This window comes from Bos mutus, chromosome 23 (genome assembly GCF_027580195.1).
Source record: "Bos mutus isolate GX-2022 chromosome 23, NWIPB_WYAK_1.1, whole genome shotgun sequence".
Lineage (NCBI taxonomy): Eukaryota > Metazoa > Chordata > Mammalia > Artiodactyla > Bovidae > Bos > Bos mutus.
The window spans coordinates 33,497,969-33,725,693 of NC_091639.1; the positions used below are offsets into that span (position 1 = coordinate 33,497,969).

Genomic DNA, 227,725 nt, shown 5'->3' on the forward strand with positions numbered 1-227,725 from the left:
CAGTCCATGGGGTTGCAGAGTCGGATACGACTGAGCTGCTGAACTGAACTGAACTGTACTGAAGCTGGCGAAGTCCATGAGCAAGGCTGCTGTGAGAAGGTCACTAAGGAGTGGGGGACCAGATGACCTGGCAGACAAATTCAGGTGTTTAAAAAACACTGGACAAGACAAGCACAACGTTTTTTGCAGTCTCCATCTGGTCCCCGAGTTGGCCAGTGATGAGTGATGCCCAGATCATGTCAGTTCCGTTCCCAGAAGGTCTCACCTGTTCATCCTGTCCTCTCAGGTCTGTCTGCTCTTTCAGGAAGATAGACCCTATCTCTTTGCCTTATGGTTAAACTGGGACGGATTTTTTTTTTTTTACAAAGACAAAAACAAAACAAATCTATATTAAAGTCATACCCCTAAATTAAAATCATTGACTTAAAGTCACTTTAGTTAAGTTTTTATTAAATCTAATGACAATCATCATTGCAATGAGGGCATATTCACCAATTAGCGTAATGACCATATATTTTCACTAAGATCAACTCTGGAAAAGCAATAAAATTGCATAGCAGTCAAGCAATCAGAGCTTATTAAAGATCATTTATGATCAGTTATGTTAAATACAACAGTGCGGTATTAGATGCATGTGTGAGTGCTCAGGCCCTCAGTCGTGTCTGACTCTTTGCAACCCCATGGACTGTAGCCTGCCAGGCTCCTCTGTCCATGGAATCTTCCAGACAAGAATACTGGAGTGGTTGACAGAAAACAACAAAATTCTGTAACGCAATTATCCTTCAATAAAAAAAATTAATTTAAAAAAGAATACTGGAGTGGATTGCCATTTCCTTCTCCAGGGGATCTTCCCAACCCAAGAATCCAAACTGTGGCTCCTGCATTGACAGGCAGATTGTTTACCACTAAGCCACCTGGGAAGCTCCCATGATATTATGTGAGTATTGTATAATTATAAAAGTGTCACTCCAGGGTCCCAACCACAAAAGAACAGGAGAAAATGGTCAATTTAGTTAAAAGTTTTAATACTAAAGTTCTGACTGCCATGCAAGAGTCATTATTTAACAACAACAACAAAAAAATAGTTGTGTTAATCAGGCAGAAATGAACAAAAACAGTAAGATGTAAAGATTCAACTTCCTATGGCTAATGTTACTTCTTAGTAATACAATGTTTTAGAAACATCATGGAATTACTGTAGCTCCACAGAAACTGGACAGCTAAATTACATTTAATTCAAAAGTTTTATTACCCACTCACACTACTTGATCCAGTACTCTTGCGGGGTCGCTAGGAGTCGGACACGACTGAGTGACTTCACTTTCACTTTTCACTCTCATGCATTGGAGAAGGAAATGGCAACCCACTCCAGTGTTCTTGCCTGGAGAATCTCAGGGACGGGGGAGCCTGGTGGGCTACTGTCTATGGGGTCGCTCAGAGTCGGACACGAGTGAAGCATGGCAGCAGCAGCACACTATTTGACTATTTTCTTCGCTTATAGAGAAAGTAAATTGGCCATTACAATTAGATGAATGGTCCATTATTTGCCATCTTTAAGCTTCAAAGAAGGACAGGGATGGACTTCCCTGGTGGTACAGTGGATAGGAATCCACCTGCCAATGCAGGGCCACATGGGTTCGACCCTGGTCTGGGAAGATTCTACGTGCCAAAGAGCAACTAAGCCCGTCCCCCACAACTACTGAGCCCGTGTGCCTACAGCCCATGCTCCAGAACAGGAGAGGCCACCACAGTGAGAAGCTGGTGCCCTGCAACTAGAGAAAGCCCTCAGGCAGCAGCGAAGACCCAGTGCAGCCAAAAAGAAATAAATACATAGAAAAGGAAGGGCATGGACAATATGACACAAAAGCCATGTTTGATTCAGCTGAATAAATATTTGAGCATCCACTACACACCTTCTCCACGTTGGGCGCTAAGAGCACAAAGGTAAGCAAGGTAAGTGTGTGCTCTTCCTTGGAGGCTACAGCCTCGCTGAAGATCAGATAAATGAAAGAACAATCATGAGAGAGAAACCCTGAGGGCTCCAGTAGGGCCGTGCCCTACTAGTATAACTTCTCCTGGCTAGAAGCAACTTAAGCAAGTCTTCTGTATTAACCACCAACCCAGGGTCTGAGTTCCCTGGACAACAACACTGCCCACCACCTACTCAGATCTGCAGCAGTCACAGAAGGAGGCAGTTACTCTTCAAAGGCCTGCCTTCCAAATTTTCAGATGCTGTACACTCTGAACCTTGAGGATGGACAAGAACAAGCAAACAATTTGAAGCCATTTCCTCACCTGGTAACCAAACTCAGTATTCTGTGCAAGCATTTAAGTACTTTATTACAAAATATTTTTTAGTTTGTGTTTATTTCACCAAGAAAGCTATACATAATTTTTGGAACTGATAACAAGGTAGATGTTTGATTCTGAGATGATAGAGCAATGGATTTTCAAAACAGATCATTCATGTACAGGCATCAAAAATTAAAATTTCCTTCTTTCTTTTGATCCCAGTGATTCACTTTTCTTCAGGGAGCAACCACCTTTAACCTGTTTCCTTTGTGTTTTTTTGGTCTGTGCAGTTACAAATGTATGTACAATATACTTTTCTGTCCTCCCACCCCAGTAGAAGCACACTATGTGTACACTTGGGCACTTTGCCTTTGTCCTTCACATTATATTGGAGATCTTCCCACATAAGTATGTAGCCATCTCATTCCCTTTAACTGCTGTAGTGTTCTGTTATGTGGAATGTGCCATACTTATTTAACCAGTCTCCAACTGATGAACATTTAGGTTGTTTGCAATCTTTACCCAGTAGAAAAATGCTATAATGAGTTTCCTCATACATGAATTATTTAGCATGTGTGCAGTGTATTAAGGAATAGGCTGCTGCTGCTGCTAAGTCGCTTCAGTCGTGTCCGACTCTGTGCGACCCCATAGACGGCAGCCCAGCAGGCTCCGCCGTCCCTGGGATTCTCCACGCAAGAATACTGGAGTGGGTTGCCGTTTCCTTCTTCAAAATGGAATTGCTGGATCAATCGGTTATAAAACATTTATCATGTTGATTTGTTGTTGTTGAGTTCCTAAGTCGTGTCTGACTCTTTTCGACCCCATGGACTGCAGCATGCCAGGCTCCCCTGTCCTTTATCATCTCCTGGAGTTTGCTCAGATTCATGTCCATTGAGTCCGTGATGCTATTTAACCATTTCTTCCTCTGCCAACTTCTATGTTGACAGATATTATCAAATTGCCTTCTGAAGAGGTTTATCAACATACACGCTCACTATCAAAGATCGAGAGTGCTATTTCTTCGCATGTTTACTGACATGCTGTGTTATCAAGGTTTTGGATCCTTGCCAATCTGAAAGTTACAAAATGTTATCTTCCTGTAATAGTAATTCTGTCCTAATTTGTCTCCCCAGCTCTAGTTTCTAAACCATTCTGCATGCAGCTGCCAAATTCATTGTCTTAAAGCATGTCACTCCTGGTCTAAAACCTTCTGAGATTCCCAGAGCCTGCTAGACTGTCTGGCCTGGAAGGCAAGTACCTTCACCACCGGCTTTTAGCCTACTGTTCCTACATGATGTTTTACTGTTTCATCACACACACTTCATGCTCCAACTAGTCTGAACTAATACCCATTAATCAAACACACGGTATCAGTGAGGGGCCTGGCAGGAAACAGATGGCATACTTGAAACAGATAATTTGAGAAGAGCCTAACACAGGAGCTATTTACAAAGCCATGGGCAGAGTTTAGGAAAAGTAATAACAGATAGTGCAACACCTGTTATCACCCTTAGGGCTGAAGGGACTACACTTTTCCCTGAACCCAGAAAGAAAGCATGCTACTGGACAGAGCGGTGGCCTTCAGTGGATGGACGCAGCCAATCTGCTGTGACCTGTAGGTGGGAGAGCAACATGAATTTCCAAACTCTCTCCCATGATGCCTTCCACTGGCTGAGCCCAATTAAAATTTTAGGGCAAGGAGGTCGGTTGATGCAGTCCCTATGGGTCAACTCCCAGAACACAGAGCTCCAGGGTGGAGGAAAGTGAAGGTTAGATTTGGAGGAACAAGTGGAATATATTTGGTACAAACACATTCTGCCATTCTTCCTGGCCCTTTCTCAAGTAGTTCCCACACAGCTTGAGACCATGAGCACTTGCCAAAATTTTGCACAAACCAATTGCCACCTCTTCTGGGAAGTCTTCTAGGATTTCTCTCAGTCTCTTTGAGAACAAAGAATGCTATTTTGAGACAATAGGAGCAAGAAAAAAGTAAATAAATGAGTCAGTCTCTGAGGCCAAGTTGCATTCTCTAGTAGGGACAATTTTTGAGGGAAAGAAAAAGATGTGAAGAAATGGACAAGTGTAGGCCAATTTGGTCGACTTTCCTGTGATAACAGAACTTTAGAAGGCCTGGGAGCATGATCAGATACAGAGAATTAGGTCCAGCAATAATTTCAGCAATCAGTCTCTTTTAAGAAATTTAAGAAAAGATATCAAAGGAAAAACTTCTCAGAAAGACCAAAGAATGACCTCCACGGGAAAAGAATAAGTGAAGCTTCCAGCGCCAATACAAAAGTACCAAGACTCACACTGAAGTGAGCTGTAATCTTTGAAGAGAAGGAAATGGAGGAGGGAAGAAAAGGGGAGGGCCATTCACACACATCTCACTGGTTATGGAAATTTCCAAGAAGGAAGCCTGGAAAGTTGAAAGCTTTTTAAGGTCCTTGAGCAATTAGAAAGCTTATGGACATTCACTAAGAACATTACACTGAAGCTGTAGTTTAAGAAACATTAGCAAACCCAGCTTGTACATAAAACTTCCTCAAAAAGAATATCAACAACTTACATAATACATATTTGCTTTATGTTCCTTGTATATTTCTATTTTATTTTCATTTCTTTTCATCTTCAGTTTTGGCATTTTTATGGTAGGAAATGTGTTGCCTGCACTGGAAATATGAGTGAGACCTGAGTAGCCTGACTTGTGACTGACAATAAGGAAGCAATCAATCTGTTCAGTCCAGTAGCTCCTATGACTGGGATGTGTCCCCAGCGGGCTTAATCAAAAGTGCTGGGACTTCCTGATGGTCCAGTGGTTAAGAATCCACCTTGAAGTTCGGGGAACTCAGGTTCGATCCCTGGTTGGGAAACTAAGATCCCACACGCTGCAGAGCAGCTAAGCCCCTGCCTGCAACTCCTGAGTCTGCACGCCACAACTGGAGAGTTTGTGAGTTGCAATGAAAGGCCCCACATGGCACAAGGGAGATCCTGCGTGTTGCAACTAAGACTTCACACAGCTAAATAAGTCAATAAATATTTAAAAGTGCTGCTTGTAACTCACAGATACAGAGAACAAACTAGTGGTTACCAGTGGGGAAAGGCAAGGGGGTAGGGAATTAAGAGGTACACACGATCAAATATAAACTAAGGGCTTCCCTGGTAGCTCAGATGGTAAAGAATCCACCTGCAACGCGGGAGACTTGGGTTCAATCCCTGGGTTGGGAAGATCCCCTGGAGGAGGGCATGGCAACCCACCCCAGTATTCTTGCCTGGAGAATCTCCATGGACAGAGGGGCCTGGTGGGCTATATGGTCCATGGGGTCACAGAGTTGGGCACAACTGAGTGACTAAGCACAGCACAAGCAACAAGGATATACTGTACAAAATGGGGAATGTAGCAAAAGTTTAAAAATGACTATAAATGGAGTATAATCTTTAAAAAAACAAATAAGTAGAAAGTGCTGCTTGTGATTTCTCTTATCAGAAATTTTCTTCTAAGAGCACTTTCTATTATTTTAAGTAATATCAGAGTAACAGAAGGGGCCACCGACCGCTCATATTCCTTGGACTTTTCATTCCTTGGTGCCCCAGTAGACTTTCAACTGCCAGGATTTGGTCCCTAGGGTTCTGGTTCCCAGCGCTGTTGGAAGCCAAGTTGCTGTCCTGGTGTGGCAGGCCAGAAGAGCTAAAGCACTGCTCCCTGGGACCAATTAAATGGTAGTCAGGAGTCCATGAAGGGAATAATTCTGAGGTGTGTTTCCTGGGGGAGTTCCTCAAGGTGGAAGCCAGCTTCACAGCACACTCTTTATTAGCCTTCCTTCCTGTATCACTTCCTCGCCTCCCTATTGGCCTTACCTGAACTTTGCTGTGGTTTTTCACATACGGCTTTTATTATGGTGAGGTAGCTTCCTTCTGTTCCTGGTTTGCTCAGTGTTTTTATCAAGATCATACCTATCGTTTGATCAGAGTTTCAGAAATAAAGAGCTGTGCCGTCCACCACAGTGGCTGTGCCGTCCAGTACAGTAGCCGTGCCGTCCAGTACAGTAGCCACTAGTTGAGTGTGACCTCAGAGCACCTGAAACGGACTAGTCACAGCTGAGATGTGCCATGGGTATAAAGCGAACAGCAGCTTTGGAAGACTGAATATGAAAAAACATAAAGTAACTTATTATTTTATTAATAACATGTTGAAATGATAATATTTTGAAAATGTTATATTGCATACATTCAAATTAATTCTACCTTTTTTTTACTGGGTACAAGAGCATCTAAAATGTGGCTTGCTCTATATTTCTATTGAACAATGCTGCTCTACAGCAGGCATTACAGCTGGCGGGTGAAACCTGGCCTGTCATCTGTTTTTGTAAATAAAGTTTTATTGGAAAAGAACCATGCTCATTAGTTTACATATGGTCTATGGCTGCTTTTACACTACAAAGGCAGAAGTGAGTAGTTAGCTGGCTGTCACAGAGGGACATGCAGAGGGATATTTTCTTGCTATTTAACTCTTTCTAAAAATATTCTTTCGAATCACTGCAGATGGTGACTGCAGCCATGAAACTAAAAGACGCTTACTCCTTGGAAGGAAAGTTATGACCAACCTAGATAGCATATTCAAAAGCAGAGACATTACTTTGCCAGCAAAGGTCCGTCTAGTCAAGGCTATGGTTTTTCCTGTGGTCATGTATGGATGTGAGAGTTGGACTGTGAAGAAGGCTGAGCGCCAAAGAATTGATGCTTTTCAACTGTGGTGTTGGAGAAGACTCTTGAGAGTCCCTTGGACTACAAGGAGATCCAACCAGTCCATTCTGAAAGAGATCAGCCCTGGGATTTCTTTGGAAGGAATGATGCTAAAGCTGAAACTCCAGTACTTTGGCCACCTCATGCGAAGAGTTGACTCATTGGAAAAGACTGATGCTGGGAGGGATTGGGGGCAGGAGGAGACGGGGATGACAGAGGATGAGATGGCTGGATGGCATCACTGACTCGATGGACGTGAGTCTGAGTCAACTCCGGGAGTTGGTGATGGACAGGAAGGCCTGGTGTGCTGTGATTCATGGGGTCGCAAAGAGTCGGACACGACTGAGTGACTGAACTGAACTGAACAGTTCTTATGGTCTTTCTTTGTTCGTTCTTATCAAATCAGAGCTTGTGTTCATTATGGAGTTTTCAAGTTTAAACTGGTTCCAATGGTCCTGCTTGGTTTTTTTTTTTTTTTTTTTTGGCTGTGCTGGGTCTTTGTTGCTTTTGCACAGGCTTTCTCCAGTTGCAGCGAGCGGAGGGTACTCTTTGTTGGGGTGCACAGGCAGTGGCTTCTGTTGTTGTGGAGCACAGGCTCTAGGCACCTGGGCTTCACTAGTCGCGGCTTACGGGCCCAGTACTTTTGCCTTGTGGGCCCTAGAGGAGGGACTCAGTAGTAAATGGTGCACGGGCTAAGCTGATCTGCGGCATGTAGAATCTACCCGGACGAGGTATCAAACCCACGACCCCGACATTGGCTGGCAGACTTTTATCCACTCTGCCACCAGGAAAGTCCCCTGTTTTGTCTTCATTCTGAAGAGTAACCGGGACTATCTCTGAAAGAGGGAGGGCAAAGATTCATGAGAAAAGATTTTTGTTGCTTTGCAGTTCCATCCTTTATGTAGTAAATGATCATTATTCTTTATGCTCTTCATGTATGACATATTTAACAAGAAGAAAGAAAAGAAGAAGGAAGGGAGAAGGAAAAAGAGCTCAGAGTAGAGTCAGAATGATAAGGGAGATAGGTTAAGAAAACAAGGATCAGCTAATTCCTCAAAGAGTCAAGGTGTGCTTCATTCATTTCCTTGGGTAGAAAATGCAGGGAGAAGATCTCTTGGGTTCTTTTTTTTTTCCCCTTTATTTGTATAAATTCATTATTTTCATTCCATTAAAGGAAATAGTAAGGAAGAAAAACTAATCACTCCTAATTCAATTAACCTGTGCTATTCTCTTTATAATAGATTTACAGAGTCTAGACTTACATCCATTGGTTCAGTGGGAAAGATAGCCAGCTTTCCCCATCCTCTTCCAGAGATGCATCTTTCCTCTGAAGTTTGCTCTTCTTGGCTAGTTCAACATAATATCCTGCCTTGCTTCCTACTTGAAAAGTATGGCCAGGAACATGTCCGACGTGTCCTTTCTCTCTTGCCTTTCTATGTAATTTAACATCCTGAGTGATTCTAGCCTGAGAGCAGAAATCTCTCTTCCATCCACTTAAGTCATTCTCTTTTTGGCCACTAGGGGGAAACCACTGACTTGCGGCTACTCCACAGCGCCCCTCCTCAGGGTGTACACTTTGGGGTCATCTGAGGAGAAAGAGGTCCTTGACTAATTGGTTTATCCCTGCAGAGCTATTTTAAACATTTGTTTCTGTTTTCAGTGTCAAATCTTTCTTCTTCTTTCCTTTGATTTTCTCATATGCATATGTGCTCCTAATAGATTCTCTGATAGCCTCACAATCATCCACGTCCCTTTTCTCTGGGAACAATTGTCCTCAGATTTTGTGCATATGAGGTATGAGTATGGTCATATTTCTGGTTGTCCGAATGTCCTCTCTTAGGCGGAGGGAGAACTTTGCAGCACATTCTATTCAGTGTCTCTGATGATGAAGAGTTGAAATCCTTTGAGGGTCCAAAGCTATTTAGAAGCTGAATCTTAGCTGTGAGAAGTGGTCTGACAACAAAATAGCAGGGCTGATTTTCCCCATAAGGCTCAGAACCTGGTCTCAGAGATCAGTCCCAAACTGGAGTTCAAACTTGGGTCTAGCAATGGAATAAGTGTTTTGTTTGCTGAGGTGACTACATTAGAAGGGAAAAAACAAAAATCATGTCCCATTGCTTTGTTCTCACATCTCGTATGCGTAGAGAAATACTCCTTTGATTTTTCCTTAGTGACTTAAAGAGGAAATCTTAAAGAGTGTGTAGGTGGTGAGTCTAGTAGAATCAACACAGAAGGGAGCAAAGGAGATTCCAGGTTGAAGATTAGACCCTCTTACTGCCTTGAGTTCACGCGCCTCTTATTCTAATCATGGAAACTTCCTTAGTATTCAGTGGACAGGAATTTGAGGACAAGATGGGTTTGTTCTTAAAACTCCTTGTACTTATGCATAGACCGTTTGGAGAAGTCTAATTGCATTATCATTGGGTATGTGCACTTAAAATTTTAATACAGATAGATAAATTACTCTCTCAAATGGCTGCAGAAACTTACAGTCTAAATATTCCAATTAAAAAGTGGGCAAAAGTGCTAGACAGACATTCACCAAAGAAGATATACAGATAACACATAAGCATATGAAAAGATGCTTTGCATCGTATGCCATTGGGAAATGCAAATTAAAACTAGCGAGATGCCACAACACACCTATTAAAATGGCTAAAATCCAGAACACTAACAACACCAAATGCAGCTAGGGTGTGGAGCAATGGGAACTCTCATTCATTGCTGGTGGGGATGCAAAATAGTACAGCTACTTCAGAAGATATTTTGGCAGGTTTTTACAAAGCTAAACATAGTCTCACCGTAGGATTCAGCAATTGCACTCCTAGATATTTACCCAAATGAGTTGAAAACTTATGTCTGCGCAAAAACTTGCAGACCAGAGTTTTGGTAGCAGCTTTATTTATAATTGCCCCAAATTGGAAGCAGTCAAGTTGCCCTCTAATAGGTGAATTGATAAACACACCATGATACATTCATATTAATGGAATATTATTCAGTGATAAATAGAAATGAGCTATTACCCCTGATTATTCATTGGAAGGACTGATGATGAAGCTGATGCTTCAAAACTATAGCCACCTGATGTGAAGAGCCAACTCACTGGAAAAAAACTCTGATGCTGGGAAAGATTGAAGGCAAATGAGAAGGGGACGGCAGAGGATGAGATGGTTAGATAGCATCACCAACTCAATGGACGTGAATTGAGCAGACTCTGGGAGACAGTGAAGGACAGAAAAGCCTGGCATGCTGCAGTCCATGGGGTCACAAAGAGTCAGACACAACTTAGTGAATGAACAACAACATCAAGCCACAAAAAGATGGAGAAACATTAAGCGCATATTGTGAAGGGAAAGAAACCTGTCTGAAAAAGTTACATTCTGTATGATTCCAACAATATGACATGGAAAAGGTAAAACTGTAGAGACAGTAGCTGTCTGGGATTGGGCAGGGAGGGGAGGAAAAATGAAGAGGATATCTACAGCAGTGAGAACATTCTGTACAATACTGCTGCTGCTGCTGCTGCTAAGTCGCTTCAGTCGTGTCCTACTCTGTGCGACCCCATAGATGGCAGCCCACCAGGCTCCCCCGTCCCTGGGATTCTCCAGGCAAGAACACTGGAGTGGGTTGCCATTTCCTTCTCCAGTGCAGGAAAGTGAAAAGTGAAAGGGAAGTCGCTCAGTTGTGTCCGACTCTTAGCGGCCTCATGGACTGCAGCCCACCAGGCTCCTCCGTCCATGGGACTTCCCAGGCAATAGTACTGGAGTGGGGTGCCATTGCCTTCTCCACTGTACAATACTATATGACATAATAATGATATAATACTATACGATATTATATGATGGACTTCCCTGATGGTTCAGACAGTAAAGACTCTGCCCGCAATGCAGGAGACGGGGTTCAATCCCTGGGTTGGGAATATCCCCTGGAGAAGGGAATAGCAACCCACTCCACTATTCTTGCCTGAAGAATCCCATGGATGGAGGGGCCTGGCGGGCTATAGTCCATGGGATCGAAAAGAGTCTGACACGACTGAGCAACTAACACTAATATGATATGATGGTGGAAACATGCCATTATGCATTTAGCAAAACCCATAGAACCGTGCAACACAAAGAGTTAACCCTAATGTAAACTATGGACTTTAGTTAATAACATACCGAAGCTGACTCATCAGTTGTAATAAATGTATCACACAAGTGTAAGATGTTAAATATAGGGAAACTGGTTGGAGGAAAGGAGTATCTAGAAACTCTGTATTTTCTGTTCATTCTTTTGTAAACCTAAAACTGCTCTAGGAAATAGAATCTATTACTTAAAAATAACAATAAATTTACAGATTCATCAAGGATGTACATCTCATTTCTGTTATCTTTGTTTGCACTGGTGACAGAATTTTGACAGGTGTTCAATTTGATGGGTCAAGTATGGTCTTTTATTGTTGTTTTAATTGCGTTGCCCAATTGTTCTACTTAGATTGACATGTTTTCCAGATCCTTGGACTTTCCAGATTCACTTGTTATAAATCACCTGTTCATTTCCTTTGCCTGTTTTTTCACGTGATTGTTGATTTTTTAAGATGTGGAACTGTGGCTTTTTTTTTTTTTTTAACATGTTGCAAATGTTTTCTCACAATCTGTCATTTGCTTTTCAACTTGGATAATGATCTCTTTTGTCCCATTTGTTGTTGTTTAGTTACTAAGTCCTGTCCAACTCTTTGCCACCCATTAGAGTGTTTCAAATTTTGAAGGAGGTTAGCCTGGAAATGTGCTTCTGGGGAGACACATGATGTGATCCGAGCTAGACTTGCAGATGAAGCCCATTCCTCTGGCCAGTCTCGTCTTTTTTGCTCCTGATGCTCCAAGCTGAACCCAGAGCTCTCTGCTCCAGGCTGTCCATGGAGGCGCTTGTTGAGCATGTTCTGAAACTGGCACGGCTTTGTCTAATGGGATGAACCCGGCTAAAGAGATTAGCAGAATGTCTTGTGGATCCCACTTTTAATCTGCAGCCTTCAGGCTGTCCCTCTTTGGTTGGGAAGGGAGCTACAGCGACGACGGGGAGGACTGGCTCCTTCATGAGCTGTGACTCTGAGGTCCCTGCCCCCACTTGAGGGTTAACAGGGGTCCTGGGCTAGGGGGCACAACATGGGCAGCCCCCAGAGCAGCTCCCTTCAGCTTGGACCGTCTGCACCTTTCCCAAGGCCCTGAGTCTTCAGCCTCTGGGCTTATTGAGGTCAGGAGTGAGAGCTGTGCTGTGGGAGGCTACCTGCACTGCACCCTGCAAGTATGGCGCTGCTGAAAGTCAAATTTGACCAGAAGAAGCGGGTCAAGTTGGCCCAAGGGCTCTGGCTCATGAACTGGTTCTCCGTGTTGGCTGGTATCATCATCTTCGGCTTAGGGCTGTTCCTGAAGATTGAACTCCGGAAGAGAAGCGATGTGATGAACAATTCTGAGAGCCATTTTGTGCCCAATTCCTTGATCGGGGTGGGGGTGCTGTCCTGTGTCTTCAATTCTCTGGCTGGCAAGATCTGTTACGACGCCCTGGACCCTGCCAAGTACGCCAAGTGGAAGCCCTGGCTGAAGCCGTACCTGGCCGTGTGTGTCCTCTTCAACGTGGTCCTCTTCCTGGTGGCCCTCTGCTGCTTCCTCCTGCGGGGCTCGCTGGAGAGTACGCTGGCCCACGGACTCAAGAATGGCATGAAATTCTACCGGGACACGGACACCCCAGGCCGGTGTTTCATGAAGAAGACCATCGACATGCTACAGATCGAGTTCAAGTGCTGCGGCAACAACGGCTTTCGGGACTGGTTTGAGATTCAGTGGATCAGCAACCGCTATCTGGATTTTTCCTCCAAAGAAGTCAAAGAGTAAGTGGCCTCCAGTCCTGGGGTCAGAGTGATGGGGGCACAGAGACCCCAGCCTCTGACTCCCCACTGTTCAGCCTTTTCCTCCCCATTGGGCGCTCTGGGTATACAACTTATTACTGGTGTGTGTGTGAGGGTGTACTTGATTGGACATACGGAATTGTCAATATGCTATCATTTTTTACCTATAAAATTAGCAGCATTGTACAGTTCAACCTAATGTTTGGCTAAGACGGGAAGACAGTGTCAAGTTATAGAAGCAGCTTGAATGCTGGTGGCCAGGGGAGACCCAGCCAGGACTGTGTCTGCTTCATACAGGAGAGATGGGTCACATATACTGAGCTGGTATCTGGCTGCTTGTCTCATTCACTCAAAGTGAATGGATTCAGTCCTGCAGGCATAAATTTCTGGGCTGTTCCCTTGTTTTCCAACTTTCCAACCCTGAGCATCCATTCTCAAGGTGTTTGTCCCTGGATATGGTGGAAAGAGCAGAGGATGGGGGCTGTCAGGGGGTCTAAGCTGTAGCTTTGTCTCTACTGTTCATTAGACGGTGACCTTGGACGAGGCCTTTGACACCTTGGGCCCCCTGCTTGACCGTCTCTCTCTTTTTAAAATTACTTATTGCCATGCTGGGTCTTCGTTGCTGGGCATGGGCTTTCTCTAGTTGTGGCAAGAGGGGTCTACTGTCCACTCTCTAGTTGAGGTGTGCAGGCTTCTCACTGTGTGGCTCTGTGTGGAGCACAGGCTCTGGAGTGCACGGGCTTCTGTAGTTGTGGTGCATGGGCTTGGTGGCCCCGCGGCATATGGAATCTTCCCTGACTAGGGATTGAACCTGTGTCCCTTGCGTTGGCAGGAGGGTCCTTAACCACTGGACCACCAGGAAGTCCTATATATTTGCCCATCTTTTAAATGAAGGCACCAAAATACACAACCTTGGTGATTATCTCCTAGCTCTGTCTAGAGCCTGGCATACAATGGGTGCTCAATAAATGCCTGCTGGTGTTCACTACTTAAGTAATAATAGTGCAACTTGATAAAGTGTTTCTAAAATGTTCTTGGCTTGTGTAAAAGTAACATCCTGAGGGGGATGTAAGGGAATGTTCCAGAGGAGACTCTCACCCTTTGACCCTGGCATACCCCTCTTCCCAGAGACCCACCATTAGAGCCTTGAGTCATTTTCCAGGGAAAGGTTGGCCGGCCCTGAGCCGGTGGCTCTCCCCCACCTCTTCTTTCTGTCCAACTCCCTCATCCCCTGGTTGAGGCTAGGGGTTCAGTTGCTCCCCCAGGGAGTTTATCCTCTGAGTGAGGCTGGTGAGTCAGGGGGACAGGCGCTCAGGACACAGGCACACCCGCTGCAGGATGCGGGTGAAGCCCAGACAACACTGGTGAGCCCGAGGGAAGGGAAGTCAGAATGAAGGTCACTGCTTGGGACTGTATTTTCTGTCGGAGGGGATTACTTCTATAAATCCCTTTTCAAGGAGGCTTGTAAACCACTCTGCCCTTCCTAGGGGACAGGTCTGCAGAGACGGCACCAAGTGGCATGATTTATATATGTCGCCCCAGAAGGGTGTGAAGCACAGGGACAAGCAGAGTTCTGGGGGCTGGGGAGAGTGGGGAGAGTGGGAGTTGATGGTAGAACCAGCTTTTGTGGTGGGCAGCAAGGGGTTTCTCATCCTATCATTTTCCTTGAATGTCTTCTGCAGGGTCAGTCCTTGACAAGACTTACAGGATCTCTCTGTAATCCCCAAATCCCCTTCTGTCCCAGGGTAGAGCAACGTTCCAGGCCGCTTCACTCCTAGCGGTCGGTATATCCAACTTGCTAGGCCAGCATTAAACTTGATCAAAATCACCTCAGTGCCCCATACCAACTTATTGCTGTGAAACTATCCTAACTCCACTGACTTGGAAAAAATTTTCTCTGCTGCACACACACACACACACACACACACACACATATGGTCACAACATTAAGAGAAACTGAACATCCCTAACTGATCCTGGCACTTGTGGGCTCAGCCAAGCATGGACAGATGGTTGGTTTTGGGAGATTTCTCACAGGAATCTTTAAGGTCAACGGCTGGTTCCTGAAGGCTCCTGATCATGGAGATCAAGTGGAATAATGCAAGATGTTTTACAAGAGTTTACAAGCCTTTGACCCCCCCCAACCCCCTCACCCCAGCCTGTCCTGTTGCTATGTTGCTGGGGCTTTTGGGAGGAAAAGCATCCTTATTTGGTGGGCACAAAACCTTTCCTGGGGGGGGGGGGTTTGTATTATTTTTAGTTGTTGTTATCTCTATTTCGTAGAAATTTGAGCCTCAGAGAGGTTAAGGGATGTTTCAAAAATCTCACACCAGAAATTAGCAAGCTGGGACTGGGGGCAGGGTGGGACAGATTATTGGAAAACCAACCAACCAGCTTTATGGACAGTATACTCCACACACCACACAACTCACCCATCTAAAGTGAGCAATTCAATGGTTTTTAGTATATTCACAGAGCTGTGCAACCAGGACTGAGGTTGATTTTAGAACGTGTTCATCATCTTGCAGAGAAACCCTGCACTCTTCAGTGTTCACTCCGACCTCCCCTGCCCCCAAGTCCCAGCAGCCACTTTCTGTCTCTATCCACTTCCCTGTTCTGGCCACTTCATTATGAATGGACTAGTGTGGGATTTGTCCTCTGGGGTCTGGCTTCTTTGGTCAGTGCACTGTTTTCAGATTTCATCCATGTCGCAGCAGTATCAGCGCTTGTTCCTTCTTCTGCTGGGACACTGTCCCACTGAGGGGAGATCCAGCTCTTGATTCTGCTCTTTCCACTCCGCCGTTTCCACTCCACCCTGTAGGCGTTAGGTGAGTGCTTGTTCCCTGATGACTGAAACCTCTGGAGGGGGCCGGTTTGCCTCATGTTGTCCCTCCTCCTGTCTCTGTCTTGTTCTTTCCTTCCTTCTCCAGAGGCACAGTGGGAGGTGTGACACAGGCTCAACAAACACCTGTGGATCGTGGTGGGATTCCTATCCTTCTATGCCTGGATCTCAGATCGTCATGAGGCCCCCAGAAGCCAGGACCCCCCTCCCAAGACTCCCTGTGGGCTGTGGCACCGGGACAGGACTGTGCTCCATTCTCCTGGGATTACTTTCTCTCTCCCTTCCCAGCTGTACTGCACTTGCTGTATGCCAGGCTCTCTATGTATATTAACCCAATTAATCTCCACCACCCCGTCAGAGACTTTATTGTCATCTCTCAGGTGAGAAAACTGAGGCTCTCAGAGGTCAAGCGATTTGCCAAGGTTCCACAGGTGTCACTCAGCTGGCACACGGGCAGGGGAGGAGGCTGTTATAACTGGGGGAGGTCCTCAGGGGAGTCCGGGAATGCCGCCTCCCTCAGAGACTCTTGAGTTTTCAGAGCAAGGAATTGGGATATAGATTTGGAGTTCTTAACCAGAACTGCTTTTATTATTTTTGCATTTCAACTTTTATTATAGAAAATTTCAAGCATTCACAGAAGTAGAGAGATTATAAGAAATCCCCATGTACCTGTCACCTTACTTCGATAAATGTAAACATTCTCCCTTTCTCGTTCCATCACTACTGCCCTCGCTCCCCCAAAACACACATCCAAGTACTAACCAGGCCCGACCCTGCTTAGCTTCCGAGATCAGATGAGATCAGGTGCGTCCAGGGTGGTATGGCTGTAGACAAGAGATAAAGAGGATTTGTGTTTTTTTGCCTTTTTGTTTTTGTTTAACAGATGCACAATAGTAATCATGTCCACTAATATTCAGTATTCTCTGATTGTCTCAAGATGTCTTTTACAGTTGGTTTGTTCAAATCAGGATCTAAATCACACCTTGCATTTGGTTGTTAGGAGACCTAACAACCTTTCTTACTTTTAATGTTACCTTTTTCATGCCATGTGCATCTTGGAGGAAGTCAGCCACTTGTCCTGCAGAATTCCTCACATTCTGAGCTTGGGTCGTCGCAGCCAAGAGCTGTCGTCATCCAGCGTCTTCTGTCTCCTTTGTTCCTGTGTAAACTGGCAGTAGGGCTAAGGTGTGGCTGGATTCAGGTTGTTTTGGCAAGAACACCTAGCAGGGTGCTGCTATGGCACCAGGTGAGACATGACGTCTTCAACCAGTTTATAAGAATAATTTTTTTCGTTCACACCACTGGCATGTGGGGTCTTAATTCCCCGACCAGGGATGGAACTGTGCCTTCTGCAGTGGAAGCATGGAGTCTTAACCACTGAACCACCAGAGAAGTCCCTATACTCATTCCTTCAAGGTTTCTTCCTGTTTTCATGACGAGCTGCTTCAGGGTCTTGGGATGAGAAGCAGAGCATGAAGAAGCTCAGAGGCCTTGGCACTGCCAGCCTGAGGGAACTGTAAGCCAGGAAGGCCTGGCCTGGGGCCCTCAGTCTGAGGGAGAAGCTGGCACTGAGCTCTTGCACTTTACTGTCCTTTCCACGGAACCCACAGGACAGTAAACTCTTCCTAAACAATTAAGAGGTATCTCAAAAATTCTCGACCTTGGCTAGGAGATCCCTGAGGGCAGGGCCGTGTCTCCCCTCAGACTGGGGCTCCCTGAGGCAGAGTTGTCTCTCCCCTCAGACTGGGGCTCCTTGAGGCTGGGCCGTGACTCCCCTCAGACCGGGGCTCCCTGAGGCGGGGCTGTGTCTCCCCTCAGACTGGGGCTCCCCGAGTACCAGTCTGTTTCTCCCGCTGAGACTGGATTCTCTGGCGCAGGTCTAGATCTCTCATCGGGTCAGTTCTCCCTGAAAGCAGTGCAGTGTCTCCTCTCAGAATGGGGCTTCCTTGGAAAAGGCTGGGTCCCCTCCTCTCCCCCTGCCCTTCAAAGAAATACTAATACTGCACTTGCTGTATACCAGGTTCTCTATGTGTATTAACCCAATTAATCTCCACCACACCACTGTCAGAGACTTTACTGTCATTTCTCACGTGAGAAAACTGAGGGTCTCAGAGGTCAAGCGATTTGCCAAGATTCACAGGTGTCACTCAGCTGGCACACGGGCTGGGAATTGACTCTTATCAGTTTACACTCCTGGATCCCTCCTCTCCCCTCCCATGCTTGTTTTCATATGGTGTTCCTTATTGATGTTAATTCGCCTACTAAATTATATTGTTTTTTCCAGGAAAATTCCAATGTGATGATTTTCCCATATTGTATCTTGGCTGTGAGAGAGTGAGCTAGAACAAAGCCTTACCTTAATCAAGACCCCTACAACTCTTGGTGAGCCCTGAGCAGAGATTTGTAGCCTGGGAAATACTCTGATATAAATAGCCAGCTCACCAACTAAGGAGCTCTCCTCTGCCTGACTTTGTCTTAAGAGGGTGAGTGAGTGGAGCCTTAATCTGTGGTTGGAACCAGGGCGAGTGCTAAGTAAACAAGACAGTACTCCCGAGGGAGTGGGAGGGCTAGTTGCAGAGATATGGGACCCCAAGAGGTCCTAGGCTGGGGGAACCCCAATGTCAATCAAGCCAGGGCTGCCCTCCCATAGGCCCCAGTATGCCTCAGCGGGGATGAGACAGGTCTGTAGGCCTTACCCCAGTTGAGGAAGACATGGGGCGTGCACAGGAGAGATGATGGTAGACAAGGAAGGGCTCCTGGGACAGGGAGCAGTGGCGAGAACTCATACCTTTCTAGGGAGTTTAGCTAGAAAAGGGCTTCCCTGGTAGCTCAACTAGTGAAAAATCTGTCTGCAATGTGGGAGACCCCAGTTCGATTCCTGGGTCAGGAAGATCCCCTGGAGAAGGGATAGGCTACCCACTCCAGTATTCTTCGGCTTCCCTGGTGGCTCAGTTGGTAAAGAATCCACCCACAATGCGGGAGACCTGGGTTTGATCCCCGGGTCGGGAAGATCCCCTGGAGAAGGGAATGGCTACCCACTCCAGTATTCCGGCCTGGAGAATTCCATGGACTGTATAGTCCATGGGGTCACAAAGAGTTTGACATTAATGAGTGACTTACTCTTCTCTAGCTAGAAAGAGCCAACAGGCGGGAAGGCACTGGAGACTCTGAGGAAACTCTGAGAGGAGAGGTGGGAAACTGCTGTGGGCTGGTCTTCCACTTCCTGTGTAACTTGGGTGAGGGCTTGCCCTGCTCTGGGCCCCATTTCCTTCTTGGTAGAACAGTCCAGTGGGCTGCAGGGTCCCCCCAGATGGCCTAGAGTGGGGAGGATCCAGCATTCTCTCAGAGCCTGTGTCCTGGGCATCTGCTGACTGCCGCACCTCACCCTCCCCACAGTCTCTGATTGTCCCACCTCACACAGTCTACAGCTCACATGTGCAGATTTGGGACTCAGAGGCCAGCTCTCTGCGCTCTAACCCATTGCCCTCCATGGAGATGCTGGGGCTGACCTAGGTGGGAGTGGGTTCCAGGGGTTGCCTGCAGGTCAGAAAGAGGGGCGAATAGCATCTGTGTTTGGGGACCAGGGCTGTGGGGGCAGCTGGCTCCTCAGGATGGGGCTGGGAGCCCCAAGGTGAAGGTTGCTGCTCCAGTTCCCCCACTGGGACCACCCCGGCCAGTAGAGCCTGGTGCCACACAGGGCTGTTCAGACGGCTGCTCCCAGGCACTCACCTGCTCCAGGCAGGTGAGCTTCAGCAGTGACCCCTCCTGTCCCTGGACAGATGCCACCCAGCGCCAGCTGAGGGCCAGCGGGGAGCTCTGCCCTTGAGGGCTGGGTCACAGCAGGGGCTCCCCTCTTCTCCACAGCCGGCAGGGCCCATGCCACCCGCTCATGCGTGGCTGCTCCCCAGCAGACTAGAGTGGTCTATTCCACCCTCACAGCTGCTCCCTGAGGACACACAGGGCTCCTGCGAAAGCTCTTGTTCAGTCACACAGCCCAGCCCTGGCCCAGGAGTCCACATTTCCTGCACAGTTAATATGTACCAGGCACTCTTCTAAGCCTTTTTACAGGGATTCCTTCACACAATCCTCATGTCAAGTTCATTTTACAGATAAGTAAGCTGAGACCCACAAGGGTAAGGTGGTCCAGAGGGATGGATCTGGAGTAAACTAAGGCTGTCCTGCTCTTATCATGGTCCTAGTCCTAGACAACCTGTGCATCCAGGGCCAGCTGTACTGTGGGTCCTGTCCATGAAGTAGAGGCCAGGGACTGCAGGGCAGGTGGAAATATTGCCGCCATGACCCAGGCGCGGATTGTTCTGGAACCAAGGCCGCACCGTGCAGTATGGTATGGTCTTAACCATACCGATCAGCAGACAGTTCACTGAAAAGAAACCACAAATGGATCTTAAAACATATCAAAAGATTCCCAATTTCACTTATAACGAGAAAAAAAAAAGAAACTTAGAACAACTTTGGAGATATTATTTTTCATCTATCAGGTTTTGGCAAAGATCAAAAACAGGACTTGTGTGGGTGTGGCCAGTGGAGATGTCACTGTACAATCCCCCAGAGGAGACAGACAGCAGAGCTTGGGTGCAACCACAGATGGGCCCTGATGCAGAGACGCCTCTCCTAGCAACTGATGCTCTAGATATAGTCCCATTATGTGAACTGACCCCGTCCCTGCTTGTATTAACATGAAACTGGGAGAATCCCCAATGTCCATCAGTAGGGAACTTGATAGTACCCCAGGGGCTATCTGCACACTGGGGATACCATGCACCTCATTAAAACCTGGAGAACTCTCCCCCATGACAGATATAAAAGATCTCCAAGGTATTGTTAAGGGAAAAAATGATGGTTTAAGGCAGTGTCAATATAATGTGACCATTTGGGTAAAAACAAAACAAACAGGAAGAATTTTTGCAAATTCTGAATTTGCTTGTCCATGTGTGAGGCCTCTGTAGAAGGACAGACAGAGCTGGCCACAGTGAAGGCACTTGGAGGCCAAGAAACAAGAGAGTGGGAGGATTTTTTCAATCAAGGAGATATTACTTAGAAGCTAAACATTAACATGTTTTTTCCTGGCCGAGTGGCATGCAGAAACTTAGTTCCCTGACCAGGGATCAAACCCATGCCCCCTGCAGGGGAAGAGTGCAGTCTTAACCACTGGACCTCCAGGGAAGTCCCTGAACATCTTTTAATTTTTTAAAAAATATTTATCTGGCCGTGCCAGGTCTTAGCTGTGGCACTTGGGGTCTTCAATCTCTGTTGTGGCAGGTGGGATCTAGTTCCTTGATCAGGGATTGAATCCAGGCCCACTGCATTGGGAGTGCAGTCTTAACCACTGAACCACTAGGGAAGTCCCTGAACATCTTTTTAAGAGTATAATTAATTACCATTTCAACGAACATTGGAAATAACTTCTATTATGAGCAACTACATGCTCCCTATTCTTATGTTGTAGAAGTCTGCTGTTATTATGTAATAATGCCTTGCAATTAAAAAAAATAAACTTAAAAAATTTTTTTATTCAAGATAATGTGCACATAATTAAGTGTGCAAATCTTAAGTGCACAGAGACAGCTACATAAACTTTTTTTTTTTTTATTTTTTCGCTGCACAATGAGGCTTGCAGAACCACAGTTCCCTGACTAGGGATTGCACCTGTGCCCCCTGCAGTGAAAGTGCAGAGTTTTAATCACTGGACCACCAGGGAAGTCCCCGCCCCTTTTGAATCCACATAAATGCATGGTGTGCTCTAACCAAATATAAATTAATAGAGAAATGTTAAAGTTGTGCAAACTGTGTCCTTCAGGTGAATAAGGCTCTTCCACCCAGCGGGGAAGGGTGGGGCAGAGCTCATTGTGGATGGAGAGAAGCCATGGGCAAAGACTCATTCCTTGCCCCTACTGCAAAGGCCCAGGGCCAGAGCAGGCCTTCTGGAAACATCTGCTACACAGAACTGATCTGGCCAGAGGGGGCGTCGGTTGGTCCCCAGAGCTGTAAGGGGGAGATGAGGTTAGAGAAGGGGCTGGGGGCTAATGTTGATGGTCACAAGTGCCAGGCAGAGCCTTGTCTCACACTTACAACCTTTCCTGCGGCTCTCATCCTACCAGCCTGGCACGGCTCCAAGAAATCACTGCATGCCAGGCCCTGGCAGCACATAGAATTGTTGGGTGATTTTTTTTTGCATAAATCTTTATTTTGGACTTTATAAAAACCGATGTGGTGCTCCATAGACTGGGGTCAAATGTTGTCTACAGTGAAACATCCATGTTCTGACACACATAATAGCTTCCAGGAGTACAGTGCTCATGTTGATCTTGTGTTCAGTTGGGTTAAAACAACGGGCAATAAAAGAATGAACACATTCCTCATGTATGTGATTCACTCTTGTCTAAATGCCCCGTCCTATGACTTCCTTCCTATCTACACTGCTAGTTATCCCAGGATCTTGAAGAAACACTGAACCTCTAATAGGCTACCCTCTGGCAGATCAGTACAGTGAACAGCACTCTGGATCTCAGTTTTACCAAACATTGCTCAGAGGCTTCCAGGGCATTTCAGGATCAGCAGGTCCATAGAATCCTTGAAATGTCTTGTAAGATTTTGTCGAATCTCCATTGCTATACAAGGGCTAGAATACATATGTTCCTTATTTACTTGCTTCTTGGTTTATCATCTGTCTCAACCCTGTGAACATAAGCTCCAGGAAGCTGGGGCCTTGGCTTTCTGGGCCACTCCTCCATCTTCAGCAGCTGGAATAGTGGCTGGCATGTAGCTGATGAACAGCAAATTAGTTCTCGAGAAGAATGAGTGAATGAATATCCCAGATTTTTAGAGATGAGGGATGAGAGAAACTGGCATCTGCTGAGAAGTCCAGGAGGCCAGTCTCAAGCCATCTATCTGTTTCTTCTGCAGTCGCATCAAGAGCAATGTGGATGGGCGGTACCTGGTGGACGGTGTCCCCTTCAGCTGCTGCAACCCCAACTCACCGCGGCCCTGCATCCAGTACCAGCTCACCAACAACTCTGCGCACTACAGCTACGACCACCAGACGGAGGAGCTCAACCTGTGGCTGCGTGGCTGCAGGGCCGCCCTGCTGAGCTATTACAGCAACCTCATGAATACTACAGGCGCTGCGACGCTCCTCGTTTGGCTCTTTGAGGTAGGCCCTGGTCAATGAGGGGGCAAGACAAGAGGGGCTCACCTGCCCCACTGGGGTTCACAGGGTGGAGCTGGGCCCGGGACCCCCTCCTGGGAACCAGCCCTCTGCCGGCATGCAGGCAGCCCCAGGCTTGAACACTGGCACTTCCACTTTTTGTTTCTGTCCTACCACTTAAAGAAGAGTTGAAATTCATAGCACATAAAATCAATCATTTTAAAGTGAACAATTCGGAGGCATTTGGTACATTCACAGTGTTGTGCGACTACCACCTCTACCTTGTTCCAAAATACTTCCACCACCCCCTCAAAAAAACCTCATAATCATTATGCAGTCAGACCCCTCCAGCCCTCCCGCTAAGCCCCTGGCAACCACCCATTTCTGTTCTGTCCTTGTGACTTTATCTATTCTGGACATTTCATATAAATGGAATCATGTAATATATGACCTTTCATGTCTGACTTCTTTCACTTTGGATGTTTTTGAGGTTCATCCTGTGTCTCCACTTTTTGCACCTGAGGTCTCAGAAACTTATTTAACCTCTCTGTTACAGGGGGCTGACAACACTTAGCTCTGGGGCTACTGAGAGGCAACAGGAGTTACAGGCACATTGATTTGTGCTTCTCTTGAAATTCTGGTAGCACTTTACCTAGTATTCTGATTATCTGTAGGTTCATTTTCCATCACCTATTAGGTTTAATACCTCTCTGTAGCTGCAGGGCTTGGGATGTAGCAAGCCCTCATTCATTCATTTGTTGAAGAAATAATTCTCAAACACCTGAGTGTTGGGCGCTGTCCTCGGTGCTGAACAAGAGCCCATGTCAAGGAGGGGTAAGCTGAGGTAGTACAGAGGGTGACTCATGGGCTTTTGCTTTGAGCTGACAGCAGGAAACCCAGCCTCCAAAAGCTAAATTACAAAGCCAGGGATATTAGGGAGGAAACTGCCCATCAGAGAAGATTCACTGAAAGTTCCCTTTAACTAAGTCTATCTTTAGTGCTGGGCTTCCCTGGTGGCTCAGAGGTTAAAGCGTCTGCCTGCAATGCGGGAGACCTGGGTTCAATCCCTGGGTTGGGAAGATCCCCTGGAGAAGGCAATGGCAACTCACTCCAGTATTCTTGCCTGGAGAATCCCATGGATGGAGGAGCCTGGTGGGCTACAGTCCACGGGGTTGCAAAGCGTCGGACACGACTGAGCGACTTCACTTCACTTTAGTGCTATGGAAATTCACAGGTAGGTGTGCTCTCGTCTGAGACACACCACTTCTAACTCACCATGTCACACCACAGGGGTTGAACTGCCTGTTGAGGGGGGATGAGACGGGGAAAGAGGCCTTCTTCTCACACTGAGGCAAACGCAAGCATATTCATGGAGATTTACTAGTCCCTGGCTCCTTAAGGCAGTCTTAGGAATGAGTCTTAGGAACGAATGGGTACAATGAGGAGAAAAGGTTAGAAGGTAGAATGAGGATAGGTTGGAAGATCGCATCCCTTGAAAACCCATGAAAAGAAGACTGAAAGGGTAACTTAAGTCAGTGGGAAAATGGAGTTCCACTGGCTGCCTCTCCACTTATCCACTTTTCCAGAAATCTAGCGACTGCTTAAGAAGAGGAACAGTTCGCTGGGAACAGGGAGTTTGCATGCCCCTGACTTTTGCTTGAGGCTTTTAGTGGCAGACTCTGCGATGGGCACAAGGGTGGCTGAGTTGATAAGATTCTGCTCTCAGCCTTGCCCTCCTGGGTTTCACAATCCAGTGAGGATATGACACCTCAATACTAACACTAGTGCAAAATTCATAGTGTGGCAGGAGGCCTTCAGAATGGGCATGTGGGTACCAGGAGGACTTCCTGGAGGAAGGATTTTTTCACTGTAAAAATATCTTATTAAACTTTCAGTCAACAATAATTATAACAAAACCCTAAAACTGCTAGTTACTATTACCATGCACTATCATAATTATAGAATACTCCCAGAGCATTCATTCACAGATGTCTACTGAGGCCCTACCACCATGGGGTGCCCTTCTGGGGCTGCAACAGCAGGCGAACAAGCGGCTTCAAGGCCACTCCTGCCCTCAGGGGGTGGATGTTCTCTGTTAGCAGGCCTAGGCCTCTCACAGAGTTCGTTATACTATCAAAGGAAGAGTGCAAGCAAAGCAGGAATTTGTGTAGAAGCAAGTGGCCAACACAATACAGGGTGAGAAGAGTAGAAAGAATACTTACCACGCTGTCTAATAACCAACTACAGCTGCCACACTCCACACACACTGAAGTGTCACAGCACGCCCATGGAACAGGCGGTACTTCATCTGAAAATCTGCAAACGAGACAAGTAAACTGAGGCTTCCTGGTCACGTGGCTGGCTAGGTGCCAGGGCTGAGGCTTGAATCCAGGCATTCTGGCACCAGAGTCTGTAGCAGTGACTGCCAGTGAACAAATTCAAACCAATCACCCACTCATCCCCATACTAATCAGAATAACAGAAATAGAGGGAAACCATCTATTACCTTGTTTGCAGGTAAAAGATGACTTTTTATTTTGTCCAGCAAATAGTTGCTGAGCACCCAATATGTACCAAGCAGTGTGCTAGAAATGAGGTGGGGGTGGGCACAGAGAAGGAGCCCAGGATTAATGCCCCCCAGGACAGGGGAGACCCAGGGGAGGGGCACCCCTAATACTCTAGGTAGAGAAAACGGCACATGGTAAAACTGGAAAGGAGAAAGGCTGCGGTGGGCAGGATCCAAAGAACCCTGGAGGGACTGGCAAGGGAGAACAGGGTCACAGGTGAGGCAGGGGCAGCGGGAGGTGTTTTGAGCACTCAGGCATGGCTGGGGCAGGCAGGCCCTCGTCAACTCAGACCCAACAGAGCCTTGTCTGAAGGGCCCCCGTGGCTTCTGGGTGATGCCTGCCCCTGCTACTTCCCTGCTCCTGTAAGTCTCCTCTCCCCACACCAGGTGACCATCACTGTTGGGCTACGCTACCTGCACACGGCGCTGGAAGGCATGGCCAACCCCGAAGACCCTGAGTGCGAGAGTGAGGGCTGGCTTCTGGAGAAGAGCGTGCCGGAGACCTGGAAGGCCTTTCTGGAGAGTGTGAAGAAGCTGGGCAAGGGCAACCAGGTGGAAGCCGAGGGCGAGGACGCAGGCCAGGCCCCGGCGGCAGGCTGACGGCCCTGCGGCCCCCTCCCCTCTGCACACTGAAAAGTAGTGGACTCCAGGAACTTCGGATACCCCCCGGATCCCATCAGAATCTCCCAAAGAGGGCGGCCGTCTCACAGAGGCTCTTCTGGATGTGGGATTTAATATTCAGGGCCCCTAAAAACTTCTGTGGAATGAATGTCTCACTGTGAGTGCATGAGTCCTGCTCAGCCCCACCGCCCTGGATGCACCTTCACGGTGGGCTCATGGAGGGCCTCTCAGCAGGTGACTCTGTGGTCACAGGAATTCGGTTCCACCCGGGGGCTACTAGCCACAGCTGAGGGCTGCTCTCCTTTCACACGCCGGCCATTCTGGTGAGCTCCAAGTTGCGTCATTCTATATTCCAAGTGTCACTTGGTGCATAAGCCCAGGAATTTGAAAAACATACTGGACATGCTGTCAGTTTTTTCAAATGCAAAGACTGAGAGGTCAGCCATTTTACTAATTATAGATGGTGAGGGACAGTTATATTTTTTTAAGAGTAATGGTCTCTCCAAAGCACTGAGGGCTCCAAAGAGGAATTCTCAATCATGAGGCAAGAGCATTTAAAGAGAAGGGATTATATCCCCCAGCAAAAACACAGCTTTTGTGTCACCTTCACAAGCCCTCAGCACTTAGCCAGGAGTGAGCCACAGGCTGAGGGAGTGGGGCTGCTGCAGGTTCCAGATAACGTGCCGGCTGACCTCCTTGGGCTTGTCCGCGGAAGCGCCGGGTCTGCGGCAAAGGAGCAACAATGAGACAAGAGTCCACTGTTTGGAGACCGAGCCTCACCCGCAGTGGGCCCAGGGATGCCCAAGAGGTGCTGTGACAGCCCCTGGACAACACGAGCCATCCACAGTGGAGGGTGGGGTCCTCTGCAAGCTCTGCCCTGCTTCTTCCCCCACATATCCATCCTGCAAAGGGTACTTCCCGAACACCTGTGCGTTAAAAGATTCTTTGCAACTTCTCCTCTTCCCATGCTAGTAACTACGAAAGAAGTTTTCACTTCCCTCCGCAAACAAGAAAGAAGCTTTAAGGGGAAGGAGGGAATGATTTCATTGCTGTCCTGAGTCTTCAGTGTGGAGATAGTAAGACTTCTGGTGCTGCGTGGGCTATGTGCTGGGGCTTGAACTCTCCCAGACCAGATCAAAGATGTTTGAATATCCTGTCAGACTTTGGTCCCAGGTTGAATTCAATTAGACTTCTGAGTGTGGAGACCAAGCAAGGGATGATCCATGTGGGCAACACTGAGGGAGTCAACCTCTCGGATGAGGGTCCCGGAGCTCTCCCCTCCCAGGGGTGCTGAGAACCATCCAGAAAATGCCACTCCAGGCCCACATGCTTGACGATGCTGTTGACAGCTGTACAATAGACATTAAAAATTATATTATACAAAAATCACCTTTGTTAAATGCCTGTCTTAAATGTATGTGCTAAATGTGTTTAGTACAGGAACCCAGATTCTTGCTCATACTTGCTAACAAAACCAAACGAATCCTGACACTGAATGGAGGCACTCCTCACGATCAGGGAGCTGTCTCAACAGCTTGGGTGTCACCTCACCTCTGATCTGCGAGAACAGGGGCCATCAGGTTATCCAAATAATCTCAACATTTCCTAGTATTTGGACCAGAACGGAATTTAGTATTTTAGTATGTGGAATCTCAATTTAGGGATTTAAGCAAAAGTTCCAAATCTGCCCCCCTCCACCCCCCCGCACCCAACAACCACTCTGGTCAGAATTTGAGTGCTGTTGAGAAGATGAAGGGTTGAACAGACTCTACAATAAATATCAGTTGATTCAGAGCAGACTGTGTAGAGAGCCCGGAGCTGGTGTACTGAATTAAGAACATGCAGATGACAATCTGGAGGAGGAGGAGGCAAAAGACACAATGCAGGAAGCTCCCTCAGCATCCTACGTCCCACATTGGGAAAGTGATACCACTGGAGGCAGTGCGCTCATACAAAGGGAGTAAATTCACAAAGTCTCTTACTTACAGGTCCCAGAATAGAAAGGGGTGGGGTGGGGTTGGGGCTGTGGACTGAGCCAGTGGGAGGGCGGTCTTTCATCCCAGGTCAGGCGAGCAGGAGACAGAGAACAGGGCAGTGAGCACCCATTACGTAAGAGGTGGTTGGGCTAGGCTCCATCTGGAATGTTTAAAAGGAGCCTTAGGAAAAGCTAAGTAGGAATACTGGGGGAGGGAAACCTAAGCTCAGGTCTTTGTCTGAATGTCCTGAGCTGGGCTGTCACACAGCAAAATGCATAGGCAGCAACTCCCGATAGCTGCTTTCTCAGCATACAGACTGCATCTCTGACTGAGGCAGTATGCCATCCTCACAGTCGTCTCAGGTAGCTGCCAGAGGAAACTGCCCATCTTGTTTGGTCCTCTGTAAGTGCCCAGCAGGACTGGGACCAGCTTTTTCCTGTGTCTAACCTCAGTCTTTCTTTGGGCCAGTGTAAGTTCATTTCTCCCAAGGGACTCTGCTTTTCAAATCTTGTCAGACTAACCCTGGGGGAAGGTGAGAGATACAGACAGTATCTTAGAATTTCTGTTTTTAAAACAACTACTCCACAGTGAAGGAGCAGTAACAGCTATTCCGAACATTTAATAAGTGTCTTAAGATCTGTGGCCTCAGCTCAAGACCACACAGTCTCCTGCAGCATTTTCAAGCCTAGGACTGAGCCACCAGTCAATAAACCCTGAGTAACCTCAATTCAGGTTAATAAGATTAGGCGCTTGCTCTGCACACTCTCCCGCCTCTTCTCTCCTTCTCCAGGCACCTGTAATGCTAGGCCAGCAGGTTTGCAGCTTAGTCAGGGGCAGGCGTGGGGTGCTGCAGGACGGTCAGGGCCTCTGACCTGCTACCAGATCCAAAGGCAGTGCAGCCAGCCAGCAGCACTGTGTGTGAAGGGCTAGGAAGGTGCGGGAATAACATGGAAGTTCTGGGGGAGGATTCCCTGGTGGCTCAGAGGTTAAAGCGTCTGCCTGCAATGCGGGAGACCTGGGTTTGATCCCTGGGTCGGGAAGATCCCCGGAGAAGGAAATGGCAACCCACTCCAGCATTCTTGCCTGGAGAATCCCATGGACAGAGGAGCCTGGTGGGCTACAGTCCACAGGGTTGCAAAGAGTCAGACACGACTGAGCAAGTTCACTTCTGGGGGAGGATGCCCTCCTGGTCTTAAGAGGACGAGATTGGCTGGAAGAGAGGAAATATCAGACCTTGATTCCTGAGGGCGTTATATCTTGTCCTCTAAATCAGAGGATGCGTGTTAAGTGGCAAAGTGAAGAAGGTCATATGGGCCTGGTATAAAGATTAAGATATGCAACAACTCTTGAGTTCTTCACCTGAGGGAAATGGAAACAGGTCCACACAAAAACCCGAACAGCAAAGTCTATAGTGGCTGTGTTCCTAATCACAAAAAATCGCCCAAGTCTTTTACCTGATGACCGTGTAAGCATCTGCACAATGGAGCTCGACTCACCAACCAAAAGGAACACGGATGGCTCTCAAATGCATCAGTCTTCTTAGAGAGAAGCCAGACTCAAAACGCTACGTGTGATATATTTACATAACATTCTGGAAGATGCAAGACAAAGGGACAGAAAAAATTACTGGTTGTTTGGGGTCATGATTGGGGAAGGTGTCCTAAAAGGGGCACAAGAGAACTTCTTAGGGTGATGCAATGGAACCAAACTGAGTGTGGTTTGTTAGAAAACATCTGTATGCATTTGTCAAAATGTATAAAATCATCCACTAGAAAGGGTGAATTTCACTATTTGGAGAATAAACTTCAATAAACCTGACTTAAAAAAAAAAACAGAAGTAGGGACAAAGAAAGAAGGGAGCATGTCAGAGGGACTTAATGAGTCCTGGAACTTTCGATGTTAGATCAGGGAAGGGAGTCAGCTAGGAGCAGCATTAATGACCAGGAGACAGAGGAAACACAATGGAAACTGTTTTATTTGATGCTTTCCTTCTAAGAGGATTTTCAAGAGCACTCGTAGGCAATGACTTCCTTGCAAATGCAGCACGCAGCTTCCTTTGTATATGTGTCTGGGGACTGTGTAAGGAGGAGGACCTGGCGATCACTAGGTAAGAATAGGCAAGCAAGCAGAGTTTAAATCCGGAAACAACTTCCAGCTGGAAGAGGCTTTGAGGGCCCTGTTTTCCCAGTGATTTGAGGTCCAAGAGAGTTCAGAAAGGTCACAAGCTGTCATAGTCAATCAATATGAGACTTAATCAGCTGAAATGATGAGCAAGCTTTCTTCAGAAGGTCAAAATAGTTTGGCTAACAGCCATAATTACTGACACTAATAATATAAGCATCTTAAACTTCAAGCTAATACAGATGTCCCACTTTATTTGTAGCAAGGTGACATGGGGGGCAATTCCACTGCATTTTACGTGTGAAACAAAATAAAGGAAATGTAGGCAGACCCAAAGTAATGTCAACACCTAAAGCATTTATTTGGATATCTTTAAACTTTTTACATATGATACATTCCCAATTTTACAAGTTGTCCACAGATAATAAAGTTATAGCCAATTTATTAAACAGATATGATTTTTCCCTGATATGGAAAGCATGTTTATATAAACATTTCTACAATAAACATAATACATGCGGAACAAATCATAAGACTAAGATGATTCCTTAGTTGGGGAAGACAATTAGCTTAATGATACACACACCAGAAGATAAAAGGGTGTGTGTTGCTACTTGATGTAAATTCATTTTCTCTCAGACTCCCTGACCTTCTCAGAAAACGGAATCCAGGGACACCCTCTGCTAACAGCAGGCTTATATGAAGTCAGTTTTAAAAGTTGAAGTATTGTTATGATTTAGTGAAGAAGTTTATAATGCTACTACAGAGGGAGAAAACTGGTTTTATTCGGAGTTTAAGCTTGGTTAACTGGAGAAAAGCCAAAAGAAGCTGGACTTAAAAGCTAAAGGAGTGGGGATGTGACCAAGGCCAAAATAAACATTAAAATCATGATGCCATCCACAGACCACACCACCAGAAAGGGAGAAAGGCCAGAAGAGGGGGATGAGTGCTGGGTTCTAACGTGGATTTTCTTCCTGTTGGGCAAGAAGCGCCTCCTCTCAGATGGGTGAGTCAGTCCCAGGCACGAAGGGTCCAGTTCATCCTTTCAGAGGAAGGGGTTCTTCATACACCACCCCGGTGAAGTAGCGAGTGTGGCTTCTGCACCCCCACTGCCTTTAGCTGAGCGTCTGGATTTCCGGCCTTCCTCCTGGGTGTACTGTGGAGGGTGCAAAGCTGAGCAGGATGCAACTTTCAGACGCAGTTCAAAGAAAACTGAGCGAAATGGCTATCTGCATTGGCTAAAGAAGCCCAAAAACCTCTTATTACTCATTCATCCCTTAGTCCCTCCTCAGAGAGACTCCGAACTGATTCCTCCACCAAACCTGCCATCACTCTCTGCATACCCAAGCTCTTAGCACACATGATCACGGCAGGGTGGTGTGTGGCATGGCGTGGTTATAAACTATTTTACTAAGCGGCTATCATTCTAGGAAGGCACCTCTTAGTAAGAACAATAAGGTTAAAAAATAATAAAAAGCCTGGGCACACAGGCTGTCCCAGGAATGTCCTAAGTGAACTAGCAGGTAAACAGCAATTCATCTATTCCAGAAAATGCTGGAAGGGTGGGGGTGAGGGAATTTCAAAACACTGAATTCTCATTTTTTTTGCAAGTGCTTGATTCTAGATGAATACATTCTTTCAACTTAGTCTTAGAAATAACAATATATCATCTGAAAAATTAGGATACTCTTTTGAGTTTTCAAAAAGCCCTTTAAAACGAGTATTTTTTCCTCAAAGCCAAAAGCCTTGCAAAAAGAAAAAAAAAAAAAAAAAGAGGGGGGAATCCAACCTTGTACAGCCCGGAAAATCAGCTGGCACATAGAGACACCACCATCTCCCCTTTGGATTCCCACAGGCTCCTCCAGCAAGAGTGTCCCCCAACCCCCTCACAGCCAGTGGAGACAGGGAATGCCACTTTCCAAATACACTGCTTTGCTTAGAGGTAGGGTCCCATCAGCTGTGGGTACACTGACCCAGCCTCAAGGTTGAGGGTCACTGAGTGGGACCAGGAAGTGTGACCCCCAAAAGACCAGAGACTTTGCTTCCTGCTGCTGTTGAATCCGCTTCCGGCCTGGAGTTCCCTGTGTTCAGTAATGTGACATGGCTCAGATGACGGGGGAACAGTCAAACGCAGTCAGATGCCCGCAAATGGGCTGAGTCCAGCCCAGGAAGAGAAGCTCCTTCCTGGATTCGAAAATTCAAGAAGTTATGTTTGAAGGACACAGCAAATGATGCAAGAAAATCTGCTGGCAGAAAATGATTTTCATTAGTTCCTGGAGCCAGAAGCTATAAAAATAAAAATTGGGGGGAAAAAAAAGCTTAAATAACTTATTTCCAAATTCAGAAGAAGCTATTTCCTATTTTCTTTCTTGAAAAGCCAGCTGGTTTACAAAAATCCAAGTTCATGTATTTGGTAGTGACGTAGCTATAGGTGTTGCCAGTCAATGCCAACCAATGTCTGGTTTGCTTCCTGTGCGTGTCCAATTTCCTCTGTGATACTGTGCTGGTGCCAGAGCTTCTGAATCTTCTTGAATCGCTCTCTGCACAAATGTAAAGGATTTCCCCGTCTAGAAAGAAGACACATGTCACTCAGGAGGTATTTGGTGGTGTATTCATCTATTCTACTCCAACCTTTCCTGGTTTAGGCAAAGTTAACAAGTTTATTGGTTTTAGATCCTCTGCAAAATGTCTCTTTGGCAGGCGTCTGTGGCTATTAATATGTTAGCTCTGACCGTTTGCTAGGAGCAGCTGAAGGGGAGTAAGTGCAGAAAAGAAGAGGAAAACAAATAAACTACACTGATTCAGGCTGGGGTGAGGAACAGGAGGGTGGGGTTGAGCAGGAGGTGAACGTTGAGAGGCTAAAACTATGCATTCATTGTCCATTTTGTTGGTAAAATGTAAAACAGGGAGTAAGGGGGAGGATGAAAACATTACACAGGTAAAAATGTTCTTCCAAGTATGTCTTTTAGATCCAATGTTTAAGCAAAGCAGCTAAACATGAATAACTCTGGTTTCCAACTTAACCAGAGAATAGGAGTTGGTGAGCCTGAGGCCTTGGCTCCTGACTCAGAGCAGCAGTCCTCTCTCCATCCAGGGCTCCTCCTCTTAAGAGCCCACATTTCTTTTTCTTTCCTTTTTTTTCCTGTTTGGCTCATTTCTTTTTTCATTCATTCTTCCATTTATTCATCCAACAGTATTTATTTAGAACCTGTTATATGCTAGTTCACTGTCCCGGCCACATAAAACTAGCCCGGGAGACAGGCAGTAGGCAGGTAAACACAGGGACTCTGGGTCATAACGTGGGCTAAGAAAATCAAACTGGCCAATGTGACAAACCTCCTCAGAGGCCACGTTAGCCAGGGTGGTCAGGGAGGACTTCTCTGAGGAGGTGGCACCGGACTGAGGCCCGCAGGAGTCAGCCCTGTGCTTATGGTGGTATGGGAGGAAGGGGGATGGTAGGGGTGGCACAGAGTCATTAGAAATATACCAGGAACTCATCTGGAATATGCAAGGAATACCCAGAAGTCAGAAGAGACAGAAATAAAACTCTCAGTTACCAGTGGTCATGTAACAAATCACCCCAAAGTTAAGGGCTCTAAGGCATTTCTCAGAGCACCAGGTTGGACCACCAACTGGCGGCACAAGTGTGTCCCTGCAGTCAGTCAAGTGTCTGGGGAGCCCAACTACTTATCTTGCCTTGGTTTCCAGGCCTTCAACTTCTGCTCCCCAAGCCTGGGAAGCTACATCTAAGTTAAGATTTTTACCCCATTTTGGCAAAAATAAACGATCTGAAAATTCCTTAATAGTGCTCAAAGGAACTACTGTTCGTATACTGCTCTTGATGCAATAGGTGCTGCTGCTGCTGCTGCTGCGTCACTTCAGTCGTGTCCGACTCTGTGCGACCCCATAGACAGCAGCCCACCAGGCTCCCCCGTCCCTGGGATTCTCCAGGCAAGAACACTGGAGTGGGTTGCCATTTCTTTCTCCAATGCATGAAAGTGAAAAGTGAAAGTGAAGTCGCTCGGTCGTGTCCGACTCTTTGCAACCCCATGGACGGCAGCCTACCAGGGTCCTCCATCCATGGGATTTTCCAGGCAAGAGTACTCAATAGGTGCTACCTGAGTAGAATACTGCCCCAGATACTGTTTATTGCTCTATATGTTCTAAGTCTTTGTCCCCCAGATTCTTATGTAGTAAGATAAGTGCTTCTCTCATCAGTTAAGATTTGCTCTTTTTTTGTCACCTGAAGAATACTGGGTCTCACACACAAAACTGCACAAGTCACACTGTGCTCCCCCCGCAGCGCTTAATGCCACAGGACCATTCAAACAGTTCTCTGGAGTAAGACATGGAAAAAAGTTGCACTCTGCCCCATTTTCTCCCCCTTATGTATCGTGATGGCCCTCATGACTTTCTGAGGGCTAGCAATGGGAATGGCGAACCGGACAGCAAGGGGAGCTTCCTTGAAAGAGTCCATAGACAACAGCCACTTGTGCTAGCACCCCGGGCAGGTAGCAGGCAGGCCTCCAGACCACAGGGTTCATCAGGATCACCTCATGCTGAAGGTCCTGGAGGCCCAGAGCCAGCCAACGTAGTTCCCCAGGATGGGCCTTACCTGAGTCCCTGGTCAGTCTCCCCATAGTCATCAAGGTAAGGAGGAGAATAAAAACAGCCTTTGGTTTTGCCAGCTAAAAATAGTACTTGACATTCTCGTACTCTGTAGAGAGACCAATTTATATATTAGGAACCAAGATTTGGATTCAGTTACAAATGGACTGAAGTCCTAGAGAAATCAACAAAACCACCAGAAGTATGGGGTTAACAAACTATTATACATAACATAGATGAACAATCAGGATTTACTGTACAGCACAGGGAATTATACCCAGTAACTTCTAATAACCTATAATGAAATATAATCTGCAAAAAAACAAAACAAAAAACCCCTATATCACTGTGATGTACCCTGAAACTACTGCAATATCCTAAGTCAATTATACATCAATAAATAAATGTACACAAACAAAACTGGTGCTGAGGCAAGCAGTATTTATAGTAGAGACACTTGACAGTTTCAGGTGGACAGTGAAGGGACTTAGCCATAGATATATGTGTATATCCATTCTCTCCCCAACTCCCCTCTCAACACATGCCTAAGTATTAAAAATAACTAAAAGGACTATATTGTTATCAATATAAGGATGAGGAGGGATATTTAGGATTCGATTTCAACAACTCATATAAAACTGGCATTGAAAAAGTTAAATATGAAAACGTTAACTTCTAAAAGTTGTTACTGATGTATCAACCACTATTATGAGAAAATTATTGATTAAAAAAATGGTACACAGACATTATAAATTATGTTGACCTAAACAAAAAGCAACCCCAACTCGACCAAAAGCATTCTGAAATACGCTGAACAAAGTAAACCGCTACTTTCGTATTTCTCCTAAGGGTTTTAAAAGAAAGCTTCCTGATTCTGTTGAGAGGTTTGCTTAACTTTTTCTGGTGTTAGTAATTCAGCTCAATTCAACATTTACTGAGAACCTGTAGTATATTGGGGGTACTAAGATGTGCCTAAAATCTATGTCCCAGAGGAGCTCAAACTCACGTCACTTCTTTCCTTCAGGCCCTGTGACAGCTTCCATCTCACTCAGAGATGTCAAGGGGCCATCCCAAGCCCATGACTCCCCACTGTACTTGCTGCTCCAGTGGCAGTAGCCTCCATGCTGTTTTCTCTTGGCCATCCTGTATAGCTTGTGGGATCTTAGTTCCTGGACCGGGGATTGAACCCATGCCCTCGGCAGTGAAAGCTTGGAGTCCTAACCACTGGACTGCCAGGGAATTCCTTCTTTTCTTAAATAAATTTTACGGAGGTATTATTTTTTAAATAAAATGTATCCATTTTTAGAACACAGTTTGAAGAATTTTGTCCTTTCTGTTTCTTGAACATGGCAGGCACACCCCAGCAATTCTGCACTTGCTGCTCACTGCACCCTAGGATGTTCTCCCCTCTTCTTTAGGTTTTTATTCAAGACACCTTCCCAGGGACCTTCTGTGGTTTCCTATCTATAATAAAATCCACCTTAGCTGCCATTTCATATTCCCCTCCCTGCCTTATTTTTTCTCTTCTGCATGGATCACTTTCTAAATTCTTATCTTCTATCTCCCTCACGAGAAAATGAACTCCATGAAAACAGAGATTTTTGTCTGTTGTGTTGACCACTGCATTCTCAATGCCTCATACAGTCACTAGTAAGCATCTGCCGTACACTGCTGAATACACACAACCACCTGCATCAGCCTGTGGTATGTGTGAATCCTGCCATTACAACAAAAGAAGTAAGTAATTCTGACTGTGTCTGGGTAGAAAATCAAAGACAGTTAGCAGTTTCACATTAGAACGAGGTACAAAGAAAGAAGAACAGAACTGTCATGGGGATGGAAATGACAATGGAAGAATCAGCACAGAGTGAGCATGAGCCAAATATGAGGTGTGGAGACAAGGCTCCCCGTTTTCCTCAAATGAATAAAAACGGTGGCCTCTAATCCTCTTCAATGTAGCAGTTTCTCGTGTCCATTCCTCAACAGGCCATCTATTGCGGCAGATCTAAAACTAGAAAGCTCTTTCCAGGGCCTTACCTCAGGAAGATGCCCACCCCAGAACCACAGGAATAGGTGTGAGCAGTGCATGCCCCCACGTCCTCCCCTTCCAACTCCGTCTGGCAGCAGTAGCTCTGGGAGCACAGCAGGGTTCCGCATACAAGGCACATAGTTGGGGCTCTGCTCTTATCACCACCTGATTTGGGGCACCTTCAGGGAATAAAAAAAGTACAAGTGAAGACTAAAGAGCTGATGGTGGTAAAACTGTCCTGGGAAAAAATTCTGCAATATCAAGTAGAGCTGAAGATCCATACAGACTACAGCCCAGGCAAATTCACTCTGGAATAGATAACATCTCACTCATATACACCAACATCAGGTACTGGAAACAATCAATTGGAGAAAGGAGAAATAAAATTATCAATAGGAGGGAAAAATAGGTAAATGCTGCTACTCTCAGATAATGAAACGCTATACAACAGTGAAAAGTGATGAATTAAAAATTATGTATGTCAAATGTGTAAGTAAATCTTACAATCAATGCTAGTGAAAAAAGCCACAGGAAGAGGTACAATGTTATTTTAAAGCTTAAAATAATGATATATGCAAAATAATATATACTGCTTAGGAATATAACTATCTGTAGTTAATGTGTTACTTAAAGTGCAAATGGTTTAGATAAACTGTAATGAATCAAACTTGTTCCTCAGCATCCTGTTTCTCCTATTTTATTCTGTAAGATGGTGGGATCATTCTTTTATGAGTTAAATAGTGTAAAGTCCTTCTGATGTTACAATTTCTCTACCCAAACTGAAGAGAACAGCAAAATCTTTCACATTCTGTGTAGAGAACAAGTGTTTACAGTGGCAGGAAACGCTCAATAAGCTAATATCAAAACTTACGAGAAATTAGATGCTTGATTAATGAGGCTGCTGTAATCCTCTGGAAGGTCTATTAATTTGTTAGATTCTCTTGGATAACTAGAAACAAAACAAAACAAAAACCACACAAAAACTCAGTTAATAGGAGGACATATTGTTTAACGATAACAAAGTAACTCTTGACTTAGTCAAATAAAGGAAACTAGCTGCTACTACAGCAGCAAGAAGCTATAGCAAGAAATTTAAAATGCACTCTTATAACACCAGGCCTTAGGATTCACATTTTACTTAAAGAACTCAGCATAAAAATTATCAGGACAACAGACAGTACTGTACACTTGTATCCTGCTTCCTCCCTACCTCCTGCCCGCAACCAAGAGGTTTGACAATCTTTAATCTACCTTATGGAGAAGGCAATGGCAACCCACTCCAGTACTCTTGCCTGGAAAATATCATGGACGGAGGGGCTTGGTAGGCTGCAGTCCATGGGGTCGCTAAGAGTCGGACACAACTGAGCGACTTCACTTTCACTTTTCACTTTCATGCATTGGAGAAGGAAATGGCAACCCACTCCAGTGTTCTTGCCTGGAGAATCCCAAGGAAGGTGGAGCCTGGTGGGCTGCCGTCTATGGGGTTGCACAGAGTCGGACACGACTGAAGCGACTTAGCAGTGGCAGCAGCAGCAGCAACCTACCTTATAGCGTCTCTTTCACCTTCCAGGTATCTTTTAACTTCGATGTTATGACACCAACTTTAATGTAAATGGAGGAAAAAATAAAACATTTTTACTTTTGAAGGGCTAGAACTAAATGTACGAGGAAATAAACATCTCCACTACTATTCTCTGTCCAGGCAAATCTACTTATGCTATTCACTGGGCCTGGCAAAAATCTTGTCACAAAGGTAAACCCTTAACTAAGAAGGCCTAATGAATCACAAGGATTGAATTTTGCCAGGCTCACTATCTGAGAATTTGGTAAAATATGTGTTTCCAAATATATATATATATATTTTATTTTAACATAAAGAAGAAAATTGTATCATCATTACCTTTCAATCAGTAATTTCATTATCTCCTTATTTTCTTGAAAAAGACAAAGAAGGTTGTTTGGCAGGGAAAGATAGTTACATAGATGTTCAAAATGGCTTGTTCCAGAAGCTGCAAATAGAGAAGGAAAGAGATACAGATATAACAATTAAGAGCAGATTCTATATTAGAGTAAGCAACAGCAGAGTTTAAAACAAACAAAAAAAAAAGCACAAGACGGAAGAGTTCAATTTGGCCAGGTACATAACCTGGAAGTAAATAAGATGGCACAGGAAGGAATCCATAGAGTCAGGCGACTCCTTTACTAAACTGGCCACAATTTCTTGATGTTTCAGTATTACCATATGCAAAATGGGACACTTGTCCTGTGTGATACACTTTATGGGGTTATTTGTGAACATTAAATGACAAAAATAACATATGGGGAGCTCCAGAAAAGTATAAAGCAGTACAGAAATATAAGACAACTTTATCACTGAGAGATGGATTTAAACATTCACTTAATCATCACTGCAAATGATTAGGAAGTCTAAACCGTTCTCAATGGTGCCTGGACAACTAGATAGATGGAGACGCTATTCAACACACTGGTAGAGAGTGACAATACATGCAGGTACCCCATGCTCTGGGCCAGGCACCACGAGATACTCTAAGTCTACCTTTACACTACTTTCAAGAAATGAACTGAAGCAGAACACAGTGAACAACTGTGAAACAGCAAATTAACTCCTATATTAAAATGAGATTTACGTGCAATTATGAGTATTTTGAACCTCAATGCCACATGTCTCGTGTAAAAACCACTTGAATTTCAGTTTTCCCTTTTTAAAATCTGAAGAACCCATTTTATAAATAATATATACTTGAACATTTTAACATCCGACAGCAAAACTATATTTTTATACATGTAAAAAATCAGTACATTACTGAGATCCAAATAAAATCAGATATTTACATAAATATGCATTTAATTCTATAATTTTGTACATCACCACTCAACTAGCTACGATCTAAAGTTTAGTAAGTTTTAATTTTTGCAATGCATTTTAATTCTGAAATTGCTGGAGTGAAAGACAACACACATTTCCTACATTTTGAAATAAATTAGAAATTATCAAAAAAATAAAAAAGAAATTACCTTGAATTTCAGGTGGGGAAGGAACTCCATTTAAGTAATGGAAAAACAAAGCAGAACACCTCAGAAAAGGCATGATTCCAGCTTTGACATTCCTCCACAGATGCCAACCAGATGGCATTTCTTTCAAGGCACTAAAAAAGAGAAAAATGATAAGTGGGAAACTTAATTTAAAAATGATTCATTCTAGTTACAGCACAGTGTGAAAACAGACAGCTGCTATTGGGAAGTGATAGCAGATTGGTGTCAAAGGTGTGGGTAGCCCTGACTATTACAGGATATCAAGTATAACTGGTGATATACCTTCCACACTGTTATTAAAATTTATAAAAGTAATATAGCTACATAAAGAGAAAATCTGGAAAATAAAAACACTATCCATTATCCTGTAACTTTTATATTAGCGAGTATTCTTCTGGCAAACTACTTTCATACTAATCAGTCTAACACAGTTATAAGCGTAACATGAAATTTAAAATTAACATAAAAAACCCCCACATTTTTCAGAATACCATAAACCATAATTTTTATCAGAGTTTTAATACTCTGGATAATACCTATCATAACCTACACTGAATTACTCCCCTGTAAGCAAACTCTTAGATTGCTTTAAACTCTAATATAAATAATATCAATGTCTACAGGTTTTTCTATATGTGGATTATTTTGTTAATATGGATTCTCAGAAATAGGATAATTTAGTTAAAGAACAAACAGTATGGTTCCTGAGATCTACTATTGGAAAGCCAAGTGAAACTGTTGTAATTAAATCACAACGGCCTCAATAACATATGAGTTCTGAGAACTTCTACCAGCCCTGGACATTATCTTAAAAATGTGTGGGAAGCACTGTATATTACCCTTCTTGCAGAGATTCCCAATCATGTTAGTATATTAAAGTTCGGGAGTCCTGCAGATCCCCCATCTTCTTTTTTAAATATATCAACAGATAGCAATTTCCTTTATTTAACAAACAAATTCCATTTGCCCCCCTCTTTTTCTGACATGTACACATTGCGATAGTTCTCTATTTTTGGCTGTGCTGGGTCTTCCCTGCTGCACGTAGGCTCCCTCTGGTTGTGGTGAGTGGGTGCTACCCTCCAGTTGTGGTGCATGGGCTTCTCGCTGCGGTGACTTCTCTTGTGGAGCCCAGGCTCTAGGTGCGCAGGCTTCAGTCGTTGTGGCGCAGGGGCTTAGCTGCTCTACAGCCTGTGGAATCCTCCCAGACCAGGGATCAAACCCGTGTGCCCTGCATTGGCAGGCAGATTCCTATCCACTGCGCCACCATGGAAGCCCCAAATGAGTTCCTTTTTCATGCTATCGCCTCCTAATATTTGGGGAACTGCCTATCATATAAAGAGAATGTATGACCTCACCTTCCTGTATACTGCTGAATCATTTTACACAAAGCAAGAACTGCTAGTTCTTCTTCTTTGCCAGCAGCATTTTCTTGATCCATGCCACTCTTTTCTGAAAGACAAGGCAATACTAGTACCCTGCATTTGCCTACTAAGTGGATTGCTGACCACATCATTTAAGCACTCAAATATATTCACCCAGTCACATGTAATATGAAAATGCTCCCACGAAACACACAGAACTTTCACCCCTCAGGCTGGAGCACAGTTTACTATCGTAACAAGGAACCTCTTAGGCAGAGGACGTGAATGTGCCCCAGGGTGCCGGGCAGCAAGTGGTGAGTAAAATCTGCTAAATATATAGTCTGTAGTACTCAAATATTACTAAACATGTGAAATAAAAAAAAATAAGTAAAAACATTCACATCACTAAGGGATTTTTAACAGAAGGGAAATGGTTTGAAAAATTTTCACATGAGGATAAACAGATTTTTATTGTTTATTTCACTGTTTACTGTTACAAGTAGCCTTATTATAAATTTATGTATTATTCTCATCCAAGCACCTTTTCATTCAGTACTGTGTCTTTTTTAAGCTGAGAAAACTCAATTATTTTGTTTAAGAATCTGACAAAAAGGAGTTACCTGTACACGAGGTAAGTAAGATCTGAACGATGTGTGCCATGGTAACCAGATGGAAAATGTGAAGGTCCCCAGTGCCCAGGCTGATCCCTGAAAAGTCCTGACACTGCAGCGAAGGGAAGGCAAGGACCAAGCCCACCTGGACAGCAAACACAGGGTCAGACACAGCACCTTTCCTTTCACTGCGGAACACATTTGCACTTTCTTAATGCGATCCTTCTGTTAAGGATCTCAGTTCCTCCTCTTAAGAAATCTGTTGTTCTTAAAGGGTACATGTGTTAGAAATTCCACTAGGACTGACTAAAGACAATTATTTAGAACATTTTTATCTCATTTATCCAGTGATTCCCCTATTTACATTTATTGTTAATAATAACAGAAATAAAGCTTGAAATCTTTCTAGGTAGTAAGCAGCAGAAAAAGCATGAATTTTTGACCCACAAAGATCCAAGTATGAATCCCAGATTCTATTATGAGCCTTTTATATAATTCTTCTGAGATAATATATGTGTTTTTAATACCTTAGGATTAAAAACCTTAGTAGTAAGGATGTAAAGACTAAATGAAGATGAATGTGAAAGCAGGCAGGTGCCCACTAAATGCTAGCTCCATTGTGAGTCTCCTGCTGCCTGTATGATGGTGTCAGTGGTGGTAGTTCTCAAAGGAGAAATGGGAACAATAACAATGGCTAATATTTACTAGGGACACATTGCTCTAAGAGCTCTGCATTGATTATCCCACTGAGTTTTGACACAATCATATCAGGTAGGTATTAACTAACTTAAAGGTATAGAATCTGATGCCCAAAAGTGATTAAGGGAGCAGCATTGGGGCTGCTGTGTGTGGTGGTATACTCAGTGTCCTGTGAAAGGGAGCCTGGTTGAGGTGGGGCTAAACTTCAGCCATGCACTGCTTGGCCAGGGCTGATCTAGCACCAGACTGCACTTGCTCAGAAGACAAGACTTGCCCTAAATCACACAAAGGGACTGTCTGTTACTAAGTAGTGGAACCAAAAGGCTGTATCTGCCCCAAACCACTATATGGGCTGGCAGTAGCCCTTACATTACCAGTGTTATTTTTACTTCTTTATTGTAAAAAGCATAGAGAGGTTACAGTACTGACCTCAGCCACAAGGCAAAAATGAAAGAGACTGGATTAGACACCCAGGTCAAGTCTCTCAACTAGATTTCTTAACCTTTTTTTTTTTAAGTATCTTCAGAAAAGAATTATACTCAGAAGTAGTTAAAGAACAATAGATGATAATTCCTCTTGTCTGCTTCTACATTACTCAAGTCTAAGATAAAGCTACAGAGTATGACAGAGAGAATTTCAAACACAAATTATAAAATACCCACCAATAAATGAAACATGTCGATATCTAATATGCATGGAAGGTCTCTGTGGTTGTCACCAGGCACCAATGCTGATATTTAAAGAAAAATACGAGATCATATTTTTATATCAATGTAAGTATTAAAATATTTTTAACATGCATATAACCTAACTTGAATTTATTTTTTGCAAGCTATAAATGAATTCATAGCTAGAACTTGCATATAAGACAAACAGTATTACCAAAATATTTTTTCATAGTGGAGGAAAGTTTCATTACTAAAAACAAAATTACAGAAGATGAGAAATTACCCTAACACATATGGTACATCTATTAATACTCACATGCAAAAAGTTTACAGAAGTGTCCTTGCACCACTGAAAGTGACACCACTGTCCAATGTGCTCCAGCAAATCTTGTTAGTGACCTGAGACAGTCATCCTGAAATAGAGACTGACACAGTTAACAAAGAAGCCAGCATATGAAGTCGTTCTCTTCTAGGAATGCTCGTTCAAAGCATAGCTAATTGAAGTAAAGTTGGAAGCACAATGAAATCTCTAGATGGTATGGTACTGAATCTTATGACACCTTTACCAACATGTCTCTAACGTGAAATGAATGGAATAGAAAATATCTAATTGTACACTGAATAAAACAAAGTTATCTCCTATCACCATGCTGCTAGTTCTGTATGGAAAAGTTAACAAGGATACACGCGTCAAGACAGACAGTAAACAACAGAGACTCTCAGGAATGTGAAGCAGTATTTCTTTGTATTTAGTCTAAAGAAATACACTAAAATATGGGAAATACTCCCAATACTGGGGAAACTTCATGGAAGATGGCTGTATAAAATCAGGGTGTCAGTAAACATCAAAAACTGTTATAGGGACTATGTAGCAACAATATATAGTTTTAAAGAAAACTTTAAAGTGAAGAATATAGTAGGAACAAAACTACATGTAAATATCTATTATAATAAAAGTATAAACATGGTAATGAAAAAAGACAAATGGGTGACTGACTTAAGTTTTCTTCCTACTTCTCTATTTTCTAAATTTTCTATAATGTTGTTTGGTTCAGTGGATATTGAGGACCTACCATACACTAGTTTTGGTTTTGAAGATCTTAAAATGAAAACTCAACCCTCCCAACTGCTTCTGTCAAGGAGCTCACAGCCTTGAGGGTGGGAAGGGAAAGAAAAGGGGGGTGGGGACAACTAAAGGAGGCAGGATCCCAGATGAGCGATATCCCATTCATGGCTCAGAAATTTCCCAGGGAAGACAAAGCTTGAAGAGCTTCTTAAAGAGGAGCTGTCTGCTTTGGCACTTGAGCAGAGGCAAAAGCCTGGAACTAGCATCTGGGGACCAGTAATGATTCTGCAATCCTGGACAATGGATGTGGAGACTGGCAGGAAGTGAATGATAATGGAGAAATAACATTTAAGATGTATGATTGGGGTTACTTTTTGGAGAACCCCTCTGATGGTACATTAGGAGAAAGTGAGATTCAGGGTAGAGAATCTTATTATCATCATTATATAATTATAGTATTAATAATAATTAAATTAACATCATTATATTATATAATTATAAATATAACAAAATTATAATTACAATTATAAAATATATAATTATACATATATTAATATTGGTATATTATAATAATCTTATCATTATGATTATAATATTATTATGGTTATGATCATAATAATCTTATTATTATGGTTATGATCATAATAATATAGGCATGAAAAGATACAGGGCTGAACCAAATAAACTGAATAGAAGAAATAGGACAAATTTCAGGAGAGGGAAATTCAAATTTGCAGGAGAGGAATTCAACAATCTCTGCTGATCAACCGGAGATGAACATCCAGACCAAATGGTGCATCCTAAAGCACCTCCAGGATTCTGGCCCGGTCACCTGGATGGACAGTGGTGGCATTAACTAGACACTGAATACAGGAAGCAAAATTAAGCTGGATTGTTCAATTTGAGGTGCCTTTAGGAGATCCAGGTGAGAAAAATAAAGCAGGCAATATGGTAACAGATCAGGCTTGGAGATACACAGGTGGGAATCATTTGGAAGTAACTCAAATCAGAGTCACAGGGCTGAGCAGGGAAGAATATCATGACTGAGTCATGGGCCAAACTCTGGGGGTTTAAAATAATATTTATAGGACAAAGGAGGGAAAGCAGATGGAGAAGAAGCTGCCAGCAAGATAGGGAGAAAACCAGGAATGTCACAGAAATCAATAGGTTGGGGGAAAGATAAACCACCTTATGAAGGTCCCTTATCATCTGATATAGGAGACAAAGATCAATGAAGATAAAAAGTGGAAGTCAAAAAATAGAAGTTTGTCCCTAATGGCTATATACTATATACTTCAAAAAATTAAATTTCTCTTAGAAATTTCTCATAGAAAAATAAACTTAGATAAAATATAAGCAAATCAAATATAATGTTATATAAAAAGGCTACTCTACATCAGTGGTTGCCAGCCTTTTTGGCACCAGGGATAAGTTTTGTGGACAATTTTTCCACAGACAGGGGTGGCAGGGTGAGGGTGGGGATGGATGGTTCCAGTGGTAATGCAAGTGACGGCAAGCAGCAGATGAAGCCTCACTCGCTTGCCTGTATTCACCTCCTGCTCTGCTGCCCAGTTCCTGACAGGACTGGTACAGTTCGCAGCCGGAGGTTGGGGACCCCTGCTCTACATGACCAAGTTGGGATTATTTCAGGGATGCAAGGCTGACTGGTATAACAATCAATATAAACAGATTACACACAATCATATTAGCAGAGAAATAGGCTGCCAAAGAGGTAGTGTGAAGTATACAGAATCTAGAAAATGGAAGAACTGCCTTAAAAACCAGATAAAATAAACTCTATTCTATACATTTGTGACAGCCTTATCAGCATATTTATCAACTCTTTATTTACTACAGCAAAAAAGTGTCACAGTCAACACTGCTAGTCACATCCTACCCGTCACATATCATAGCTAAGACTACAGTAACTGCTATTCTACTGATTTACTATAAGAATACAATTCAGGGCAGTTTTAATATCAGGGCGTACTCCTAAATATTCCAACTTAATAAGTCAAAGTGACCCAGGTGTCTGTATTTTTAAAAACTCCAAAGATCGCTCTTATATCAGTGGTTCTCAATCCTGGCCTTGGGCAAAGCTTTTAAAAAATATTAATGCCTGGGGCCCATCTTCAGAAACTCTGATTTAACTGACCTGAGGTAGGGCCTAGGCATTTTTAAAAGCTCCTCAGGTGATGTTACATGAATAAAATTACATGCATTTTTACAACTGTAAGTTTGAACAGTATGTAGTAAATGAAGCTGATACTAGCTACACAGTAAAAATGAGCAAGCTTTAGCTGTATATTCCTTCACTCTTCCAGGCATTAAATTACTCTGTTCTGACATTAATTTGTATTTATTTACACATTGCTTACAACAGGTAGTCAAATGTGGTAGAGGATATGTTCTGTTCAGTATTTCCAACTATAGAACTAAAAATTTAAGAACAAGCACTTTGTTTTTAGTTTTTTCCCCCATCTTTCTACATGTTTAACCAAAAGAGATGAAGTCTATTTAAATGAAAAATCATGAAAAATTAAATTACAAACATTACTGCTTCAATATTGTTATAGAAAATGGGTTTTACTACAAAAGGAATAAATCTATGCTTAAATAACCATTACAGGTTTTTTGGATTAAAAAGAGCAGAACAACCTAATTTCTACTTTCCCATTCCATGGATCCAGTAATAACTTACCAGTCTACAAGGCAAAGGACCAAACAATGGTTTATCTTCATCACTTAAAATTCTTTCTGTGGTTAAAAATAGTAAAGATGATAAATTTCATGCTTTGTATATTTCAAGTTTTAAAAAAAGTAAAAAAACATTCTTTCTGCCGAAAGCATAATATTGTCAGGTTTTGAAATCTTTAAGTCATTTCACAAGAATTAACTGTGCATGAGAAGTAAAAGTGAAAACACATTACTCTGACTGACTAGCAGCTATAACCACCACTAAAATGAGTGCTCTTGTGGCTGTGGTTAATTTATAAACTGTCAATCTAATATTTTGTCAGTATACTACACTTCCTGCTTCAAAGTTTTTATATTATTGCTTAAGACTGTTGCCCACTTTAAATATCTCATTTAAATACACATTTAAATCTGCACACAACTCATGTCAATGTATGCTTTAGATTTAAAGACACAATTCTAAATCTCTTACCTATGCTTTGGATGGTATATGCACAACTACTCCAACACATTATGGGCACACGGGGATCCTCTTCATTGGGATGAACTTTTAATCCCACCTTATAAGTAGCAGTTCCAAACGTTGCTAACATTTCTTTTATGCTTTCAGAATAAGGGTTCCTGAAGTGAACATGCATAGCATTAGGTCAAAACAATGTGCTCACATCAATCAAATGGCTCAGTTTCTTAACAGCTATCTTCTATGTTGGAATTGAACCCCTTAAACTATCTAAAGACAGTTGTGTGAAAAGGGGGAATTAAAGACATGCAGACAGTCCCTGCCTGAGAGTAGTTATGTTCAACTTGGGTTGGTGGTGATGAGGCACAGGCCGGAAAACAAGGTATTAGGCTGAAGGTCTACATATTAAACTACAGGACCCTTGATCTCTTCCTCCATCTCATGAACATCAGCAATGTATACCCACTGCCGTAGATTTTAGTTTCTCCAGTGATGAATCCTCATGGAAATGCCAGCTTTAGACAATGACATTTTCGGAGTCTCAAGAAAAAAAGACTGATAGGGGCCTGATCTCCTCACTGCGAGGCTCATCTGTCAGGAAGCTCCAACCTGCCCACCAGGTATCCAATGAGCTTCCTAGTGACTCATTCTTGAACAGTCACCCAAGGGCCAATAAACGTTTAAGGAAAGAATCAAACATCAAAGAGAGAAACACCAGAACAGAGAAGCAGAAAAAGGAACTCAGGGAAGGGGAGACAGTGCAGAAAACAGCAAATTAATTAAGAAAAAAATCAGTCCAAGAGGGCCAACAATGAGCTAACAGTAGGACTAGCTCGAAGAACAGAAAATCCAAGAAGAGAAAATTATCTAAGGAAAAACCAGAAAAAATTCCCAGAACTGTACTGAATCTTCAAAGAGCCTGTTGACAACACACATAACAAAATGAATGAAGAAAGATTCACACACCAAGGAATATCACAGAGAAATTCCAGAACACTGGGAATTAATGAGATGACCACAACAGTTTCCAGAAGTAATAAAATTACAAAGGAATAGGAATCAGGTGTTAATTTCTCAATAGGTGCTACAAGTTAGTAAAATAATGTGTTCAATATTTAGATGTGAAGTTATTTCTAACCTATAATTCTATACCCAAACCATCCATCAAGCATAGGGATACAAGCAATGTATTTTCAGACATGGAAAATTTAACATCCAGGCACCTTTCCTCAGGAATCTGCTGAGGCATGCAACGTGAGAGAGTAAATGAAGAGAGAGAAGGATACAAGATCCAGCAAACAAGAGGAGCATGGTCAGGGCGAGTGTTAGGGTAAGAGTTGTGTCCTGTCCTCATTGGTGCGAGAGGACAGAGGCTGTGGGAGGAGGGCTTCAGAGAAGAAGATCATCAGATGGATCCAAGCACTAATAGCTACTGCTAGGCAGACCTACAGCAGCATTTAGGACAAAAAGTATTATATACACAGAAAACCAAGTACATAAAAAAAAAAGAAAAGGTTAATTATTAACCACAGGAAAACAAAATTGTAGAAGAAAGATTTATCACACAACTTATCAGTATTAACAATTATAATGTAAAATCTGACAAATGATTTAACCAAAAATTGTAGAATAACTCTACAGGAAGATTGGTGAGGTGTAAGTGAATAGGGAAGAGGTAAAAGCTGAATCCTACATTACTATAGTCTCTGTAAAGATACTTTAAAAAAAAATGATGAATCAAAACACAGTTGATTAAGCATCTTAATTAGAAATAAGGAAGTAAATAGTAGAAAGAACAAAATGACAGGACTGGGGACGGGAAGGGGGAATGTGGGAGCACATGACTGATGTTTATTCTATTTAAACCTTTTAGTACTGTTTTTGCCAGCTTCCCAGGTGGCACAGTGGTAAAGAATCTGTCTGTCAATGCAAGAGACACAGGTTTGATCCCTGAGTCAGGAAGATCCCCTGGAACAGGAAATGGCAACCCACATCAGCAGCAGTATTCTTACCTGGGAAGTCCCACGGACAGAGGAGTCAGGTGGGCCACAGTCCATAGGGTTATAAAGAGATGGATGCGACTGAGCATGCATACATGCACTACTTTTGCTGAGATATTTCGTATGTGCCAGGCACAGCTGCCAGGTAACTTTAAGTGCATTATGTTACTTTGTAACACATATGAGGTAGGTGTTATTTTCTTCCCTTTACAGATGAGGAAACTGAATGAGGTTAAGTGATTTGCACAAAGTTGCACAGCTAATAAACAGTGGTGCTGGAACTGAACAAATGCAGTCTAGTTTTAGAATCTGGGCTATACTTTGTAACTTACTGGTTATGGGGTAAAATGTGGCCAACTGTGGTGTTGTAGAAGACTCTTGAGAGTCCCTTGGACTGCAAGGAGATCCAACCAGTCCATCCTAAAGGAAATCAGTCCTGAATATTCATTGGAAGGACTGATGCTGAAGCTGAAACTCCAATCCTTTGGCCACCTGATGCAAAGAACTGACTCACTGGAAAAGACCCTGATGCTGGGAAAGATTGAAGGCAAATGGAGAAGGGGATGAGAGAGGAGATGGTTGGATGGCATCACCAACTCGACGGACATGAGTTTGAGCAAGCTCCGGGAGTTGGTGATAGACAGGGAAGCCTGGCGTGCCGCAGTCCATGGGGTTGCAAAGAGTTGGACACAACTGAGAGACTGAACTAAAATAAAGCTGAAAACACTCTGGTTTTGATCCAGAGTTACTAAGAGGTTGGTGGGACCGTAAATAGAAATACAGAAGTCAGCAGGAAGCATGGACTTTGGTGAGGAGGCTGAGCAGCTTGGATTTAGATGCATGGATGAGGTGCTATCAAGGAAAGCCAGATAAAGGGGTGCAGTAGGGAGTCAGCAACACCTAGGAGAAGTTTGTGAGAATTAAACATGCCATGTAGGTCTTAAGTGTTTATCAGTATTCCTGCATTAAGTCTCAGGATTTATTAAGATCAATGTCCTGTAGCATTTTGCTCCTCTACTTGACAAGTTTATATTCTTACTAATGGCTAATTTCATTTTTCATTTCAAGCGGGCCAAATGTAAAAGGGATAATATACTCACTTAGGATGAAAATCAGGTCTAAATCCTTCAGGAAGGTGCAATTCATCCATATTTTCTAAATTCTTCGATGAGGCAGTAACTACAGAAACAAGCATTTTATGTTCAGTCCCCAATAGTTCTATAAATTTCAGCCATAAATTTCATTCTAAATTAAAACAGGAAAAATTCCCATAATGATAACTGGAGAAATATACATTCAAAGCATGAAAAGTACTATTGCTCTGGATGAGCTAGACACCTTCCTCAATCACTGTGCTTCTCCTGATAGTGCAACCACTGGAGGAGTATGCTGTTTTGTTTCCTTAAAACCAATGGTATAAATTCTGCTCAGCTCACTTTCCCTCAAGGTCGGAAGTGCAGTGCATACCTATCAAACTTGGGAAGGTTTTGGTAATGCCAACAATAAAGTGAGTCAGCCCATGGAGAATAAAGCCAGCTCTTCGATACTCAGTTACATCTCCCCCACCCCCAGAAGCTCTTCAATAAAATGGGGGAAATAAGTGAGAAGTATCTATCATAAACTACACATGAGTTTGTGTGTTCAAGGAATAAGGAGCAATGTAGCAGTTTCAAATTTAGTTCATTAAGATAAAGAAAATTTGAGTAAGTCAAATTTTAAAATGTGAGGTTTCACTTTTTAAATATTTTAAAACAATTTAATCTGGAACTGTATTTTCCAATGGTCTCAGATGTTAGGGAAAAATGAAAGCAGGTTATCAGAACTTACTAGGAGTACTTTCTTCTTTCCTAAGAACCTGTAATGCTTTTATTTGCTGAGATATTGTTCTAATCCACTGAGTCAGATTTGGTTGGTCTGAAAAATTTAACCTGCTAGAAAAGATTATAGACAGTATTTAGTATTCTGTTGTTGCTTAGTTTAAGATACAAAGACTCCTTAAATCATCACGGGTATATTTTAAACATACTTCAAACATTAAAATACTAAAACAACCAAAAAAACTTGGGGAAAATTTGTTACTTTTAAAAGTTAGAATAGGTATTTGTCAATGGAAATGAAAATGTATTATTTGTCAATATGATGCTACTAATTATTAGCATAAAATTGAGTTATTTGTCAAAAATTTCACTTTTCCAGTATCAGAATTTGCCAGTATTTCTTAAATATCACAACCAACACATCATGGATACTATTTATTGAGTGCTTATTATGCTGCAAGCACCTAGTTATGTTGCAAGCATTTCACAGTATTAGATTTAATCCTCAAAATTTTCTTAATAAAATAGGTTATATTATTGTCCCCATTTTACAGATGAGGAAACTGAGGTTTTGAGCTATGTAACTTGACTAAGGCTGTATATGGGACAGATGTGGCATTCAAACCCAGCTACATCAGACACGATAGCTTGTGTTCTTAACAAATGTGCCATAACTGACTCTCCTGGGAAAAAAAGCAAAACCCGAACCACAGAAGTGACTTTTTTCTCTTTACACACAGAGAATTCTATTCTTAATCTTACAGTGACTAATTTCTTTATCAGTTCAAATACAGATATAAGTCAGCACCATGATATTTCTTTTCTAATTAAAAAAGCATGAGCTTACATCATATCTAATGGTATTTTAAGAGCATTTTGTGGTAGCATAGACTAAGACACCATAGTTTGAACTCTTAAAATTGAAGAGAAAAAAACTGACTCTGCTTTAATTTAAACCCAAATAGTAGCATAGAAATAAATAGATGATTCATATTCATAAAACTTAATGTCAGGTTTGAATAGGAGATACCATCGAATTCATATTTGAAAGGAAAATGATCATGAATAACTAAAAAGCACACTAAACATCATGAAATAACAAAATTTTACATTTTAAATACACTAACAGATATGCACTTTTTGGCCCAATTCTTCAATTGGCCAGTCAATTGCAAAAAATAATATTTAATTGTTAGTATGCTAAATAAGGTCAGTTTAGGCTGCCCCTCCCCCCACTGATTTATTGAGTGTCTCAAAAAAGTATGAAGGAGATATTTAAAGCAGGGTCTTAGAAATAAAGGAGACAGTTTTCATGAACCCATGGGAATTTTATATCCTTTATCGTGTTTATGGGTGATCAAGAAACTTAAAATTTTGGTCTGTTCCTTTCTAAAAACTAAAATTGTATCTCATAGGTCAGCTAGAAGAAATGACTAAATAAAAAGTTTGGAAAGTACCTGGAAAACATGCATTTACCTAGAGTGATATTCCCACCCAGCTGTGGTTTATCAGTTCATTACCTTCTAAAGGAAACTACTTCTTTGATACAAAGGTTTTATGAACCAAAACTTACCCATGAAAAACATTTCTTGGAGGAAGCAGCAGAGGAATAACAGTATTACTCAAGCATTCACAAAGGGGACAAAGGAATTCTCCATTTTCTACATCATAGCTTGTATGTAAGCGTAATCTCTGTTGCCTTCGCTGTTCTTTAGCTTGAACGGAATCAAAATACCTTCACAATTAGAAAACATGAGGTATCAAAAACAATGGTAATTTTTTTTTTTAATGAGAGCCACAAGCTTCAACATTTTGTTTCCACAAAACATCTAAAAATTAAAATTTTAAAATGACCTCAATTATTTTTAAAAGTGATACTTTAATTTTAAGTTGTAGTAATTAGCAAACAGTCATTCACCAAGTAGCATATTTCTTGGCCCTAGTGCTCTGTGGTTATTCCCGCAGGGCTAGTGCTACTTACTAGGGGTGGTTCAGTACAACTCAATGAGCAGAGTACTAGAATAACGGCACTTCTGCTGCTGCAGAAGCATAGAAAGCACCAAAACAGAGTAAGTTTGAAGTTATTCCATATTAGCTCAGGGAGCCATGACAATCTTGAGAGGTAACTAGGCAAGTGCTAGCATCTTCAGAATCAAGAGTTGTTCACCTTGGACCCGAAGAAAGACATTCTTCTCAGGTTTATACCACTGTAAAAATCCTTTTCTTCATCCAGTCTGTTAGATTTCCCATATTAAAAAATACAGACCCCTAAATTAAAAATTATATTTGATATACTATGAAGTTTCTAAGTCACTCCTTTAAATGCACTGACAAAGCAAATTAATTTTAATTGTTATCTGTTAGGCAGTAATAATGGAGTCTTTTTTTCTTCCAATGTGTTTAGTTTTCTCCCCTTTTTCTAGAATGGAATTTCCTTTATTAAAAAATTAAATTTTGAGTCTTTGGGTAAGCTTCTCTTGACTAATATTAAGAATATAAATTACCTTTGCCAACAGTGTGCATGCATAATATGCCCACAGCTACCAGTATGTATTCCACAAGACAGATCAGGGTGCATGAATAATGGATCATAATTTTCTGCATTATAAAACAAACAGAAAACATAAGAGAAAACTCAAGCATTTAATATTCCTATAACAAATGTACAACGTTAAATTGTGAAATCCTTACTAAGAGCTTGTAAACTTCAAATGAAATGCTAGTTTATTCCTTTGAGATACCAGTAATTTATGCAAGACCCTAGATTATTTAGAATACAGGACTCTCTAATTTTCATTACCCTGAGCAAATTAGTGAAACTTCCTTGAACTGTGAACTGAAACTGGAATCCTGTTGTTGTTTAGTCGCTCAGTTTTGTCTGACTCTCAGCTATGTCTGACTCTGCGACCCTATGGACTATAGCCCCCTGTAGGCTTCTCTGTCCATGGCATTTTCCAGGCAAGAATACTGGAGTGGGTTGTTATTTTCTTCTCCAGGGAATTCTGTACTTAAGTACATCTAATTTTTTGAACACATCACGTTTTCAGGGCACTGAGAGACTCCTATTTCCCACAAATGATGGAGCTGTCTTTAATGCCTTCAGGGCAGCTGGGTCACAATGATCTCGAACAAAAAATATGTCCTGGCAGTAGTGGGGCGCTCCCTAGAGGAGATTCTGCTTAAGGACACTCATGCAGAGAAGAGCCACAATTACTGTACGAGTCATAGGTGCAGCCAAGTACCAGGACAGCAGCCCAGTCCAGAGCAGGGAAAAAGGGCAATTCACAGTCTTCTGTTCTGGCACTAATTTTTATATTCAAAGGAGATGAAAAATGAAGACAAACATAAATTGGCTAGCTGACTTCTTTGGGAATTCTTGGAATTCTCTACATTAGTTAGCATAATTTTAGAAATTCTCTAACAGTAAAATTACTCATTTCAATTTGCTTTATATAATAGAATAGTGCAAATTTCACAGCATAAAGAAATCTTTAATGATCTAAACTGTGAAAGCCTTAAAAAAAATCCACTTATAGCCAGTCAGTTTTCCTAAGCAGGTAACAAACTAAATACAGGTGATAACTTTATCTTCAGCCTAGAATGAAATTTGTAAACCATCTGGTACAAATGATCATTTCTTAAGATGAAGCAGACCAATCTTTCTTAACAAGGGGGCTTGAGAGCCACACTCTGAAGACTTCCCATGTAGGGAAAAGGCAATTTTACCAGTGAGCTCTCAAACTTCCTTCTAGTAATACAGTGTGAAAGGCACTGGCTAAACAAGTGCCTTGGAAATTAAGACAGCTCCTGCTCTCACGACGTTTACTGGTATCACTGAGGCACATGCACATATAAACAAATAGAAGAGTAGAAACATCAAAATATCTATGGTGGACACAAGGTGTAGCCCAGATGCCCCTGCAGGAATGAATGACTTACTCCATCAGCTGTTAAAAGGGAGCACTCAACTATTATCCCTCTTTAAGAGACTTTGCTCAGGGTCACACTGCTTTGCTCAAGGTCACACCTCTTTCCAGAGGCAGCCCACAACCAGTTTATTATCAGTGTCAGGGTATAAAAAACCCACCCCCTTACCCCAACTCAGGACAGCTTTGAGCTCTATCTAGCTCCAGAGCGCCTATGGGGTTGGCTAAGGTCTTCTGGGAACTGTACCACACAGCTCAACTTCTCCCTCTGGCCAAACCTGCTTCCTTCCCCTCCATTCCATAGATACTGATTCCAAGACTCCTGAAGAAGGTCCTGCACTACACGGTAGTCTCTATCTCAATAATCTAAATGAGAATCTGGCTCAAGGACTGCTTCTCACAAGGCTTACTCATCAGGATTACACCCTGGAACCATCCATGAGAAAAAATAATTATTGTTATTTCAGTGTGTCAACTAATTATTGGAACTTTACAAGTCTGAAGAATGGGAAAGACTGTTAAGTACCAAAGTATGTTAATGTTCTATCACAAAGGACAGCTTTCCTTCGAATCCCTGCTATTTGTCAGCTGTGTACTTCAGGCATAATACTTAACCCACTGGAATGTTTCTGCATTTGCCAAGTGAGGAATTCCCACCCAAGTTACCTGCCCAAGATACCAGCAAGCCTAGAGAGTTATCATCAGATTAATAAAATCTCTGTATGTCACTTACCATACTAAGTGGCACTATTAATAGGCCAGTTGAGGACATAGCTATGACTTACCTGGATCCTGAATGAATTTACTTCTGTCTTTTGATAACACAGTTGATCTCTGCACAAATGCTGCCAGGACCATTGCCTTGCTTTCTGCATTCACCTCTTGCTCTTCCTGACACAATATACAGGTGACACACTGTCTCTGTTCAGGGACCCGAGTCTGTGCTGGGCCCAATGCTGTAAGAGTCATATCTGAAACCACAGGGCTGCAATAAAAAGGTTATGAGAATAATTAATGAGCCTAAGAAGTTTCTATAGAATCACAGAACAGTAGATTTTAGGTATGTACATATTTAAAACACAGTTTTGATGACTTGAGAGACAGTCTTTCATATGTATCAAAATTATCTCCTTCAGTTCTCACAGCAATCCAATATATAACACAGAAGCCAGATGCTAAGTTAACTGAGCCTAGTGCACTCATTCATTTATGAATGTCAAGGGTTTTTTGAATAACTTACATTTTAAGTATACACAGGAATTATTCTATCTATAGTCAGAGACATGCTCATAATTATATGCTAATTAGCTCAGATTTCTAAGAGTAAATCCTCCAACTACAAGGCCACACAATTTTTCTATCAACTCTTCTAAATTACTCTAGGATTAAGTGTACTTATAAAGAAAAAAGGGGCTTCCCCAGTGACTCAGCAATAAAGAATCTCCTTGCCTTGCAAGAGACACAGGAGATGTAGGTTTGATCCCTAGGTTGGGAAGATTCCCTGGAGAAGGAAATGGCAACCCACTCCAGTATTCTTGTCTGGAGAATCCCATGGAGAGAGGAGCCTGGCGGGCTACATAGTCCATGGGGTCACAGAGTCAGACACGACTGAAGCGACTTAGCACACACACATGCATGCAAAAAAGGAAAAAAAACCAAACATCTCCCTCAATTGAGAACCCCTGGTCAAGAGTTTCAAAAACTGTGATTAATTTTTACCCATTATCAAGTACAGCAGAGACAGAGGAATCCAGTTCTAACGTCTGCTGAAAGAGTTCTTTGTTCTCATCAATAAAGTGCCGCTGCATCTCAGACATCTGAGCCATGATCTTCTCTCTGCGTAATCTGGCAATCTCAGCTTTTCTCTTCCTCTCAGCTTTGTCTTTGTCTCTCGAACTCTGAAATTACACTTCATTTAATTAGACCACTAGAGGCTAAATGCACATGTTTCCCCCAAAAGAGAAATATTTTTATTGTAAATACTAATTAGATTTTTAATCAACTTAACATGCTAAAGAAAAAAAAAAGGCAGTCCAAAAGATTGCTACAAAAATAAACAAACAGTGCCACAACTTCTTTGGATTTACATGTTTGTGAATAATATCAACTACCAACTTACTGCAGATACATTTAATTGCTTAAAGTGACCTTGCCACAACTTTTCAGTATTACACTTTACATCTTTTACCTCTTCCATTATGGTTCCTTCTGTCTCTGCCACAGGACTGGTGGATGAACTCTCCCTTAACTTCTTAATAGCATTAAAAGTCTATGAAAAAAAGTATCAGTTACTCTGAAGCTATGAAACATTATAAAATTTAAAGATAAACATTTAATATTTTTCACAAAAAGCAGAGTGATGTAGGAAACTTTACCTTTAATATCCACTTAATCATATCTTTGTGGACTTCTAGGTAGGGAGCATTCTGCAGTGTTTCCAGCATAGCTAGTATACTAGGTGAGTTGTTTGGAGCCTCACCAGGTTCTAAGGTGGAAGAAAAAATGGGCATGTGAATAACAGTTAAGACTTCATAGTGCTTGCTGCTGCTGCTGCTAAGTCGCTTCAGTCGTGTCCAACTCTGTGCAACCCCATAGACAGCAGCCTACCAGGCTCCCCCATCCCTGGGGTTCTTCAGGCAATAGTGCTTACTACCAGGCAAAAGAAGATAAAATGAAATTGCTTATAATATTGGCCCATCATTTGATTACAGCTCTTTTAGAAATTTTCAATACTTCTCAAAATGTGACATATTTGTATTTCACAAACAAGCTGTTAACAACTAGAATGCTTTCATCATTCAAAAACTGACGTCTTACACCATATGATTATTCTAAGATAACCTCTAGCAAAATTCAATAAAAACCCAGCTGAAAGGTCTACCTGAGATTTTACAAGTCTAGGAAAATGAATTAGATCTGGTAAGTACACAGGCTCTGATAAAATACACAGGTAAATACAGATAACCTCAGAAAATTGGATTCAATACAATCTACTTCAAACCTGTATGATCAAATAAAAGAGGTTATACTACACTTAAAAAATCACTGATATGTTGAGTTAGTTTAGTAGAAGTTGTATACATACTTGATATCTTCTGTGTGAAGGTAAATGTTATGACATGCTCCTCCATGACATTCTCTAAATGCTGTTTTTCTTCTTGTAGTGCCATTCCAATTAAATGTAATACCTAAAATACAAGTACATAATTTTGTAAGAAAAAACAAATAATAATCCACTACTGAAAAAAGAGAAATCAAACTATTAAAGATTAAGTATAGTAAAAAAATAATTCAAAGTACTAATTTTTATTAAATCCAAACTCTAAAGTTCATTTTCTAATAAAGATTTCCAAACAAGGAAACAAAAATTTCTATTTTAGCTAGGAAGAAAATTCAATTGCAAATTCTTAAGGTAAGTTAAAATTACTAACAGCTGTGACTAGCAATTCATATAATTTTCAGTTTTATTCCATCCCTACTGCTGCTGCTAAGTCACTTCAGTTGTGTCCGACTCTGTGCGACCAGGCTCCCCCGGCCCTGGGATTCTCCAGGCAAGAACACTGGAGTGGGTTGCCATTTCCTTCTCCAATATTCCATCCCTACACTACAGTCTTAAAAACCACTGATTCTAAGGATCAGTGGTCAAATAATTAGACCTGAAAGCATCGATCACATAATTATCTAATCTATAATACTAGTTTAGTTTTTCTAAGGACTAAAAATCATCTCAGAAAGAGACATACTTTTATCTCTAATGCCACATCATTTATAAAGATGTTCAGCATACCTATGAAAAATTCATTGCTAGACTTCTAAGAATATAACTACACTGAATCTGTCTGATCTTTATTGTTCTTTACCCTTCTCCCCAATTTTTGAAGGAGATACGTGTGTGGTGTCTCTGTACCTTTCCCTATACATAGGGCTGCTGTGATTGTCAAAATACTTAGAAGAACATTGGTGTGAATGACGTAAAGCCAATGTATACATAAGATAAATGATGTTCATTCCTCTTTTCTCCATCGTTTCCCACAAATCTTTTGCTCATATAATACTGATCGTCTCCAGTACACCACAACTCCATGCTTTTACATTTTATTATTTTTAATTTCTGTAATCTAATTTTATTTTTTAGTTTAAACTTTTTATTATTGGGGTATAGCCAATTAACAATACTGTGATAGTTTCCGGAGAAGGCAATGGCACCCCACTCCAGTACTCTTGCCTGGAAAATCCCATGGGTGGAGGAGCCTGGTAGGCTGCAGTCCATGGGGTCCTGAAGAGTCGGACACAACTGAGCGACCTCACTTTCACTTTTCACTTTCATGCATTGGAGAAGGAAATGGCAACCCACTCCAGTGTTCTTACCTGGAGACTCCCAGGGACGGGGGAGCCTGGTGGGCTGCCGTCTACAGGGTCGCACAGAGTCGGACACGACTGAAGGGACTCAGCAGCAGCAGTAATAGTTTTAGGTGAACAGTGAAGGGACTCAGCCATACACACATGTATCCATTCTCTCCCAAAATGCCCTCCCATCCAGCCATGCTTTCACATTTTTAAGTGTATGTTTATAAACAGGAGGGGAGTATACATATGCAAATATCTTAGCCAGTGGGATACTTGAGGCTGCTGAGACAATGGGAAACAGTAGCTTTGAAGCAAGGCTCACCATCTGAATTCTGGCTTTGCTATTTTGAAGCTACATGCCTTTAGGGAGTTCCTCTAAGCCTAACTTCATCATTTTTAAAATGGGAAAAAACATTAGCTTCCCACTAGAGTTTTGAGGCTTACCAGTATGGTACATAAAAGTGCCTGGCAAGAATAGGCTAATTCTATTAACTGAGTATTATTATTATCTTTCTTTCTAGTTGAGTAACATGGACCAGTTAATTGACTCTCACTGAACCCTGCCTTCCTCATCTATACAGAAGAAAAACTATCTACTATCTACATAGGGGTATTATGTGAATTTAGTGAGATAATAATTTATGAATGACTTACATTCATTAAAGCTATAAAGTAAAATACAAACAAAAGGTTCTGAACTTGCCACTAATTAGCTATAGGACCATAGGTACCTGACTTTCAATTTCTTCAATTGCAAAATATAAGTATTAATGAACTCACAAGTTTTTAAAGAGAATTAAGTAAAAAACAAATGTAAAGATAACACATTATACAAATATCAGAGTACTGTATAAACAAAGATCAGGACCAGTCAGTGAGAGGCAGATCTGCCAACAAGAGCAGGGTAATCACAAACACGTGGTGTAAAAACATCTGCCAAGCTCTCGTTTTTATCCTTAGACACAAAAATAGAAATAAAATACTTTATTTCAAAGTAAGATAACACTACATTTTAACCGAAGTGTCCCATGTACAGATATTGAAAGACTATTTTGTACTTTGGTTTCTACTACAAAACCACTGAAATATAAATAATAATGTCTTCAAACTTACCCTTTGCAGCATGGACTCAGACCAGATATGTCCACTATGTTCTACAGTCCACTGCAACACTGTCCTCATGATTAACAACATGACATCTGACTGCAAAATGTTAACCAGACTTGCAAAGAGAGGGCAGAACGGGGGCAAAACTGGAGGTGGAAGTGCTGAAAATAAAGATATTATTGGCTTCTTTTGTAGAACATGCTTTAAACCAAACCAAAGCAAAAAAACTATGACCTTATTACATACTTTTGATAGCCTTCAAAGAATATTTGCATCTTAAAGCTATATTTTACCTTCTCAGATCAGTTAAATGCATAAAAGTAGCTCCGTAAATAGCAGTAGTATAAAAGAATGTCTTCCTTTTCCCTAGAAATATCTGAAGATCTGAGATAAAACTGAGATAAACTCAGAGGTGACTCAGTACAAGACTACGTCTATATTAGCCCTTTAAATGTTCATTCATTCAGAAAGCTTACATTTAAATCTTTCACTTCACTAAGGATCATTATCATAGTCTATACAAAACAACCTTTAACAATTAAGACACTGACATGAGATTTTGGGAAAGATTAAAAATACCTGTATCTTCTTTATTTTGTCTTTTCAATTTCCGTTGAGCTTCCTCTGCCTAATAAAAATGAATTAATTTGGACACAGAATAAGTAATATGAAACAATATCCGAAACTACTGATATAAGTTAATCTTTCTCATACTAACTTCTGATTTTAGGAAATTTCTATCCTTAATTTTGTCATCACCCTGAAACTGATATCAAGGTTAATTTCCCCTTCCACTAAGAGAATCCCCTAGGTGGATTCTTTCTTGGTTTAAAATTCAGGGGAAACATGTATCAACCAAAGTCAAAAAATTATTTAGGTTTGAGCTCTATATCATGTATCAAAAATGAATAAACACTGCTATATATAAAACAGATAACCAACAAGGACCTACTACATAGCACAGGGAACTATAATCAATATTTTATAATAACCTATAAGGGAAAAGTATCTGAAAAACTACATATTATATAAAGACTGAATCACTATATTGTATACCTGAAACTAACATAACATTGTAAATCAACTATACTTCAAAAAAAAAAACCAACCAACCAACTAGGCAACAAAAGCTTCATGCTTAAGTTTCGTTTAATGCCATTTATTCCAAACTTATTTTTAAGAGTAAACTGCTAAAAGGCAAAATTTAACTAGTTAAATTCCGTAAGTCACCATGGGAAAACATAATGTTAAGCACTAGCAATTCTGAAATGAGTGTAAAACAGGTTAACTGATTACCATAAGGTTGATGATTTGTCTTCAAAAGCCAATAAAATACATACAATTCGATATGTGTAGGTACGTGTATAATTATATAGATCTCTTTTATGTATGCACAAAGTACTAAGGGGAAAACCCCATATGTTAAGTGGTGGTATTATAGGTAATCTGTACTTTCTTCTTTATACCTTTTCATATTTTCCGAATTTCCTACAATAAAAATGTGTCCTTTTTCAATCTGTGTGAAAAGCAGTAAAAGTTGTTTAGGAAAAAACAAAAACAAAAAAACTCCAAGCAACCCTTTCCCAATATACTTTTAATTTTCCCAATTACCTTGGATTGCTCTGCCCTTGAAAAGTGATAGAAATACAAATTGAACTCTTTGGCACACTCTGGTTTCAGTTCATACATGCCTCGTCCTGTTAATCCAGGTTTCCTTTGGGGAAGAAAAAAATTCTTAAATCTCATATACTGGACTTCCTTTGTGGTCCAGTGGTTAAGAATCTGCCTGCCAATGCACAGGACATGGGTTTGATCCCTGATCTGGGAAGATTCCACATACCACCAGGCAACTAAGTTTGTGTGCTGTTACTACTGAAGCCATGCTCTAGAGCCTGTGCTTCACAAGAAAAGCTACCACAGTAAGAAGCCTATACAACTAGAGAGAGCCCATGCATAGCAATGAAGACCCATGGCAGCCAAAAATTTAAAAAAAAAATAATTTAAAGATCTCATAACCTGCTGGTGAGCATAAGCTGGAACTGCTTTCTGTGGATTCATTTGGGAATCTATATCCAAAGCTTTATGTGCATCCATTTTTATCTAGCATGTCCACTGTGGATTTATTCTAACTGGATACGGGAATGTGACGGTCATTGTAGTGACAGCAATTTGAAGTCTAACAATAAGGGACAGGTAACACACATTACGCCATCTCCAAACAATCGAAAACTATTAAAAGTGATGTTAACTTCTATATTTTGACATGTAAAGATGTCTATGAAAAGTTCTACCAAGTGAAAAAAGCAGGTGTAATTTGGGTTGAGAGAATTTTTTTTAAATAATTTATTTATATTTATTTTGGCTGTGCTGGGTCTTTGCTGCTACATGGGCTGTCTCTGGTTGCAGAGAGCAGGGGCTACTCTTGGTTGCGGTGTACAGGCTTCTTCTTGCAGTGGTTTCTCTTATTGCAGAACAGTGGCTCTAGGTGCATGGCTTCAGTAGCTGCTGCACTTGGGCTCTAGACCACAGCAGTTGTGATCTAATGTGGGCTCAGCAGTTGTGGCACATGGGCTTAGCTGTTCCATGGCATGTGGGATCTTCTTTGATCAGGGATTGAACCCAGCTTTCCTGCATTGGTAGGTGGATTCTTTACCACTGAGCCACCCGGGAAGTCCTTGAGAGTCTCTTTTCTAGTCTTTTTCTTTTTATACTTCCCCCAAAAAACATGTATTGTTTTTAAAATCAATAGAAATAAAGACACTGTCATTGAAGTGAGGAGCAAAGAAAAAGCAGGATTAAGAAACTGCCTCAACAACCTTAAGGGGAAACTAGTTTACTGACTGGCTGACACACTGGACACCAAGGAAAGCATGACTCGGAGGCTGACCCACCGCTCAGGCGGCACATACAAATGGAAGCAAAGGAAGCACAGTGCAGGCCCTTAAGATCAGGTTAATTTCAGCCATTTGAAACTATCAGCTATGAACACCTATTTTGAATACAATGAAAATTCTCATATATCTACTGTAAGTTGCTAAATAGGGCTAGATCATAAAAGAGAAATGTCAGTGAGAAATCTAGTTCAGAATTACAAGTCTGAAAATGGTTGTCACTCTCTGAAAACAACAATTTTATTCTTACTTCCATCAAAGGAAACACTCTAAGAAAAATTAATGTATAAAATCAAATCAAATGTGAAAAAATAGAAAATAAACTCACTTGAAATGGGCAACTGCTTCAATCACACTCTCCATGCCAGTCTCCTTGTTCTCCTAAAGGTACAGGAAATAAATGTGTTTTATGTTAATAACAGTATCTGCTAGCAGTCTGAGCATTGTGCTTTTATCTCATTAAGCTTCATAAAGAAATTGTATAAAGTGAATATACTACTATCTCAGTTTCTACAGATGAAGATTCCATAGGAAACATGATTAATATGCAGTTGGGGAAATTTACTTGGTAAGCTAACATTCATTCAGATTGATACAATTAAAAACAAGTCACCATATGAAATCAAGGTGACAGCTTTCAAAAGGAATGAAATAAAATCACAAAGTATACATAACATTTAAACAAAATTTATATCTTTGTAATATTTTCTGAAATAGCTATACTAATTTCTTATCTATCTTCATTAAAACAGCATTTTCCAAATCATATCTTATTTGTGACAAGATGTTAACAGGACTTGTGTGAATAAAAGAATTCTCTGGTCAAAAATGTTTGGTAGATATAGATGCCATCACTTTGTACAAGGTATTTGCATTTTTAAAATGCTGTTTAAATTTCTTCCTATTCTAACATCTAAGTGAAACTATAATTGTTCCCTCATTTCCTGCATTAAAAAGTACCTGCATACACAACTAGAAATGGAAATGGCAAAAGTAGCCCATTAACAGAGACCTAAAAAAAAGTACATGTAATTTTTATTCTGAATAGATACTTAGTGATATTAAAAATTATTATTTTTTTAGGTGTGATAACTAGCAAATGCACAGGTGTTTTTCTAAAAGCTTGTAACTTTTGGATCAACCTTGGCACTCCTGACATTTGGATTAGATAGGTCATTATTGTGAGAGTCTGTCCTGTACTGTAGGATGTTAAGAGTATCCTGGCCTCTGTTGAATGGATGCCAGGAACACACACACTCAGGCCTGAGTAGTGACACTGTCAAATGGTCCCCTCCCGGGGTGGGGGGTGCCAAAAGTGTCCCTGGGTGAGAACCACTATTTTAGATACATACAATTCTATTTATAGATGAAATGGTAAATCTGGTATTCTCCACAAAATAACCCAGTGAGGGTGTACAGATTAGTGGTTAGAGTAGAAATAAGACTGGTCATCTGGTGAAACTGGCGATGGGTTCATTATACTATGTTCTCTATTCCTATAGATGTTTGAAATAAGTTTGAAATAAGACAAAGTTTAAGATAAGTATTACAACTCCACAATGTTTAAATCCCAGAAGAATGAAAATTAAGGTTCAGAGTTCTAATCTATGTTTCAAATATGGGAAAACATTGTGAAAAACCTTTCCCAACTGTAATTGGGGTTTCTGAAAAGCCCCAGGGCTGAAAAATAGGTGGCATGGGACCTTAAGATTCTAGGAGGAAAAATAGCTACAACTGATCTACGAATGCCCATATGAATGTTAATTTACATTCACTAAAATGAGAGGAATGGCTTAGCAGAGTCTTTGGATGCTTTAGAAGGAAAAAACTCTAGCAAACTTTAGTTTATTCAACATAGCTGAGTAGGAATTTCTAGGTTATAAAGCGTTATCTCTATCCATCACAACTTTGTACTAAACATCCTATCAACAATTCTTCTTTAATGGATATGTAAATTCCATTCTAAGGAACACGTTTTCTTTTACTCAGTAGCCTTATCTCTTTCAAGGCTTCACTATGAAGGATTCTATTTCTTTGCTGCTTTCCACTCCTAGTACCAGTATTTTCTTTTTCTATTTATTTCTAATAAGAGTGACTAGAGTTATACATGTGCTAGCACTGTAGTTTTTACAACTGTGGAGAAGGTATACAGAAGTCAGTCTATACACACACTAGACGGACAGTTAAAGGTTAAATGTTTCCATATATTTATGGAAGGGTTTATGGAAGGATTTCCATGTATTTTTTAAAATGTAGGTACTTACATCTTCAGGTAAAGACTTTACCAATTCACTATGAGCCATAGGTTTGATGCTCAACTGATGGATAATCTCTCGTTTAATCTCATCTGTAGCATTAACCTGTCCAACTCCAGGACTAAATCTCTCTCCTGTCAACAATGAATAAGTACATATATACACACTTAACAATCATAATATTTGTAAGCAACACATATTTATAATTCATGAAACACAATATATTTTTCTTTCTGTACATTGGAAAAGCAATGACTGGTCAGGCAATAAAGCAGGGTGAAAGCAGCTCCCAGTCATCTTTTTGAGCCTCTGACAAAGCAGGTGAGTGTAGTCCTTAGCCAAGGAGAGAGAACTCTGGTTGCTGTTTTCAAAGAATGAGATCAGAAGGTGGGAAGGGACTAGCAACAGAGCTGTACCAGCAGCCTAGGAAACTGCTTTCAAGTCCTCTGCCATGTGGTAGGAGGAAGGGAGCCCTCCTTTGCCCTTTGACCTAGTGGCAAATAAGGTATCACCTTCTGAGATCTCCTTCTTTGGTATTACATCCTGACAGCAGCCAGGATTCTTTGCTCCAGGACTGTTGAGAGTCTGAAACAATACGGGAAGAGGGAGAAAGTAAAGCACACAACAGGAAAGATGGAGGCGACGGGACTGAAAATATAGATAGTGAGAACACTTGCGCACCACAAAGCCATGGGCAGAAAGACAGCTAAGATATAAAGTAACAATAAATAGCTCCTAAATATCCTATTCTTGTTTGCTAAATTCTCCTGTCCCGTTTTATTCCTAACTCACAATTTTCCAGTTTATCCTGCGTTAGCAGTTGTCCTCTTCCCTTCTTCCAAAGCACTGCAGTGCTATTACTCTCATCATTACAGTAACCAGAGGGGAAAACAAAAATATATACTCTAATCTCCTTCCCCTAAAACTGAGTAACTGTTCAAACAGAAGCAACAGTTCAGATTCTAAACTACTTGCTACCACAAAATTCAATACAGGACTTCCCTGGTGATCCAGTGGTTAAGAATCTGCCTGCCAATGCAGGGGACATGGGTTCAGTTCCTAGCCCGGGAAGATTCCATGTGCTGTGGGGCAACTAAGCCCATGCGCTACAACTACTGTGCTCTGCAACAAGAGAAGCCACCACAATGAGAAGCCCGTGCACGCCAGCTAGAGAAAGCCCCACATAGCAACAAAGACCCAGTACAGTCAAAAATAAATAAATAAAAATTTTAAAAGTTTTTCAAAAGTCAATATAATACATAAATGTTTCAAAATATCCAAACTTACCAACAAGCATTATAATGAGGTATAGCATTTCTTCTATTAGAGTGTTGTTCTGCTGAACTAAATCCTGAAACCATCGGGGGCAATGGAAGAGAGCAAGTTCAGAGATAAGAATAAGAATCATCTGTATTACCTCAGATGATTAAAATAACCAAAAAGAATGAAAGGCGCTTCTCTAACAATTATGTTGCGGTCTCATAAGGCATGCTCTTACCTTATGAGGAGTCTCAGAACTAATTTTCTTCCCATAATCTGGGGTACTGAAAATCTGATAAAGTTCAAAGCGGCTAAGCATTATCATCAGGAAATGATTTGGATCCATCATGGAGACACCTGTCTTTTTTTAAAATGTATGAAAGAAAGGAAGAGAGGAAGGTCAAAAGGGCTACTAAACAATTAGTAAGACATATTTTGGTTTGCACAAGAGAAAGCAGCTTACTCATTCATCAATTCCAATAAAAGATGAGGACTCATTTAGCCCCAGTCCTTACTTGTGATAGCTACAAGTGTGGACAGGAATCTATGCTGGTAAAACAAAACAAAACACGCCCTGAACCCACATATCATAATAACATGGACTATACGTTCTCTTCCCTTTTATGCTTTGAATTAGTTGTATCCCTATAAATTCAGTTCAAGGTTTTATGTCAGTGTTGTCACTGTCAGGGATACGACTCTGAGAGAAATGTGGTATAGTAATAAAACTTTCAGTATTTTTTAAAAAATGCATATATATTAAACTCTTCAAGAACTCAAACTAATTTTTAGTAATAAATGCTATACTAAGTGAAATGCTGGCTTTTAAATATTAGTTTTAATTCTCTTATAATTCCATTTGTATAGATTCTCAATCAACTTGCATTCTGATTTTTTGAACCAATAGTTTTTGAAATTTACATTTTGTAACTTATTCTATAATTTCTAAATCCACTGAGCAATAATATGGAAACACTGCTTTGTGACAAGCACTGTGCTACATAAGTGGACATAAAAAGGACCAAGGGAGTTGTCACAGTTTAGTGTAGAGGAAGGAAAGGGAATAGGCAACCACAATCCAGAGTTACGAATGCTCTGGTGGGGATAAGCATCATGCTATGGGCCCTCCCCAAAAGGATACACAGCCATGTTTAGTATGTCAGCTTTCTGGAGAAAGTGATGCTAAACTAAACATGAAGATATGCAGGAAAACAAGACAGGCAGCAAACAGAAAAGGAAGAGGGTGGGGTGCACAACCTAGGTAAGAAAAGAAAGAAACGTACAAATTTTAAGACTTAATGGTATATGACAAATTCAGGGAGTTTTTCACATAGTTAAGTATTGAAGGCCCTGAAAATCAGTTTGAGGGATTTGGGGCTTTATAATCAGAAGACAGTGAAGAAAGGATGGCTTTCAGATTTCTGACTCTAATAACTGTATAGATTGTTGAACAATTCACCAAGGTAGAGAAACTCTGAAGATAGGAAGAAGGTATGGAGGACATAGGATTTATTTTGAATATGTGAAATACAAGATGTGTTCAGGAAACCAGCTGGAAATGTTCAGTTATTTTAGCCATATGAATTTGGAGCTTAGTAGATAAGGGCTAGGTGGCTTCCTTGGCAGCTCAGTGGTAAAGAATCTGCCTGTAATGCAAGAGATGCAGGTTCGATCCCTGGGCTGGGAAGATCTCTGGAGAGGAAACGACAGCCCAGTCCAGTGTTCTTGCCTGAGAAATACCACGGACAGAGGAGCCAAATGCACTACAGGCCATGGGGTTACAAAAGAGTTGGACACAACTTAGCGACTAAACAACAACAGATAACGGATAGATCGAAGTTACAGATTTGAGAGTGATCCTAAGTGTCTGGGTCCAGTGAAAATAACAAAAAGAAAAACTCCCTCAAACCTTTAAATTTAATGCTTTTAATTCATTACCTGAAGCATTACTATATCCTTATCAAACATTTCACGTCTACATTTCACATTGTGGTAGTAATAAATCTGAAAAAAAAAAAACATAAGTAATTATGTTGGGTAAACAGGTTTTTATTTGTGCAGTTCTCTCCTCTCCCCACTCACCAAAAGACCACATGGCTTTCGTGCACGTGAGTATATGAACATGCAAACATGCACACACAATGCGGTTTCCCCAGCAGTGAGCGCTATCTCAACAGAGATTAATTAGACATTTCCAGATTGTAGTATGGAAACTCTATGGAACTTTATGGTTCACATTTTGCAACGAACTTTCTGGGTCTCCTAATAAAGTTCTTTCAATGAGATTTATAGCTATCAAAAGTAGAGAAAAATCCTATACCAAGTCTCAGTGAGGTTTAAAAATTAAAACCTCAATTTCAGAGCTATACTAACAGAACTTTTATCTTTTTTAAACCAATTTTATAATTAAAGTAGGTGAAATCTTGATTTTTCATTATGTTTTTAAAAATATCAAGCTTTGTTCTAAAAATGACTTCAAGTGAAAATTAAGTTCATTTCTACTTTTGATATTGTTTCTTAATAAAATATGAATAAAAGCTCTAAGAAACTTTTGGTTTAACATTACATCTATCTTGTCAAACAGTTTTTAATAAAACATTTTTAAGGTTCATTTCCAGTGGCCATTCAATAGTTTTAATATAGATGACTTTCGATGACTATTATAACCTCCACAGAAACTAGAGAATGGACTGAGAACTCTTCACAGAATTAAAAACCACTTACCTGGTTTACGAGAGAGAAACCATTTCTTCTCCACATTCCTGCATGTACTTGGGCACATAAAACAAGACATCTAAGAGGGTGTTCTATCAACATGGGTGGGCTAAGTTCACTCTGTGTATACAAAAAAATGACAAAAATCTCAATTCTATAAAGAAGACTGGTTTAGAGATGGAAACTTTATATAAAATACAAGTCAAAACTATTTTAAGGTATGTCCGTGTGCTAGTTAATGGTATGTGTGGACTTGGCTGGACCATGATACCCAATTTTTGATTACCACCAGTCTAGATGTCGCTGTGAAGCCATTTTTTAGATGTGACTAGTATTTAAATCAGTATACTTTATGAGTAAAGCACATTACTCTCCATGATATTGGTGGGCCTTTTCCAATAAGCTAGAAGGCCTTAAAAGAAAAGACTGAGGTTTCTCCAAGGATGAAGAAATTCTGCTTCCAGCCTGCCTTTGGATTTCAGACTATAAGATCAACTCTTAATCCGCCAGATTGCCAGGTTTATTTCAGACTTGCCAAATCCCTTGAGTATGTGAGCCAAATCCCTACAATAAATTAATCTGTCTTTTCCTGTATACACACACATATACAAACACACACTCAGGTATACTATGTAATGATCTGATATTTGCGGTTCAATTTCTGGCTTGGGAAGATCCGGTAGAGAAGGGATAGGCTACCCACTTCAGTATTCTTGTGCTTCCCTTGTGGCTCAGCTGGTAAAGAATTCGCTTGCAATGCGGGAGACCTGGGATTGATCCCTCAGTTGGGATGAGCCCCTGGAGAAGGGAAAGGCTATACCCACTCCAGTATGGCCTGGAGAATTCCATGGACTGTATAGTCCGTGGGGTCGCAAAGAGTCAGATATGACTGAGCAACTTTCACTTTTTCTAATTATGAAATGATGACCATGGTAAGTCTAGTAACCATCTGTCCCCATTCAAAGTTATTACAATATTACTCAGCACATTCCTTGTGCTGGATATTATATTCTCATAACTTATTTATTATCTAACTGGAGGTCTGTAATAGGTATTTACTTTTAAATGTTTGCACTACTTACTAGAGGTAGGAGCTCTGGAAATTTATATGCCACTTCACTTTTGCTTAACAACACATGCAAACCTGCATGGAAAACAAAGATAGAAGTATTTCTATAGGTGAAAGTAATTTAGATTAAAAAAAAAAAAAACTAAACCAAATATTTGCTCAACTTTATATCTAACTCCCTTTCTGTGTCTCTTTGGAAACCTATCATATTACACATTAAGATACAAAATGAACTGCATCCATAAAAGAAGCTTTCCAACTGTTATTTTCATGAACCTCTGTATTAAAGGCATGCTTAGAACCAGAGTCTTAATTACAGGTACCAACATACACTGATTAAATTTTACAGAAGTAAATGTTAGAAGTGCAAACATAGCAAAAGCAGCTATATAACTATCAAAGCAATTTATATGTTAAACCAATTTTAAGGGTCATAATCGACTGGATCATGAAGTTTGTTCCATTTAAAGTACAGTAGCAAGAGATCCTCCTGGCAACTGAACTGAGAAACTGGCCATGGAATTCAAGGTCTACTGATTCTGACCTCAGAATTCAGTTCCCCAGAATTTCCAGTTTAGGATCAAAGCCTCTTTCGTCCCTAATTGCAAAGGGCTTTTCATAGCTCAACCTTAGTTAATTCTGCTAGCTAAGAACTGTCCTATTTATGTTGTTGTCTAAACAGAAAGTGCTTTTTACAGTCTCATCAATAGATGCAGGCTGCTTGGTCAAGCCTGGTTTGAAGCTTTCCTCATCCAAGAACACCTGTATTGAGAATTCCATTCTAACAATGTGCACTCAGCCTCCATGAGCATAGCCTCCAAGTTGTTCTTGAACTGCTCTGTGTATGTTCACTTGGCTCTCCAGTTAAGATTATAAGCATTCAGGCCAAAGTTTGCCAAACACAGGAAGATAAAATGCTCAAAATATTAGAGGACTGAGGGGGGTAAATACCTTGGCAAAATTACTACATTTTTAGAGTACTGACTGTTTTCCCTGTGGATAATTATCAGCATTAGCTTCCACTCAGATTTTCAAAGGGCAGAAAAGATCAGTGGCTGAGTTAAAGATCCACTTCCCTGCATTCTAGTTGAACACTATGCCACACCACCATGCCATCACTTGCCTGTACTGAAGATCAATAGTTCAGCATGCAAGTATCAATACTTATGAAAACAAAACTGGGCATTAACAAGTTACAGGAAAAAGATCTCTGCCTACAATCACAATTTCATTTCAGGTACTTTTTATTGTTCTACTTGTACTATTTAAATTCACATGTCTAAGTTCAATCTTAAATCACCACAATTTCAATAAGAATCTAAAAAAATTGTTGGAATGCTAACATCTATTGGTAAGATAATGTGGTAATGCACAGAACAATTAAAAAAAAAAGGCTTCAGAAATGACAGAGGGATTGTTACTATTTATCCCACAGACGTTAAAAGGATAATAAAGGAATTTTATGAACAACTCCATGTCCACGTATTTGATAACTCAGATGAAATGGACCAATTTCTTGAAAAACACAAACCACCAAAACTCACACAAGAAGATACAGATAATAGGAACTGTTGTATATCTGCTGAAGAAACTGAATCAATGATTAATTGCCTACCAAAAAAGGGAAAGTATCAGTTCCATACTATTTTACTGGTGAATTCTACCAAACACTTAAGGAAGAAAAGATACCAATTCTCCAGTCTTTTACACTTACACACACACACACAAACTACTTTCACGTTATTAAGTTACTGAGCCACACACTTAAGCTACATTGTAAATTCTGCAATGAGTGAAAATATTTACCTTTACAACTTTACTTTTCTACTCTCTGAGTTGAAAACGGAACTAAAGGGAACAGTATGTGAACAGGCTAAGAATTCCTGCACTCAAGAAATGTGGAAGAAAGTTACGATGTCTATAGAGACAGACCAGTGCACATGCAGAGTTTCTGGCTGCTCTGAGGTAGCAGCTTCAAATAGTTGAGCATGTATAAATAGTGTGTAAATCAGCTACTTACAATTAAAAAAAACCTATCAATACAATTTGTAACTCACTTCAACCTGATGATTAAAAAATTTATCAATAAGAAACTGCTGAGAGAGAGAGGAAGTCTAGGGTGTTTTCAATTTATTAACAATCACTTAAGTGATAGACTGATCTGAACAAGAACACTTTCAAAATAAAGCATTGTAGGTATTCAGTAAATACTAACCACAAACAACAATTCAAAAGACAATTTCAGGCTTCTCTTTTTAGGGAAAAATGTTTTACCTGCAAGTAAGCGAGAAACTGGGAGGTGAATGCTAACTTTTTCTTTGGAAACACAGTATCTGATAGTTTCCACTGAATGTCCACAAATGCTTAATGTGACTGGCTGTTCACCATCAGTAAAACCACCATGACACTGTGTCAATACAGCAAGGCATTTCTTGTAAGCTTCAATTAATACTTTTTCCTATAAAAGAGGATTTTATGTTAAGTTTCTACAATATTAAACAAGAATCTCAAATTCAATGATGAATATTTACCTCAAATATCAATATGGGCAAACTCAATCTTCCCCTCGCAACTTGTTCCCTCTATCCAAGGACCTGTCTCAGGGAACATCTCTACAGAGCTGCAGAAATCTAGAAGTCATTCTAATATATTCCTTTCCCTCATTCCCCATTTTTTCCTGTAAATTGAGGCATAGTTGATGTACATTAGTTAGAAGTGTACAATACAGTGACTCAAAATTTTTATAGATTATATTCCATTTAGTTATTATAAAATATTGACTATATTCTTTGTGTTGTACAATATATTTTTATAGCTTATTTATTTTATACACAGTAGTTTGTACCTCTTAATCTCTCCTATTTTGCCCCTCCTGGTCTTCTTTCTCTCCACTGGTAACCACTAGTCTGTTCTCTGTACCTGTGAGTCTGTTTCTGTTTTATTTTTTAGATTCCACACATAAGTGATTATAGGATTTGTCTTTCTGACTTATTTCACTAAGCATAACTTTTTGTTTTTCTGACTTATTTGTCTACGCATAATACCCTCCAGGGTCCATCAATGTTGTTGCTAATGCAAAATTCCATTCTTTTCATGGCTGAGTAATATTCCACTACACCTACCCACCCATCTACATATTCTTTAGCCACTCATCTATTGGACACTGTATCCTGGCAATTATAATGCTGCTGTGAACACTGGAGTCTTAGTTACTCAGTCAAGTCCAGCTCTTTGTGAGTGGATTGTAGCCTCCCAGGCTCATTGGTGAGCATGTATTTCTTCAAATTAGTGTTTGTTTATCTTCAGATAAATACCTGGGAGTGGGATTGCTGGACTTTATGGTGGCTCTATTTTCAGTTTTTTGAAGAACTTCCATATTGTTTTCCACAGTGGCTACAACAATTTACATTCGCACTAACAGCTGTACAGGTTTCCTTTTCTCCACATCCTCGCCAACATGTGTTATTTGTGCTCTCTGTGATGACAATTATTCTGACACGTGTGAAGTGGTAGCTCATTGTGGTTTGATTTGCATTTCTCTTATGATTAGCAGTGTTAAGCATCTTTTCATGTGCCTATTGGTCATCTGTATGTCCACTTTTGAAAAATGTCCATTCAGGTCTTCTGCCCATTTTTTAATTGGGCTGTTTTTTTGATATTGAGCTGTATGGGCTGTTTATATATTTTGGATAATAATCCCTTATTGGTCATCTCATTGGCAAATATTCTCTCCTCCTCAGTAGGTTGTCTCTATGTTTTGTTGATGGTTTTCTTTGCTGTGTGGAAGCTTTTAAGTTTAATTAGGTTCCATTTGTTTATTCTTTTGCTTTTGTTTCCTTTGCCTTAGGAAATACATCCAAAAAATTTACTAAGATTGATGTCAAAGAGTGTTCTATGCTTTCTTCTAGGAGGTTTATGGTTTCCAGTCTTACATTTAGGTCTTAATCCAATTTGAGTTTATTCTTTTATATGGTGTGAAGAAATGTTCTAATTTCATTCTTTTACATGCAGCTGTCCAGTTTTTCCAGCATTACTTACTGAAAAAGATCACTGTCTTTCCATGGCATATTGTCTCCTTTGTTGTGGATTAACTGACCATAATTGTGTGGGTTTATTTCTGGGCTCTATTTTCTTCATTCCCCATTGTGCAATCTATTACCAAGCTAGCAACCGTACCTAAAATGCTCCCAAACCTGGCCACTGATATCTCAGTCATTTAAAGGAAAGCCAATGTGTCTCCACTGAACTTCCTGCTTCTACTCTTGCCCTCCTTCATCCGTTATCCACACATATAACTTTCAAAAACATGTAAACTGGATTATGTCACTTTTCTGCTTGGGAGTCTCAAATAGCATCCACTTCAGTCAGAATAAAATTTAAACTTCTGAACATGGCCCTCTTCAACCTCTGCTCCAACTACAGCCTCTCACAGCTTCTGGAACAACCATACTCCTATTCATCAGAGAGCATGATACAGCTTTTCCTCAGTCAGGAATATTCTTTACTCTGATCAGTTAATTCTGACACACAGTTTACATCTCATGGAAGCCTTCTCTGATCTCCTAACTTACACTTCTCATCTAGATTTTATAGCCAAAGGAGGCCAACATAGTTTAAAGACACAGGACAAATGTACTAATAGTAAAATTTCATTTTGGAGTAATTTATAAACTTTTTATATGCTCAAAATCTTGATAGGATTATGGGGGAAAAAAAAGAAGACAGCAACATAAGAGAAAAGAGTGTGGATTACATCTCCCTCTATTTTCTGATTTCTCTAAGGCTTTAGAATTATAACTTTTATTGAATGTATAGGTCAAACAGGAAAATATGCTATTTTATGAGCATATCATAAAATATGATCTTCTTACTATCCTCTCCAAACTGCCTCATATTTTACTTAGGAAACTGTTTATCTCTGCCCCTCCTCCAATTTATCTCCTATCCCTGACCCCAGAAGAGACTCACGTCTAAAGCACACCAGTCTTGTATCATCGAAATGACATGTGTTAATTTCATTTGTAGTGTGAAGGCTGCTTCCCACTCTGGTTCCATTTCGATATGCTGTCCTACTTGACGTGTAATTGGATCCATTCCCTTAAAAGAAGTGAAGAGATTTTAAATAAATTAAAATTAGTTTTTCTACACAGAAACTTAAGACATAATGTAGAAGAAATATATACTGATTACAAAAACATACAAGAGTTTTAACAGGAAGCTTCAAGCAGTATGAGAAGTCCAACTTCTTAAATTACATGTTTAATGTAACATTCCCTAAAATTTTATAAAGAAAAAAATCCCAGTAAAATATAGAATGAATTACTTTAGAGGCAATCTTCTACATGTTTTAGGCAATAAAATTTGTACTTCACTGCAACAATCCCTCAAAAATTCCTTTTTAGTTCTATCATCTATAGAAAAAGCTGTCAGAAGAAATTTGACAGGCTTTTAAAATGCTATTGAATTTATAAGTATGTTCTATAAAATGCTAAAATAAAAATTTTATATTTATTTGTATTTTGCAACTGCAAGTTTTCAGAGTTTGAAGGGAAGCAAAACTAGAAAAAGATAAACAGCTTTTAATACAAAAGAATATACCTCTTTAGAAACTAGCCTAACTACCCTGGTGTAACAGAGCTAATTAAATGGTGGAAAATATAGGACATTTTGAGTATTCAAATTAACCAAGGTAGCTACTGTTTCTACAGGCAGAAAGCAAAAAACAGAAGTACTAGAATAAATTAAATATCCATTAAACTACCACATAACATGGGAACTAGAATATATCCTAAAAAGGACAGGTACTAAAGAAAGCATAATGATATTGCTCATATTTTTTGAAATGTTATCTATCTTTTTACAGCCAGGGGAATTCCCTGGCTGTCCAGCGGTTAGGACTCATGCTCTCAATGCTGAGGTTTGATCCCTGGTTGGGGACTAAATGCAGAGTACATTATGAGAAACGCTGGACTGGAAGAAACACAAACTGGAATCAAGATTGCCGGGAGAAATATCAATAACCTCAGATATGCAGATGACACCACCCTTATTGCAGAAAGTGAAGAAGAACTAAAGAGCCTCTTGATGAAAGTGAAAGTCGAGAGTGAAAAAGTTGGCTTAAAGCTCAACATTCAGAAAACGAAGATCATGGCATTCGGTCCCATCACTTCATGGGAAATAGATGGGGAAACAGTGGAAACAGTGTCAGACTTTATTTTGGGGGGCTCCAAAATCACTGCAGATGGTGATTGCAGCCATGAAATTAAAAGACGCTTACTCCTTGGAAGGAAAGTTATGACCAACCTAGACAGCATATTCAAAAGCAGAGACATTACTTTGCCAGCAAAGGTGCGTCTAGTCAAGGCTATGGTTTTTCCTGGGGTCATGTATGGATGTGAGAGTTGGACTGTGAAGAAGGCTGAGCACCAAAGAATTGATGCTTTTCAACTGTGGTGTTGGAGAAGACTCTTGAGAGTCCCTTGGACTGCAAGGAGATCTAACCAGTCCATTCTGAAGGAGATCAGCCCTGGGATTTCTTTGGAAGGAATGATGCTAAAGCTGAAACTCCAGTACTTTGGCCACCTCATGCAAAGAGTTAACTCACTGGAAAAGACTCTGATGCTGGGAGGGATTGGGGCAGGAGGAGAAGGGGACGACAGAGGATGAGATGGCTGGATGGCATCACTGTCTCGATGGACGTGAGTCTGAGTGAACTCCGGGAGTTGGTGATGGGCAGGGAGGCCTGGCGTGCTGCGATTCATGGGGTCACAAAGAGTCGGACACGACTGAGCGACTGATCTGATCTGGGGACTAAAATCCCACAAGCCTCAAGTTGTGGCTAAAAACATACAAAACAACAATAACAAAACTGGTTAACTATACCAGTTAATTTGTGTCTAGATTTTATTTTGTATACAGATGTGTTTCCAAAAAGAAAATTAAATGGGGCAGCTGGTGAGGAGAGTTCTATACTATATCATATAAATATGACATTCATGAAACAAAAAAAGAAATATGGAAACATTAAAAAAACACACAAACATAGCTTCTTAACTAAGTTGACAATACTTCCATTCAAGCATATTCAAAACAAAACAACTAACTTGAAGCCCCCAAAGAAAGAACATTAATGGTAAGCAAAAGAATAACCAAATACAGAAGAACAGCAGATGTCAGAACCTCTGCTGGGATCTTATGCATTCTACATCTTTCTAAGAGTTTCCAATTAAGAGGAGCTTCTTGGTCCAAATTGTAGCTATCCAAATTATTCTTTTAAAAATGTGCCCAGAATGATCAGTGAGCCAAAAAGGAAAAAAGTAAACGTTTCCCTTTTGAAATGTATCCATTTATATGTACCTGCATACATTTGAGTAATTCCAAAAAGGCATCAAATCCTTCCAGGAACTTCTGCCTCAGACCATCTGACCATTCAGTTGGTTTGCTAATTAACACATACCTGAACAAGATAAAAACAGCAATGAGTAAATGAATAAACAATGACCTTTTACAAGTTGCAACTGTTTTAACAACTGAACAAAAACTTACTTGAGATCTAAAATAAGACTCTGAACCCTCCTAAACTTAAAGGCTTGTAAAGCAGTATATCGTTCAAACTGAAATCTGCCCTGGACATCTCGGTGTCTCAAATGATCCATGAAAGTCTTAATGATAATGGTCATCAGGTTTTCTTCTGTGATAAGCATCCGAGCCTAAGACAAAGTATATGAGAATATATAGTAATAAAAAACTATTTACCAGAAAGCTAAAAAAAAAAAAAAGTCACCAACATTGGTTAGTTCTTTCAGTTTAGACCTTTTTCAATACAACTATATAATATCATAATATTATAAATGCATTATTGTGTATTTCTAAATAACAATTACTTACTCCAATTGCCACGTGTATGAAGCAACAATTATATCACGGAGAAAGATGCCAGAATGTAAGGAGACAGATCCAAGGCTCATTATTCAAAGACAATTCAGGGTGGGGGATCTGAACCAGGCTGCAAATTTTCCTTAACTGAGACATTTAGACACCTATAATGGTATGGTATAATTATTCTAGGATCCACAGGCTTATATCACAGATTCTGTAGAACTCAGTATGAAATATGAAACCATATTTCTTTTAATCGTAGTTGAGATTTATTTTTTGTTTCTTTCTATGTATAGATACACATATCTATGTATTTTTGAATAAGCAAATACACTTAAATGATGCAAAAAAAAAGTAAAAAGGTAAGTCTCTTAGCTCCCAAAGTTCCCCTTTCAAAGGCAATGTTTGTTAGCAGTTTTCTTACATATACTTCCAGAAGTGGTGTGTGTATAACATATACATGTATGCATACACACATACATAGATATATACATTTATAGTATACATGAGTAAGTGTTATTAAGTAGATATAAGTATGGGTATGTAAAATGATCTCTGCCCCCTGTCTCCTGCCCAAAGGATATCCTATTATAAACACTGTTTTGCACTTGGTTTTTCACCTGATATATTTTGGAGATTATCCCAACCAGTTAACATAAATTCTCTCATTCTTTTTAACTATCACAACTATTCTCTTCTATCATACTTTATTAGCCAGGCCCTTTACTGGTGAGCATTTGGGTTTTTCCCAATCTTATGCTATTTATCACAAAAGATACTACAACAATTATCTACTGTGTACAGCTGCAAGGAGATTCATAAAATAATTTCCTAGAAGTGAATTACTGGGTTAAGGTAATATACATTATAAATTTTGACTGATATCACCAAACTCCAAATTGTCTCCTGAAAGAAGACAAAGATGTCAAAGAAGAAAAGATACCTAATGTAGAGGTTAAGTGGTAAAGTCATCAGATAAGGAGAAAATCTATTAATGTACAGTTAAACATCCCTTTGAAAAACTCTTAAATCATCATCTCATTGCCAGGACTTAGGCTCCAAGAAGCTCAAAGTCAATAGGATTAATTTATGTTAATTTTCCTAGACAGTGAAGACTATAGTTCAAGTTTGAAGGAGGGGAGGAATTGGCAAGTAAAATGATTTTCCTTCTTGTTTGCTGTATTAGTCAATTTTGAGACAATTAAATACGTATATGCAATTTCACTGACTTAAGAAAAACTTCTAGTCTCAAGGGACAAGCTTTTACTATTTTGCCATCAAGCACACTGTTTGCTTTCAGTTTTCACTTTTTGCTTTGCTTTTAGGTACTGTATCAGATTATAGAAATTCTTTTATTCCTATTTCATGAGGTTTTATTAATTTGTTTTAAATCATGAATTCGGGATAAGCATCTGATATGATCAATTTTCCTCCTTTTTGTCTGTTAATAAGCTCTTTTATGCAAGCTGATTTTGTTTTCAAATGGTATACTATTCTTGCCTTAAAGAAATAAAACAAACTTGGTTATGATACATTATCCTTTTCCCATATTGCTTGATTCTGTCTGCAATTCAATCTGAGTTTTGGTGATAAGATTACAGAATACGTTATTAAAGTGTCAAGTATATTCTCTCTCTGTTTTCTAGAAAAAGTTACATAAGACAGGTATTATTTTTTTCTTAAATATTTGGAAGAATTTCCCAGTGTAGCCTTTGGGCCTGGGGACTTCCTTGTGAGCAGATATTTATATTAATTAAAATTTCTATTTCTTGTTTCTCTTGTAATAACTGGTGTTTTTTTCTTAGGGATCTGTTCATCTCATCTAGATTCCAATTATATTAACTGGATCCTAATATTGCCTATTTTCTATTGGAAATCTGTAAGATTTGTAGCTTTTGCAATCCTTTTTAAATTAAAATTTTTTCTATTTTTCTTATTAGACTTTCTAGAGAGCTATCTCCCACCAGTTTTGCTTTTCTTATCCTCAAAGAAAAATTTTTTGTACGTTTTGTTTTGTTAATTTGTGTTCTTTACTATTTCCCTTTTTCTACTTCCTTTAGATAAAAGACAGAAGTAGTTGTATTACAATGGCCTTCAAGGCCTGGCACTATCCACTCCCATCACACCCCATCCCCAAACTCAATGACCTCACGGATCATTCTCCTCCTCAGTCACTCTAGCAACAAGGGCCTGATTTGGGTTTTTTCTTCTAAAATATCAAGTGCACATTCACCTCAGAACTTTGCACTTGCTATTTTTCTCTGCTGAGGAGACTTCCACCAGCTAGGCACATCACTTATTCCCTCATGTCTGTTCAAACACCATCTCTCCGAGAGGCTTTTTTGGGAAAACCTTGTATAAAATATGACCCTTTCACTGTCACTCTCTAACCTTTTAATCTGCTTTCCTACTTTATAGCACTTCTCAACGACCTTTGATTTATAAGTAGTATTACATACATGTATCTCTTCCTAGTTAAGATTATAAATTCCATGGGAACAAGGTCTTTTGTCTTTTTTGTTTACTGCTCTACTTATCTCCAGAGCCTTAAACAATGCCTAGTTAATAAAAATTCTAAATAAATATGCTCTGAATTACAAATACATGTTATTTTTCTAGCACTTCTAGCTAAAGAAGTCAGGTAAGAAGCAAACATAAAAAACTGAAATATCAGGAAAAAACAAAAATTATTATATGCAGATTACCAGAAATTCTAAGGCATTAACACAAAATATTAGAGAAAATGTTAATAAGAAAACCAGATAGATACAAGATGGATATATAAAAATTATCCATAATGAGATTAAAATTGTGAGTAATTTATAATAGTGTCAAAAATATAAAACATAAAACACTTTTAGGACAAATTATGTTCCTAGATGGGGATATTCAATATTGCAAAAATATCAGTTCTTCCCAAATTATCTATAAATAAAACATTTTTTCAGTCAAAAACTCCGTAGTTTTTGAAACTGACAAACTTATTTTTGTTTGTTGCTGTTTAGTCATCAAGTCATGTCTGACTCTTTTAAGACCCCATGGGCTACAGGGTTCTTCTGTCCATAGGATCTTCCAGGCAAGAATACTGGAGTGGGTTACCATTTCCTTCTCCAGTGGATCTTCCCAACCCAGGGACTGAACTTGAGTCTCCTGTGCAGCCAAGAGGATTCTTTAACACTGAGCCAGTAGGTTTTCAGTCAAATACCCTAATGTGTGTGTGGTTTTTTTTTTTTGAAATTGACAAAATGATTTTAGTCCTTTAAAAAAAAAAAGCCTAAAATAATTAAGAAAAAAATTTTTTTTCTTTTTCTTTTTCCAGTTCAGTTCTTATTTATTTACTTGCATCAGGTATTTTAGTTGCAGCACATGGGATCTTTAGTTGCTGCATGTGGGATCTAGTTCCCTAAGCAGAGACTGAATCCGGGCCCCCTGCATTGCGGGGGTTGGGGGGTCGGTGCACAAAGTCTTTGCTACTGAACCACAGGAAAGTCCCAAGAAACTTCTTGGAAAGAATAATAAAAGGGGATCTAGAGCTCCATAAAATATTAAAATGGAATATTAAGCTAAAATTATTAAAACTGAGCACTGGCATGGAAATGGACAAAAGGATCAATGAAGGAGAAATGCAGATTTGACTACACATGGGATTGTCTCAGAGGCTTCTCAAACTCACTGCTGACTAAACTGAAAGCAACACTTTCCCTCTTTACAAGTTCTACTCATTCTCCAAAACTTCCTATGCAAGTGGCAGAAAAATTTACTTGGTTACAATCAGAAACCCACGAATCACCTTTACATTTTCCCCTCAAACCCCATAACCAATGACTCACCAAACCCAATATCCCTGAAACCCAAAGTGTGGTTGTTCAGTAGATTTCACTACTTACATCTGTCTTGCAACTTCTATACCCTTTGCCACAATCCCTAACATGCTCCCCACAACCACTACTGCCGCAGCAAATTTGTTCTCCAAATTTCAAAAAGCTTCATCTTTTAAAAATCACAGATGTGATGATGTAAGTGCCACTTCAAACTCTTCAATGCCTTCCAATGCTCTTAAGATAAAAATCAAAATCCTTAATTTGAACCAAAATATCTCATTAGTGGGTAAACAGACTTCAGATAGCTCCAGCTGTGCTAGAATACATCCTTGAATATAAAAGTATCTGAGGAAAAAACAGTCATTAAAAAAAGAAGCTGGAACAGATACCTTATTAATAAAATAATTGTAGCATACTCTTAACTCCATACAGTTAGGCCCTTGCCTATGTTTCTGGTCTCATTTTATTCCTTCTCTCCTTCTATTCCCTTTATATGAATGTCCCTACTTCAGGGTTTTCTCAAGTGCTGGTTCCTTTGAATAGATTTTCCTTCATGAGCCTGCATAAAGCTACATAGAATCCTCTTCCAAACTGTGGGAAAAGGTCAGATCTTTTTACTATTCTCTCAAAACAACCAAATTCTTCAGTTTTTATTATAGCTTTAATTAACCATTTATGTTAGTCTTTCCCTTTACAGTAAGTTTCATGAGGGCAAAGATTATGTCTGTTTTTGTTCACCATTTCATTCCCAAAACACAGAACTAAATAAATAATAGGTGCTCAAAGTTTTGTTAAATGAATTAAATATTAATTATTCAATATTATGAAAACATAAGGGTGCCTGCTGGAACAACTAGTGAAACTTAGTACAAGATAACTGAATCATCATGATTCAATTGCCTTAGTAATACCTTCCCTTAGGGTGGAAAAGGAGGCTTTTCAAAATGTGAGATTATATACAATGGGCTGTTTCTTCCTTCCCGTCTTTCTGTTTTTGGCCACACTGAGTCGTCTGTGGGATCCTAGTTCCCCAACCAGGGACTGAACCCAGGAGCCGGCAGTGAAAGCACTGAGTTCTAACCACTGGACAGTCAAGAAATTCGCACAATATGCTGTTTCTAATGGATAAACTTGTTAAACTAATAATAAGTTTAATTAACTTGTCAGTTCAAAACCTCAAGAAGTACTATGAGAAAGTACAGGTTGAGTTCAAATAACTTTCCCCCTCTGGATTACACATTCAAAGTTATATCTTCTGGTATACAAGGCATCTGAAGTCTTATCACCCATTAATAAAATATTTTTCTATTCAGAAATATACAGATCTCAGTTCTCTATTATTTTAAGGCTTTACTCCTTCTAGCGGAAAACAAGAAAGTTCTTCTTAGTCTTTTAGTACTTACAAGTGAAGGGACTGTGAAAATCTGAACCGAGAAGTCTGCGATTGAAAACTCTCTGTCGTGGTCATCTGTCACATAATCACTCTGCAAACGCTCATAGTTCTATTAAGAAGGCAAAAAAAGGCAAGGAGTGCCAGCTATCAGTGACAAAGAAGAGGCAAGCACTACTCACCAGAGTAGGTGCGGTGAAGAACTGGACAGACAGAGCAGTCACGGACACTGCTCGCTCGTGATCATCCTCCATAAAATCTCTCTGCAACTGCTGGTAATTCTAAACAACAAGGGGGAGATTCACCTCTAATCCACAATGACCAAATGTTTAAGGATTATAATGAAAAATCAGTGCTGGAGGAGTCAGTAAGATGTGCTATGAGAATAACTGGAATGATTTCTACCAATTACCAATATACTAATCTGTAAAAACACTGATGCACTATTCAATCTTCTTGAGCACAATGGCAGTTTATGAGCTCAAACAGGAGTAACAGCAACAGCTATTAAAATCCTGGGCTGTCACTGAACATAGGTGGAGCTAAATCACAGTAGCTTTACATTGTCTCTGATGAAATCAGACTTTCATTACTTCTGGATGCCTATCACAGTCACCTGATAGCTCTTTCAAAGTACACATGACTGGACCCTATTCTTGGTGAATCTGCTTCGGCAGGTTTGAGAATGGAAAACACAAACATGTATATTTTGAAAGAGTTCCTCAAATGATTCTTTTATGTTTCCTTTGTTAATAATCCCTAATTCAGGTGAATAAAAATAACCAAGCAGTTAGCTTAAGGGAGAAGAACATAATTCAATGATATCAACAATCTAGAGTTCATGATTTTTAAATCATATCCATATACACATGTCGTTTCAACTAAGATTATCTTTTCCTACACAACATTTAATAGGAATAGTATCATAATTCAGAATGGCATAGGTTTAAAGTTTCCATTTATCACTTCATGTCATATACACTGCATAGGTGAATATTCATATTATCATGGCAGGTTATAAACATGAAAAACCTCACTGCTAGACTTTTATTCTATTGATAAAAGATAAAAAGATAATTTATGAAGTTTCTTAGAATTTAAAAGCAACATAATGACACGTTACTATTAGCTACTAATTTTACAAATGCTGGATATAATCATGGACTACAGCTATTCTGTATATAACCTATTACTCTTCAAAAGTGAGAAACTACTTACCTTTGCAAATCGAACAGCAAACAGTTTCTTGTATTTCAAATCCATAAGTAGACTGCTCATGAACAACTGATGATACACACTCCTAGCACCTTTCACAAAAAGAGCAGACGGAACATGAGGATATACCAAACAACCCAAAAACTACATTTCCAAAGTTTTCATATGATCAATTGTATTTTTAAGTCTCAAGAGCAAAACTCTACATGTATTCCTTAAAACATGTGAAACCTGCTTCTTTAAAAATCAGTTTTCCTAAATGTATTCTTCCAACAAAACATAAAGGTTGAGTCATGGATCCTCAAATCTGTTTTTTCCCCAAAGAATAAGACTGCATGAGCTAATTCTAAAAGCCATAAATATATTTATTAAATATTTCCTCAAATGAAAAAGAAACTTAAACATTCCAATTACTTATGAAAGTTCCCCTATACCTTATAGTAGTTAAGATACTTACCTTTCCACAATTTGGAATCACTAAGCATCAATCTATCCACTAGAGAAGAGTTTTCACCATCTGGCCCTTCTTGTAAACCAACTTGACATAAAATTCGGCGAAGGCCATCTTAAAACAGAAAGAAAAATAGTCAAGAAATAGTTAACTTCAAATATTAAAATAACATATTAGTAAAAATGTTCAAATGGACTTACTATAGAGTTTTTACTTGCTTTTTTAAAAGGTCAAATTTATTCAGAAAAAGTAACTATATTAACTATTTTATTAACATTTTCACAAAATGGAGAAAAACTCCAAATCTTGCATTATATACCAATTTTTATTCGAAAATACCAAAATATTTGTCTATCAGAATGGCAATGATCTTTTATGCTTAAATAATTTAAACAAAGAATCCAAAAGCCAATGAAGTAAACATGGTTTTCTAAGCATCTATGCTAATTAAACCAGGTATTAGTAAAATTATATATTAGTAAAATTATATATCCTATGATAACAGAAGATAGGTATAATATGAAATTATGCTACCATTTCAAAGAATACATGCTCTGTACTTTATATATACCAGTCTATGTTATTGTTATTATGCAAAATGTTCATTAAACAAAAATACAAAAATATGTACTTATGGATACCCACTATATGAGAGGCTTTGGAAGGCAATTCCTACATATTCTAAATGCTAAACTTAAAAAAAAAAAAAAACGTTCAAATATTAATGTAAGCATTAACAAAACTAGAACTTTAATACCTTCCAGTTTCATATTTTATATTTAAAATCACAGTTTTTAGTCATCTACAATCATGCAAAATAATCTGAAACTTCTTTGTTAATTTAATTGTAAGAGCCACCAAACAGAAAATTTTTAGAAGGCTACAGAGAAAACTTTATATACATATTAAATAATAGATGATAAGGTCTTTAAATTGTTGATGATACATTTTCTCAAAGAAAATTTTTAGCAGAAAACTGTTTCCATGATACTATTTATTAATTCTGTAGCACAGTATTTGGCATTCAGATAGATACCCAATGGAAAACAACAAAGTTAAAAAAGGTTAAGAAAACTAATTGGAAAGACATTTAAAAGGCAAGCAAACATGTTTTCCTAAATTTCCACACCTCCTGATTTTCACCTGTCAGTTCACAGTTGGCAATACTCTTTCTAATAGCTTTTTAATACAAATGTTTTAGAAATTTTCTTTATAGCAAACATTGGAATATCATCTATTCAAACCACATCCCTTGCCTGAAGAAATGTAGGACAGACAGCTTAGATGTATTCCTAGTTTATTCTTCAGTGTTACACAACAAACTTGTATTTTTGGCATTGGACATGAAGGCTCTTAATTGTTACCACTACTTTTAAAAGATTATCTAACCTGTAGACTGTGGAAAAACAAAAACTCAAATACACAGTAACTTCAAATTTGCATATTTTCAGGGTTGCAAATTATCGGTAAACACAAATTGTAGAAATCAAAACAAAGATATCCTTTAAACAATTAACCATTAAAGTTCTGTTTACAGTGGCATTTTCCAGCTTGCTTTGTGGAAGAGAATTCCACAGGATGCTCCATTAAAAATAGGTTCTTTTATCAAGTTGGTAAAATTTAGATTCATTAGCATATTAAAATCATTTACAATGTTTAATCCACTGTTTCCTTTATTTATTTGAAGATATATAAATATCTTTTATTTATGTATGAAAATACATAAATGTATGCATATGAAAAAGATCTCATAGACCAAAATTTGGGAAATATTTTTTTGTGTATATAAAGATATTCTGAGATGGTATTTCTTTTTGTTTGTTTGTTTTTTTGAGATGGTATTTTAAAACACAAAACTAAAGCAAAAAAAAAAAAAACAGAACACCTGATTCCATTTGTTACTTTTCCAAAATAGTTTTGCTAGAGCATATGAACTCATTTTTAAGTCAATTTGTAAAAGGTTTTATGGACCTACCTGAATATCCAATAATACTTCCCAGCCAAGACAACACTTTCAAACCAAAATTCTGATGTGCGACAATAGACGAATGCATAACTTGAACTTTGAGTGGCTTTGTCTGTCTACTGGTATTTCTCTTAAAAAGAAATGACAGAATGAAAAAAAACACCAAACTTAAAAAGCCTATTTTATAGAAAATAAGTCAAATTTTTATTTAATATAACTACACTCTCATCATTATAGGTGAGTTATTCATGTATGTGTGTAAGAAAAACACGACTTGGGTTGCTTTATTCAGATTCTAATTTTCTAGAAGGAATCCTAGGATTCTTACAAAAAAGTAAGAAGTTACAGTTTTAACCTGAATTCTTGGTCTTATATCTGAAAATGTGCCCCATCAATTATAAGTTATTTAAGTGCTAAACTGGTTGTATGTTTTTAAACTAATTTCTTAATGTAATTACACTAATTTGAATAATTTACTTCATTGCACAAATGCGATGTTATCAATACTTTTAAAAAAATTATAGTAAACACACAACACTTTCCAGCTTAACCATTTTTAAGTGTGCAGTTCTGTGGTGCAAAGTATACACTGGTGTGCAACTCATTTCCAGAACTCTTCATCTTGCAAAACTGAAACTCTGTACCCACTCTGGTACCTCATACAAACAGAACCATACATTACCTTCTTATGACTCCTTATTTCACTTAGCATAATGTCCTCAAGGTTAATCTACACTGTAGTGTGTATCAGAATTTTCTTCCTTTTTAAGGCTGGATAAAATTCTATTGTATGTATATAAATTCTGTTTAACCATTCACCCAGTTAAATTGCTCCTTAAGTGTCTATCAGTGGATGAATTGACAGACACCTTTTGTCAACTGAATAATGCTGTTATGAACATGAGACTCTGCTTTCAATTCTTCTGTGTACGTAATCAGAAGAAAAACTGTTGGATCATATGGTAATTCTAGTTTTAATTTTTAGAGTAAGCACCATACTGTTTTCCATAGTGATTGCACCATTTTACATTCCCACCAACAGCATCTGAGTGTTCCAATTTCTCCATATCCTTGCCAATACCTGTGATTTTAAGTTATTGTTGTTGTTTATAACAGCCATCCTAATGCATATGGGGTGGCTGCACAGGCGCAGGAGGGTCGAGAGGAGCTACTCCACGTCCAACGTAAGAGAAACCCAAGTAAGACGGTAGATGTTGCGAGAGGGTATCAGAGGGCAGACACACTGAAACCACAATCACAGAAAACTAGTCAATCTCATCACATGGACCACAGCCTTGTCTAAGTCAATGAAACTAAACCATGCCGTGTGGGGCCACCCAAGATGGGCGGGTCATAGTAGAAAGGTCTGACAGAATGTGGTCCACTGGAGAAGGGAATGGCAAACCACTTCAGTATTCTTGCCTTGAGAACCCAATGAACAGTACGAAAAGGCAAAATGATAGGATACTGAAAGAGGAATTCCCCAGGTTGGTAGGTGCCCAATATGCTATTGGAGATCAGTGGAGAAATAACTTCAGAAAGAATGAAGGGATGGAGCCAAAGCAAAAACAATACCCCGTTGTGGATGTGACTGGTGATAGAAGCAAGGTCTGATGCTGTAAAGAGCAATATTGCATAGGAACCTGGAATGTCAGGTCCATGAATCAAGGCAAATTGGAAGTGGTCAGACAAGAGATGGCAAGAGTGAAAGTCAACATTCTAGGAATCAGCGAACTAAAATGGACTGGAATGGGTGAATTTAACTCAGATGACTATTATATCTACTACTGTGGGCAGGAATCCCTTAGAAGAAATGGAGTAGCCATCATGATCAACAAAAGAGTCTGAAATGCAGTACTTGGATGCAATCTCAAAAATGACAGAATGATCTCTGTTTCCAAGGCAGACCATTCAATATCACAGTAATCCAAGTCTATGCCCCAACCAGTAATGCTGAAGAAGCTGAACAGTTCTATGAAGACCTACAAGACCTTTTAGAACTAACACCCAAAAAAGATGTCCTTTTCATTATAGGGCCCTGGAATGCAAAAGTAGGAAGTCAAGAAACATTTGGGGTAACAGGCAAATTTGGCCTTGGAATACAGACTGAAGCAGGGCAAAGGCTAATAGAGGTTTCCCAGAGAACACACTGGTCATAGCAAACACCCTCTTCCAACAACACAAGAGAAGACTCTACACATGGACATCACCAGATTTCTTTGCAGCCAAAGATGGAGAAGCTCTATACAGTCAGCAAAAACAAGACCGGGAGCTGACTGTGGCTCAGATCATGAACTCCTTATTGCCAAATTCAGACTTAAATTGAAGAAAGTAGGGAAAACCACTAGACCATTCAGGTATGACCTAAATAAAATTCCTTATGATTATACAGTGGAAGTGAGAAATAGATTTAAGGGACTAGATCTGATAGACAGAGTGCCTGATGAACTATGGATGGAGGTTCGTGACATTCTGTACAGGAGACAGGGATCAAGACCATCCTCGTGGAAAAGAAATGCAAAAAAGCAAAATGGCTGTCTGGGGAGGCCTTACAAACAGCTGTGAAAAGAAGAGAAGCGAAAAGCAAAGGAGAAAAGGAAAGATATAAGCCTGAATGCAGAGTTCCAAAGAATAGCAAGGAGAAGTAAGAAGCCTTCCTCAGTGATCAATGCAAAGAAATAAGAGGAAAACAGACTGGAAAAGACTAGAGATCTCTTCAAGAAAATTAGAGATACCAAGGGAACATTTCATGCAAAGATGGGCTCAATAAAGGACAGAAATGGTATGGACCTAACAGAAGCAGAAGATATTAAGAAGAGGTGGCAAGAATACACAGAAGAACTGTACAAAAAAGATCTATGGTGTGATCACTGACCTAGAGCCAGACATCCTGGAATGTGAAGTCAAGTGGGCCTTTGAAAGCATCACTACGAACAAAGCTAGTGGAGGTGATGGAATTCCAGTTCAGCTATTTCAAATCCTGGAAGATGATGCTATGAAAGTGCTGCACTCAATATGCCAGCAAATTTGGAAAACTCAACAGTGGCCACAGAACTGGAAAAGGTCAGTTTTCATTCCAATCCCAAAGAAAGGCAATGCCAAAGAATGCTCAAACTACCGCACGATTGCACTCATCTCACACGCTAGTAAAGTAATGCTCAAAATTCTTCAAGCCAGGCTTCAGCAATACATGAATCGTGAACTTCCAGATGTTCAAGCTGGTTTTAGAAAAGCCAGAGGAACCAGAGATCAAATTGCCAACATCCACTGGATCATGGAAAAAGCAAGAGAGTTCCAGAAAAACATCTATTTCTGCTTTATTGACTATGCCAAAGCCTTTGACTGTGTAGATCACAATAAACTGTGGGAAATTCTGAAAGAGATGGGAATACCAGGTTTCTGCCTCTTGAGAAACCTGTATGCAGGTCAGGAAGCAACAGTTAGAACTGGACATGGAACGACAGACTGGTTCCAAATAGGAAAAGGAGTATGTCAAGGCTGTATATTGTCACCCTGCTTATTTAACTTATATGCAGAGTACCTCATGAGAAACACTGGGCTGGAAGAAGCACAAGCTGGAATCAAGATTGCTGGGAGAAATATCAATAACCTCAGATACGCAGATGACACCACCCTTATCACAGAAAGTGAAGAGGAACTAAAAAGCCTCTTGATGAAAGTGAAAGAGGAGAGTGAAAAAGTGGGCTTAAAGCTCAACAGTCAGAAAACAAAGATCATGGCATCTGATCTCATCACTTCATGGGAAATAGATAGGGAAACAGTGTCAGACTTTACTTTTTTGGGCTCCAAAATCACTGCAGATGGTGATTATAGCCATGAAATTAAAAGATGCTTACTCCTTGGAAGGAAAGTTATGACCAACCTAGATAGCATATTCAAAAGCAGAGACATTACTTTGCCAACAAAGGTCCGTCTAGTCAAGGCTATGGTTTTTCCAGTGGTCATGTATGGATGTGAGAGTTGGACTGTGAAGAAAGCTGAGCGCCGAAGAATTGATGCTTTTGAACTATGGTGTTGGAGAAGACTCTTCAGAGTCCCTTGGACTGCAAGGAGATCCAACCAGTCCATACCCAGTCCTGGGTATTCTTTGGAAGGAATGATAATGAAGCTGAAACTCCAGTACTTTGGCCACCTCATGCAAAGAGCTGACTCATTGGCAAAGACTCTGATGCTGGGAGGGGTTGGGGACAGGAGAAGGGGATGACAAGGGATGAGATGGCTGGATGGCATTACCGACTTGAGGGATGTGAGTTTGTGTGAACTCCTGGAGTTGGTGATGGACAGGGAGGCCTGGCGTGCTGCAATTCATAGGGCTGCAGAGAGTCAGACACGACTGAGTGACTGAACTGAATGCATATGAGGTGCTATCTTATTCTGGTTTTTACTTTCATTCCCCTAATGATTAATAATATTGAGCATGTTTCCATGTTCTTTGCCAATCTGCATATCTTCTTTGGAGAAATGTATTTAAGTCTATTAAAAGTTTTCATTTAACATGTTTTCCCCCATTTTCCTTTTGAATCATCTCTCTATCCATCTCATCCCATCTCCATAACCCACTTTAGCACAGTATACCTTTGCATATTTTATCCACCTATATGTATCATATATGTACACAGTTATAAAGACTTTTATTTGATTTTGCAAAAAAATGGAATATTATCATACTCTTTTGCATCTTTGTGTTAACAGATTTTTTTGGGGGGGCTTAATGACTCATCATATTCTGTGGTGTGGATTTATTTAAACATTCTCTAGAGAAGGGTATTCATATTCTGTTTCAATCTTCTATGACTATAACAAAGGTAGTACTGAACATCTTTGTACACACACTAACTGGTGCTTGTATTTTTATGGGATAAATTTCTAGGAGAGGCAAAATTTTAATATATGTTACTAGATTGTTTTCCAAATACATGGTAGTAATTTATGCATCTCTGCCTGCAAGGTACTTTATCACTCTGATTTCTCCATCTGTTGGATATGAAATCTCCCTGTCATTTTGGTAATTACTAGTGAGTTTGAGTCTCTTTTTACATGTATTTATACCACTGAGATTATCTCGGCCGTGGTTGTCTTTCCATACCTCATGTCCATTTTTCTATTCTGTTGTTTCCTCCCTACTTGATAACCTGAGTTCTCTGTTCATCATAAACATTAAATGTCTATCCTTTGTGTTAGAGATAATTTTTCTAAGTTTACTGACATTTTTAATAATATTCTGCTACGCAAATTTTTTATGTAGCCAAAAAAATGTATTCTTTTTAACTCCTGGGGTTCTAGTCTTGGTTAAGAAGCTCTCCTCCTCCCTTAGAATATATCTTTGTCCTAGATTTTCCTCATCCTAGTAACTATTTCTGGACTTTATTCTATATTATGAAAATAGTATTGCTATATCTATGCAGACACTACCAGAGACTACAAGTACTTATTTTTTAGGGAAAAACTGAAATAATACTATTAAACAACAAATTAAAGGGAAGAAATGTCATCTCCTTTACCTGGATTCTGTAAAATTCTATCCTAATTGCGTTATCATTTACACATTATCTTTCTTTTTCCACATACAAACAAAAAAGAACCACGGAAGGTAACTTATATGGATCATGTCCTCTTATTCCTAAAAACTTCAGTATATAGTTCCTAAGAATGGGAATGTTCTACCACAGTATTGTTTCTAATGCATTATTAAATTGACTATGTCCAGATAGCAAGAATTTTTAAAATAAGACACAAACTCATAAACAGAAAAATACAGTTTGCTACATTAAAATTAAAGTTTTTGCTCAAGGAGAGGCATCACAAATAAGATATAAAACTGTATGTCAGGAAAAGATACTGCAACAAAAGATCAGGATTCGGATTATGTAAAGAACCCCTATGAATTAGTAAGAAAAAGACAAATAACTTAATAAAAAAATGGGTAAAGGGTATAAACAAGAAATTTACAGAAAACTTAAGTGACCAATACATTAAATATGAAATAAGATATTCAGTAATCAAGGCAGTGCAAATTTAACAGATGAGATGCCATACATACACAGCAGGTTGGCAAAATTTTTTAATTTGACAATATAGTTCTGACAAAGTGGTAGAGACGTGGGAACTGTACTTCACTGCTGGTTGGAATGTATACTGGCCACCACTATTTTGGAGATTAACTTGGCAAAATCTAGTATGGCTGAAAATGCTTATAACTTAACAACTCAACAATTCCATTTCTTGGTATACATACTAGAGAAACTTTTGCTTCTATGCAACAAGAGGACCAAAAAACGTCCATAGCAGGACTGACAAGTCACACAAAGAATTGGAAATATCCAAACTCTCCATCAATAGGAGAATGTAAAATTATAGTATAGTCATCAATGGAATAGTTTACAAATACATATATCAAAACAGATAAATCTAGAAACAACACTGACAGGAAAAGACAAGTCACCATTGATGGTATAGTCATCAATGGAATACTTTATACCATACATGTATCAACACAGATAAATCTAGAAATAACACTGAAATGAAAAGCCAAGTTACAATATAATACATTCAGTATGAATCTTGTTATATAATGTTTAAAGACCTCCAAATCAATGCATATAATATTGATAGATATTTAGCAGATAAAGTATAAAGGCATGTATGGAAATGAAAAATTAATTAACAAAAGTAGTTATCTCTAGTGAAAGAGGAAGGGGAATGGGATTTAGAAGAGATAATACAAGGGCCTCTGTACTGTTTTGTTTATTTAAAATAAGCATGAAGAAAATAAGATATAATGTAGCACACAGGCAGTTACTGTGTTATCTCCATATTTTATCTATATATTTAAAATATTTTACAATATATAAAATTATACTTTAAAAGGACATTTACATAAAATGCAGTTACATGGAATAGTTTAAAACAATAAATGCTAACTTTTAAAAATAAATCTAAATGTGGGGAATAGTTTTCTTTCAGATGTATTATACACTAAATACTATTAGGATATACAGCATACCTTGCTATAAGGTACCAAGAAACAACCTCCCTTGAATTCTAATCTTGGTGCTAAAGGCCAATTTAATTCCTAAAAAGGTAACATGAAACCCTATCAAAAGCAAAACAAAAAGCAAAAAGCTTTCTAAGACATTTCTAATGAAGAAATAGGAAGAGAGAAAAAATACATATATACTGCATCTAAACATTCATTTTTTTATATCAATCTTACAGCTTAAAAAAACTAGGTAAAGCAACAAGCAATGTTAAACTAACGTATCCTTAAACATGATTTTTGGCTGATGTCGGCTTTCATGAAGGCAGAAAAATGTGTTCATAAACACCAAAATATGGGACTAGTTTTATACTAATAAAAAATACAAGTGTAGACATGTTTTTATATTACTTACCACAATTATTGATTTTGCTTGTTCACAATACTGGAATTCTCCATATCGAACAGACCTACGTCCCTATAAATAAAGACATTTGAGATTAACTTGCAAAAATGTTTATATTCAGTATTAATAACTTTTGAATTAGTAAACAAACAGTGTTATATGAGCATATAACAACTCTGGTCAATTTTTAATATTTACAATGTTTATTTTATTCACTAATTAGAAAGTAAATTAAAATATTTTCCTTCAAAGCAATCCTAATATTTTCAAGCCATCAGTAAGTATATACCTTTGAACAACACTACATTTGTTCTTCTGTGTAGAATGAAGGCAATTTATGTTTTCACCTAAACTTTCAGACAAGAGCCTACAGTTACATCTAATATATATTTGGGACAATATTCATATGAAATTAAAAAAAATAACCTAGACAAAACTTTTAACATGATTTTCTAGGATACCTTACCTGTATTAAAAGTGTAATTATGTAACATCAACGTAATGAAATTACTTACATCTCGATCTACTGTAGTTGCGAAGCCAATGGCTTCTTTTTGTGTACAGTTAACAGCTTTCTGAAGAGTATAAATAACTTGTTCATAGGTATGAACCTCGTCATTAAACAGCATGCAATAGTAGGTGTCACTCTTCTCACTGTGGGATAAAACATTAATTATACATCATCTATTTGCATATCACCCTGCTCCAGGATGATTTATTAAGAGAACACTTTGTCCTGGGATTCTCTAGTATCTCAGATGGTAAAGAATCTGCCTAGAATACAGGAGACCAGGGTTCAATCCCTGGGTTGGGAAGAGTCCCTGGAGAAGGGCATGGCAACCCACTCCATTACTCTTGCCTGGAGAATTCCATGGACAGAGGAGGCTAGAGGGCTACAGTCCGTGGGTCACAAAGAGTTGGACATGACTGAGCACCTAACACTTTCACTTCAGACACTTTGTCCTAGGGAATGTGCTACGTACTAGACACATATCTGTAACGAAGTCATCTGTGGTCCCCACATTCTATGGTGTTATCAAGCTGGTGCGAAAGATACACACATATAATCTGTGTAAACTGGCTTTTATCAAGAACAGGATGCCACAGTGGGATAAAACCAGTCTGGGAGTTCAGGGAACTGCCAAAGAAGTAACTTGAGAGCTGAAGTCAGAACTGGGTATCAGTGGTACTCACTGGGAGGAATTCTCCTCAGCCCTCCATAGATGACCACTTGGCAATGTCTGGAAACATTTTTGGTCGTCATGACTGGGATAGGAGTGCTACTGGTGTCCAGTGGGTAAAAGCCAATGATGCTGCTAAAAATTCTACAATGCACAAGTCATGCCCATAATATCTGGCCCCCAAAGTCAACAGTGCCAAGGCTGAGAAACTATGGGCTAGAAAAAAGTGAAAGCAAAGACCCTGAGGTGGTAAAGGTAAACTGGGAGGTGGAGCACAGGGAGGAAGGAGGAGGTTAGTCTGGAGAGAGGCAGAAATCTTAAAGACCTTGAAATAGATTTGGATTTTCCCATCCTAAGAGCAATCCAGGATTTGAAATGGTGAAATAGGAGCTATAGTCAGATTTGCCTTAAAATTCACTGTGGCTACAGTATGGAGAATGAACTGAGGGAGACAAGAGTGGATATGGCAGTCTGGTTAAGGTATCATGTTGTCCAAGGATGAAATTAATGTAATTTGGACTACCAGAGTAGTAATGCAGATGAACAAAAGTAGAACAACTTGATACAGGGGGAACCTACTGGACCCGAAATCTAAGTGGATATATGGGTGATTCAGGTTTCTGGGTAGATGAAACGTCATTTACTAAGATGAGAAAACATTACAAGAGAAGTAAGTTAGATTGTTTTCCCTTCTATGCTGGTGGTCCCAAACTTACAATGGAATAGAAAAATAAAAACACAACTTTTCTATTCTCTAGGGTCTCAATCTGGATTTTAAATTCAGATCTTAGTTGGTTCCCAACTCAAAATACATGAAGATAAAGTTATGAGGTTAACGAAGTCATTTTCAACATTTCCAAAAAGGAATGTTAACATCTCATTTCATTAAGAAACATAAACTATAACCTGATTATTTGGAACAATGTTGAGAAAGCAAAAAAGATACAGCACCAATGTCCTTTAGACTCTCACTTGTATTCAACCTTAAGCATGAGTATGATTCCAACAAGCTTGGTTAGAATTAAAAGAGAAGGCTGCTCGAGGTAAGCACATTCATGCAAAAAAGTAAGTCCTTAGCTGTAATACAGCTATAGCAGAATCCAGCTCTCTGGTTGCAAATTTACAATCTCCTCAATAATTAAGAACAAATGGTTATTAAAAAAAAAAAAAGATGTACACCCAAAGAAGCACAAAGTATAAATAAATTTTTAAAAAATTCAGAATCAAAATGGTTAAAACTGAATTTGTGCACTTAGTCAAACCAAAAAACTCACTTCACTTAGGTCACAGTGCTCATTCCCTAATCAAATTTGACAGATGAAACAAAAAGAATTATCGAGTTAACAGCTTTAACGCAAAAAGAAGAGAAAAATGCCCGTGCTTGCAATCAGTGGTACAGCTTTGATGTGGCTAAAATATGGCTATAAATCAGCTAAAGCAACCAACAGGGAAAAACCTCTACTAATTAAATGGCTCACATATATTTTAAAACTATAAAATCAAGGTTATTATTTTGTTGAAAACTAATAATTAAAAAAGATTATGTTCAATCCTAGCTGTATTCATTTGAGGAATTAGAATCAAAATGGTTAAAACTGAGTATAAGCAAATACAAAGAATAAATGGGTTGTACTTACATCATCTCTAAATCTGGTGGCAATTCACTTTCTTTTTCCCAGGTTAGTATCTCTACCGCATATTGAAACATAATAGCAAAAATGTTATAAGTTCTTGCTATCACATCTTCTGATAAATGGACAAGGGGATCCTGAAGGAAGAAGAAAAAAACAACCATGTTAAACGCGCATTAATGCTCCTTTTTTCCATTCTGCCTTCCTCCTCAAAATACTACTGTAAAAGGCTGACTGATCCTCCAGCGTCAATTTCTCTTCAATTTGATCCTATTTGTTATACCTCAGCAAATCAAACTTCTAAAACATTTTGTCCACAATAATCCCTATTACTAAATCTTCTGAATCAAAATATTCCAAGGCTCTCCAATGCCTAATTGGAGAAGGAAATGGCAACCCACTCCAGTGTTCTTGCCTGGAGAATCCCAGGGACGGGGGAGCCTGGTGGGCTGCCGTCTATGGGGTCGCACAGAGTCAGACACGACTGAAGTGACTTAGCAGGAGCACCAGCAGCAGCAGCAGCCAATGCCTAATAAACCTAAAAATTTTGGAATGGCATTATGGGATCTTAAAATTTAAGCTTGTTTACAGCTTCATATCCCTCTAACCCCCAATTTCCAGGATAAACAAAGAAATGTTATCTAAGGACAGACAAGCAATATTTAGTTTTACAGGTATAAAGGAAAGCCTGATTTTGAGGATTTTAAAGGGGAGAAGTCAACAAGATCAGTACACTGCTCCTTCATGCAGTTAAGAATCACTCACTTTCAATGAGACAAGTTGTGTACGCATGTAACATGGAACTTCACACATTAGACTTAACAGTGAATAAATCACTAAATTTCAAAGCTAATGTAAAAAAGTATTACTATAAATATACACTAAGTTTATCATGGTATCTTTCAGTCAGGCTGGCAAAATGTTTTCCACAATCTTTAATCTTAATGCTTTATCTTATGCTTAGACTTAAGATAAACATGTTATTCAGCTTAATGGCTAAAAGTGTTACATTCATCTCTCAGTAAGAAAATCAATATATTCCAACATGATGGAATGGGAACCAGCACATTCTTGCAAATATACATAAGGATACAGAAACATTTTTGTACATCCTCACCAAGGACCAGCTTAATGGAACTGATATAAATCAAATGGAGGAGAGTAATAAAAAGAATGAAGAAAAAAGGACAGATTCCTAAAGAAGATGGGTGCAGGGCTTAAAGAATGTAAGAAAAAGTAAAGTAAGAAGGTTTTCCAAAGTCTTACAGAACTTTCTACCTATGCTTTATATGTTTCATCAAAAAAAATTTTTTTATACTGCTACCAGGTTTGCTACTATTTCTTATGGAGACTTTAGAAGTTAACATGGTAAAATCACCTATTATAAAGAAGGTACTGGAACTGGAACCTTTTGGGGATTCATAGAAGAGTGGCTAGTAATCATAAAATGAACCTCACACAGAACTAAAATAAAAAGTAGAACCAAAACTCAGTTTTCTAGGTTATAGTATCTCACTATATAGTCATTCCATTTCTTACAATTATGTCCCATAATACAAGGCATTTTAGAGGACTGAAGAATTATGATAAACAGGATTTATAAGAATTAAATGGTGTTGGGATAGAAACAACTGCCACCTCTTGAGAATCCAAGCCAGTAGTGTTCAAACTTTGTTCTACAACATCCCAGGGCCTGGCAGAGATGTTTCTTATTTGAAATACACATCTGTTTAAACAATATGATCATCTACATTTTTAAACAGTCTCCAGATAAAGATTCTCTGACATCTCTGTATGCACATGTTAACTTCTTGAAAATGGTTACAGGTTAAGAAACATTTCTGCAGTGAAGAGATGCTAGGCTGTGCAAGTCTATTCATGTGCACAATGGGAAATCAAACGCTATTTGAAGAGACCTCTGTTCAAAGTGCTCTTATCACAGCATAAGTCAGTCAGAATGAGAAAATAAATGACTGTCTTATCCTATGTTGTATTACCTATTATGATTAATAATGCTTTTGATGACATTTATATTAGAGAATGCAAGCCTTTGTCAGTGAGTTAAAAAGGCTACCGTTATCTTGGAAGACCATGGGAATTATGGAGAACTTTAATCTTTTATGTGATACACTTCTATACCTCTATAATGTTTGAATTTTCAGAATGTCAAAAGAAAAAAAAAAGAGAATTCCCTGGTGGTCCAGTAGTTAGGACTCTGAGTTTTTACTCCTGAGGGCATGTGTTCAGTCCCTGGTTGGGGAACTAAGATCCTGCAAGCCAAGTGACACAGCCAAACAGAAAAAAAAAGAAGGGGAAAAAAGTAACCTTATAATTTAGAGTTTAACTGCTGTCTTATGCGAATAAGGTATGAGTGAGAGCTTTCTTCACACTGCCCAACTAAAACTAGAAATTAACTAGAAACAAAATAATCATGAATGCCTTTCTAACAAGTAAATAATATACATTCCAACTTATAAAAAATAAATTCATTAATAATATCAATTTTATGTTTTACTACTGGGATTTAATTAAAATTTCATTATAAAAAAATTCCACCGCCAAAAAATGTTTCCAAAAAAATCAGTTAATGTACTATCAGAGTTGTCTGAAATACCTGGGTTTAAAGCCCAGCACCAACACTTACTGTGTGGGGTACTGCAGACAACTTTCTTAAAATAAGATTCAAGTTTCCACAGCTACAAAATATGGGTAACAGTAGTATTATCTTACACAGCTGTTCTAAACACTATCCCAACAGAAGTATATAATCCAATTTTTCCAACTTTTTCTTAAGATGTAGGCTGAATGTATAACAAAAATAAAATTATGTTCAATAAAAACAATTCTATGACAGACTAAAAAGCCATGTTCCAAGTATTACATAGCTTTCTTCCATTTCAAGCACAAAATACAGAAAACCGAGATAATGTATGAATTTAGTGAGTGGGGACCAGGTATGCTAAACAGAATGCTATCTTTTTAATATCTTCTAGTCTTTCCTCAGAGAAGGCAATGGCACCCAACTCCAGTACTCTTGCCTGGAAAATCCCATGGACAGAGGAGCCTGGTGGACTGCAGACCATGGGGTCGCTAAGAGTCAGACACGACTTCACTTTCACTTTTCACTTTCACGCATTGGAGAAGGAAATGGCAACCCACTCCAGTGTTCTTGCCTGGAGAATCCCAGGGACGGGGAGCCTGGTGGGCTGCAGTCCATGGGGTCGCACAGAGTCGGACATGACTGAAGCGACTTAGCAGCAGCAGCAGTCTTTCCTCAAAGACTGCATTCTCTTAACTGAATTCTTAAGTAGGAATAAAATGGCAGAGTCTGGAGTTTTTATTTTCTATCAAATTGCTGGAATATATATTCTCCAGGCAGGACCATATAATTTCACTCAAGCAGGTATCTTGCTGGCATTTTTTTTTTTCCAACAGTATTAAATTTTAAAAATTTACTTATTTAATGTTTACTTCACTGGGTCTTCACTGCTGTGCACAGGCTTTGTCTAGTTGTGGTGAGTGTGGGCTTCTCATTGCAGTGGCCTTTCTTGTTGCAGAGCACGGGCTCTAGGTGCTCAGGCCTCAGTAGCTGCAGCATGCAACTACTCGGGCTCAGTGGTTGCAGTTAACGGGCTTAGTTGCTCCACAGCATGTGAAATTTTCCCGGACCAGGGACTGAACCTGTGTCTCCTGCACTGGCATGTAGATTCTTAACCACTAGACCACCTGAAGTCTCAGCATCTTCTTAAAATTTAGGAAATTAACCTGTCTTCACTACTTGATAGCTACCCCACTAACGTATGAGGATAAAGCCAACAGAGTAACTGCAAGCAGATTCATAATTTTTCTTAGAAAACTTAAAGTGAACAATCTGCTGGTATCTAGTACCTCATATTGAGCCACGATCACCTGTATCTAGTCCTAAACATTTCTATCACTTCAGAGTAAAAGCCCTTACACATTAAGCAGTTTTTCTCCATTCTTCTCTTCCCTATCCCCTGGCAACCACCAGTCTGTTCGAAACAGATTTCTCTTCTGGATATTTCATGTAAATGGAATCATACAATATATGACCCTCTGTGTCTGGCTTCTTTCATGATGTTTTGAAAGTTCATTACTTCATTTCTTTTTATAACTGAGTAATATTACACTGTATGTTTATCCATTCACACACTGAAAGACATTTTGGCTATTTCCACCTTTTGGCTATTACAAATAATGCTGCTACTAACATGTTTGTGCATGTACATATCAGAATATTTGTTTTTAATTCTCTTGCATATATACCTAGAAATGAAACAACAGGCTTATATGGCAATGTTTACCGTTTGAGGAATAGCCAAACTGTTTTCCACAGTGCTGAATCATTTTGTATTCCCACTAGCATTGTAGAATTCCAATTTCTCTATATTCTTTCCAATCTAGTTACCACTTTTTTGATTATGTCCATCCTAATGGGTGTGAAGTGGTATCTCACTGTGGTTTGATTTACAATTCCCTAATGACAGAGGATGACATGGCTGGATGGCATCACTGACTCGATGGACGTGAGTCTGAGTGAACTCCAGGAGTTGGTGATGGACAGGGAGGCCTGGTGTGCTTCGATTCATGGGGTCGCAAAGAGTCGGACACGACTGAGTGACTGAACTGAACTGACTGAATGACTAATAATCTTGAGCATGTTTTCATGTGTTTCTTGGTCATTTTTATTATATCTTCTTTGGAGAAATGTCTATTCAGGTCCTTTGCCCATTTTTAATTGTGTTGTCTTTTTGTTGCTGAGTTATAAAATATATATTCTAGATACCAGACACTTATCAGATATGATTTGTAAATATTTTCTCCCAGAATCCTAAAGTTTTATACTAGTTCTCAACTTTTTTTCAAAAATTAAAATCCCCTTTTCCAAATTTATCTTTGTTTGCCTTGCTTGTATTTTTATATACAGAATCACAATCCAATATGTAAGAGATAAAAATGGAGCTGTTCCAACTGCCAGTGGAGAAATCAGAAACCCTGATCACTTGGCATCTCTCTTTAGCAAATAATCGCAGAACACATGCACAAAGCGAATGAAACACAAACAAGTATGTTTTCTATAGCACTGAATCATTTTGCACAAACTTCATCCATCCAAAACACAGTGGAACACGTTTAAAAGACACTGTCCTACACTATAAGTTCTCTGGTCATTCTGTTAAAATACTCGAGACCAGGAAGATATATGCACGAGGAAGGACTAGTAATGTCCACTTGCCCCAAATCTCTATGAGATCTACTTACTAACAATGCATAAGTACTTTAAATATACCCACCTCTCTGCCATTTAAAATTAAAATCTGAAATAAGATCCTAAATCAACTATCAACTGCCACAACAGCAGACTTTGAAATTATTTATTTAGTGGGAATCCACTGAATCATTCCAAATATCATTTAAAGTAAAACAATGAAGGATCAATGATAATTTTAGAAAGCACAGTATTTACTGGAGTAAGTATAATCTGTACTGAGTTATCATCCCAATGTCTGCCCATCACATATCCAACGACACTGATTTACTGGGACACGATGAGTAGGACTGGTTGCTATGGATGACTATAGAAAAGAAAGGTATCCAGTCTACAAAGTCTTGGTCACAACACAAATAAAAATCAGCTAAGCTAACTGGTCTACAAAAATAATCCTTTTAATAAAAAATGAAGACTTAAAAAAAACTCATATATGCTTAAAATAAAACAAATGCAAAAGTCCAAATTAAATTAAATATCTAGAATTTCAAGTGTGTTCTATTAGTAACTGTATGGCATCCATAAAATGCAAAAAAGCTTTTCAAGTATACTTGGACAGTTTATTGTGAGAGGACTATTTTACTTAAATAATTCTATATTACAACCTAATTCTAGGTCTGAAAATATTTCAAAAACATAGTTAAAATAGTATTTCCTTAGTAACAACTTTGTGAAAATGTTTTTACCTCTTCTTCCTCAGTTTCATAGGTGTTAAGTTCATGTTTCTGACAGTGAGGACCCTCTTTCCAAGCTTCAGTATCACCACAGTCACAGAAACCTCCACCTCCTGATGTTGTCATCTTGAAAAGAAATTGTAAAGTATCTGTCAATAAGTATTTACTGAGGACTATCAGCTTATAAATAGGAATATCAAGTGCTAAGGAAATAACATTGCTAAAATGTTTAATTTCTTTGGAGGATAAAATCAAAATGTCAAATCTTTCATTATTAAAACTTTCATATATTAAAACTCATTTTAAATAGGCTAGTTTAAGTGATATCAAAATAAGATACTTTATAGTGTTTAGTAAGCAACATCTATTTTTTATTTATTTTTAATTGAAGAATAATTGCTTTACAGTATTGCATTGGTTTCTACCAAACAAGGCTATATCTATTTTAAAGAGGTAAAATATGTCCACTTGCATGAGTTTCTAATTAGTAAAAATCACAAGGGTTTTCTTGCTAGGTTTTGGCTAAACTGATACACTGTTGGTATCTGTGCCACCAGGCTACAACATACTAGAACAGATTCAAGAGTTACAAAGATTCCTATAACTGCTATCTTCTACAAAAGTCTAATAAGAGTGCTGCATGTGTATCAGAAAAGTGACCAATGAAAAGTATAGAAATCATTTATTTTTTCTTTTCTAAAACTCTCTAAATAGCATTCTTTGAAAAGGAAGAAAACTCTCGAAATACCACCTGGTATTTCCTTTTACCACTTGTGGGGGTCAAGAATTATTCCTGCTTCCTTAAAATACAGCAATGATTCAAGGAATCTGGCAAGATAAAACTTATTATTTAATAATTAGGAGATTGGAAATTCTGCTTCTGAAAACATGCTGTGAGTCTATGCATGGGTATAGGTGCAAATTTTAGAAAGAGCCTTTCATATTTTCAAGGAAAGTATTTATGTGTTACATATCACAAGATAATTAATGTAAACTCACAAATGACAGTTATTCTTAAGGGCTGCAAAGATACCAAGAAACATGAGAGGCAGGCATATGGAAAATGGTAACTTCACCCTATAGCTCTTAGGTGTGCTCTGGTTACCAAAGATAGGTAGAACAGCCTAAAGGAAACTAGGATGCTCTTGCTGATTTATGAAAAAAAAAATATATATGAATTTAATTTTGCAGCTGTTTTAGTTGATTATTATCAATACTTGGGTAGAGTAAATAAAAACAAACAGGAGAAAAAGTCCTGAACTAATAAAGCTCTTGAACTAACAGAATGAGTGCAATATTTCTTCTCTATCATTTTACTTGAGATTAGTGTTAGAAGTTCCAGCTACTAACAGCTCCCTAAATTTTTGAATGTTCATAGCTCTGGCTTCAATTTCCAGTAGAGGAACCAGGACAGGCTTAGCAATAATCTGCCTATGTATTCTGTGGCCCTGATTTAAAAGCAAACACACTTGATTTTTGGAAAAGTATTGATTGTATTATAGCAGTAAAACAAACAAAACCTGGTTAGCCTTATGTTCTAGAGTTGGCTCTCTTCTACACTGTATAATAACAGCTGCCTCTTTAACAATAAGCAACAACAAATATTCTGTAGAAGTTCACCAACAGAATATTTCTTAAAGGTATAATCCTGTCACTTTTCCTTATTTTGCTCAGTCATTCTCCCTTCAGTCTCCCTTTCACATTTTAACTCTCATCTTTATTCTTTAATTTTTGATAACCTCCTTTATAAAGCTAGAATTAGCAAGATAATAAACATTAAAAATAAACAGCAAAGCAAACTAGCTGAAAACCAATACTGGAACATCTGTCTTGCCTTTCTTAAACCATGTATTCCATGAAATCTGGATTCATAATTTGTCTCTACACTGCCATCACATGTTTAACAGTACTTAAATAACACATTTCTTAACCACTCTCCCCAGTTTCAGTGTTAAATCTTGGAATTTTAAAAAGGAAGAAAATTTATTGAGTATAAATTTCAATACTAGGTGTGGTTATCATCTGGATATTACTAACCCTATATCGGTGGTCTCTGTGAATACTTCCCAAAAAGCACTCCATGCATAAAACACAAGTTGGATCAACTGCACAGTCTCTGTAAAGTTAAAGAAAAAAAAATCAGAATGTATAAAATAACTGTATATTTTACAATGTAGTATTTCAAACTAGACTCTATCTTAGAAGAGCCAGAATAGTGAAAAGCCTTGCTGTAAGAAGAAAAAAATTATTGCTCCTGAAGATCTGTCAGATCTTTGATCAATGACGTCTGCTTAAGAAGCTGTTTCTCATATTGGATGTATATTAGGGGGTCTTAGAGGGCACATATTACCAGAATGGCAATTTCCCGTAAAGATTTGGGGAAATCGTATTTTATATGAAAACACACAGATGTATATGGAATCAATTTTACATATTATACATTCTTAAGATATAATCTCAGAGACAGGGGAGCCTGGCAGGCTGCCGTCTATGGAGTCGCACAGAGTCGGACACGACTGAAGCGACTTAGCAGCAGCAAGACATATCCTGAGATTTCAAGTAACTTTATCCAAACAGATAAATCAGACCAAGGGTCATCGAAGTGGTTTCTATGTACACTCCCCAAAGGCAAGATGCAAGAAGATAATATTAAAACATATATCTATTTAAATTTTCACTAATTTAAAAGGTAATCACATACTAAGCGTTCAATATAGAGGCTGACATGGGTCTCTACACTTGTATATCTGATGGTCGCACAACATTTATGGTTCATAAGACATCCTGATGGGAGAGTAAGATTCCACAAGGTGCATGGGGTGACAATGGTAGCCTCAGTCACTTCATTTGCTTTTATCATACTGTCAGTTAGATATACTTACATATCATACTTTAAATAAGAGAATCTCTATGATTCTATGAAATGAGATGGGAGTCATGAAAATCTTTACATTTCCCCTTATCCTGTTTCTGTATCCTCATAGGCAACCACCCTAATATCCTTGTCTTTTATTTGTGTATGTTAGTGGCTCAGTCGTGTCCAACTTTTTGCAACCCCATGGACTGGTAGCTCGCCAGGCTCCTCTGTCCATGGAATTCTCCAGGCTAGCCATTCCCTTCTCCAGGGGATCTTCCCGACCCTGAGATTGAACCCGGGTCTCCTGCATTGCAGGCAGATTCTTTACCTGCTGACCCACCAGAGAAGCCCTTTATTTGTATATGTTCTTGCAAAATGTTTTTGAGTACATGTATTTTTTTTATTCTTTTTAAAATAGTTGTTTTACAATATTTTATTCGTTTCAGGTATATAGCAAAGTGATTCAGATACACATATACACATATATATTCCAGATTCTTTTCCATTATAGGTTACGAAAAGACACTGAATATAGCTTCCTGTGCTGTACAGTAAATATGTGTTTACTAAGTGCATGTATTTTTGATGTGTGCAAATCTTACTGTTATGTATCATTCTCTCATTCTGTTCTTTACTTTTTCAGTTCTGTAACACAATCCATTCATTCTGTATGTGTACATTTGATGTGCTGCTTCTAATCACTACAGAAGCTTCTAATACATCATGGAGTGTTCCAAAGCATTTTTTCTCTATACTACGCCTGCACCAGATACCTGGGTTACCTCCAATGCCTTTCTACCACAAATAATCCTGCACTGAACATCCCTGTAAATGTTCTCTATAGATCTGATTGAGATTTTCTTTGGTAAATCAACTCTAGAGCAGAACTGCTGGGTCATATACATACATACATAAAGTTTTTATTCTGAGTGCCATGCTACTGTACAGAGTGGTTGCATGTTTCCCAGCAGTGTGTAAGGGTTTTTATAGCCCTGCATCTTCACTAGCATTAAGTTTTTCTCTGGTTTGCTTATATGTACAAGCCTAACAGGGGCTTCCCTGGTGACTTAGCAGTAAAGGATCTACCAGCCAGTGCAGGAGATACAGGTTCAATCCCTGGGTTGGGAAGATCCCCTGGAGAAGGAAATGGTAACCCACTCCAGTATTCTTGCCTGTGAAATCCCACGGACAGAAGAACTTGGTGGGTTACAGTTCACGGGGTCACAAAAGAGTGGGACACAACTCAGCAACTATACAACAATCAGCGTAACATATATGAAATAAGTTAGTGTTAGTCGCTCAGTCGTGCCCGACTCTTTGCGACCCCATGGACTGCAGCCCACCAGGCTCCTCTGTCCATGAGATTTTTCAGGCAAGGATTCTGGAATGTGTTGCCATGCCCTCCTCCAAGGGATCTTACCAATCCAGGGATCGAACCCAGGTCTCCTGCACTGCAGGCAGATTCTTTACTGACTGAGCTACAAGGGAAGCCCTATGAAATAATACTTTACTATTTTAATTTGTATTTTTCTAATACATTTAAGCAACTCTTCATATACTTACTGCTTTGAGGATTTCCTTTTCTATAAACTGCCTGGTTATATCCTATGCCCATTTTCCTGCTGGGATTGCTTCATCTCCCTTATTTGCAGGAGTTCCCTATATAACTTAGTCTAGTGAACATTAATCACTTGGCCATTTAGACATTGCAAATATTGTCTCCCATGTGTCACGTGTGTATTAGTTTTGCCCACGGGGTCCTTTGTTAAACAGAACTCCCTATTTTGATGCAATTAAATTTACACACAAATTGGTTTGTGCTTTGAGATTTTTAGAACTTCTTTTCCCAATCCTAGGTCACAAAAATATATGCTTTTGAAGAAAATAATTTTCTTCCACGAAATCTTTTGGTATTTTTCACATTTAGGTGCTTCATCCATCTGGAATCTACATTTGCACATAACAGAGAACAGAGATAACTTTTATTTCTTCATAATGAGCTGCTTTGTCTGAAGCCATCTAGTAAACAATCTAATTTTTACCTATTGTGGTGTCACCTTTAAACATATTAAGTTCCATTACTTAGGTCTGTATCTAGGTTCTCTAATATGTTTGAGTGACCTATTTGTTTATACTAAACCACACTGTATTACTATGGCTTTTTGTAGAATATCTTAATACCTGATAGGATAAACTCCCCTTTATTCTCCTTTTTTAAAGGCTTAATCACGTAAGTTTACAGAGTTCCTCAAAAATACTCAGCTAAAATTTTGACATAGATTACCTGGAATTTATTGATAAACTTCAGGAGTAATAGCATCCTTTTAAGAGTAAATTATCTAGGTACTTTTTAGGTTTTGTTGTTTTAATGACACACATGTAAATTTTTTTTTCATGTTCTAGTTAGTTAAGGATGATGAAAAGAAACATTATCGATTTTTAATACCCTTGATAAACTTAAGCAATTTTAATAGTTTGCTGATTCTTTTTCCCCTGAAGTAAATGAGTATATAGTCTGTACACAATGACAATTTAATTTTTTTCCTTACAATATTTATATCTTTTACTTTTCTTCCCTTATACTATGGACAAGGACTTTGAGTAAAATGTTAAACAGCAGCAGTAATAGTGGGCATCTTTGTCTTGGCTTTAGATATTAAACACATCTAAAGGTTCTTATTAAGTATTACATTCACTGTCAGTTTACTTAGAAAGTGATAAACTTAGTGATATCACTCATTAAGTATTATGTTCACTGTAGGTTTAGTAAGAAAGTGCTCTTCTAAAGAGTCAAGCATTTATCTTGCCTTTCCTATATAAACTGTGCCTCAGGGTAATCAAAGGGTTGATGAGGGATTGTATTTCTTCTTTATAGAAGACTAGCTAATAAACAAAAAAGAGATGATAAATTCGAATAGCACCATTTTGTGACCACCTAACAAAATAAAGATCCAGGCAGCAAACCATCACTGACTGCTAAAACATTAGGCAAAAAAGCTGGTAGAGGGAATTCCCTGGCAGTCTGGTCGGTAAGACTCCACGCTTTCAATGCAGAGAGCATGAGTTCAATCCCTGGTTGGGGAAATAAGATCCCACAAGCCGCATAATGCGGCAAAATAAAGAAATAAATGAAAGGCTGACGGAGACCTTTACAATGGTTGCATCTGCTAGGTACCTAAACCTACTGGTCAATCTTAAAAGCAGCCAAGCATTACATGCCTCCTGATATGAGGAAATAAGAAGTTATGCCTCTGACTTTCCTGGAGTGGCACAGTGGATAAGAATCCACCAGCCAAGGCAGGGGACACAGGTTTGATCCCTGGTTGGGGATATTCCACACGCGGCAGAGCAACTAAGCCCGTATGTCACAACTACCGAACCCGTGCCCTGGAGCCCACACGCTGCAACCAGTCATCTTGTGTGCTGCAACTACGGAAGCCCTCTCGCTCTTGAGCCCGTGCCCTCCAACAAGAGAAGCCACCGCAACAAGAAGCCTGTGCAACACAATGAGAAGTAGCCTCTCCTCACCGCAACCAGGGAAAATCCACTCACAGTAACAAAGATCCAGCGCAGCCAAAAATAAATAATAAATAAGCAGGTGTCTGATGGGCAGGCCAGTTATGCATCAATAATTATAAAATTACTATCCACCCCCTTCCCTAATAATAGAAGTTAACCAAGCCTAACTACCTGTTTAGAAGAAAGACCAGGAAAAAAGAAAAATGTTAAGCAATATCATGTGGACACAATCAGCCAAACCCAGAATGTGGAAAATTCCATAGGACAAATGACCTGGTTTCTTAGTAACATAAATAGAAAAATGAAAAAAAGAAGTAAAGGAGCTATTATAGTTTAAAAGAAAAAAATGATTAACAGCCAAATGCAATGTGTGAATTCTGAAGCCACATTTATAAGTCAATTAAGACAAGTTCAACCCTGCTAGACAGTAGATAATATTAAGGAGTTAGTGTTAATTATCTTAAGACATTAATGGTTATAGAGAAAAAAGGCACATAGTGAGTGTTGATTTTTTTAAAAAGTATGCTATCTGGAATGTTCTTCAAAATAATCTGGCAGGGCAAGAAAAAGTGTATAAGCCTGTACGTGTGCAAAGATTAAAGAGCTGCCATATACTGGTAATTACTCAAGCTCACCAATGAGTACTCTCAGGTATATTAGACCTCTCACTCTACCTTTATGCTTGAAAATATCCATAACAAAAAAACTTAGAGAAATCTAATATACAAATACTCAACATAAGTTCCCTTATATATTCTTTGTTTGCTAAGAATTAGATCACAAACAATAACTAAAATTTATAAAACACTTTTCTGATTCAAATCAGTAAAACATTTTTCTTTTCTCAACTATTAAAATGGTGAATTACATTAATAATTATTTTAAAGATGAACTATCTTTGGATTGCTGCTCCTGCTGCTGCTAAGTCACTTCAGTTGTGTCCAACTCTGTGCGACCCCATAGACGGCAGCCCACCAGGCCCCACCGTCCCTGGGATTCTCCAGGCAAGAACACTGGAGTGGGTTGCCATTTCCTCCTCCAATGCATGAAAGTGAAAAGTGAAAGTGAAGTGGCCCAGTCGTGTTCGACTCTAGCGACCCCATGGACTGCAGCCTACCAGGCTCCTCCATCCATGGGATTTTCCAGGCAAGAGTACTGGAGTGGGGTGCCATTGCCTTCTCCATCTTTGGATTACTGAACTAAATTCTGTTTGATCATGATGCATCACTCTTTTAGTATATTCTTGGATTCATATATTTAATAATTTAGGATTCTTTCATCTATATGAATGAGGGAAATGGCTTTATACAGCTGCTTGAATTTATCAGGGCTTGAAATCAAGCTGATAAGTAGCCTCATAAAGAGGCAATTTTCACTACTTTCCCATTTTCTGTAGTAACTTGTTTAAGAAAAGAATCAACTGTTCCTTCAAAATTTGATAGAATTCACCCGAATAGTCATCCAGGTATGGGATTTTAGGGAGGGAAGATCTTTGATTACCCTTCCATGTTTCATACTATTTCACATAATATATTCAAGTTGTCTATCACTATTCTACAAATTTATCCATTTCATCTACATTTTCAATTTTTGTCTGTGTTTTCTTTTCTTGCATTTACTTGTTCATAATTCTTGCATTTCAGAGGTTGTCACACTCTCTTGGTTCATGGCATCTTTAGTGTTTCAATAGTTTCCTTCAGGGCACCATTACACCAAATGAAACACCTAACAATTCTGTGATCAAACAGTTAGACTCGAAAAATTTAGCACCTGTTGGACACTGCACAATTTATCAAATTTTAGAATCAAACTGGATACTGCCACCCTCATTTCTTATTTCACAGGTATCTGCTTTTTAAAAATTAGCAACAGTGAGGACCCAGCTTTGCAAGAAATGACACCACCAAAAGGAATGCAGTGAGTGTATCAATCTTCATTCTGAATTTTATATATGTTCAGCTTCTTTTTTTCTTACTAGGTCTTCCCAGAAAATTGCCTTAATAATTCCAAAGAGTAAGTATCCCAACTTTTTACTTGTGTTTCATTTTCTGATCTTTTAATTTCCTTTCTTTCTCTTCTTTTGAGTGTGCTCAATTGTTCTAACTTCTTGAACTCCATGTTTACCTTTTTTATCTTTGAAATAATTTTATTTATAGAACAGTTGCAAAAATAGTAGAGTCCCTTTACACCCTTACTTTTCCTTAAAAGCTTTCCTTAATGTTAACCAAAGTACAAGGAAATTAACATTCAGATCAGAACAGTCGCTCAGTTGTGTCCGACTCTTTGCAACCCATGAATCGCAGCACGCCAGGCCTCCCTGTCCATCACCAACTCCCGGAGTTCACTCAGACTCACGTCCATCGAGACAGTGATGCCATCCAGCCATCTCATCCTCTGTCGTCCCCTTCTCCTCCTGCCCCCAATCTCTCCCACCATCAGAGTCTTTTCCAATGAGTCAACTCTTCACATGAGGTGGCTAAAGTACTGGAGTCTCAGCTTTAGCATCATTCCTTCCAAAGAAATCCCAGGGCTGACCTCCTTCAGAATGGACTGGTTGGATCTCCCTGCAGTCCAAGGGACTCTCAAGAGTCTTCTCCAACACCATAGTTCAAAAGCATCAATTCTTCGGTGCTCAGCCTTCTTCACAGTCCAACTCTCACATCCATACATGACCACTGGAAAAACCATAGCCTTGACTACACGGATCTTTGTTGGCAAAGTAATGTCTCTGCTTTTGAATACGCTATCTAGGTTGGTCATAACTTTGCTTCCAAGGAGTAAGCGTCTTTTAATTTCATGGCTGCAGTCACCATCTACAGTGATTTTGGAGCCCCCCAAAATAAAGTCTGACACTGTTTCCACTGTTTCCCCATCTATTTCCCATGAAGTGATGGGACCGGATGCCATGATCTTCGTTTTCTGAATGTTGAGCTTTAAGCCAACTTTTTCACTCTCCTCTTTCACTTTCTTCAAGAGGCTTTTGAGTTCCTCTTCACTTTCTGTGATAAGGGTGGTGTCATCTGCATATCTGAGGTTATTGATATTTCTCCTGGCAATCTTGATTCCAGCTTGTGTTTCTTCCAGTCCAGCATTTCTCATGATGTACTCTGCATATAAGTTAAATAAACAGGGTGACAATATACAGCCTTGACGTACTCCTTTTCCTATTTGGAACCAGTCTGTTGTTCCATGTCCAGTTCTAACTGTTGCTTCCTGACCTGCATACAAATTTCTCAAGAGGCAGATCAGGTGGTCTGGTATTCCCATCTCTTTCAGAATTTTCCACAGTTTATTGTGATCCACACTGTCAAAGGCTTTGGCATAGTCAATAAAGCAGAAATAGATGTTTTTCTGGAACTCTCTTGCTTTTTCTATGATCCAGTAGATGTTGGCAATTTGATCTCTGGTTCCTCTGCCTTTTCTAAAACCAGCTTGAACATCAGGAAGTTCACGGTTCACATATTGCTGAAGCCTGGCTTGGAGAATTTTGAGCATTACTTTACTAGCGTGTGAGATGAGTGCAATTGTGTAGTAGTTTGAGCATTCTTTGGCATTGCCTTTCTTTGGGATTGGAATGAAAACTGACCTTTTCCAGTCCTGTGGCCACTGTTGAGTTTTCCAAATTTGCTGGCATATTGAGTGCAGCACTTTCACAGCATCATCTTTCAGGATTTGGAACAGCTCAACTGGAATTCCATCACCTCCACTAGCTTTGTTCGTAGTGATGTTTCCTAAAGCCCACTTGACTTCACATTCCAGGATGTCTGGCTCTAGGTCAGTGATCACACCATCGTGATTATCTGGGTCGTGAAGATCTATTTTGTACAGTTCTTCTGTGTATTCTTGCCATCTCTTCTTAATATCTTCTGCTTCTGTTAGGTCCATACCATTTCTGTCCTTTATCGAGCTCATCTTTGCATGAAATATTCTTTTGGTATCTCGGATTTTCTTGAAGAGATCCCTAGTCTTTCCCATTCTGTTGTTTTCCTCTATTTCTTTGCATTGATTGCTGAAGAAGGCTTTCTTATCTCTTCTTGCTATTCTTTGGAACTCTGCATTTAGATGTTTATATCTTTCCTTTTCTCCTAGCTTTCCTTAATCAGAGCCTAACCTGCTGGGGTTTTATCAAACTGACTGGAAAAAGGGAAATACCCAATTCTAGCCTGCTCTAGCCATCCTGGCCCAACCAAATTAGGGCTAGGGAGGGCATCAAGAAGCACATTTGAGGTTCACAGCCCAGAGATACAGGCTCACTAAAAGACGAGACCTAATCACAAGACTACAGAATGCTTCTCCCTCCCTGACCCTTTACCACCATGTTATTTTGTTGTTGTTGTTATACATTTTCTAGCAGATGCTTTGCTTTTTAAAATTTTATTGAAGTATGGTTAATTTACAGTATTGTGTTAATTTATGTTTTACAGCAAAGTAAGTCAGTTATAGACTCTTTTTTATATTCTTTTCCATTATGGCTTATCACAGGATACTGAATATAGTTCCCTGTGCTCTAATGCAGGACCTTGCTGTTTATCCATCCTATATGTAACAGTTTGTATCTGCTAATCCCAAACTCCCAGCAATTCCCTCCCCCATACCCTTCTCCCTTAGCAACCGCAAGTCTGTTCTCTATGTCTGTACCATCACATTATGAAAGGCCTAATTACAAGAGTCCCCTTCACCCAGTATACTGTATGCCTAGTGACCAAGAACAAATTTAAGACATCCTAAAAGGTCAAAAAATACAGTTTGAAGAGACAGAGCCAGGATCAAAATCAGACTCAGATATTGGAATTACTAGGCACAGAATTAAAAACAATTATGATTAACATGCTAAGAGCTCTAATATATATAGTAGATAGTGTTTAGCAACAGACGGACAATATAAACAGAGATGGAAATCCTAAGAAAGAACCAAAAAAGAAATGCCAGAGATCAAAGACACCGAAACAGAAATGAAGAATGATGGATTTATTAGCAGACTGAAGATAGCTGATGTAAGAATATCTGAGCTTGAGGATACCTCAATAGAAAGCGCTAAGATTGAAAAGCAAAGAGAAAAAAGACTGGAAGGAAAACTGAACAGAATATCTACAAACTGTGTGACAACTACAAAAGGTTTAACACATATGTAATGGAAACAAAAGAAAGAGAGGAAAGAGAGAAAGGAACAGAATATTGAAAACAATATGTAGGACTTCCCTGGTGGTACAGTAAATAAGAATCCACCTGCCAATGCAGGGGACATGGGTTCAATTCCAGGTCTGGGAAGATTCCACATGCCCCAGAGCAACTAAGCCCGTGTGCCACAACCACTGAGCCCGCATGCTCCAGGGCCATGAGCCCCAACTACCGAGCCCGTGTGCTGCAAGTGCTGAAGCCTGCATGCCTAGAGCCTGTGCTCCGCAACAAGAGAAGCCACCACAATGAAGCCTGTGCACTGCAACAAAGAGTAGCCCCTGCTGAAGGTGAAGGTGAAGTCGCTCGGTTGTGTCCGACTCTCTGTGACCCCGTGGACTGTAGCCTACCAGGCTTCTCCAGGCAAGAACACTGGAATGGGTTACCATTTCCTTCTCCAGGGGATCTTCCCGACCCAGGGATCAAACTCGGGTCTCCTGCATTGGAGGCAGACACTTTAACCTCTGACCCACCAGGGAAGCCCAGGCCCTACTGCTCACAACTAAAGAAAAGCCCACATACAGCAACAAAGATCCAGTGCAACCAAAAAAAAAAAAGAAGAAGAATATAAATAAGTAAAGAGAAAACATTTACTGAGAAAATTTCCTTAAATGACTGTCAGACACCACAGATCCAAGAAGTTCAAAGAACATCAAGTGGGATAAACACCAAAACACTTCGTACCCAGGCATATCATTTTCAAAATACAGGAAGTCAAAGAAGCAAGAGGAGAAAAAAAATCTTACCTGTAGCAGAACAAAGAATCGTATCTGACTTCTTAGAAACCATGAAAACAACAGAAAAGTAAAGTGAAATATTTGAAGTGTTGAAAGAAAAGATGCCTACCAACCTAGAATTCGGTACCTGTGAAATTATCCTCCAAAAGTGAAAGTGAAAGAAAAACTTTATCAGGCAAAGAGGACTCTTACAAGAATTAATAAATGATAAAGGGGTCAATATATGAGGAAGTAATAGAAATTATAAATATCTATGTATGTGGTTAATAAAAGAGCTTTTAGACAAATTAAATATAAACTGATAGAACTAAAAGTAAATAAATGGTAATCATATATGGATACTTTCATTCCCATTTCTCAGTAACTAAAAGAACTAGTCATAAAAATCAGTAAGTATAGAAGAACTGAATGACACGATCAACCACTTTGTTCTAATCAACAGTCATAGATTATTATATCCAGTAACTGCAAAATATACATCTTCTTTTCAGGTGCATATGGAATGTACAAGACTGTGTTGCTGAGTCATAAAACAAACCTCAATAAATTCAAAGACTGCAACCTTACAGAACTTTAACTGTGTTACAAACCAGTCACAAAGCCTGGAAAGCCTCAAAAATATGAAAATTAAATAGCGCACCAGTACTGCTGCCTGGAAAATCCCACGGATGGAGGAGCCTGGTAGGCTGCAGTCCATGGGGTCGCTAAGAGTCATATACAACTGAGCGACTTCACTTTCACTTTCCATTTTCATGCATTGGAGGAGGAAATGGCAACCCAATCCAGTGTTCTTGCCTGGAGAATCCCATGGACAGAGAAGCCTGGTAGGCTGTGGTCCATGGGGTCGCACAGAGTCGGACATGACTGAAGCGACTTAGCAGTAGCAAAGAATAAAATATGAGCACATTAGGTCAAAAATAAGTAGAAAGAAGAGTAGAAACCAAACAAACAAAACAGATAGAAAACTAATAAAGCCCAAAACTGATTCTTTAAACAGTTTTATGAATCTTTTCAAAGAGAAAATACAAATTATTAATTTAACAAAGGAAGAGACCTCACAATAGATACCATAGATATCAATGACTAAGAACCTAATGCCAATAAATTTGGCACGATACAATGAAACATATGTCTCAAAAAGCACAATGTACCAAACATGACACAAGATGAAATAAAGTTCTAAATAACTCATAAAGTATCCAAGAAATTTAACTTGTTACCAAAATCTTTCTCTGAAGAAAACACTAGGCTTTGATGATTTGTTTCACTGGAAAATTCTATCAAACACTGAAGGAGGGATGGGATGGGGAGGGATGTTCAAAAGGGAGGGGATATATGGCTGATTCAGGTTGAGGTTTGACAGAAAAAAAAAAAATTCTGTAAAGCAATTATCCTTCAATAAAAAAAATAAATTAAAAAAATTTTAATAAAACTTTTCAAAAATGAAAACAAAAACAAAAACAAAAACACTGAAGGAAGAACTCATACCAATTTTATACAAACTCCTCAAAGATATAGAAAAAAAGGAATATTTCTCAACTCATTTCATAAGGCTAGCATAACTCTGTTACCAAAACCAGATAAAGACAGTACAAGAAAGTGACAGATGGTATATTTCATGGATTACAGACACAAAAAACCTTAATAAAACACTAGCAAATTGAATCCAGCAATATATAAAGGTTATAATACATGATGATCAAGTAGAGTTTATCTCAGTAATGAAAACCATTTGGGAAAAAAAAATCAATCAATACAACTATTTATAGAATAAAAAAGGAAAATTATAATAATCTTAAAAGATATAATAAAAGCACTGGATAACATTCAGTCATTTATTATAATAATAATAAAACTCAGCAAACTAGGAACAGAAGGAAATGTCCTTAATGAGATAAAGGGTGTTTATGAGAAAACTATAACAACATATTTTATCACAAAAGACTGAATGCCTTCATCCAAGGCAAGGATGTCCTCTTTCACCAGTGTAGTAAGGCACAAGAAAATACAAGGCAGAAAGGCTGGAACAAATATAACTGTCCCCATTCAGAGAGGACACAATTATGCAAAAATCCTAAAGAACCAAAACCAGAAGAAAACAAAAACTACTAGAACTACAAATGAGTGTAACAAGCTCACAGATACAAGTTTGATATCAGAAACCAACTCTATTTCTTTATATTCACAAAAGAAAACTGAAATTAAAACTAAGGAAAAACACCATCATAAAATACTTAGGAATAAATATGTAACAAAAGGTATGTACAACTTTTATATAAAAACTATAAGACAGTTAAAAGAGATTAAAGAAGACCTCAATAAATGGAGAGATAGAAGATGTTCATGGACTGGAAAACTCAGTATTGTTAAAATGTCAATTCTCCCCAAACTGGTCTATAGAGTCAATGCAGTCCCAATCTTAATCTCAGCAGTCTTTCTTAAAAATAAACACTGACAAGCTAATTCTAAAATTTATAAAATGCAAAGAATCTGAAATAGAGAAAAGAAACTTTAAAGAAGCAAAAATGGAATCAATACGAAGTTTACTACAAAGTTACAGTAATCAAGTTAATGTGGTTATTGGCATTAGAATAGCTGTATCAATGAATGGAATTGATCAGTATTTTGAAATAGACCCACACTCATATGGTCAAGAGGTCTTCGGTAAGGGAACAAAGCAATTTAATGTGAAAAGTCAAAAAATGGTGCTAGAACAACTGGATCCCCACAAGCAATAAGAAAGTGAAGCTCAATCCTTATACCTCAAACTTGATTTAAAAAATCAAGTTTTGAGACAGATCGCAGACCCAGATATAAAACCTAAAACTTCAAAGTTTATAGGACAAAACTGAGAGAATATTTTTGTCACCTCGGAAAAGGCAGAAATTTCTTTAACACAAGAAACAATCTTCATAAAATTTAAAAGTTGGAAAGTTAAACCATTAAATTTAAAACTTCTGCCATCATAAGACAGCATACAGGCAAGTCACAGACTTGGAGGAGACACTCATAAAATCTGTCTCACAAAGGGCTTGTATCCAGAATACATAAACAACTCTAAAACTCAGTAATAAAAAGATAATGAAGCCAATAAAAAAAAAGACTTGAAGAAAAACTTCATTAGTTCAACGGGCAATGAACACATGTAAAATTGCTCCAACATCATTAGTCATCAAAGAAAATTAAAACCATATTGAGATATCACTATATAGAACAGCTAAAGTTTAAAAGACTGACAAAATCAAATGTTGGTGAGAATATGGAGCAAGTGGAACACTACTGGCGGGAAAAAAAAATTTTTTTAGAAAAAGTTTTGACAGTTTCTTATTAAGTTCAAACATACTTGTCCTTTGATGCAGCAATTCTACTCCTGGGGTAGAATCCACTAACAATTAAATGTGTGTGTGTGTGTGCACGCAATTGCTCAGTCGTGTCAGACTCTTTGTGACCCCATGGACTGTGGCCCACCAGGTTCCTCTGTCCATGGAATTTTCCAGGCAAGTATACTGGAGTGGGTTGCCATTTCCTCCTTCAGGGAATCTTCCCAACCCAGGGATCAAATCCATGTCTCCTGCATCTCTTGCACTGGAGGCAGATTCTTTACAACTGAGCCACCAGGGAAGCCCAAAATTAAACATATGTCCACACAAAGACTTGTTTGCAAATAGTCATGGCCAGTAACTAATGGATCAGCTAAGAGTGTTCAGTCTATCAGAATAATAACAGTATAGACAGTCTATCAGAATAATAACAGTATAGAAAAGCTTATCTTACTGGTGTCTTCCCTGGTGGCCCAGTGGTAAAGAATCTGCCTGCAATGTAGGAGATGTGGGTTTGAAATCCCATGGACAGAGGAGCCTGGGCAATTTGGGAATAAACAACCAACGACTAATGGTGTCTTAATATTCCTAAAGTGTGTCATAAAAAGCTGAAGACTTTTAATAGTGTAATATTTATTATTTGGTCTTTTATTTTTAAAAATTGCTTGGCTGTGCCATGCAACATGCTGGATCTTCGTTCCCCAACCAGGACTGAACCTATGCCCCTTGCAGTGGAAGCTGAATTCCAACCAGTGGACCACCAGGGAGTTTCTTTATTGGTATTTTAAACACAGAGATTTAAAATAATAATGTTTAATACTTGAATAAGTTGCATTTAAATAATGTTGGCATAAGCTGATATGATTTATGAAACAAACTACCATTTTCCTTTCCTTTAAATATTTTAAATTTCTACCAAAAACCAGAATGAACTGATTAAAAAAAAGCCACAGAAGACTTATGATAACCTCAAACTGAAACAACTCAAATGTTTATCAGTAGAACAATGGATTATGGGCAATTAAAGTACATTCATACAATGGACAACTACTCAGCAATACAAGTGGAAACAATTTCTAATAATTATAGGATTCTAGATCAATCAGATATACATTATGCTGAGTAAAAGAAGCCAGGCACAAAGGAGTATGATTTCATTTTGATGAAGTTCTAGAATGGACAAAACTAATCTAAGGTGAAAATATCAGAATAGTGGTTACCTAGGGCTTGAAGTCCTTAACAAGGAAATTTCCAGTCAGATGGAAATGTTCTCTGCTTGACAGGATGTGAGTTACATGAGGTTAACTATTGTCAAAAATGTACAATTAAGATTTGTGCCTTTTGAAATATGTAAACTTTCCTCTAAGAAATAAAGAACTCAAATATGATATCATTAGGAAAATGTTGGTGATATAAATCCAAGTTTCCTTATCTAAAAGGATTACCCCACAGTAACCTATTCATACATCTACTATTCCCCAACAACTGGATAAAAGGCATACATGTAAAGTTGGTATTATGGCTATGGTATGAACATACCCCATGTATGGCTATGTTCAATCTTACACCAAATTGGTGCATAAAAAAAAAGTAAATAAAAATGACCATAAATATCCAAACCAAGAATACAAGATTCATTTTGGACAACCACAGAAATTCAACTTATCTAGGAGATATCAACTACCCACTTTCTGTTACTTTTCCAGGTTGGAGAGAGCAAAGTAGACAAGGGAAATTCCAGTACATTGAAGAACACAGTGATAATACCCAGCAATGAAATTCTGTTTCTACTAATAGGTATCTATCTTGAAAAACACTAAAATGTGTATAAAAAGAGATGTGTAGAAATAGGTACAGAATGTTCCCTGCAGCATGGTTTGCTACAGGATAAAAAAAAAAAATCCTAGAAATTTTCCATTTCTCATTTCATTAATAGGGCAAACAAATAAATCATGGCCTGGCCTTACTGTGGAAATACAGCAGTTAAAAGAATGAAGTAGATTTATATAAACTGACTGAGAAAGATCTCTAAGACAAATTGTTTCATGAAAAAAAGCCACATTTACAAATACACACAGCACAATTTCACTCATGTATCACATCCATATATTTTTTAAACTAACACAGCATTGATTTCAATCTCTGGACCACTCATGTTTTTAAAAAACAGTCTTAAAATAGAACTCTCCTAAAAAAAACATCAAGTGTTCAAGTTTTTTAAAAAGCAAAAAATTGAACAAATTCTTCTTACTGAAAATAAGTGTTTCTTCCATATTAGAGTTCTATATTTCCAGAGAGAAAAGGAATGAAACCACCTCTTTCCCTCTGCCTAAGATATTTATTACTCATGGCTCAATAATGAATTTTAAGACTGAGTATTCGGCTTAAAAAATCTTACATATAAAAATTCCTTATAGTTCCCTAAGTGTTTTTCTATACTATACCTCTTTTTATCCTAACAATCCTGTGAGGAAGGAAAAATAACACCCAAACTCCAAAGATCACTGAAAACACTTCTAATGTTCATCCACTTTCAAGTCTGCATCTCTACCAGACACAGAAAAAATACACTTCCTTGCCCTGTTTTGGAGTCAGAGGCCTTCTAACCAGTTCTAGGTAAAGGGATGTAGGCATGGTGGTCACTTTTGAGCCAGAGCAATTTATTTGCTGTGTAAGACCCTCCTATTTCCTTGCTCTGGTGACCCTTAAAAAAATATTAAGTTGACCAAGATGCCACATGGTATAAAGTAACTACTTAGAGCAGAGCCCCCACTCATCACCCCCACCAATCTGGTCACACAGTCTGAGTAATAAATGTATTTTGGGTATTTAAAGTCTCTGAGATGGTAAGTTTGTTGGTTATTTTTAACATAACCTCATCTATCATTACTGACAGACTCAATGTTTAAAAAAATTAAACAAGCAAAACTGTTCATAACGAAGAATCATAAAGTACTATCTGGAAACATGTACTAAGAATATTTCTAACTGATGGCAGCATAACTCCCAACTCCAAATTCTGGTTATCTGTAATATTTAAGCAGTAAGCTTTTAAATGTTAAATAAGAATGTTTTTAATTTAACTTTGCAACAAAAAACAATGGAATTAACTTAATGTTAAACTCATAAACCAAAATATGATTTCACATTTTACTAGTATTTTCTTTTTCTTAATGGTTATGAGATATCAAAATATAAGTACTTATGATCAACATCACACTAACATGATTGTCCCTAATAACAATCATCTCTATTTAGAAAGAAATAACAAGTGCCACATTTGATTCCATTTTTCCTAATAGAGAACTAAGTATGAAAAAGTGAAAGTCAAAGTAGCTCAGTCGTGTCCCATTCCTTGGGACCCCATGGACAGTAGCCTGTCAGGCCCATCTGTCCATGGGGATTCTCCAGGCAAGAATACTGAAGTGGGTAGCCTTTCCCTTCTCCAGGGGATCTTTCCAACCCAGGGATCGAACCCAGGTCTCCCGCATTGCAGGCGGATTCTTTACCGTTTGAGCCACCAGGGAAGCCCAACTAAGTATGCTGCTGCTGCTGCTGCTGCTAAGTCGCTTCAGTCGTGTCTGACTCTGTGCGACCCCACAGACGGCAGCCTACCAGGCTCTGCCATCCCTGGGATTCTCCAGGCAAGAACACTGGAGTGGGTTGCCATTCCCTTCTCTAATGCATGAAAGTGAAAAGTCAAAGTGAAGTCGCTCAGTCGTGTCCAACTCTTCTCGACCCCATGGACTGCAGCCTACCAGGCTCCTCCATCCATGGGATTTTCCAGGCAAGAATACTGGAGTGGGTTGCTACTGCCTTCTCCCAACTAAGTATAGACAAATATAAAAACTACTCTACTGTCTGAAAACAGATAGCTTTTCTGACATCACAGCGGCTTCAGCGAGATCATCTGAGATCTACACGATTTTAGAAATGATGAACAAATAACAGAAAAATTAACTTAATTTCCTTCACAGATTCATTTTAAAGACTCCTGAGTATCATTTTTTCTGGTTAAAGAAAATCTCCAACCTACAGACATAACTCACCTTTCTCCTAAAGGGTCTAGTTTAGAAACTCTCCCAGAATTCCAATAACCGTATTTCATCTTTCCAAATAACAGACTCCATGTCATCTTATCAAGGTACTGGGTTTCATGTACTACTTTAAACATAACCCGTTCATCCTCAGACCCCATTTACCAAGAGTTTATTATGTACCAAATATTGCGGAAAGCACTATACAAAGGACCTCACTTACTTTCTTAACAACTGTGTGATAGAGAGTTTGGCTGACCTTTGGGGTTCCTAGGAAGAAACTCTAAATCCTTGAAATTTCCCATATATAGGAGTGTCTTTGTTATTCACGCTTCCACTCCACCCACATATCTGAAAGTTTATACTAATGAGGTAACTTTTTTTTAAATTTTATTTTATTTTTAATTGGCAGATAATTACTCTTCAAGAAAATTAAAGACACCAAGGGAACATTTCATGCAAAGATGGACACAATAAAGGACAGAAATGGTACAGAACTAACAGAAGCAGAAGATATTAAGAAGAGGTAGCAAGAACACACAGAACAACTATACAAAAGAGATCTTCATGACCCAGATAATCATGATGGTGTGATCACTCACCTAGAGCCAGACATCCTGGAATGTGAAGTCAAGTGGGCCTTAGGAATTATCTCTACGAACAAAGCTAGTGGAGGTGATGGAACTCCAGTTGAGCTATTTCAAATCCTAAGAGATGATGCTGTTAAAGTGCTGCACTCAATATGCCAACAAATTTGGAAAACTCAGCAGTGGCCACAGGACTGGAAAAGTTCAGTCTTCATTCTAATCCCAAAGAAAGGCAATGCCAAAGAATTTTCAAACTACAGCACAATTGCAGTCATCTCACACACTAGCAAAGTAATGCTCAAAATTCTCCAAGCCAGGCTTCAACAGTACATGAACTGTGAACTTCCAGATATTCAAGCTAGATTTAGAAAAGGCAGAGGAACCAGAAATCAAATTGCCAACATCTATTGCATCATCAAAAAAGCAAGAGAGTTCCAGGAAAACATCTACTTCTGCTTTATTGACTGTACCAAAGCCTTTGACTGTGTGGATCACAACAAACTGTGGAAAATTCTTCAAGAGATAGGAATACCAGATCACCTGATCTGCCTCCTGAGAAATCAGTATGCAGGTCAAGAAGCAACAGTTAGAACTGGACATGGAACAGACTGGTTCCAAATCGGGACAGGAGTATATTGTCACCCTGCTTATTTAACTTATGTGCAGAGTACATCAAGCGAAATGCCGTGTGGATGAGGCACAAGCTGGAATCAAGACTGCTGGGAGAAATATCAATAACCTCAGATATGCAGATAATAACACCCTCATGGCAGAAAGCCAAGAGGAACTAAAGAACGTCTTGATAAAAGTGAAAGAAGCCAGTGAAAAAGTTGGCTTAAAACTCAACACTCAGAAAAGTAAGATTATGGCATCTAGTCCCATCACTCCATGGCAAACAGATGGGGAAACAATGGAAACAGTGAGATTTTATTTTGGGGGGCTCCAAAATCACTGCAGATGGTGACTGCAGCCATGAAATTAAAAGATACTTGCTCCTTGGAAGAAAAGCTATGACCAATCTAGACAGCATATTAAAAAGCAGGGACATTACTTTGCCAACAAAGGTCCATCTAGTCAAAGCTATGGTTTTTCCAGTAGTCATGTATAGATCTGAGAGTTGGACCGTAAAGAAAGCTGAGCACCAAAGAATTGATGCTTTTAAATTGTGGTGTTGGAGAAGACTCTTGAGAGTCCCTTCGACTGCAAGGAGAACAAACCGGTCAATCTTAAAGGAAATCAGTCCTGAATATTCACTGGAAGGACTGATGCTGCAGCTGAAACTTCAATACTTTGGCCAGCTGATGTGAAGAACGGACTCACTGGAGAAGACCCTGATACTGGGCAAGATTGAAGGCAGGAGGAGAAGGGGACAACAGAGGATGAGACGGTTGTATGGCACAACCGACTCAATGAGCATGAGTTTGAGCAAGCTCTGGTACTTGGTGATGGACAGGGAAGCCTGGTGTGCTGCAGTCCATGGGGATGCAAAGAGTCGAACACAACTGAGTGACTGAACTGAACTGAATTACTTTACAATGTGATGGCTTCTGCCATACATCAACATGAATAAGCCAAGGGCATACATATCCCCTCCCTCTTGAACCTCCCTCCCCATGCCACCCCTCTAGGTTGTCACAGAGCGCAGGCAGAATTAAGTAACTCAGAGTGGAGGTTGGCCATACCAGAAAACCAACCATGTGATTAGAGCAAGTGATTAGAGGGCCAATGTGATTAGAGGGCTAATATCATGTGACGACAGAGGATGAGATGGCTAGATGGTATCATCAACTCGATGGACATGAATTTGTGTGAACTCCAGGAGTTGGTGATGGACAGGGAGGCCTGGCGTGCTGAGATTCACGGGGTCACAGAGTCGGACACAATTGAGCGACTGAACTGAACTAAATCATGTGATTAGAGGACTGGGGCTTTCAGGCACAGCTCTGCCACTGGGAAGGGCAGTGGAATTGGAAACTGAGTCATGTGGGCAATGATTCAATAAACCAGTATTCAATATAAGAAACCCCAATAAAAACTCTGGACACCTAAGCTTGGGTGAGCTTCCCTGGTTGGCAATACTTTGTTGTCATGCAGTAAATGTGCTGGGAAGATAACAACATGTCCCTGAGAATTAGAAAACATTGCATTTGGAAATCTTGCCTTTTGGCTAGTTCAGATTTGTGTGTTTTTGCTATGATAAAACTTTAATCATAACTACGGCATTTCCCTGAGTTCTGTGAATTGTTCCAGTGATTATCCAACCTAAGATAATCTATGGAGATGCTTGAAATTTGTAACCAGCAGATCAGAATTGAGTGTGGCTCAGGAGGTCCCCAACTTTCAGTTGTACTTTAGACAATCTTGTAGAAGTCTGTGCTCATAACCTGGAGTTGGCCAACTTTAAGTAACAACAAAGTTTAGAAATATCCTCTAAGAGTCTGGTTCTAGCTTGAGTCCTAGGAGGCCATCATAATTATATCCCTCTCCCCCATTTCAGGGTACTTGTCTGTCCAAGTACAGGTTACTGCATACTGCTTTCTTTCTTCAACCATTCTGGGCATAAATGTCCCTGATAGCTCAGTTGGTTAAGAATTTACCTGCAATGCAGGAGACCCCAGTTCAATTCCTGGGTTGGGAAGATCTGCTAGAGAAGGGATAGGCTACCCACTCCAGTATTCTGGGGCTTCCCTTGTGGTTCAGCTGGTAAAGAATCCGCCTGCAATGTGGGAGACCTGGGTTTGATCCCTGGGTTGGAAAGATCCCCTGGAGAAGGGAAAGGCTAACCACTCCAGTATTCTAGCCTAGAGAATTTCATGGACTGTATAGTCCATGGGGTCGCAAAAAGTTGGACACAACTGAGACACTTTCACTTTCGTGACCCTTTAGATGATGTCATGAACATGGAAATTCTTACCCAAGGAACCTTCCTTTTCATTGATTCTATACATTCTCTAAATATACAGTTAGAATACCCATGATAGGTATGAATGGATTAACCTATACCTCCACACTCTAATGATTTTATATCTCAAAGACTCCAGCCTCTACCATACACATACAGGAAAACTCTTCTGAGATCATCCTGACTTGGTTTCACCAACAAATCCTACAGGCACACTTAATCTTCAAATATAGGCAAACAGCTTTTCAGTGCACCACTTTCACTGAGGGAATAAATACATTCCTCCTCCTGTCATCCCACCTCCACTTCTCCAAACCCCCAAAAAAGCCAATTCCATGATCACTGCTGAAAACAAGATTCTTTCTACTTCTTTTTCTTCTAGTCATGGAAGCTCTCAGAACTGTCAATTTAATCAAGCCCTCCTTACAAAGCATTCAAACTAGCACCCAACCTGTTCTCCCCTGGGATGGCCCCATACACAGACACACATGGCATCATTAGAGAAGAGACAAAATATGCAAAGGAAGAAAACAATAAAGAATCCTGTGGTGCTGGACTGGAACTAGAGAGACCTACATACAGATACACAGATCCATTGACAGGGTTTGGGATTAGTGACATACCAACAGCAACAAGTAGACTTACTATCTTATTTCTGAACACTGATCTCTACTAAAAAGGAACAGGCTCCTTGGAGAAATGGTTGATTTCAGAACTAAGGCAGAGAAAAGTCCAAGATGTGTTCAGAACATCTTGTGTCAGAAAAAGGAAGTGCTCAAAGAATGATGGGGACATAAAAAAGAACAAAGACAGCTTGAAGGCCTGTGTGTGCATGCTTAGTCACTCTGTTGTGTCTGACTATTTGCGACCCCATGGACTGCAGCCCGCCAGGCTCCTGTGTCCATGGGGATTCTCTAGGCAAGAATACTGGAGTGGGTAGCCTTTCCCTTCTCCAAGGGATCTTCCCAACCCAGGGATGGAATCCAGGTCTCCCACATTGCAGGCAGATTCTTTACTGTCTGAGCCACCAGGGAAACTGCTTGAAGGGCCTTCCACTGGTCAAATCTAGGACAATTTTGACCACCAGAATAATGGGACTCCATGAATACATACTGATACAAATAAAAAACTGAACATTTGGTAAGAAAGAGGATATTTAATATGTCTCAAAGTATCTCACCACCAAATATTTAGTGATTAGAGAGGGAAAAAGAGTAACTCCACAGTAGAGAAGCCTTGCAGAAATCAAGTGATCAAAGTTAAAGAGCTATTGAACCAAACTGGAACACTTTGGTTCAAAGCTGGAACACTGAGAACATGTAATTTTTGTAACATTTCTGTGAAAGAAACAACCTGACTCTAACCATGAAGCATACAGACAAACCCAAATTGAGAGGCATTTACAAAATAAATGGCCTGTACTTGTCAAGTGTCCAGATCATGAAAGTCAAAGAAAAACCAATGCAACATTCCAAACTGAAGATTGAAAGACACGACATACAAATGCATGCTTTGGAACTGGATATTTTTGACACAAAGGATGTTATTGCAACAATTGGATCTCAGTTTCCTCATCTGTAAATCATGAGATTAAACTAGATCTACTGCTCCAAATACCAATAAGGGACTTAGGTTTCTGTATAGACAAACAAAAAACTAGATCTAACAGTCTTTCAATATATAAAAAGCTCTTGATTGGTATTCTAACCATAAAGAAAGACTGCCACAGACACCCAGAAGTTGTAACCAAAATTAAGTTGCATGGGAAAAAGTCTTAAAGAAAAAAATATAATACAATCAATACTGTATCCACACAATGGAATACTACCTAGCTATATGAGCCGATATGGACAGATGTCAATGGCAAGATTTTGTAGAGAAAGGAAAACTTAGCCCAGTATATCTAACATAGTCCCTTTTCTATGTATGTCTGCATATATATGTTTAAGATAGCCCCATATATGGCATGTATAGGCACAAAAAATTTCTGGAAGGATATATAAGAGTTTGTCAATAATGATTAGTTCTGAGAAATAGGAGAAGATAGTCCTAAAAGGAAACAGAGCACTTTCCTCTCCATCTTCTACCCTTGTACACTCAATTCTCAACAAGAAATTTAAAGTCAACCTAGTAGTACTAAGTACATATAGTACCCAGACCATGGTTCCTAACATTCCCAACTAAAAGGAAACTCCCTGCATAAGTGGCTGATTGCATATATGGGTCAGAGTAAGTACAAAGTGAGGTGTGGACATCTTGTGCCAGAAAGCAAAGAAGCACCCAAAGACTATGAAAGGCATGTGAAAATGACCAAGAAGCTAGTGTGATGGGGCATTCAAAGGCCAAACATGGGGTAATTCGAACATCAAAAAGAACCACTCTATCAAGAAAAGCAAGAAAGTGATCATTACAAGAGTCAAGGTAGGGGTTAACTATGGAGGAGGAAGAAAGCACACTATGGGTCTCTGCAGTCCTGGTGATGCTCTATTTCTTGACCTGGAAAATAATATTTGTTTATAATAAGTTATTAAACCAAATATATTTGTTGTGTAGACTTACACACACACATTTATATAATATTTCATAATTTAAAAATTAAAATGTAAGGTTTCATGAAAAAAGTAAAAACAAGAAAGAAAGAAAGAAAATGGCAATATCTTACCTGCAAGAGTATGTAGGTTCTCCCACTTTAAAAACACGACCACAAAGATGAGAAGGTTTATTTGTTTGTTCAAGTTTGGAAAATCCCAACTCAGGATCTTCACCACAAAGGTACCATTCCATTGGTCCCAACAAAACTTGATGTGCCAACATGTCTTCTTTCTGTGGAAAAGGGTTGGGACCCCTGCAGTAGATTTTGGGTACATAGTGGGCCAAATGCTGGTATACTTCTCTAGTGAGGTCAGTTGCTTGCAGCCATTTCTTTAAAAAAAGAAAAAATAATTTTAAACAAAGTCAATAAACTGCAAATTTGAATAAATCTACTGTTTTCTTCTAGACACAAAAAATAATGACAAAAGAATCTTATAAACTGTTTTATTGACAACATTCATCACTGTATGCCTTTTCAAAAAGGGTAAAACGTTTAGATTTTAACTACAATAGCCAGTATCTTAGAATTCTACTTAAAGTGAAAGCAAAATCAACAGTGAAATGAGCCCATCTCCTCAAAACGACTCCTGAAGCAACCTTCTATGGGCAGTCCAGGAAAATAACCACAACAAATCATCTCAAAGATGCTAGCCATTGAGCCCATCTGACTTCCTTTCTAATTTCAACTGTTTTGCTCAAATGATACACTGATTGTGATTTGGATTCTCTTTTCAGTTTGCTGATAGCAAGAACATACAGTAAACAGGAACAGCCAATATACTAATTCTATTTCTCAATGATTAATAAATGACACTCCACAAGAGACTTTGTTTTAATGATTATGTTCTTTTCCCCCTGATCAACCTCTGCTTAAACCCTTTCTCCTTTGCTCTCCACGCTAAAAACATTTAAAAAAGCCACTGTTTCCTGTACCCAAACTTTCATGTCCTACTACCTGTGGTAATTCTACTTAGATATCTAACAGATGCTGTGATATTGTAATTTACAATAAGAAATACACTTTTGGTTTTCTCATTCCTAGCACAGAGTTCCTAAAACTCTTGAAATTTCCTAAGTATAAGTGAGATAAAGAAAGGAGTGTCTTTTGTTATTCAAAGCAAACCTCTTTCAATCAGACCTGAACTGCAGTTACTGAGGTGACTTTTGGAAAGCCCCTAAGGATGGGGAGCTGGTTGCCACAGGAACATGATTAGTAGGTGGGAACTTACAGCCTCCACCCCAACCAACTTCAGGGAAGGGAGAGGTGCTGGAGGTGAAGTTAATCACTCATGACCAATGATTTGATCATCACGCCTATGGAGGCATGAAGCCTCCATAAGAATCCCAAAGTGTTGAGGTTCAGCCACCTTCTTCCTTGATGAACAGGCAGAGGTGCTAACATGCCCAGAGAGGGCATGGAAGCTCCACATACCTTCCTCTATTTCATTTGGTTATTCCTGAGTTGTATCATTTTATAATAAACAAGTAACCTAGTAAATAAACTGCTTCCTTGAGTTCTGGCAGCCACTGCAGCAAATTATTGAACCCAAAGAGGGGGTAACAGGAACCCCCCTCATTTGCAACATAAATTGTGGGTAACCTGAGGACCCCCTGCTTGTGAGTGGCATCTGAAGTAGTAATGGGGGCAGCTTTGTGGGACTGAGCCCTTAATCTTTGGGATCTGATGCTATCTCCAGGTGTATAATGTCAGAATTGACCAACTTGTAGGGCACCCAATTGGTGTCTGCTGAGAAGGAGAGAACTGCTTGATGTGGGAAAAACAATCCCCTACATTTGGTGGCTGGGAGTGTTGGTGTGAATGTAAAGAGAAATAGAAGAAACAGTTTTTCCTTTCAGACACCAACTCAATATGTCCAAAATTGAACTCATGATCTTCCACAACACAAAACCTCCTGCTATTTCCTCCATTTCCCTATTTTAAACTCCAGCATCTACCAGGTATTCAAACCAGAAAAAAAACACAGAAATCTTTCTTCCTTACTCCAACATTCAATTAATCATCATGTCTTGTCTATTAGGATTCCTCAACATCTGTTGAATCCATCCATTTCTTTCTCTCCATCCCTACTGGCAGTGCCCCCACTACCCTAGTCCAAACTGCCCAGAGCCATCAGACTGGTGCAACCATATTCTAACTGGTGATCCCCACTAGTTTGGCCCCTCTACAGTCCATTTTTCCAAACTCACTACCAGAGCATTTCTTGCAAAATGCCATTCTGATCGTGTCACTGTTTCCCCTTCTATTTAGGATCAAGTCAAGTCCACTGACACGGTTTACAAAGCCTGTGTCTTGTATTATACTTACTAGTCTCCTCCTCCTGACTGGCATTGCTCCTCTCTGCTTCCCAGGGCTATTTTCTACTCATTCTTCAGATCTCAGTTTATGTTTCACTTTCTCTAAGACGCCTTCTCTGCCCATTCCTTACCCTAATCTCCTGTTCCTCTACCCCACCCCCAACAACCCCCAAATCTATAACAGAACCAAGCCCCAGCAGGCATTTAGCAAAATCCATTAACCTAGTGACTATAAATGTATCTGTACTACTGACTGTCACTTAACGTTGATATTACAGAAAGATGCTCCATGTGGCTTTTATGGAAGCATAAATAAAGCCAATCCAGGTGCAGGCTCTAAAAACCAAACCAAGTAAACCCTATAATAAGGCATCCATCAAACCACCTCCATTCTTTTCTCTTTCTATTTCCCTAAACTTTAAGATTTTTCCTCATATTCTGTCATTTATTTATTCCTGCCTCCCATACCAATTCCATCTACGTTTACTTGTCCTCCATATTTCCTTGTGTTAATTACAACCAACCTTTTCTGTCTCTAAACCAAATAAAAATTTGAAATCAGAAAACATGGAACAACTCACTTCTACAAAAATGCAGTTATCTGTTAACTCATAGGTCTCATGTTTACCTATAGACTACATTTATGTCTCAAATTACATCCTTGTTAAGAAAGAGTGCATTCAAGTGATGTCTAACACCATAAGACAAGAGTATAAGGTCTTCTAATGGCTATACTCCAATATAAAATAAAACATTAAAAAAAAAAAGAGTACAAGGTCTTCTTTTTAACTATTACTTGCATAATCTTCAGTCCACTTCTTTTTTTTGAAAAATAACTCTACAGAGAGATTTTAAATATTCATGAGGTAGTATATACTAACTTTCTAGTTAATTTCACACTTGAGAAAATTTTTCCTAAAAATGTAAAACTGTTGTTCATAAGATAAGGGCTGGATGGAAGTTTACAATTGAAAACAGTGAAAAAGTCTTTACCCCTGAAGTGAAACCCCTTTCCAAATGTAACTAATTTTGCTCTGTCTCCTTTTATTAAGTAGGAAAGAGACTAAATTACTCTTAAAACAGTACTTGCTGCTGCTAAGTCACTTCAGTCGTGTCCGTGTTCTTGCCTGGAAAATAGTACTTGGAGGGAGACAATCATTAAGATTTAAGAATTCGCCCCCAGGATCCTAGAAAACTATGCTTCAATTTTAATTTACAACATATTTAAAGGTTTTGTTTAACAGCGATTTTTTGTCTTATATTTTATGTTGCCATTTCTCTTAAAAGTTTACTTTTGCAGAATTTTGATTCAGGGAGGATAAAGGATGGTGCTTTGTAAAAGAAAATGTTGTCTGTGGCTCCAACAACACTGATGGGCTAAATATGTTCATAGATTTCTTAAACAAAAAATTCAGAAACTAATATCAGCTTCTGGCTAAGGAATAAAAAATCAGTCCCCTTACTTAAAACACTTAATAAACAAAGCAAAGTACCTTTACATGGGAATTATATACCAGAGATATAGAATTAGTGACCAGCAACAGTATAGATTAGAAGAAAAAGCTGTGAAGTGAAAATGAGCAGGTGGAAAAAATTTCTGGCTGCATTTCAGAACAATGGTTCACATATTTCTCAAAAGAAAAAAATCTATAGCTTTTTGTATTAGTTCTCAGGAACATAAGCTAATTGTAACTATTTCTTCAACAGGAAAAATGACCAGATTCCCAATTCGGCTGCATGTTAATCTGTCCTTATTTCAGACCATGTAACGTGCACATCACAGTAACAAGCACTACCTTATTAGAAGTCCTCCACAAGGGACGTGGAGAAACTGTCAACTCATTCCACTATAGTAAACATGTTATGACAATGCTTCTAGGCTCTCTCCTATTTTGAAAGCTAATTTTCAGCCTTGGGATGGAGAGCAAGTATAATAAACACAAAAATGAAAGAATCCCTTGGGGTTAGTTCTTTTAGCACAGTGAAAGTGAAAGTCGCTCAGTCATGTCTGAGTCTTTGGGACCCCATGGACTATACAGTCCCTGGAATTCTCCAGAATATTCTCCAGAATACTGGAGTGGGTAGCCTTTCCCTTCTCCAGGGGATCTTCCCAACCCAGGAATTGAACCCAGGTTTCCTACATTGCAGGCGGATTCTTCTCCAGGTAAGCCACAAGGGAAGCTTGTATCACAGTATCTAACTATAATGCTTGCCAAATTAAAGCTGTGTTCTTTAACCACATTTGGTTTTGCTTTTGAACAAGGATAATCAACATGTAAGTTAACTATAAAACAACAATCTAAAGCAACAATCACTAATGCTGAAACGGAGCTTTCAGGACTATATTAAGAAAAAATTAGAACCAAGAAAAATCTAACTTAAAAATAGGCAAAAGATCCGAATTGACACTTAAAAAAAATATAAACAAATACCCAAAAAGCTTATGAAAAGATGTTCAACATCATGAGTCACGAGGGAAACACAAATCAAAACTATGAAGAGATCCAACTTTACACCCAATAGAATGGCTATAATGAAAAAACAGACAACTAACAAGTGTTAACAAGGATGTGAAACCCACTGAAAACCGCATCTGCAGACAGGAAGGTAAAACGATGCAGTCATTTCTGCCTAGCAATTCCTGACCCAGCAATTCCTCTCCTGGGTATATGCCCAATAGAAACGAAAACATATGTTCCCACAAAAAAACTGTACACAAAAGTTCATACTAACACAATTCATAATCTCCCAAAAGTTGAACAACTCAAACAGCCATCAACTGATGAATGGATTAATAAAATATGGTATATCCACATAATGGACTATCATTTGGCAGTAAAAAGGAATGAAGTATTGAGGATACATGCTACAATAAGGACAAACCTTGAATACTTATGCTAAGCGGAAAGAAACCAGTCACAAAAGACAACATATTACATAACCCCATTTATATTAAATTTCCAGAAGAGACTAATCTATGGAAACAAAGAAACAGGTCAGCAGTGGCCTAGAGTCTGGGAGGTTAGGAGGAGTGTACAGCTAATGGATACAAGACTTCTTTTGGGAAGGTGATGAAAATGTTCTAAAACTGATTGTGGTGATGGCTGTACAACTCTGCATATACTAAAAACCACTGAACTGAACTGTAAGATATGTGAATTACATTGCAATATATAAAACTGCTGAAAATTTTAAGGTAAAAAGTAATCAATATAGATATAATACTCTACACAAAACTTCTGTAAGGAATACATAGTTCTTTCAGACTTGGGGAGAAACAATATATCCACTTCGGAGAAGGCAATGGCACCCCACTCCAGTACTTTTGCCTGGAAAATCCCATGGACGGAAGAGCCTGGTAGGCTGCAGTCCATGGGGTCGATACAGTCGGATACGACTGAGCAACTATCACTTTCACTTTTCACTTTCATGCATTGGAGAAGGAAATGGCAACCCACTCCAGTGTTCTTGCCTGGGGAATCCCAGGGACAGGGAAGCCTGGTGGGCTGCCGTCTATGGGGTCGCACAGAGTCGGACACGACTGAAGCGACTTAGCAGCAGCAGCAGCAAATCATCCACTTAAAGATATAATCCAATCTGTGGAGCATAAGATGTAGATAGACTCAAGAAGTGTTGCTGCTGCTGCTGCTGCTAAGTCGCTTCAGTCCTGTTCGACTGTGTGCGACCCCACAGACGGCAGCCCACCTGGCTCCCCCGTCCCTGGGATTCTCCAGGCAAGAACACTGGAGTGGGTTGCCACTTCCTTCTCCAATGCGCAAAAGTGGAAAGTGAAAGTGATAGTCACTCAGTCGTGTCCGACTCTTAGCGACCCCATGGACTTCAGCCTACCAGGCTCCTCCATCCATGGGATTCTCCAGGCAAGAGTACTGGAGTGGGGTGCCATTGGGGAGTCATATATACTTGCACAACCGGGAGTTGGTGACGGAAAGGGAAGCCTGGTATGCTGCAGTCCACAGGGTCGCAGAGTCAGACACGACTGAGCAACTGAACTGAACTGAACATACTTGCAGAATCAACTCTACCAAAGGAAAGAGAAAACTAGAACACAGGGCCAGTCACTTTACTATCCTAAACTTGAAAGTACTGGAGTACTTTCATACTTCCGTGACGCATTCTAGTAAAGAATAGATGGGGTCACAAATGGTCCTTCCTCCTCATTCAAATAAGAAAAGCCAGTGTGTAAATACAGTGTGGGAAAGATGACACCAGTGCTTATTAAGTAATTTGAGACGGATGTGATCCCAACCAGTTACCAGTTACAGAGGTCTAAAGGCTGCAGTAACTGTTTATTACTTGTTTATTCTCTCTAAAGTTTATTTTAACCTGAGAAAACTTTATTCATTTTAATTTGTGACAAAGGCTGGGCTGGAGCCGAAGCTGGAAGAATACTAAGGCATTATGCTGTTTTAACCAAATACAGACAATCAATGCTTCACAAAGTACGGGCAAATTATACTGCTTGAAGAATCCTGTATTTTACTACTAGCCTGAATCTTTAAGAAATTTTGTTGGCCTTCAGACTAAATTTTTTTCCATCTTATTATTCAGAAATCCATTTAAAAGGAAACAGAGCAAAACTAAAATGTAGCTCAGACTCTGATCTTCACAAACTCCAAGTCCAGAGTACTAAACTTTGATTGCATTTCCCTTAATCTCCCCCACTACATCTGACTGAGAATTTCACTATGCAGGGACTAGGAGCACTGGTCTCTAGCATTGGTTTTATAACTGTTTACTCAGGAAATCTCAACAAATTTGAGAAGCTCTCTCTAAATAACTTGCACTTTTATTTAAAATTTTATTTCATATTGGAGTCTAGTTGATTACCAATGTTGTGTTAGTTTCAGGGGTACAACAGCTTGCACTTTTAGAACTAGGAAAATAGAGTACATAGCCTGTACCACTGGGTCACGGGCAAAACTCGGTGGAGTAAAAAAGAAAACGTCAGGTAAATAACAGGACAGATATCAACATGGATACTGACAGGACGACGTGGATAGGGAACAGCTGTTATCATCATTTTACTATTTACTTCAAACACAGCTTTCTTTTTTTTTTTTTCCCAAATCTCTCGATAAATGAAAGGCAGATGGGGAAAATCCTTGGGTTGTTGCAATATTAAGCAGAAAGTAAATGAAAACTGAACTAAACAAGTTGGTTTAAAAACAAAGACGTATCGTTCAACAACGTGTTTCTTGAAACTTTTCACCTCTACTGACATTTACTTCCCCTATGATCTAGTGCCCTCATCAATTCGCCCAAAATAACTCCTTACTAACCAACAGCCCCATAGTGCCCTACTACAATTTTGTTCCTAACATTCAGATTGTTGACTTGTGCTCAAAGGTCACTTCCTCCCTATTAGTTTTTTTAAATCAGAAGCACGAAAGGTGGGGCCTAAGCTGTTTTGGTCCATTCATAATCATTCTGGGCAATCTGTTCTAATGGGTGTTCCCTGTCCTTCTGGAGGAAAGATACCATCGAGTTTTTTAAATTGTTTTATAACTCTGCTACTTATATGAGCATATTCATACTACGGGTTCAGCACAAGACTGGCTTTGAATGCTTTAAGTTTGGGGCATTAACTGCTCTCACCATGCTGTGGCCACATTATTAGCTTCCATTTACTGACAGCCGCTCTCTCAAAGTTATATAACGTTTGTTCTCCGTCCAACTACCCCCAACTCCTAGACGAATTATTGTTTTAATCTCCCAGTCTCAACGACCACTTTCTCACACTCCATAAATGTGTCAAGACACTAACTCTTCGCACGTTCACTAACGTCGACTGACCAAACCAGGGCAAAAAAGGAATGAAAAGGAGGGGTAAAGACGGAGAACAGTGTTGCTGGCATCTTTGGATGCCAAGGCCGGTGCCAGAAACAAAGTAAAGGCGGCAGGTTTCAAATGAGGAGGCAAGGCTCCGCTTATCTCCCTAAAAGGAATCAGGAAGACAAAGTATCCAAAAAACCAGGAAGCAGAGTTGGCACAGAGGGCAAAGGCCCTGTGCTGGGGGACTTACTGGGAGTGAGGGGGAAAGAAGGACTAACGGAAGAGCGAAAGGGAACGCGAGGGTGGCTGGTGCACCCAGCAGCGCTGCCGGCTCCTTGTGGATAAAGAGGGACGGAGAGGGGCAGGATCCGGGGCCTCCCCGGGCCATTACCTACACGGCGAGGCCCCGCGCGCCGGGTCGTCACCCCAAGTCAGGGCCCGCCACCCAGGGATTCCCAGGAGTCGGTTCCTCCCCCGGGGCGCGGCCTGCCACGGCCGGACATCCTAGCCCCGGTCCAGGCACTCACCCCCGCGGTCTCCTCAGCTGAACATTCCAGCAAACTCCGGTCGAGGGCCTGCACCTCAGGCTCCAGCTCCGACGCCATTTTCCCTCCTTCGCCTCCCCAGCGCTGACGCCGCTACTGCCGCCCCGAGGGCAGCGGCCTCGCCACGGCCCGGGGCGGTGAGGTGGGGTGCAAAGTCACCACCCTGCCTGGGGCGGTCGGTCTTGAGCAGGAGTTCAGGTGGCTGCGGGTGGAGAAGACGAAGAGGAGGGCGAGGTGAGCCGGGCAGAAGGGACAGCGTCTCCTGCGCTCCCTCCCGGGCTCTGCGCCCAAGAGTCAAGTCACCGCCTCGTCCCTGCCTCGGGGAAGGACACAGAAAACATCGGACCTGGCACTCTAGCCCGTTTCTACAGCGTCCGGCACCGTGAAAGGGGCAATAACACCCCAAAGAGGAAGCAGAGCACTCTGGGAGTTGTAGTCGTCCTCCGTAAGGCCAGGGAAAAGGTGGAACCCTTACAAGGAACCCATCCTCCCACCCAGGATGGCATTGTGGGAGTTGTAGTCCCTTCGTCTCCTAAGAGCTTGGAGAAATGGCAGATGAGCGGGCGGGGCTTTTCTGCACAGCTAGAATCGTGGGAAGAGACCACCTGGGAAGAGGCAGAAGCGCGAGATACTGTGTGGTACTGTAGCTTTATCCCTCAACACCGTTTGTTCATTTTTGTATCCCAGAGCTTAGAACGGTGCCTGGCACGTGGTAGAACTCAAATGCTTTTCAAAGCCTGGAGTGGGTACGAACTCAAATACTTGTCAAACGAATAAACGTTCCTATAGTTACATTTCTATAGTGTTTATGGCCCTGTCATCCATCAACACTGGTAACGAAGGTGTACATCCCCCAGGATTTTGAAGGTTTTTAAAACATGTTAAACTGGTGTGAAAGGAAACATTTCAAGTGATTTAGTTATGACCAATTATTAAAATTTATTACAAATCTTGTTGCAAAGGAGGAGTCTACTGAGCCAATTCAAAGATTTACTCTTGATCGGGACGTTTTATAGAAATAGATAATCATTGTTAGGTTGGACACAAAAGGAAATTATGTTTCGGTAGAGGTGATTAGACTCTTGACTGACAGGTGGGTGGGTTTCTTAGAACAAGTCTTCAGTTCCTTTAGAGTTTGTCAGAAAATTGCTTAACACATTGTATTAGGTATGAGCTTTATTCCCACAAAGAAATTGTGAATTACATTAGGCAAAAAAAGTTCTGATGGAATCCAGGTTTGGGAAATTTTTTTTTTGCTGGGTGTTAGTGTTGTTGACAAAACTATAATATTACCCAAGTTTTTTCTTTTAAAGAAATAAAAATTAAAAAAAAAAAAAAAAAATTACTCATAATCCCACAGTCCAAATAAGCTTTGTTATCGCTTTAAAAAATGAAACTAATATATGTATAAGTTAGAACTTCAAACTTAATGGAAATATTTTTAAAGGGAAAAATGATAACTATGCCTCTTACCCAAAGTCCTTCTCCACAAAGAAAAGCATTTTTAATACTTTCTTATGATTCTATCCAGAAAAAAAAAAGTATGCATATATACATAAATACCTAGAATGAGAGATCTTGAAAGGGTCTTTTATATATACATATATGTTACTTTCTTCTTTGCTCAACCTCCTTGCCCTGATGGGCTCCCTAACCAGAGACAACCTGGAGGAAGCCTGGGAGTCTTATAACCCAGAGGCAAAGATAATGCCTTTTTAAGAGTCCTAATGTAGAGTTAAAGCCGTTAAAATGCATTTTAAAGAAACTTTATTATTTTTAATTTTTGGATTAATTTTAATATTCTTTTCCCCTAAATTCTTGAGTTGGATATTTCTATTAACCGTTCTTTTTCAAAATGTACATCTAAAGCTGTGGTTTTCAAACTTGAGTATATGCATCAGAATTACCTAGAGGTCTTGATAAAATACAGACTTCTGGATCCCACTTTCAGAATTTCTGATTCAATAGGTTTTGGATGGAGTCTGAAAATTGTATTTCCGTCAGGTTCCTGGGTCAATCTGTGGGCTTGGGGACTAACTTCAAGAATCACAGATTTATTAATGCAATGCATTTCCATTATATACTGCTTTAATTATGTTACACAAATTTTGATATATAATATTTTATCATTATTAGTATGATTTAAAATTTTCTAGTGTGTATGACCTTGTGATCTTTTTTCTTTTTCATATCCATGACTCATTTATTTTGTAACTGGAAGTTTATACATCTTAATCTCGCTCACTTTTTTCTTTCTTCCCTCCACCTGCTGCCCTCTGGCAACCACCTGCTTGTTCTCTGTACATATAGCACTGTTTCTGTTTTGTTATATTTGTTCATTTGTTTTGAATTTTAGATTCCACATATAAGTGAAATCATACAGTATTTGTTTTATTGTCTAATATATTTTTCTTAGCATAATACCTTCTAGGTCCACCCATATTGTCACAAATGGCAAGATTCCATTCTTTTTTGTGGCTGAGTAATATTCCATTGTGTGTATGTACCAAACCTTCTTTATCTATTCATCTATTGATGGGTCCCTAGGTTGCTTCCGAATCTTGGCTATTGTAAACAATACTGCAACAAACATAGGAGTGCATATATATTTTCTAATTAGTGTTTTTATCTTCTGCAGATAAATATGGAGAAGTGGAATTTCTGAATCATATAGTAGTTCTATTTTTGACTTTTTGGAGAATCTCTGTACTGTTTTCCACAGTGACTGCACCAATTTACATTCCCACCAAGAGTGCATGAGGGTTCCCTTTCTCCACATCCTGCTATTTACTGTCTTTTTGATAATAGCCATTCTGACAGGTGAAAGAGGATACTTGTGCTTTTGGTTTGCATTTCCCTGATGCAGATGTTCCCAACCTCTGGGATCTAACGCCTAATGATCTAAGGTGGAACTGAGGTAATAATAAAAAAAAATAAAGTGTACAAGAAACATAATGCTCTTGAATCATTCTGATACCATTCCCCACCCCTCCCTGCAGGTCTGTGGGAAAATTGTCTTCTATGAAATCGGTCCCTGGTGCCAAAAAGGTAGGAGACTGCTGTCCCAATGAATAGTCATGCTAAGCATCTTTTCATGTCCCTGTTAGCCATCTGTATGTCTTCTTTGGAAAAACGTCTGTGGAGATCCTCTGCTCATTTTTTTAATCAGGTTGTTTGCTTTTTTTACTTTTATCTTTTTATTTTTAAATTAAAAAAAAATTTTTTTTTCTTTAGGTCTGCACCATGCAACATGTGGGGTTCTAGTTCCCCAGCCAGGGAATCTAACCTGTACCCTCTGCAGTGAAAGCATGCAGACTTAACCTCTGGACTGTGAGGAAAGTCCAGGTTGTTTGTTTTTTAAATATTGAGTTGTATAAGTTCTTATCATATTTTAGATATTAAACCCTTATCAGATATATCATTAGCAAATATTTTCTCCCATTTAGTAGGTGGTCTTTTCATTTTGTTGATAGTGTCCTTTGCTGATCAAAAGCTTTTTAGTTTAATGTAGCATAGCAACCCCCGGAGAAGGCAATGGCACCCCACTCCAGTACTCTTGCCTGGAAAATCCATGGATGGTGGAGCCTGGTGGGCTTCAGTCCATGGGGTCACTAAGAGTCGGACACAGCTAAGTGACTTCACTTTCACTTTTCACTTTTATGCATTGGAGAAGGAAATGGCAACCCACTCCAGTGTTCTTGCCTGGAGAATCCCAGGGACGGGGAAGCCTGGTGGGCTGCCGTCTATGGGGTTGCACAGAGTCGGACACAACTGAAGCGACTTAGCAGCAGCAGCAGCATGGCAACCCACTCCAGAATTCTTGCCTGGAGAATCCCCATGGACACAGGAGTCTAGCAGGCTACAGTTCATGGGGTCACAAAGAGTCAGACACGACTGAGCAACTAAGCACAGTGCAGAGTCCAACTTGTTTACTTTTGCTTTTGTTTGTCTTGCCTAAGGGGACATAAGCAAAAAATATTACTGAGATCAGTGTCAAAGAGCTTACTGCCTATGTTTTCTTCCAGAAGTTTTATGGTTTCATATGGTTTCAACTGTTAACATCTTTAATCCATTTTGAGTTTATTTTTGTACATGGTGTGAGAGGGTAGTCCAGTCTGATTCTTTCGTACATACCTGTCTAGTTTTTCCAACACCATGTATTTAAGAGGCTGTCTTTTCCTTATTGTATATTGTTGCCTCTTTTGTCACAGATTAACTGCCCATATAATGTGGGTTCATTTCTGGGCTGTCTGTTCTGTTCCATTGATCTATGTGTCAATTTTTGTGCCAGTACCATACTGGTTTGATAATTAAGTTTGAAATCGGGAAGCATGATAACTCCAGCTTTGTTCTTCTCTCTCAAGATTGTTTTGTCTATGTGTCTATGGAAAAAACTTCTGTTTCCGTACAAATTTAGAATTATGTGTTCTAGTTTTGTGAAAAATGTCACTGGTATTTTAATAAGGATTGCACTGAATCTGTTGATTGGCTTGGGTATGGTATGGTCCTTTAACAAAATTAATTCTTTCAATCTGTGAACACAGTGTATCTTTCCATCTGTGTCATCTTTAATTTCTTTCACGTGTTTTACAGTTTTCTAAGTACAGATCTTTTACCTCCTTAGTTAGATTCATTCCTAGATAGTTTATTCTTTTTGTCAGGATTATAACTGGGATTGTTTCTTAATTTCTCTTCTGATAATTCACTGCTAGTATATAGAAATGCAACAGATTTCTATATATTAATTTTGTATCATGCAGCTTTTCTGAATTCATTGATTAGTTTTATTAGTTTTTTGGTGGCATCTTTAAGATTTTATATGTATCATGCCATCTGCAAACAGTGACGGTTTTAATTCTTCCTTTTTAGTTTGTCTTCCTCTTATTTCTTTTTCTTGTCTGATTGCTGTGGCTAGGACTTCTAATACTATGTTGAATAAAAATGGTGAAAGTAGGCATTCTTGTCTTGTTCCTAATCTTAGACAAAATTCCTTCAGCTTTTCACCATTGAGTATGATGTTAGCTAAGGGCTTGAACTATCTGGCCTTTGTTATGTTGAGGTATATTCTCTCTATACCCACTTTCTGGATAGTTTTTACCATAAATGGATGTTGAACTTTGACAAAGTTCTTCGGCAACTATTTAGATGATCATATGGTTTTTATTCTTCAATTGGTTAATGTGGTGTATCACATCGATTTGCAGGTGTTGAACCAGCCTTGTATCACTGGGATAAATCCCACTTGATCATGGTCCTTTTAATGTATTGTTTAATTTGGTTTGTTAATATTCTGTTGAGTATTTTTCCATCTCTGTTCAGTGATGTTGGCCTGTAATTTTCTTTTTTGTGTGATAGCTTTGTCTGCTTTTGGTATCAGGGGGATGCTGGCCTCATAGAATGAGTTCAGAAGCCCTTGCTGCTGCTGCTGCTGCTAAGTTGCTTTAGTCGTGTCCAACTCTGTGCGACCCCATAGATGGCAGCCTACCAGGCTCTCCTGTCCCTGGGATTCTCCAGGCAAGAACACTGGAGTGGGTTGCCATTTCCTTCTCCAATGCATGCTAGTGAAAAGTGAAAGTGAAGTAGCTCAGTTGTGTCCGACTCTCAGCGACCCCGTGGACTACAGCCCACCAGGCTCCTCTGTCCATGGGATTTTCCAGGCACTAGTACTGGAGTGGGGTACCATTGCCTTCAGAAGCCCTTATTCCTCTAATTTTTTGGAATGGTTAGAGAAGGATACATGCTAACTCTTCTATAAATTTTTATATAATTCACCTGTAAAGCCATCTAGTCCTAGATCTTTGTTTATTAGTAGTTTTTTAAAAGATTCTTATTTTATATTGGAGTGTAGTTGATTAACAATGTTTTGTTAGTTTCAGGTGTACAGTAGAGTATTTCACTTAAACATATACATGTATCTATTCTTTTTCAAATTCTTTTTGTTGGGAGTTTGTTTTATTAGATTCAATTTCATTACTGTTCAGATTTTCTGTTTCTTCCTGTTTCAGTTTAGGACATTGTACATTTCTAGTAATTTGTCCATTTCTTCTAGGTTGTCCATTTTATTGGCATATAGTTTTTCATATAGTTTCTTTTTTTTTTTTATTCCTTTATTTCTCATGTGTTTCTTATGATCCTTTGTATTTCTATGGTGTTTTGGTTTAGCTTCTTTTTCATTTCTGATTTTATTCATTTGGTCCCTCTCCCTTTTTCTCTTGATGAGTCTAGCTAATTTTGGTTATCTTTTCAAAGAACCAACCTTTAGCTTCATTGATCTTTTCTGTTGGGCTTTTAAAGTCTCTATTTAATTTATTTCTGCTGTGGTCTTAATGATTTCCTTCCTTCTACTAACTCTGGGTTTGGTTTATTCTTTATATAGTTCCTTTAGGTGTAAGGTTAGGTTGTTTATTCAATATTTTTCTTGTTGAGGTAAGCTTGTATCACTATAAACTTTCCTTTTAAAATTCCTTTTGCTGCATCACATAATTTTCTTGTAAGTTTTAAAAAATATTTATGTATTGGCTGCAATATTTCAATATTTGGCTGCATTGGGTCTTAGTTGCAGCATGTGAGATCTTTAGCTGTGGTATGTGGGATGTAGTTCCCTGACCAGGGATTGAATGTGGGTCCCCTGCGCTGGGAACATGGAGTGTTAGCCGCTAGACCACCAAGGAAGTCCCATCACGTAGGTTTTTGATTGTCATGTTTTCATTTTCATTTGTCTTTAGGTGCTTTTAAATTTCCTCTTTGATTTCTTCAGTGATCCATTGATTGTTAGCATATTGTTAGCCTCCAGATTTCTGTGTTTTTTGCAGTTTTTTTTTTCCTTATAGTTGATTTCTAGTCTTGTAGTGTTGTGGTGAGAAAAGATGCTTGATATGATTTCAGTTTTCTTAAATTTATTGAGGCTCATTTTTTGGTCTACCATGTGATTTATCCTGGAGAATATTTCATGTGCACGTGAAAAGAATGTGTATTCTGCAGCTTTTGGATGATTTGTTCTCTATTATCAGTGAAGTCTATTTGGTGTAATGTGTCATTTAAGGCTAGTGTTACCTTATGGATTTTCTGTCTGAATTATCTGTCCATTCATGTAAGTGGGGTGTTGAAGTCCCCTACTATTGTTATTGTCAGTTTCTCCCTTTATATCTATTAATATTTACTTCATGTATTTATGTGCTCCTTTGTTGGGTACATATGTATTTATAATTGTTGTATCTTTTTCTTGGATTGATCCCTTGATCACTATTTAATGTCCTTCTTTGTCTCTTATAAGTCTTTATTTTAAAGTCTACTTTGTCTGTTGTAAGTAATGCTACCCTAGCTTTCTTTTGATTTCCATTTGCATGGAATCACTTTTTCCATTGTTTCACTTTCAGTCTGTGTGCCTCTTTAGATCTGAAATGAGTCTCTGGTCAGCAGCATATAGATGGGTCTTATTTACATATCCATTCAGCCATTCTGTGTCTTTTGGTTGGAACATAGTCCATTTACATGTAAAGTAATTATTGATAGGTATGTACTAATTGTGGGGTTGTTCTGTAGTTTTGCTTTTTTTTTGGTTGTTCTTTTCTTCCTGTTTTGGTCTCTTCCCTTGTGATTTGATGACTATCTTTAGTGCTATGTTTGGATTCCTTTCTCTTTTTCATCTGTGTATGTATTATAAATTATTGGTTGGTGTTTACTGTGAGGTTTACATATAGAAATCTATATGTGATTATTTTAAGTTGCTGATCTATAAAGTTCAAATGCATTTTTAAGAATTCTGCTAATTGGGACTTCCCTGGCAGTCTGGTGGTTAAAACTCTGTGCTTCCAATGCAAGGGGCACAGGTTCAATCCCTGGTCAAGGAACTAAGATCCCACATGCCATGTAGCCAATAAATACATACTTAAAAAAAAAAAAAAAGAATCCTGCTAATTATACTCTTCCCTACTATGTTTACTGTTTTGACATCATATTTTATATTTTTTTGTTTTCTGTGCCCTTTTATTACTTAGTATGGATATAGATGATTTTACTACTTTTATCTTTTAACCTTCTACTAGCTTAATACATGGTTGATTTTGTATCTTTGCTGTATGTTTGCCTTTACTAATGAAATTTCTCCTTTTGTAATTTTCATATTTCTAGTTGTAGCCTTTCCTTTTTCACTTTGAGAAGTCCCTTTAACATTTCTTATAAAGCTGGTTTGGTGGTGTAGAACTCTTAGCTTTTGTTTGTCTGTAAAACTTTTGATCTCTCCATCTAATCCAAATGAACCTTGCTGCATAGAATGTTACTGGTTGTAGGTCTTTCCTCTTTAATCACTTAAAATATATCATGTCACTCTCTTTTGGCCTTCAGAGTTTCTGCTGAAAAGTCAGCTGATAGCCTTTGGGAGTCTCTGTGACTCCTGAACCTGGATGTCTTTTTTCATTCCCAGGTTAGGTAAGTTTTCAGGTATTATGTCTTCAAATATCCTTTCTGTCCTTTTTTCTGTTTTCATTTTGGAACCCTTATAATATGAATGTTAGTATCCTTGATGCTGTCCCAGAGGTCTCTTAAACTGTCCTCATTTCTTTGTATTCTTTTTGTATTGAGGTTCTCCTATATTAGGTGCATATATATTATAATTGTTATATCTTCTTCTTGGATTGATCCTTTGGTCATTATGCAGTGTCCATCATTGTCTCTTGTAATGGTATTTATTTTAAAGTCTATTTTATCTGATATAAGTATTGCTACTCCTGCTTTCTTTTGATTTCCATTTGCATAGAATATCTTTTTCCGGCCCCTCACTTTGAGTTTGTATGTGTCACTGGGTCTGAAGTGAGTCTCTTGTAGACAGCATATATAGGGGTCTTGTTTTTGTATCCATTCAGCCAGTCTGTGTCTTTTGGCTTGAGTATTTAGTCCATTTACATTTAAGGTAATTATTGATATATATGATCCTGTTACCATTTACTTTATTGATTTGGGTTTGTTTTTGTAGGCTTTTTCTTTCTCTAGTGTTTCCTGTCTAGAAAAGTTCCTTCAGCATTTGTTATAAAGCTAGTTTGGCAGTGCTGAATTGTCTTAACTTTTGTTTGTCTGTAATGCTTTTGATTTCTCCTTTGAATCTGAATGAGATATTTGATGGATAAAGTAATCTTGGTTGTGGGTTTTTTTTTCCTTTCGTCGCTTTAAATTTATTCTGCCACTCCCTTCTGACCTGCAGAGTTTCTGTTGGAAGATTGGCTGTTAGCCTTTTGGGGATTCCCTTGTATGTTATTTGTTGTTTTTCCTTTGCTGCTTTTCATATTTGTTCTATGTGTTTAACTTTTGTTAGTTTGATTAATATGTGTCTTGGCATGTTTCTCCTTGGGTGTATCCTGTATGGCACTCTCTGAGCTTCCTGAACTTGGGTGGCTACTTCCTTTTCCATGTTAGGGAGGTTTTCGACTATACATCTTCTCAAATATTTTTCTCATACCCTTTCTTGTTCTCTTCTTCTTCTGGGACCCTTATAATTTGAATGTTAGCATGCTTGATGCTGTCCCAGAGGTCTCTTAAACTGTCTTCATTTCTTTGTATTCCTTTTGTTGTTGTGATTTCTTCTATTCCGTCATCCAGCTCACCAATCTGTTCTTGTGTATCATCTAATCTACTAAAAATTGCCTTCTAGTGTATTTTTCATTTCAGTTATGGTATTCTTTATATCTGGTTCTTCTTTATATTTTTCTAATTTTTTGTTGATAATGTCTAACTTCTCACTCTGTTCATCTAATTTTCCTCCTGAGTTATTTGAACGTCTTTATGACCATTACCTTATACTCTTTATTGAGTAGGTTGTTTATCTCCACTTAGTTCTTCTGGGTTTTATCTTGTTCTTAGTTTGGAACATATTCCTCTATTATCTCATTTTGCCTACTTTGCTGTTTTTATTTCTATGTATTTGGTAAGTATTTACATTTCCTGACCTTGGAGAAGTGGCCTTTTGTAGGAGGCATCCTATGCATCCCAGCAGTATGCTTTCCCCCTGGCCACTAGAGCTTTATGCCTTAGGAGTACCCCCTATGTGGGCTGCAGGGGCCCTTCTGTTGTGTGAGACTGATCGCTGTGGGTGGTCTGATAGGTGTGGCTGTCCTCTTGCCCAGTTGGTTGCCAAACTGCACTGTGTGGAGGCTGCCAGCCACTAGAGGGTGGGGCTGGGTCATGAGGCAGCTGGCTGTGGAAGCCCATGGCTTTCCAGGCCTAGTACTGGCACACTGGTGAGAGGTTATGGGGCAGAGGGTCCTGGATCTTGTATTAGCCTGCGGATTGGTGGGGCTGGGGCCCAGGGGCATCCCAGGGCTGGAATCAGCCTGCTGGCGGGTAGACTTGTGTTCCCCATTCCCAGCTAGCTGCTCAGCTAGATGTCTCAGCACTAATGCCACGGGGGCCATGTTCCAGTTCTAATAGGTTAGAGGGAGGATTCCAAAATGGCCCTCACCAGCACCAGGGTCCTCATAGAATGAGCACCCCAAAAGAGCTGCCACCAGTGTCTGTGTCCCCAGGGTGAGCTCCAGTTGCTTCCTGCCTCTCTAGGACATTCTCCAAGATCAGCAGGTGGATCTGACCCAGGCTTCTTTCAAATTACTGCTTCTGCTCTGGGGCCCAGAGCATGTGAAATTTTGTGTACACCCTTTAGGAGTGGAGTTTCTATTTCCCACAGACCTCTAGTTCTCCTGAAAGTAAGCCCTGCTTGCCTTCAAAGCAGAGTGTTCTAGGAGCTCATCTTCCTGGTGCAGGACCACTGCGGGAGCAATGTAGGTCTTGGAACTCTTGCTTTTTGGGGAAAACCTCTACAGTGTTGTTATCGTCCCATTTGTGGGTCACCCACTCAGGGGATGGGTGTTGACTATATAACACCCCTTCTACCTGTCTTCTTGTGGTTCTTTCTTTACATCTTTAGTTATAGAAGATTTTTTCCATTAGTCTTCTGGCCTTTTTCATCAATAGTTGCTTTTTTTCCCCCAAATTTTGGTGTGCCCATGGGAGGAGGTAAACTTAGATTTTTCCTCCTCTGCCATCTCGGCCACTTCTGGCATTGTTATCCTTTGTTACTGGTTTCTCATTGTACTGTATTGTGGGCAGAGAAAATGGTTTATATGATATAGATCTTTGGTATTTGATGACATTTGCCTTGTGGACTAGGGTATATGATCAAGGAATCACTCCAAAGCCATTATTTCTTCAAATATTACCTTTCTTGCATTCTCTCTATTTCTTCTTTGTGGAACTTCTGTTTGACTTCCTTTTGTATTTTCCAGGACTTTCGATCTCTTTTTCATTTTCCCATATTTTTAACTTTGTTCCATTCTGGTTATATATCTTCTAGCATACAAATTCTCTCTTCATCTGTGACTAATCTGATATTAACTATCTATTTAGTTTTTATTTTCAATGACTTCATTTCTCATTTCTAGAAATTACATTTAATTCACTTTCAGAAAGTCCTGTTCTTTTATAATGCCTTATTTACTTATGGTACTAAATCTTTCTTTGATATCTTTCATACTTATGAAAATGCTTATTCAGTAGTGTTCTGTAGCTGTTGTACTTATAAAGGACGTGGGAGCTGAATCTTAGCTTGTGTGTCTGTGCAGATCCTCGTTTAAGTGATTGCTCCTTTGTGCTTTGTGATTATCAAATTTGAGATGATTTCCACTTAGCATTGGCTATGGGAATCTCAGCAGGCCTGTATTTAGAGCATGACCTTCAAAACAGTTTTCCATTTGCTTCTACAAGGCCAGATTTTCTAGGAACATCATATACTCAGAGCCAGGCACACTAGGATCAATTTTTATGTCAGTCTCTTGGCTTGGGGATTCCCTAATAGTATTAATTGAATTGTGTGACATTGTCCCTGTTTATAAATTCTTAAGGGAGAGTTCTTTTCCCTACTCAGAGTCTAGTCTAAAAGCTTCTTTGTTATTTTCCTCTGCCAGTCGACGAGTTTTTTCTTAATCTATCCTTTCACTGATATTCCATTCCTTTGAAAGCTCTGGCTTTATGTGGGAATCTCAGTTTCAATTTATGTTCCTTGACCCAGAGTCTTATCTTCTGTTCCCAGTTGGTCATTAAACACTAAGCTCCAATTTTCAGTTACACATGGCATATTGAATACCTCATGACAGTAAAGGGGGGTGGGGAGAAAGATAGGGTAGGTATGGAGATGATAGCACCAAACTTTTGGAAGGTGGAAAGCAAATGGATGAGAAGTAACTGACTTTGCTGTCAGTGAATGCTGAAACCTGGGCTTCCCTGGTAGCTCAGCTGGTAAAGAATCCGCCTGCAATACAGGAGATCCCAGTTTGATTCCTGGGTTGGGAAGATCTGCTGGAGAAGGGATTGGCTACCCACTCCAGTAGTCTGGCCTGGAGAATTCCATGGACTGTATAGTCCATGGGGTCGCAAAGAGTTGAACACTTCTGAGTGACTTTCACTTTCAAGCCAGTAGTAAAGCAGTACAGACTCATGCTAATTCATATCCAGAGCTCTGAAAGTTTTAGAAAAATAAAGCACCATGCTACTGTGAAGGTGAGTGAAAATGATAACAAGAAGTTAGATCACCTCATCTCCCACCCTGGGAGAAGACTAAAGGTTTATCTTCTAGAGAGGCTGCACTTGAGGGCCTTTGGACTGAGGGACTTAAGGCAGAACTAAGAACAGGGACACTGTAATGAATACTAGGGCCCTAATTCAAAGTTGATACACTGAATAGGTTCACCCCAAATGCATTTCACCCCCTTGGCTCTAAGCATACCAGTGTCTGGCTTATATGTCTCAGGCAGAAGTTTGAGAGAGTCTTCTCTAGAGAGACAAAACAGCGTAAAAGAAAATCTGTCAGAGGCATGAAACTCTAAATTAGACTGTTTGGGCTGCCATACCAGAATACTGCAGACTGGGTGACTTAAAGCTAACTTTATCAAAGTTCGGAGTGCCGAAGTCTAAGATCAAAGAACTAGCTGTGTTGGTTTCTGGTGGGGGCTCTCTTCTTGGCTTGCAGATGGCTACCCTCTCATTGCATCCTCCCACAGCCTTTCCTCTGTGTGTGTGGAGAAAAAGAGGTCTCTGATGTCTCTTCCCAGTGGGAGGGTAGCTGTTACATAGGTTGGTTAGCGAAACATAGCTGGGAAGGGAGAATTGTGCCGAGCCCTGAGTGAAAAGAAAGAGGGAGTCACGAGAGCATTGTAAACAAAGGAAACAGCAATGAGAAGGCCCTGAGGCTAAAACAGACGTGGAATGAATCAAGAACATTAAGAAAGCTGTGGCTTTGTGGCAAAAAGTTTTCAGATAAACTAATAAATACTAGGCTTCCCAAGTGGCGCTAGTGGTAAAGAATCTGCCTCCAGTGCAGGTAGACATAAGAGACCCAGGTTCGATCCCTGGGTCAGGAAGTTCCTCTGAAGAAGGAAATAGCAATCCACTCCAGTATTCTTGCCTGGAGAATTCCACAAACAGAGGAGCCTGGCGGGCTGCAGTCCATAGGGTCACACAGAGTCAGACATAACTAGAACGACTTAGCACGCACATATGCTCACTAGTAATAGAACCATTCTATTTTTCCTATTCTTTACTAAAACCTTTTCAAGATAGATGCTACTATTTTTAGTTAAGATATGATGAAACTGAGCTTCATGAAGATAAAGTAACTTGCCCAAAGTCACTGTGGTAGGTTGAATCAGTTTTATGGCCCTTATTTTATGTATAAATAAATGTTTATTTGGGTGTGCCAGGTCTTAGTGGTGGCATGTGGGATCTTCCATCTTAGTTGCAGCATGCAAACTCTTAGTTGTATCCTGTGGGATCTAGTTCCTTGCCCAGGGATTTAACCCAGGCCCCCTGCACTGGGAACTTGGAGTCTTAGATTCTGAACTATCAGAGGAGTCCTTCCCTTACCATCTATAACAAGACTCAGGAATACTTTTATTTTCTTTGACAGGTGCAATATATTCTTTAAGGGATGTAAATTATTGTACTTGGTCATTATGGGAGGCCAAATGAAAGAAGGTAAAATAGTGTCTTTCTGGTTCTACACAGGCATTAGAAAACCAGTAACACCAAGGCCAAGGAGGACAAGGGCATAAGGCTGCCCCAGACATGGGTTCTGTTATATCAGCCTCTCAGAAACCACCATTCACAAGTTCAATTACTGCGGCAAACTCTGTGGGTCGGCTTTCCCAGACAGTGTCATCTCCAGATACGCTTTCATGCCCTCTAAAGTGTGGTCAGCTAAACACCACATTGTCTACACTCCTTTGCAACTAGAGTCCTGGAAACAAATTAGATTCCATCAATTGTATGTGCTCAGGTGAGAGTTAGAAGTTGCAAGTGCGCTGGAGACTATCTTGTTCCTGGCCGTTACTGACATCAAGCTTGGTCCTGGAGATGTGTATCTATTGGCTTTGTTTCTCTGCAGAACCCTGACTGATACGATTACTATTAGCAAATATCCATTTGCCTTGTTGTTGGGTTCATTTAATTAATTCTGTGTTTTTCCATCTTGTATTAAAGCTTTTTAATTAAAATTTTATTTTCTAATAGATAATATTGCCACTTGAACCTAGCCATTAAGTTCCCTCTCCTGGAGACAACTACTGTTTCCATTTCTCATGTGTCCTGCTAGAGAGTTTCTGTATATTGCCGGTGTATTTTTGTTTTCATGCCAGTGGTAGCATATATGCATATTTTCTGCATTTCACTTTTTCATTTAGGAGATTCCTTCATAGGCTATGTAGTATTCCAGTGACTATATGTTTCATTTACTTAACAATCCCTTATTAATGATGTTTAAATCATTTCTAGTCTTTTGTTCTTACAGACCATACGGCAATAAATGACCTTGTAAAAATGTTATTATGTACATGTAAGTGTGTCTGTGGGACAGATAAAGTCTTTAGAGTTAGAATCCCTAGACTACAGGGGATGAGAGTTTTTAATTTTTGTCAAAATTATACATGTGCAAATGTCAAAAATTTTACAGTTCTACAGAGTTCGTTTAAAAACAATGAAAAAAAGCAGAGCAGTCCCTAGTCCCTTTCCCCTATTTCTGTCTTCTCAGAGGAGTCAATCACTTTGAATTATTTTAGTTGCTGCCATATTTCAAAATAACTTCCTTGTATTACTTCTTGATTTTTTTCCATTTTAGGCATCATCTATGCACTTCCTGTTAGGAAAGAAGATTTCACGCTTTCATCCCCTGCCCCCACCTTCATATTCCTCTACCCTCCTAATGTAGTTATATTTGTCGTTTAGATAGACAAACTTTCAGAGTTTACATTATTAGGCTGATAGAAGTTTTTTTATTGCTGAGCCAACCAGTAAATTGTGATGACTTTTCTTTTCCTGAACAACTTTTTGTTTTCCATGGAGTTAATAATTGTCTTATTTTTCATTTTCATCATTTTCTGTGAGCACACCAAGATGTTCAAGCTACAGTTCTCTACCAATTGTCTAAGTCTCTCATTATACTGAGACACATCCAGTTACCTTTAAATTATATCTTGTAGAAATCTCTACTGGAGTGTTCCGACCTCCTCCAAAGTGGTAATGGCATGGGACTTCCCTGGTGGTCCAGTGGTTAAGGCTCTGCCTTCCAATGCAGAGGGGTGGGGCGGGGGGCAGGTGTGACACCTGGTCAGAGAGCTAAGATCCCATATGCCTTGTGGCCAAAAAAAAAAAAAAGAGAAACCCTGAATGGACTGGCTGTCCTGTTAGCCTAGAGCCAGCATGACACTATGAAGCTTAAGCTTCAAGAACCTTCATTTGCCTTAGCAACGATTTGAAAAGCGAGACATTTTAACTGTGTTTGGTTAAATACACTGTCTCTTTCCTATTCCTCTTTCCTTCTGTCACATTTGCTCTCACATTACAGTTTTGGGATCCAAGCAAGGGGAATTAGGTTGGAGATCCATTCAGCTTGTATTTAGTTGGATTATTTATGTAGTTTGTAGTCACATCTGTATAAAGTTCAGTTATTGTCATTCATCCTAGTAGGAATTGCTATAGGAATATTTGTGTGTGTGTGTGTGTGTGTGTGTGTGTGTGTGTGTGCTCAGTCACTCTATTGTGTCTTTACAACCCATAGACTGTAGCCCACCAGGCTCCTCTGTTAATGGGAGTTTCCAGGCAAGAATACTGGAGTGGGTTTCCATTTCCTCCTCCGGGGATCTTCCCCACCCAGGAATGGAACCCGCATCTCTTATATTTATCTGCATTGGCAGGCGGATTCTTCACCACTGCACCAACTCAGGAATATTCCTACCTTCTATTAATACTATGCTAATTCACCCTGGGTTGTAACACGAAGGTGCAGAGGTTATAACAAGATGTGAACATGTCCTGTGGTGCCTAATGACAGAAGTAGGTGACTAGGGGCAGAAAAACAAGGTCTGAATGTATGGAGCTGGAAGATAGTCTATGGAAAAGTTTTTTCCTTGTGTCAGCTGTAGGAAATTATAAGTGATGGATTCAGTTTCTAACATTTTAGTTTTTGCCTATCAAGAATAAACTGATTAATGCAACACATAGAATTATAAATGTACTGTACAATTTTTCTTTTTTGGTGTGAAACACCTAAATAGAATTTATCAGAATTCTGTTTAAGCCTGTAGCAGTATTATAAATAGTGCTATTTATTGTTTTATAAATTGTTTATAAATAAACAATTGTTTTATAAATAGCACTATTAAAACAACAAACAAAAGTTGCTTGTTTTGTATACATCTCTACGATTGATAATAAAAACAAATTTTGATTAATCATGCTGGAGAAAAGACTGAATTATCTCCACATTCTCTCTAGAGAAAAATATCACAAAATCTTTGTCATATGTAGAGATGACCAAAAAGTATACAGCATACACTTAAGAGTTTTACATTTCATTGTATGTAAATTTTACCTCAAATGAAAAAAGGGCAAGAATTGTAAAAAAAAAAAAAAAATTGATCTCCTATTTAGGGCATGCATGCTGAGGTTCCCTGGTGGCTCAGATGGTAAAGCATCTGCTTGCAATATGGGAGACCCGGGTTTGATCCCTGGGTTGGGAAGATCTGCTGGAGAAGGAAATGGCAACCCACTCCAGTATTCTTGCCTGGAGAATCCCACGGACGGAGGAGCATGGTAGGCTACAGTCCACGGGGTCGCAAAGAGTCGGACACGACTGAGCGACTTCACTTCACTTCATTGTGCTGAGGTAGATGGCAGGAAATGTACTAATATCTGCACATTGTTCCGTGTGATATGCATCAAAAAATAAGATGAATTGATGGACAGTTGGAGAATTGGATGGAGAAGGCAATGGCAACCCACTCCAGTACTCTTGCCTGGCAAATCCCATGGATGGAGGAGCCTGGTAGGCTGCAGTCCTTGGGGTCGCTAGGAGTCAGACACTACTGAGCGACTTAACTTTCACTTTTCACTTTCATGCATTGGAGAAGGAAATGGCAACCCACTCCAGTGTTCTTGCCTGGAGAATCCCAGAGACGGGGGAGCCTGGTGGCCTGCCGTCTATGGGGTCACACAGAGTCGGACACGACTGAAGTGACTTAGCAGTAGCAGTAGCAGCGGAGAATTGGATAGATTGACAGATCTTTGATAAATTAAGTATAGTAAAATGGTAACTGTAGAATTTAGGTGATAGGTATTGGTATTTATTGTAAAGGTTTTGTAACTTTTTCTATAGGCTTTAAATTTTTCATAAATTATTGGGAGAAAAATTATGCAGCTGAAAAATATAGAGTAAAGATATTAGAAACTTGAATCAAGTAGTTAACTCATAAAATAATATTCTATTTTTCTGAATTTTTGTGATGTTTGTGGTATTTGTCAGCTCTTTCAAATTTGTGGTTTGTTTTGCTTGCTCATTCTATCAATACATAAATATTCATTTATTCAAATATTCAAACATTCATTTTCATACCAACATTTGTATTTGTAATTTTGTATTTTACTTTCTTAAAGAGGATCCCCGAATTGTATAAGCTTCAGGCTCCATAAAGCCTGGATCCACCCCTGCCTGCTACATAGCCAACATTCTGAAATCTCTTTCCACATTCTCTTTGGAATCTCCAGTCTCCATTGTCCTTAAGATTCCCTTCATCCTCCTGGTGTTGCAGTTCCTGTGTCTTGGATTCTATGTCTTCTTATCTTCTTCATTCTTTGATTCACCTTCATTTTGATGAACCAGATATTCCAGTAGTTTCCAAAGAAAGGTTGCATGAGAAATACACTTTAGGGACCTTGTGATTGTCAAATTATCTTTATTCTGCTCTGCCACTTGATTGATAGTTTGCCTGAGTATAGAGTTAGAGGTTGGAAATAATTTTCCTCCAGAATTTTGAAGGCAGCTTCTAGTTGTCTTCTAACTTTTAGTATACCTATTGAGAAATCTAGACATTCTGATTTCTAATTCTTTATTTATGATCAGTTTTTCTATCTCTGAAAGTCTTGGAGAAGGCAATGGCAACCCACTCCAGTACTCTTGCCTGGCAAATCCCATGGACGGAGGAGCCTGGTAGGCTGCAGTCCATGGGGTCGCTAAGAGTCGGACACAACTGAAGCGACTTAGCAGAAGTAGCAGCAGCAAGTCTAAAGGATCTTCTTTTTATCCTTAGAAATTTCACAATGATATGACTCAGTGTGGGTCAATTTCTATTCACTGATGCTGAGCACTCAGAGGGCCCTTTCAGTGTGAAAACTCACGTCCTTACAGTCTGGGAAATTTTAAAGAATTAGTTTTTAAAGATAATGAGATAATGTTCTCTTCTATTTTTTTTCCCTCCTATACTTCCTGGGCTAGTCTTCTATTTCTTGTATCTTTTCTCTTATTTCTGTCTCTTTGCCTTTCTGCTTTTCTTTTTTTTGGCCGCACCACACAGCTTTTAGGATCAAAGTTCGCCAACCACGGATTGAACCTGGGCCCCAACAGTGAAAGTGCCAACTCCTAACCACTGAACCGCCAGAGAATTCCCTCTCTCTGGTTTTCTTTCTGGGAGATTTCCATTTAATCAATTTTTCTATTTTTTTACTTTATTTTTTAATTGGAAGAAGAGTACAATGTTGTATTGGTTATACAGTCACAGTTATACATATATCACTTCCCTCTTGAGCCTCCCTCTCCTCTTTTGATCAGTTTTTCATTTCTTCTTTCCATTTTTGGTTTCTCGGATTTCAATTTCATTCATTGACTCCTTTAAATAATATCTTATTCTTTTATGGTTTCAATAGTGTGTCTCTGAGGATATAAATTATAGGTGTGGTTGTGGGTGTGTTTTGTTGTTGGAGTTTTCTTCCCTCCTATATAGCTTCAGTTTTATCCAGGTTTCTTCTTTTCTGTTAGTTTTATTGTTTCTTCTGTTAGAGGCTGCAATCTGTGGTTGTTGGCTCATTTTTAAGAGTGGGAGACTAAAAATCTGACAAGACGCTCTGAATGCATGGGTAGGGTATATCAATTGTGGACTTTGCTATAGGATGATCTGCCTGGGACATTTCACTGGGAAATCTCTGATGTCAGTATATCTAGGTCTTTCCCCTTAGTCTAGTCAGATTTCTCATAGAACACACTTACTCTCTTGCCTGAAATGTAAATGGTCCTATTTTTCCCCACTGCCAAGGGACTAGTGCAATATGGCACGCAGAGTCAGAACCTGCAGGAATAGAATTCCCAGCCTCCCAGATTGAGTCAGTTAAACAAATTCACTGTAGACTGGAAGGGAGGGATGTATTCACTTTGTATTTCTAAAAGGGCACTAGTGTACATTTAAAAAGGCATACCCAATGATCTAGGAAAAAGGTAATAGCATCCCACTCCAGTACTCTTGCCTGGAAAATCCCATGGACAGAGGAGCCTGGTAGGCTGCAGTCCATGGGATCTCTAGGAGTCGGACACGACTGAGTGACTTCACTTTCACTCTTCACTTTCATGCATTGGAGAAGGAAATGGCAACCCACTCCAGTGTTCTTGCCTTGAGAATCCCAGGGACAGGGGAGCCTGGTGGGCTGCCGTCTATGGGGTCGCACAGAGTCGGACATGACTGAAGCGATGCAGCAGCAGCAGCAGCAGCAGCAGCAATGATCTAGGGCCTGTAGACACCAATTACTATTGGTATTTGTTTTGATCCATTACTTATTGTTACCAATGGAATGTTGAATCCTTCCGTAGTTGAGCTTATACTCACATAATCTTCTATCTGCAAAGACTGTGTGAAAGTGAAGTCACTCAGTCATGTCTGACTCTTTGTGACCCTATGGACTGTAGCCTACCAGGCTCCTCTGACCATGGGATTTTCCAGGCAAGAATACTGGAGTGGGTTGCCATTTCCTTCTCCAGGGGATCTTCCTGACTCAGGGATTGAACTCTGGTCTCCCCCATTGCAGACAGACTCTTTACCATCTGAACCACCAGAGAATCCAATGTTATTAATTAGAGTACCTGGCTATTTTTTATTATACACTTCACCCTGGCTTGGGAGATTCTTATGTGTTCAGTTAGTCCACAACTAATGCATGAGGAGTCATGCTGTAGGTTATACTGCTTTGCAATGGAGGGAATAATGCCACATACATCAAGGATTGGTCTTTGACCAGCAGGAGCCAGAATTAAAAGAAATAAGATCAGATGAGCTATATTAGCAGAGGAAATTCAATCAGACTCCTCACATGATTTGGACACTAAATTTGTGATTATGATCATATTCAGCATTTCCTGGGCCTCCCTCCTTCTCACTATCCTGATTGATTCCCAGCTAGTAAGTTTACCTACCATTTAGTTAAAAGGCGTTTTCATTTTTATGTTAATATTTTTGGTGAATTGTGAAATAAGTTCCTGTCCCAGATTACTCAGTGAATTAGCATCAGGCTGGTTGCCCACATTGTATAAAACCCAAAAGGCAGAGGGAAATTTCATTTTAGACTCATATGTTTAGTTGTATGTTTCCCAGTTCATAATCCTTTGCCCACTCTTTTGCAATCCTTAAAGCACTTGTGCTTTATCAAAGCTAAGTTTAAAACTTATTTGGGGACGCCCACGCACTGTAACTATGACAAGGCAGCCAAATTAATGAATGAATTAAAAAAAAACTAAAAAACTCCTTATTTGTATTTACCAGGTTCTTTTACAGGTGTCATCACCAGATATAAGGAATCAGGAATATCATATTTCTGCACCGTTTCCTTAGTAAGCTCCCTAAGAGTTGATTCCATAATGGCAGCTTTTACTAATTAAGTATTAATTGTTCTGAGAACATACTTTTGGCCTTGATGGGCTGGGCAGCAGGGAAACTTGTGTAGCTTTCAGCAGTGGGCAGGGTGTTACCTCCAGGCACAGAAGTAGGTGGGGGAAGGCCAACCTCATGGGGCTGTTGAATGCAGCATGTTGGTTGTTAAATACATTGTCAGACCCTTGCCAAGGCAGCGTTCGTTTTCCCTTGTGATCACTCTGTTCTTGTGTCGGCTTGCCTGCCTCCCTCATCTTGTCAAAGTATCTCCGGCTTTGTTCCAACAGGATTCCTTACCAGGGGTTTCGTGGCATCCACAAGAGGAACCAGGATCTTAATTTTGTGAGAACTGCCAGTCAGTTGAATCAAGCAGCCAAGCCAATGGTGTAAACGTTTAATCACAGCCCAAGAACTTGAATAACTAAGAGAATGTCCCATTTTTATCTCTAGAGACCAGGTTCGTGTCATGGAGACTGCCTTTAATCTTGCATAGAGATAAGACCCTTCATGCTCTTCTCGAAATAACCCCCACCCCAGGCGAGGTGTAGGATGTTTGCCGCTGAAGGCAGTTTTTTTAAAGGAAGATGGAAGCCTCAGCTCTAATACAGCGCTTCCTCTGCAGTGATGCCGGGTGTCTGCAGGGGGCGCTCTTGCCCAGGGCTGGCTTCTGCAGCGCCGGGAGGAGAGACGAACATTGGTGGGGCTGGGCTTTCCTATCACTGGGGTTCCTCTTTAACAAGGGAGCTTGCGTTTGTCTGAACGTGACCAATTCCCGTTGCACAGCTTGGGACGCAGAAATACTTGATGTCCAATTATTGTTTTGAATTCAATAAGCAGCTGATATAACTGACATTCAAAAGGAGCCTGGGCTTCAGCATCCTCAGGAGGAGAATCCTAAGGCCAATTCTTTCCTCTCGCTCAGGAATCCCAAAAGGCTCTAGCTTCCATCAGCCACAGAGACACACCTCCTACACTGATTGCTGATAGGGACCCAGAGGAAGGGTGGCAAGTACAGCTGTTTATAAGCTTCGGAGGCAGTCTGTGGTTCCAACCCTATACAAATTCTGATACAGTACCCAAATGTGGGACGTCTGTCCCCAGGGTCCCATATGCCCATTAAAATCTATGCCTGCTGTTTGGTGACAGGGCGCTGGAAGAACAAAAGCCTCTCCCTGGACCAGGGTGAATGTCTCTACAGTGTAGGGGTAGAACCAAACTGTATCTTTAAGGGCCCTTGGATTTTCTCCTGGGGGATGATGCATCACATCTCATCAAAAATCAAGGGAAGACAGAGCTTCAGGCATAGTTGTTTCTGAATCATCCCTAATTAATGTCATAAGTGAATCAAGTAACTTCAATATCTGAATTAGGCCACCTGTTGAAATCCTGCTTTATCAAAGGTGGCACCCTGATGGAGAACCGATATTTCATGATGGCAGTATCAAGAGAACTTCTGGCTTTGCCAAAGAAAAGGTCACCATAAGTAGGTTGTCAGATATAGGAAATAAAAAATATATAGAACACCCAGTCACATTTGACTTTCAGAAAAACAACAGATGATTTTTTTTTGTATAAGTACGTCCCAAATGCTGTATAGGATGTACTTATGCTAAAATAACTTTTTTATCAGATTCAGATATTTAATAGGTGTCCTGTATTTTATCCGGACACCCTAACTGTAAAAAGAAAGTTCAAACAATCGAAAAGAACATAGGTTCTCAATCTCACTGGGCAGAGATAAATATTAAGGGTTTTGGTTATGTCTTTCCATAAACTATTTGTGAATATACTATCTTTGTGTCCAAACCCTGGCTCCTCCAGTTGCTAGCTGGGTGACCTTGAAAGGGTTATCTAATTTCCCTGGATTTTAGTTTCCTTGTCTGTAAAATGGGGATAATAATAGTATTAGTCTCATAGAGTGTTAATGGAGGTGAAATGAACCTGGCACATAGAAAGCACTGAATGATAATTATTAATCACTAATATCATGTATCATTCTTAAAACTGCAAATGGAGATATGTTATATGAATTGTTCCATACCTTGCTTTTGTTCACTTTTTATATCTCATTCTTTTTCACAGAGGCATAGAATTCCTTTCTAAAAATTAATTAGTTGCCCATGGATGGACCTAGAGATTGTCATACTGAGTGAAGTAGGTCAGGTAGAGAAAGAGAAGTATCATATGACATCCCTTATATGTGGAATCTAAAAAGAAATTATAGAAATGACTTATTTACAAAATAGAAAGAGATTCACAGACTTAGAGAGCAAACTTATGGTTTCCTGGGGGGACGAATAGGGAAGAGATAGCTAGGGAGTTTGGGATGGACATGTACACATTGCTGTATTTAAAGTTGATAACCAACAAAGACCTACTGTATATCACATGGAACTTTGCTCAATGTTGTGTGGCAGCCTGGTTGGGAGGGGAGTTTGGGGAAGAAGGAACATATGTATATGTATGGCTGAGTCCCTTAGCTGTTCACCTGAGACTGTCATAACATTGTTTTGTTAATCGGCTATGTCCCAATACAAAATAAAATTGTATTAGTTAATGCAGTACAAAGATTAAAATTAATTAGTTGCTACTGGGGACTTCCCTCGTGGTCCAGTGGTTAAGAATCTGTGCTTCCGCTGCAGAGGGCATGGGTTTGATCCCTGGTTGGAGAACTAAGATCCTGCATGCCATGTAGTGTGACCAGACAAACCAATTAATTGATGGCTATTGATGGTCATTTAGGTTGTTGCCAACCCTTTTCTGCCTGACTGTTTCACTGAACATCTTTGTGCTGCAGGGATTGTCCAAAAGTGCTTCCTCTGGGTAGTCTGGACAGTGAGCCAACCAGAACTTGGTGTTTCCCTCCACCCTTCTCCCAGTGGGTGGAGCTACAACTGAACTTGTTGCCAGGAACGTGGATCCCCCATCCAGGTACTGGCAGTTGGCTTTCCAAGAGAACGCAGTAAACAATAGCAAAAGAGCTGAGACTAACATGCTTGGATACAAAATTAAGAAGGTACTCAAATCCCAGTAATCAAGAAAAATAATATTTAATGCAATATTTTTAAATTAATATTAATTGCCACAAAAATCCATGAAGAGCAGAATATCAGAATTTTAAATGAAGATAGGAGCAGTAACAGTGTGGTGCCAAGTCCTTTTTGGATCATACATTAATTTTTATTTTAAAATATTTTATTAAAATATGATTTATTTTGATTACTGAATTTTCTGGTGCTCTCTTAAATTTTACACCAGAGATCAGTGCTTTACTTGCCTCACTCTAATGTCTAGACTCTGGCTGGCACCATATCCAAGTGGCACAATGTCTAACCTTGTGCTTCATTGATAAGATGGTTCTCTTGTGTGCCCTGAAAGAGGGGAGCCCCTTAGGGCATGGGGGCCCCTCCTATGGAACACAGACCCACACTGCATATACAGTAGACTGCCTGGTCCTAATATATGTCTCCAGGGGCAAACGGGTTATTAAGGATCACAGGCCTTCTCTTGCTGGCCCTGACTTTTCCTCATTAAAATCTGTTATCTTGAGTCCTGTTAACACAACAGAAGTCACTGCTGAAGAGATCTAACACAAAAAATCTTCTTCACATGGTTTCATAAACATATAAGAATATATCTACAGTATAAGGAGTTGCTGGTTCAAATGGTATGTATACCACATGTATTGATAAATACAGCCAATTTCCTCTCTTCTGATAATGTGTTAATTTACATGCCCACTAAAAGCTTGTGAGAATAACTGTTTCCCCATATTCTTGACAACACTGAGGACTGTGGCACTACTTTATCTTTTAAAAATATATTTATTTCTTTGGCTGCATTGGGTCTTCCTTGCAGCTCATGGGATCTTTGTTTTGGCACGCGGGAATCTTTTCCTTTGGTGCGTGGGCTTCTCTCTAGTTGTAGTGTGCGGGTTCTCTTGCCTTGCTGCATGTGGGTTTCTTGACCAGGGACTGAATCCATGCCCTCCTCAGTGGGAAGCAGATTCTTAACAACTGGGCCACAAGGGAAGTCCCTCCTCATCTTTTACATGAGTCTTTTGTTTTCCTTTCTAGAAATTTGGAGGATTTTTTTTTCTTTGTCCCCTTTGCTCTAAAATTTCACAATGATATGCCTTGCTGCTGCTGCTGCTAAGTCACTTCAGTCATGTCCAACTCTGTGCGACCCCATAGACGGCAACCCACCAGGCTCCCCCGTCCCTGGGATTCTCCAGGCAAGAACACTGGAGTGGGTTGCCATTTCCTTCTCCAATGCATGAAAGTGAAAAGCGAAAGTGAAGTCGCTCAGTCACGTCCGACTCTTAGCGACCCCATGGACTGCAGCCCACCACGCTCCTCCGTCCATGGGATTTTCCAGGCAAGAGTACTGGAGTGGGGTGCCATTGCCTTCGTGATATGCCTTAGTAAAGGTCTATTTTAATTCTTTGTGTGGAACCCTTTTAATTTAGAAGCTCATGCTCTTCAGTTCTGGGAAATTTTCCTGAGTTATTCTATAATGGTCTCCTCCCTTTTATGTTCACTGTTTATTCTTTCTGGGACTTGTATTGTTCTGGTCTTGGACCTCCTGGATCAGGCTTCCAATTTTCTTATCTTTTCTTTCCTATTTTCCATCTCTTTGTTTTTATGCTCTGTACTCTGGGAGATTTTCTATCATCTTCCAGACCTTCTGTAGATTGAAAACAAATCTCTGATATCATGTCTTTAAATTTCAAGAGCTCTTTCTCACTCTTTTTCTCTGAATATGTTTTCTTTATAGCAGTCTATTCTTATTTTATGGATGCAGTATCACAATAGCTTTTCATTTTTCTAAGGATTTTTAAAAATATTTTTTTGATGTGGACCATTTTTTAAGTCTTTATTGAATTTGTTACAATATTGCTTCTGTTTTATGCTTTGGTTTTTGGCCATGAGTCACGTGGGATCTTAGCTCTCTGACCAGGGATGGAACCCCAACCCCCTGCATTGGGAGGTAAAGTCTTAACCACTGCCAGGGATTGGTGTTAGATGGGACTGCCGGGCAGTTAAGGATGTTAATGATAGTTTTTGCTTTTTTTTTTTTTTTCTCCTTGGCTGATGGCCATAATCCATTTCCTCCAAGTTCCTTTTTCTGTTTGCACATTTTGGTTTCTATGCTTCATGTTATAAGTTTTCCTAGATGCTTGGGTGATCTTTGGTCATTTGCTCTTGTTTAACCTGACTGGAATCTTTGATGGTGTAGGGCAGGATTTGTTGAGTGCTCTGGCTGGTTGGTTTCATTAAGGGAACCCTTGATATATCTTCATGTCTTTCCTTGTGAGCTGGTCAGATTTCCCAGATAAGTCTTCTTCCATCTCCTTGTGGAATGGTGCAAGGCAGGCTGACATCTTCTAGGAGTAGAAGCAGAGGAGGCCAGAGTTTTTAGCATCCAATGTGCGTGTGTATGCATGCTAACTCATGTCCAACTCTCTGGGACCCCATGGACTATAGCCTGCCAGGCTCCTCTGTTCATGGTGTTTCCCAGGCAATAATACTGTAGTGGGTTGCCATTCCCTTCTCCAGGGGTTCTTCCTGACCCAGGGATCGAACCCACGTTTAACATCCGGTACCTGACGCCTAATCCCGTTTTCTGTCGGCTAGTGTGCCCCTGCCCTAAAATGTGCCTAATTCCTCCAGACCAGAAGAGTCCCACTTCCCGCTCCCAGGTTTTCCCGTTACAAAGACTAAATATATTTATAAAAAGCAGTTGGGTTTTATTTGTGCCAAGATGTTTTAGGATACGGGAGCTTCTATAATTGCGTTGCCTTATACCTTCTGAACAACATGAAATGATAGTAGTGATGTGGGGGTCTTTGTCTTTTTCTAGATTTGCTGGGTATCCTTTTAGAATTTCACCATTAAGCCTGACACTGGTTTCCGTTTGACTGCATACATTTATTATGTTAAGAAAATACTCCTTGTTTCTTTTAAGAGATTTTTATCAGAAATTAGTGTTGAATCTTTCAGGTGTAAAACATCTGTATTCATGAGTGATATTTGTCTGTGATTTTCTTTTGGCTGCTGTATTTTCCAGGGTTTTGTATCAATGTAATATTGGCTTTGTAAAACAGTCCAAAAACTTCCTTTAACAGCGTTGGAACTATTTAACAGCATTGGAATGAACCGATGAGTAAATTTTTAAAATAATAGTGTCCAGTACTAGATTGGCTCTCCACCATCCTTCAAACTCAATTATAGTCTGTAAGGTGACACCTTCCTCTAAGTAGATGCATATTATACAGTTTAGTATCATCAGGCATGACAGAAGTAATATTGAATGAAAAATGTAAAATTTACTTTCTGGAAGCTTCAGGGAGCCGGAAAAGGAGGAGAAGGAAAAGGAAAAGGAGGAGGAGGAAGTTAATTGTATTGTTTGGACTAGAATTTAGTTCAACAGACCCTGTTTCTCTTCAGCAGGCCTGATAACATAGGACAAAGTAAAAGGAATTTCTACTTCTCCTTTCTCCACAATTGTGGAGACTTGGCTCCACAATTCTGTGGTCTCCCCAGTCACCTTTGTAGAAGCTTCCCCAGGGGAAATGTGTACTGGAACAGGTCTGGAGTCGCCATGTGCTAACAAATAGAAAGAGTCGATGATCCCATTTTCCACTGAAAGATGGTGTTTGATACATTTTACCAGCTTGACTTGGCTGTCTAATTCAAGACCAGGAGACTGGGAACCCAAGCTCCCTACATTGGGAGCATGGAGTCTTAGCCACTGGACCACCAGCGAAGTCCCTAGACCAGACTCTTTATTCTGCTTATGGCTAGAGACTGGATTCCAGATGGGCAAATCTGGTTGCTACTTCTGGTTGGTCATCAAAAGCACAAAGGTCGCCTCCGGGGAGTCACTGCTTTCTGCGCCAGCTGAGCCTTCTCTGGTCATCCCATGCCCCTCACACTTTCTGGATATCACTGTGCAGCTCAGCTGCCTTTCCCTTTTACTCCAGCCAACAGCTGGGTCCGCTTTCTGACTGGCCAGCCAGGTTCCCAGAAATAGACTGGCCACTGATGAAGTTCATTTTCTTCTTGCCCTACTCTGTCCACCCCTGCAATGTCCTCTCCCCTCTTTTGCTCCTGCTTCCCCAGGGGTCCCCCAGTCTCCTCCTCCCTCAGTTACCCTGTGTTTACACTTTTCTTCCCATTAAAATCAGATTTTATATCTTCTATTTGTCAAATTTAATAAATGAATCAAATTACTGGGAGTGTGTTAGACTCTCTTGCTGGTTATAAACAGGATCTTCCTTGGTTTTCCTCAAATAATTCCCTTCCCCCAGTGGGAGGGGGGTTACACAATGATTGCAGAGTCACATGGTAATTGATCAGGGCTCTGCAGGCACCTACAGTAGATTCGTCTCTGGGCTTTGGATGTAGAACACAGCTCAGAGACCAGAAAGGGGTTCAGAACCCAGAGCCCTAAAGACAGTGATGTGTCACCACCTGGGCAGGAGACTGCTCACCCCTCAGCATGACAGCAACACAGCCCCCTTCTGCCTCTGCTTCTCACACTTCTGTCTCTGCCAGCCTACCTTGCCCTCTTCTTTTCTCTGCCTCATAGTTTGTGTTCTCTCCAAACTGCTGCTTATCGAGCATTCTGGGCCTCTGTGGCATCTATTACCCCATGGTACTGCCTCCCATCTAATGAGCATGAGTTTTCATAGTATAGCTCCTTGTAAGCTGCTAGCTGGGCCACTCACTGGCTGACCTTGATCCACTACTTCTGATCCATCCATCTGTGGCCATGGAAGACATGTGTTTCTGTCTGGGGTTTTGCTCCTCTGGACAGGGATGTGGCAGGGCCATGGCTGTGCTCAGCACTCTGAACTGGGCTTTATCCAGGAAACATGGTTATCCTTCCCACAAGCACAAAAGGGCTAAATTGGAATCCTGATGATTCCCAAACCAAGTGAATAAATAGCAGCCATCTCATGGGCAAATTTTTACATATGCAAATTTCTAGGAGCCACTCATCTGTAAAATGGAGACAGTAATAACACTTATCTCATTAGATTGATGTGGTTATTCTTTTTTTCATATTTTTGTGTGTGCTATGTTTGCTATGAAAAACAGTTGGAATCTAATGCCCCCTAAATAGGAACTTGTTAAATCAGTGGTTTTCAAAGTCTAGGAGGAGAAAAAGGGATAGTATATCAGAATTGCTTGGAGAACCTCATCCCTGATCTGTGTCACCAGAATGGAGCCAGGGGTTGAACTTTGCTGATTGTATACGAGTTCCAAATCCCACCCTCAAAAGTACTGCTCTAAATGACCTACAGTAATATATCCTTTTTATTTTTTAAAGTTTTTTTTTATGTGGACCATTTTAAAAGTCTTCTTTGAATTTGTTACAATACTGCTTCTGTTTTATGTTTTGTTTTTTTTGGGCTGTGAGGCATGTGAGCTCTTATCTTCCTAATCAGGGATTGAACCCACACCCCCTGCAATGGAAGGGCAAGTCTAAACCACTGGACTGCCAGGGAAGTCAAATATGTCCTTAACATGGGATCTCATGTAGCCAAACAAAATGATTTCTGCAGGTGTGTATGTTTTTTAACATGCAAAGGAAATCATGATGGATCGTTGAATAAAGCAGATTATAAAACAAGACTATAGTAGGAATTTTTATTTTTTTCATTAACTTTTATTGGCGTATAGTTGCTATGGTAGGAATTTTTAGAGAAAAAAATACATATAGGTATCTATGAATAATGAAGGATATGGAGTATTAAAGGTATGTTTGGGCTTTCCTGTGGTCCAGTGGTTAAGAATCCACCTTGCAGTGCAGGGGACACCAGTTTGATCCTTGGTCCAGGAGGGTCCCACACGCCACAGAGCAGCTAAACCCATACACTATGACTACTGACCCCAAGCACCTAGAGCCTGTGTTCCGCAGCAAGAGAAGCCCGCGCACCACAGCTAGAGCGTAGCTGCGGCTTGCAGCAGCTAGAGGAAGCCCACGCACAGCAACAAAGACCCACCACAGCCAAAAATAAATAAATCTTAAAAAATAAGCATGCTTGGCAGACCTGCTGCATCAGCATTACCTGGGAGCTTCACAGAAAGGTAGAATCTGGGGCCTGTCTCCTGACCCGCTCAATCAGAATATGTGTTTTTTTGACATGATCACTGCCTTGTTGATGCAGAGTAAAGTCTGAGACTCACTACTCTGGAACACTGGTTCTTGGCTGCTCATCAGAATTCATCTGGGAGCAGTAAAAAATAAATCCTGATGCCCTCGTAGCACCTAGACCAACTAAATCGCCTCTTTGAAGTCAGGCTGGGCATCGTATATCCTGGAACTGTCAACCGATGCCTAGGAGCAGCCAGGATTGGAAACACCTGCTGAGCACCTTCACTCAAGCTGTTAGAGTGCTTATTCTGTGGCTGCTGCAAACCTGGAGCTTCTCATTTTTTTCTTTCTGCTTTTGTGTATTTTCTGATTTTTGTTTAGGGAATGTGTATTATTTTGTTGGGCTTCCCAGGTGGCTGTAGTGGTAAAGAATCCTCCTGCCAATATAGGAGACATAAGATATGTGGGTTTGATTCCTGGGTTGGGAAGATCCCCTGGAGGAGGGCATGGCAACCCACAGAAAAGCCTGGTGGGCTACAGTCCATAGGGTTGCAAAGAGTCAGACACGACTGAAGCGACTTAGCATGCACACATTGTTCTGTTAATGATTTTAAAACATTATTTAAAATTAAAAAGCTCTAAATGGATGTAAGGCTCATCTGAGGTTTAGCCTTGAAGTGAGGAAGATGTTTCAGAGCAGGATTCATGTTCCCAGATTGGGGGAGGGAGGGTGAAACAAAGCAATATGTTGTGCTGTTTCTTTTATGTTTAGTCATGATGTTAAATTCTTAAAGTTGTATTTTAAAAAAGAATTTTATTTAATTATTTTTGGCTGTGCTGCATCTTTGTTGCTGGGCAGGCATTTCTCTGGCTGCGGTGAGCGGGGGCGACTCTTCTCCCGGTGGCTACTCTCTAGTTGCTGTGTGTGGGCTTCTCACGGTGGAGGCTCCTTTTGTTGTGGACCACTGGCTCTAGGGCTTCGGGGCTTCAGTAGCTGTGGTTCCTAGGTTCTAGAGTGTGGGCTCAATAGTTGTGGCACGTGGACTTAGGAGGTCCTCAGCACCTCCTAAGGTAGGATCTTCCCGGATCTGGGATCAAATCTGTGTCTTCTGCATTGTCAGGTAGATTCTCTACCACTGAGCCACCAGGGAGACCTGAAAATTGTATTCTGAGATTAAAAACTATCTCAGAAAGGAAGCATGAGCTTTTAATGTTTAGCAAAAGGGAACACGAGTTAAATGCTGACAAACCCTGCTTTGGAGGAAAAAGAGGAGTCATTTCCATCTACCACCTGACCTGGTGCATCTCTTTCCCTTAAGACAAAAGAAACTAAACATTGCTGAGAGCTCTCTAACTGCCAGCATTGTTATAGGCAGTTCATTACCTTTGTAATAATGCCAAGGAGCAGCATTACCATGTCCGCATTTTAAAGGAGACTGAGCCCTACAGAGGTTACTTAATTTGCATTTAAGCCCTAGCCCCATGCTGTCCCATATGGCAGCCACTGGCCACATATGGCTGTTGAGCACTTAAAATATGGCTGGTCTGAATTGCTATGTGCTGTGAGCATAATATAAGCACCAGAGTAAAAAGACTTAGCATGAAAACAAAAAAAAACTGTAGAATAGCTCATTAATAATGTTTCATATTAATTACATATTGAAGTGATACTGTTTTAGATGTATTTGGAATAAATAAAATATATTCTTAAACTTTATTTCAGCTATTTCTTTTTCACTTTTTAAATGTGACTACTAGAAATTTAAAAATTACTTATGTGGCTTGCCTTTTTGGTTCATACTTTATTTCTAGCCAGGCAGAGGCAACTAGAAGTTAGGCCCAGGGGGATTATTTAGGTTTGCTGTTTATTCTCTTTGGAACCCTTGTAAGGGCAGAGGAAAAGGTGAGAGAGGAAGCAGCTTCTCTCTGTCTGATTGAGAACTGGTTGGAAAAGAATGAGTTTGAGAGCATCCCTGCCAACTTTCTTTAGCCCGGTGGTTCTCAACTTTAGCTGAACCTTTGAATTTCCTGGAGAACTTTTTAAAATCCTGATGTTCAGCCACACTACCCTCTGATCAAATAAAAATCTCTAGAGAATTTCTATTTGTCAAGGTACCGAGGAGGTTCAGCCAAGATTGAAAACCACTGCTTTAGCCAGATTTTTTAATCCTTCCTCCCTGGGAACAAACGCGAGCTGTCTGGGAAAGTAGGCTAGCAACTTGTAGAAAGCAGACATCTTAGATGATCTTGGAGGGTGTTATTTGGGTCCTTATATATTTTCTTTAAAATTAAAAAAAAAATTGAGGTTGCTTTGTTTCTGTTGCGTGAATCAGTCCTCAAAGAACAGGGTTATTTAGTTATCTTGAAAACTCATTCTTTGGCCACTAGGGGGATTGAATGAAAACACTTGCAGAAGGATAGAAGCCTTTGTCCCTTTGAGAAACTCCTCAGAGGGGAGGTAAATTGGCACTGTCTTCCTGGTGGGCAGAGGAGCAGCTTGTACTGCTACTTTTTAACTTTCATTTCAGCCTTATAACTCAAAGGGCTTGACCTTTGTGTCAATGAAAAGTGCTATATTCTTTCTGGGGATCCCTTTTGCAATATAATAGCAGAAAATATTTATGGAGTGCTCACTCAATGTCAGACACTGTTCTGAATGCTTCACCCACACATTAAGTTCTCATAAAGGGGCTTCCCTCGCGGTCCAGTGATTAAAACTCCACCTTCCAATGCAAGGGGTGCAGGTTTGATCCCTGATCAGGATCTAAGGAATCACATGCTGCAGGGTGCAGCCAAAATTTTAAAATAATAATAATTTTTGAAAAATCCTCACAACAATCTGATGCAGCAGGTACAATAACTATCTTAATTTCAGATAAAAAAACAAAACAAGGGCTGGAGGGATTAGAGGACAGACCCCATGGCCACAAGAGTTGGAAAATAAAGGATTTGAACTCAAGTAGTCTGTCCTAGAATCTGTCTCTTGACCTCTAAGTGATATATAAAATGAACTTTGCCCCATGGTTTTAGTCCTAGGATTTTATTCAAGGAAATGATCAGACAGTTGCATAATTGAGAACACAACTAGACCTAGAAAAATCTCAGTGTCCTATTCTCATAGGAGACTTGTTTAAACAGATTAGAGTATCACCATAAAATGAAAAAATATGTAACAGCTAAGAGTCCTGATATAGAAGTGATGTACTGAAATGGAAAAAATCTTCGTGAAGTATTATTAAGTTAAAAAAGCAATTTAGAAAACATATTCAGTACCATATCCAGGAAGAAAGAGCCAGTGGGTACGTGTGGAGGCGGGAGCACTAAAACATTAACAGTGGCTATTTTTAGAAGGAATATCAGAAGTTTTAACTTTCCTCTTTACATTTTTTCCTTATATTCGGATTTTTTCATAATGTCTTTAGGTAGCGATTTTTCTAGAGCAATGCAAACGAAGATATTTCAGGATATGAAAGAACAATGCCTGCTTAAAGGAAGTGGAAGGAGTAAGTGGGAACTAGTCTTTGAGGTCATTTGGGGCACTAAATTTAGCATTAGAACTCTGGCAGCCAAAGTAAAAAAAGAAACATGTTGATTGTATAAATTTCATAGTATTTTATTTCATGTTTTATGAGAGAGCCTCTTAGGTGGTTTTCTGCATTTCTAATTGTTTACTCTTGTGAACTTCAGGATGTGCAACCCTAAATAGATGCTGCACACATATCCTCGTTCTGTGGTACCAACTTGTGTTCAATCAAAATATTAGGTTGGCCAAAAAGTTCATTTGAGTTTTTCCATACCATCTTATGGGAAAACTCAGAAGAACTTTTTGGCCAACATGATCCTTGAGTCGCTCCCATGTACCAGTCTGGGGACTGAATGCTCAGTCATCTCTTCCTTGCGACAGAACACTGATTTGTGCCTCCTGTTCATCCCCCACCTGGACTCCATCCCATACAAGTGCTCTTAAGTCTAGTTCTAGCACCTTCACTGGAGCCTGCAGTCCAAACCAGTCTTCTGCGTTTGAGATGGCTATTGGACCACAGTCCTCAGGAGATGATTATATACATACCCGTTCCTTCATCTTTTCATAAACATTCACTATGTCTCCACTGTTAGACCAGAAGCAACCTGGGAACATAGGCCTATTTCCTCTTATTATAGAACCCTGGATAGCATTTTAGAGTTTGAAGGGGATGCTCGACAGCTGGGATGGCCAGTGCCTCCTGGTTTGCCTGGGACTTTGCTGGTTTTAGCACTGAAAGGCCCACCTCCAGAAAACCCATTTAGTCCTGACAAGTCAGCTGGGCACTTCTTGAGTCCCTTACTTGATTGGTCCTTACTTGATTGGATAATTATAACTTGATTGGTTGGATTGTTTTATATGGCAAAATCCCTACTAAGCACATTCCCATTTTTAGCAATACAGTGTCAAAATAATAACCCCTATATTAGCATGGCTCTCCTACTGCTGTGTTTATATAATCGTCAGGCAAACTCTGACAGCAGGAAAAGGCAGGGGTTATTAGTCCACTTGAGAAAAAGTGAGGCTGAGAAGAGTTCTGTAAATTTTTCCAGCTAGTAAATGAGTAGCCAAAATTATGAATTAGGTCTTTTGATTCCTAATCAGGGCTTCCTGGAATTTGAAAATACCCACCATGGAGCTTCCATCACTTTGAATAACTGTGCATGACTTTTGTGAAGAAAAACCCAAATTGTAGTTTGAGATCCAAAAGGCTTGCACAAATGAAACGTGGAATAAATACCATCATATTTCTAAGTGGAACAGTTCAATATAATAATTTCCCCAAATTTCATTAAATTGAATGAAGTTTTAACAAAAATTCCAACAAGACTTTTCTTAGAATGTAACAAAATTATTCTTAAGTTCATCTGCTAGATGAACTTGAAGAAAAGTTCAAGAAAAATTTGAAAAGAAACAGTTGTGAAGGAGGATAACTCTCCTTCTAGGTTTTCAAAGTTATTAAACTACAGTGTTTTAAGCAGTGAGGTTGGCACAAAATTGATTGATCAGTGGAATGAAATAAAAAGCCCAGAAAGAGAACCCAAAGCATATTAGAAATTTGGTATATGCTAAAGCTGATTCAGGTCAATGGGAATGATTGTTTATTTAGTAAATGATATTGAGCAAATAGACTGATCATTTAGATGTTAATAAAAGTAGGGCTCTATCTCTCCCAAAACTCCAAAATAAATTAACTTTTAATGTAAACAAATAAAGCTACAAAAGAATTAGAAGAAGAACCAGTGAATGTTTCTGGATCTTTGGGAGAAGAAAACCTTTTTAATTTTAATACAGAAGGCAGACATCATAAGGGTGAAAACAGATTAAATTTGACTACATGAAAAATAAATTTTTAAAAGGTTTAATATAAATGACAGTGTAGGACAAACCTTTGCTACGTATATGATGATTTGAAAGAATTCTTGCAAATAGGAAAAAAAAAAACATACTAATAGAAAAATGGCAAAGTACCCAATTTGTCAAAGAAGTATAAATTATTTAAATTTCTATCTCCTTAATAAGCAAATGAAAGTAAATACAAACCAAAAAGATCTCTCTCTCTCCACTTTTTATCTTACCTAATGATATTGGAAAAAAATTTTAAACCATAATATCCTTTGCTGATGGGAGAATAAATCAGTAGTCTTTTTGTAAGGCCAGTTGTAACAGGAATTAAAACCTTATTAACCTGAATTAATTTTGATCCAGCAATGCCATGTCTGTCTATATTTTAAAGTAATAATTGGAAATATGTGCAAATATCTCTTTATAATCATGTGTGTAGAAATTTTATTTATTGAAGTTAAAAGGAAGAAACAATATCTAGTTCTAAGGAATTGGTTGCATAAATGACACACTATTGTTCTAGTGGGATGAGAGGCAATTAAACAAATATACTCTGCAGTTAATATTGTAGATGAATATTTAATTACATAAAAAATATCCATGACAATGTATATTGCTAAGTGAAAAAAGCATGTTACTAGGCTGTATTCATAGCATGATCCCGTGTTTGTTTATACACATATATACACATATACACATAATCACATACACACAGAGCATGACATGGATTACTCATGATTGTTCTTTTTCTTTTTTACTTTTCTACATTTCTACAGTATACATTTATTGATTTTTTAATAAGACTAATAATTACTATTAATTATTGTTAAAGAGAACTTAGAACCTGGATCAATGTTTTTATCAAACGTATGGATACAGGGACGTTTGTGTGCTATGATACATACTTTTGTAATGCTTGAATTTTTTTTTAATTGAATTTTATCATTTTTATAGTCAAAAGGAAACAATATTAAAAAATAAAGGGCTGAGGAACAAAGAAGTTCATACTCTTTATTCCAACTTTTAGAAATGTTCTTAATGCTGAATATGAGCAAATATTTACTTATACAGAGATTCATCATAACAGTGTTTACAATAGGAAAAAACCTGATAACAGACATAGAAACATCATGTAAATAATATGAAGCTAAATAAATTATGACACAGGCCCCTTAGATGAACCTACAGTGACATAGTAAAGTCAGCATGAATCCAGCCTGCCTGGATTCAAATCTCAGCTCTGCCACTTGCTGTGTGACTTTGCACAAGTTACTTAGCCTCTGTTTCAATTTCCTCCCATAAAATGAGGATAGCAATAGTACTACATCATAGGATGGTTATGAGGATTTTTAAATCACACCCCATGTGGGAAACAGATGACACATTCAAATTAGTTAATTTGAAGAGAGTTTAATAAAGGGACTCTGTGCAGAGCTGTGGACAGGATGTCTTGAAACCCCCAAGGATAGTGTAGTACTCTCAGCTAGTAATGGTAGGAAGTCATAGAGAGCATCTAGGCAGGTATTGGAACCTGGAGCGAGAAAGAGTTCCTCGGAGGAGCTGTGGTCTTTGTTAAAAGCTCAGTGACCCTTCATACCTTAACCTCACCCTTCAGGCTTCTTCTGAGACATCTGTAATTAGTCTGCCACTGCTGCAATAATGGTACATATAAATAATCCCAAATCTCACTGGCTACAAACTGCAGACATTTGTTTTCCTCACTCCCAGGTTGACTGAGACAGTGCTCCTTCAGGCTTTGGGTTGTTTGGGTTCAGGTCAGCTTCCTAGCCCCCTTATTTTAGGACCAGCCGCCAAGAGGCCAAACCAAACAGGCAAGTCCCTTTCAGTCCTCTGCTTACCCCAAGTGTACGAACATTCCATTGGCCAAAGCGTGTCCCATGACTGAGGCTAAAGTAAATAGAGTAGAGACATTTCTATCCCATACACTCTAGTAGAAGGTAAGCTCCCATGGCAAATCCTAACACAGGCAGAGAGGGAGAGAGTGGGGTTGGGAATGATAATCCAGTGACAACTTGTCGTTGGCCACATCCAAGGGGCACAGAAGCTGGGTGGTGCTCTCTGTACAGGGCCTTTCCGGGGCACAGAGCAGGGCAGAAAAGGGTAGAGATGTCTAGAGAGGCAAACAAAGATATCTGTGTAGGATTACATGAATTGATATTTTTAATAGTTTAAGATAGTGACTGGCAAGGGAAAAATACTATGTGTTTGTTAAATGAAATAATAAAATGTGCTATAGAGAATGATGTGTTCAAGAATATTTAAACTGTTTATCATTAATTGTTAAGTGAAAGAGATTATAGAGCAGGTACACATGATAATACAATTTTAAAATCCAATTTACCTAGAAGAAAGACTGGAAGGAAACTTAGCAAAATAATAATGTTGTTGCTGGGAGGTAGAATCATTGGGAATTTTTTCCCGTTCTGTGTTCAGAAATAGGCTGCCATATATAATCTCATAAGTTGTGCATTCCACAACTCCAGAGGCCCCGTTTGTCTCTCTGCGCACCTTCGGCTTATGCAACTTCCTTTATTGCCCATAGATTCTAAAACACACATGTATTACTCTTGTGTAATCAAATAAAAGCAGTAAAAGTTGCAGCCTTGCTTTGTCTCCCTAAAACGATTGTTATAAGGAGCACTCACCAGTGCTTGGGGACAATCCAGGTTATACAGTCACCATTGCAGAACTGAAAGGTATTGCTTCATGCGTGCAGCATAAATATAGGAAACTTGTTTGGCCTGAGTGAGTTACTAAAATTTTTTAACGTCCTCTAATATGTTTTATTTAGTGGAGAAATTCAGAACTGCTGAATCAGAAATGAGGAATATAAGAATGGAATATTCCTATCAGATCCACAGTGGAGAAGATTTGAAGTAAAATGAAAGCTTCTCTCCCCAGGCCCAGGATAAAACGAAGCATTCAGGTACTTCCTGCGTTTCTTGTTATATGAGATATTAATAGCAACAACATTATTTATTAATATAAACTTCATTGATATTAATATCTTATTATAATATTAAGGTATTATAATATCTTACAATATTAATATCTTATTAATGTTATTGGGCTTCCCAGGTGGTGCTACTGATAAAGAACTCACCTGCCGATGCAGGAGATGTAAGAGATGCAGATTTGAGCCTTGGGCCATGAGGTTGCAAAGAGTCGGACACCACTGAAGCGACTTAGCACACACATTAATATTATTACCACTTAGGCTACTGCATTCTCTTACTTAACGGCCAAAAATTATGTGCATTCTCTTTGAAGTCCTCCCCTCCCAAGACAGAGTTAAACATCCCTTCCTCTGTGTGCCCACAACCCCTGTGTCTGTACTTCCATTCTAGAATTTAACATAGACTCTCATAGTCATTGACATGTTTGTGAGATCATCCAAAGAATTCGTGGATTTTCTTTCATTTTTGTAACCTCAGTATTTCTCTTGGTACGTAACTCAGAAACATTTCTTGAGTAGGTGTCAGGACTTCCTATTTCACTGTTCTGGGAGGCGTGAAGGGCGCTGTCTCTTGAGAGTGTGGGAAAGTGGTAAACAGCCCATATATATACCCAGGGGAGCCTGTCGGGAAAGGCTGAGTCAGAAATACCCTAGAGAGCTCCCAGCCCTGAGCCCCCAACAGTGCACTCCTAAAAACTGGAAGACAGAACCAAAAGCCATCCTAGGCAGGGTGGGACAATTCAGAAGAGTATGTCTCATATATACACTGGTGGTTCAGACGGTAAAGAATCTGCCTACAGTGCAGGAGACCTGGGTTCGATCTCTAGATTGGGAAGATCCCCTGGAGAAGGAAATGGAAACCCACTCCAGTATTCTTGCCTAGAGAATTCTATGGTCAGAGAAGCCTGGTGGGCTACAGTCCATGGAGTCACAAACAGAAACAACTGAGTGATAACACTTTTGTGTAAAAAATAGATAACTAATGAGATCTTACTGTATAGCACAGGGAACTCTACTCAGTGCTCTGTGGTGACCTAAATGGGAAGGAAATCCAAAAAAGAGGGGATATATGTATACATATGGCCGATTCACTTTGCTGTTCAGCAGAAACTGACATAGCAGTGTAAAGCAACTGTATTCCAATTAAAAAGAGTATATCTCTTCTCCCATTTGGATTCTTAGGATCCTTTTTAAATATTATTTTTTATAAAAATATTAATATTTTTGGAGATAAAAATTTGGATTCATTATAAAGTTAGATTGGAGGATGTAGCTTGGTTGTCAAGTGAGTCTGCTAATACCCTCCTATTTCAAAATTACCTTCCAAAATGCCATCCTCTACCCCTGTTGGGAAGAAACTGTTTGGCCTGCCACATGACTGGGGGAACAGACCAGAATATACCTGTACTCCTCATGGCAGGTTCCCAAGCAAAAGTGAGTTCAGAAAGCTAGGCCTGCCAGGGGAGTATGTACAAAGGCACGAGCTTCTACGCTGTAGAACTGGTACTGTGCATTCTCTAAAATCTTTTTCACTTTCCTCTCCTGGTTTGGATTATTGAGAAGACACAGTATTAAATATTTCTCTGAACCTTGGTTTAGCTTTTGCTTTTTTATAATATGAAGAATGTAGCCTCTGAACCAGGGCTTCCCAGGTGGCTCAGTGGTAAAGAATCCTCCTGCCAATGCAGGAGAAACTGGAGATGAGGGTTCAATCCCTGGGTTGAGAGGGTCCTCTGGAGGAGGAAATGGCAACCCACTCCAGTATTCTTGCATGAAAAATCCCACAGATAGAGGAGCCTGGTGGGCCACAGTCCCAGGGGTCACAAAGAGTTGGACATGACTGAACACAGCAGCAGCCTCTGAACCAGCTGAGGAATGTGGATGGCAGAACATGGACTGTTTCCATGTTTGATATCATGGTATTGGATACTTTCTCCACAAAATCTTAATGTGACGGCTGGACAGATCATTGGCAGAAATACTCAGGATTCTGAATTTGAGAGTTTGGGCCCCAGGTTGCATAAAAGTAACTAGTCCAGAGTGCTATTTTCATAGTTCAGATATCCCAGTGGGCAAATCTGATAAGTCAGTTTGAAAGGCATTAATGGGGAAAAATAGGTTTCTATTGTAGACTACCACCCAAACCTCATTTGCCTTTTAGCAACCACTTTTAATGTCTTGCCTGAAAAAAGGTGTCCTGTAGGCCTGGTAAGCCATGAGCCAGGTCTCTTCAGGGAGAGGGCTTGATCTGACACCCCTGAATGAGGGCGTATAGGAAGCTTCTACTTTATTCTCCATCGCACAAGGCTATTGTAAGATGCTAAGAATGCGGTGGAAAAGGGGGAATTTTCCGGGTTGAATTCAGAAGGAGCAAAGCACAGGTGGCCCCAGAGCAGGGACCCTTCCAGCCTTACCCCATCATGATGCACTTCACCAGCTTGGGCAGAAGCAGGAAGGAGGTGAGGGCAACACAGAGCCCCGTGAATGTGACCAGGGCACCATTTCTAGGTTCTGGAGAGTCAGCTGACCTGATCAGGCTCTCTCCAAGCCGTTTGAGAAGTCAGCCTCCTCAGCCTAAGGGCTCCAAAAGTCCACAGTCCACCAGCCCTAGGCTGCAGTCCACAGCCACAGTCCCTGCATTGCTAATCCTGGCCAATTGTCAAGTTAATGAATCTCCTGGGTTCTCAGGGGACTGGGCAAGAGTGTGGATGACTCACTGTGGCCCATCCCCATTATTAGAGAAACAGCTCAAAGCAAATAGTCTGTGATGGTGACTGAGTAATGTCAATTTCATTAGAGAATATTTTGTGGAAGGTGCAGCAATAAATAGCATTTGCAAACCTTTTAAGACTAATTTTTGTGTCACGGCAGAAAGGGGAAGTTAAGAGTAAATAGCCTGAGAATCAGATGATTTATTTCTCAGTTGAGACTTGTGTGTTTCATTCACTTCTGGGACATTTCTTCTCGTCTATCTGCCTTTGGGGATCAGTACTGAAAGAGGAGTGACTCATCGTTTGGCCACGTCTACTTTTCTGTGTTTAATCCCTTAATGTAAAAGAGAATTAGGCAAGAGGATTAAGAGAGATTAAACAAGATTCATTATTGAACTATTAAAAATTAAGCTCTGGCTTAAAACAGCCTAAGAGGAGTTGCATACAATAATGTAAGGGACATAAAAATTCCTTCTTCAAGCACAAGAGATGTTCTCCATCTGTTCTTGGTAAAAATCAATGATTAACAATAATACACTCATAAGGTATCATAATGTCTCTTCATTTATGAAGAGACCCTACCAACCCACCTCTCAGAGGGTAAAGACTTAGAAAAAATAACTCTGTTCCTGAGATGAGTTAACCTGTTATTTCTCTTTATCTACCAGAGGACCAGATCTTCTTACCCACAGAGCATCAGAGTTTAAAACTGATAACCACTGGACACTTGTAGGGTTCATAAGCTCCTGGGTCGTACTCTAGGGCAGGGCTTGAGTGAGATACCGAAAATGAACAAATTTCCCCTTCCTCCTTTTTAATCACAGACGTAGCCTTAAAGGTCCCTTTATCAATCTCCTCAGGTCAAGTCTTTATGTGGGAGAACCAAGAGAAAAGATCCAGAGATAATTCTGGAAAAAAAGTAAAAATTAGGTTTTCCTCAGAGAACTCAAAGAAATGAAAATGTTAGATTATGAAAGATGTATATATAAAACATTAAAGATAAGATGGTCATGGGTTGTGTATTCAGCCTTATCCCTCCCAAGATATTTCTTTAAACCATAAAATAAGGGAAATTTCTGTAGGGTCTGCTCAGTCTCAGAAGATTACACTTCCAGACTTCAGAGGCAGACCAAGACTCTCAAAAGACAAGAGCTGTGTTCACCTTCAGAGCTGCTGCAACTTTCATGAGGAGTTACTGCCTTCTCTTTGTGGGCTTGTGGCTGCTGTGTTTAGTCTAGAGCCATGGTTTATAACTCTCTACGAGGACCATGGATGGACAACTAGGGATATGTGAGGCCCATGAACTTGTAGCAATTTTCATTATACATATATTGACTGGGGCAATGTGGAGGAGCCAAAGCTCTCAGATTCTCGGAAAAGTCCATGGCCTCATATGGAAGAGGGTTCCAGGCTTTTCCAAGGCTGGAGCATCTGTATGCTTTCTGATTCAACAGCAGCCCCACACCTGAAATATAGGTAACGTTCTTAAACTCACCTTACGATGAGGAAAGGGGCTGACAGAGTTTAAAAAACTTGTTGAAGTCACACAGCTGGTAAATGGTGAAGCCAGATTATAAATCCAGATCTGACTTCAGAAACTGAGTCTCTCATTAGTGGGCAATGCTTTGTCTACATTTAATAGGTTCAAAAGAATAAAATCTGGAATTTGTTATGTCTCTTTCAGCTTTCCCAAATCTTTACAGTAGCATCCCTGACAGGTGACCCAGCTCTGCCTGACCTCTTCTGGGGATGAGAGCTTCATCCCTCACCAGGGGTCAGCTCCTCTGTTGAAATTAATGAGTACTTTCCAAATATTAAACCTCAATTTACTTTATGACTGTATGCTGGCAAAGTGGTGTTTCAGTTGTGAAATACAGAATTTTTTAGGTGTGCTATTCAGGACTGGAGTCTGAAATTCTGCAGCATGAAGACTTCTGCTTCTCTCCCTTTTTGAAGTGGGGCACACAGCAGAAGGAAGGTAGCCTACATTGGCAAATCTAAGCATGAACATCAAGAAAGTATCTAACATGTGGAATGATGGACAAGGCAACCATCCAAAAACATCAGAAGAATGTATGCTTTGAAAATGGGAATGACCTGACAGCAAAATCTTTATTAGCTGACATTGGAGGCCCTTTTTTTCCCCCCTCTATCTTCTTTTGTAAAAATGATCCTTTACGCTTAACAAGAAATCTGGAAGGTGGGGAGGATGCTTTCTTAGAGTCTTGGTGGTTTCTTTTGAGCTCACATTCTTTCCTGCCTCTCAAAACATCCTCAATGATAGATGACTTAAATGCTTCAAAAATGGAGAGCATTTAACAGTAATGCTAGTAAAGTAGAAACTTTGTTATTGATGCCTGAATTAACTATTCTTTTTGAGGTAGCTAATCTCCGTGGATGGTCACTAAGGGTTCATGCCTCCTGGGACTCATGCCTTGGAATCTAGACTGGCCCAAATGTAATGTGGTGAGAGTGATGCTATGCCAGTTCCAGGCCTCAATTTTAGAAAAATTCTTAAAGTTTCCATTTGTGTACTTTTGGGAACTTTGTACTGCTGTGTATGAATCCAACTACTGTCATGCTGGAGAGACCATGGAGAGAGAAAGAGATATTCCAGGATGATGTGGAAAGAGAGAGTCCCAACTGTTCAAGTATTTCATTAGTCCAGCCTTTCAGCCATCCCTGGGAAGGCACCAGGCATGTATCTGAGCTATCTTGAATGTTCTGTGTAGTTGAACTCCTAGGTGACTGCAGCCCTAGCTGATATCACGCAGAGCAGAAGAACCAACCAGCTGAGCCTAACCAACCTATAGAACATGAGAAGTAATAAAAGACTTGTTATTAAAATCTCCTGAGTGTGGAATAGTTTGTTACATAGTAATAGATAACGAAACACATTTCATATTCATATAGCAAAATTGATTATGGGCAAACAAGTGTTAAAAAGCAGAGACATTACTTTGCCAACAAAGGTCCGTCTAGTCAAGGCTCTGGTTTTTCCAGTGGTCATGTATGGATGTGAGAGTTGGACTATAAAGAAAGCTGAGCGCCAAAGAATTGATGCTTTTGAACTGTGGTGTTGGAGAAGACTCTTGAGAGTCCCCTGGACTGCAAGGAGATCCAACCAGTCCATCCTAAAGGAGATCAGTCCTGGGTGTTCGTTGGAAGGACTGATGCTGACAATGAAACTCCAATACTTTGGCCACATCATGTGAAGAGTTGACTCATTGGAAAAGACCCTGATGCTGGGAGGGATTGGGGGCAGGAGAAGGGGACGACAGAGGATGAGATGGCTGGATGGCATCACTGACTCGATGGACATGAGTTTGGGTAAACTCCAGGAGTTGGTGATAGACAGGGAGGCTTGGTGTGCTGCAGTTCATGGGATCACAAAGAGTCGAACATGACTGAGCTACTGAACTGAACTGAAACAAGTGTTGATTCCAATCCCAAAGAAAACTATGTCAAAGAATATTGAAACTACTGTACAATTGCACTCATCTCACATGCTAGCAAAGTAATGCTCAAAATTCTCCAAGCCAGGCTTCAACAACATGAACCATGAACTTCCAGATGTTCAAGCTGGATTTAGAAAAGGCAGAAGAACCAGAGATCAAATTGCCAGCATCCATTGCATCATCGAAAAAACAAGAGAGTTCCAGAAAAGCATCTGCTTTATTGACTACGCCAAAGCCTTTGACTGTGTGGATCACAACAAACTGTGAAAAATTCTTAAAGAGATGGGAATACCGGACCACCTGACCTTCCTCCTGAAAAATCTGTATGCAGGTCAAGAAGCAACAGGTAGAACTGGACATGGAACAACAGACTGTTTCCAAATCAGGAAAGGAGTACGTCAAGGCTGTATGTTGTCACCCTGCTTATTTAACTTATGTGCAGAGTACATCATGAGAAATGCTGGACTGGATGAAGCACAAGCTGGAATCAAGATTGCCAGGATAAATACCAATAACTATGGTATGAAGATGACACCACCCTTATGGCAGAAAGTTAAGAGGAACCACTTAGCAGCTTGTGTGTGTGTGTGTGCTTTCAGTGGGGTTGGAGGATGTAATTGACCATATCTAAGCCTTAACACAGAGAAGGCAATGGCTCCCCCCTCCAGTGCTCTTGCCTGGAAAATCCCATGGACAGAGGATCCTGGTAGGCTGCAAGTCCATGGGGTCACTAAGAGTCGGACACGACTGAGCAACTTCACTTTTACTTCTCACTTTTATGCACTGGAGAAGGAAATAGTAACCCACTCCAGTTTTCTTGCCTGGAGAATCTCAGGGATAGGGGAGCCTGGCGGGCTGCCGTCTATGGGGTCGCACAGAGTCAGACACGACTAAAGTGACTTAGCAGCAGCAGCAGCAGCAAAGAGCCTCTTGATGAAAGTGAAAGAGGAGAGTGAAAAAGTTGACTTAAAACTCAACATTCAGAAAACTAAGATCATGGCATCCGGTCCCATCACTTTATGGCAAATAGATGGGGAAACAATGGAAACAGTGACAGACTTTATTTTCTTGGGTTCCAAAACCACTGCAGATAGTGAATGACTGCAGCCATGAAATTAAAAGATGCTTGCTCCTTGGAAGAAAAGCTGTGACCAACCTAGACAGCATATTAAAAAGCAGAGACATTACTCTGCCAGCAAAGGTCTGTCTAGTCAAAGCTATGGTTTTTCCAGTAGTCATGTACGGATGTGAGAGGTGGACTATAAAGAAAGCTGAGCGGCGAAGAATTAATGCTTTTGAACTGTGGTGTTGGAGAAGACTCTTGAGAGTCTCTTAGACTGCAAGGAGATCCAACCAGTCCATCCTAAAGGAGATCATTCCTGAATATTCATTGGAATGACTGATGCTGAAGCTGAAACTCCAATCCTTTGGCCACCTGATGCAAAGAACTGGTTCATTGGAAAAGACCCTGATGCTGGGAAAGATTGAAGGCAGGAGGAGAAGGGGATGACAGAGGATGAGATGGTTGGATGGCATCACCGACTTGATGGACATGAATTTGAGCAGGCTCTGGGAGTTGGTGATGGACAGGGAAGCCTGGCGTGCTACAGTCCATGGGGTCGCAAAGAGTCGGACACAACTGAATGACGGACCTGAACTGAATTGAAGTGTTGATAAAAATGTATACTATAGTAAAGTGATGAAAAACATTCACTTAAAACACCCAATAAAAAAAAATAAGCCTCATTAGAGACTTACCTGGGAGTCCAGTGGTTAAGACTTCACTTTCCAGTGCAGGGGGTGCAAGTTCAATCCCTGGTAGGGAAGCTAAAATCCCATATGCCTTGTGGCCAAAAAACCGAAACATGAAACAAAAGCAATATTGTAACAAACTCAATAAAGGCTTTAAAAGTGGTCCACATTAGAAAAAAATCATTAAAAAACAAGCCTCATTAAAGCAGTATTCTAACCACAGTGAGATAGCACTTTATAACCACTAGGATGACTACAATCAGAAAGGCAGATAATAACAAGTGCTGACAGAGATGTGGAGAAATTGGAACCCTCATACACTGCTGATGGGAATATAAAATGGTGCAGTTGCTTTGGAAAGCAGCCTGGCAGTTCCTCAAAATGTTAATCATAGAGCTGGCACTCGACCCAGAAACTCCACTACTAAGGATATATCTAAGAGAAATGAAAACATATGTTCCCATAAAAACTTGTACAGGAATTTTTATAGCAACACTATTCATGATTGCTGAAAAGTGGAAACAACTCAAATGTCCATCAGCTAATGAATGGATAAATAATATGTGGTATAATCTATACAAGAGAACTGTATAGATACAAAGGAATAAAAAGGATACATACATGAAGTATGGATACATGCTACAGCATGAATGAATCTTGAAAATGAATGAAGTGAAAGAAGCCAGTCACAACAACCACATACTGTAGAATCCTGTTTATATGAGTGGTTGCCTAGGACTGGGTAGCAATGGAGAATGACTGTTAATGGGTACAGATCTTCTTTTTGGTATAATGAAATATTCTAAAATTGAACAGATTGATGATTTCAACCTTTGTGAATATACTGAAAACATTTAATTGCCCATTTTAAATGGGTGAATTGTATGATATGTGAATTGCAGCTCAATAAAGGTGTTACAAAAAAACAAGAAAGGCAATCTCCTGTTAGACTGATATCTATTTTATTTTGCCTGCTTTGGGCACTAGATTCTTGCCTGTCATCAGATAAGGCTAAATCAACTCAGAGAGCTAACAGCACTTGAATAGGCTTTTTGATGGGGTAGTTTATCAAAACAACATGAGATGAGAGCTGAATGTCAGTTTATTATACAGTTAATATAATGTAATATTACAGTTAATATTCTTAGCTTCGTCTTATCCATAAGGTGAAGATCAATACAAAGATTTGGTCTGAATCTTTAAATTCTCTGATTGAGGTTTGTTAAGTCACCTCTAGGGAATTGCTGTGTTCTAATTTTTGATGTGATAGTAGCTTGTCAGCATGAAGAAAGGGAAGAGGGCAGTATGGCCCCCTCCTCAGTTTCCCAGAAAACAAAACCATGTGCATAACTCTATTCACAAGAACTGTCAAAAGTATCTGAATTCATTGCTGACATAGTCAGAAAGCGTAAGTTCCAGTTAGATTATCCTGCAATAGCATAATAGCACATTTTTCTAATGGCTACTGAAAGGTTGACTTTTATAGATGTCTTAGATGTTTTTGAAAAAAAAGTTCTATGCTCTATTTGTTGTGAGGTACAGTTTTAAACATATCCATTAATTTAAGCTTGTTTATTGTGCATTTATGTCCTCTATAGCCTTACAATATTTTAGGTATTTCATTTAAAATTATAAATATAATACTAACTTATATTAAGTTAATAATAACATATATATAAGTTAATAATATTAACTTATAAGTTATATATAATATTAACTTACTGATAAACTAAAATATGCCAGGCCCCATGCCAGGCCCAATGCTCTGAGGATTCATTCCTGATCAGTACACAGTTTCTGTCCTCATGGAGCTCATAGTAGATAACAGACGTCTCAGTGAATGAATATATAAGACCTGCAATGTCAATCTGTATTTGTATATTTTAATTTATGTGTATATTTAATGTATTATTTTAATATTAGTATTTAATATTATTAATATATTAGTATTTTTATCTATTATTTTTGAATAAGCAATGTTAAAATCTGCGGTCATGAAGTTATCAGATTCTCCTTTAAAACTGTTCATTTTTGCTTATACTCTGAGGATTCTTTGGTAGGTGCCCCAGTTCAGGATTTTTATAACTTCCTGCTGTTGTTGTTTTATCACTAAGTCATGTCCAACTCTTTTGTGACCCTGTGTGCTGTAACCCACCAGGCTCCTCTGTCCCTGAGGTTCTCCAGGCAAGAATACTGGAGTGGGTTGCCATTTCCTTCTCCAGGGATCTTCCCGACCCAGGGATTGAACGTGTGTCTCCTGCATTGTTGGCAGGAGAATTGTTTACTGCTGAGCCACCTGGGAAGCCCAACTTCCTGATGAATTGTTTCTTTTATCTCCTGCAGTGTCTAATCTTCACACCCTTCAGTAAAACTTGCATTTTCATCTCCAGAGATTCAACTTGGGTCTCCTTTCCATCGTCTGTGTCTCCACTTAACATACTCAATCTTTACCTTCTTGAGTTTATAAAATATAGTTACAATAACTTTTAATGCTCTTATCTTTTAATTCTGTCATCTGTGCTGTTTCTGGATGTGTTTCTATTGATAGATTATTTTTCTCCTCATTGTGGGTCAGCGTTTCCTGCTTCTTTGCATGCCTGGTAAGTTTTGATTGGTTGCCAGACATTGTGTATTTTATCTTGTTAAATGCTGGATGCTTTGTATGCCTGTAAATATTCCGGAGCTTTGTTCTGAGACACAGTCAAATTATTTGGAATGAGTTTGATCCTCTTAATGCTTTTTTATTTTTAAGCTTTGTTAGGCAGGACCCAAGTAGACTTTAGTCTGAGGCTATTTCTCCACAACTGAGGCAGTACCTTTCTGGTTACTCAAGGCCGTATGAATGGCAAGGTTTTCCACTCTGTCTGATGGGAGTCCGGTTCTTCTCAGCCCTGTGTCATCTCCGTGGATTGCTATCTCTGCTCCTTTTGGGTCATTCATTCTCTGGCCATGGGTGGATGTATCACACTCACAGGCTGATGAACTCTCAGCTGAAGACTCAATGGGGATCCTGGGCACATCTTTGAAATGGGCTTTCTCTGTGAGCAGTCTCCTCCCTCTCTGTGCCCGAAAATTCCGACAGCTTTGGCTTTCTCAGACTCCCAGATATATCTCTTCTACTTGGAGGCCCTGTGGATCTGCTCAGGTTCTCCCTGCCTAGCTCTGGCTTAGAAACTCTCCAGAACTTAACTGGAGCAAGCATAGGGTCAGCTACTGTGTTTCACCTCTGGGGGATCAGGGTGCTGTGTGATGTCCAAAGCCTGAAAAACCTTTGTTTCTAGTATTCTGTCCAGTTTTTTAGTTGTTTAGGGCAAAAGAGGGTAGATCCACTTCCTGTTACTCCATCTTGGCCAGAAGTTGAGGTCTACTTAATTTTTAGTCATGCTTTTGCCTTAATATCTATTTTTGTCTTCGATTGCCACACTAGCTTTCCTTCCACAAGTATTTGCCTGGTGTTTATACTTCCAGCTCTTTACTTTGAGCCTTCTTATATCATTACGTCTCAGGTTTGTCTCTTTAAAAAGAATGTCACAATTGGGCTTTATCTCCTAGTCTGAGAATGTTTGTCCTTTAACAACTGGGTTTCTTTGTTTAAATTTATAGACATTAGTAATCTATTTGGATTTATGTCTATTTACATTTTTTAAACAAATATTTATTAAATTATTTATTTTTATTCATTTGTTTTTATTTTTTATTTTTGGCTCTGCTTGGTCTTCATCGCTGCATGAAGTCTTTCTCTAGTTGCGGTGCTCGGGCTTCTCATTGCAGTGGCTTCTCTTGTGAAGCATAGGCCCTAGAGTGCTCAGGCTTCAGTAGCTGCAGCACACGGGCTCAGCAGTGGTTCTCAGGCTCTAGAGTGTGGGCTCAGTAGTTGTGGCACATGCACTAAGTTGTCTCACAGTATGTGGGATCTTCCCAGACCAGGGATTAAACTGGTGTCCCCTGAATTGCTGCAAGGCAGATTCTTAACCACTGGACCCTCAAGGAAGCCCCTCTAGTTCCTTTTTTTGTGCTTTTCTTTTATGATGGTTTTTCTTTTTCCTTTTATTGCTTTTTATTATATTAGAAGAGTTTTTTTATCCTCCCCTTTTTTACTTCTACAAATTTGAAAGTTATGTATTCTATTTTGTTTTTTTAAGAGTTATACTCAGAATTTTAATATGCATTCTTGACATAATAAAGTACAAATCTAATTGGTACGGTTATCCTCCTGAAGAAAAATACAAGGTCTTATAATGATTTAATTCCTTTCTCTGTTTCCCACGTTCCATATAACTGTGGGCTAAAATGTATTCCATCTTGTTTTTAAACATCCCCACACAAATGAGTAGTTTTGAATAGTTGATGTTTATTAGGTTTAGATTACCCATTTGCTCCCCACTGCTTCTTGCATCACAGTCCTTCAACAGCCATCTTATTGAAGAATGTTCTTCAGGAATTCTTTCCCTGAAGGTTTAGTGAGAGGTGAACTGAGTCTTTTGTTTGTCTAAAAATGTCTTTATTTTATTCTATGCTTAATGTAGAAACATGATTTTGCTGAATATAGAATTCCAGGTTTAAAATTACTTTCCTGTAATATATTGAAGATATTGTTTCATTTTCTTCTGGCATTTGTTATTTGATGAGAAGTCTGTTCTCAGTAATTGTTGTTCTTTTGTAGACAGTCTGTCTTTCCAATTTGGCCAGATTTATCTCTTTGTCTGTATTGTTCTGCAGGTGTGATGATGTGTTTAGGTGTAGATTTGCATTATTTATTCTGTTCGAGACAATTTACTACTTTAGTTAGAAAGACTCATTATGTTCAACACTGTCCTGTACCCTCCTCAGGACTGAGGGATCAAACCCCCTAGATGCTAGGAGCTGGGGCTACTTCCAGAAGACAATGCTTATATATCAGCCTTCTCCAGGAAGTACTTGCAGCTGAATAGTGCTGCCTTGCTCACAGGGTTACACCCCTTCCTAAGGGTGGGTTTAGTTGCTAAGTCGTGTCCAACTCCTGCGACCCCATGTAGCCTGCCAGTCTCCTGTGTCCATGGGATTTCCCAGGCAAGAATACTGGAGAGGGTTGCCTTTTCCTTCTCCAGGGAATCTTCCTGACCCAGGGATCAAATTCAGGTCTCCTGCATTGCAGGCGGATTCTTTACCAACCGAGCCATCAGGGAAGGGAAGCTTGCATCCAACGATTGGGATTGGTCGATGCAGGGATACAAAGCTTGCAGGGATACAAAGAGCCAGTCTTCTTGTCTCAATGGGGGACAATTCTAAAAGTCCTTCTTAGCATCAGCACTCCCTTTAGTAGGATAATCAACTCATCCTGACATATTTACAGGTTCTATGGATTAGGAATTGTTGGGGAAGATGGCCTTATTTGTTTAGCAACAAAAATATGCATTATTTTAATTCAAATTAAATTGGAAACGACCCATCAACAGAGAATTAAGAATATTTTACAGCATTACACTCTTGATACAAAGAACAAGGGAGCTGCATATATAATGACATGGAAACATGATATATATTAAATAAAAAGCTCGATGTTCTCAAGTATGTGTGTTAAGACCATTGGTTCTGCAGATTCTGATCCATCATGTTGACACCCAAGTCAGCTTATTGATTCTTTATAGAAAGCTGTCTATATGTACTGAGGAAGAAAAAAATTCCAAAACAAGTTAATCTGAAATATAGCAAACAATGCATTGTAGTTTATATTTATTAAAGATCATATGAGGCTTGAAAAAAAACTGAGCTCCTGATCTTCATCCCCAAACCCCAAAGTTCTCTCTTATCTCAGTTAATGATAACTGTTGTTATAAATATTCAGGGAAAAATCCTTGGAGTCATCTTTACGTCCTCTTTTTGTCTGATACTGCAGTTTCTATGCAGCTTACCTAAAAATGAACCCAGAATTGGACCACTTCTTATAATCCTCACTGCTGTCGCTGGTCCAAGTCACCATCACTTCTTGCCTGGATTATTGCAGCAGCCTCATGACTGGTAGGGTTTCAGCCAATTCTCAATGTGGTAGAGTGACCCCATTAAAGTGTTCGTCAAATCCTTGTCTCCTTCTGCTCAGAACCCACCAGAGTAACTGTTCACTTATCACTCACGGTAAAAGCAAAGTCCTCACTGTGATTTGCAAGGATTCCTGCATGATCCAGCTCCCTGTTACCTCCGAGACTCATCTCCCACTGTGTGCTCTCTCTTTTTCACTCCACTCCCCCACACACCCTGTTCCTTGCTGTAATTTAAAAATACCAGGCATGGTTCCCAGTCAGGACCTTTGCTCTGGCTGTTTCCTCTGCCTGGAAAGTTCTTCCCCACATATCCCTGTGATTTGCTCTCTTACTTCTTCAGATGTTGAATAAACATCACTTGCTCAGTGAAGTTTTCGCAGGTAATTTATCTAAAACTTTAACCCCTCCCTCTTGACATTCCATACCCCTTTCCCTACTTTATTTTTTTCCTTAACCCTTTTTACTTATCTTCTATCTCATATACTATATATTTGTCCATGGAATTCTCCAGGCAAGAATACTGGAGTGGGCAGCCATTCCCTTCTCCAGGAGATCTTCCTGACCCAGTGATTGAACACAGGTCTCCCACAATGCAAGCACAAATTCTTCACTGTCTGAGCCACCAGGGAAGCCCCATTATATTTATTATCTCTCTTCATTATTAAAATGTAAAGTTTATTAGACTAAGCTTCTTAAAAAATCTATTTTGTTAACTGCCATGATCCCAGAGCCTTGAATCATGTCCAGCATGTACTGTGAACTCAATAAATATTTAGTGAATGAATGAAAGAGTGACTATTTTTTGTTTCTAGAAATTTGACTTGAAAAATCTGTATGTTCTTATTGAATAGTGTCCTTTTGCTTCTGATTTATAGTGATGAATAGTGTGTGCTCTAGAACTAGACTGCTTGGGTTGAAATCCCAGCTCTGCTACTCTAATAGCTGTGTGACCATGGGCAGTTTCCTAACATCTCATCTGTAAATGCAGAAAGTGATAGTGGCTGCTTCACAGGGATGTACTGTATAGCTGTAAAAGAATTAGGAACCTTTTATGTACTGATATGGAAAGAGTTTCAAGGTCTATTTTAAGCAATAAAAGGAAGGTACAGAATAGTAATATATAATTTTCTGTCTTTTATGCAAGAATATGTACCTGCATAGAAAAATATTGGAAGTATTTAAAAGAAATTTATAAAAGTGCTTGACTACAGAGAGAAGGGAGTGGGAGTAGCATATCAAGAAAGAGAGTGACTGGATTTACTGTTGAAAGAGGAGGGTAAAGATGTTGATTAACTTGAGGTTTTGTTAATCAAGTTGGGATAAACTTGGGACTTCCCTGGTGGTACAGTGGCTAAGATTCCTTGCTCCCAGAGCAGGAGGCCCAGGTTCAATCCCTGGATAGGGAGCTAGATTTCACAGGCCTCAACTAAACATCCCACAATCTGCAGCTAGACATTCTGTATTCCACAATGAAGATCAAAGATCCTACGTGCCACAATTAAGCCCCAGTGCAGCTGAATAAATAAATGTTAAAAAAAAATCAGGATAGGCTTGGTTATGTGGTAGTTACAATCACACCAAAGTCTCAGTGGTCTTTTTCTTTCTCCCGCTAAATTCCATTATAACAGACTGGGAGTTCTATTACATAGTTCTGGGATGGGTATATAACCTAGTTCTGGCCAATGACAGGTGACAAAATATCCCAGAGTGCTTCAGGGAAATGTTCCCACTCTTGAAAAGAAACAAACAGGAATAGATATCCCTCACACAGGCCAGATTTACAAAGGATGCTTGATAATACGGGAGCCATCTTGTTGACTTGGGAGAGGCAAGCTTGGGAGATTTACAAATCTGACCTCCAGGGGATGGTAGAGTTAGAAAATAGAAAGAACCTGGATACTTAATGAGGTCAGCAAACCACTGAATTAACCAACTCTGGAGACTTCCTACCTCAGGATTTCTTATTATGTGAGATAATAAAATTTATTTATTGTATAAGCTATTTCAAATTAGATTTTCTCTTATTAGTAGATGAAAACATCCTCATTTATAGGTTTCTCATTCATTTTTCTTATTTTATTTTACTGACTAGCTCTCCCAGTGTAATGTTGTATAGAGCATGAAAGCAGCCATCTTTGTCTTATTCCAGATTTAATAGGATTACTTCTAAAATTACCCCTAAATATTATAATGACTGTAGGTTTTGGTAAGTCCTTTTATTAAGATAAGAAATTTCTCTTCTAGAGCTAGCTGCTTAGAAGTTTGTGGGTTTTTTTAAAAATCAATAATAGATTTAAATTTTGCCAATTATTTTTTAGCATTTGTTGATATAATCAGATGCCTTAATCTGTAAATGTAGTGAATTACATAAACTTTCTAAGTTAAAATTAGATCCTTAGACTTCTGTAATTAACCTCTTTGTCATAATATATTTCCTTGATACACTATTGTATTTGCCTTGTTGAAATTTAAATGGAATTGTTGCATCTCTGTTCCAGGTGAGGTTAATCTTACTGAGTTTTGGCCTCGGTGTTTTGCTGAACGCACAAAACGAATTAGATACTTTTCCAACAGTAGAATAACCTTTTGCTGTGTGCTTAGTCGCTCAGTTGTGTCCGACTCTTTGTGACCCCGTGGACTGTAGCCCGCCAGGCTCCTCTGTCCATGGGGATTCTCCAGGCAAGAATACTGGAGTGGACCTCCTTGCCATGCTCTCCTCCAGGGGATCTTCCCAACCTAGGGATCAAACCCAGGTCTCCCGCATTGCAGGTGGATTCTTTACCATCTGAGCCACCAGGGAAGCCCAGAATAATGTATATAACATAGAAATTTATCTCTTTTTGGAAGGTTTCCTAGTGCTTATCCATTAAACTTCTTAGGCTTTTTTTTCTTTCTTTTTTTCTTTCCTGGCTGTGACTGGCTTGAGAGATCTTAGTTCCCCATCCAGGGATTAAACCCAGGCAGTGCAAGTGTGGAGTTCTAACCCCTGGACCTCCATAGAATTCCCTTACAAAGTTTATAAAGCTTAAAAAGAAGACAGTAAAGGGGATGGTAGAAGGGAGCCTCACGAGGGACGGGATATCTGTATATATATGGCTGATTCACAGTAGTCTACAGCAGAAAATAACACAACATTGTAAAGCAATTGTATGTCAGTGGGGGAAAAAAAAAGACACTATGGGAATTCAGCAGTCCAGTGATTAGGACCCTCTGCTTCCATTGCAGGGGGCCACTGGTTGGATTCCTAGGGGGGAAACTAAGATCCCCACCAGCTGTGTGGCAATGGGCAAGGAAAAAACAGTGAAACTTAAAAAATGCAGAAAATAGTATAATAAACATCTATTTACTAACTCATAGCCCCAGATGATCAATACACAGCAATTATCATCTTGAAACAAATCCCTGACATTACAGTTTATGAATATTTCAGCACATATCTCTGAAATATAAAAACTTTTAAAAACCTACCACAATATAACATAAAATATCCAATTGGTGCTCAAATTTCCTTTTGTGTCTCATCAATATTTTAACAATGTTTGTATCAAGATCCAGTTAAGGGCCATACATGCAATTGGGTGATGTGTCTTTTAGGTCTCTTCTAATTTATAGATCTCCCCTGTCCACTATACCACACACATCTTTCTCTTTCTTTGGGATTTATTTGTTGAAGGAACTGGATCACTTGTTATGTAGAATTTCCTACAGTCTGGATTTATATTTCTCTGGTGTTGTTTACTGTGTTCCTTATAGAAAATAGCCAATACTGACTTTAAAAAATTATTCCATATCATAAACTTGAAGTGTTTTAATCCAGTACAGTTATTATTTTTTATTAATGCAAAACTGTCACATCTTTTGCCAACAGGAGCCTCTTCAAGTTGACTTCTAAGTGGGTTTTTAAAAAATTTATTTGAGTATAGTGGGTTTACAATGTTGTGTTAATTTCTGCTATATAGCAAAATGATTCAGTTATACATATATATACATTCTTTTTCATATTTGTTTCCATTGTGACTGATCATAAGATATTGACTATAGTTCCCTGTGCCATACAGTAAGATCTTGTTGTTTACCCATTTTAAAAATAGGTATATTTTTATGTATATTTTACTTATTTATTTGGCTGTGCTGGGTCTTAGCTGTGGCACCTGCAGCCTAGTTCCCTGACCAGGGATTGAACCTGGGCCCCCTGCATTTGGAGCACAGAGTCCCAGCCACTGGACCACCAGAGAAGTCCCTATCCATTCTAAATATAGTACTTAGCATCTGCTACTCCCAAACTCCCAGTCCATCCCTCCTCCACCTTCCTTCCCCCTCGGCAACCTCAAGTCTGCTATCTGTGTCTGTGAGTCTGTTTTGTAGATAAGTTCATTTGTGTCGTATTTTAGATTCCACCTAAAAGGAATATCATATGGCAATTGACCTACTTCACTTATAATCTCTAGGTCCCTCCATGTTGCTACAAATGCCATTACTTCATTCTTTTCTATGGCTGAGTAGGATTCCACTGTGTATATATATATATATACCATGTCTTCTTTATCCATTCATCTGTTGATGAAACAGTGTTTCCATGTCTTGGCTATTATGAATAGAGCTGCTATGAAAATAGAGATGCATGTATCTTTTTGAATTGTAGCTTTGTTTGGATATATGCCCAGGAGTGGGATTGCTGGATCTTATGGCAACTCTATTTTTAGTTTTTTTGATGAACCTAGTAATTAATGATGTTGAGCATCTTTTCATGTGGATGTTGATCATATGTGTATATCTTCTTCAGAGAAACGTCTGTTTATGTCTTCTGCCTATTTTTCGGCTGGATTGTTTTTGTTGTTGTTGTTACTAAATTGTATGAGGACTCCTGAGTGGTTCTGATGGTCTCCGTGGCCTTTGGCTTTCTTGTCTCTGATACGACAATTTGTTCCATACTCATCTTATACCTTTCCTGCCCCAGACCTGAAATCAGCCTTTTCTCAAGTGAATTCTAATTCCTTTTAGTGGAAAATGATGTTTAGAGGCCACTCTTTAGATATTGGGGTGCTCACTTGCAACTAGGTGGATCCATTTTCCAGATCTTCCTTCAATTTTATTTACTTTAAATATAGTCACTCATAGTGTCTCTTTATTCATTTTTTATTTGAATATCTTTTTTCATCACTTTATTTTCAACTTTCTTAGGTGATCTTTATGATTTTTTTTCCCATGCGGTTTGTGGGATCTTAGTTGCATCAGGGTCTTTTCAAATGAGTCAGCTCTTTGCATCAGGTGGCCAAAGTACTGGAGTTTCAGCTTCAACATCAGTCCTTCCAGTGAACACCCAGGACTGATCTCCTTTAGGACGGACTGGTTGGATCTCCTTGCAGTCCAAGGGACTCTCAAGAGTCTTCTCCAACACCACAGTTCAAAAGCATCAATTCTTTGGCACTCAGCTTTCTTTATAGTCCAACTCTCACATCCATACATGACTACTGGAAAAACCATAGCCTTGACTACATGGACCTTTGTTGACAAAGTAATGTCTCTGCTTTTGAATATGCTGTCTAGGTTGGTCATAACTTTCCTTCCAAGGAGTAAGTGTCTTTTAATTTCATGGCTGCAATCACCATCTTCAGTGATTTTGGAGCCCCCTAAAATAAAATCAGCCACTGTTTCCACTGTTTCCCCATCTATTTGCCATGAAGTGATGGGACCAGATGCTATGATCTTATTTTCTGAATGTTGAGATCAAACTTGGGCTGGGCTCTTAGCAGTGAAAGCATGGAGTCCTGATCACTGGACTACCAGGGAATCCCCTAGATGACTTTTATTTATTTCTTTTTGATATCATAAATTTTATATATTTATATTTTCATTTTAATTTTTTAAAACACAAAAAACATTTTGTAGTGGGGTATAGCCGATTAACAATGTTGTGGTCATTTCAGATAAACAGCAAAAAGACTCAGTCATTCATACACATGTATCCATTCTCCCCCAAACCCCCCTCTCATCCAGGCTGGCACATAACATTGAGCAGAGTTCCATGTGCTATACATGGAACTATATGTATACATGGAACTACATGTATGTGCTATACATGTAGGTCTTTATTGGTTATCCATTTTAAATTTAGCAGTATATATATGACCTTCTCAAAGTCCCTAACTCGATGTATATCTTGTAATAGCTAGATTTTTAAAAATCCAATATAAGATTCTCTTTTCATCCATGAACTAAATCTATTCACATTCCAAGTAATACTGATACATCTGAACTCCCAACTTATTTTGCCCTTTCTACTCACCTAGATTTTTGTTGTTTCCTTTTGTCATTTGTAAGATTGATTGAATTTTCCTTGTCCTATTTTATCCTTCTTAAAATTGGAACTTGTGTCTGCTGTTTCTTTTAGTGGTTACCCTAACATATGGATTTTACAAGTTTCACTGATTTCTTTAATAAGATACTTCTAGGATTACTATTTTTCCTTTTTTTCTATGTACATTCTCTATTAATTCTTTGTGGCTGGCAAATGTTCTGCATCCTTGAATATCTATAAATATATTTATTTTACATTCACACTTGAATAATAGCTGAGTATATAGAATTCTAAATTTGTAATCATTTTTATCTCAAAAATTTGGAGATATATTTCTTCTGTTTTCTTGCGTCCAATATGTTTTCACTGAGAATTCTGATGTCAGTCTTCATAGAAATGTTTTGTAAAATCTTTGGATGATTTTAAGAAATTCTCTTTTATTGCCTATTGTTCTAAAATTTCACTCATATACACTGTAGTCCTTTCTTCTTTTTTTAAAAAAATTATTTACTTATCTAGCTAGCTCTCTATTTATCGATGTGTATCATCTCTCATTCATCTGACTCTATTCCCAACCTGAAGATTCGTGAACTTTTCCTCTGCTTTATCATTTATGTCTTTTATTTTCTTCTGGAACATGTATAAATAGGTTGGGAGACTCTGGCTCTATTCTCCATGTTTCTAAACATTTCTTCATACATTCTGTTTTGTACCGCATTCTGGGAGAATCTCTCAGCTATTTCTAGCTCATTCTGCTATTTCCCCTTCTTCTGAATATTTTTATTTTCCAAGAGCTCTACTTGGTTCTTTTTCATAACTTCTTTTTGTCTTGTGGATTTAATTATCTCTCTTACCTCGGTGAAGATTTCAATTATATTTTCCTTAAAATCACCTTCTGTGAGTTCTAGTAACTGTTTCTTAGATATTTGTCCTGTGTTGCACTTTATGCTTCTCTTTCATGAAGTACTAGTAATTCTTGGCTCTGTACACATCTTTTCCTTTGTGAGTCTCTATTATTCTGACTATGGGAGGAGCTGTTTATTGAAACTTGCTTCCAGCCACTGATGGGGAGGGAGATGAGGATGGGCCCATTGTCTGGCCTTTTGAGTATGGGGAGTCTCCCAGGGTGCTGCCTTGCCTCTTGGCCCCAGGATCTCCCTTCACTGATTAGGAGCACATGCCTCTGCTAACTACTGCACAGCACAGAGTAGGAAGTAGGAGGGGCAGACGATCAGCGTCCTCCTACCCAAGTGTAGTGGGTTGAGAAGTGTCTCCCCAAATTCATGTTCACCTAGAACCTGTCAATATGACCATATTTGGAAATAGGGTCCTTACAGATGTAGTCAAGAAAAGATGAAGCCATGCTGGATTCAGGTGGGGCCTACATCCAATTTGACAGTAAGTTGGCCCCCTTACCAAGAAAAAGAAATTCATCACACAGTCTTTCTGCTTGGTGTCCCTGAAGTTGAAACTCACTGTTCCCTCCTAGCTACATATTAAGTCATAATGAATCAGCTCTTCAAGTCTCAGTTTGCTCATCTAGAGAAGAGAATTTTAATACCTCCTACTGTATAGAGTCATTACGAAGATCAAAATGATAAGGTTGATACAACAGGTTGTATGAATTGAGACATTATATTTTCCTTATGCTAAGTTCCACATAGATAAGGTTAGCAATAATGACACATATCAAAAGTAATATATGTTATTCTAACGTTTGGACCAGTAACCCTAATTCTCTTACGATACCTCAAAAGAACAACAACCTACAGAGCTATCTTTATGCTTGAAAACTGTTTGTTATAGTAATCCTTATAAAAGCTACACAGAGGGAGATGTTGGGGGACAGGTAAAACATGGGAAGGGGATTGAGAGGTACAAATTTCCAGCTATAAAATAAATAAGTACAGCATAGGGGATATAGTCACTAACATTGTAATAACTCTCTATGGTGACAGATGTTACTAGACTTACTGTGGTGATCTTTTTATAGTACATATTGAATAACTATGTTGTCTCCTGAGATTAATATAATATTGTATGTCAATTATATTTAAATTTTTTTGAAAAAAGACATGGGCAGTAACCCAAATAGCTAACAATGGGGAATCATTATATAAATCTGCCTTTCCCTGCATATATATATTATATGTAAATATATAGATTTTTTTTACTTTGAAGTCTCCCTTGTCAACACATATATAGTCTCATAAAATTCATAGTATTTTTAAAATCATTTCATTATTTTTATTTAACAAACACGTATGATGCCTAATAAGTATCAGGCATTATTTTAAAAACTTAAAATATTATGTTTTAAATCATTGATACATATTTTAAATCTTTATAAAATATTTTACTTTTAACAAAATAATATTAAAGCTGTTTGATAAAGATTGATTCACTGCAAACTTCATTAATATCCACGTTACTAAGACAAAATTTAACTTCCTATTAATACATGACAAATACTTTAAAATACATAAGAAAATAATCTATGATATGCCTTTTAAATAGAATAATTTATTGTGCTTAGTTTAGGGACAAAATCTATTTTTAATATAGATCAAAAGAAACTACATTCTCTGCCATTAAAATAGGCAAAAATTGTTTTCATTGCCTAATGCTTAGAATTCTTATATTTTAACTTAAAATATCAATGTTTTATTTTTATAATTTTCAAATTGTATTTCCAAGTGAAGAGATGAGAGAGATTTCAGACTGTAATTAACAGATACTTCTCTACAAATATATTTGGGAAAGGGATTTTGGTGTGGCTGATTAGTACTCTGGTAAGTGGATTGCTTCTTTCCACTTTTACTTTTTATTTATTTGATGTGCATAAATCTGCTTTTTTTGTGTGCTTATTGACATGGCCTAAGGACCCATAATGATAGTGGGCAATTCTTTTTTTTACTCTTTTTTTAAAAATATTTAAATTATGAAAGTATGATAATTATGAAAGTATGACCACATTTGTAAGAGACTTGGAAAATACAGAACAAAATTACATATAGTTCCACTATATATTGCAGTTATTTTTAAAGTAGATAAATGAAAGTTTTTAGTTGAAGTTTCAATACCAAACTCCCAAAAATTAATAGAATGAATATACAAAAAAGTAGAAGGATGTAGTAGACCTAAAAGGCACCATGAACCAATTCTACATAGTTAAGATTTATACAATTTTCACACAACAGTAGGATACAAATTCTGTTCAAGTTCCCATAACCTACAAACTGGTAGACACTGGAACATACCCAGGGACATAAAACAAGGAACAAAAATCTCATGGTTTAAAGGTATTGAAATCATACAGAGACTGTTCTCTTATCACTGAAGAATTATGTTAGAAGACAATATCTAAAGATAATTGAAAGTAATCCATGTATTTTCAAGTGCAGTGTGACATTTACCAAGAGAGATCTTTGACTTAGCCACTGAAAGCCTCAGTAAAGTTAGAAGATTGAAAAAAACCCAGAGGGTGATTGCAAAGTGGAAAGCATTTAAATGAGAAGTTAGTATCAAAATGAGAAATTAATATCAAATGTGTATTTGGTAATTAAATGTCCACTTTTAAATGATAGGTATATCTAAGAAGCCCATACAAGGAAAATTAGAAATATTTGTAACAGAATAAAAATGAAATAAGAATTTACTAGAATCTGTTACACATAGTTGAAGCTGCTCAATGCAACTAAATACAATATAGAATTTTGAATAAGGTGTAAAAACAAATAATGGACACTAGCATACAATTTTTGTGAAATTTGAACAAAATCTGTACTTCAGTTACTAATACTGTATCATGTTAATTTCCTGTTGTTGTTTTTTTAACGACATAGTATTTCTTTATGTTCTCAGAATTGGATTAGAAGTTTCAAGCCTCATTCAAATTAAAAAAAAAATCACTAAGATAAACTTTCTTTACTTTTAGCAGTAATACTAGATACAAAATATGTGAAACTATATCAAAGTTTTGAGTGAATATAAATTAGAAATCTAGTATGTATCAATTGCTAGATTGCTTTTCCCCACTTTTAAAACAGATTTTAAAGTATAAGACATATTTTGAAGTTTGAATTCATGTTATTATAATTATAAAATAAAACCAACTTACATATCTGATAAAGACTATCTCAAGTAAAATTTTCAGAATTATAATCTTTTGTTATAGTAAAATACACAGAATATAAAATTTACCATTAATGTCATATAGCACATTCAAATTCACAGTGTTGTGTAACCATCAGTACTATCTAATTCCAGGACATTTTTATCACCCCAAAAGGAAACCCCATATTTTTATCACCCCAAAACTATTAAGCAGTTTTGTCCATAACTATTAAGCAGTCAGTCCCCATTGCTCCACCTCCCAGTCCCTGGCAACCAATAATCTCTCTGTCTCTATGGAATTGCCTATTCTGGACATGTCAGATATATGAAAGCATATAATATATGGCCTTTTGTGCCTGGTCTTTTACATCTAGTGTGATGATTTTAAGGTTTGTCCATGTTATGTATGTATCGGTACACAATTATCATTTTAATGTTCTCATTCACTTCAGTTCAGTTCAGTCGCTCAGTCGTGTCCAACTCTTTGCAACCCCATGAATTGCAGCACGCCAGGCCTCCCTGTCCATCACCGACTCCCGGAGTTCACTCAGACTCACGTCCATCGAGACAGTGATGCCATCCAGCCATCTCATCCTCTGTCGTCCCCTTCTCCTCCTGCCCCCAATCCCTCCCACCATCAGAGTCTTTTCCAATGAGTCAACTCTTCGCATGAGGTGGCCAAAGTACTGGAGTTTCAACTTTAGCATCATTCCTTCCAAAGAAATCCCAGGACTGGGTATGGACTGGTTGGATCTCCTTGCAGTCCAAGGGACTCTCAAGAGTCTTCTCCAACACCACAGTTCAAAAGCATCAATTCTTCGGCGCTCAGCCTTCTTCACAGTCCAACTCTCACATCCATACATGACCACAGGAAAAGCCATAGCCTTGACTAGCGGACCTTTGTTGGCAAAGTAATGTCTCTGCTTTTGAATATGCTATCTAGGTTGGACATAACTTTCCTTCCAAGGAGTAAGTGTCTTTTAATTTCATGGCTGCAGTCACTATCTGCAGTGATTTTGGAGCCCCAAAAAATAAAGTCTGACACTGTTTCCACTGTTTCCCCATCTATTTGCCATGAAGTGATGGGACCGGATGCCATGATCTTCGTTTTCTGAATGTTGAGCTTTAAGCCAACTTTTTCACTCTCCACTTTCACTTTGATCAAGAGGCTTTTTAATAACAGAATTCCTTATTCTTCTTTTGTCAGTCTTAAATCATTATGAGTGTATATTAAAGAAGGCAGTAAGGAATAAAGACTATAATTGTGTAATAGGTTTCTTAAGAGTTAATGCCCATGGTGTTGTATCGACCTGGGTAAGAATTGAGGGACCAGTTCATGACTTCCTCAAATTCTGTCTGTGTGACTCACTGAAAACATGCCCAGAGTTCTCTCATGCTGGTCTTTAAAGGAGAAATGTTTTAGTATTATCATTATTTTAATATTTTATTTATTTATTTGATCGCACCAGGTCTCAGTTGGGGCACCATGGGATCTTTAGTTGTGACATGTGGGATCTAGTTCCCCAGACAGGGATTGAACCCAGGCCCCCTGCACTGGGAGCATGGAGTCTTAGCCACTGGACCACCAGGGAAGTCCAGGAGAAATGTTTTAAATAACTAATTGAGCTACTTTTTGAAATTCAAACAAATGCAATTGCCAACTTTGAATGTGGTAAAACATTCCACATTCTGAGGAATTCCCTGGAATAATGTTCATGGACCTTGCAAAGGATAACAGACACTTTATGAGATTCTTATGAGGGAGAATGTATTGCAGCCATTAAACATGCTTATGAAGACAATGTATTACAAGAAAAATATTTATGATCTAATGCCAGAGGGGAAAGCAGGACTCAAAATTATAAGTATGCTACAGAAATGAGAGGAAGACCACTTAAAATTATGTAAAAACACTTTTAGGAAAAAGAGAGAAAGGAAATATGCAAAATAATAGCAATAACATGAGGAATGGTAGAATTATGGGTATGTATTTTTCTTTCCTGAATTTTCCAAAACTCTGTAATGTGCTTGTATTACTTTTATTATTAAACAATTATACCTGAATAAAGGTAATAGCTCATGATCACTGACCTTTAGCAGCTTTCCTCTAAGTCAGCCTAGATTCAGACCATCATAAAAGGACATGCAAACCCATATGTGCTCTATAGATAGAAATCTTGAAGTTAAATGATTGGAAAATTACACAGGAACTGCTTTCTAATGTTCATTTTGGAAAGATAACTGCCATTGTCCTGCCTTGTAGAGGACAGATCCTTTTAATGAGGTCCCTTTTGTACTTCATTAATTGAATGACATTTTTAAAAAGATTTATTGATGTGGGCCATTTTTAAAGTCTTTTTTGAATTTGTTAAAATATTGCTTCTGTTTTATGTTTTGTTTTTTTTTGTTTTGGTTTTTTGGCCCCAAGGTATGTGGGATATTAGTTTCCCAACTGGAGACAGAACCTGCATCCCGTCCCACCCCCCAACTTGGAAGGGAAAGTCTTAACCACTGGACTCCTAGGTAAGTCCCTGAATGACCTTTTATTAGACCAAATTCTGCTTGCAATCTACATCTTAAAAGCACATGGAATGTACCAGGCCACCTATTACAATGTGCTGGTAAGCACTCTGGCTTGGTTGTTAGGAGGCCTGAATTTGAGCCTTAGTTGTGCGGCCTCTGGCAAGTCAACTTCATCTCTGAACTTTATCTCTGCACCATGGGACCGGGGGTCCCGACTTCTATGGACCTCTAGATGAGAAGGAAATTCTCAGCTATTTAAATGATCTCTTACTTCTCATAAGTAGAGACTCAGAAATGTGTCTGACTCCTACTAAAGTAGAAACAGCTGCAGAGCAGGAAAGAGAAGAGCGATTGAAAAGGATATAATTGAAAATAAGCAAGAGAGAGCACTGGAGGGTGACTCTCAGGAGATATGAACTCTAGTCCCAGCTATGCCAGTGGCTGAGGGTGTGATCTTGAGTTAGTCATTTTCTTTCTCTAGGGCCTGGCTTCTTCCTCTGTGAAATAAGGTGACAGGTCTCAGGCCCCTCCCAGTTACAAATTCTATTAATATATGATTCTAGATTATAGAATGAGGAGTGTCTGTTGTAGCCTCACTTGATTCTTACAGGACCTCCTTGTTATTCAGGGGCCTCAGCACAATGTTGACTTTTTAATCTTTTAATTCATTCTCATGTCATCCATGAAGTAAATCAGAAGAGAAAATCCAGATGAACATTCCCATTTAAGCCAGTTTCTTGAGGCTGATATTTTAACAAACAATAAACTGATGAATCATGAGATGGCTTTGGAAAATATTAGACACTTAAATCTTCGCAGCATTTTTCAGGAAATAGGCTGTAAATGGGGGAAGAAAAATGTAAATGTGTTCAAGATGGGGAACTGCCTTAAATAAAAATAACTACATTTTACTTTTAAATTAAAAAAAAAAAAAAACTCCTCCTGAAAGAGTACTTGGAATGGGCACAAACACAGTATCAGGGATTTTTCTTTAGATCCCACAGCCAGCTCTTTATTTGCTAAACAGAGCATTTTGGAAAATTTGCATCACAAATGCAGACCCAGGCAAGTAGGCCAGTTGAGATGGGTGATTCCTCAGCCACTATCTCAGTTATTTGGTTTTCCTAATGGTCAGCTCTGCCCAAAACCAAACTCACCATCATCAGGGGAAGCTGTGGGTAAAAGTGTAAGGGTGGCAAAATTTGTTTTCCGGCTCAGCATCTGGTTCTCCCCGCTCAGTGTCAACTCTCCAAAGCTGCCTTAGATACCTGTATTTTTATTTATTTTTATTTTATTTTATTTTTATTTTTTTTTTTACTGTTTATTCACCTTAATGTTTTTATTTTTTATTTTTTTAAATTTTATTTTATTTTTAAACTTTACATAATTGTATTAGTTTTGCCAAATATCAAAATGAATCCGCCACAGGTATCATGTGTTCCCCATTCTGAACCCTCCTCCCTCCTCCCTCCCCATACCATCCCTTTGGGTCGTCCCAGTGCACTAGCCCCAAGCATCCAGTATCATGCATCGAACCTGGACTGGCAGCTCGTTTCTTACATGATATTTTACATGTTTTTTAAAAATTTATTTATTTGGCTGCACCAGGTCTTAGTTGTGACACGTGGGGTATTGTTCCCTGACCATGGATCAAACCTGGGCGCTTGCATTGGATGTGCAGAGTCTTAACCATTGGACCACCAGGGGAATCTCTGTATACTTGTATTCTTTCCTCTTCCTTCCTTCCTTCCTCTCTCTTTCTTTTTCTCTACACATTCAAAATCTTTCACCAGGAGAAATTTTCTATATTTATTATTCTGACCTATAATTGGTTGAGAATATCCTATAATGGGTTATATATTCCCATGTTTAGTAAGCGTGTAGGATTCAGAGGCTCGAATAAATGGAATACATTTTCCACCCACAGCCTTGAGGGAATATGGGGTAGTGAGAGAAAGGGGGCATTTATAGGGTCTCTCAATCAGGGTCCATTTGCAAGAGCAGAAACCACTTTGGCTGATTTCAACAACCGTTTAAATAAGGGAATTATGTGCTTAAAAAATTGTTTGAAGGATTGTCGGAAGAGCCCTAGGTTGAGCTTCCAGGAATGATGCCTAGAACAGGATGGTGGCCCACAAAGGGAGCTCTGACTTCTGTCAATACTAGTAAGCTGGGGGATCAGGAAGTACTAGGACCACGTCGCTCCTGACACCCACAGAGCTGAGAAACAGACCCTGGGACTCTTGCCACTGATGTCTCAGGAGGGCCCAGCCCACCTCTATTTGCATGTGTGCCAGCAGAAATAACAGAAAACAGCAGAAGCCTGGCCTGCCCCGTATTTCTGCCTTCCAAATCCCCAGATGTGTTTCCTTGATGGACTCGGAACTCTCCCTGTCAAGGAGTCTAGGAAATACGTAGTCTTTTTTAAGTTGAAGAATATTGAAAAAAAAAACAAACATTTATTTGACTGCATTGGGTCTTAGTTGCAGCACTTGGGATATTCGTTATGTCATGTGGGATCTTTCATTGGGGCATGTGGGCTTAGTTACCCTGTGACATGAGGGATCTCAGTTCCCTGACAAGGGATCAAACCCTTATCCCTTGCAGTCTCTTGCATTGCAAGATGGATTCTTAACCACTGGACCACCAGGGAAGCCCCTAGTCTGTCTTTTTTAGTCTGAAGTATTTAGAGAAGCATAGTTCAAGGGACTTGGAATGGAGCTGAGTGAGCCTAACTGTGATATGTAACATGGGAGAAGGGTGGGGAACAGCTTCATTTTCCCCAAGGTGCCTGGAGGTTCACTCCCATACACCAAGGCCAGCTATGAACACCATCATGTGTATAGAAAGAAGCCATATGGGACATAAGACCCTCTGGTAGGGGAGGACTCAGAGTACAGAGTATAAGTCACTGCTGGCTTCCTAGAGCTTACACAGGCTCACCTGAGAAATGGAAACACAAACTCACAATCTGGCAGGCCAGATATCTATATAGATATATAGACAAATATATATATATATATATATATATATATATATATATATGTACCTTTGGAAACAACTGCATTTGAGAGTTTAATTTGCATTTTGAAAAATCAACCTTAGATGCCACCCATCTGTAGAGACTGGAGATGTTTCTAACTCACAACATCTACTTGTCATGAGCCTACTAAGTGCCAAGGAATACTTTCACACGTGCTTGCTCATTTAATTTTCATAGCGCATGAATTCAGAATTCCTGGGGTATAAGCTATATAGAATATATATATAAGGCAGTTATTAGTCTTCTTTGAGGGGGCCAGAAGGGACTACCCTTAATATGTATGAAAGCGACTCATGTTTCATTACTAGAGAAAGTGAAAGTTGAAAGATCAGTTCAGTTCAGTCGCTCAGTCATGTCCGACTCTATGCAACCCCATGGACTGCAGCACACCAGGCTTCCCTGTCCATCACCAACTCCCGGAATTTGCTCAAACTCATGTCCATCAAGTCAGTGATGCCATCCAACCATCTCATCCTCTGTCATCCCCTTCTCCTCCTGCCTTCAGTCTTTCCTAGAATCAGGGTCTTTTCCAATGAGTTAGTTCTTTGCATCGGGTGGCCAAAGTTTGGAGTTTCAGCTTTAGCATCAGTCCTTCCAATGAATATTCAGGACTGATCTCCTTTAGGATGGACTGGTTGGATCTCCTTGCAGTCCAAGGGACTCTCAAGAGTCTTCTCCAACACCACAGTTAAAAAGCATCAATTCTTTGGCGCTTGGCTTTCTTTATAGTCCAACTCTCACATCCATACATGATTACTGGAAAAACCAAGTTGAAAAATAGGTGCAACTATTTCCAAAATCAGAATGTGTGGAAATTTAAATGTACGTCTAACCCATGTAATGTTGGACCGCTGAATTTTATTTATTTATTTATTTATATGGAACGCTTCACGAATTTGCATGTCATCCTTGCGCAGGGGCCATGCTTATCTTCTCTGTATCGTTCCAATTTTAGTATATGTGCTGCTAAAGCGAGCACGGACCACTGAATTTTAATGGTGTTGCAAAAGAAGTGTTAGGACCTTAGTTGTATTGTGTTCTCATGTGTGAACATAGCATGGCTTATTTAATCTATTCCTTATTGATGGGCATGTGGTTGCTTCTGATCTTTTTCTATGTGGACAATGATGCAATGATGAATTATCCCCTATATCATGTTGTCATTGTGGAGGGAAACATAGAATCTCCAGAAGTGGAAATGTCAGGTCAAAGGGTAAATGTAAATTTTGGAAATATTGTCAATTGGTTTTTATTATGGTTGTGTCACTTTAAAAAATTTTTTTATTTTTGGCTGTGCTGGGTCTTCGTTGCTGTGTGCGGGCTTTTTCCGGTTGTGGTGTGCAAGCTTCTCACTGTCATGGCTTCTTGTGTTGAGGAGCATGGGCTCCAGAGAGTTTGGGCTTCAGAGGTTGCAGCTCACAGATTCCGGAGCGTGGGCTCAGTCGACTGACCTATGGGCTTGTTGCCCTGTGACAGGTGGAATCTTTCTGGACCAGGGATTGAACCTGTGTCGCGTGCAGTAGCAGGCGGATTCTAACGCCTGGACCACCAGAGAAGCCCCACAACTGTGTCTTTTTTCACTCCTACCGACAATGGTTAAGATTACCTGATTCCCCACAGCCTTGCTGACAGAAACCACTGCTCAGTTTTTGGGGGTTTTCCTAATTTAATAGTTACCTCAGTTTCGTTTCAATTTGCTTTTTTCTTATGAGTTGAAGAAAGTTTCCTTTTACATACGTGAGGACCATTTGTCTTTTTCTATGAACTTTTCAGTTTCTGTACTTTGCTCATTTTTCTTTAAAAAGACTGATCATTTTTGGTCTCTTTGTATTGATGTATTGTAGTTCTCCATGTATTTGGATAATTAGCACTTTGTCTAAAGATGCAAGTTAAAAAGGTATTTTCCCAATTTATCATTTGTCTTTCAACATTTCTTATGGCATATTTTTCTATGTACTTAAAATTTTTGTGTAATAAAAATTACTATTTTTGTGTATGCATTTTGAATCATAGTAAGCTCATAAAGAAGTTACATGTTTTCTTCTGAGAGTTTTATAGTTTAATTTTTAACATCAAGATTTTAAAGATAGTAGTGTTTTTCCTGGTACATGATGAGAGAGAGATCCAACTGTATTTTTTCCAGGTGGTTATCTGCTTTTCTCAACAACATTTATTTGAAACTGTTTTCTTGCCATGCTAATTTGAGTTGCCACTTTTTCATATACTAAGTTTTTGTATGTATTTGGCTCTATTTCTGCACTTAAATTCTACTCCTTTAGCCTGTCTAGTCAAGCAAAATGATATTGTTTTAATTATTGGGACCTATTAACATATTTTAATATCTGTTTGGGATAGCTTCATCACATTGTTCTTCAGTTTTCAAGTTTTTCTGGTTACTCTTGCTTATTTATTTTCTGGAATGAATTTAGAAACAACGTATCTATCTCTTAGAAAAAAATCTATTGGTAATTTTTTAAAGATCAGGTTAAATTTATAAACTGACTCAGAGAGAACAGACTTTTTATCATGTTGAATTTTTTTTACTAAAGAATAAGGCAAACATTTCTATTGTTCCATTCTACTTTCACTCCCATAGTAGTGTTTTGAAAATTTCCTCATAAAGTTATATATTTCTTTTTTTAAAAAATCAATCTTTAAAATATTTGCTTATTTATTTTTAGCTGCACTGCATCTCTGTTGCTGCATGTTGGGCTCTCTCTAGTTGCAGCCAGCGGGGGCTACTCTTCGTTATAGCGCTTGGGCTTCTCATTGCAGTGGTTTCTCTTTTTGTAGAGCACAGGATCTAGGGCGAGTGGGCTCAGCAGTTGTGGCATGTGGGCTTAATTACTCTGTGGCATGTGGGATCTTTCTGGACCAGGGATTGAACCCGAGTCCCTTCATTGCAGCAAATTTTTAGCCACTGGACCACCATGGAAGTCCCAAGATGTCTATTTCTTAGGTTGGTTCTTAAGTGTTTTATCTTTTTGTTGTTCTTGCTAATGCAGATGTGGTTTTCTTGTGCTTTTAAAATTGGTATTGTTTTATGTAAGAAAACTGTTCATTGTTGTATATTAACTTTATACTTTGCAATTTATTGCATTCTTTTAATATTTGTAGTAGTTTTTCGGCTGATTCTCTTAAATATAAAATTGTATCTTTTGAAAACAGTGACAATTTTGCCATCTCTTACAATTCTTATACTTTCTTTTGTCTGATTGTAGTTCTTAATATTCTCAGTTCACTTCAGTTCAGTCACTCAGTTGTGTCGGACTCTTTGCGACCCCTTGAATCGCAGCATGCCAGGCCTCCCTGTCCATCACCAACTCCCAGAGTTCACTCAGACTCATGTCCATTGAGTCGGTGATCCCATCCAGCCATCTTATCCTCTGTCATCCCCTTCTCCTCCTGCCCCCAATCCCTCCCACCATCAGAGTCTTTTCCAATGAGTCAACTCTTCGCATGAGGTGGCCAAAGTACTGGAGTTTCAGCTTTAGCATCATTCCTTCCAAAGAAATCCCGGGCTGATCTCCTTCAGGATGGACTGGTTGGATCTCCTTGCAGTCCAAGGGACTCTCAAGAGTCTTCTCCAACACCACAGTTGAAAAGCATCAATTCTTTGGTGCTCAGCCTTCTTCACAGTCCAACTCTCACATCCATACACGACTACTGGAAAAACCATAGCCTTGACTTGACGGAACTTTGTTGGCAAAGTAATGTCTCTGCTTTTGAATATGCTATCTAGGTTGGACATAACTTTCCTTCCAAGGAGTAAGCGTCTTTTAATTTCATGGATGCAATCACCATCTGCAGTGATTTTGGAGCCCCCAAAAATAAAGTCTGACACTGTTTCCACTGTTTCCCCATCTATTTCCCATGAAGTGATGGGACCGGATGCCATGATCTTAGTTTTTCTGAATGTTGAGCTTTAAGCCAACTTTTTCACTCTCATCAAGAGGCTTTTTAGTTCCCCTTCACTTTCTGCCATAAGGGTGGTGTCATCTGCATATCTGAGGTTATTGATATTTCTCCCAGCAATCTTGATTCCAGCTTGTGCTTCTTCCAGCCCAGCGTTTCTCATGATGTACTCTGCATAGAAGTTAAATAAGCAGGGTGACAATATACAGCCTTGACGTACTCCTTTTCCTATTTGGAACCAGTCTGTTGTTCCATGTCCAGTTCTAACTGTTGCTTCCTGACCTGCATGTAGGTTTCTCAAGAGGCAGGTCAGGACAGTATTAAATAGCGCTATTGACAGGGGGCATCTTCAGCTTATTTCTTACCTTAGCATGTGTTCTTCCGTTGTTCTCCATTAAGATTGTTTCCGGTGTCTGGATTAATAAATTATGTGAATCATGTTAAATAAATCATCCATTAATATTTCATGGGAAGTTTTTTATTTTTATTTTTTTAACTTTATTTTCTACTGGAGTATAATTGATTAATAACGTTGTGACAGGTGAACAACGAAGATACTCAGCCATACTTGTACATGTATCCATTCTCCCCTAAACTCCCATGGTGTGTTTTTAAAAATCAAGAATGGGGTTTTACTTTTTCCCAAATCCTTATTATCACTGAGATAATTTTTCTCCTTGTTTTTATTAATATAGAACTATCAGTGATATTAAGCCATCTTTTCATTCATGGAATAAACAACTCTTGATTATTATTTTAAATGTATCCCTTGATTCTGAATGCTAATATTTTATTTGCAAGCTATAAGTTAAATTGCTGGGAAAAATATCAACAACCTCAATATGCAGATAATACCACTCTAATGGCAGAAAGTGAAGAGGAACTAAAGAACCTTTTGATGAGGGTGAAGGAGAGTGAAAAAGCTGGCTTAAATTCAACAGTAAAAAAAACTAAGATCATGGCATCTGGTCCCATTTCTTCGTGGCAAATAGATGGGGGGAAAGTGGAAACAGTGACAGATTTTATTTTCTTGGGCTCCAAAATCACTGCAGATGGTGACTGCTGCCATGAAATTAAAAGACGCTTACTCCTTGGAAGAGAAGCTATGACCAACATAGATAGCATATTAAAAAGCAGAGACATCAGTTTGCCAACAAAGATCACTGTAGTCAAAGCTGTGTTTTTCCAAATAGTCATGTACAGTTGTGAGAGTTCAACCATAAAGAAGATTGAGCGCTGAAGAATTGTTGCTTTCAAACTGTGGTGCTGGAGAAGGCTCTTGAGATTCCTTGAGACTACAAGGAGATCAAACCAGTCAATCCTAAAGGAAATCAACCCTGAATATCTACTGGGAGGACTGATGCTGAAGCTGAAGCTCCAATACTTTGGCCACCTGATGCAAAGAGCTGACTCATTGGAAAAGACCTTGATGCCAGGGTAGGAGGAGAAGGGGATGACAGAATATGAGATGGTCTGATGGCATCACTGACTCAATGGACATGAGTTTGAGCAAACTCTGGGCGATAGTGAAAGACAGGGAAGCCTGGTGTGCTGCAGTCCTTGGGGTCACAGAGACAGACATGACTTAGCGTCTGAACCACAACAACAATGCTTTATTTAATGTTTTTATGTTGATATTTATAAGTAAGACTGGTCTATAATTTTCTTTCTTTGTGCAGTCCTTGTCAGGTTTTGATATCAATGTTGTGTTTGCTCTGGAACTATTTACAAATCAATGATCAGATAGAGATTTCTCAGAAAACATGGGCCATGTGAATTTAAGTCATGCACCTATGTGAAGCCTAGCTGTGATTCCATATTTTCTGAGGATATTTGTATTTTCCCTCCCACCCACCATTAAGACTGAAGCAGGTAAGTTTTCTTACTGTGCTTTTCTGTATGCTGGATTTTCCTAGCTCATCGTTGGGTATTTTAGCTTTGTGCATGGGTCTCCTATCCATTTCCCTAACTTTGGAAGGACTTTTGTTCTCTAGACCTTGCGAGGATGTCAAGATAGAAACCTGAGGTCATAAAAGGTGACTTTAAGGCACCTGGCATTCCACTTAGATTGCTCCTTTCACTCATATGACCTATGCAACTTTTTGTGACTCTCTTGCTGTTGTTATTGTTGCTCAGTCTCTAATGTGTCTCTTTGTGACCCCATGGACTGCAACTTGCCAGGCTCCTCTGTCCTTTACTATCTCTGGGAGTTTGCTCAAATTCATGTCTGTTGAGTTGGTGATGCTACCTGTCTCATCTAACTATCTTGCTAACTTATTCTTAAAACTGAAAGCAAATCTATTTTGTCCAAAATTTTTACTTGTCTTGCAGAAAGAAGTAGTTAAGACTATCTGGTCTACTATACTGCTAGAAACAGAAATTAGGACCTGCCATATCAAATATATTTTCTAATTCTAAAGCAATTAAAATTGTTTAGTTTTGGCATAGAAATATGTAACTAGATTAATGAGGCAGAATGGAGACTGTAGAAATAGATCTGTCTCTATATAAGAACTTAGTATATATCCTTATGACATAGCCTTTTCAAAATTAAATTCCAGATGGATTGAAGGGCTAAACTTAAAAAAAAAAAGCTATGAAATTATTAGATAAAAATACAGACAAATTTATATATTTAACTACGGAGAAGGAATGATCCTCTAAATCAAACATACATACACTCACACAAGAAAATACAGGCAAATGTTTATAACCCATGGGGTAGAGAAAATTCTCTAAAGCAAGACATACTTGTGCTTGCACAAAAAACCTTATAGAAAATTTTTATAAATTTGATTATTTCATCATCAAAACCAAAATGAAAGAAAAAGCGAGAGGCTAGAGGAAAAGATTTTCATCTTATATAGAGTAACAAAGAACTACCATCACAAATATGTTAGCCAGTCAACAAGAAAAAATGAAATTAAACAAAAATTGTAAAACACTATAAAGAAACAAAATAAAAACCCCATAAAGATATTAAGAGATATATCCCTTATATAGTTTATCAGAGACATCCAGATCTTAACAATGAGAAACTATTTTGTTAACTATGATATAGTCAAGAATTTCACACCGGTTATATTAAGCACAGGCAAATAGGGAAAAAATTGATACCCTAATTTCAGTTGTTGGGAATTTGAATTGATACAATCTTTTTAGAGGATAATTTAGCAATATCAGAATTCTAAAAATGCACATCCTTTTATGTAAGCACACTACTTACATAGCATACACTATGAGACTATATGCACATGTGACAAAGAGATTCTATAATAATAAAAATTTAAGGTGAACTAAATGATCTATGGATTGTACATGTGCACAAGAAGACATGTACAATAATGTTAGCTGCATCACTATTTGTAGTAGAAAATCTTAAAAACAACTTAAATGACAATAATGAAGGAATAGATAGATAAAGCGTGGTCTTACCATATGACAGATTACTATATAGCAGTTAATAGGAATAAAAACACATATTTATCAATGTGGATGGATATCAAATGAAATTTGCATGATAAAAGCAAAGAGTCATATACAAAGAAACCAATTTTGTAACAGTTTTTAAGCTCACAAAATAATGCTGTATGTTATCAAAGAAAAATGTGGCAGGTGAATTAAAAGGATACACATTAAATATCTGAGAGTAGATGTCTATAGTGAAGGGGGAATAATGGGGTAGGGAATGAAAGTCAAAATTGGCCATAACTAAGGTGTATGAATAATCAAATCATGTCGATACATTTTTTTAGCTGAGTTCTTGAAGGCAATGGCACCTCACTCCAGTACCCTCGCCTGGAAAATCCCATGGGCAGAGGAGCCTGGTAGGCTGCAGCCCATGGGGTTGCAAAGAGTCGGACATGACTGAGCAAATTCACTTTCACTTTTCACTTTCATGCATTGGAGAAGGAAATGGCGACCTGCTCCAGTACTCTTGCCTGGAGAATCCCAGCGACAGGGGAGCCTGGTGGGCTGTTGTCTATGGGGTCGCACAGAGTCGGACACAACTGAAGTGACTTAGCAGCAGCAGCAACACAATTTTAGAAAAACAAAACAAACAATTTTAGAAAAACAAAACAAACAAATGAACAAAACTGATATAACCATACCAGTACTTAGGTGAGAGTTAAAGGAAGTTAAAAAGACAAGTCAAAGAACCACGTGTACTGTGTTATAAGACATAGAACAAACCTACAAAATAAAACCCTCTTTACACATACATTCACATATACCCACACACACAAATGCACAAAGTTTTGAAAAAGCTATTGGAAATATGTAAATAATAATGTGGGAAATTTTCATACATTCATAAAAATTTATAAATAGTATAGAATAAAAATAAAAAGCAGAGACATTACTTTGCCAAAGGTCCATCTAGTCAAGGCTATGGTTTTTCCAGTAGTCGTGTATGGACGTGAGAGTTGGACTATAAAGAAAGCCGAGCGCCAAAGAATTGATGCTTTTGAACTGTGGTATTGGAGAAGACTCTTGAGAGTCCCCTGGACTCCTACCAGTCCATCCTAAAGGAGATCAGTCTTGGGTGTTCATTGGAAGGACTGATGTTGAAACTAAAACTCCAATACTTTGGCCACCTGATGCCAAGAGCTGACTCATTTGAAAAGACCCTGATGCTAGGAAAGATTGAGGGCGGGAGAAGGGGATGGCAGAGGATGAGATGGCTAGATGGCATCACTGACTCAATGGACATGAGTTTGGGTAAACTCTGGGAGTTGGTGATGGACAGTGAGGCCTGGCGTGGTGTGGTTCATGGGGTTGCAAAGAGTCAGACATGACTGAGTGACTGAACTGAACTGAACCAAAAGATAAATTCAGCTAGAAACTCCAGAAAAAATCAAAAAGCAGTAAAAAAGGAAACCTAATGATTACAGCTTCTGCAATGAACAGTGTTTTCACAATAACAATAATGTAAAGAGGGAATTTTTTTTTTTTTGCTCTCTTCCTCTCATTCTACACAGGTGTGTGTGAATGATGTATATATGTTACATATGTGAGTATTTAATTTTTGCAAGGATTTTATGCCCTTCATGCCATAGTAATATGTTGTTCACTTAGGTATAAAATATAACTCTCAAGCAGATCATAGCCTTTATATCCTTGGTCATCTCTGTCTGTCTATCTGTCTCTCTTTGTCTCTGTCTCTCCCCAGTATATCTATATATTTTTCAGCTACATAGCAAGTCTTTAGAGCCTTCTTATGTAAGGAGTTAAAATGAGAGGAGATAAGACAATGCTATATTGAACAGTATTTGATTCTGTAATCATGATGCATTTATTGCCAACAGGAGAGTTTTAATTGATTTTTAGTTGTTCATAACCAACCTTTGGGTAATGCTTAGGAAACCTAGGAATAACCTTGATAATGAAAATTTTGAATTGAGCTGTGGAATTGTTAAATGGATTGGTTGCGGAGTTAATATCTTAATTCTATTTAAAAAACATAAAAAGGTGGTTGATGAAACAAAAACTCAAGGTGTTAGGGTATTATCTATAGTTATTGAACCTGTGCCCCCTGCAATGGAAACATGGAATCCTAACCACTGGACCTCCAGGGAATTGCCTCCAGTAGGTGTTATTAATGTTATTATCTTGGTCTCAATGCTGCCGGGAGAAATTAGGAAAGATTTGATGCCCAGGCTTGGAGCAATGAATTAGAAGGAAAAGTGGAATCCCTAATTTCTCAATGAAGACGGTTAGCGATATCAGTCAGCCGAAGAAAGCTGGGTCCAGGAGAAAGGTGAATCATGATGTGGACTATAGAGGAGCTTCTCAAACATGTTGAGGGATGTGTGTGGTTATTTATAGCAAGGAGTTTGCTAGGGGCTTGAATCATAATTATGGGTATAATTATTTGGGTATAAAGAGGATGAATGACCAAGTTTTAAATATGGATTTCAAATAGATTGGCTATCAACCCAATTTTTCACCAATCCTTCTCCCTTTTGGGGAATATTTTCCTAGAAAAATTATTCCCTTATTTTACAGAAAGTCGCTTTCCTCTGTAAACGAATTTCCTGGACAGAATTCATTACCTGGCCAGTGGGAGGAAGGCTTCTTATGTAAGACAGTCTCCTTGTCCACTTAGGTATTGATTTGATTTAAAACAAAAACAAAAAAACCCTCCACCATTTGTGTGCAGTTGTGCCTGTTCATGTTCAGTGAAAAATTAGCAAGATGGAGACAGAAATTCTCCTTCCGTAGTGCCTGCCACTTCACTACGTGTAACTGGGCTCCTAATAAAAAGATTCATGCAGTGGTGGTATTCTTCTAAGGCACCTTTCTAGGGCAATTATGGAGCTGGAGGTGTAGATACTCTGGTCAAATATCAAAGAGAACTTTTAAATTCTGGACAAGACTATCTGAGATATCAATGTATTTTTTGATTCCTAGGGACTTTATGAATGGAATGGACTGAAACATATTTTTTATGGTTTAGTTATTCATCTATGTGAATGAAGAGTACAAAATCAGATACTCTTTCAAGATCCTTTTCTAGTTCTGGGTTTTTACATATTTAAAATTCAAGAGCACAATTAAACTTTAAGCTTTCCATTTTATTTTGCCCCCAAGGCACATAAATAGAGCATGGGAATGGTAAATGGAAAGAAAAATTATAAGCTTGAGTTTTAACTCCTTTTTCATTAAAATAACAAAGCTATGATTTGCCATATATTCTGTATAGCTTTGGAAGAGCATTTGTCCTCCATTTATTCCTAAGAATTATTATATTTGGGAGAAAGGCAAGGGAAGGGTGTTTATAAATAAAATTTTATTCAAGACTGGCAGCCCTTGTAAATAGACAACAAATGAGAACCGACTGTATGGCACAGGGAACTACTCAGTGCCCCGTAGTGACGTAAATGGGAAGGAAATCTGAAAAAGGGGATGTGTGCATACGTGTGGCTGATTGGCTTTTTGATGTACAGCACAAATTAACAAACACTGTAAAGCAGCTATACTCCAATTTAAAACAAGAGGGTTGGCACCATCGATGTTCTAGGAAATAATAATAGGGCAATAACTCCTTCTTGCCAAATTCAGATTTAAATTGAAGAAAGTACGGAAAACCACTAGACCATTCAGGTATGACCTAAATCATGCCCTAACGATTATACAGTGGAAGTGACAAATAGATTCAAGGGATTAGATCTGATAGACAGTGTGCCTGAAGAACTATGGACAGAGGTTTGTGACATTGTACAAGAGGCAGGAATCAAGACCATCCCCAAGGAAAAGAAATGCAAAAAGGCAAAATGGTTGTCTGAGGAGGCCTTACAAATAGCTGTGAAAAGAAGAGAAGCAAAAGGCGTGCTGTTCTCCATAGTGGCTGTGTCAGTTTGCATTCCCACCAGCAGTATAGGTGGGCTCCCTTTTCTCCACACCCTCCCCAGCATTTATTCTTTGTAGACTTTTTGGTGACGGCCATTCTGACCAGTGTGAAATGATACTTCATGGTGGTTTTGTTTTGCATTTCTCTAATAATGAGCGATATTGAGCATCATGTAATACCTGGAATGACTTTTATTTCTTGACCAAGTTCTGACTGACATACTGGATAACATGGTTCAAAACTTCTAGAGTACTTCTTCTTGCTAAGTGACTGGGGTCCATATCATAGATCACAGATGACCTCATTATCAGAAGATCAAATAAAGAAGATGGGGCTTCAGAGAATTATACAGGCATATAAATGCCTTGTTTCTCCTTTGCCTGAAATGGAGCAAAATTAACCAGATGAAATTAAACCCAAGAAAACATCTTTTATATGGGTTCCTCTGGGTCATAGGGTGAACTTGCCTCCTTCTCTCTGTTATCTAATAATGGCATTCTCCCTTCCCCCGCCCTGCTATCTCTTCTATTTCTTAAATGACTTCATCTGTAAGGATAAAAAATTTTATGCAGTGGAAACAATATCAACTTTTGAAATTGGAGCATAAGATTAATGGGCATGATTTGAAAAACAGAAATTGCAATATTAATGATGATGAAAAACTGTTGAAATGAGTCAGGAAGAAAATAGCGTCTGAGGAGGCCTTCCAAATAGCTGTGAAAAGAGTAGTGAAAAGCAAAGGAGAAAAGGAAAGATATACCCATTTGAATGCAGAGTTCCAAAGAATAGTAAGGAGAGATAAGAAAGCCTTCCTCAGTGATCAGTGCAAAAAAATAGAGGAAAATAATAGAATGGGAAAGACTAGAGATCTCTTCAAGAAAATTAGAGATACCAAGGGAACATTTCATGCAAAGATGAGCACAATAAAGGACAGAAATGGTATGGACCTAACAGAAGCAGAAGATATTAAGAAGAGGTGGCAAGAATACACAGAAGAACTGTACAAAAAAGATCTTCACGACCCAGATAATCACAATGGTGTGATCACTCATCTAGAGCCAGACATCCTGGAATGTGAAGTCAAGTGGGCCCTAGAAAGCATCACTATGAACAAAGCTAGTGGAGGTGATGGAATTCCAGTTGAGCTATTTCAAATCCTGAAAGATGACGCTGTGAAAGTGTTGCACTCAATATGCCAGAAAATTTGGAAAACTCATCAGTGGCCATGGAAAAGGTCAGTTTTTATTCCAATCCCAAAGAAAGGCAATGCCAAAGAATGCTCAAACTACCGCACAATTGCACTCATCTCACACACTAGTAAAGTGATGCTCAAAATTCTCCAAGCCAGGCTTCAGCAATACATGAACCATGAACTTCCAGATGTTTTTCCAGATGCTGGTTTTAGAAAAGGCAGAGGAACCAGAGATCAAATTGCCAACATCCGCTGGATCATGGAAAAAGCAAGAGAGTTCCAGAAAAACATCTATTTCTGCTTTATTGACTATGCCAAAGCATTTGACTGGGTGGATCGCAATAAACTGTGGAAAATTCTGAAAGAGATGGGAATATCAGACCACCTGACCTGCCTCTTGAGAAACCTGTATGCAGGTCAGGAAGCAACAGTTAGAACTGGACATGGAACAACAGACTGGTTCCAAATAGGAAAAGGAGTACGTCACAGCTGTATATTGTCACCCTGCTTATTTAACTTCTATGCAGAGTACATCATGAGAAACGCTGGGCTGGAAAAAGCACAAGCTGGAATCAAGATTGCCAGGAGAAATATCAGTAACCTCAGATATGCAGATGACACCACAGAGCCTCTTGATGAAAGTGAAAGAGGATAGTGAAAAAGTTGGCTTAAAGCTCAACATTCAGAAAATGAAGATCATGGCATCCGGTCCCATCACTTCATTGCAAATAGATGGGGAAACAGTGGAAACAGTGGCAGACTTTATTTTTTTTGGCTCCAAAATCACTGCAGATGGTGATTGCAGCCATGAAATTAAAAGACACTTACTCCTTGGAAGGAAAGTTATGACCAACCTAGACAGCATATTCAAAAACAGAGACATTACTTTGCCAACAAAGTTCTGTCAAGTCAAGGCTATGGTTTTTCCAGTAGTCGTGTATGGATGTGAGAGTTGGACTGTGAAGAAAGCTGAGCACCGAAGAATTGATGCTTTTGAACTGTGGTGTTGGAGAAGACTCTTGAGAGTCCCTTGGACGGCAAGGAGATCCAACCAGTCCTTCCTAAAGGAGATCAGTCCTGAGTGTTCATTGGAAAGACAGATGTTGAAGCTGAAACTCCAATATTTTGGCCACCTGATGCGAAGAGCTGACTCATTTGAAAAGACCCTGATGCTGGGAAAGATTGAGGGCAGGAGGAGAAGGGTATGACAGAGGATGAGATGGTTGGATGGCATCACCAACTCAACAGACATGAGTTTGGGTACACCCCAGGAGTTGGTGATGGACAGGGAGGCCTGGCATGCTGCAGTCCATGGGATCACAAAGAGTCGGACACAACTGAGCGACTAAACTGAACTGTTCAGAATTTATCATGTACTGTGTCAGGCACTGCTGGTGATATAATAATTAAAAAGCTGATCTGCTCGTAAGAAGCTGGATGAGAGAAGCTGGATGGATTTGACTGTAGTGAACAACAATGACTGAAACATAAAAAGATCGATCCTTTTCCAGAAAAGAAGTCTAGGGGAGATAAGCCAGGGTTGGACTAGTGGTTTCAGTCTGGATTCTGGCCTCCTTCTATCTTTCTCTTTCATCATCCTTAACTGGTGGTGTTCATAATGAAGGTCACTGCATGATCCAAGATGGCTTTCTCTTTTTTTAACTTTTTATTGGAATATAGTCGATTAACAATGTTGTGATAGTTTCAGGTGGACAGCAAAGGGATTCAGCCATACATATACATGTATCCATTCTCCCCCAAACTCCCTTCCCATCCAGATTGCCACATAACATTTAACAGAGTTCTCTGTGTGTTATACAGTAGGTTCTTGTTGGTTGTCCATTTTAAATATAACAGTGTGTACATGTCCATCCCAAACTCCCTAACTATCCCTTCTCCCAGCAACTGTAAGTTCCTCCTCTGGTCTGGGAGTCTGCTTTTGATTTGTAAATAAGTTCATTTGTATCATTTATTTTTAGATTTCACATATAAGAGATGTTATACAATATTTCTCCTTCTCTGTCTGACTTAACTTCACTCAGTACGACAATCTCTAGGTCGTTCCATATTGCTGCAAATTACATTATTCAAGATGGCTTTCTTAGCTCTAGCCATTCCCTCTTCACCCCAGGCCGCAGGAAGGTGGAAGGAGGAAAGGACAAAATGTTCAGCCTCCCATCTGAATTTGTTCTCCTTTATCTGTCTTCCTGTAAGTTCCAGAAAACTTTTCTCTTAATATCTCATTCATCAGAATTTAGTCACATGACCATACTTTACCATGTAAAGGGAGGCTGGAGAGGGTAATTTTTAAAAAAAAAAAATATATATATATATATTTATTTTTATTTTTTGGAAGTGCTAGGTCTTCATTGCTGCGTGAGGGCTTTCTCTAGTTGTGCAGAGAAGGGGCTATTCTCTAGTTATGGTACATGGGTTTCTCATTGTGGTGGCTTCTCTTGCTGAGGAGCACAGGCTCTAGAGTGCATGGGCTTCAGTAGTTGTGGCTCACAGGCTGAGCTGCCCTGTGGTATGTCTTCCCAGATCAGGACTGGAACCTGTGTCCCCTGCATTGCCAGGTGGATTCTTAACCACTGGACTGCCAGGAAAGCCCCGGAGAGACCAATTTCTACTAGAAAGTTCTACTCTAATAGAGGGTGGCAGTGTACCTCTATTACTGAAAAGTGGGGTATTGAATGGATATTGGGTGGCAATTGACAATTTCTGCTGTAGGAAGTTAAAATCTACTTGGGGAAATAAGAACCTGTAGGCTTGAAAAGACAATGAATAGTCTGTTGGGAAGGACCAAGCCATGGGTTGCCAAAATTTGGAGGAGGAAGAGTAGGTGTCAAGGCTTCTTGGAAAGACTGAGATTTGAACTCCCCTTTGAAGATAAGAAGGATTCAATAGGCACAAAAGCTTGGGAGGGCACCCCAGCAGGAGGCATTGACCTGAGCAGAAGCCCAGAAGCTGGACAATGCAGATCAGCCTGGGGCAGGAGCAACAGAGACCAAACGTTAAGCTTCCATGTAATGGAGTCTTTGGCTGAAAAAGGAAGGAATAGGACTGATTTTTTTTTAATTCCTTAAGGCAAAAGTTCCAAGACCACTTAGCCAGGACAAAACATGACTACTGAATTGACAATCCTGTATGCCATAAACAACTCATGCCAGCAGAAACAATTGCATTATTTCCTCCAATGAGTTCCCCTAGTTTTTGGATTGTCCAAAATAACACATGGAGTGTAACCAGTGAATGAATATATCACAGCAGCAATCAAAAGAAACACATAGGATGCCTGAGACCATAGCCAAAGGCTAATATTCATTAAATAGGGGAAGGAAAAAACCCGACAAATAGAAGGTTCTGGGTCTCTTTCCTAAATATTAATTGTTTATTTCACAATTCTCCTCTACTCCAAACAGACCTTAAACCGCCTCTTCTTAATATGCTCCCATAAAGGATTATAAACTAGAAAGGAGGTTGGTTTAAACAAAAGTAATCAGAAAGTAAGCAATCTTCTTCTTTCTCTCTGGCTCGAAGCTTGTTTTGTCTGTTAAAGAATTTTTCTCTTCAGCGCACAGACCTCAAGGTCAAACAGAGGTCACTCTTCTGCTTTTTGAGGTATGGGCGCTTTCATGTTATTTGCTCATTTTTATTGCTGAGAATAACCATCCATTTGCCCACATAACCAAGGCCTCCCCAACACAAAGACTCAAGAGTAGGCTCTGGCAGGGGGTTAATCCCATTCAACACAAAGCAAACAACTTCAAATCTCATTAAATGTTGGACTTTAGAGCAAGAATACAAATATTTCCAATTTAGAAAAGGAAGATAGAAATGTGACACAGAAGTATTCTAATCATTTAGTAGAGTAAATCGTACCAACATGATCCTAAAACTGTCAACTTGGTGGAAAAGAGAATAAAACTCCATTAATAATACAACAGTAATGCTTACTTTTTCACATCAGGAAAATTCCATTATAACAAACAGCCCGAGGCTTTTAAATTGCTTTTGTTCTAGATCAGTGGAATATTGTTATGAAGAATATATTGCTAGTGATGATAGTTTAGATCTGAGGATGAAACCTAGCTGATTTTTATAGTATGAACCAGCGGAGATGGTGGTGGTTGCACACGGGACTGTGTGTGAATAATCTCCTTTGTGCAAATTTTTAAAAGGTAAACCCTTGGGACTTCCCTGGTGGCCCAGTAGTTAAGACTCAGCCCTTCCAATGTACCGGGCATGGGATAGATCTCTGGTCGAGGAACTAAGATCCCGCATGACCTGAGTCATGGTCACAAATAAATAAATAAAAAGTAGACCCTTCACATGGGCACACAGCTTAGTGAAGAGACTGCTGGCTGGAACTCAACTCCATTTGCTCCTTCAGCTAGGGCACAGCTAAACAACCCCCTGCAGAGGTCCTAGTGGCACAAGATTGTTCTTTTAAGACCTATTTATAAGGTGATCCTCTGAAATTATTTTCCTTAAGTCTACTCTGGGATAGACCTCACTATATACTTCCTTTTTAGTTATAAGATCCTCTCTGATAGAATTTCCCATTTAAAGATTTGGACCAATGTTTTTTTTTCCCCACTGGTTTTGGAAGTGTTTTAGATTCATCATCCTACAGGGGTCTTGTAATTCTCCCAGTTACCAACCGTGGCATCTTGGGGTAAGTTAGGATATTTTTTTCACTCTCTTAGCCTAACTTTCCTTATCAAGGAACCATTAGTTCACTGGTTCTCAATAAACATTTCGGAAGGTCCTTTTTCAATACCAAAATGAAATTCATAGGTAATATGATCATTCTACACTGAGCAGTTTTAAATAATTATAATACCTACATACAAAGGAGAAAGAAAAGAAGAGCTGTTTACCATAAAGCTATATAAAATGTGTAGGCTTAACTATAATACAAAATATAATAAAGTTGTCAGATGCTGAATAAAACAAAGTTAGAATCTTCTCTCAGTTTAAACTGTAGTCTACATTCCTGGAAAAGTCAGTGTAAACCCATGACAGTACACTTTGTGATTATGTGGAAAACAGAGTTAGGTGCTAGGTTTGATCATTGGAACAGGCTTTCCACCCGTATAAATGGGCTTTTGAAAGTGGTTTGGAGTGTCCATGGAAATTGTTTGTTGGGTGGGACTGTGTCATATGTGGAAGGAGGTATAGCACCCCTGGTCCTAATCTACTAATGCCAGTAATACCAGTCTCCTAATCAGTGTGATAATAAAAAATCCCCCCAGATAGGGATTTTCTTCTCTCATTGACAATCACTGGGTTAATTAGTCTTGAGTCCAAGAAGGCTGAAAAAACTCGGGACCAGAAAAGTCCTTCCTTGATGAAGAAGAGAACTACAACTCCACTTTCCCTCAGCCTCTCCTAGGGACTCCAGATCTAGGGGGAAGGAAACACAGCTGATGTGACAATCAGCCAGGACCAGCCCTGGAAAGGACCTTAAGGATGGCAAATGATACCTCTACCTTCTCACTCCATCTTCTCCCATCTGGCAGGGATTTCCACTTTCTCTTCCCTGTCAAGCTAGTATACTCTTTCAGAAGCATACATGAGGACTTCCCTTGTGGTTAGGAATCTGTCTGCCAAGGTAGGGGACATGGGTTTGATCCCTAGTCCAGGAAGATCCTACATGCCACTGGGCAGCTGAGCCCAAGTGTCACAATTACTGAGCTTACGTGCTGCAACTGCTGAAGACTGTGGGTCCTAGAGCTCGTCCTCTGCAATAAGAGAACTCACTGCAAAGAGAAGCCTGCGCACTGCAACAGAGAATGGCCCCTGCTTGCCACAGCTAGAGAAAGCCTGCAAGAAGCAACTAGACCCAGTGCAGCCAAAAGTTAATTTTTAAAAAAAGTACAGATGATGTTAGGGATTTATTATCTTTTATGTAAATATGTGTTAATTGTACATCTCTCAAATCCAAATGGCTTGTGAGAATATGAAAAGGTGCTGAACCTCGCTAGAAATTAAGGTAGTGAGAAATTTATAATAAAAATGAAATATTATTTCATACTCATCAGGTTGGCAAAAATCTAAAACTTCAACGATAGCAAATGTTGGAAAAGGGTATTGAAATTGGTACAGCCACTTTGGGGAGCAATTTATCTATTAAGATTGGAAATGCTCTGATTCCTACATCCCACAAAATCGACTCTTTGGTCTGTACCTTAGAGAAACAATTTGATTGCACCAGAAGATATATATGTTTGTGGCAGCATTACTTTTAATAGTGAAAAACTAAATCAACTGGAGACATTTAAATGTCATTAATAGAAGATCAGATTCATATATCATCAGGTATTCATAGAAGGGAATATTATACAGCAATTACAATGATGAATCACAGCTTTGGGTCTGCACAGTGATAAATCTTAAAAACAATTCAGAAAAGCTAATTGCAGGGTATGTAGAGTGTGACACCATTTAAATAGTTTTAAAACCTGCAAAATAGTGCCATATATTGTTTACAGATACATGAATATGCAGTTAAAGCATAAAACGTGTACAAGAATGATTAATGATTCATGATCTTGGTTATTTCTGAAGAAGTAGAAAGAAGAATGAGATTGGAAAGAGAACATGCAGAAAGCTCTCAGTTGAATCTGCAATGCTTTTGTTCTCCAAAAAAATATCTGAAGGAAATGTGGCCAACTGTTAAGATTTAATTTGCTATAGATAGTGCTGGATATACTGGGTACTCATTATATCTTTTATATATTTTGATGAGAAATATGCCATAATAAAAATAATGTTAACAAGTGATGCATCTCTAGGGGTGTTTGTATTCTTGATTTAGCAAATTCTTCCTGACCTTCTGGGACAGAGAACTCAATAATGAACAAGATACACCCCACCCCCCGCAATCGTACATTGTGGTTCTCTAACTTTATTGTACGTCAGAATCATCTGGAAGGCTTGTTAAAACACACACTGCTGGGCCCACCAGGATTTCTGATTCAGTAGGTCTGGGATGGGCCTTGAGAATTTGCATTTCTAGCAAGTTCCCAGATGATGTTGCGGGTTTGGGGACCTCATGTCTCCTGACATTGTTTGAATACTATCGCCAGAGGACTTTATTCCTGCTATAAGAATTCCAAGAAGTGACGGGAGAAGTATTTTCTGGACCACATGCTCGGCCAAGTCTCTAAAGGCACAGTTATGCTACCTGCTCTGGGTCACAAGTGATACATCATCTTCCTGGCTTCTCAAGAAATGTCACTGCATCCCTGTAACCCCATCTTACTTGTGGCTGTGTATATTTCAATTTATTCCATTAAAATTTTGGCTCCTCTATACATCCTATTTGGTGTACACCTTATACAAAATATCAGTAGTAGTTACTCTCCAATATTGGAATTATGGTTAATTTTTAAATCTTTTTGCTTATCTGCATCATCTAACATTTCCATAATGAATATTTCCATCAAGGACAAGTATTAATTACATAATAATGATATTAAAATAAAATAAATATATATCAAACTGTGTTAGGCTCTGTGATGTGGGTGGAGCTTCTAAGAAGTAATATGGATATAGACTTGCCTTCAAGAGATTTATGATCTTGTTCATACATACACTGGAAAAACATTTCATAATAAGACAAGGTATTCAGGAAACAGTGTTCACTGAGAACTAAAAGTACAGTTGGCAAGTACTTTGGAAGAAAAAAATGACTAGGTTGAGTGAACCTAGAAGAAGCGTTTGGGCCCAGCCTTGGATGATAAACGTGCCAGAGCCTAAGCGGAGGGCAAGGGAGGATTCAAGGGTCTGTGCAAATCCCCAGGGTAGGTACAGGTGCTCAGTGAACACTATGAAGAATTGAACATTTACTGAATTCATACAGAAACTGCACTCTGGCACGAGTACACATCCAGCCACATCATAGTGGCTCATACCCAGGACACATAGACTGAAACCAAAATTAATTTCATTGTGGGTTCATGACAAGTCAGGTATGGGAGGAAATGTCTTTGCTTCTTTTACATGAGTTCTGCCTTGATGACTACATCCCTAAAGTGCATCTGTGAATTTGTAAAGAAAGACCCATATGGACTGGACACACCTCTTCCTGGGTGTGTTCTCCTCCCCTTTTGCTCGAATTAAGATTGAGGAGTTCATCGTGGATTATTGTTCTTCTGGTTTCTCTGTTCAAAACCATACTTACCCGAAAGGAGTGTCTCTTCACTTCTTTATATTTGGGTTGTTTATGTTTTTCTCTGTGTTAAAAAAGCCTGCACCACATCTACTTTATCCATTCATCTGTTGTTGGACATTTAGCTTGTTTCCATGTCCTGGCTATTGTAAAAAGCGCTGCAGTGACAACTGGGGTGCAGACAGACAGCTACTGGGAATCTGCTGTACAGTACAGGGAACTCAATTCAGTGCTCTGTGATGACCTAGAGCATGGGAGTGGGGAGAAGTTCCAAAAGAGAAGGGATATATGGATATCACACATATATCACAATGCATATATCACTCTGTTGTACATCATAAACTAACCCAACATTGTTAAACAATTATACTC

At 39.2% G+C, this 227,725-nt stretch overlaps 2 protein-coding genes, 1 long non-coding RNA gene, 2 other non-coding genes and 1 pseudogene across 10 annotated transcripts; 2 read left to right on the forward strand and 4 right to left on the reverse strand.

The window, feature by feature from the left end:
* The first annotated feature begins 12,317 nt into the window (after positions 1 to 12,317).
* On the forward strand, positions 12,318 to 26,089 carry PRPH2 (peripherin 2). Its single transcript, XM_005900134.2, has 3 exons — positions 12,318 to 12,898; positions 22,683 to 22,929; positions 25,877 to 26,089. The coding sequence occupies exons 1-3, from the start codon at positions 12,318 to 12,320 to the stop codon at positions 26,087 to 26,089; spliced, it is 1,041 nt and encodes a 346-aa protein (XP_005900196.1).
* Positions 26,090 to 30,544: 4,455 nt separating this feature from the next.
* UBR2 (ubiquitin protein ligase E3 component n-recognin 2) lies at positions 30,545 to 138,572 on the reverse strand. 6 transcript variants are annotated; one of them, XM_070360743.1, is made up of 48 exons: positions 138,474 to 138,572; positions 138,110 to 138,329; positions 129,544 to 129,803; positions 105,785 to 105,863; positions 103,760 to 103,873; positions 97,790 to 97,920; positions 95,487 to 95,625; positions 94,981 to 95,043; positions 87,578 to 87,698; positions 85,609 to 85,716; positions 85,155 to 85,243; positions 83,950 to 84,048; positions 78,393 to 78,556; positions 78,204 to 78,303; positions 75,816 to 75,944; positions 73,122 to 73,305; positions 70,861 to 70,922; positions 69,788 to 69,898; positions 69,002 to 69,067; positions 67,302 to 67,424; positions 67,091 to 67,154; positions 65,813 to 65,937; positions 63,877 to 63,929; positions 62,269 to 62,371; positions 61,237 to 61,285; positions 60,664 to 60,818; positions 58,289 to 58,391; positions 57,579 to 57,688; positions 57,392 to 57,472; positions 56,923 to 57,101; positions 55,989 to 56,188; positions 53,782 to 53,875; positions 52,851 to 53,012; positions 51,288 to 51,391; positions 50,561 to 50,639; positions 47,473 to 47,621; positions 47,005 to 47,060; positions 43,554 to 43,650; positions 43,232 to 43,299; positions 41,880 to 42,015; positions 41,254 to 41,347; positions 39,881 to 40,011; positions 38,745 to 38,853; positions 38,389 to 38,445; positions 37,716 to 37,793; positions 36,853 to 37,023; positions 34,823 to 34,924; positions 30,545 to 32,774 (listed from the first exon to the last, which is right to left on the reverse strand). In XM_070360743.1, the coding sequence occupies exons 2-48, from the start codon at positions 138,185 to 138,187 to the stop codon at positions 32,633 to 32,635; spliced, it is 5,271 nt and encodes a 1,756-aa protein (XP_070216844.1). In that variant the 5' UTR covers positions 138,188 to 138,329; positions 138,474 to 138,572; the 3' UTR covers positions 30,545 to 32,632. The 6 variants fall into 6 exon arrangements, 5 of the variants coding, with proteins under 5 accessions (XP_070216844.1, XP_070216845.1, XP_005900197.2 ...); XM_070360744.1 differs by having other exon boundaries at positions 51,288 to 51,388; positions 138,110 to 138,509; XM_005900135.3 differs by lacking the exon at positions 83,950 to 84,048 and adding an exon at positions 84,119 to 84,217 and having other exon boundaries at positions 138,110 to 138,509.
* Positions 138,573 to 138,669: 97 nt separating this feature from the next.
* On the forward strand, positions 138,670 to 178,200 carry LOC138984897 (uncharacterized). Its single transcript, XR_011462140.1, has 3 exons — positions 138,670 to 138,765; positions 176,631 to 176,765; positions 176,918 to 178,200. It is a non-coding gene; the product is annotated as an uncharacterized lncRNA (long non-coding RNA).
* Positions 178,201 to 194,895: 16,695 nt separating this feature from the next.
* TRNAW-CCA (transfer RNA tryptophan (anticodon CCA)) lies at positions 194,896 to 194,968 on the reverse strand. Its single transcript has one exon. It is a non-coding gene; the product is annotated as a tRNA-Trp (tRNA).
* Positions 194,969 to 207,585: 12,617 nt separating this feature from the next.
* LOC138985134 (U6 spliceosomal RNA) lies at positions 207,586 to 207,692 on the reverse strand. Its single transcript, XR_011462393.1, has one exon. It is a non-coding gene; the product is annotated as a U6 spliceosomal RNA (small nuclear RNA).
* Positions 207,693 to 226,889: 19,197 nt separating this feature from the next.
* The window catches only part of LOC102272874 (small ribosomal subunit protein uS3-like), a 12,066-nt pseudogene continuing 11,230 nt past the window's right edge, over positions 226,890 to 227,725 (reverse strand).

Bases quoted from the DNA above. Each gene is read 5' to 3' on its own strand.
- PRPH2 (XM_005900134.2), top strand. From the start codon at position 12,318: ATGGCGCTGCTGAAAGTCAAATTTGACCAGAAGAAGCGGGTCAAGTTG. The intron at 12,899-22,682 runs GTAAGTGGCCTC...TTTCTTCTGCAG, and splicing joins TCCTCCAAAGAAGTCAAAGA to TCGCATCAAGAGCAATGTGG. The intron at 22,930-25,876 runs GTAGGCCCTGGT...TCCCCACACCAG, and splicing joins TCCTCGTTTGGCTCTTTGAG to GTGACCATCACTGTTGGGCT.
- UBR2 (XM_070360743.1), bottom strand. From the start codon at position 138,187: ATGGCGTCGGAGCTGGAGCCTGAGGTGCAGGCCCTCGACCGGAGTTTG. The intron at 105,864-129,543 runs GTAAGATATTGC...TTAACTTTACAG, and splicing joins GAACCTACATACTCTTGCAG to AGACTGTGCAGTTGATCCAA. The intron at 78,304-78,392 runs GTAAGTTTTTGT...TATCTTGTTCAG, and splicing joins AGTCTTATTTTAGATCTCAA to GTATGTGTTAATTAGCAAAC.